Source organism: Pelodiscus sinensis, chromosome 2 (assembly GCF_052426305.1).
Source record: "Pelodiscus sinensis isolate ZL-2025 chromosome 2, ASM5242630v1, whole genome shotgun sequence".
Lineage (NCBI taxonomy): Eukaryota > Metazoa > Chordata > Testudines > Trionychidae > Pelodiscus > Pelodiscus sinensis.
The window spans coordinates 225762897-226037097 of NC_143053.1; the positions used below are offsets into that span (position 1 = coordinate 225762897).

The 274201-nt window shown below is 42.5% G+C and overlaps 1 protein-coding gene, 2 long non-coding RNA genes and 1 other non-coding gene across 4 annotated transcripts; 1 reads left to right on the forward strand and 3 right to left on the reverse strand.

Moving 5' to 3' along the window:
- Window positions 1–14499: 14499 nt before the first annotated feature.
- On the reverse strand, window positions 14500–14563 carry LOC149525438 (small nucleolar RNA SNORD36). The gene has a single exon (XR_016348995.1). It is a non-coding gene; the product is annotated as a small nucleolar RNA SNORD36 (small nucleolar RNA).
- A 1898-nt stretch (window positions 14564–16461) lies between these two features.
- Window positions 16462–226908, reverse strand: PIP4K2A (phosphatidylinositol-5-phosphate 4-kinase type 2 alpha). The gene is made up of 10 exons (XM_075922509.2): window positions 226612–226908; window positions 117657–117754; window positions 116447–116543; window positions 81056–81208; window positions 63371–63517; window positions 57318–57356; window positions 36063–36176; window positions 24732–24975; window positions 23659–23762; window positions 16462–18726 (listed from the first exon to the last, which is right to left on the reverse strand). Exons 1-10 carry the CDS (start codon window positions 226750–226752, stop codon window positions 18646–18648), a joined length of 1218 nt encoding a protein of 405 aa, XP_075778624.1. The 5' UTR covers window positions 226753–226908; the 3' UTR covers window positions 16462–18645.
- On the forward strand, window positions 191303–197829 carry LOC112545201 (uncharacterized). The gene is made up of 3 exons (XR_016348968.1): window positions 191303–191355; window positions 196337–196440; window positions 197608–197829. It is a non-coding gene; the product is annotated as an uncharacterized LOC112545201 (long non-coding RNA).
- A 5415-nt stretch (window positions 226909–232323) lies between the features above and the next one.
- On the reverse strand, window positions 232324–233391 carry LOC142826846 (uncharacterized). Its single transcript, XR_012901110.2, has 2 exons — window positions 233204–233391; window positions 232324–232804 (listed from the first exon to the last, which is right to left on the reverse strand). It is a non-coding gene; the product is annotated as an uncharacterized LOC142826846 (long non-coding RNA).
- Between the last annotated feature and the right edge of the window lie 40810 nt (window positions 233392–274201).

Sequence of the window (274201 nt, forward strand, 5' to 3'; positions counted from 1 at the left end):
GAGGGTAAGGGCTTTGGGAGCTAGAGGGGGGAGGTGCGGGGAGAAGGCTTGAAAGAATAGGTGGGCATGAAGAAGGCGGGGATGGAGCAAGGCATGTGTGAGGGCACTGGGGCATGAGGGGACGGGGGGCAGAGGGTGGGCATCAGGGAAAAAGAGGGCAAAGGGGGTGGGGTAGAGACAGTGAGGGAAGGGGGAGGCACCAGGAGGGTGCAGGGGAAAGGGAAGGTGCAGGTGCCAGGGGATTCTGGGGGTGAAGCAGAAGGGCAGACACCTTCAGGGGAAGGACCAGCACCAGGGGAGAGAGGCAGAGCAGGTGTGTAGAGGAAGGTGTTAGGAGAGGGGATGAGGATGGGTAGCTCACGTGATCAGAGTGGGGCTACTGGAGGAGTGGGCACAGGGGGGAAAGAAGGGCTGGTGAAGGGAGGCAGGTCTCAGGAGAGCTGAGGGCAGGAGTCCAAGTCAGGACAGCAGAGGAGGGTGAGGGGTTGGGAGGCAGCAGGCACCAGGGGAGCTGATGGAGCAAGGGGAGGAGACATGGCAGCAGAGGAAAAGGGTAGAGGTTTATAAAATATTTATTAATAACTTGGGTGCCACAGTGGCACATCCAGACAAGCCACATGAACTCAGTACTGGTGCACAACACAAAATCCATTCTGCTCATGGGAGGAAACTCTTAGAGGGAACACTTCCCCTAGCCTCTCCCCGCCCCAAGTTAATGTCACACACATTGAGTTAATGCAATTGCAAGATAGTTGCATGAGGGGGGCTTGATTGGGGGGCAAACTAATCCCTATTGGTAGGAGGATGGTTGGAAAAGTCCTTAGAGAGGGGTCACATGACACCTTTTACTTCTGGTCATGTGTCCATCTTGCCCCGAGAGTGTTACCTCCAGAGGTCTGGCTAATGGGAGTCAGGGGTGTGGTTAACAGGGGTTGGGGTGTGGCTAATGGGGGTCAAAGAGTAAATTTTAAAAAAATTCTTTGATGTGAAAAAGGGGGGCGTTCTCAACCCATTTCCTGGGCCTATTTTGATTGCCAGTCCACCCCTGCCTAGAGGTTTTTAAGTCTCGGCTTGACAAAGCCCTGTCTGGGTTGATTTAGTTGGGATTGGTTCTGCTTTGGGCAGGGGGCTGGACTCGATGACCTCCTGAGGTCTCTTCCAGCCCTATGATTCTACAATTCTATTCAAAGTGTTGATTGGTTGCTCTTACATGAATTTATCCCAGCACAAGTCATTTCAGGTTTTTGGTGTGGAGGCAGCCATGGGAAAGATTTATTAAAATGCATGGAACACATTTAGATAGCTCATAAGAAAGATCTCGTTTACAGAATATAACTTCAAGGAGGCAATGAAGGGAAGAGAAATCCAACTCTGGCATGTAAAATAACATAAACCTGCCCCGGCTGACAGCCATGTTTTTAGCAGTGACATGAACTGTAGATTCAGAATCATTTAGTTAGATAAAGGCCATTCTAAAGCATTGCATATTTGGGCTGGGAGGATGCTTATGTTTAGCATGGCTGTTTTCCAGATAATGACCTATAAGGGATAAATGTAAATATGTCTTTTTCTTTAGTACAGAAATTGACATTTATCAAAAGATAGGTAGGGAAATGCATCTTTTTCACTGCTGTAATTTATTATGCTGATTATTTACCAATATAGGTTCTCTTTTAAAATAAGAAATAAGATGCATTTCTCAGATGTGCCATCCTGTAGCTGCACCCTTATTATAATGCTCGCTGAAGGGTGGCACTGTTGCCTAGGGGACAGAGTCCTGAATTGTAACTCAGGAGACCATGGTTCTGTCATTGGCTTTCACAGAGACCTCATGTGTGACTTTGGGCATGTCACCAAACTATGTCATACTTTTAGTTGATAGAACTCAAGATATATTCATATGCTGCAAGTCATAGGCTGGAAATTCACACGTTGGCTTGCCATGCATTAACTCACCCATGGACAAGCCAGAAGATATCATTATTTCTATTTTTAAATCGGAAACTGAGTCATGGAAGTACAGCTACTTGCCCAAGTTCAGACAGTTCTTGTGGCAGAACCTATAATAGAACCCAAGTCTCTTGATTCCCAGTTTTCTTCAGATTGGACAAAACAAGGCTGTGTCTAGACTGGCAAGTTTTTCCGCAAAAGCAGCTGCCACTTGAATTTCCGCAAGAACACTGACTTCCTACTGTCTGAAATCAGTGCTTCTTGTGGAAATACTATGCTGCTCCCGTTCGGGCAAAAGGATCAACACTGAGATCAATCCACTGGCGGTCAATTTAGCAAGTCTAGTGAAGACCTACCAAATCAACTGCAGATCACTCTCCCATCCACCCAATTACTCTACCAAGGGAAGTTGATGGGAAGGTTTCTCTTTTTGACTCTGCATGGTATAGTCTCCTCAGTAATGCTACATTATTCATGTAGCTGGAGTTGCGTATCTTAGGTTGACTTTCTGCAGTTTTGTGTAGATATAGGGGTCAGATATTTCTTCAGAAATGAATATGGGGCTAGAGTGAGATATTTGGTATAATGAATAGCTCAGTAAATGCAATGGAGACTACTAACAAGGTAAACAAATAAGAGCAAAGTTGGAATTCTTTGTCTCACCAGATTTCCAGATTTAATGTGTCTAATTCATTTACAGGTCTAATTCAAAACCAGTTGAAATCAATGAAAAGATTCAGATTGATTTCAATGGGTTTTGGACTAAGCCCTATATTTTTAGCTTGATAATTTAATAAATGTAATTGAAGAAGTTACAAGGAAAAATCTGAAACCACAGAATAAATCCTGTAAATATTCTTTCAATTCAATTATTTTAAAAAGTTTGTTAATTTTTCCCCAAAGAAAACAGCAATACAATGCTGTCTCCCTCTGCTGGGGTCATAACATAGAACTGAAGTTTTAAAAGTAATTGTGATCTACATCAGTGTGTGACTGGATGGATAAAAATCCTTTTACATTAAATATCTGGTTTATTATATTTTAAAATTATTTTTTATTTTTTTTTCTTTAAAAAAATCTGTTTACTATTAAATTTGAATTTGTGACAACCTCTAAGACCTACACTTGCTGAAATTATTTAGATATATTGAATCAATAAGCCCTTTTCATGAATTTTAATGAGTTAAAATTTCTCTTTTAAATACTGAAATGGGAGAAAAACATGTTTTACTGATACCTGAGATCAAGTTTTGTAAATATGGCTCAATACTTCCTATAGTCTCTTGTTAATTCATAATCATGGTTAATGAAGGAATGCAAGTATTTACATTTTTTCAAGTGTCAGTGCTTTTCAATCTTTCTGTAAAGAAAAGCTTTTGCCTTAATTACTTTTAGTTCGGTTTAGCAGAAATACTTTTAGTTTCACTTTTGCAGTCTATTTATCATAGAATCATAGAATAGGACTGGAAGGGACCTCGAGAGGTCATCGAGTCCAGCCCCCCGCCCTCAAGGCAGGATCAAGCTCCGTCTGCACCATCCCTGACAGATGTCTATCAACCTGTTCTTAAATATCTCCAGAGAGGGAGATTCCACCACCTCCCTTGGCAATTTATTCCAATATTTGACCACCTTATTTGACCATTATAGTCATTAGCATTCTTCAAAAGGTAACTTCTACTACAGATTTCAACCATTGGAAAGTAAAAAGGAAAATCTGGTAGTTTTATTTAATTTTTAAAGTACTGGTTTTTGTGTGTGTCTATTGCATTCAGAGAAAAAAACTGAGTAAAAAGTCTATTATAAAAGTCACAATTTTCTAACAATGGAAAATGTAAAAAATTACATATAGTCAGATACATATGTTAAGCCATATAAAATGCTTCAATAGCTGTGCATAGTCAGTACATGATTAGAAAAATAAAAGTACCATGATTAGAAAAATAAAACTATCACATTTAGTGCAAAGGTTCTATTTAGTTGTAACTAATAAAATCAATAAGTTGTAAAGGGTATACCAGCCAATGAGAATTAATTTTTTCAGATAAATAACTGAAGTACAAACAGGAAATATCATTACAATTGGTGATTTTAAAATCAAGATTTTCTGCTCACTGATTTAAAGCATTATTCAAATCAAAGTGATTTTAAATCAATCCATCCGCCGCATGATGTTTCTGGCAATATAACTGACAGAATATGTTGCCAGTCTGTTTTTGTCATATCTCACTTTTAAAAGGAGTGGGTGTCTCCTTGATCATTCCTGTTCCAGGAACAGCTGTGTGGCAGCTGCCGTTACACATTTCAGTACAGATGCACAATGTTACAGAGTGAATCACTGCATTTTCACATGCTCTAGGAGACTCCAGATTTTGTCCTATATGTTGTAATTACCTAATATGAAATAGAAGTCTTTTAGACTTTGGCTGTGTCTAGACTAGCATGATTTTCCGGAAATGCTTTTATGGAAAAGTTTTCCGTTAAAAGCATTTTCGGAACAGAGCGTCTAAGATTGGCACGGACGCTTTTCTGCAAAAAAGTGTCCGTGCCAATCTAGACGCGCTTTTCCGCAAAAAAGCCCCGATCGCCATTTTTGCAATCGGAACTTTTTTGCGGAAAACAAATCTGGGCTGTCTACACTGGCCCTTTTGCGCAAAAGTTTTGCGCAAAAGGACTTTTGCCCGAACGGGAGCAGCATAGTATTTCCGCAAAAACACTGACAATCTTACATGAGAGCGTCAGTGCTTTTGCGGAAATTCAAGCGGCCAGTGTAGACAGCTGGCAAGATTTTCCGGAAAAGCGGCAGATTTTCCAGAAAAACTGTCCAGTCTAGACACAGCCTCTCTGTATAGGAAAACAAATCCTTCTGGTACCACATTAACAGATGATGAGATCAGAATTTAAATATGGCCATATATTACTATGCAATTTACTGCTTGACAATTACATTTGGAGCAGATTCTGGTATACTTAGACAGGCAGCACTACCATGAAGGTGTTCGGGGCAGTACAATCCAAATATGATTCTGAACTTAATATATTAAGTGGGATTTTTTTTAAAACAATCAAAACAGATAACACACCTCCTTATTATTAACTAACTGGGAAAAGTTTTTTGCATTCTTGACTCACTTACTATTCTTGAAATTAAGGGATACTATCTCCAAAAGCTTTTCTGATTAGATAACCTAAAATGGCATAGAAAGAGGCTACAGATCAATAGCCTGATGCTGTGTGTTCTTGTTCAAAGAACAAGAGTAGCGACAAAAAGGAAACACTCTGCAAACTTTCAGTCCTAATATTACAGAGCTAAAAATCTGTTTCCTGCCTTTATAGGTTGAACGTCTTTAGTCCAGCACACTCTGGTCGAGCAACATCCATGGTCTAGCATGATTTTAGTTAGCCAGATGTCCACTTATCATGGGTGTGGCCAAGTTTCCCACATCCCATAAAGTTTGTTTACAATCACCAGACCTGGCTCTCAGTCTTGTGTGCGGTTATTTAGCTCTAATTTGCACCTTAATGTCTTCTAAGAACTCATAAGTAGTGGAAGTGTTGGCAATGCTGCTCGATAATATTGACATCCTGTGGTCCAGCAAATTCTCTGGTTTTGGCACTGGTCAGATTCCAAGGGTGCTGGACTAGAGCGGTTCAACCTGTAGTATGTCTAAATGTGATTTCAAATGCTACATTCCAAACTATGTATTATATCACATGTAAGTTACATTAAAACAATGAGGAGTCCTGTTGCACTTTAGAGACTAGCAGTGTCTCTCTCTTGTTTGGTGATTTACAGTTAGAAAGACTTACAATGCAAATGCTCAAATGTCTTAAAATATACAATACAGGGCTGTGTCTACACTGGCATGAAATTCCGGAAATGCTTAAAACGGAATACTATCCCATTTTCAGTTTTTCTGGAAAAGGAGCGTCTACATCGGCAGGCTGCTTTTCCGGAAAAGCCCTTTTTCCGGAAAAGCGTCTGTGGCCAATGTAGATGCGCTTTTCTGGAAAAGAGCCCCAATCGCCATTTTCGCGATCGGGGCTTTTTTCCGGAAAAGACTACTGGGCTGTCTACACTGGCCCTTTTCTGGAACAGTGTTCTGGAATAAGGACTTATGCCCGAGCGGGAGCAGAATAGTTTTTCCAGAATAGCGGCTGATTTTGTACAGTAGAGCATCATTGCTTTTCCAGAAATTCAAGGGCCAGTGTAGACAGCTCACGGCTTATTCCGGAAAAGCGGCTGATTTTCCGGAATAAGTGGCCCAATGTAGACACAGCCCAGATGTTATCATAGAACTATAGGGTTAGAGGGGAATGCAAGGTCCTCTTGTCTAACTCCCATATTTATCGGAGGTTATGAGAGATTAAAGTATGCATCACAAGCATTCAATAATGGCTAACCATATTCTTAGAATTCCAATACTTGTATTAACAATACTAGCACACAGGTTAGTCAGGCTGATTTCAGCCATGTATTTCTCTGTATTCATTTGACACATGGGGACATTGGCATGACCTAGCACCTGGTCTGCCAGAATCATAATACCTACTACATCTTAAATCATTGAATCTTTCTTGAAGTTCCCTGAGAATCTGTTTAACTGTGATCTTGGCCAGCTGTCCTCCTGTTCCACGGAAGTCATTTTTCCTAACTCAGTGATAGATTGTTTGCCTTCCTCCTCCTGGTGGTTCTTTGGGACCTTAAGATGGTATTAGAGGCCCAGAAGAATTCTCCATTTGAACCTTTGCCTCACTTTTTTCAGAAGACAGCCTTTCATAGAATCATAGAATAATAGGACTGGAAGGGACCTCGAGAGGTCATCGAGTCCAGCCCCCCGCCCTCAAGGCAGGACCAAGCTCCGTCTACACCATCCCTGACAGATGTCTATCTAACCTGTTCTTAAATATCGCCAGAGAGGGAGATTCCACCACCTCCCTTGGCAATTTATTCCAATATTTGACCACTCTGACAGTTAGGAATTTTTCCCTAATGTCCAATCTAAACCTCCCTTGCTGTACTTTACACCCATTACTCCTTGTCCTGTCCTCAGAAACCAAGAGGAACAAATTTTCTCCTTCCTCCTTGTGACACCCTTTTAGATATTTGAAAACCGCTATCATGTCCCCCCTTAATCTTCTTTTTTCCAAACTAAACAAGCCCAGTTCATGAAGCCTGGCTTCATAGGTCATGTTCTCTAAACCTTTAATCATTCTTGTCGCTCTTCTCTGTACCCTTTCCAATTTCTCCACATCTTTCTTGAAATGTGGCGCCCAGAACTGGACACAGTACTCCAGCTGAGGCCTAACTAGTGCAGAGTAGAGCGGCAGAATGACTTCACGAGTTTTGCTTACAACACACCTGTTGATACAACCTAGAATCATATTTGCTTTTTTTGCAACAGCATCACACTGTTGACTCATATTCAACTTGTGGTCCACTATGACCCCTAGATCCCTTTCCGCCATGCTCCTTCCTAGACAGTCACTTCCCATCTTGTATGTTTGGAACTGATTGTTCCTTCCTAAGTGGAGCACTTTGCATTTCTCTTTATTAAACCTCATCCTGTTTACCTCTGACCATTTCTCTAACTTGCTAAGATCATTTTGAATTATGTCCCTATCCTCCAAAGAAGTTGCAACCCCACCCAGTTTGGTATCATCTGCAAACTTAATAAGCGTACTCTCTATCCCAATATCTACATCATTGATGAAGATATTGAACAGTACGGGTCCCAAAACAGACCCTTGAGGAACTCCACTTGTTAGCCCTTTCCAGCAGGATTTAGCACCGTTAACAACAACTCTCTGACTACGGTTATCCAGCCAATTATGCACCCATCTTATCGTGGCCCTATCTAAGTTATATTTGCCTAGTTTATCAATAAGAATATCATGCAAGACCGTATCAAATGCCTTACTAAAGTCTAGGTATATGACATCCACCGCTTCTCCCTTATCCACAAGGCTCGTTATCCTATCAAAGAAAGCTATCAGATTAGTTTGGCATGACTTGTTCTTCACAAACCCATGCTGGCTATTCCCTATCACTTTATTACCTTCCAAGTGTTTGCATATGATTTCCTTAATTACCTGCTCCATTATCTTCCCTGGGACAGACGTTAAACTGACCGGTCTGTAGTTTCCTGGGTTGTTCTTATTCCCCTTTTTATAGATGGGCACAATATTTGCCCTTTTCCAGTCTTCTGGAATCTCCCCTGTCTGCCATGATTTTTCAAAGATCATAGCTAAAGGCTCAGATACCTCCTCTATCAGCTCCTTGAGTATCCTGGGATGCATTTCATCAGGACCTGGTGACTTGCTGACATCTAACTTTCCTAAGTGATTTTTAACTTGTTCTTTGTGTATCCTATCTTCTAAACTTACCCTCTCTCTGCTTGTATTCACTACGTTAGGCACACCTCCAGACTTCTCGGTGAAGACCGAAATAAAAGTCATTGAGCATCTCTGCCATTTCCAAGTTTCCTGTTACTGCTTCTCCCTCCTCACTAAGCAGTGGGCCTACCCTGTCCTTGGTCTTCCTCTTGCTTTTAATGTATTTATAAAAGGTCTTCTTGTTTCCCTTTATGCCTGTAGCTAGTTTGATCTCATTTTGTGCCTTTGCCTTTCTAATCTTGCCCCTGCATTCCCGTGTTGCTTGCCTATATTCATCCTTTGTTATTTGTCCTAGTTTCCATTTTTTATGAGACTCCTTTTTTATTTTGAGATCATGCAAGATCTCCTTGTTAAGCCAAGCTGGTCTTTTCCCATATTTTCTATCTTTCCTACACAGCGGAATTGTTTGCTTTTGGGCCCTTAACAAGGTCCCTTTGAAATACTTCCAACTCTCCTCAGTTGTTTTTCCCTTCAGTCTTGCTTCCCATGGGACCTTACCTACAAGTTCTCTGAGCTTATCAAAATCTGCCTTCCTGAAATCCATTACCTCAATTGTGTTGGTCTCCCTTCTACCTTTCCTTAAGATCATGAACTCTATTATTTCATGATCACTGTCCCCTATACTGTCTTCCACTTTCAAGTTCTCAACTAGTTCCTCCCTATTTGTTAAAACCAAATCCAGAACAGCTTCTCCTCTGGTAGCTTTTTCAACCTTCTGAAACAGAAAGTTGTCTCCAATGCAGTCCAGAAACTTATTGGATAGCCTGTGCCCCGCTGTGTTAGTTTCCCAACATATGTCTGGATAGTTGAAGTCCCCCATCACCACCAAATCTTGGGCTTTGGATAGTTTTGTTAATTGTTTAAAAAAGGCCTCATCCACCTCTTCCACCTGGCGAGGTGGCCTATAGTAGACTCCTAGCATCATATCACTCTCGTTTTTTATCTCCATTATGCCAGCTGGAAAATTAGGCAAAGTTCAGGCTCTGATAGTGGGACTGCCATTTACCCAACTTTTCAAAGATTGAAATAGCTTTCAGACTATATCCTCAATTTTAAACTGAAGTAGTTTCAGCATTTCTTCTGTACCAGACTATAAACTTACCTGTTTATTTTCCCAAAGCTGCACTCAAATAGAGATAAAGAGCAGTTTAATATCTTGGATATAAGGTATACACTGGCCTTCTATCTGGATAAGAGTACATCCTTCGTGTTATCTCCTTGGCTCTTTGTCTCATGCTGACAAAATGAAGTGTTATACAGATTCAATATAAATAAATTCCAGATGGATTACTTCCTGCATCACAATGGCACACAACATACTGACCACCCCTTCTTCACAGAGACTATTCAACAAAGGCTCAACCCACATTGGTAGGGTTTTTTAGGGATGTTCCTACCTTGGATGTTTGTATGCCTGTTACCTGGTCTTCCATAAATATCTTCGTGCACCATTAGGGCATCACGACTGCTTCAAAATGCGATGCAAATGTTAGGAAAGCAATCCAGCAGTCTCTAGTTAAATAGCCTCTGACTTCCACCTCTTAATGATACTACAGGTTGGACCTCCCTCGTCAGGCACCCTTGGGACCTGACTGGTCCCCGATGAGGGATTTTTCTAGACTTGGGGAGATCATTTCAGGTCCCCTGCTGCCAGTTCCCCCTTACCCTCACCGAGCTTCCTGCCTCCCTCCTGCTGAGCCATGTGCCAGCTCCCCACCCTGCCCACCACAGCCCAACTGAGCCATGTGCTGGCTCCTGGCTCCCCACAGCAAACCAGGACTCTGCTCCTGGAATATCCATGGTCAAGCCAGAACACAGATGTTGCCGGAACAGAGAATCCCCGATTTTAGAGATGCAACCTGTACTTGTGTGTTCTATCCAGGTGACTCACATATGAGCCACTCTAAGGAAAAAGCAATTACTTATTTGGTTCTCTAATGGACAGGAGTGCTGAGCAGCACTGGGTTACTAAAGGAGTTAAACTCGGTAGCCAGAAGTACCAATGGGCATGTGGTGCTGAAATTTGTATTGTATAAGATTCTTTGCTTGCTTGCTTTGTGTGGGAGAGTTACACCAGGAGTTGAGATACACAGAATGATTTAAATCCAAGCAGGACTACCATGCCTCCAAGAAAAAGATTGAGAGTAAATAAAGGGAAAGAGTGAATCTAGTTGCAATCAGGGTATTTTATTTATTTTGTGGTTTGGTTTGAAGTCTCTGTGTGAATCTATGCCTCTCCTCCCCATTTACCATCTAAGCATTGTTCCCCGATATTTTACCTGGGTTTTTAATTTTTTTCCTTAGTTGCTCTGTAGTATCTAGCAACCAAGTATGCTTTCTCAAGCATATATTTTTGTGTGTGATAAAAATCACTGTTTTTAAGGTGATTTGATTCTTGTGTCCTGGAAGGTACAGATCTGTCTGTGCGTATCTGCATGCCTCAGACTGAGAGGTCAGCTACTAGAGACTGCAGCTTGTTTTTCTTTTTCTTTTTTCAAGCTCTTTTAAGGCAAAAGCTCTTTTAAGGCTGGGGGTGGGTTCAAGTGTTCACCCCTGGTTTTAGGGATAAAGTCACTTGATGGTGGCAGCTTGTTTTATTTGTTTTTTTATTTCTCAGAGCCAGGGAATCTGTGATTCTGGGGTTTTTGTAAACAGAACCTGTAGAAGCAAGGGTGTTTTTTTTTCCCTTTTTGAGCCTTTTGCAGGTCCCCACCTTCTGCATTTGGAGTGCCAGAGCAGGGAACAGCCCTGACAGGTTCACATTTGTATTCCCTGATTCTCTGCATCAGTCTTGAGTCACATTTCTGGTATGAGAGGCACTCAGGGCAGTGGTGCCATTAGATAGCCCATGGAGTGTCCTTGATGAGGCACAAGGTGCAAGCTCCAACCTACTGGATACTGATGGCAAGTGCTCTAGCTCTGATATGCTTGGTGCATACACCTCTGAGTACAATGTGAGTCATTTCTCAAAGATCAACAGTTCTAATACGGATATATAATTGTTTTTCCCTCCTACAATATAAAGTAGGGTTGCCAATGGGAAGTGGGGTATGGGGTAGTTGTCCTGGGGCCCAAGGCTGCCACAGCAGCAGCAGCGGCTGGAGCCCTGCATCCTTTCAATTGCTGCTGGAACCCCAGAAGGCCCTGATGGTGCCTGGGGGGGAAGGTAGCCCTTAGCCCCACTTCTTCTACACAATGCTCCTTCCTTTCAGGGGGACCCCAGACAGGACAAGCATGCAGCATACGAAGCGTTTCTGGGGGCCATGCTTATGTGGGGGGCCTAGTGAAGTCTCTCACCAGCCCTGATGTACAGAGACCAATTGCTAGAGCAGCTCCACTTGGCGAGTTACTACCAATCCTAGAACACACCATGAGAAGTCCTAGAGCTGTAAGTGGGCAACAGTAGAGCCAGTGTGGTTGTGGGGCACTTATGGTCTGGACACTGGTACACACTATGGTGTAGATATACCCATGGGCTGTGTCTACACAGGCATGAATTTCCGGAACTGCTTAAAACGGAATACTATTCCGTTTTCAGTTTTTCTGGAAAAGGAGCGTCTACATTGGCAGGCTGCTTTTCCGGAAAAGCCCTTTTTCCAGAAAAGCGTCTGTGGCCAATGTAGACGCGCTTTTCCGGAAAAGACTACTGGGCTGTCTACACTGGCCCTTTTCCGGAACAGGGACTTATGCCCGAATTGGAGCAGAATAGTTTTTCCGGAATAGCAGCTGATTTTGTACGGTAGAGCATCGTTGCTTTTCCGGAAATTCAAGGGCCAGTGTAGACAGCTCGCAGCTTATTCTGGAAAAGCGGCTGATTTTCCGGAATAAGTGGCCCAGTGTAGACACAGCCTAAAGGTATAAGACAACCTGACCAGTGCTCCTCCGTATCACACATCAGAAACATCTCTCATTCTTTTACTTTAGTAACACTGATTCTCCCCCTCCCTCCTCTGTGTCATGTCCAAAGAAGATTGTCAGTTTCTGGTGTCAGGAACTTGTCCTCTTTTGGGCATATAAAGCACCAGGCATACTTATGGATCATACAAATGATGCATTAACACCACACACTTGGCCATCTTTTTAATTTTCCTTCTAAATTCATAGAGTATTAGAACTGAAAGGGACCTTGAGAGCCCTTAACGCAGGATGAAGCACCACCTAGATTATCCCCAACAGGTGTCTAGCCAACCTGCTCTTAAATCTCTCCAGTGATGGAGATTCCACAACCTCTCCCTAGCCAATATATTCCAGTGTTTAACCACCTTGACAGTTAGGAAGCTTTTCCTACTGTCAACCTAAACCTCTGTTGCTGCAATTTAAGGCCATTGCTTCTTGCCCTATCACCAGAGATCAAGGAGAACAATGTGTTTGCCTCCTCCTTGTAACACCCTTTTAGATACTTGAAAACTGCTATCATGTCCCTTCTAAGTTTTCTCCTTTCTAAATTAAACAAATCCAATTCTTTCAGTCTTTCCTCATAGGTCATATTTTCTAGACCTTTAATCATTTTTGTTGCTCTTCTCTGGACTTTCTCTAATTTCGCCACATCTTTCTTGAAATATGGTGCTCGGGACCGGACACAATACTCTAAATGAGCCCTAATCAGTGCAGAGTAGAGTGGAAGAATGACTTGTGTCTTGCTGATAACACTCCTGTTAATGCATCCCAGAATCATGTTTTTTTTTCCTGGAACAGTGTCACATGGTTGACTCATATTTAACTTGTGGTCCACTGCAGTGCTTCTTCCTAAATAGTCACTTCCTGTTCTGTTTGTGGGAAATGGACTGTTCTTTCCTAAGTGGAGTACTTTGCATTTGTCCTTATTAAACTTCATCCTGTTTGTCTCAAGCCATTTCTCCAGTTTGTTCAGATCATTTTGAATTATGACCCTGTCCTCCAAAGCAGTTGCAACTCCTTCCAGCTTGCTATCAAACTTAATAAGCATACTCTCTTTGCCAATATCTAAATCATTGATGAAGATATTGAACGGAACTGGTCCCAACACTGACCCCTACTGAACTCCACGTGTTATGCCCTTCCAGCATGACTGTGAATCATTAACTGCTACACTCTGAGAATGATTATCCAGCCAGTTATGCACCCACCTTATAGTAGCCCCATTTCAGTTGTATTTGCCTCGTTTATTGATGAGATCATGTGAGGCCATATCAAATGCCTTATTAAAGTCTAGGTATACCATGTTCCCCTTATCTACAAGACTTGTTATCCTATCAAATAAAGCCATCAGATTGATTTGACATTATTTGTTCTTTACAAATCCATGCTAGCTGTTATCTTCAAGATGTTTGCAGATGAATTCCTTAATTATTTGCTCCATTATCTTTCCTGGCACAGACGTTAAGCTGACTGGTCTTTAGTTTCCTGGGTTGTTGTTCTTTCCCTTTTTATAGATGGGCATTATAGTTGCCATTTTCCGGAATTGCTCCAGACTTCCATGACTTTTCAAAGATGATAGGTAAAGGCTCAGATACCTCTACTATCTGCTCCTTGAGTATTGTAAAATGCATTTTATCAGGCCCAGGTGACATCTTACTTTTCTAAGTAATCTTTAACTTGTTCCTTTCCTATTTTTACTTCTAAACATATTCTATTTCCTCTAGTATTCACTATGTTAGGCAACCAGCCACCATGAATCTTCTTGGTGAAAACTGAAAAAAGAAGTTAACCCTTTATTTCCATTTCCAAATTTCCAGTTATTTTTCCCTCTTCACTGAGCAATGGGCCTACCCCATCCTTGATCTTTCTCTTGCTTCTAATATGTTTGTAGAATGTTTTCTTGTTACCCTTTATGTCAATTAATGGGTATCAAACTACCAACTTTAGGACCAGTAATGAGTTTGGAGAAGAGGGGGCTTTCCTCAGTCTCTCAATGTATTTGTACTGCCAGGTTTGTTACTTTCTTGAGCACCAAATTTACATTAAAAACCAAACATTCGTAGGAATGACTATATGAAGGGCACATGCAGAGGAGCTAGTAGGGACCCAGAAGGGCATGTGATGACGGGAAAGCACATTAAGAGGGCTCATTGGGTCTTGAGGGAGCTGATCCTTACCTCTTTCCCCTCTTGATGCCTTTAAAATAACTTGTGTTACAAGAGTTGTCATTTATGAGGAAAATAAACGTCTACCATATACATTGTTCAGGTAAAAAGCTCATATTTTAGTTCCACAATAAAATAAGGAAATTAAAACATAACAAAATTATCAAACCAACATTAAGACTCTTGATCAAAATGGAAGAAAGGACGGTGTGAACTGGGCCTGGAACCAGGGTACTGTGTTGGCCTTGTTGCTCCTAGAACAGTGGTTCTCAAACTTTTTGGGCCATAGCCCACCTGACTCAATGCAAATCTTTCCGTGAACCATGAGTTGCTACTGCAAAATCATCGTTAATTACATAATTATACGTGAGCCATTTTGCTAGTGCTGCAGCTAGGGAGAATGGTTTAATTTAACCAGTAAAAAAGGAAATATTAATTTAAATTATTAAACAGATTAAGTATTTTAACTTTCGCATTTGTTTATCCAACTTCATTTTAAATGATGTAAAATATAAATTTACGTCCAACACAAAAGATTTCAATATTTTCTTTATGACAGGAGTGGGAACCTTTTGAGTCAGGGGTCACTGACCCACCCGTAGAAAAATCAGTTGGGGACCACACAAGTGAGAAGCAACCCTCCCCAAAAGCCCAAACACAAACACACCCTCCAAAAATCTCCAACCCTCTTTCATGTATCCCCCAACTGACACACATCTGGCACTCCAGATCCACCAAGGGATGGGGAGGGACAGGGAGAACTGGGGTTCAGGGCTTCTCATAGGCCAGATTTACTCTTCTGGGGTTTCAGGGTTTGTGGAACCTCCTCAGCTCTGGGGTTGAAACAAAATGGGGGGTTCAGTATGTGGGACAGGTCTGCCAACAAGAGGGTTGGGAGTGCAGTATCTGGGCAGAAGTGGGGTGCAGGAAGGGATAAGAATGTGCAGTCTGGATGGGAGGTAGGGTGCAGGAGCAGGCTGGGAGTAGGGTATCTGGCCAGGGGGAGGGGGCAAGAGCAGTGTGTGGCCAGGAGGGCAGGTGCAAGAATGGGCTGGGAGGGGGGAATCTCAGTGTGCTGTGTGTATGAGGAGTTGGGGATGAGAGAGTCTGGGCATGAAGGGGTGGGGGGGGCACTTACTTGTGCCCGAGCTGGTCCCAGGCACTGCCTCCTGATGCTCCCACTGCCCAGAATCCAGCCAACGGGAGCAGTGAGGAAAGCCTCCAGGCAGTGCACCTGCATGCTCCTGTTCTCCCAGTCGGGCAGGGAGGAATTCTTCCCTGCGAGCCTGGTCACACAGCGAGGCTCAAGGCTTTCTCTCCCCTCCACCACAGCAGGAAACCAGTGCTGGCACGCCAACTGTGTGTGTGTGTGCGTGTGGGGGGGGGGAACGAGGATGAGGCTGGCGTGTCAACGAAGGCTCCCTGCTGCATGGGAAACGGGTGGGGGACTGAGCTCGAACCATGGATCAACTGGAAGGCGGCCACAGATCACTGGTGGTCTATGTACCACAGTGTGAGAACTGCTGCCCTAGAGTACTGCTGAAGACCACAGTATAGGTAACATCATGTGTGGAAAATTCTAGCAATCAAAGCACTAGAAGGCCAAAACAAAGGCTTTTTTGTCTTCAAAGTCCAGAATTGTTCTAATCTGCTTCTTAGTACATTTTCAGAACTGTTTTGGTTAGAGATGTGGTATTATTTATAAAAGTTATCCTGTTAATCCCCTCTTCCAATAAGCCACTATGGAGAAAATTTCAATTTTGTCCTAACCTTAATGTTACTCCATAGAACTGCTACATATTCATATCTGCTCTCACAGCATAAGTTGAATCACTTCAGAAATTACATGCAGCCACAAAGAGACAAAGGCAGAGAATTTCAAGCTACTTGGAGAAAATATGGGAAAAAAGAGGTTGTAAATCTAATGAAAAATCTTCTGACTCATTTTTGTTTCTCTGAGATACACATTTGAATTACATGTTCGCTTTAGTATCTAAAATCTAATCTACAAGTGATCAAAAGTGCAGTTGAAACACAGGGACAAATGATTTACCTAGTGAGTCATCAAAGTGCTTTATTTTATAAAGCCCTGCTCATGTCTGGAGTGTAGTCTTAGCACTACTAGGAGATACAATGTGAATCTTTCCTTACCCTGTCCAAATAAACAGTTTATCAGAAATAATGAGTGACAAAGACTGTTACAGACAAAAAGAATGCTTTGAGGTAAGCTTTTAGAAAGCATACACTAATTAGCCACAATTAAGTATTTACTCAAAAAACGTACGTGCACCTTGCTTTTACTTCAGGGCCTCTTTGCAGTGTCAATTTTAGAAGCCACAGTATACTTCAGAAAACAGAACATTCATGAGATGCCACAGTTAACTGGGGTCATAAGGAGGGGACAAAAAAAATCAAGCCACAGTATCAACGTATTTAAATACATACAATACAGAATTGTACACACAGATTATAGTGCTGTTAACATCCCTAAGTTAAGGTAACAAAACCATGTTTAAAAAAATCAGTACACCACAATAGGGATGGTATTACCTTTGGCTGCTGAAGATTCTTGTCTGCTGTTTTTAATAGGTTTCTCTGAAGTAAACACTAAATATGTTATGCACAGGTGCAGTCTTAACAGCACTGACATTAAGTTATTGGAGAAGGCATCCTGGCACTCCTGGGTTTCTTAAGTTAGAAGTTAGGGTGGGAAATGGGAGTTTGTTTTCTAAATTATCTATAAAAACAACTGTTTCAAATTAAGAGCTTTAAAGGCACAGCGTTAGCACAGTGTATAAGTGGATAAACTTAAGCATGTATAATTTTGTTTCTCACTTTTTAAGCTTGGATTTTTTAAGAAAAATACAGGAAAGAAAGTAAATACAGTATCATTGTTTAAAATTTTTAACAGATTAAACATGATCAGCACAGTTTTAGGCAATGTATTATACAACCAACTTTGGGTAAACACTAAAGTAAGTCATTTAAGATGATAAAGAACATTTGAAAAAACCTCAAAAACAATCTCTCAGTTTATTGTAAAAGAGACTACCATGGAGGTGAATGAGACATTCACTTTAGTACACTACTGCATGTTACACCTTAAGAGATGACAAAGATTACTTCATCGGTACTGCAAAATAACTTTACATGTAAACTTCAAAATCACATCTGTACACAAACACTGAAATTCAAAAGTATCCCTGTTTTCCTAATAATGTAAACAGTAAAATTCAGGATTGATTTTTTTAGAGGGATAATTTATAATAAAATACCACTGTTTAAACAGTACAATATAAGCATTTAAAATTCAGATTCTCATTAGATTACAGGAAAATGGAGATTTCTATAATTTTGCTCAGCTTCCTGCGCTGGAAGATGTAGCTACTATTGCCCAAAACTATGCACTTCTTCAAATAAGCTTTTTTTCCCTTGTAGCATTATTAGCTCACATATTGCAAGAATATAACAGTATAATAATGAAAAAAATGTCAGGTAATAAAAGTGAAATAAGCAGGTTTTTCCCTCGACAAAAATTTGCTATTGCAAAAACATATGCAGCATGAATATGGCATTAGCTCTTTGTAAAACAAGAGCCATTAGCTCTTGGACCCTTGGGAGTCTGGACTTCCTGATGCAGTGTGCTGATGGGGAAAAAAAAGCAATGGAGCTAACAGGAAAGTTTCCAGCACCAAGGGTTTAACGTTGCTATTTTTAAGGAGTGCCAGCGTGCAGGGTATAAGTGTAACATTCGCAGTAAAGATTTTATTATTATTATTATTATTATTATCATCATCATCAAATACCATCTTGCATCCTTTCATTCAAAAAATAAACTGATCTACAGTTTACAATTTGATACCAATATTGTAGATTTAACATGCATTTGCTCCTCTTCCACCCTCACACCTCTGCTCATTCATTCCATTTCAGCTTGTACCATCTGAGTGCTGCCACTGCAATGCACTCTGAGCAAAGCTGATCTTTTCAGTTTATTAATTTATATATATATTTTTTGCACACACAAAAAAAGTCAGAAATAGCTAGGACTATGCTGGGAATATCAGGCAGCTGTTAAAGCGAGTATTCCACCCCAAATTAGTCATCTTTGCCAGCAGATGTAAACAAGGGGGTTGCTTTCTGCAAGATGAGCACTTCTCTGAGTTCCTTTCTTTTCCCTACACTTGCAGCCACTAATGCTGTCCCCAGGTCTTGTGTCTGTCCTATGTAACATGATAGGTTACGTCAAGATGTTGGCAATAAAGTCCAAGAAGCGCTTTGAATACTGTTCAGGGTTAACGGTTGAAATCTCTGCACCAGCCTATATAGGGGAGAATTAAAAAGAGGAGAAAATCAGTTTTAATTGAGCATTTTTGTATGGAAACCATTACTTAAAATTGCATTGCTATTTTCAGTCCCAGGACCTGATCCTGCAAACAGGATAGCAGGCAAATGTAATTGCTCCCACGCAGAATCCCATGGAACTCTAGGAAGGTTGGCACTGGAGTAACTGTCCTCATTGGCATCATTGTACGATCAGTCTCTTCCTTTTAGAAGTGTAATGCTCTCTCTACCCTAACTGTACATTAAGCTCCCTCATAATTTCTAGAATTTAATTACCATGATACTGAGAGACTCACCAGGTTTTCATCAAACAGGTATCTTCAGATGGATGATTACTCCTGACAAGGACCAACATCCAGTACATCATTGTTTATTACTACATGACAACTTGATTGGCTATTTTATCTTGAAAAGGCAAATCAGATTATTTTGGATTGATTGATAACTACTAATAATTTTGCACTCTATATATAAGCTTAAATCCTGACCAAATCAAAGTCAATAGCAACATCAGAGGCAGTAAATGGAAAGAGTTCCATTGACTTCAATAAGAGTTAGATCAGGACTTGAACAATGTAACTGAATGTACATTAAATGCTGTCCAATGAGATAAAAACCTTCAAATAGAGAAAAGACATTTCCTAATCTCTTTCAGGAGTAATCCTAGGCATTGCTTGTAACAAGAGCAGATAAAGTATTTTAGAGAAAAGTGAATGGGTTTTTAAAAAGATGATTCAATTTAAACTGTTGGTAATCATCAGCTGATGACTGTACAAGGGCTGCCTCCACTTTCAGATGTCTTAATACTGACATGATCTTTATAAAGTCATAACTGGGGTTTATTGCTGAGAATTCTAAAGCAACTCATAACTATCCACAATGATCTTCTCCCGGTAAGAGGTTAGCTAAGGGCCCATTACTGCAAATACTTACTATCTGTGTGCATTTTTACTCATCTGAGCAGTTTCACTGAGCAGTCAATGGGACTGCTCAGTTGGATAAAGCTACTTATGTTTACAAGATCAAGCCCTAAAATGGTGCCCCAGAATGACAATCATAAAAATGTAGGTCTGGAAGGGATCTTGGGAAGTCATCAAGTGCAGCTCCATGCTCTGTGTCAGGACCAAGCAAACCTAGACTATCCTTGACAGGAGTTTGTCTAACCTGTTTTTAAAAACTTCCAATGGGGGTTTCTACTACCTCCTTTGAAAGCTTATTTCAGAGTGTAAGTACCTTTATAGTCAGACAGTTTTTCTAACTATGAACCTTATTCTCTTTTGCTGTAGATTACTTTTAGTCCTACATTCAGTCAACATGGAGAATAATTGATCACCATCCTCTTTGTAACAGCCCTTAACATTTGAAAACTATCAGGTGTTTCTCCCAAACCCCATTTTTTCCCTCACGATTAAACATATCCAGTTTTTTAACCTTTCCTCAAAGCTCAGGTTTTCAAAATTTTTATAATTTTTGTTGTTTTCGGCTAACTCTCTCCACTTTGTCCAACATCTTTCCCGAAATATGGCACTCAGAACTGAACACAGTACTCCAGCTGAGGACACTCCAGTGTGGAGTTAAGCAGGACAATTACCAAACATATCTTATGTAGGACACTTATTAATTCTCACCTCCCCCCCTTTTTCTGCAGTTGCATCAGATAGTGGATCATAAATTGAATGAGCCAACAATAAATCCCAGATCCTATACAACATTACTACCTCCTAGCTACCTATTCACCATTTTATAGTTATGGATATGGTTTTCTTCCTCAGTGAAGAAATAATTTGCATTTGTCTTGACTGAATTTCATTTGTTTGATTTCAAACCAATTCTCCAATTTGTGAAGATTGCTTTGAATTTTAATACTCTTAAATTATCCAAATAATTCATGAAAATATTATTACTGGATCCAGAATGACCCCTGTGCGATCCCAAAAGGTCAGCGTTTCTTAAACTGTGTTCTGCGAGGCAGTCGGAGGTGTGCTGCGGAGATATGGTGACCATACATCCTTTTTTTCACAGGACAGTCCCGGATTTAAAGACACCCAGCGCTAGCGTGGCACAACAGCAACTCCCTACCTCCACCCAGCACATAAGCGGCTCCCTTGGTGCTTTGTGCAGACAACCAGGGCCACTGCCGGTGGCAAGCTCCCATGCAGCATGCGTCACCATCTGGCACCCTCCTCCCCGGTGGCCCTTCCCTCCCGCTGTGGGACTGCTTCCACAGTGCGCGGCCAGCCTGGCCTCCTCCATCCACAGGCAGCTGCCACTGTTGCTAGAGGGGGAGGGGTGCTGGTTGGAGCACTACAGAGTGGGGTATGTTCGGGCTCTGCTGGTGTGCTTTGTGCACGGCCTTTTCTTCCTCTACACCTTCCCAATCTGCTGGGGGAGTGGCAGTACATGGATCCCCTCATTCTGCTGTGCTCCAGAAGCTAGATCTGGGAGGGTGGGGGCTTTCTCCTCCTTCCCCTCCGCACTCCTCCTAATGGGAGCCAAAGCTGATGCAGGGACTGGAATGTGGCACGAACATTAGCACCGTGGGCGGCCCAGCTCCAGGCCCAGCAAGGGTGGAGGAGAGAGAAATGCCAGGGGGCCAAATGGAGACAATGAGGAAAAGGCAGGAGGAAGGAGAGGAGGTGTCAGTGGGGGTGGGACGGTGGAGGGGACGGGCATTGGGGGCAAGACGAAGCAAGGGGAGGGGGAGGTGCTGGGAGAAGGGTTGAAAGGAGGGATGGGCATGAGGAAGGTGGAGATGGAGCAAGTCATGTGTGAGGGCACAGAGGGACATGAGAGGATGGGCATCAGGGAGAAAGAGGGAAAGGGGGGAAAGGGGCAGTGAGGGAAGGGGGAGGGTGCAGGGGTAAGGGAAGGTGCAGGAGTTTCTGAGGGTGAAGCAGAAGGGCAGACACCTGCAGGGGGGGGAGACCAGCACCAGAGGAGAGAGCTTTGGTGGGGGCCAAACTCATCCTCTATGGGTAGAAGGATGGTGGGAAAAGTTCTTAGAGGAGGTTACTTCTATTTCTGGTCGTGTGTCCATCTTGACCCCAAGAGTCAGGGGTATAGTAAACAAAGGTCATGGGGTGTAGGTAATGTGTCCCTAATTTTGGTTCAGAAAATCTGGTCACCATACACGGAGAGAACCGAGTTCAAATGGCTGGAGAAAGCAAGCTTCCTTCCTTCCTTTTTTTTGCTCAACAAAAATCATTGGTGTTCCCTATACAAAAAAAAAAATTTGTTGTTTGGTGTTCCTAGGTCTTAAAAAGTTTAAGAAACACTGCACTAGGTCAATTTGACAGCAAACCATACTATTTGAGTATGGGCTTTCAACCAGTTGTGCACCCATCTTGTACAAGTTGGACCTCCCTGGTATGACAACCTCAGGACCTAACAGGTCCCGAAGGAGGGATGTAGCTGGATCAGGGGAGGTCATTTCTGGCCCCTGGTTCCCTAGCCTGGCTCTGCTCCTAGCTCAGTTGCTGGTCAGCCCCCCATCCAATACCAGCCTAGCTGGGCTCCCAGACACAGCAGGACTCTTGGCTCCCACCTTACTGCTAGCAGCACCCTAGCTCTCCCAACTATCATTGGGCTCCTGCTGCCAGCCCTCCACTGGGATTCTCTGGTCCAGGAACATATATGGTCCTAGTGGATCACAGACGTCCAGGACCATGGATGTTGCTCAACCAGAGAGTCCTAGTTTAGAGAGGTTCAACCTGTAAGTAATTTCATCTAGACCACATTTCCCTAGTTTGCTTATGAGAATGTCATGATCATAGAAAGGAAAATTTTCATCTCATGAAGACTGGCCTACTTCATGTTTATTCCGACTTCTGCTGTTAACAGTACACCAAATCAAAATAGTGATAGCCATATCACTGTATCTTATTTACAGTAACATGCATCATCCTTTAGACAAGGGATTTTAAGATACTGAAGCAGTATACATTTGCATTTTTATGCTTCCCGCCCCCCTCCAAAAAAACCCACACTGTATTCTACTAAAACCTTATGAAGTAAACCATATTATACATTTTGGAAAAAACTCTCAGCAGATTGGGCCAAAAAATGCACAAAACAGCATTCTTTATCATGTAATCTAATCTATAAATGACTTCTGCAGGCTTCAGATGAGCATGAGGGTCTGTTATACAGACCTGTTTGCAGGATCAAGTCCTATGTTAAGACTTCTGCACACAGAGTTCTCTTTATATTTAACCATTTTTTAAAAAAAATAGATGAATGACTTCTAAATAAAACCACTGTCAAATCAGCAAACTATTAAAGGGTTAGGCTATTTTTTTTGGCAAAGATATGGCTTTCACTGTACACCATTTGCAATAGTAAGAGGCTATTCAGCTCCTGAGATTTATTCTTTAATTTGGTTACAAAGTTTTAAGTGTTGGCTGTTTGGAAAAAATAATTCAGTATACTATAAATTACGTATTTACCTGCATTTGGCATAGCTTTTAAAGATTCTTTGTTAATACCATTACAGGCTGGAAAGGAGCTTTAACTTTGTGGGCCTTTAACAGTGGATATTCTAGCCTACAACCAAAGCCACTGTAATAAATATATGCCACATTCTGATATGGACATATTCATGTGTGTATTGCTATAAATCTCTCTTTAAAAAGTCTCAAATGTACAATACCTAGAAATGATAGAATACCAATGAAGCATGTATTCTAGTGTTCACCAATAACGAACAGGGCAGAAAGGCATTTTTACTCTTAATTTTTAACTTGTAACAATCACTATCTAGTTTAAATAATCACAATTATTTAAATATTTAATTTTTAAAAAAGTTAAACAACTTATTTTGCATACTTCCATAAATCCTCTAGACTATGCCACCACAGGGCATAGAAAATATTCAGAAGCCACAATGGAATTAGAGAAAACAGATACTTACACCATGTTTAACAGTTTTTGCAGCATGGGCAGCTTTCTTTTTTGCATCATAATGAGTAAGAATGTCAATAATGGCCATAAAGTATACCTCTTTCCTAGGTGCATCTGCAGAATGACAAACACATTGCAGCCAGAATGACTTTAGAAGTGCTTTAATCAAGATTCTATCTTATGACACATGACTAAAATGAAGCCAGTCTTCAAGAAAGGGAGAGGCTGATTTTGGTCAGGGCTTAGGGTTTACATGTATTTTCATTTTATCCATAATTATTTAAGATATAAATACGAAAAATTGCCATGTACATATGGCATATATTTTGCAGACAGTACTTGTGTTTCAACTATTAAAATCACAGTTAAATTATGAATGGTAGAAAAATGGATTTACCAATATGTATGTTTACAAAGCAGGGCCTCAATGTAAAGCAGATAGTTCAAGGCAGACAAAGTATCTGTGGCAACTTTAAATAGAAAGCATTTCTGCTCAGTTGTAAGTCCACTTGCTTCTTATTCAAAACAGACTTCCACACGAGATTTTGTTATAAGTACTGTAGTACAAAATTTGGCTCAAAGTCTACAAATATTTTTACAAGTAATGAAGTTTTTGAGATATAGGTCAGTACTGTGAGTTGCTCCTTTTCCTATTTGCTATGAACTATGGCTAACAGTACTGTCATATCTACCAATGTAAAAGAGTTATGTACAGCAAATAGATTTCTACTCTTCCCTGCAAAGGAGTTTTTCTCCTGGATTCTAAGAATCGCTGTATCTCCACATACCATGCAGCAATGTAAACAGTTGAGCAAGTACATTAGCTAACTGTGCGGTAGGTAAAACTGTTTTACTGTGTTCCTAGACATTACAATGTCCAAGAATTATTATATTATGCATCAAAGCCAAGTAACATAGGTGCCTTCAACTTTCTGTTGCATCTAAAATGAAATAATTTCCTCTTCTACAGAATGGATCATAATGTGCAATATAATTTTGTCTTGATGTGGTTAATAAAGCTTTGTGATTTTGATGCAAGAATAAAAACATCTTGTATATAAAAATGTTCACAGAAATACTTACTTTCATGGCATTTTATGCCATAAACATCAATGGTTGGATCAAATTCCCCAGGAGCCAAAGGCTGTGAGCTGTTCAGTGTATTTCCTGGACTATCTGGAGGCGTTCCAATAGGATGGTTCCCATCACTTTCCCCTTCATCTTCTCCATCATTTTCCTCACATTCTACTTCTTCCTGTTCAGCTCTCTCAACATCATGAATTCCAACCAGCAAGCTGTAGTCCATGAGTTTTAACTGAGCAAGGAACTAGAAAGTGATAAGCAAAGACAGTAGCACAGAAATGTCTTAGATTTGATGGTAAAAATAGGAAAGTATGTAAAGATGAACGTCTACAAAGAATAGCAAATACCTCTAAGAATGGATGACTGTGTTGAGGGGAGGGCTAAGATTTGAAATGAGAGATACCTTCAGGATTCTGTCAGGCACCTGAAGTGTGGGAAAGGAAGAGGCAGGGGGAGTAGAAGAAAGTGTCCATTTTAAATGTATTTTATTATTTTCCTATCTGAAACTCACTATATCCTCATTAGCACTTACAGAAGATCAGGGGCACAGATGCTGTACGTCAACACTAAAATGCACAAGCAGAGTCATGCTGGGCAGCTGCATTGTGCTTCTGTCATGCTTTTCTCTAGTCACCCTCAATATGCACCTACAATTAGGGATGTTAAAAAGCAGGCAATTGAGTAACCACTGAAAAACTCAGCAGTTACACACACTTGCAGCAGCAGCCCATGAACTGGCTCCCACCTGTAACCCCGTTCCTGGGGAGCTGGCTATTGCCTTTGCACTGCTGCCTCTGTACGGTGGGAGCCTGCGTGTAACCGTGAATGCTAACCAATAAGCCCAGGCTTATCAGTTAACGGTTTACATGGTTATACATTCACATACCTACACACAGTTCACATACATAGCCAAATATACAAATGGGAGTCTCTTCATCCCATTGGAGCTGTAATCTTTTAACACTATTTCAGATAACATATCACAGAAAATGTGTGTTTATATGATTGTAGAGGGCTAGCAATGTGATGCTGTAATTAGTAAACATGAAATTAACAGCCTAGAAGTCAAACATAGCGTACTGTAATCAAAGTTTTACCAACAGTTGTAGTAATTCTCAAAGTCTTTAGGAAAAGGAACCCCTTTTCCTTATTGTGAAGGATCTATCTCACTGTTAACCAATAATTTCTCTGCTGTTAAGAGTCTTATATATTACCATGTTGGACTTTTGTTTCACAGGATAGATAGTTCATTAGGACCTCATCACAACATTCTTTTCCCTTTGGACTTCAGGCTCAATTCAAGAATCACAAAGAGAAAGGTGTTAAATGCTGTGTCCACTGAAAGTGGACAGTGTGGCTTCTGGATTTATAGCTTGCTAAATTCTACATGGCATAGGACTAGAATTAGGTCACATTCTCTTCATAAGCTGAGTGGCTCACAATCTAAATCAGTGGTTACATAACATAAGAACATAAGAACGGCCGTACTGGGTCAGACCAAAGGTCCATCTAGCCCAGTATCCTGTCTTCCGACAGTGGGCAGCACCAGGTGCCCCAGAGAGGGTGGACCGAAGACAATGATCAAGCGATTTGTCTCCTGCCATCCCTCTCCAGCCTCTGACAAACAGAGGCCAAGGACACCATTTTATCCCCTGGCTAATAGCCTTTTATGGACCTAACCTCCATGAAATTATCTAGCTTCTCTTTAAACTCTATTATAGTCCTAGCCTTCACAGCCTCCTCTGGCAAGGAGTTCCACAGGTTGACTACACGCTGTGTGAAGAACTTCCTTTTATTAGTTTTAAACCTGCTACTCAATTTCATTTGGTGTCCTCTAGTTCTTCTATTTAGGGAACTAATAAATAACTTTTCTTTATCGGCCCTCTCCACACCACTCATGATTTTATATACCTCTATCATATCCCCCCTCAATCTCCTCTTTTCTAAACTGAAAAGTCCCAGTTGCTTTAACCTCTCCTCATATGGGACCAGTCCCAAACCCCTAATCATTTTAGTTGCCCTTTTGTGAACCCTTTCCAAGGCCAAAATATCTTTTTTGAGGCGAGGAGACCACATCTGTACACAGTATTCAAGATGTGGGCGTACCATAGTTTTATACGGGGGCAGTTTCCAACCTGCTGTCCGCAATCCCCTAGTGACCCAAGGTGGCACTGTAGGGGGTCCACAGAAAGTTTAAACTAGAACTTGAAATAAATGTACAGTGTATAAAAAATACTTATGTATTTTAATTAATAAATATGTTTATATTCTGTAATTATAAATATATATTAAATATTTAGTTCCGTGATCATGTTATGTGAATACATCACCCCACTCTAACTGTTCAAAACCTATTAGAGTGGCAGGAAGGGCTAGCAAAAATGGATTGGTGGATCAAGACAGGGATGCTAAAAAGGAACTGGGAGACCATTGTGGAATATCAAGTTCCACTTCAAAACAAACTTAAAGTAAACAGACAATGTGAAAATATAATGATATATACTTGGAATTAGGGCTTACATGGACTGGCAATTCGTCTGAAATATGTCCATTATGCTTACTCTGTAAGGAGGTGCTGTCAAATGAGAGCTTAAAACCAACTAATCTTCAGCGTCACATTGAAACGAAACATGGCAAATATATTTCTAAGCCAACTGAATTTTTTGAGAACAAACTCAAAGAATTTAAGGAAAGCAAAAAATGAATCGAGCACATAGCCACAGGCAGTGACAATGCTAAGGCAGTGGAAGCTTCTTATTGGGTGGCTCACCTCATAGCCATGACAGGAAAGCCATACACCACTGGGGAGGAACTGATATTACCTGCAGCCAAAGAGATGGTGAGTGCAATGCTCAGAGAAAAGGCTGGCAAACAGATTGGTTTAATTTCTTTCTTAAATAACACAGTTAGGTGCAGAATTGACAAAATGGCTCAGAATGTTAAGGAACTGACTGACAGAGGGTGCAGAAAAGCTGCTTCTATTCTTTGCAAATTGATGAGTCAACGGATATCGCAAACCATTCAAACTTCCTGTCAGTCGCCAGATATGAATACAACAGAGTTTCAAGAAGACTGTCTTTTTCGAAAATCTTTGCCCCCAAACACAACTGTTGAGCTATTTTTGATATGTTGAGCGATTTCAGGAGGGAGCATGATATTGACTGGTCAAAATTTGTGGGGACCAGTACTGATGGGACTCGTGCAGTGACTGGCCAGTACACCCGAGTAGTCACTCAAGTTACAGCAGTGGCACCGTTAGCTACATTCATTCTCTACACACAGCATTCACAGGGAAGTGCTGGCTGTTAAAAAAATGTCTGCTGACCTAAGGATGGTTTTGGACGAGTCAATGAAGACCATCAATTTAATCAAGGCCCATCTACTGAATTCAAGACTATTTGCTGCTTTGTGTGATGAGATAGGCAGTGATCACAGCTTACTTCTTTACACAGAAATTCGTTGGCTTTTGAAAGGAAAGCTTCTCTCGCACATGTTTGAATTGTGTGACGAAGTGAGGATTTTTTTTGCTGGACCATCATTTTGAGCTCTCTCATCACCTTGCTGAGTTTCCTTGGCTAGCTAAATTGGACTATTTAGCCAAAATCTTCAGCTACCTAAACAGGCTTAATCTAAAAGTCTACAGGGGAAAGTTGTGACTATCTTCCATGTCCATGAAGAGACTGATACTATGATCAAGGAATTGGGCCTGTGGACATCTCAACTTGATCAGTTCCACTATGGTTCTTTCCCAAATCTGTCTGATATTTTGGCCATCTCAGAAATGCAACTCACAGATAACGTAAAATGTGAAATCACAGAGTGAATGCAAAATTTCCAACTACAGCTGTGTGAGTACTTTCCTATTACCAATGTGAATGATGACTGGATTGGAAACCCACCTGTGGACTCTGCTACTGACATAAACACAAGTTTGACATTCCAAGAACAAGACAGTCTCGCTGAACTATGATGTAACAACTCGTTGAAGTTTGTCTTCAACAAAAGCCCCCGACTGGCTTTTGACTATAAGCTGTTACTGAATATCCAGAACTTTCTTAAAAGGCTAAAAAATACTTGATGCTTTTCCAAAAATGTATGTTTTTAAAACTGGATTTATTGTGCTGGTTGCATTAAAATCGAAGTATAGGAACCAACTGAACATGGAATCAGATCTAAAGCAGAGACTGTCATCAATCCAACCAGACATCCGCGCTCTGTCATCTGCTCTACAGCACAAGCCGCCTCATTAAGTAAGGAAAGTACAGGGAGTCCACACCGAAATGTAACAACTTTGAAGCATAATTTTTTATGTATGAATGTGAATATGCTGAATCTTGCACAGATACTACATCATATATCTAAGTTTCCAGCCCTATGTTCTTTCATGTTTCAGATTGACACCTGCGATGTTAGACAATGTGTAGAGGGATTGGTGTGACATAGTCCCTGCTACGATGGTGCACATGTTGAACGTGTACCCTAATGTGCTCCAATAATACATACCCATATGCCAAATGTAACTTATGCATATTACCTATGAGCTGTGTACATATTCTTCTGTTCACATTATTCAATAAAAATATATGGTACCTCAAAGTTGTTACGCTTCAATGTGGACACACTGTATTATCTCTCAATACAACTATATTTGTTTAGCTAACATGAACTATTATACATTTCAAATGATTATCAAGTAATGGAATGTTTGAAAACATTGGTGGGGGGGGTGTTCATAAAATTTTAATAGATTATAAAGGGATCCGTATGCTTGAAAAGGTTGGGAGCCACTCATCTAAATCAAACATTAGTACACTAATTTTGGTATTTTTAAGTACAGATGGAAGAGGAAAAGCACAAATAGCACAGAAAAGGATGTCAACAGTAGAAAGCAAGGTGGAAAAATGGGCTCAAAGAAAGAACTGGAGAACAAAGACACCTGCCATATAGGAAGATATGAAGCTATCTAGGGAGAGGCACACCCACTGCCACTTCAGCTTCCTCCCACTTACCTGTGGCTTGAGATAGTACATCACAGCATGTATTAGCTGAACAATACAGCTTGCTGCAACACTTCACTTTCTTATATCACATTTCTTTTAGTTCTTTCTTAATCTCTTTGCCCCCCTCCCCAATGTTGATGCTTTGATCAATTTTTCTCCCCTCTTTCCTTATTTGCCCATTCTGGCCTCAGGTTATTATTTTCCTCCAGACCTCATATCCATGGCCTCAAGTGCCTGTGGGCCATATGCGGCCTGTGGCCTGTTTGTTTGCAGCCCGTGGTGGGAGCCAAAACAAAAAAGTAGTCAATATAATGGTCTTCTGTCAATATCTTTTTTAGTAGTTAAATTCCTGGACCATCATTGACATTAAAAGTGCTGTCATGTGGGTGGAAATTGGGTAAATATTGCATTTTACTAATATCAGTAGAACTGACTTAAATGGGGCCTGTGTGTTGTGAAGTCTTGCCTTAATTTTTGTATTTATGCCCATCAGTGTGAAAGAAGCTATTTGCATATATATTTGCATGTATATGCACCACACTTAAGTTGCAGCCCTCAGCATATGCTGTGAGTATCATTGTGGGCCCTGGGGCTTCCAAAGTTGAGTAGCCCTGCCCTATATCCTGAATTTCAATCTTTGCCAGATCTATCACAGGTTCTTTCTCCTCAGCCACAGATATTGAAACTACCTCTGCTGCTTGAGAGAAACCTGTATTTCCTCTAAATGTAAAATCTGTTTAGGACTGAAAAGCAAATATGAAAAAATGATGAAGGACTTGAATGCCAACTCTTGGAACACTCTCTAAGCTCCACTGGGTTCAAGTCTCTTTCTGGTACATCAGTTCCGTTGACCATCTATCTGTCTGTAGAAAGCAAAGATCCTGGAGGCTCAAGGGCATTCTCCAGACCTTCCAAGAGGAAAATATCTCATTCTATGGAATGAGGGAGTGGGGGGGAACCTCCTTGATCTGTATTTAAGGAGATCTCTCAATGTGGAGCTTAATATGATCACAGGATCACATACCAAGAAGCCATCTAGCACAGCACTAACATCAGCATCTTAAAAAACAACAAATGGTCTGGTAGCACTTTATAGACTAACAAAACATGTAGATGGTATCATGAGCTTTCCCGGGCACAGTCTACTTCCTCAGATGACTGGAGTTTTGAGTTTAGGATGTGCAGACCCAAAATAAATAGGAGAGAAGGTTGGGGGAGAGGGAGGGGAAGGGAGGAAAAAAAAGGAGGAGGTAAGAGTCAGGAAGCTAGAGGCAATTGGTAAGTATCTGAAGATTGGGTAGTTAAAATGAAGCAGATAAGAATCAAAGTCAATTGATAATATCCTTCCTGACATAGGAGTCAACACAAAGAGTTGTTTGCACCTTCAAGGAGTGTTAAGTTGATAGTGCCTCAACCACCCTTCATCACGATTGAGTCCATTAGCATGTGAATTGAATTTGCAGATTAACTTTAATTCCAATGTTTCTCTGTGTATCGGCTAGTAGAACTGGTTTCTGACAAGACAGCCACCTGAAGATCTTTTAAACAGTGATTTGGAAGATAAAAGTGTTCCCCAATAGGTTTCTGTATGTTTCCTTTATGTATATCTGATTTGTGTCCATTGATTCTTTCCCGCAGAGACTGTCCAGTTTGTCCACTATATATAGCAGTGGAACACTGCTGGCATAGATCAAATTATTGGATGTGCAGTCAAATGACCTTTAGATCTGGTAGCTTATGTTGCTGGCTCCAGTGATGAATTCACTAGTATAGATATGTGGGCATAGTTGGCATCGTGTTTGGTTAAAGGGCTGGGTTCCATGCTTATGATGTGATTGTATGGCATGGTTACTGGAAAGAATTCGTTTCAGGTTGGGGGGGGGGGAGGGGTGTTGTTGTCTGTAAGTGAGAATAGGCTTTTCTCCCAAGGCCTCAGAGTGAGGGGTCATTTTCCAAGATGGGTTGTAAATTGTGTATAATGGCTGGAGAGGGTCTGAGTTGTGGTCTGATAAGTGGAGTTCTGTTATTTTCTCTTTTGGGTCTGTCTTGAAGAAGTTCATGTCTGGGTACTTTTTTGGCTCTGTCAAAAGCCAGAACCAAAGCAAAATCCTTCTTAGTATCCATTTTTGTGGCTAGAAGCAAAAAACACACTGTACTTATTTAGGCACAATCTCTGATACCAGAGTTCCCCATACCATCCAGACTCCTGTCTAATGAGGGCTTCCAAAGCCTCAAAGAGCCCTCATCATTATGAAGATGTAGTAAGTGGTACACCCCACCGATACTGACCCATCTCGTGAAACCTATTTATCCTCTGTTCATTTCTTCATCAGTGATTCACTCTCCAGTATTGACACAGTCTGCAGGCAGATACTTTGAGGGCTCCATGAGATACTTTCAGCTGTTATTGTAACTAATTTCTCTAGCATTACCTTGCCAGCCTCCCTTTCTAACCTCAGTACCCGTTCAACTGCAGGTCTCTTCTCTAGGCCAGGTAGTGACCTAACCACTCATACATATATACCCTATCTCAAAGATGTAGGGGATGACACTAGGAATGTGAACATCTAGATCGACTATCCGATAAGCAAATGCTTATTGGATAGTGGTCAACACACTGGTTAACTAGTCATTCTCCCCCTCGCCCCCGCTGCCTATCAGAAAGAGGCAGCAAGGGTGAGGGAGGGGAAGGTGAGGGGATGCTTCAAAGGGGCAGCACCGCATGAAGTCTGGGGCCAGATCCTGGTGTCCACGCAGCGCTGCCACTTTGAAACGCAACGTGCAGCCCGGGACCAGCTGGGAACTCTCCTGCTGAACCCAGGCTCCATGTAGTGCTGCTGCTTTGAAACTCCGTGTGGAGCCTGACACTGGGCTTCCTGCAGCATTTCAAAGTGGCAGCGCTGCATGAAGCCTGGGGTCAGCTGGGGCTCTAAGTCCCCACCTGACCCCAGATGCGCTGCGGGAACCATGGGGCCAGTGGAGGACTGCTTGAGTCCCCTGCTGGCCCTGTGCTTCCTGCAGCGCTTTCGCCATTGAAGTGTAGCAACAGCCCTGGGTTCCATGGGGCTGTTGCAACGCTTCAAAGGTGCAGGTGCCCTTATCAACTAATCCAATAGTTGATGCGAACTGCATCGACAGTTCCATTAGCTGATTAGTCTAAATTTAACATCACTAGATGACACCTCATCTGACTCTGAGGTGTGTGTATGTGGTTCCTCCATCTTCCAACTTCCTCCCTGGACATTTATACTGAAGGAGCTTGTATCCGGAAGTATGCCCTGATACCAAGGCAAGGACAATCTTGTACCATTCCCTAAAGCCCTACCACAATGAACTTGCTGCAATAATGTTCAACCTGTGGTCCAAAGGTTCTGGTGGTCTGTGGACTATGTGTAAGAGGGTCACACTAACCTACAATAATGGCTTTCAGTCTGTGGACCCCTGATAGTCTGCAGACTATGTGTAAAATTTCAAAGGAGCCTGCACCTCCATTCAAAATTCTTTAGGAGTTTGCAAATCAAAAAGGTTCAAACTACTGGTTTGCTGGAATTGCTTTTCACTGGGAGCCATCTCAAAAGAGATCATTCACGTAAGGAATGTATCTTGCCCCATGAATACATCCTATAGAGCAGAAACCAGTGAAAGAGAAAGAAACTCCTCCACTTTACCACAAATCCTTCTCATCACCAGACAAGGCATCCCCTGCTATTCTATCCCGATGACATCAAGGCCTTAAGGTTACCAGTGGATAACAGGCCCCATACAAGTCCTATTAGAGGAAATTCATGGAACCCAATACACCTTGTTGAATATCTTTCATTCAGTTCTTCTGGGATAAACTGCTTTGCCCATCAATGATTTTTTGCTTACTCCAGCACACGCAATGGCAAACAGCAGCCACTGTCCCACATGTGTGTAAATGACCAACAAAAAGTATTACTCCACCCACACCCTTCCAGAGGCTCAGTATTTCTTTTCTCCTACCCTACTCCCAATTCTCTGATAGTGGAAACTGTTAACGAACATCACTCCTGTTCAACACTATCTGATAAAGAGCTAAATTGTTAAGACCTTCTGGTTTGTAAAATCATGTCTCCCATTTCTGGCCTTACTGGGAACTCATCTCAGACAGATGGATCTCAGAAGTAATTTTCACTGGCTAGTTCATCCAGTTCAGTTCCTAACCATCTACTAGCATTCTTCCCCACCCTTCTTTAGGGACCGGTCTCATGAAGACCCATAAAAACACTTAAAATGAAGAAATGACAATAAATTTGCCAAGATCCTGGTTGTGAGGAGAAAAGGAAAAGGCAGAATCAAATATAACACCATAACTGCATACTCAAGTGAAAGGGAGGAGGATAATGTTGCCAATTTGCTGATGAAGAAAGGGAGCAGGAAGGAGGACTGGGGAAAGGGGAGATGAAAAGTCATTTTTGACACTTTTAGTTTAAGGAAGTGAATGTACACCCATGAGGTGATGCAGCAGGAAGAGATATGACCCGGAGAGAGGGGGAGAAATCATGAAGGGAGAAGGAGATTTGAGTATTAACACAGAGGTAATGAGATACACCACAGGAGTGGATGAGGTCAGTGGCAGGAAGAGGAGACCAAGGACAGATCTTTGGAAAACACCAAAAAATAAAGAGCACTGAGATATATAGATGCTTAGGCTGAAAGAGCAACTAGGAAGGTAACAGTAAAATCAGCAATAATGGAAACTCATGGAGAGAGAGGATCTCAATATGAAATGTAAAAAGTTAGCAGAGATTGAAGTAACTCAGCAAGGAGAAGAAATCCTCACACTTGTAATGGAAGAAGAGTTCCTTAGTATCTTTTGTAGAGACAATTTCAATAGAATGAGAAGCCAGATAGGCAAGAATTTAATAGAGAGCAGGATTAAAGGACATCAGTATAATGGAAACAGATAGCTGGCTCAAGAACTTTGGAAATTAAGGGAAGGTGGGAGAAAAACCTATAGTTACAGAGAAGTGGCCTGTCTATGTAAATAAGAAGGAGGTAACTGAAAAAATGAAAAAATAAGATTAAATTCTGGCTTGCTTTTATTAGGATCAGATGTCAAGTCACCACAACATAGTTGTCTGCATACACATTTAATGAGCCTACTGTACAGATTTCAAAACTGTGTCAGAGTCACTCAGACTGTGATTGTAAGACTGACCTTCTAAAGTCTGCATCATTTTAAAAATACTGCAGATGAAAGCTATATAGAAGATGGTACACGATCCATATTTTGGAGATAAAACAGGTACTATATTTATTGCATTTCTTTACATATTGTGTGCCACCTACTTACTATAAAATATGTAGTCAGCAAAAATATTACATGCTTAAAGAAAGGCTCAAGAATTTAGTCTAAAATTTGACCTACCCTAGAATACTAAAAATTTGAGGACAAATCCTTCAGATGAATATATTTTTATAAACTTATACACATGTGAATATTTGATATAATTCATACACAATCATAATTTACAACCTCATTGATGAGAAATTAACCTCTAGAATAATCTGCAAATATTCTGTGCTGGTTGGCAGCAGCTTTTAACTGATAAACACAAATCCCAGAGCTACAGTTCAATATAAAAAGCTGAAGACCCCGTTAAGCCTGAGAGCTCTGTTAATATCACTTCTATTCAAAAGATGGGGAAATACATCTTATTTGCTGAACAGACAACAATGATAAAATTATTTTACTCTGAGACAAGTCAATATTTTAAGATTTAGTTTTAAAAATAGCATCAACTAATATTTTTGTACTGAATGTTGACTATGTATTCAGCAGAATAGAAGCATACAAGTCTTATTTTAAGAGGAAGTGTATAGAAATAAACAAGGCACTCATACTACCGTAATTAAAGTGGTATAAAGCTAGATGATTGACAGGTAAATTAAACAGCAGATGGAATAAGCACAGGAATGGGAGTTTGGAGACGTTTTCTGCGGCTGACTCAATGTATGCCCTTCAGTAAGCTACAACTTCTCTGTCCCTCAAGTTTCCCCATTTATAAAAATACTTAGCTCCCTCCCTATGGTATAATGCCTATAAAGCATTTTAAGTACAAACACAGCATCAGGACACGGGCAATGTACAACAACAATCTACAGTAGAGGGGATCTTTATTAAATGATGACTCCTGAAAGCTTAGATTGTGTTTCATTTAAAGAGGTTTATTTTTACCTAATACACTTATGATTTATGAACTACAAATGTTTTTTGCACAGCTGTACATGAGACTTCTTGAGGGTACCTGCCACTTGCTGCTCCGTGTGGTATAATTATATAAACTTAAGTGGATTACATTCTTACCTCAACATCCTTTTTGAGCTTTTCAAGGAACACCTTTTTGTTGTTTTCATCAATATAAATCTTTTGGCCATCGTTAATAAAATCATTGTCTTTGAATGTTGGCAGCTCTTTGGCCTAAAACAAATGCAAAAAACAAAACCTAATTAATAAGAACAAGAACACAAATATGAGTGCACTGAAACTGCTTTTAATCTGGATCCACAGGAAAAGGTAGCTCAGTTCACAGCAGGACTGAATATACTTCAAACCCCAAATGCAAGATGTCACCCATGACCAAAAGAGGGCACTAGTGAGCTACGACAACAGAATGCACTGGCACATCAAATGCAGATATACAGAGTGTCATTCAGTATAATCCAATACATCTGCATCGTATGCACTTGTTCATGAATTTAACATAATTCTAATTTGCTTTCACAGTTCACCAATGTTGTAAAAAGCCTGCTAATTACAGAACTCACTCTCAGTAAATTTAATTGTGAAGAAACAAATTATTCCACGGTGGAACAGCTTCATCAGGACAAGAAACCCTATATTAGAATTCCCACAGCCCAGTGGTTAGCACACTCTCCCGAGAGGTGTTGGAGACTCCTGTTCAAAACCCTTCTCCCTATTAGGCAAATCTGAACCCCAATTTCCCATATTGCAGGTGAATTTACACAACTAGCCTAAATACCATAAGGTGCGTAGTGACAACAGCAGTACCATCACGTTCTCTGGCTACCTTTTGAATGGGATCCAATCTAGAAGGCAGCCCCTAAAGCATGCCTAGTTGATTAGACAACGTGGGCACTCTTCTGCTTACATTCACCTTAAGCAGGAGGCAGGTGTTTGGGCAGTAGAGTAAGGCAGCAAGGTGCATGCCCAAAGGCAGAAACCTAAAAACTGTTACTGAGAATATTTAGGCACTGAGTGAGTTTAGGTATCTATACAGTTAGGTGGCAGCCTAGCATTAATTTGATGGGTTGGCTGGTACCTAAAACAGTGACTTGGGCACCTCAGTCTGGGGTTTAGATTCCTAAGTACCTTACTAAATCATACCCTTTGTGACTAATTTGAACATAGTGACAACTTCAACCCCAGTCTGCAAGTCTTCCTCCTGAGTGTGAATCAGGGGAGGAGCACTGCTCCAGTAACTATAAAGCAAATACACAGAAAAATCCCCACAACTAACAGCAGCCTACTGGAATGTTTTCTGTAGCTTCAAGAAAAACATGCCAGCACATTTCTTATAACCTTATTGAGTACAGTACTTTACAATCTACCATTTTATTTGTTCTTTATAAATCCAAGGAAAAAGTGACCTAGAGGTACTCTTTCTCTAGCTCCCCTTCCCCCAAAGTACATGCAGAACAAAGGATTCAAAGTGAGTCTTATAGTAGACAAGCTACAAAACGTAGCAACTCAAATATTTTTTTATCTTTAATACTGAAAAGCTCTTCTGCTGCCAAACGAAAGATGGGATGGGATGCTCTGAGTCGACAATAGAAACAAACCCCTTTGCTTGAGTTTGTTTTTATGGATTATGTATTATTTACATCAGGATGAATAATGTAGCTGCCCTGGTTCAGAAAATGGCTACCCATCTTCACATATCAACAGAATATAACCACCCCTCCCAAGATATTTTACAGAAATTTGCTCAAACTAAACCCTTAGATCCCAACAACTGTGAACTTTGGGAAAGTTGAGCTTTGAACATGACAATTTTTGGATATATTACTTTCTGCCTTGTTAAAATGGCCTATAAATTTGAGTGCAAGTCCCTCCTGCTTTGCTAAAAACATTTTTGAGAAGGAATTATAGGTTCCTGTCCATCCATACCATATTCCGTAGAGAAATATTCAGTCTGAAGCACTATTGTGTTTAACCCAAAGGCATCAGGGCAGTATCTGGAATGTTTCTTAGAAGCAAATAGCGGGTTGTTTACTATAATGTGACAGCATATATCAATTATCTCCCTCGCTAGCTTGGCTAAGTAGTTTGGGATGGAAAAGAAAAGGAAAAAGCAGATAAAATATTCAGGGCTAGCAGCTGTAAAGCTTATTGCTTTCCATCTAGGAAATTATCACATAACTCTGTAGGCTGACTTGGCAGATGGGGCTAGAGGGATGCTGCCAAAAATCAGAAGGCTTCAATGAGTAGGATGTTTAAGACTGGAGGGAGACTGATATGGAATTAGATTGGGACTTGTGACAAAGAATGAAAAAATAAAAGCAACCAAACTTCCTTTCATTTCCAGTACAGAAGTTAATTTAATCCTGATTTTAGACTATTACTGCATTTAAAAAGTCATAGCTAATTTACAACTACCCTTTTAGTAAACAAGTATTAACAACACATTAAACAAATGACAGGGAAAGCAGAGGAAGGATGGCCTCATACTTCTGGCAAACTCAGTTCTGTGCTGAGCCTCAGACTTCCTGAATGACACTGGGGGAGTCCTTTACGCCTTGTCTTAATGGGTTAAAAAAGGGGGCATCTTTCATTCAAGTTAGCTTCTCATAATAGACACACCCTCATAACGCTTATTAAAATACAGGCTAAAACATTTGAAGGCCTATTAGTGACTCGTGTAGAAGCCTAGGCGACCCTCCCTCCCTCTACTGCAACACTACCAATTCAATCATGGTTAAAGACATACTGGGTAACACAAATGAAACAAACCATTTTAGCTTTCAGTACAAGGCCTTGGGGGGAGATTTTTAAAAGGTACATCATGCAGTGAAGAGACCAACTCCTGGGGACTTTCAGTGGGAATTGGGTGTCTAACTTCACCTTATAACATTAAAAGTATCTCCTTAACCACTCTGTGCCTCAGTCCCCATCTTTAAATCTGGGACAGCAATCCTTTCCTACCTGATAAGGCTGCTGTGAAAATCATTAATGCCTGTCAGGCACTGAGGTACTATATTGATGAAAGTTATAAAATGACTAAATTCATAGATTAAACACCAAACAACACCATAAACAAGGCTTTTAAAAATAAGAAAAAACTAACACTCTGCACCCCAAGCCCTAACAATGGTTAGGAAGAGATCAGCTGAGCAGACAGGTACTTGGTAGTTCTAGTTTTCTCTCCCCCCACTTCCACACAGAACAGTTTGAGTCTAACGAAACAAACGTAACACATGCCTGTATCCCACATCTCCTGTTTCTGCTACGTTTAAACTACAAACATTTTAAACTGTGCCATAGCTTCCTATAAGTCTGTACTGTACTTGGCAAGATGGGGTGCTTTTATTATACAAAATTAGTACAGGCTGAACCTCTAAAATCTGGGACACTCTGGTCCGGCAACATCCATGGTCTGGCAGGATCACGAATATTGTTGGATCAGAGAGCCCCAGCTGGCCAGGTTCAGAAGGAACGAGGGGAAGTCAAGGCTCACTGCAGACTGTTGGCTCTGCTTCTGGGTGGGTTGCACTCACTGCCACCTACCACTGCCTCCAGCCCCGCACCACGCCAGGCCTGGCCAGGGCTGCATCTCCCACCGCGCCAGCACCGGCCAGGGCTGCACTTCTGGCCACCAGCCCCCGCTACCTCCAGCCCTGGCAGCCCCTGGCCAGGGCTAATAGCAAGGACCACAGCCCCAGCCAGGGCTGGAGGTAGCGGGGGCCGGTGGCCAGAAATGCAGCCCTGGCCGGTGCTGGCGCAGTAGGAAGCACAACCTTAGTCCCAGCTGGCATGTTGCAGGGGCCCAGTCCTGGCTGGGGCTAGCAGCGGAGTGCTCAGGTGGGTCGAAAGCCCAGATCGGCACAGCCACTGCCGGGGCTGGAGGCAGCAAGGCTGGCCCTTATTCGGGGCTGGCACAGTGGGAGATGCAGCCCTGGCCAGGCCTGGCATGGTGGGGGACTGGAGGCAGTGGTAGGTGGCAGGGAGTGCAACCCACCCGGAAACAGAGCCAACAGTCTGCAGTGAGCCTTGACTTCCCCTCGTCCAGCAAACTCCACTGTTAAAGACCATTTAGGTCCTGAGGGTGCTGGAGAAGGGAGGTCTGACGTGTATTAACAATCATTACCTCTCACCAACAAAGTTACTGAATTCAAATCTATGAAAGTGATGGTACATTACTGATTTAGGAACTTAACCTATACTGCATGACATAATAGGCAAAGATTTGGGGATATGTATGTTCTACCTATGCACAAGGGTACCACTTAAACATGGAACTGTCTTCCAAATACATGGGGAAAAAACACCCCTTTCCACATGACTATTTAAAATCGATTACATTTGAAAAATTATGGAGACTTTGTTTTACTGAAATAACTGATAATTAATTTTTGATGAAGTCTCAAATATTTCCAATGAAGAAAAATCCTTGGTAGGGAAAGAATCACTGATACTCTAATTCATTAGAATGACCATATTACTATCATTAAAGAACTAAATATTTGAAAAGCTGCACAGGAGAGGAACACAACTATTTCTACTTAATTAATAATGGATTTTCACTCCGAGCCTTTGCTCTCATTTTAATCCTCTGTTTAAGAATACAAGAAGAGCACAGTGGATTTTACAAATAGAAGTATGTGTTTCTAAAAGGGACACATTCACCTAAAGGAATATTTCCAACACACCACTGAACAACACACTGACCCTGTGGATGTCCCCACCAACTCTATAAGAAGGTGGCCTCTCTGTGGACTCCTCCTGATGGTTGTAACTAGAGTCTCGATTTCTATATCGATTGCTTCCGCAAACACGCATGGACTGACATTGTCAACAAAAAACATGTGTCAACAAACAACGTGACATACAAACTCAGCTATGCAGAACACAATGCTATACATAGCCTCAAAAACAATTCTGACATTATAATATAAAAGGCTGGCAAAGGGGGTACTGTAGTCATCACAAACAGAACAGATTATGAACAGCAGGCTGCCAGACAACTCACCAACACCAGATTCTACAGGCTTCTCTCCTCTGATCCCACTAAAGAATACCAAAACACCCTAAACCATCTGTTAATGAAGCTTCCTGCTACAACTCAGGACCAAATCTACATAAACTCACTCCCAAATCCCCAACCAGTGGTTTTCTTCTGCTACCCAAGATCCACAAACCTGGAAATCACAGACAATCCATCACCTCAGGCATTGGCACACTTACAGCAGGACTATCCAGTTATGTTGACTTTCTCCTCAGACCCTATGCTACCAGCGCTCCTAGCTACCTATGAAACACCACTGAATTCCCGAGGAAACTAGAGAACATCAATAATCTTCCTGAAAACACCATCCTGGCTGTCATGGATATATGTAGAAGCTCTTTACACCAACATTCCATAGGATGGATTAGCAGCTGTCAGGAACACTATCCCTGATGATCCACTGCACACCTTATGACTGAGCTTTGTGACTTTGTCCTCACCCACAACTATTTCTATTTGGGGATAATTTATATCTTCAAGTCAGCCACACAGCTGTGGGCACTTGCATGACCCCACAATATGCCAACATCTTTATGGTTTCCTCAGCTCTCGCCTCCAAGCATCCTTACTCTACTTATACTACATTGACAACATCTCCATCATATGGACCCACAGAAAGGAGACCCTTGAAGAATTCCACAGGGATTTTAACAACTTCCACCCCACCATTAACCTTAGCCTGAACCAGTCCACACAAGAGATCCACTTGCTTGACACTACAGTACAATTAAATGACAGCCACATTTCCACCACCTTATACCGGAAACCTACCAACTGTTATACTTACCTACATGCTTCTAGCCAAGACACATTACCTAATCAATTGTTGTCAGTCAGGCCCTAAGATACAACTGGATTTGCTCCAATCCCACAAACACTTACAGAATCTCTATCAAGCATTCTTAAAACCTAAATACCTACCCTGGGAAGTGAAAAAACAGAATGACAGAGCCAGACAAGTACTTAAGCATCAGCTTCTTCAAGATTCGCCAAACAAAGAAAACAACAGAACACCACTGGTCATCACCTACAGCCCCAAATTTAAACTTTTCCAGTGCATCATTAATCTACAAGCTATCCTGGAAAATGACCCTTTACTCTCATAGGCCTTGGGGGACAGGCCAATCCTCACGTAGAGTCAATCCCCTACCCTGAAACAAATTCTTTCCACCTCAGTCACACCTCTATCGTACTCTCTCAGGAACTCACCCCTGCAATAAACTCCGGTGCCAACTCTGTCCACACATCTATACAAGTGTCATCACAGGACCTAACCACATAAGCCACCACATCAGAGACTCATATAGGTGCCCATCCACTTATATGATCTATGCCATCAAAGTGCCAGCAATGCCCCTCTGCCATGTATATTGGCCAAACTGGACAGTCTCTATAATAAAGGATTAATGGACAAAAATGAGATATTCAAAATGGTAACACAGAGAAATCAGTTGGGGAATATTTTAACTTGCCTGGGCACTCACTAATGGATCTAAAAGTGACTATCCTCTTACAAATAATTTCAGAAACCAGCTAGAGACACTGCAGAACTTGCCTTCATATGCAAATTTAACACATTTAACCAAGGACTGAACAAAGACATGAACTGGATGGGCCATTATATTCAACACCCAAATGACATGAAAAGCTAAGTATCGAGCACTTGCAGCCACTCTATTACCCTCATTTAGCATGGATACTTTAATTGACAAGGGTTTCTCCCCACCCCCCCTTTCCTGCCCCATCGGCCTTCTTTTTCTGCTATTTTTTCGTACCTCTGGACCTCTTGCTCCATTCATCTGAAGAAGTGGTTGGGCCCATAACAGCTACATTTTTGTAACAGCTACATAACAGGTACAACCATATCATCTATGTTTTTTGTTGGTCTCTAAGGTGCTGCAAGATCATTTGTTGTTTTTTAAGTTTTTTCAATTACAGACTAATACGGTTAACCCCTCAGACTCATTCCTTGCATAATTCAAACTGTATTTCTAAAGCCTTCATTACATTTTCAGCAGAAATTTAAGGTTTTATTATAAGTGGGTCACTGGCATTGAGGTTCTTGGTACAAAAGATAAAACAATAAAAAGCTTTTCCTGGCTAAATTTCACATCTTCAGGAAGATCAATTAAGCAGGCATATTGTTCAGATATTTGGGCTACCAAATGATTAAAAAATATTTATGCTCAACAGCAAGATGAAAGAATAGTCACAATTAATTACAGTGTTATTCACACTCTTAAACAATATAATATCATTTATTTAATTTTTCTGGATGTTTTCCACATTTTCATACACAGTGGAAATTCTGTTATCCAGCATAGAAAGAACAATTACGGGGATTTCTGATATTGCCCAATACAAATCTTCAATCTAGTAACTGGGACTAGTATATTGCCCAGAACATTATTCAATTACATGTTCTGCTCTCTACTTGTATGCAAAAGTGGCAGAAGACAAGTAAGGAAGCTAAAATCAGGGATTTAATTTAAAAAAAGCAGCTTCTGGGATGTGTCAGAGTCATCATAAATTCAGCCCAATTGCCTACACCTTATCTACTGTATATCTGAGAAAGTTTGTGCATCCATCTTTGAGTCCGTTTGTTCAAGAACGCCTCCTAAACAGTACGAGTTAGGACCACGAAATATGTTATGCACTTCCTCTCATCATAAGGGTTTGGATGCGTCAGGACAATGGGATGTGCCTGGAATTTGATTATTTTTCATAAAATGGAAAGGGAGGGGTCTGGTAGGAGGGATATGAATAACCACAGGGAGGTAACAAGAGGTCAGAGATGGGGACAGGGACAGGCACTTCTCACCTGCCACCAAGCTACTGCAGTGAGAGAGGGGTGGGATTGTGCTCTCTTCCCGGGGCAGCCTGCATACAGAACTTGTCATCCTCAGCTCCACCCCAGAACAATGATTTAAATGAAGAAAAACAAAATGTATTTCAATTAAAGACCTCAGCAACTCTGGGTAAATCTTAGTACATCTACAATGATAGATAATGTTGATAATAATGACCCTGAGGAACTGAAAAATCCCAAGGGGCTTTCTGAATCAAACAAAGGTTGAATTATGTTCTGTATATTTAGGGTTAAGTGCATTTTTAGGATTTGAGCATACACCATGCACTGCCTATAGTGATATGCAGTGTACACTATAGAGAAAATTTCACCTGCATTCAGCTAAGTGCTTCAAGAAACCAAGCACTCTGCAGTGCAGTATTACTACTAGATTGGTGAATACTGTATGCTATTTTATACTTTATTCATTTTACTGTATTCTAATTTTTTGAAAACTGGTATTCCATTGACAAAGTATAACTCTCAGTTAACAAGAATTCGATTAACTGGCATCCCCAGCATTCTGGATAATAGAGCTGTTACTGTTTATTGATTTCAATTACAATACAGAATATAAAGTATTGCTCTTTTAAGATTTCTGGCTGCATGTTCACCACCTCATCCCTCTCAGATTCTTGGTCAAGTACTATAGCTATCTTTAGAAATCTCATATTAGTATCTTTTTGCATTTTGTCAAATCTGCAGTGATAGTATTCTTAAATTGAACAAAATGTGCTGGGTCATTATCTGAGACTACCATAACACAAATATATAACAGAATGCAGGTAAAACCACTGAGCAGGAGACAGACAATTCTCTCCCAAGGAATTCAGTCACAAGTTTAATTAATACAATATTTTTAACCAGTATCAGTCACCCTGTTCCTATCACTCTTTCAATACTTAATCCATAGCTTCAATAGATGAGATGGAATAATCCCGTATCAGAACTTTCCATAGATCAGTGCTTAGAGCAGTCTCTTAGGAGGTGTGGAAGATCCCTCTTCATAGTCTCTCTCCCCCTCCCCCAGGTCTTCCACATCACAGGTAAGTGCTCTAATCACTAAGATAAATGTTATAAGATGGATGCTGTTGCCTATTGCAACAACTTTACCTCTTCTGGCGGCCAAATTCTGAATGGGATCCAATCCAGCATTTGACTTCCAGACAAATCTACCAGATGAGGCCCTGTACCTGAGATAGGCATTAGTCTGCTTATTTTCCCTCAGTCTGAAGATCACTCTCAGACTTAGGCAGGAGACAGATGTATGCATGCCTAGAAGGAAGCAGCGTATCTGAGGTATCGAGGGAATTTTTATTCTGAAAACAGATACTGAATGAGTTTAGGTACTTACAACAAGAATTGTGTGGCTCACAGTGAAGCCTAAACCCAAGATTTAGGTACCTAAGGACCTTTGCAGTATGGCATCACAATGCCTAATCTACAGTGTGATGTTCTGAAGAACTGAAGTGCATGGACAACATGTGAAATGTTATTTACCCAACTCTAATACAAATCATTGTGTACCAACTTATAAACATATGTATAATTGTTAAAATAACGACTGGTTAATTTAATGCCACTTGTCCTTTTTAATGCAACATAAGTAATCTAATTTTATAACGTGCTTTCACAATGTCAATTTTAAAGTACATCACTATGGTCTTTTATAATATCTAAGTCAAACTCAAGAGAAATTACTTAGCTGCCCATGCAATATATCAGATTCCTATTAAGTATGAAACTAGCAAATATACAGGAAGTTTAATCTATAGTGCTCAAAATAAGAGATTTTATTTACAATCTATTAAGTCAGATATTAGAGATTTTATATACCAAGATGCAAAGCCTCAAAATATTAGGCCATTAACATATTTAGCTCTCAGGGGGCTTGATTATGCCAAGTCAAGTACATCCACAAATTCAATAAAAGGAAATAGGAATTGTAGGTGCTCTATACATTGCAGGATAAGGCCAAAGTGCATTTCTATTTGGAAGAGTGATTATTTAAAAATGGGATTGTGGAAACAGAGCTATGATGAATTTTTCATTCTTTTGCATCACCACCAATACTGAGAGTTCTGTAGGCCAAAATATTACTTGAAATACCCTAGTGCCACCCAATTTTCTTATGGGCTCAGTGGCACAAGTCTAGCATTGAAATGTAGTAAACAATTATTCTTGTGTTGCACATGAAGGAAAAGAATCCAATTCGCACTCCTTTTAGCTGTAGCAACTATAAAACTGGGAAGTGAAAAAAAGTATATTATGTCATAAAGTCAAAGTTATGACTACCAAATAAGGAGCCGTTTTACATAACCACTTTTCAGACCTGAACAATTAAAAAAAATTAAAAGCTCAGTTACTTATGTTTACAATTTTGTAGTAATAACTACAGGATTTTGCATATGCACATGGACAGAATTATAAAAGTTAATGTTCGAAACAACTGTTACCTACCTCTTATAACTATTATTCTTGGAGATGTGTTACTCATATTCATTCCCTTTAGGTGCACGTGCACTGCATGCACGATTGTTGGAAGGTTTTTCTCCTCCTGGTACCTGTCAGGTTGGCTGTGGAGCCTCCTGAAGTGGCGCCACCATAGTGGTGCATAGACTCCTGCTCACCTCTGCCCCCTCAGTTCTTTCTTGCCAGAACACTCTGATGAAGGAGAGGTGGGTAGATATGGAATGGACATGAGCAACACATCTCAAAGAACAACAGTTACAAGAGACAGGTAACCATTTTTTCTTCCAGTGATTGCTCATATCAATTACATTTATGTGATTACCAAGTTGAATGACCAGACGTGGAGAGGAAGCTTAATGGACTGCAACACTGCTCTACCAAAGGTTGCATAATGCTGCTGGGAGATGGTGTGTGGTGAAAGGTGAACACATGAATCGAGGACTTGGTGGCTTCCTTGCATGTGTCCTAGATGGGTACCTATGCTAGGAAGGCAGCTGAGGATGCTTGGGATATGGCTGAATGAGCTACCAGCACTGGGGGCTCTTAGCCCTATGAGCACTGCATGGGCCCCTCCCATTGGCTCATCCATGGAGCCTAACAAACAGGTTGTGGTGTGGGGTTCCAGGATTGGTGCTGCAATGAGTGCCGGGAATTCAAGTGATGCCCTCTCCTCCAGGAGGCATACAACTCCACCTCTGAGTCAGAGGAGTACTCTGAGGTGGATCAGGGCAGTGCCGCAGCAATGAGGAGCACTGGCTCCATATCATCAAAGTCCCCCAATGTCTGAAGACAGACAGTGACAAGGAGTGGCAGCGTGCAGGGGCTGATGATGGCCCCATTAGCTATGGAGCCATGGCTGGTGCCACCATCTGTGCTGCAGCAGTAGTGCCATACTCTCTGCCAGGGCTCCTACCGCAGAGTCCAAGAAATACAGTGCAAGGGCTACGGAGGATGAGGCTGGGATCCGGGTCAGTTGAATCAGGTGCCTGGCTACCTCAAAGGTGTCTGATGAAAATGGGAGTTCAAAGTCTTCAGCCCCCACATTCACTGACCCTAGAGTGTCTAGTTTCACTGGACTCAACAGCTCTCCAGGGATGGCTGGAGTTAATTCCTGCATGGTGGGCATAACAGGCTTAGGGTGTTCTTACTGAGGATATAACCCACTAGTGTGCCAAGTTGGAGAGCAGCCCCTTTCCACTCTCCTCTTCTTGTGTGACACCAGTGACTGGGAATGGTGCTGAATGCTTGCACTGAGCCTTGGTGCCAGGGATTGGGGGTACTCTCTGGCATGGTCCCTCTTTGGTGACGTGGGGTCCCACACTGATGCCTGTGCACAGAAGCTGCCAGGGCCACCTCTGGCATCGGTTGTGGACAAAGAGCTGCCTCCATGAGGAGCAGTTTCAGACGAGAGTCCCTCTCCTTCAGGGCTGGAAGCCTCTGCAGATTTTGCACTTGTTTGATTGGTGACCCTCTCCAAGCACTTAAGGCAGAAGTTGTGAGAAATACCATGTGGCATCAGCTTCAAGCACTTGTCATAGGTTGCCTTGTGACCAAGGCATGCCTAGGTCTGGGGAAATGGGAACAGCGGAAAGACCTCCAAACAACAATCACCAAACTAGAACTGTGTACAACAAAATGGAACGACCACTAGGAAAGGCACTTTCACAACGCAAGGACAGAGATGCTCTAACAACTGTCACAAAAGGTAAGAACGAACTGAGGGGGTGGAGGATTGGCACGGGTACTGCTAAGGGAAAAACCTTTCTGAAAATCATGCACACAGTATGTGCACACCTAAATGAAATGGACATGAGAAATCACTCAAAGAAGAATCTAGATAACTAGTGAGAAATTTGTATCGCAACTCCTGTTTAAAATGTCCTAAAAGGTACATTTTTGAGATTTAAAAAAAACTCTATATACTTAAGCATATAAAAAAATGACTTGTGCCTCTTATCAATGCCAATGACAGAGATCACTTAATTGTTCCTATATAGGGGTGTGTGCGTGTGTGTGTGTGCGTGCGCGTGTGTTGTTGTTGTTGTTGGCAACTGATCAGAGAAAGAGATGTGTTTCCTGAAAGGCAGTAACTGAAATACAGAACCTGCTTTTAGGTGAACACAAATATTTGTGTTTGATTTCATGTACCTGAAAATTATCTTAATTTAACACCTCTCTTATGAAACACTAAATTAAAATGCACATTGTTTCACTTTTCTTTTACTAAAAGTAATTATTTTGAGCTTCTGTGCATCATTATTCACAGTGACAATTATGGGTAATGTTAAATCTGACACCACAGATAGTTTCCGGATTGTGATACACTTTGCAGGACAATTAAGTGTCAGAATAAATCCTAATCGATGGTAGAAGAGTAGCAATACTTTAAGCAACCTGGCTGTGATTTCAAACAAAAGAAAGAATAAAATCAAAATATTATTACCAGGAGGGGAGGCTTAATGGTCTAAGTTTCAGATTTGAAGTACTTAACTCCCTGGAGTCTCTTTAGACTCAACCTCTCCTGGGAGGGGGTATGTGTGAAAGGGTGGTGAGAGAAAACCAGAACTACCAAGTACCTGTCTGCTCTGTGCAGATATTAAAGATTCCATGGTACATTCCAAATGAACAAGAGTTTGTATGTAGGTGCAACAAGCCAAATTAATCGTTATTTATTGCTGTTAAATGCACTGTCTGACAATTTGTTATTGTCTTCCACTTCAATGGGGGCTGGATTTCAATGTGCTATATGTATATAGGGCCTGATGCTCCCAACACTTAGGCATGTGAGTAATTTTACTGACTTCAATAAACTAGTCAAATAAGTAAAGTTACTCATGTGCTTAAATGTTTGCAGGGCCCATAGTTTGTCAACTGCCTGGTTTTCAAGCTTTTATAAAAATGCCTGTTTTTAGTAGGCTCCATGCACCAACTTCCTTTGCACATAATTTTCTTGTTCTATAAATTGATTACAAATATTAAGTAACTTCAGCCTTTATTACTACTTTTGACTGCTTTGCTACATTGTGTTCACTAGGGGCAGAAGGTTGTATCTTGAAAAAGAAATGCTGAGTCTTAATTAAATATATTTGGAAGAGTTTGGAGAGTCTTGGATGGGTTCTGCAGCTGGACAGGAGGATCTGTACCAAACAATTATCACAGAGCAGTGGTGGGCAACCTGTGGCCCTGTGAGCTGCATGCAGCCCACTGGGGATCCACCTGCAGCCTGTGCATCCCCTGCCTGCCACCCTCCCTCTTGTGCACTGGATCCTTGTACTTCCTATCCCCCCCCCCCAGCACTTTTGGAGCACCATGAACCTCCAGTTATTCTACCATAAGTAAGTTTTTTTTTAATGTAGTAACTTTTTTACAATTGGTGCTTGTAGTTCTTGCCTCCTCTCTCTACAAATATTTCTTTGATGTTCCACATAATTATAATTGATGTAGTGTACAGCTGTGGTAAACTGTGGCTGTGTCTACACTACAGAGCTTTTTCGGAGAAACAGACGTTTTTCCAAAAAAACTTCACTTACGTCCACACTGCAATCGCGTTCTTTTGAAAAAAAAAATAGAAAGAACAGAAGGATTTTTCCGACATTGGTAAACTTCTTTCAACAAGGAAGAAGACTTTTTCCGAAAGAGCTCTTTCACAAAAAGGTGTGTGTGGATGGGGAAGAAGGAATTCTTTCAGAAGAAGAGGAAAGAGGAAAAAGCCCAGGTGCCCTGGTGGCCACTTCGTCCATAGTAATCACAGCTTAAATGCGAGATAGCGTCCACACTGAATGAATACTATCTTTAGAAAAAGCAGATCGCTTTTTTGATTTGCTTTGGCAGTGTGGACGCTCTCTTTCAGAAGAGGTTTTTTTCGGAAGATCTCTTCTGGAAAAGCTTCTTCCAAAAAAAGCCTGCAGTCTAGACGTAGCCTGGATTTTGAAATGTCATATATATCGTATCATTTTTTTCAGCTGTTACTGCAAATGAAGACATAATTCTCAAGTTAAATCACAACCATTCAAATATGGTTTTTAATTTATTCCAGGTGTCCAGTTCATTTAAAAGTTGATAAAACAGGGGCACTTGCTTCTATGTTCAGTCCTGCAGGTTCAACTTGCAGAAAAAGAATGTTAACATTGAAAGGCTGTTCAAACTCTGGGAGGGAGGGAGAAGAGTGGGGATGGAACACAAATCAGTGGATTCTTCAATATGTCAAGTCCTTATCTATTAGAGATGTCAAAGTGTAAATAAGTAAACAGATAACTAATGAGCCTAGGTTCATTGGTTAACCTTCACAGTTACACGCATCCTTCACCCACTGGTGCCTCTGTATCAGGGTCAGCAGCGTGGTGGGGGTAGTAAGGAGCCAGTGCTCCTGCTTTTGTATCAGAGGGGGCAGGCAGAAGCTGCTATGCACGGGGAGCTGGCTTTTTGCTTTGTAAAGAATCACAAGGTAATGTAATCTAACTGTTGAAGTAGTTTTCCTAGTTGTTGGAGTATGGAAATGGGAGTTTGTAAATTTACCACTGATTTGCTGTGTGACTGGGCAAATTTCAACACCACTGTGCCTTAATTTGGTATCCATCTGTAAAATGTGTCTAAGACGGACTTCAGAAATAGGCTTTGAGACTTAATTAATGTCTGTAAAGCACTTTGAAATCCTCAGGAGAATTAGTAATAATATTATGGAATTACAGAGACTTTTTTAATTGAAATGATGAAAAAAGTAGCTCAGAGTTTGGAACTCAATGAAGTCCCTTTAACTATTCATCTAGGGTGTGTCTAGACTACAGAGTTTTGTCGACAAAAGTGAACTTTTGTCGACAAAACTATACCTGCGTCTACACTACTGCTGAGGTCTGTCGACATAATGTCGACAGAACTCAGCAGTTTTGTCGACGCCGGTAAACCTCATTTTACGAGGCATAACACCTTTTGTCGACAGAGTTCTGTCGACAGAAGGTGTTATTGCATGTAGGGTTGTGTCTAAACTACAGGGTTTTGTCGACAGAACTGAATGTGTCTAGACGCTCTTTGTCGACAGAAGTTTTGTCGACGGATACTGTCGACAAAATTCTGTCGACAAAAGCCTGTAGTCTAGATGTACCCATACTGTCGACAAAGCTTCTGTCGACAAAGAGCGTCTAGACTACAACCAGTTCTGTCGACAAAGCAAGCCGCTTTGTCGACATAAAAGTGTGGACGCAAAGGTCAGTGTAGATGCAATAACGCCTTCTGTCGACAGAACTCTGTCGACAAAAGGCGTTATTCCTCATAGAATGAGGTTTACATACATCGACAAAACTGCTGAGTTCTGTCGAAGTTATGTCGACATAACTCAAAGGCAGTGTGGACGCAGGTATAGTTTTGTCGACAAAAGTCCACTTTTGTTGACAAAACCCTGTAGTCTAGACACACCCGTACTGACAACAAAAGATAAAAATACCCTTTAACCGAAGAGTTAGAATAGGACTGTTTCTGACCTATTGTGCTAAAATTATCTGATATTACAGTCCCTTTTACCATAGTTATGACTGTGGCCTTAGGAATCAGATAAAAGTAGTAATTATAATATTTTGTAATTTAAAGAGTACAAAAGAAATGCAGAGAAGTGGCTATGGAAGATATTTCTAAACATAAAAACTGTAATACCAAGACATTAATTCCCATGTAATCCTCAAACTTTAATAGGTGTCTAGCCTCAGAGAATTGCTTGTGCATGGGTGCCATGTACCATTTCTAAGAATCACCAACTTTTTTTGTATTGAGTTAGATATGCCAACAGAAATAATAGCAGAAATACAACTGCTGAAAACAACTTTTTCCCCCCAAATTCTTATGTTCAAGTGAATCCAATCATTTTAATTACTACATGTATGCTTTCGTGATATAGTTTCTGCTTTATTAATAAAAGTATACATCAGTTCAAATGGTGACATAGTGATTTTATAAGATTAAGCATAGAATGCATATTAGCATCTAGCGCTAATATTGTTTAAGGATCGTTTAGCAAGAATGTAACATAGTACGTTTAAATAATCACTTGAACCTCCTTAAGGGGGAAAAAAGACAGTCCAGTTATGTTTTCTTTTTCTTCAAATTCCCTGCTGAGAAACTCACTTGCTGGCAATGTGCTCAGGCTGTCAGAAGTAAGAAGTACTACACTCAGCTATAATTACTAATTTAATGTCATACTGGAAGTGCAGTGCAACTGTGAAAAGACAGACCACCAGGGAGTTTCACATTATTCCTGTCTCGGAGAGGGCAAAACTGTTCTGAGGCATGAATAGAAAATACCCTCTATTAAAAAAGAAAGAATTAGGGAATAAAAAAAAAGTAAAGTAGAAGCTGTCAGACTCTGACAACTGTTGAAATGTACTATTCTTTTAAAATTCAAGACAGCTGTAAATGTATGTTATGATACCTGTTGCCATGAAAGCAATGGTGATATTGTTAAAAAACCTCTCCTAATATCAATCCGTGTCAAGGTGAAATCTAAGGGATAGGGCTGCATCACAAAATATTTGAAATGACAACTTCAGAGATTATCATTAACACATCAGGAGATTAAACATGTGTGACAAATCAAATGAAAGAAAATTGAGAATGGGGTATACCACCTGCCTAGGTAACTCTTTCCAGTGCTTCATCACTTTCCTAGTGAAATAGTTTTTCCTAATATCCAACCTAGACCTTCCCCGCCACCTAAAGGCCACATAAAAAATCTGTACGAAAGCCTGACTTCTCAAACCCAAGGATTAAGTTTTTAAAACAAATTAAAAACACATTTCTTTTGACAAAGCTTAAATTCTGCCTGAGCCATGTCAATTGTTTTTTTAAAATCTACAGAGTGCTCATCTGTCATTTTATTGGTGCATTACATTGCCTTTGGAGGTGTTGCAGCTATAAAATATTTGGTCTCAGGCCTGATGCTGCAGGCACTCTTTGCTTATAACACCCACTGAACCGACTGCAACACTAGGCCTACTTTGATCTGCAATTAACAAATCTAATTCTTTTACCAAAAGTACCATTTCAGCCATCCAAAGTTAACTGCAGATTTTTTGGGCAGCATTGTTATTTATATTTTTCAAGTTATCATCAAAGAAGGAAAAAACTATTAGACATGAATGGTGCTATCCTGGTGTTACTGAAGTCAATAAGAGTTTTACAATAGACTAGGGTGGGGCCAGGATTTCTCCCCAAATTAAAGATAATTGGTAGGATTTTTTTAAACTGCTCAGCATTGGTCATTGAGAGTTAGACTCCATAGAAATCTGAATATCGTTGATATTGTCTGATTTTATATTATCTCAAGGGTTATTTTAATATACAGTACTGAATGTTGGGTGTTTTTGCATTTATATTAAATTATTAGCATTCAATTAAATTAGACAAGCTAGACATACAAAAATCCATGGGTCCGGATTTAATGCATTGGAGGGTACTGAGGGAGTTGGCAAATGTCATTGCGGAACCTTTGGCATTATCTTTGAAAACTCATGGAGATTTGGAGAGATCCCGGATGATTGGAAAAAGGCAAATGTAGTGCCCCTCCTTAAAAAAGGGAAGGACAATCCAGGAACCTACAGACCAGTTAATCTTACCTCAGTCCCCAGAAAAATCATGGAGGGGAGCCTCAAGTAATCCATTTTGAAGCACTTGGAAGAGGCGAAGTGATCAGAAATAGTCAACATGGATTCAACAAGGCAAGGGCCAGTCATGCCTGACCAAACTGAATAGCTTCTATGATGAGGTAACTGGCTTTGTGGACATGGGGAAGTCAGTGGATGTGATATACCTTGACTTTAGCAAAGCTTTTGATATGGTCTCCCACAATATTCTTGCCAGCAAGTTAAGGAACTATAAATTAGATGAAAGGACTGTAAGATGGATAGAAAACTGGCTAGACTGTAGGGGCCAACGGGTAGTGATCAATGGCTCAGTGTCAGGTTGGCGGTCGGTTTCCAAGTGGAATGCCCGAAGGATCAATTCTAGAGCTGTTTTGTTCAGTATTTTTATTAATGACCTGGATGAGGGGATGGATTGCACCCTCAGCAAGTTTGAGGATGACACTAAACTAGCGGGAAGAGGTAGATATGCTGGAGGGCTGGGATGGGGTCCAGAGTGACCTAGTCAAATTAGAGGATTGGGCCTAAAGAAATCTGATAAGGTGCAACAAGGACAAGTCCTGAACTTGGGTCTGAAGAATCCCAAGCATTGCTACAGGCTGGGTACTGAATTGCTAAGTAGCAGTTCAGCAGAAAAAGACCGGGGGATTACAGTGGATGAGAAGCGGATATAAGTCAACAGTGTGCCTGTGTAGCCAGGAAGGCTAATGGCATATTAGGTTGCATTAGGAGGAATATTGCCAGCAGATCTAGAGAAGTGATTATTCCCCCTCATTCGGCTCTGGTGAGGCCACATCTGGAGTATTGCATCCAGTTCTGGGCCCCGCACTACAGAAAGGATGTGGACGCACTGGAGAAGGTCCAGCAGAGGGCAATCAAAATGATTAGGGGGCTGGAGCACATGACCTATGAGGAGAGGCTGAGCGATCTGGGTTTGTTTAGTCTGCAGAAGAGAAGAGGGTGGGGGGATTTGATAGCAGCCTTCAACTTCCTGAAGGGAGATTCCAAAGAGGATGGAGAGAGGCTGTTCTCAGTAGTGACGATGGCAGAACAAGGAACAATGGTCTCAAGTTACAGTGGGGGAGGCCTAGGTTGGATATTATAAAAAAAACTATTTCACTAGGAGGCTGGTGAAGTACTGGAATGGATTACTTAGAAAGGTGGTGGAATCTCCATCCCTAGAGGCTTTTAAGTCTTGGCTTGACAAAGCCATGGCTGGGTTGATTTAGTTGGGATTGGTTCTGCTTTGGGCAGAGGGCTGGACTCAATGACCTCCTGAGGTCTCTTCCAGCTCTATGATTCTATGATCACAGTGCTGAGAGCAGATGTCTTCACGGTGCACTAGCTGTCATTCCAAACAGAACAGGGTTAATCACTTTAAAAACAACTGTGGTTGTACTATAAAAATAAAAATAGATTAGAAAAATAAAGACAATTAAAGCTGTGGTCTTGTGGAATCTCATGCAAAAGGGAGATAAATACAGATACTGTCGTCATTATTCCAGTTCACATTTGGGAGCTTCCAGATGGATGATACTGCAAGAAATTCATGAGGATCTGAACTGTCTAGTCATTTTCTTTGGAAAGGAGAGAAAAATAATACTTAGAGAGTTTCTCGTAAGTCTAAAACAAAAACCTCTATTTGAGTCTCAATGAGCCACTACTAGCTTTTACAGCCACTGCAGTTGATCATGCCTGTCTCCAACTCACCAGTGTTGTCAGTGTGATTTATACTGGGACAGCTCCAAAGTCTGGAGACGACACTGGTATTTTGTGTAAATGGAGCATTAGTTACAAAGTGGTTACAGGGACAAAGCAAAAAAAGGTCTTTGACCCCCATACTGCTATGTGAGCCCACAAAACACCTTAATTCAAAAATTCTTTACAACTGAGGGAAGGGGAGGTTTAAGCTTATATATGAAAACAAGAAAATAATCAGATTGTATTCCTAATCATTTTCAGTATTTTGAAATTCAAATGTCTAGAAATCAATGCACTAAGTCATATATAAATTAGGGATGTAACAGTGTAGTCGATTAACTGATTAACCAATAAGCAAAAGTTTATAGGTTAATACTATAGACTACACGCACGCAATTCCCTCCCCCCATCCTTGCCCGTACATTTTTTGCAGGCTGGCCAGCAGCCCAGCTCAGTCCTGGCTCCCCCCAGGTCCAGAACCTACCTCTGCTGCGGCTTTGCATTTAAAGTGTATTAGGAGCCAGGTGGGCAGCCTGTCTGGCTCAGTTCTGGCTCATGCCGGGTCCAGGAGCTTAGACCCCCACCTTAGACAGGGGCTACTGCCACCCCACTGGGTGACAGGCAGTTGGTCTGCAAAGAGAACTGATTTTTAAATTGGCTCCCCTCATGGACCAGTTCCTGCCTGGCACCCTGCACTGCTACCTCTGATACAGTGGCTGCTGGCAATGCCCCTGGGGACTATAGAATAGTCGACTAATCGATACAATTTCACGAGGTTACTTAACTATTAAATTAACTGATATTTAACATCCCTAATATAAATATAGAGGAATATTCTGTTTCCTGTAAGTCCCTGCAACAATTGCTTCTACATCTACTATTCAGCCAGGGCATTTGATTATAGATGTGAAACCATTAACAAAATGTGGATCAATGTTTTGTTTTGCAGTTAAAGTTTTAAGAATTACATTTATTTTAAAAGCAGTAAGACTGAAGGGCCCAAATGAACTGAGAAGACAAAGATGGGGAGAGAACAGCGGAGGAGATCTTACTTTTAGATAGGCATCTGCTACAGAAAATGATTATCCTGTACTCACAAAAAATGAGGAGTAACCTGAGTAACGGCCATAACTGCATATGCATACTAGTCTTTCACAGAGTTGCAGTTATACAACTTGTACACAGAAATACGGGCTTTACCTGTAATGCTGTGTTGCCCACATTTCAAAATTTTACTCTTAATGTTACAAACACACTAGAGAGGATGTCATTTCCATTAAATAAATGGATTACTCATAAAGCTGCAGCATGAAAAGTGGCAAGAAAAAAGGGAAAGGAAGCAAGAGAAAGCTTTCTGATGCTACCGTCACAACAATAAGTTTTTCACAGAGCAGGAACAGAAGGAGCTGGGAAAAGGAGAAGAAAAAGGGAGGATAGGTGGAGAAGAGGAGGTGGATCAGTTCACTTACCTCTAATGTCATAATCACACTACAAAAGAATGAACAATGTTCATATGGCTTCAGTAGATGAAGGAGAGATGAGAAAAGAAGAAGAAAGAGGAGTAGAAGAACAAAAGGGGAAAAAAAGATTAGGTGCACAAGAGCACCATTCATACTTCTCCTAAAATGGGCTAGCAGCTAGGTAACTGGACAAGAAATCTAAATTCACCATACCTTTTCTTTGTCACTGGCTTCTCTAGCCACAGTAGAACCCTGAAACAGAAAGACTGGATGTAAAAATGTGCATATAACAGGAAATAAAATTTAAAACTTAAGCTACTGAATCAGAACTGGACACAGAATGGGTTGGCAAAATTGTCTTACGCTTGAGGGCTGTTTGGTATAAAGGTGATAAGGTAGTTATTTTGCCACACAGGTCAGGTAGTTTGGACTGCTGTGATAATTTAAAGACAATACAAGATGACACATATGAAGGCAAAGACAAACATTTAAATCACTAAGTGCTCTACACTCGTTTTCTTCCTCTGCTTGTGTTTTCTCTCCTCAGATTTCATCCTATTGTATTTTAGTAAGACAACATCTGGGTGGCTCATTAACTTTGATAGACTTCTAAATGTTGTATGTCTATATTGTTATGTCGTTATGGGATGGAGAATATGTGATAATAACTATACTATTTTATTTTAATACACTTTGCTAAGACACGCAGGATGTACAACAAATTAGTGTGTAGTATTTGAAACACTAGAAGCTACAAACACAAGCAATAAAAATATTTTATAGCAGTACTATGAAATATAAAATTAGCAGGGCTCTAAAAATGAAAAGAAAAAAAAGAACAGCAGTGGTGCTACGAAGACTTTACCAGTGGGATTTAGCCATATTTGATTATGGATTTTAATTCGATTTCAAAATGGTCTTTGATCAAACTAGTGAGGAAACATGTGTATGCATTTTGAGTCAGCTGCAAGTAGGGGAAAAAAAAGGATGTATCTGTTCCCCAAATTGTGAACTCCTTAGATCAAGGACTGTCCTCCTCAAGTGTTTTGAATGTACCTTCCACACAATAGACAATGATGGAAATAATGATAAGGATAACAATAAATAATTAATCTGTTTCTACAGCATGCAGGCAACAGACCCACAAGATCTATCAAGCATTCACTGACTATATTTCTGTTGCAACGTATGTGTAGTGTGGAAAAATGCTGAAAGGGAGATTAACTCTAGTACAGGCAGTCCCCGGGTTACGTACAAGATAGGGACTATAGGTTTGTTCTTAAGTTGAATTTGTATGTAAGTTGGAACTGGCTCCAGATTCAGCTGCTGCCACTGAAACTGACCAGGGGCTGACTACAGGAAGCCGGAGGCAGAGTTGCTCTGCCCTCAGCTTCCTGGAATCAGCCTGATCAGTTTCAACAGCTGCTGAATCTGGAGCCTGGGACAGAACAGCTGGGGCGCTGCCCGGTAGGTTCCTACAGGACCAACCCGGCAGCACCCCAGCTGCTCTACCCGAGGCATCCCGCAACAAAAGCCTGGTCTGCTGGGGGCAAAGGGGGCGTACTAGCTGCGCCCCCTCCCCCCCCCAGCAGACCAGGGAGACCCGAGCAAAGCCGCACAAGCGGAGGGACCCCGCTGCCCATGCGGCTTTGCTCCTGTCTCCCTGGTCTGCTGGGAGGGGGTCCAGCAAAGCCGCTGGACACCCCCAGCAGACCAGGGACACCCGAGCAAAGCCGCCTCCTGAGCTCTGGGGCGAGAAAAGCCCCGATCGTAAGTGCGGATCCGACGTAAGTCGGGGACTGCCTGTAATCCTAAAAATTCATAAGCCTTACCTTTCTCTACACACTTTTTAAATCCAAATGCTTTATTTTTTCCCCATGGAGACACATCTGGGGAATTGGATGCACAAAACAGATGTACAGATAGTGGCCATTAGCTATACTGTATGGCAGCTCAGGAGGGTTTTTATTACACTATATCATAAGCTGCCAAAATAGTGAAAAAAGGCCCTCTGAGTTAGCTATGAACATTTTATTTTGTGTTCTGTGTTCCGTATCACTCCCATCTGTTTCCAGGGATTACTTGTTGGAAAAAAAGGTCAGTTAAGAACCAAACAAAGAAAAAAAGAAAGCTGTAAAAGCTAAAGTTAGAGGAACATTGTTAACCCTGAAATCAATCTAATTAACAAAATTAATTAAACACAATTTTAGATACTGCCCTGAGCCCTTAATCTTTCCAATTTCTACGATTTTACAATTATACTTTCTTACTTAGAAAAATATTTCTCTTTTCCTCCTTGCTGTGCAAAAGGTAGTCACAAACACCTGGGGACACTGACTATATACAGAATGTGATCAAATGCATGCAATGATCAAACTGGAAAAAAAATTGCATCAAATTTTTGGGTACACTTTTCAGCAGGGCTACTCAACTTTGGAAGCTCTGGGGGCCACAACGATACTCAGAGCACATGCCAAGGGCCACAACTTAAGTGTGGTTGCATATACATGCAAATATAGAAGCAAATAATGCAAATAGCTTCTTTCATAATGATAGACATGAATATAAAGATTAAGCCTTAAACTGAAGCATCAGACCCAAACGTGTCCACTGAGAGCCACTTAGCACCTTTCAGGCTCTGCCCACGAGGCTAAGCAGCCAGCACCTCTCACAATGCCCCAGCGCTCCTAGCACCTCCTCCCTGGGGGCTAGAAACACCAACACCCTGTACCTGTCTGTTCCAGCCACCCCACTCGCTTGTGTCTTTCAATGCTCACCCCGCCTGGGAGATGCTTCACCGTTATGGAGCGTGTTCCCAGTGGAGGCCATGATCAAAGGATCCCACCTGCGGGCCATGTGTTCAGCCTTGCGTAAACCAAAACCGCAGCGTGGGCCACAAACAAATGGGCTGCAGGCCACGTGCGGCCCGCTTGTTGAGTAGCCCTGCTTTTCAGTAATGCTCAGTGTTGGCCTAATGCTCCAGACATCAATGGGAGTTTTACCTCTAATTTCAACAAAAGAAGGGCTAGGCCAATGCAGAGTACTTTTGAAAATCCTACCCCTTGTCTCTAAGCTTTTAGCTACAGAAATCTTAGATGTTCCTTGTAACCCCAGGTAGAAAACTAGAAGCGTAAATTCTAAATTGATGTGTCTTGAACATTTTCAGCTACCACAATGGACTCTGTTCTTATTTGGACTTTGTAGAAAAACAAAGTTAGAAAACAATGACTTTTTCTCTATATATTACTATGCCCAATGTCACTGTAAATCTGTCTGGTGAAAGTTCACCCAGACAAATAATTTAGTCTGTGAAACAACAACTTTCCCAAATGCAATTTTAGTCTCTCTTCCATCAACTGAACAAATTAATAGAAAGAGAGAGAGAGCTGGAGAGGTAACTAGCAACAAATGCTATTTATATAGATGCTAACTCTGACTGATTTTTTCTTTACATTTTTTGTGTGTTTGTACTGTGACTACTATAATAAGACGACTAGGTTCTACACATGCTACTGAAATACAAATAAACAACACATTTCTACAATAGGAGGTTCCTATCAGAGCACTCTAGATAAGCCTACAAACACTTAAAACGCAATAAATCAAAAAAGAAACATATACATAATTAAGCAGCACACAAACCAAATTCTCTATTTTGGAACAAGGCGGATTATGGCATATGCTGACTGCATGTCAACCTTAATCCTTATCCATAACTGAGATCATTTGGTCTGAAGTTAGACAGAAATTTGCTGAGCTTTGAGAACTACTAGTTTGACAAGGAAGATGATAGTTACAGATGAGCAAGCCAGCTTGAATAAAACAAGTAATGTTTTCAAACTTGAACTGTCTCTATTTCCAAGTTTTGAGCAACACAAGAATATAAAATGGGGAGAGTATCACTCTGGGTATTTCAAACATGCTCAAGCCAAGAAGCATTGGAAATCTTACGATAAAACCATTTTGAACAGATCAAAGATCACTGGTTAAGCATCTGGACTTCTGACAAGCAGTGAGGTGGTAAAGTTTGCAGATGATACTAAACTGTTTAAGATAGTCAAGACAGAAGCAGATTGTGAAGAACTTCAAAACGATCTCACCAAACTGAGTGATTGGGCAACAAAATGGCAAACGAAATTTAATGTGGATAAGTATAAAGTAATGCACATTGGAAAAAATAACCCCAACTATACATACAGTATGATGGGGGCTAATTTGGCTATGACAAATCAGGAAGATCTTGGAGTTATCGTGGATAATTTTCTGAAAACTTCCACACAGTGTGCAGCAGTGGTCAAAAAGGCAAATAGGATGTTAGGAATTATTAAGAAAGGGATAGAAAATAATACACAGAATATCTTACTGCCCCTGTTTAAAACTATGGTACGCCCACATCTTGAATACTGTGTACAGATGTGGTCTCCTCACCTCAAAAAAGATATTTTGGCCTTGGAAAAGGTTCAGAAAAGGGCAACTAAAATGATTAGGAGTTTGGAACGGGTCCCATATGAAGAAAGGCTAAAGCAACTGGGACTCTTCAGTTTAGAAAAGAGGAGATTGAGGGGGGATATGATAGAGGTATATAAAATCATGAGTGGTGTGGAGAGGGTGAATAAAGAAAAGTTATTTATTAGTTCCCATAATAGAAGAACTAGAGGTAACCAAATGAAATTAGTGGGTAGCAGGTTTAAAACTAATAAAAGAAAGTTCTTCTTCACACAGAGCATAGTCAACCTGTGGAACTCCTTGTCAGAGGAGACTGTGAAGGCTAGGACTATAATAGAGTTTCAAGAGAAGCTAGATAATTTCATGGAGGTTAGGTCAATAAAAGGCTATTAGTCAGGGGATAGAAACGGTGTCCCTGGCCTCTGTTTGTCAGACGCTGGAGATGGATGGCAGGAGACAAATCACTTGATCAGTGTCTCTGGGGCACCTGGTGCTGGCCACTGTCAGCAGACAGGTTACCGGGCTAGATGGACCTTTGGTCTGACCCAGTACGGCCATTCTTATGTACTTATGAATGCTTAAAATTGTTGATCCTTCCCCTAAATCTTTTATAAATCACCCATCTCTAATTCAGACAACAGATTACTGATTCATTCTTTAATATATCTTTGGAGGTGCTTTTGGTTGAGTGCAAACTCCTACATCTCTGCTGATCAAGAGCATGTGTCAGTTGCTTAACTTAAGGTGGGCTAAAGAGCAGTATGAATGTGTGTCTACTTGAGAAAGAGTGGCCATTGTACAATAAAATATTTCCATTCTCCCCTTGTAATCTCCTCTAATGTTTTATTCTCTCTCACAATGGCCATAATACTAGGCACTGATGAGCCAGTTCTTGACTAATTGCCAGGAAGTTCTGAGACGTCAGCTTGTCTGAAACATTCAAGGGACAGCTTTTCTATTTGCCTGCAAGAGGTAGGCATGAAAGGAGTACAACACTTCTCTCAGAAATATTCAGTACTAGGTAACAATCTTTGAATGAGCTTATAGACATACTTATGTAATTAAATATGTGAAAATAACATTTACAATAAAGGAAGTTTAGGTATACATGGGGAGATTGGGAAGGAAATTAAAACAATATACCTTAGGAAAAAAGATTGTAAAATATATTTGGGGAACTCATTTTAAGTATTATATATTAAATATTGTCTGAACTAGAATTAGAAATAGTAGCTAAACATTTTAGAAATTAGGTGAAACATATTTGGTGGAGGTACCAAGTACAAAAAGTTATGTATTTTAACATTCAGTCCAACTTTTCTATCTTAATTTCTTTTAATTATCAAATGAACTATCACTGTGAAAACTATGTAAGTGATAGACATTGCTAATTGAAAACTGAAAAGTGTTTCTAGTCAATTATGTCTCGTCACATATTTCAAAAAGTCCATGCAAAATAAGCAGTGATCTCCCACAAAGTTGATCAAAGGAGCATAGAAATAGAACTACATTATTGCATTTTCACAGTGGTTTTTAGTTTCAGCCATTAACAATTAGCTACATTTAGCAAACACACTTCGAAACCACTTCCCTTAAAGCATGCATGATACAGCTTAAATGGTACAACTTGTATAAAAAGTTTTCCGGTTTAGCTAACCACACATTTTCTTTACTTTAGAAGTAGCCAACATAACTTCTGAACAATATTGATTTAATAGATTTGATTGTGCTTTGCAACAATCAATATTTAAAACACTCAACAGAATAGTTAACATTTACTTTGGATATAAATAGTTTAATTCACTAAAGTTATTTCTTACCTTTAAATCATATTTTCTATAAACAGACAAGCGATGGCTGAAAACATTTCTTGTTACAATCATATATATCTCAACTCCATCAACAGTAAGCCGGTACATGCCAAAAAACTGGGGAAGAAGAGTAATCCCATGACACTCCACAATATACTGGAAGGAACAGAAGAAAAAAAATTAATAATTAAAAAAAATCAGATTGAGAGAGACAAAAACATATACAGCATGTATGTTGTGGGTAGAAATACAAATTATTAAAAAAACCAAGTGTCCAAACACACTGCCACAGGCAACCCCTTCAAAAGGTTACCATACTTGCAGACCAGTATCAAAAACAAAATCCTTTTTATATTAACAGCATTCCTTATAACATTCAGTTTCCTTGGCTTTTCAGAATAGTGCAGACCCTCTTTGTGTTAGTTGACAGCACTGTGTGTTTTATTAGTCCAAAGGATACCAAATCAGCACAATTTGATCTCACACAAAGGGGAAATTGTCCTTTTAAACAGTAACTCACTTTGTTTTATTCTCTGTTGTACTGGATTTTTCCTTTAGTCTGTAGATACTTTGGTACAATTTTCCAAATACTTCTTTTGTATAGTGTATGCTTACCATATATACAAACAACAAATGGTATCTGTCAATTTCTTTGTGCTAGTTCCCATTTTATGTCAGTGCCTCAGGATTACACAATCCACTTTGAGCAGGCAGGAAAAAATGTAGAAAACACTGAACCTTCACAGATGGGATATTATCCCTGAAGCGTCTTCCATCTTACAGATACATAGTGCTACATCACAGTTCTGATATCACCTGCCTCCCAACTAGTAATTGAGGTTTACATGGGAAGGTCAAAGTAAGATATGCAACTACAGCTATGCAAATTATGTAGCTGGAGTTGATATATCTTAAATCCCCGTCCACACAACAGGAGGTCGATAGGAGCAAATATTCCTGTCAGCTTCCCTTATTTCTATTCCTCATAAGAAGTACCAGTGCCAATGAGAGAGCCCTTTGAGTTTGATCTAGCAGGTCTTTACTACATCCACTAAATCAAAACCCAGATGATCAACCACAGCAGCATCAATCTTCCGTATCATGTAGACATGCCCTAAGAGTACGGTAGAAACAGTATCAAAGGGAACATAAATAGAATGCATCAAAAAAGTTATTTAACAAATGATAGTTCATTGTGAAAATACATTATCAAGTATCCCAACTAGAATAATCCAAACATCAATTCAAAAACCCCCTCCTATTGTCTGAAAAAGGGATGTGAAGAAAGTTAGGCCAGTCTCGTAGAGACAAGACAAAAGGGACTGATAGCATTCCTTTCTATCTTATTCCCATACAAGTCTCAATCAGAGGGAGCCCCAAAAATATCCTTACAGATGGGGAACCAGAGTGCTACCAAAAGCTTCTATTAAAAGAAGAAACAGCAACAGAACAATTAGTGGTGTTTGCTGAAAGCTAAAGCCTCTGCCTTTTTGCAAGAAAACAATAGTTGTCAAAGCACTTTTTTTTTTTGAAATGTACATCAAGATTTTAGATCAAGTTTCTATGACTATGTCTATACTAGCAAGCTCACAGCTATATCAATGCAGCTGTGCCACTATAAGATTGCTCAGATAAGCTGCTCTATGCCAATGGAAGAGAGTTCTCTCATTGATAGGATAAAACCACTTCAACGAATGGTCTATGTCACTAGCTAGGTTGCTGGGAAAACTTTGTTTCACACACTACCACTTATATTGGAGAAACTTATGTCACTAGGGGGAGGGTGGTTTTTTACATCCTTGAGCAACGTAAGTTTTGCTTAGTTTCAGAGGAGTAGCCGTGTTAGTCTGGATCTGCAAAAACAACAAGGAGTCCTGTGGCAACTATGGGTATGTCTACATTACCCCGCTAGTTCTAACTAGCGGGGTAATGTAGGCATACCGCACTTGCAAATGAAGCCCGGGATTTGAATTTCCCGGGCTTCATTTGCATAAGCGGGGAGCCGCCATTTTTAAATCCCCGCTGGTTCGAACCCCGTGTAGCGCGGCTACACGGGGCTCGAACTAGGTAGTTCGGAATAGGAATCCTAGTCCGAACTACCTAGTTTGAGCCCCGTGTAGCCACGCTACACGGGGTTCGAACCAGCGGGGATTTAAAAATGGTGGCTCCCCGCTTATGCAAATGAAGCCCGGGATTTGAATTTCCCGGGCTTCATTTGCAAGTGCGGTATGCCTACATTACCCTCCTAGTTCGAACTAGGAGGGTAGTGTAGACATACCCTTATAGACTAAGAGATGTATTGGTGACATAAATAATAGTGTAGACATGGCTATAAATTTTGCTGACGTAAGTGATAGTATAGACATGGCTTCAGATGCAGCAGTATAAGCCATTTGATAGTGATTCTCAAATTCAGACTACAATGAGGTTTCAAATTAAGTTAAACATGCTTATTAAAAATATGGTAAGTGCAGTTTTCTGTGCAACTTTTAACCAGGTTTCACATCAATAAGGCCATATAAATTGATCTGTCTCTTGTGGATCCCTGCAGACTTTCCAATTTCTGATTGCTCTGTTAATATCTAAAGCAGTGGTCCCCAACGCGGTGCCCGTGGGTGCCATGGTGCCCGCGGGTGCCATGGCGCCCGCTGGGGGATTTCTGTGCGCCTGCTGAAACATCTGGGCTGGCCCCGCCCCCGGCGCGCGGCACATGCATGGTGCTGGCTCCAGGTGCGGGACGCATGGGCGGCCCCTCCCCTGGGCGCACGGCACATGCGCAGGGCCGGCCCAGGGCACGTGGGCGGCCCTAGCCCCGGCCCCAGGGCACATGTGCGGTGCCGGCCTGGGGCGCGTGGCTCGTGGGCGGCCCCGGGCGCGCGGTCCATGCGCGGTGCCGGCCCGGGGTGCGTTGCCGGCCCCTGCCCTGGGCGCACGGCACATGCGCAGTGCCGACCCCGGGCGCATGGCTCATGGGTGGCCCCGCCCCTGGGTGTGCGGCGCATGCGTGGCCCCGCCCCCGCGTGCCCGGCACTTGAGTGGCTCTGCCCCCAGGAGCCCGGCAGCCACGCAACGTTGGGGAGCACTGATCTAAAGAATGTCACTCCCTCACTCTCACTAACTTGATAGAGGTTTTAGAGACAGGAAAGAAAGAAATTCTGTTTATATTAAAATTTTAATTAACTTATAGGATACATTTCAAAATGGTTCTGAAAACAATCCTGCCAAGCAAGAACTGAAGGACAACAGGGAAACAGCAGACCTGGAAACTTACTCTAAGCTGAACAAATGACGACTAAGAAACTTCATCACTTTTTGTGCCAAACAGTACAAGGAGATTGAAGATAAAGGCTCAAAAGATGATTTAATCAAACACAGCGTCTAATATTTCAACTTCTGTATCCACTTGATCAAAGGCCCTGAATTATAGAGGAAAAATTGTTGATGATGGGATGGTCATTGCTACACCTATTATTGGGCATATCACTCATTTTAGCCACAAATAAATCACTGTTACACGCACACCTGGTATTATATTCCACATTTTATCACCACAAATTGACATCAGAAATACTAACATCAAATTAATCGAAAATGTTAGCCTGTTTAAAAGTGAAGTCCACATTATTTCAAGCAGCTTCTTCTATTATTGCATAATGTTCATCATTATGTGTTTTGATATATTATAAAAGCTAATGTCATGTCATGTATTTGTGCTCTAGCAGGTTGGGAGTTGTGGTCATAAAAACATTTTCTAGATGCTGGTCCCACTGGGATGATTTTTTTCTATGATAACCCTGAACATGAAACATCCACTTGCTGAAGAATTTCTGTACTGGAGAAACTGTTCATGGAATGTCACAACTATTTAAAGGGAGAATGGTCTCTCCTTCTAAAATACTTATGACCCATATTGCTATGATAACTGAATGCCTCTGTGATAAGGAAAAACTACTATCCACGGTTTATAAATGGGGAACTGAAAAGTAAGGGCCAAATCCACAAAACTACTTAGGATATCACTGATATTCTCAAAATATCTATTCAATTACTGCCTATTGGTGTAGACATCTAAGTTTACCAGCAGAAAGTCCCCAAGACATCCAAATTTCGCTAGTTAGCATGTATAAAACTGCTTAAGTCTGTCTCGACAGCACACAATGTCCCAGTGCAATTCTCAAATTAGGCAAAGCTTTCCTCAACTTACCTCATGTGTGACCTGATCCTACAGGCATATTCTGAGCAGGTTTACTCCATATTCAACAAAACAAGGAAATGTTCTTTTTGTGGCATGCTGGCTAGCAAGGGTCCTCAAACAGCCCCATTTGTTAAAGCATTCACATAGATGTGAGACACCTAGGTTCAAATCTCTACTCTGCTTGATTTGACACAGGGACTTGAACCCCGGTCAACCATATTATAGTGATTACCCTAACCACTAGGCTACCAAGTCAATCTCTTGGTTTGTTCTCTCTCTGGCCAAATTAATATTTAATTATTTACACAGAGTGAAACTACTTCAGCAGACAAGACAGACAACTATTTAGCAGTCTGGTAGTTATGGTACTCAACTGGAGTGTGGGAGACCTATGTTAAAATCCCTGCTCCAGATTAGGCAGAGTGAGGATTTGAAAACAGTCTTCCCACAACCCATATGAATGTCATTATCCCTAAGCTACTGGCTACCAAGGGGCCTCTCTCCCATACAGTCTGAATTTCTGTGTAACATAGGCTACTGAAATTCCACACAGTAATTCATAAAGATACATTTTAGAAAACATCCAATTTTGATTTTTAAGAGCCATTGCTAATGATGGAGACTCCATTGTGACCCTTGAAAAATTGTTCTAATGGTTATTTCCAAGGGCTGGGATGATTCGCCATCATTGACAATCTTTAAATCAAGATTAGATTATTTCTACAAGACACACGGTAGGCATTATTTTGTGGAAACCTGTGTAATGCAAGAGGTCAGTTTGTATGATGACAATGGTCCTTTCTGGCTTTAGAATCTATTGAGAGAGGGCTGGCCTGACTTAAATACTTAAATTCAGGAAAGGGCTAATAGCCCTGAATCCCAAGTGGTGATCGGTATCTTCCTCCTGAGAGGCTGAGCTTAGGCCTCATCCTTTTCCTCAGTATTTCTACTAGCTGATTTAGGCAGCTCCTCACTCAACATTCCAGCTTTTATGAATACTTTTAGAAATCGTTTTCTACACAACGTATGGATGCCTCGCTCAGGGATGTCAATTCTATTGGGAGGCAGGGTACCTAGGAATCAAGTGCTGTGTGCCTAGCCCTAAGCAATTTGTCCAAGGTTATTCAGGAAGTCCATGGCAGAACAGGGAATTGAACCTGGATATCTGGAGCCCCAAGCTAGTTCCACTGGAAAATCCATCCTCTTCTAGCTGTTAGGGCATGATTTGAGTCTCAAGAGATCTTTCTCCAAGCCCAGATTTGTTACTTGTTCTGTGACCTGAACAAGTCACTTAAACTTTATGTACCTCAGCAACCCTATCTGTAAAACAACAGTATTTGAGTATGCATGTGTGCAGGGCTCGCTGAACCGCGACGAACCCTGCTCGCCAGCCGCGCGCTGTCCGGCGATCTGTGCATGTGCAGATCGCCCGAACCTGGCTCTTCCGGGTTGCAATCTACTCACCCATTATTTGTCGAGCCCTGCATGTGTGCATACATAGGACACATTCACTGTGAGTATAAAAGCAATGCTGGTCCATTTCCTGAAACTCATGTCCCATGCAGTAGAATGTAAATGAATCTTTGTTCCCTTCTTATATAATCCCATAAGAGAAGAGTGAAACTTGTTCCATGGCAGGGTGGGCAATAATTTTTGATGCGGGGGGGCCACTCCAAGATTTTGGAAAGTTGCTGAGGGCCACACTCTTCCATGATATTAATGAAGAAAGGGTGGGGTCCGGGATGGAAGTTGGGTGCAGAAGGGAGTTTGAGGTAAGGGATTGGGGTGCAGGACGGAGAGTGGAGTCTGGGAGGGAGTTTGGGTGAATGAAGCAGTTGTGACCTGGGGCACTGGACTGGCCAACTACTCATTAGATGATTTAAAGTAACTTTAATTCAGAGAAGTGGCTGAGTGGACAAATAAGGGGCTGTGGGTTGCTGACCACCGAGAGCTCTTTTATATATGGATGCAGCAGGAGGACAGAGGGTTTGGATGTGTGGAGTGGGGGGCAGAATTGGGGAGCAGGGAGGAGCTGGGTTACCAGTGGTAGGTTTGGCTGTAAGACTCACCTGTGAGACTCCTGACTAGCAGCCTAGCATGTTTCTCAGGCAGACAGGGAGCCTGCCACACCCCTGCACAGGCTGCAGGGCCATATGCATGTGTAAATAACTACAAACTGGAGGGGAGAGAGGGAAGCATGGTGCTTCATGTGCTGCCTGTTATTCAAAGAGGCAGCTCTCATTGGCTGGTTTCTGGACAGAAATCGGCCAATGGGATTGTGCTGGGGCGGGAACAGTGCCTGAACAGTCCTCTCTCCTCTGGGTTCACAGTTTTAAAAAGAAACAGCCTGGCAGCTGCTTTTCTGAGTGGTGTGTGGGTGGGGCGAGGCAAGCATGGAGTCTGCCTGTGGCTCCCTGTAGCATCCGTGGGCTGGATCCGGTGGCTTGGAGGGCTGTATTTTGCCCAGCCCTGATCTATGCCATACTGGACTGTACAGTTAAAGCTAACTATTTGTTAGTATATTTCTGATGAAGTGACTAGTTTTGACTCTACCAGCAGAATTCTTTATAATAGCACCTTCTCCTTGCATAGCTCATGAGACATCAGGAGGAATAGAGGCACTCAGCCATGCCACCACAGAATTTAAGAGACTTTCTTCTAAAAGCGGAGCCTGCTCCATAACTTTCTCTTAGCTACCTGATGTTGACTGAGTGTAGAGATTTGTGCAATTGCCACTTACTAAAATAATACTAGATTACCTCAAACTTCCCATTATAACATTTCTTATCTTGATGGAGATGCACAAAGGGAAAAAGGAACGCCATTTGCAGCCATGATCTATAAGGTTGGTCTAGAACTTCCTACCTTTGAAACTATCAATCCTCCATTTCTGCACCACAGAGGAGACAAAGACAGTCATCTGTTTGGGTAGGAGCCCAGCAGGATTTGCATTGGTGGCCATGGTTGGCAGATTTTCAATTTCTCCATCTTGATATAAAGGAAGTAGCAATTTAGTCACCTCAAGTGCTTTTTAGGAAAGTTTTCCTCAAGTTTCCCATTCAGAGCTGGAATAAAAGTGAGCCTAGAAAATAAGCCAGTATATGCTAAGCAGGTCTGCTTCAGTGAAACAGAAGACCTTCAACTCCTTCAATAATAAAGGCTATTTTTTTAAAGAACATTTAACCAATACTATTAAATAGCCTTGCTAAAATATTTATAATAGTTAGCTAACAATACAATTAAAATTGCTTATGAGTGTAAAATTCATTTTCTTATATGGATGTTGCATGAAACAACATACCATCTATGTTTCTTATTACTCTGGATGAGTTTTTTTTTCCAGATTTTCTGCACAGCAGAAGGATTGTATTACATTCAACAAAATAAAATATCATAAGAATATGGGCACATCTGGCCATCCGTGCATCTAAGTATAGTTTTCAAATAAGCATTATGACCTTTTACTTTAACACACTGAAGGTGAAATGAGTAGCAAACATTTGTGATCTTAAATTCTCTTTTATGTGCTATCTTAAACTGAGTCTCAAAGTTCTCCACTATCCAAAATCCCTCCCTGCCTCTTTCTGTATTAGTTAAAAAGGATCCTGGCTCTCTCTTTTCTTGCAGGACAACTTTGGTGAGCTCTTAGGCAGACTGCAGTGACAAAGGACATATAATTGCAATGGTGACAATATGAAAAAGCATAAATGGTGCCCCTTCCGGATCTTTCTGATGTATAAAGAATGTCTAAAAAACCAACCAAACAAACAAGTTTTCTGTAGGACAACTTTGGTGGCACCAACCTGATATCACAAGTGGCTGAATCCTGATCTCTTTAAGAGCCTGAGTGGGGAAAAGCTATTGCTTCCACCAAAGTCTAAGATGCAACATCACTTCTCAATTATGTACTCTGCAAATGCTTGTCTTCTGTATTTTCTCTCTACACCTTGGTTATCCCTTTAAAATAATTATTATATTTACGAAGAGATTGCTAGCAAAGTGACCAAAACTATAGTGATCTTATCTTATAAAGTGCACAAAGTGTGTAATAGCACAGATTAAAACAGGTACAGGGGAATGGGTAAGTATAAATTAATTCCTGATTCAATTTAAAAAAATATCTGAAAGAAATGAAAGAAGCAGAATTAGAGATTGCTCTTTTGTGCTCCCTTTTCTCTTTCTTTTCGTCTTCCTAGACAGCAGGAAACAGCTCCTTGCATTGGGAGATAAACAGGTTAAAAAATCCTAATCTTGGAAAATTTAGATTAGAGAACTGTGTTGTAAGAAATTACTGACTCTACATTGTGTGTGTGTGAGAGGGGCGGGGGGAGGGAGGGAGAATCTCACAGAGGTTTACACATTTGCTCAGGATAGGGTCAGGTGATCTTATTTTTTAATCAAGCCCCATCATGATGAAATTTATTTCACTGACAAACAATTTAAAACCGGAAAATTATTCAATTGAGCATGTAAGATGACCAAGCGAAGGAATTTATTAGCTGAATTACAAAACAAACACAGAAAGCAATGAAAATTTATAAATGCAAGGGATGTAAAATTTTGATTAATTCGCTAATTGAATAGTTGATGCAATTTGCATCAACTATTCGATTAGTTGATGAGAGCGCCTCCACCGTTGAAGTGTAGCAACAGTCCCAGGGCTGTTACTACACTTCAAAGATAAACGCACTGCGGAGAGCACAGGGCCAGCGGGGAACTCAAGCAGTCCCCCCTGCTGGCCCCATACCTCCCCGTGGCACTTCAAAGCAGCAGCGCCGCATGGAGCCCATCCTGGGCTCTATATGGCGCTGCTGCTTTGAAACACTGCGGGGAGCCTGGCATCAAGCTCCACAAAGTGTTTCAAAGTGGCAGCGCTTCATGGAGTCTGGGGTCAGTGGGAGAGTCCCCAGCTGACCCCAGGTTACAGGCAGTGCTGCCACTTTGAAACACTATGTGCAGTCCAGGGTCAGCTGGGGACTCTAGGGTGCATACAGAGTTTCAAAGTGGCAGACCCCAGGCCCCATGCGGGGTATCCCAGCTGGCCTGGCTGCATGTGGTATTTCAAATTGGCAAATCTGTGTGAAGCCTGGGTTCTGGCCCCAGGTTCTATGTGGCACTGCAGCTTTGAAGCACCCCTTCTTCTCCCTTTCCCTCCTCGCTTGTTTCCTCTTTCTGATAGAGGCAGCGAGGGTGGTGGTGGGGAAGTGACTAGTCGACTAGCGTGTTGACTCTCCGATAAGCATTTGCTTATCAGACAGTCAACTAGTCGTTCAAATCCCTAATCAATGCAAGAGCTATCTACTATACATCATAGATCCCATATAAACTGTGATAGAGGCTTCTGACTGATAAATCATTTGAGATTTAAAAGAAATTGCATTCTTTAAGCTCAATTTTTAATAAACAGTTCTAAGGCACAAATCCATGACTCTAAGTCCGAGAGCTCAGGTTGTTACAGATAGTAAGCCCTTAAGAGAATATTTAGTTTTATGTATCAATTTGAAAGTCTGGCTAGTCTTCCGCGTCCGTCCAGGATACAGATCAGAAAGCAGGAGTCTGCATCTTAACAGAAAAGCCTGATTTATGATAAATGAACTACAGGTTTAATGCCTTTTTGGAATAGACTCACTGCATAACATTTGGGGCAAATATTTAAAAATTACTGGTGAAATCCTGGTCCTGGAAAAGTTAATGGGAGTTTTGCCATTGACTTCAATGGGGTAGAATGTAATCCTAAATATTTAAACTAAATGAAGCAACACATAATGGATGTTAACTGTTCAAATGTTCTTTAAGTTTTTCTATGGTCATCTTATTTTTCTCAGAAACAACAGCTGCAGTTCAGTAAGCAGTAATTAGGTTTAGCCTTATTCTTCTGGTTCTCCTGATTTTCTATAGCAAGACCATTTTTTCAAAACATTTACTTTAGAGTAAGCACAAAGAGACACATTATGTGTAGAAAAAACCCTGTGCAGCCTCATGATTTGCACGAGTTCTGTCAGCACAAAATTTGGCCCAAAATATTTAGTCTTTTCTCCAATCTATGCCAATTCCCCTCTTCCCCGCACCAACATGGTCTTTCATCGCAGAACACCTATGAACCTTTTCTCCTACCAAGATTATAAACATACACAGAATCACTCTAATATGTTAAAGAATTTAGGCTTCTCAACTTATATTTTGAATACAAGCAACTCAGCTAACCCTCACCACCTTCTGGTTAATTTTTATTCTCCATCCCTAGTTTCCCCTCACTTGTGATAAAAATTTCCTCATCCTTCACCATTATCAGCCACAGCCAACCTTGAACTCAAATCCCCAATTCTACCTCCTACAAAATGAATTCATGCTAGCTCCTGTGTTACTACACTTTGGTGTGTTTTGTCTTCTCTCACCTATGTTCTATGCATTTTCTCTCACCGATCTATATTCTTTTCTGACCTCTGTCTGACTTCGTGCATTTTTTCTGCTTTCTTTATCTGGTTTCTTTATTCTCTTCCTCCTTCCACCAACCTCTGGTTTTCTCAACTCTTCGATACCTCTGCTGACTAGGCATTCTCCCTCCCTCTCCACTGCACTGTGCTGTGCTATTCACTAACGGCTGTCTGTTGCCATAGAGACAGTAGGCAGTGTAGCAGGTACCACTGATGTATACAGTTGTTTGTAGAAAAGGAGAAAATATGCACTCAAGCAGGGGCAGCTACTCACTGTGAAACCAGAAGGGTGGGTATACCATGGAGTAATCTTGTGCCTCTTAGTCCCAGAGGGAATCCTTATCTGTAAGATATTTTATCTGCTTTTTGTGCTCTGAGCTGGCTTCCAACTTTGTGTCAGAGTGACTTCACTGAAGCCTCTTCCATTATTAGCACTAGCTATCATTGGCTCCCTTCACTGACCTCATTTTACAGCAACTCTCCGTGTAAAAGAAGTGCTAGTTCCCCTGAAACACTCCAGGGTTACCCTGTTCTACTTCTGCATTTGTGTCATGACCCTAATCCTTCATTCACCATCATAGAGCCTGGGTGATCACCATTGACTGGTAGCAATTTAATCTTTGAAGTAATCCTGGTACCTCTGGAGGAATAAGATGTCTGGGTAAGATAGCATGAGAAAACTAGCTCTGATAGAAGTGGACCTATCAATTTATTCCACTTGACATTGTCTATCTGCCCTTGGAAACAATGTTCACTGCCATATCACTTGATGATCCCAGACAGCTGCTCCCTCTCTGTCTCACAGAACTTAAAATGCTGCAATTAACTCTCTCTCTCCTTGTTACTGAGCCATCTTTTTTTATGCCATCACAATGCTCCCAGAAGCTTCTCTTAAGGAACCTCTGGCCTTCCTCCCTAATTCAGGCAACCTACAGTCACATTCCCAACTAACATTTTTTCCTCCTTGTACTTTTTATTTCTGTGTGAGCCTCAGGGATCATTCTGAATTTGTGTGCTGAGCTAGTTAATGACTCATATTATGTACAAGTCTAACACTTTTTTATAGATTCTATGCTAATACATTCAGTTAGCACTTGATCATCTTTTGTTTTGTGTTCCTACAGAATCTAGGCACATTGGTATCATGGTCCATTATTAGGACTACAAGATGCTACTGTAAAACAAATCACAACCTATTGTTTTTCAGTACCCATGTACCAGTGTGACACAATGTCATGTTTACAAAAGAGTGAAAAGTATGCTTACAACATATGTGGATGACATCTAAAGCTGGAAGGGGTTGCAAGCACCATGAAGGACAAAATTGGAATTCCAAATGACCTTGACAAATTGGAGAATTGGGCTGAATTCAACAACATGAAATTCAATAATGACAAATGCTAAGTACTGCTGTTATAAAGAAAACTATCAAATGCTCAAGTATGGAATGGGGAATAATTGGCTAGATGGTAGTACTGCTGGAAAGGATATGGATGTTACAGTGAATCACAAATTAAATATGAGTCAACAATGTGATGTTGCCAAAAAATCTTAATATTCTGGTATGTATTATAAGAAGCATCATATGTAGGATACAGGAGGTAACTGCCCCAGGGACTTGGCTCCAATACTCCAGTTGAGGTGTCACTTTTGAGCACCACACATTGAGAAAGACATGGACAAATAGCACAGATGTCAGACTCCAAAGAAGAGCAACAAAGATGATAAAAGGTTTAGAAAACCTCACTTATGAGGAAAGGAAAAAAAAAAAAAACCTGGGCATATTTAGTCTTGAGAAAACAAGACGGAGAAAGGATAGGTTAGTTTTCAAATATGTTAAATGCTGATACTGTATAGTGAGAACAGTCATCAATTGTTCTCCATGTCAATTGAGGATTTTGCTGCACCATAAGTAAACATATGTTTTATCTTTCCTCTATTCACTTGGTATTTTTCCTTTTAATATTAATATTGCCTTTGTGTAGAATTGTACCACAGAGTTAAATGAGCATGCTGGAACCTACACTGAAAATGAATGAATTATAGCAGTCACTGAACTTCAGCTTTAATGTGCTTAGTCTTTAAAGAGCAACTTCAACTGAAAACAGTCAATGCTCTACATTTTCTGCAAGTACACTTTTAGTTTTTAAAAATCCTATACCAAGGAAGTTTAAAATAGGAAACTGCATTTATACAATGCACTATAATAAGAAACCTTTTTATTTTGTAGTATAGTACGGTAAAAATGCTGCTTGTTTAGGAGGTGGAATTTTCAGAAGCTTCTCAAACATTTACAATGATGACAAGCTAGGAAACTTGACACGTCTTGCTAAATGTACCTTCTAAAATAGTTAATTTTCATTGAACTATGAAACGCTGCAGTTAAAATGACTCTTTACATTCAAGTTAAAGCCTAATGCCAATATAAATGTTTCCCTTTACATTTTTTAAAAATTTAGACTAATTACTTGTCTAGACAAACCATTATTGTGCAACAAGATGGACTGTACATCTACAGAACTCTAGCATGCTGCACACTACCATTCCACATGGACCCTGATTCAGTTTAGTAAAAGCTCCCTAGTACAATTTGCATACTTGCGCTTATTCTCCATTCTCCTGATACAAGACAGAATTTTAAATGTTGCCAGTATGCACTGTCACTTTAGGTGGCAAAGTGCAATACTTGGACATAACAGAGATTCAGAACTCCCTACACAGTTGCCACCTAACCCTGCAGATGCGTAAATTCCCATGATTCCTAAACTTCTGCCAATGGGCATATGCGAAACTACCTAAAAGTCCTGATGCTGCCGAGCTGCTTGGAGCTCTAGTACATGCCTACATCCTGGCAGGATTCTCTCATCAGGTGTTCTTTCTGGATCAGGCCCTCCACAAGACAATCAACAAAGAGCATGCTGGCAATTCTTTGGAGCCAGGCGATTAGATATTCTGGGGTGAGTCTCTTTCGGTGTCTCTCCTGTTGGAGGTGTTCCACTTTGTATAAACAAACATTTCTTGGAGCAGGAACATAAACTTGTCTCCCATGTCCTAGGTAAGTGCTCTCACTTCTGTGCTACAGGATGGGTTTTTTTAGGAATGAAAGCAAAGTCCCAGGCTCATCTGATGAGCTGACTAGCACTTTAGTTAGTCAGATTAAAGCGTCAGTCGGCCCTCTTTTTTTATAATGACTCCTCTGGTTATGATAGTAATTTTTCATTTAATTCTTTCAGCAGTAGTTCAATTTAACTTTTTAATTGTGATACTTATGTATAACCCGTTTCTAATAGAGTCTAATTAAATTTGATTCTTCATCTGTTTTCTGCTACTTTATGGAAAGTCTTACATGAAGTAGCAGTAATAAGCTTATAAATGGGGAAGTCTAATGTGACAGGTTTTGAAAAATTACAGTCAATATTGGAATAGAAATCCACCATCGAGGGAGACACCTGAGAGCTTTAGAAAATTTAAAAACAAAAGGATAATCTGGTAGATTAACAATTAGTTTTATCTTCTATATATCGGAAATGTCCACCAACTTGCATTATATAGAAGACTTATTGGTAAGGGATTAGTGATTATCACACACTGGCTACGTCTAGACTGGCATGATTTTCCGGAAATGTTTTTAACGGAAAAGTTTTGTTAAAAGCATTTTCGGAAAAGCGCGTCTAGATTGGCACGGACGCTTTTCCGCAAAAAAGCCCTGATCACCATTTTCGCAATCAGGGCTTTTTTGCGGAAAACAAATCTGAGCTGTCTACACTGGCCCTTTTGTGCAAAAGTTTTGCCCAAAAGGACTTTTGCCTGAGCGGAAGCAGTATAGTATTTCTGCAAGAACACTGACAATCTTACATGAGATCGTCAGTGCTTTTGCGGAAATTCAAGTGGCCAGTGTAGACAGCTGGCAAGTTTTCCGGAAAAGCAGCTGATTTTCCGAGAAAACTAGCCAGTCTAGACACAGCCACTATGTAAATACTGATTGTCTCACTGACAAATTACTAAAAAGTATCAAAAGGGTAGCCAACTTAGTCTGTAACAGGAAAAACTTAAAGAACAATGAATAGGCTAGTAGCACCTATTGTGCTACTGAACCAAGTAGTCTAAGTAGTCCAAGATCAGTAACAGTACTTCTAAAGACTTCTGATTTTTTATTTTTCAGTGGCAGTTTCATATAGCATATGTGCACTGATATAACAACCCCAATACAAATGCCATTGCAATAGAATTTATTTTAACTAGCTGAATGTAATTTTTCTTTCAGCTTTATCATAATTTATTTTTATCTTAATAGCAGGTTACAAGAGACACTTAAGGAAAAATACTAAACATTGAACCTACTCTGAGCCTCAGCTTCTCCATGTTTAGGAAACTTAGCTAATATTTGTTAAGTGCACTGAAATTCTCCAGTAAAAAGTATGTTAGAAGCAGAAAATATATTTAGATATTCTTAATCCAAAGATTATGCCATCCCCATTTTTCCAAACACCTAAATCAAGTTACTAAGAGTAAAAAATATTAATAACAAAAATACATATTAACAACAACTAATTCATTGGAGCATGTCTAAGTACATGCTTCCTATTCTTATGGTTCTGTGTAACTGATATAAAGTTCACCTATGTACACTGGTGCAGACATTTTATTAATTATCATTACTATAGGTATTAATTTAGAGCTTGACATTTTAAAAAATGTCATGCAAACTTTAACTGCACACCATCCAGGACTTTCATTCACGTTAACCTTATCCTTCAGTCAAACTCTTGAAAGGAATGACGGTTTATTCTGAAATGCAATCTGAATTTTAAGTAACTCAACCATTTCAAAATTTGAATAATTAACTTTACAGATAAATAAGGATTACCGTCAATTACCTGGACAAATAAACAGAGTAACACTTTCAGTTTGCTGCACTGATTTACAGATCAAATGACTTTGAGATGAAAGATATGAAACAAGGATTGGAAGCTTTATTAGTTTAAAAATGAACAAGTTACAATTAGAGAATAATTTTAACTGCTAAACTGTCAAACTAAGAAGCTTTCATAATATCTTTTTAGTAAAAGGATAGTCTGTATCTCCAGCAAAATAAAAACAAACAAACCATTAATCTTATTTTGTATTTATACAGAGGGAGAGAAATAAGCAATGATAATATTGGCAAGTATCTATGAGGTAATACACAAACCAACATTTTGTGATGACAACATGAAAGCAAAGTTTGAATGATTTGTGGTGCCTGATCCTGAGATATGTCACAGACTTCCTAGTTTGCTTGTGCTGTGTTTGAAGGAAGATTTTCACATGTATGAATACTTTAATATGTAAAATTTTTCTTTTGTTCTGACTTCTCATGCATGCTATTTTTGTATAAGTTTGTGTTTCTCTAAGAATATCAGAAGGAACAGGTTTTTTAGATGGTTACATAAACTTAACAGTTTGATTTCAAGCGGAGACTAGCAGAATATGAACAGTAATAAGTGACGGGGTCCGAATAGCAGATCATAGAATACTAGAACTGAAGGGACCTCGAGACAAAGTCCAGTCCCCTGCCCTCATGGCAGGACCAAGCACAGTTTATATCATCCCTGATAGATATCTGACTAGCCTGCTCTTAAGTACCTCCAATGATGGAGATTCCACAACCTCCCTAGTGTTGTAGATACCTGCAAACTCTGATCATCATGATTTTTTTAAAATCCTGTGTCACTAGTTAATACATGGTAAATTATTAAAACGGGAAGAACTTAACCATGGATCCTGTTTAATTTATTTGGCCTTTAAATATGACCTCTTAAAATTAATCACCATAATGAAATGCAAATAAAATGTTATTGATCTGCCGAAAGTTTGTGAAAGGGTTTGCTTGTCTGCAGTTTAAAAAAGGTTGGGAACCACTGTGTTAAAGGACCCAATCTGTAAATCCTTTCCTACATACCAAAGACTGGTGTGACTGAGCAGGAACAGCCTTGTTCTCTTTCATCCACTTTCCTTGCCTCAGCTTCTAAGCATGAGGAGGGGCTTCAGTCTTTCTTTCACACTCTCCTTTATACCCCTCAGTTGGAAGAAAGAAGCATCGCTCTTTCCTCATCTCCCTCAGATGCTGCAAGGAGAAACTTTTCACTTTTCTTCCTACTGGGAGAGGAGTATAAGCATTCCTCTCCTCTCTCAATCCTAGAAGTTGTAAAAAAGGGCAAAGCTTTGCAGTTTCTTCACTTGCTCCCTCCCTGACAGTCACCTACATACGACCACAGTTCATGCACTGGAGCACCAGGCAGAGTAAGCTGGAAACTGAATGCAAAAAGCTCCTCACAAGGAGGGTTGACAGGATAGTCAATCCCAAGTATTAAAAAATCCAGAGTGGGCTCCTCAAAAATCATGAAACTGACTTAAAAATCATGAGATTTGTATTTTGAGCTGCGAAATGGCTGCTTGCTTTTTATCTTTTAAAATGGAAGTTGAGGTTCTCATGTACTGAGCATTACTCCTGGAGCTGGACTTGAAGAAAATCACAAGTATCACAAGATGCCTGATAACATCGCAAGAGCTGGCAACAATGCAATTTAGCAAACAGTCTGAAGTCACTTAGAATATGTCTACACTGAACAGTAAACCCAGGCTCAGACTCAAGTTTAAGCCAAAACCCACACAGTCCATACACAAAGCCAGATCCCATCACTATCACTGCATTTCAAACTACCAAGAGTTAGTGGAAAGGAGGTAAAACTGGAAGGAAGGAGAAAAACAGGATTAGAAGATGTTTTTAGGCAACGTGTAGAGATTACTGAAATATATAAACAGTATTTAGTCAATGAGACAGTGTGATGCACAAAAGAAAAATGAACTAAATTATCTGAACTGATCCTATATTCACAATTACTTATCAAGAGCTTTTGATAGAGAAGGAAAAAATAGTCTGAAATTAACTGACCATACATTAATAATAAAGCATCTTTGCAGCCAAAACTGTACACATTTAAAATGCTTCCTTTATCAGAGAATTTCAAATTTTCCAAATTATTTTTAACATTTCCCATCTCCTGACAGTAACCAAGATATTACCTGATGATATTTCTTCAGAATGTTGTGCATTTCTGCTACATCTTCACTTGTTATAGTTTTGATGACATATCTTTTGTCATACGAGGTGTGAAAACGGGCACCACTTCGTGCTTGAGAATCATTAGCAAGTGGAGCACTTCTTGTCAAGGAATTCTGCCACATTAATTAAAAAAAAGGAAAACATGTCAGACAAAAAGATACAGTGTAGTTGAATGTATACAGTACATTCAAATTTGTTTTATGTTCTCTTTCAAAATATTTGCACCTTGCTCAATTCTATCAAAATTCCAATATGCTGCCAGCTTGGCAGAATGATCATGTACTACTTCTCAAAATATTTTGCAAATAGAAAAAGATTTATGTTCACCAATGTTTAAATGATATTTCTGAAGTAATTTGCAATGACCTCATATTCTTCATTTTAAAAACAACTTTTGGAAGAAACTTAAATTGGAATATAACAGTTGAAGTGTAATAGTACACCACAATAATTATATGAACAAGAGGAATCAGGTGAAGCATCATCATATTAATATTAGCTAATGCCTAAGTCAGTGTGATCTAGCACACAAAGCATAAGATGAGACTCAGAATTCCTTGGTTTTAATCCCAACTCTACCACTGACTTGATGTGTGGCTTAGGGCAAGTTACGAGCAGTTTCTGCTTCCTCTACCTACCTCAAAGGGGAACTGGGAGGATTAGTTATGTTTGTATAATGCTTTGAAGATACAAAATTTGACAGGCTTAGCAAGTGTTATTAGACTGATGCTTGTGTGATCTCAAGATAAATGCAGTTAAGGGAAACCCAATGTGTAGTCAGATCAGCATTACTTTTACCACTGACTAGCAAAATGAAATTATATAGTGAAATTCAACAAATATAGTGAACATTGGTTGGAAATAAACTAATTAGATATAAATCTAATGGTTGGTATATACCAGGCATAATACCTAACAATTTTTAAAAGTTATATTAACAATAAATAGGGATAATGAAGTTACAACATGCAGTAAGAACATACAATACTACTTTAATACACTATTTAAATCTCCACAAAATCATACTTTACTCAAGAAAGACTAATCAAGTTAGGTATGAGTTCTTGGAATATATTCAGAGACTAGCATTTCTAGGTTCACAGAGCACTTTGCTTACCTTGGGCTACAATGGACAGAAATCCAAACCCTACTTCAATGCACATAGACCATTCTACTAAAAAATGCTGTTACAGGCTGAACCCCTAGTTCGGCACTCTTGGGACCTGATTGGTGCCGAACCACAGAATTTGCCAAACTATGACAGGTTAACACTGTCTGGCAGCAATACCAACATTCTACTGCTTACTGAGCTCTTAGAAGACATTTAGGAGTATATTAGAGCTAAACAACGGCACAGAACACTGAGAGCCACGACTGTTGGCTGTAAAACTTTACGGGACAGTGGGAAACTCGGCCAAACTCATAAGTGGACATCAGTTAACTAAAATCATGCCAGACCACAAAACACCAGACTAGAGAGGTTCAATCTGTACAAACAAAACCACTCCAACAAATACCTTTAAACATACAACAAATTCTTAAAATACACTGGTTTTCTGGAAGAAAAAACATTTGCATAGAGAATTGTATTATAACTTTGTATACAATACGAAGTTATGCTTTGCAACTTTCAGCTGCAAATCCTTAAATGGTGCTAGTCCCAGCAAATATCCTATTCTAGTACTCATGAAATAGGAAGAATGCTTATAGTGGCAAAACTGTACTAAGTACTTTACTCTTTCGATACAGCTCATCTGATACCTGCTTCTAGCTGAAATGTATTAAGACAACTAAAATACACTAAACACTTCCCTGGTATTAATTTTCTATGTAAAAAACTGCTGCAGTTGCTACTGGAATGATATGTGATTGCAAAATGGGCAAGGATATGGCCAAAGGAGAATGAAGAAGGACGAGATCCAGGAATTAATTTTCTCTCAAGACATGGGTTAGACTATGAAAATGCTAGAACTAATTGTTAGAAGCAGTGGCCACCCTTGGGAACCACATCCTGTAGTTACTGGGTCCTTGTCTACTCTACACAGTTAGCCTGATGTAAGGCAGCTTATGTCAACCTGTCAGTGTACATACTGATGTAAGTATCTTGAGTACACCAACATAATAAGTAGGGATGTAATAGTGTAGTCAGTTTGAACGATTAACCGATAAGTGAAAGCTTATCAGTTAATGCTACAGACTAAACAGATCCCTCCTCCTCTATAATGTTTTTTTAAAGAGGGCTGGCCAGTAGCCTGGCTTAGTCCCAGCTTGCACTGGGTCCCTGGAGCTACCCATCCTACTGTTTTGCATGAAAAGGAATTTAGAAGCTGGCAGGCCGACAGCCTGGTTCAGACCCAGCTCGTACCAGGTGCTGGGAGCTACCCACGCTGTGGCTCTGTAATAATACTTTCCTTGCAAGGCCACAGGGGAAGTAGCTCCCCTCATATGCAAATGAGGCTAAGCGTGGACTATCGCTGAGCCTCATTTGCATATCTAATGAGCTGCCATTTTTGCAGAAGAGGATCTTGTGCCAGAAGGAGCTGTCTATACTGCCCCTTCTTATGCAAGAAAAACCCTCTTGTGCAATGCCGCTACGCTGATTATTTTCAGGAATAATGGCATTGTACAAGAGGGTTTTTCTTCTGTGAGAAGGGGCAGTGTAGACGCTCCTTCTGGCGCAAGAGCCTCTTCTGCAAAAATGGCGGCTCTTTAGATATGCAAATGAGGCTCAGCGATAGTCCACGCTTAGCCTCATTTGCATATTTCTGGCACAAGAACCCGCCAGTGTAGACATAGCCCTGGTGCAGAGCCATAGAAGGGGTAGTTGCTGGACCCGACCCCAAGCCAGGACTGAGTGCTTGCAGTGCTAACCCTTACCGGTTAAGCATGTAGTTGACAAAATTTGTCAACTGCACGATTAACAAATGACACACTTAACATCCCTAATAAGTCCACCTCCACGAGAGGCTTATGGCTTATGTTGGTATAGTACCTATGTCCATGTAGTGCTGTGAAATTGATAACTTGGCCTTCTTGCTCTCATGGATTACTGCTCACCACCCCCATTTCCCTTGGAGCCTGGCTGCCATGGCTTCCCACTCCCAGAAAAGTTGCAGCCCAGGTTCCCCACTTGACTGTCCTCTGGCTCCAGCTGCTCAGTCCCAGCGGGACTGTTGCCCAGGTTTTCCACACCCTGCCAGGCTGTGTCTGCCTGCTCCCAAGATGCACCTGCCTCCTGATGCTGGGAGCCTAGCTGCATTGAGGCTCATAGCTCCCTACTGAGACTCCAGGAAGCTGGGCCTCTACCAGAGAGCTGGCCCACTGCCAGCAGGCATAACTCCTCCTATACATAGGATTTTATAAATGGACAGTCTTTTCTTATTTCCTTCCCAATCTCCAATGTAACTCAAGATAAAAGAACTCTTAGACAAGAGGTACCTTTTAAAGCGTTAAGAACTATTTAGAAAAGCTAGACACATACAAATCCATGAGTCCAGATTTAATTCATCCGAGAGTACTGAGGGAGTTGGCAAATGTCATTGCAGAGCCTTTGGCATTATCTTTGAAAACCCATGGCAATCAGGAGCGATCCCGGATGATTGGAAAAAGGCAAATGTAGTGCCCATCTTTAAGAAAGGGAAGGACGACAATCCAGGGAACTACAGACCAGTCAGCCTTACCTCAGTCCCCGGAAAAATCACGGAGGGGAGCCTCAAGGAATCCATTTTGAAGAGGGGAAAGTGATCGGGAATAGTCAACATGGATTCACAAAGGGCAAGTCATGCCTGACCAATCTGATTAGCTTCTATGATGAGGTAACTGGCTCTGTGGACATGGGGAAGTCAGTGGATGCGATATACCTTGACTTTAGCAAAGCTTTTGATACGGTCTCCCACAATATTCTTGCCAGCAAGTTAAGGAGTATAGATTGGATAAATGGAATGTAAGATAGATAGAAAGCTGGCTAGATTGTCAGGCACAATAGTTAGTGAACAAAAGCTTGATGTCAGGTTGGCGGTTGGTTTCAAGTGGAGTACTCCAAGAATCGGTTCTAGGGCCAGTTTTGTTCAACATATTCATTTATGACCTGAATGAGGGGATGGATTGCACCCTCAGCAAGTTTGCCGATGACACTAAGCTAGGGGAGATGTAGATACATTGGAGGGCAGGTATAGGGTCCAAAGTGACCTAGACATATTAGAGGACTGGGCCCAAAGAAATCTGATGAGGTTCAATAAGGACAAGTGCAGAGCCCTGCACTTGAGACGGAAGAATCCCAAGCATTGTTAGAGACTGGGGACCGACTGGCTAAGTAGCAGTTCGGCAGAAAAGCACCTGGGGATTACAGTGGATAAGAAGTTAGATATGAGTCAACAGTATGCCCTTGTAGCCAGGAAGGCAAATGGCATATTATATTGCATTAAGAGGAGCACTGCCAACAGATCTAGAGAAGTGATTATTCCCCTTTATTCGGCACTGGTGAGGCCACATCTGGAGTACTGGATTCAGTTGTGGGCTTCCCCACCCTCCACTACAGAAAGGATGTGGATGCACTGAAGAGCGTCCAGTGAAGGGCAACAAACATGATTAGGGAGCCAGAGCACATGACCTATGAGGTGAGGCTGAGGGATTTGGGTTTGTTTAGTCTGCAGAGGAGAAGAGTGAGGGGGGATTTGATAGCAGCCTTCAACTTCCTGAAGGGAGGTTCCAAAGAGGATGGAGAGAGGCTGTTCACAGTAGTGACAGATGGCATAACAAGGAGTAATAGTCTCAGGTTACAGTAGGGGAGGTCTAGGTTGGATATTAGGAAAAAGTATTTTACTAGGAAGGTGGTGAAGTACTGGAATGGGTTACCTAGGAAGGTGGTGGAATCTCCAACTCTAGAGGTTTTTAAGTCTTGGCTTGACCAAGCCCTGGCTGGGATGATTTAGGTGGGATTGGTCCTGCTTTGGGCAGGTGGCTGGACTTGATGACCTCTTGAGATCTCTTCCAGCCCTATGATTCTATGAGAGAAAAGGAAAATAGTGGGGTTTTTTTCCACAATTAGAGAAAGAGAAGGGAAAGAAACCAAATGGAACAGTTATTCTTTAGAAACAGAGATTTGGAGTAATCAAATTTTTGAATTGCTCCTCTCCAGCTCTGCTCCGGCACCAATAGTGACTGCTCCAGCTCCGTTCCGACTCTGCTCCGCACTCCAACTCAAATTAATTTTTAACTATAAATGTTTAATATATATAATTAATATAAATTGTATGTATAAATTGCAAGTTAGTTTTTCTTATGAAATTCTGTGGTAAAAATATTCAAAATATTTTCCAAGTGTTTAATTAATATCTCAAAAACACTTTAATATAGCTGTATCAGTGAAATTTGGTATGTGCTATACCGTTAATACTTGCTATCGCTGTTCTACAACATTAATTGTTGGGAAGTAACGAGGCTACACGTTACAAGGTTGAAAATAAACACATACTAATCTAACTAATCTACGCAAGTACGCACTTGCTTAACGTTGGCACAAGGGTGGGAGCAGTCTGCAGTTTTGCCAGATGTCTGATAATTATCTGATTCTTTAATAAAACATATCTCCAAAAATATTTGTAATTTTGTATCTGTACATTAAATCTTGATTTTGTCCAAAGTGAGAATAATTGTGACATATTATGTAAAGTGGTAAAGTAGATGTTAATATCAATTGTTATACAATCTGAAACTTTTTGGCACCTTTAGGACTTTCTTGCTAAAATATCATTCATTTTGGATTGAAAATGAAAAAAAAATTGAGCAGTGGAGCAGTCAAGATTTTCTGTGCTCCGGCTCCACTCCAGCTCCAGGAAAAAACTTGCAGCTCCACTGCTCCGCGCTCCAAGCTCCGCGCCAAAGCCCTGTTTAGAAATGTACAGACTGGGAAGAGGAGAGGCAGTGAAGGATTTATCCTTTGAATTATTTAAGCATGGCCCTATAAAGTAGCTGCATTCTGCCCTTGCCAGTGGATAGATTAGATGTTTTAACAGCCCTTTCATGTCTTTCACTATGAACCAACAGCACACTACCGTTATGCAGCTACTGTACAGAGTGGCATGTTTATATAAGATTAAACATTAACCGCAACAAGTCATTTTATTAATTCTGTTGTCAGTAAGAGTAATACTGCTATGTAGTCTCCAAAGAACATTACAGAGCCGGGAAAGATCACATGAGGTCACAAAAGCCTCTTCCCTTTAGGTTTATCCCTGCCTTTACTATTTTATTACCATGTGCCTCAATCCCCTCTCTCATGATTAAAATATCTGTCAACCTCATGTTTACTATTCCACTTAATAGCTCCGCTTATCAATTTATTCCATGTCTATTACTCTGAATGAAATAATTCTGCCTGAATTCCCCATTCACTTTTAATTTGTGACATTTTAAGCCTCTGCATAGTGCATTTTGATCTCAGGAGAATGAACAGCTTTTTTGCTTTGTAAATGTGAATACTTACGAGGTCACCTTGAGATTAAACTGAACTCCTGCACTGTAATTACTTAAAGTGTGAGACAAATTTGAAGATGCTTCAATTTTTTTTATATATTTAAACAGTCCAAAGAATAGTTTCCTCCTTGGTTGAAGTGTCATCTTGCCTCTGCATAGATCACTGAAAAGATCCCCTACATATACACTTGAGTAGTAGGCAACAGTTTTCATTTAAGGTCATGAAATGAATATAACCTTCAACATCTAAAGGTTACAATCAGAGCCAATGCATATCACATCACCCAACTACTTGATAGTAAAATAAATGACTTCATTAATTCTACAGTATTAAATAGCCTGCTGAAAGCCATACTGATTGTTAGTAATTCATTCCCTTAAAGCATTCTAGATGCAGATTAAATTTATCTGCACAATTACATTACATATATTTGTTTTACCTGCACTGCAATAGGCAATGCAAGCACTTTAGTAAAATGATTGAAAGATTGTTCTGTTCTACTGTAGCATAGAGTCTAGTGAAAAAAAATTTTATGCTTCATTTTATTTTTTGGAAGTTTCTTATTTTATGTGGCTCCCACAGCTCTTCTCCTGTGGCTCTTTGCTTGAGTTGTTGCCTAGATTTGGCCCAGAAACCCCCTCCCATCACATACAAACACAGGACAAAAAGACAGTCCTACCCAAAAGAGCTTACAATGTAAACATAAGATAAGAGATATCTATAGACAGACGGGAGTACAAGGATACGTCAAGACAATATTGTCTAAATATACACACAATGGGAAAAGGGAATTCTCTCTCTCTATATATATTTATATATACAGAAAATTATATATATAAAAAAGAGAGAGCACGCAACAGGATTACTGCAAATGCATCTAAGTTCCAAACCTTTTTTGTGCACATCCCTTGGGTCCTAATGCTCCCAGAATGGGGGCTTTTCCCAGCACAGTTCTAGATCCAGGAAGGAGCACTAGGACTGTAACCCATTTTAAACTATTACCAGCAGGTCTTGCATTTAGGGTCCGATTTAAAGTACAGTGAAGTCCATTGCGGGTCTTTCCTTGGACTTCACTGGGTTTTTCATAGTAAGGCCACAAGGGACCATTTAATCATCTAGTCTGATCTCCTGCGTATTAAAGGCCAATAAATTTTACCCAGTTACTCCTGAATCGAACCAAATAACTTGTATTTGTCGAACGCGTAACTTCCAGAAAGACATCTGATCGTGATTTGATGAGATCATGTAAAGGAAAATCCATCACTTCTCTTGGCAGTTTGTTCCAATGGTTAAATCAGTCTAACTATTAAACAACTGTGCCTAATTTCCAATCTGAATTTGTCTATAATTTCAATGTCCAGCACTAGTTCTCACCAGTACTTTCTCCGCTTGTTTAAAAGAGCCCTTTAGTGCCAGGTATTTTCTCCCGAGGAGGGTGACTATAATTAAGTCATCACTCAATCTTCTTTCTTAAACTAGCAGATTGAACTCTTTAAGAATCCCCAGGCATTTTCTCCAGGCTTCAAATAATTTTTCTGCATCATTTCCAGTTTTTCAACAACTTTTCCAAAGTTGGATGCCAGAATTATAAGCAGTATTCCAGTATCAGTATCACCAATGCCCTATGTATCTGTGATATCACCTCCACATTTCTGTGATGAGTTAAAACACAGAAGTTTCCTTAAGGCTGTCCTCCAGTGTGCTGGTCAAGCCACTGACACTCACCTTCATGCTCTGAGGTTCCCCACCATCCTGGCCTGGCAGGGCCAGAAGCGTTGGTCTGCCCCAGCAAAGTGTTCCTGCTAAGATTTTCCATCCATGAGCAGAGTGAGTTTTGTCTTGTGCAGGTGCACTTGTTTGGATGTGTGCCAATGTGGTACCCAAGATATTCACACACACAAAGAAAGAATACTAAAATAAGGAATAATTAACAATGTGCATGACTTTAAATGTTTATTAAATATTAAGTCAAATAAAAAGAAAATTAATACTTCAACATTTTCAGTATGTTAGATTAGCCCCATTATTTTTCTATTCCGCTCAGGCTCTACTGAAATGTTCTTACTGGCCTCCCATACAAGATCCTAACCTGCTCCTGCAGAGCTCCTCTGACTTCCAGATCATTACAAACTCAAGAAAAACAACATGATTACAGTAGTTTGTCCTTCTACTGTAAGTTCTCAAAAACAACATTCTACTTTTATTATTTTGCTGTTTAGCTGTCACTTTCAGTTGGACTGTTTGTTACACAAGAAGGAGACTGAACTTTGTGACTTAGCTGGGGGGCTGAGCCTCTCAAAGCCTGACAAAAGACAAATGGTCAGCAAGAGGCTCCACAGAGCTTTCTAATATTCCCTTCTAATATTTATGATCTTGATTTGGTGACAAAATGGGAATTTTTGTGCCTCGTTAAAATCTGTTACAATTTTCCATAAAGTAGATATAGGACAGTGATGGAAGGTGGAGGCAGAAGAATGGTGTAAGATAAAAACTGACAGGGTTTCTCTGCTTTTTAATTGTGGAATATACCCTCTAAATTGCTGACTGTACCAGGTACACCCTAAAATTGTATTCATGTTTAGAGTTTGTTTAATCTTTCACACTGTATTCAGTTATATTTGTTCAGAATTATATGCATATTTCACCACTCTCAATTGTTTTGTTCATGATTTGTCATGTATTTTATAAACAAATATGTCTCTATCATCAGATCATTAAAAAATGCATATTGTTTTCAAGAACTTACTGTAGAAGGACAAACTACTGAGATCGTGTTGTTTTTTTATCGAGTTTGTAATGATCTGGAAGTCAGTTTGCTGTTTGGGAAAGTATGCAAAATATCTCTTGGATATGAAATATTTTGAAGGGAATCATTACAGGAGTTCTGTTAAAAGAATATCAGCCTCTGAAGTGGCAAGCCCTTGGAAAGGTAAATCAAAATTCAGTGAGTCTCTCACTCCTATAAACATTAGGAGTGAACAACAGAACATAAACATTACCTTCTACAGATCTTGACAGCACATGAAAATGACAAATCATCAATATCATAGATACAATTGTATCCTTGCCATCTTGATACAATCAAGATAACCTGAATTTTTAATGAAGTGGTTTCAAAACAGTTATTCATTACTATGGGTCCAACAGGATATCATTTCTTCAAAGACGTTATGATATAGGGGAGATTCAGACTTCAACTTACATGTGTAGACTAGCAAAACCACTGTCTCTAAAAATAAAGATTCAGGGGTAGCCGAGTTAGTCTATTACAGAAAAAAAAAAAAAAATGGTCTCGTCCAGTTATCTGAAGAATTGGGCTGTCCCCACGAAAGCTCATGATACCATCTACATGTTTTGTTAGTCTATAGAGTGCTACCAGACCATTTGTTGTTGTTTTTTTCTAAAAATAAAGAGATTCATCTGCATAAAAGGCTAACATCTTGGAATTTGAAAAACAAAATAAAATGTTTTTTAAACTAAAGAAAAGGGTGTTAAAGTATCCAGATGAAGTTCATTTTTGTTCTCTCCAATACCTAGATGGATATCTTTTTTTCCAAAATCCGTAATATAATCTGTTGTTTCCCAAGTTCCAGCTAAGACATTGCTATATTTCAGCTCTGTACATTTTACAATGCCTCCCTTTCCTTCCTTCAAATCATCTTTTCTTTCTTTTAAAAAATGACGTTATATATTTCCTCTGTTTCAGCTTTGCTGACATATTACAAAGCTATTTTGTTCTTAATTGATCATTGAAAACAATTTTGTTCTTATATTTTTGCGGGTTTAATTAAAATTGTTCTGTAAAGGAGTTTTGTGTTGAGGGTTTTTGTTAACTGAGTTCTCACATCCTACATTTTAACCTTTTACAAAGTATTTCACACCTTTTGTTATCCATGTCTGAGTCTGGGACTTCCGTAGTCCCATTTCTAAATTACGGGGTTTTCTTGTATTACTTCAAGACAAGAATCCAGATTCATCCTTGATGACACAGGCAAATTGTAACTCGGTGCTCCAGCTCTACTTCTTTAGTTATTGCTGTGTGTCCTCATTAAAGGTTTCTATTGGCAGAGGCAGCTTAAATCAGCGCTGTGAACTGCATAGGAACTCCATCCACAGAAGTTGCCTTGGAGAATTTGCTACCAACTTTTGGGGCAGGATTACATGGTTTCTCTACACAAGGACACTCTACAGAGGAGAGGTTGACACCTCAATTCCAGGGCAGAAATTCTGCTGTCCGAGGCCCTGCATCAATGTCTGGCTAAACTGGATATTAATTCATAGAGTCAGATTCTTTCTTATAAATTGCCATCTCTCTGCAAAGTGTGGCCCAGAAAGCAGCTGGTTCTGGCTATCTAATTCCATTTCCATAGTAGTGCTTTCAGCTGATGCAAGTAGGAACAAGAGATCCTCCGGAATAGGGCTTTATTCCGGAGGATCGCGCCAGTCTGGACGCTTTTCTCCGGCTTATCTCCAAGCCGGAAAAAAGCAGCGGCCATGAAAATGCAAATGCCGCAGGGGATATTTAAATCCCCCGCGCATTTGCCTCTTCCAAAGTTCTACATTAGCATGCCTATTTCGTAATAGGCGGCCAGTGTAGACATAGCCACAGAGTAATAGGATATACAGATTCAGCGGATTATAATCTTTAAAATGACTCACGTGACATATTTTGCATAAAGCATCTTCAAGTTATGCATATTTATATGCCAATTTTTATAAAGCATGGGGGGGCTCATCTGACAACCCCTACTTTCTACTCCCCTATTTATATATTCAAGGAATATATTATCCCTTTTATTGTCCCAGCATCTGTTATGTTACTGGATTTTAAGGAGAGCAACCAGATCACTGCTGCGCCTGTGGGATGGTATTTGCCTCAAAGTCTGTACAAATGGGGCCATGTGAAGTGTCAAATGAAAGCTTATGTTCTACTGAGTCTATATATGCTATGCATGTATTTGTATGATGTCTGTATGTGGAGTTGTGAATATGGACTCTGTGCTGATACTGGCCTGCACTGCCTGTTGTAAAGGAGGATTGTCCAATGAATGACTATGCTAATGAGAACAGTGATAGAAATGTAGCCGTGTTAGTCTGGGGTAGTTGAAGCAAAATGCAGGACAATGTAGCACTTTAAAGACTAACAAGATGGTTTATTAGATGATGAGCTTTCGTGGGCCAGACCCACTTCCTCAGATCAAATAGTGGAAGGAGACATAGAAGGCTATGCTAATTAGCACAGCCCCAAGGACAATGGCTCTCAAGGTGCCCAATACACACCTGAGGAATGCGTCTGGGAACACACAAACCAGCCAGGGCAGAATGGCTGCCAGCATGTGAAAGACAAACAGGTCACTTGACCATGTGACCTGCTCTGGCCAGGGGGACGCCAAGAGAGGTATACAAGTGCTATGAGGCGGACTCCATCTTGTGTTCAATTCTGCCACTGATCCCAGATGCAGCCTTGCAAGAGACAGAGAGCTGGGAAGGACACATAGGATGTACACCAGAGACTTTTAAGAGAGCAGTTTGGAACATCTCTGCTGAGAGCCTGCATCAAAAACTTGGTGCATGTAATGTATTTTCTCTAACAACCTTACTCTCCACCTTTTCTTTCTTTTATTAATAAACCTTTAGATTTTATATTTTAAAGGATTGGGCCAGCATTATCTTGTGGGTAAAATCCAAAGTGTAAATTGACTGGGAACTGTGGCTGGTCTTTTGGAACCGGGAGAACCCATTCGGGGTAGGTGAAATTGAGTACTATAACCTCTCACCTGTGTGTTCGGCCTGAGGCTGATTGTGGCACAGGGAGAGCTGAAGTGTCAGAGAGGTTTTGCTCGTGAGGCTTCCTGCTGGCCAGATTGGCAGCTGAAGTGCTTGGTGTGACTGATTTGTGCCCTATTTAGGAAAGGTCTCCAGTCAGGGGCTGTAAGTAGCCCTGATTTTGAGCAATTCGCCCTGAGCGGACACCCTCAACGGTGCCCAGACCCAGCCCGGTCCAGCACAGCATCATATTAGCAGCTAATGTTGTTTGTCCACTCTGACACCAAAATCCTTTTCAGAGACACTGCTTTCTAGTATAGTGTCTCCCCTTCTATACTGTAAACGGGTCTATAGGGTGTCCCGTTGGCACAGCTGTCTCTCCCCTAGTTCCGTGCTCCCGTCACCTTTTGAATCGCCCTCCGGCGTCCAAGTTTGTCCCACCACCGGCCCATAGGGCCTCTTCTCAGTCGAGAGTCTGCTAGCCTTCCGAGGCGGGGAGAGGGGAGTCCAGGCCCGCCCCCTCTCATGGACCCCAGCCCAGGGCCCTAAGGACTCAAACGTCTATGCCGTCCGGTCTGGCTGGCGGGGCATCCGCCATAACTCACCAGCCCTCCAGCCAGACCGGACGGCATAGACGTTTGAGTCCTTAGGGCCCTGGGCTGGGGTCCATGAGAGGGGGCGGGCTAACTCACACCCTTTGCCTGCCCTGAGCTACTTCCTCTGTCCGCCGTTGCTACTGCGTGCTAGCTGGCGGGCTTACCTCCTCGTCTTGTGTCCCATCCGTCGCTGCTCTCTGCTGCGGGGGGGGGGGGGCTCTCTCAGAGTTCCCCCCGTCTCCAGCGACTCCCGGGGTTTAAATCCCTGCGCCGCCTCCCGGCCAAGGGGGCCCCGCGCCTTCTTGCGTGGCCCCACTTCCGGGCGGACGGCGGGGCCGCGTGATGATGTCATCTCCGTGATGACGTCAGCTGGAACCCCCGTCACGGCCGGGCGTCCCACCGAGATGGCCACCTGGGAGCATCTGGCGCACCACCGGTATACTGCTGCCGTTGCTGCTCGGCCCCCGGGTTGCGGCGCGCACGGCTCTGTGGCTCCCGTCTCCGCCCCAAGAGCCAACAGGAACGCGGCCGCCGGCGGGACTGGAGTGCGGGGCATCTCTGCCCCGTCACATATACATACAGCCTGAATTCTTTGTTTCTAGAAAATCACTTTTGCATTTGGCCATACTAAAAACACATTTTGCTTGAATGGGTCCAAATTGCTAAGTGATCCAGATCACTTTGAATGATAGCACCGTTCTCGTTAATTACCACTCTGCCAATCTTTATCTCATTCACAAATTTTATCAGCAGTGATTTTATATTTTTTTTCCAGATCATTGATGAAAATGTCGAATAGCATCAGGCCTAATACCAATGTTTGCAAACTCTGCTAAGAATACCCCCATTCAATTATGATTCTTCACTGACTCTTTTAGAGATCTGTCAGTTCTCAGACCATTTAATACACTCTGTTATGTAGAGCTAAAATTTTAATCAGAATGTCACACGGTACTGTCAAATGCCTTACAAAAGTCTAAGTATATTATTTTCATCAACCAAATTTATTATCTCATCAAGAATAAATTTAGATTTGTTTGACATCTATTTTGGCATTATTTTGACTTTCTAAAATGGTCTTCAATTAGGCCCATAAAATACAGTTACACTACCACCTGTTTCTCAAAAATCCTAATAAATACAGCAACAGGAAGGTCTCTGACTGAAGCACTCATTTTATCACTTGAAACTTTAATTCTCTGTTCCTTTTACCCAAGTAAATCTTACAAATACAGTAGAAGCCACAAGAGTTAAGTCAATTAACAGAAGCAGGAGCTTAATTTAACCAACCAAGGTAATATAATAACGTTAATTATCTTAATGTCAGATAATAAAGAAGAAAAAAAAGAATTTTGGTTCTGCTATCAACACTGAACAGTTACATGCCACATGAGTTAGATATTTCTTTGAATTCACTTGTTCAGAATAAAGCTATTCTTCCTTTGTGGTGGGGAAAAATGTATATCCTATCTCTCTTCCCTTCCCCAGAAAGGGTAGGAGAGATGAGCTTTTACTTCACACTGGAAAGTTAACATTTTTCCAGTTATAAATGTATCTTATTTTTTTAAAATGCAACAGCCAGTGCAGTGCAGCTTTTCCTTCTCTTCCCATTACCCCTAAAGTTCACAGCAAGGATATTTAACTCCACAGTGGGAGGTCTAGAATTAGTCAGAGACTCCAAGAAAGTGAGGTGATTTAAAGGTCAATTTAATTAGCTCATTCTAATCTTTAATACATCTCATGTAAATGTCTTTGTTTAATAACTGCTACTTCTATAACAGACTCAAGATTATGCATCTCTACACTTTTAAACATTTAAAATACATACTGGATACATACAACTAATATTTTAGAGGAACTTAATAAAGAATAACCCCCACAATATAGCAGCTTTTTCTACAAAGAAAAAGGATCACAGAATTCTAGTTTGTTGTGACAAAGTTTTTAAAAAATATTAAGACAATCTTTCCAATAGAATTGACTCAATAGCATTGTACTCACTATGATCTAAATCTTTCACTTTCGATGTAATTACTCAAGAAGTCTGACCAGTAGTAAACGTACTGAAATGAAATGCTAGTCTCTGGAGTTTAATCTCATTCAAGCATACACACAATGCTAAAATGAATAAACAGAAGAACAAACTTTACAAGATTATGTGATATGCAGCCATGTATCCAAAATCAAAATTAAGTGACAAAAGTTTGCATATTGTTTTTGGGGTCCATATGGGTCAGTTTTGCCCAGTCAATTACAGCAGTATGTAGCAAGAGAGATCACCACTGCTGTACTCAAAATATGAAGACAAACAAACTCATTGTGTCAAGCTACTGATTTAATAGCAGAATAGTTTGCACCCATGAGGAGAATCAGGCACTGGCTCTGAGATCAGTCCTTTTCTCCCTATCATGGTGGATAAAAATAGATTATTTTAAAAAATAAATAAAAATTGAACTTTTATTTAAAAAATAAAGTATTAAACTTCTCATTTAAAAATGACAATTACAATTAATTCTTATCACAAATCTGCTAAACATAAACTTACAGGGTCTCAAAATTGAACTCGCTTAACTACCAGCTATTGCTTTTTTAAAATCTAGGCTTTTAATTTTTGTTTCTCAACAGACTAAACTGTAACATATGCAAAGAAGGACACAAATTGTATAGGATTGTTTCTGTTCTGTGCTTATGTAATAGTAGACCTCGGCCAAGCATGGCAGAGGAGTTAATTAAGACACTGTCACACACAATATATAGGAAAAGATGAAAGCAGCACAGAAAGGAACAGTGGACTGGAAAGAAAAAGGGAAGACATTCAGAACACACAGCTTCCTATATTGCCCCACACTTTTGCCGCAGAAAAACTGCCATGGTTTCTGGGCATAAAAGATACCCTATATGGGAATATTTTGAATAAATTTATTCAGGGAGGGAGGGGAGGAGAAGAGAACATGTCACGTGTAAGCGGTGCAAAAAGAAGATACAGTGCCTAGTTGCAAGAATGAATCATCATAAGGAAAACTGCTTTTTGGGAGAAAATGTGTCAATACTGCTGGGCTACAGGACTCATTGATAATGTAGGAGATCACTGTTTGAACACTGTGCTTAAGTGCAGAGTGGATCAATTCGTAGTTTACTGCAGGAGATTTTTTTGCGTCCAGCCATAGATGGAAGAATTGGAAATTCAGTAAGGATAAATCCAAAGTACTGGAAGAAGTACTCTCTAAAAGGATTTCTAGGAGTTATAGCAGACAAGCAAAATACAAGTCAACAATGTGGTGCTGTTTAAAAAAAAAAAAAAAAAAGAGGCAAATATTTTGTGATGTATTACTAGAAATGATGTAAGCAAGAGTTGGAGTAATTCTTCCACTCTACTCTGCACCGATAGGCCTCCGCTGGAGTATTATGTCCACTTCTGGGTGCCACATTTCAGGAAAGATTATGACAAATTTGAGAAAGTCCACAGAAGAGCAACAAAAATGACTAAAAGTCTAGAAAACATGACCTATAAGGGAAGACTGAAAGACCTGGATTTGCTGAGTCTGGAAAAAAGAAGACTGAAAGGGGACAGGCTAACAGCTTTCAAGTATGTAAAAGGTTGTTACAAAGAGGAGGGAGAAAATTATTCTCCTTAGCCTCTGATAATAGAAGCAGCAGCAATAGGCTTAAATTGCAGGAAGAGAGGTATAGGTTGGACATTAGGAAAAATTTCCTGTCAGGGTGTAGGAGGGTTGTGAAATCTCCATCACTGGAGATTTTTAACAGCAGATAAAACAAATATGTCAGAGACAGTCTAGATAGTACTTTGTCCTGCCATGAGTGCAGGGGACAGGACTTGATGACCTCTCAAGGTTCCCCCCAGTTCTATTATTCTATGATAGTGCCTCAGAGAGAACTAATAATGAAGACAGAATTTGAATTGACAGTTGCAAAGGGGACAGAAGAAAAACCCCATTTGGGGGTCTGAAGGAGGGAAAGGAGAAGTGAAAGCCAATTATTAAGATTCATAGAAAATCACATTCCTTTAATTCTCCAATATCCTGAGCAGTTTAGAAATAGGCACTTTAGATGCTTCCTTTCAGATATATGGCAGCATGAGCTGAAATTAAACTAAAATTCATGTTTCCAAACAGGAAAAAAATAATCAGCTATAGAAGAACTAAATTATAATCTAGAGCAGGGGTCTCCAAACTACGGCCCGGGGGCCGGATGCGGCCCGCGAGGCCCTCTCATCCGGCCCGTGGAGACCTTTTTGGATTCAAAGGCAGAAGAAGTGAGATTGTTTCAAAACCCATTTGAAGCAGATGTGGCCAGTTGCCCAGATGAACTGCAGCTGGAAGTCATTGAGTTGCAAGCAAATGACCTCCTTAGGGACAAGTTCAAAATAGGACTGGTGGGTTTTTACCAGTTTTTGCCCAAGGAAGACTTTCCTAATGTCAAAACTTTTGCATCAAGGTACCTTTCAATCTTTGGAACAACATACCTGTGTGAACAAACATTTTCAAGAATGAAATACGTGAAGAACAATTTGAGAACAAACTTGTCCGATGATAATCTCAGGTCACTGTTGATGTTAGGGACAACAAATCTAAAGCCAGAAATGTCTGCTATTTTGGCATCCAGGAAACAATTTCACCATTCACACTAATACAGGTGTTCATGTGTAGTGTATGAATGTGTTATTAAATAATAACTGAATAAAATAATATTAAATAAATAATTAAAAACAACATCCATGTTTTGATTGTTTTTTATTTGGACCTCAAGTGTGTAGTCGGCCCCCGAACTGCTGTTTGATAGTTAATGCGGCCCTCGGGCTGAAAAGTTTGGAGACCCCTGATCTAGAGTAACAGGAGGCAGAGCTAATCAAAAAGTGGTGGGGTGGGGCATAATTAAATGTATATGTTTAGGATTATTTTATTCGAAATTTTCAACATGTATCTCAATAGTTATCTTAACTGAACCAAAAAGAACATAAGAACATAATGGGTAGCCAGAATGGGTAGAAATGGTGTCCCTAGCCTCTGTCAGGGGCTGGAAATGGATAACAGGAGAGGGATTATTTGGTGATTACCTGTTTTTGTTCCCTCCCTCTGGGGCATCTGGCACTGGCCGCTGTCAGAAGCTAGGATTCTGGGCTAGATGGACCTTTGGTCTGACCCAGTGTGGTTGTACTTATGTAAAAGGCTACTAAGATTAGGACCCAGTGATTACATATCAACATAACAGACACAATAATACATCAGCAGATAAAAGAATCAGAATCCTATTGATATATTTTCTGACAAGGTCCAAGTTTCTTATCTGAAGGTAATGATTTCATCCATCATGACAGCTCCACACATTCATTATGCCTTCAAGGACTTGACAATTTCATGTAATATTTCATATTGGTTTTCCCTGGAGGTCAAAGACATATTAAGCTGACAAGTTCACTCACGCAGTGAGTGTATCAAAATTTTGTACCAATGAGCCATGATACAAAGTCTGACTATGCAGAATGCAGCTCTAGAAACTCTGACACTTTACTTTGGATAAGTAATTCAAAAGACATATCTGAAGCAACATTAAAGTGCTCACTTTCAGTATTTCCTCTACTGGATGTAAGATTATGCTCTAGAAAAGTTGAATTTTTCTATATTCTCATAACAAATTCCATCTTCCACTTTATACTTCATATACTTAAACATCAAAACTAACATGTTCTTTGAGTAGCCTTGCTGGGCTGACAAACCAAGGAAAATTAGTTTCATTCTCGCACTGATTTACATGATTTTTGTTCATATATTAGTATTCCTCCAGTACTGCACTAAGTACTGTACATTTAGTTTTTCCTCCCATTTAGTTTTAGTGATCCTTTGTTTATAATAAATTAATAACTTAAAAAAACAACACCCATCAGTAGCTAGGGAACTATGGGTTAACATTTTGGCTCACCACAAAACCATTAAAAAGTCTAAGAGAAACCTGTGGGAAAAATCCAAAGACATGATAACTGGCTTTGGTTATCTCAAGGAAATAGGAGTTTATTATAGAGATCCTAAACTGTCATAATTCCAAGCTCATCCCACTGTTAGAAATAACTGCTTTCAGGACTCACACACATACATGAATATTGAACCAGAATTGGAGGAGGGGGGACTCCCTGAGACTTTAAGACACTAAATTCAGATAGCATGGGTTGTGTGAACAGCACTGCATTTATGAGAACTTCAATTCCTCCATAGGGATCAGATTAAAAAAAAATACGTCTCAATGCCTATCATTTAATCAGTTCACACATTATTTTATGAAGTGGAGAATCCTTGTCCTCCTGAAGCCACATTGTCACAAGCATTATAACTGGGCCACAGTCAGCTTAAGAGATGACACTTCCACCCCCCGTTTTCATGAGGTAGAAGAGTTATTTTGGACTTACTCTGGGTGTTTTATCTTTCCTTATGAATAAATTCTATCTATCCTCTGGAACAACTTATCAAGGATATCTGCAGAAGACTCTGAAAACAAAGACATTTGGGAAGAACATTCATTTTAATTATACTGATATGTCTGATTAATGAAAGAGGTAAGTGGGCCATTTGTCTGTATTAGTCTTATCTTCCTCTGTAATGGGGATAACATTGTTCAAAGTTAATTGGGATTCCTTTCTTGTGAACCATATTACAAGCATTTGAATTTATTTACAGTAAATACTGTAAATTATCTGGTACAAAATCCTCTCTCAATGAAAATGCTATACTTCTCCAAACTTATTCTCAGACCTGAATATAGGACACTCATTATAAACAACAATGCTCCTTGGAGCACTTTTTTATATATGAAGTTTAAAGCAGAAAATCTGCAAAAATATATTATATCCCTTTCTTTACCAACTTGGAATTCCATTTTCAATGGAACATTTCACATTAAATGAGCCAAAGAATGGAAAGGAGAAAGAACTACACCAAAAAGTACCTGTAAGAGAGAAAATGTTTTTAATGCTAATGAACTGGTAATGAACTTTTGCTCCATTGTATAATTTATTTGGCTAGTGAACAGGACCGCACAAATAAGATGAAGCAGTCCTGAACAAATCCTGACAGGGTCACAAAGAAGTCTCTTAACCCACCAGGATTCTAGCTACTATTTTGAAGACATTATTTAGAAAGGAAAATGGGTGATGAAATGACAAGGTTTAAATACAAATTACATGGATCACCTTTAGATGTGAACCTTTCTAAAAGGCTCCATGATATGATTCTGAAAGTAAAAGTGTCAGTTTGTATTTGTGTTTAAAATAATTCAATCATCAGGCAGCTCAGGCCTCAGTTTTTTTTCTCTTCTCATTGGGAATATGGTATCCCTGAACTCACTTTCTGAGGCTGGCCAATGCCTCTTATTGCCTAGCTATTATATAGGAGGGAACAATTCAATCAATCAGATAAAATATATTTGAATTCCTAGCACTATAATTGTTCAAACTCACAGATATTATCAAGTATCAGAGGGGTAGCATATATCTTGATGGGATCTGCAGTTAGCATTAGATTTGGAAGTATTAGCTTAGATACATTATCTCTATTTATGAAACATTTTGGCCAAAACCAAACTTTATTTCTATATTCATATACCTTCCCTCAAGATCTTTCCTAACCCTTCTGGTTAATATGAAATTTAATTCAGTACTGGTTTTATAGAATTCTCATTGCCCCAAATTAGATTTAAAGCACAAAGTTACTTCCACAAATACTTCAAAGTGTTGAAAACTCAATACTGATTCTCCCACAGAAAACTTAAATATTTCCTAGCATATGTGCCTTCCCCCTATAAATCTCTTAAGTATATTGCCTGCCTGAAGATTTCACTACATGTCTTTAACAGGAATGTAAAAGTGTGACCATTTAAATGGTTAACCAATAAGCATTAGCTTATTGGTTTCTGCTATGGTTATACGTCCACTCCTGGGGAGGCTTTGCTGCAGCTCTGTGCTCTACCCACAGTAAAACCTCTGCTGGCCCTGCTCCCAAGGAGACTTTGCTGTGGGCTCTGCAGTATAACTTTTAAAAGTTATGCTGCAGAGCCTGCAGTATGTGTAACTGCTAGGATTTTTAGTGGTTACATGGTTACCTTTTTACACAACTTTTTACATACCTAGTCTTCAATGATGTAAGAAAATTCACCTTCCTTAAAAGATTGTATTTCACTGCAGAAAAGTATGGAGAACATTTAGATTACCGTAATTTATTATATATTTAGCACTGACTATGTGTTCAGCTCTGGAAAGCACAATAAAAATCGTGCCCTAAAAAATCTAAAAATATAAAAATCTCAAACAATTTGAAGAGAATTCTAGAGAATACAAGATAATTTATTGGAACTTTTTCACCTTGTACTTTTACTTTTGGATTATTTTAAGCCATTTACAGGCTGGAGAGAAAAAATAATCTATATTTCTTACAGTGAAATTTTATTTTAGGACCAAACAGATGTTAAATACCCAAGATAGTAAGTTCTGAGGGGCAGGTACAGTCTTTTTTGTTATGACTTGTGCTTGTAGGTGCTACCACCATACAAATAAATAAATAAATACAGGCGGCCCCCGACTTACAACCACCCAACTTACGAGCCTCTGCATTTACGACTTACTTTTCATGCAAAATAGCTCCTAAAACCCCCCAATTTAAATCCACAGCTCGCATTTACAATGGTGTACGATGCAGATTCCATGCGCCCAAAACAAGAAATGCATAAGTCATAAGTCAGTCAGACTCGCCTGTCTCCAGCTGCTGCTTGAACGGAGCATGTCTCCGCCACATTGGTCTTCACTAGTTATTTTTGTGCATAGTATAGTTTTCCTCCATTTCTGTACTCAATTTTGGTACTTTTCCAGGAACGGAACCACTATATATAACATTGCGTCTATGGGAACTAAGGGATCGACTTACAACAGCTTAACTTACAATGGTTCTCTAGGAACCAATTAGGTCATAAGTGTGGGGGTCACCTGTAAGCCAATTTTATCTGCATTAAATTTTGGAGAGTGTTATAATAATAAAATATCTAAAACTTCAAAGAAAGGTGTCTTATGCCATTAAAATCTCCTCCTTAATGATGATTATGAAGAGGTGCTAATGTGATTTTCCATATAAAAATCACAATTCAGCACAAATGCCAGCAGTCTTTTCTGAATACAAATGTCATAGGTTAGAACTCTCAAACACGTTCCATCAATTCTAATTTGTTTTCCCTCATTGTAGTAATTTCTTCCAAAGAAAGACAGACAGGCTCTGTCCATGACTGTTTAAAAGAGAGCACTTTGTGGTCAAATTGATGCATTCCCCAGATACTAAAGGGGAAATGATTGTATTTTTTTTTTAAATCATCAGGGTTGAAGGATTAAAATTATCCTACTTTCACTGCAACAGAACCAGTATTACCTATATCCTGGTGTCCCAGGAACATCCTGTAGCATACCCAAAATGTTCTGGGTTTTTATTTTATCAAAAATATAACTGCCAAGAATTTGTTCAAGATGAATGATAATACTGAGTAAACCCTGCTCTATGTTTATCAGACATAAACAAGTTTATCAATGTGATAAACTATGTTTGAAGTGGAGTTTAAAAAATATATACCATTAAAGATCTCCTTTTGATCAATGTGAATGTTAATGACTCTTGTTCAGTGTTTCACTATACATGCATTCAGAATACTTAAGAGACAAGATGAACCAGCAAAAGGTATTATCTCACCTGCATTCTCTCTCCAGTATCTTGGGAATGACATTCAGACAAGAAAAAAAAGTTTTCCATTTCAAGTAATATATTTGTCAGAAGCAGGCATACTGACACCAACTTGTATTTTTTAAATAAAGTCATTTGTATGATTACTTTGCAGCTATATAAAATGTTCCCACAAAAGCATTCTGATTTTTTGTTTTGAAAATATGGTCATTTTGTCCCTTGCTATATTTATCATTACTATATACATATTGCTGAGACAACTTTGTCACATTGAAGACCCATAGATTTCTCCCTAATTTTCCAAAACATTTCAACCATTAACCTATGAAATTTATTAAACTATAATAACACTTCTCTTTTTCCCCTGGAGTACTAACCCCTCCTTCTCTGCTAATTAAAGGGGTCAAATATTGTCCCACATCGAGCCAATAACCCTCCATTTACCCTCCTAAGATAGAAATGTCACACATAGGAGTGGAATTTTCTGTTTTAGCTTCGCAAGTTTATTAGTTAGTGGCTTTGAACTCAATAATCATAATGGTCACTTTACTACTTCTCTCAGTTTTCCATTAAGAATAATGGCTCATTATTCTGTATAACTATATAATTCAGTAGTTCCCAAACTTTTTCATACCACAGACCAGCAAGCTCATTCAAAAACTTTTGGTAGACTAGCACTGAAACATTTGCATATTCTTTATGGTAATTAATTTTAAGCGGTTACATGTTATTTAACATTGCATCTGTACGCATACAATACATGTCACTGTGTGGATGGGGAGATAAAAATCATACATTGTGAAACAGATGGCATGCTTTGCAGAATAGTTCTGGTTTTCATTAATTTTTGGAGAGAGGCAAAGGGGTACAGCAGGCAGAGCAGGAAAAGGGGCACTGTGGCCAAGAGGAAGAAGGGAGAGAAAGAAAAAGGGAGACCAAGTCGGGGAGTGGCTGGGTTGAAAGCAGCGGGGCGCTGACTCTGGCTTGGAGGGCTTCTCCCACCTTATCCCCTTAACTCCACTCCAGCCGCCTGGGTAGTGGCAGCCCCTGCTGAGCCCTGGCCACCCTGCCAAAGGGTCCCCTAGCCAGCTCCCAGGCTTCAGCGCTGTCAGGAGGCCCTACTCTGCTGTGCAGGCCAGCCACCCCTGGAGAAGCTCCGGTCCCCAGAGCAGCCCCACTCCACCATGCCGGTTGGCCTACCCCAGAGCAGCCTTGGCCCCACAAAAGGAGCCCTTCTCTGCCACACACAGCTCAGCTGCCCCAAAGCAGCCCCACTCACCATGTGGGCAGGCTGTCCCTGGAGCAGCCCCACTCGCCATGTGGGCAGGCTGTCCCTGGAGTGGCCCCTCCCTCCGGAACAGCCACCCATCATGCGGCCCCACCATCTGGGCCGCGTAGCTGCCACAAAGCAGAAATAGGGGCCGTGGTGAGGTTGCCCCACCACAGCCTGGTTTCAGCCATGGCACATAAGGCAGCCTGCAGCACCACTCATTGTGGGAGGAGAATGAACTGTGTTCCCTAGTGGGAAGGGCTCATTAGCAGCTGGGGTTATGGCCCGACAGAATGCCGCAGCCTGACAGCCACTGATCCGCAGACAGGTGTTTGGGAGCTGCTGATATAATTAATAAATATGCAAAAAACTTACTTATGAACCACTTAGAGTTGCCACATACAGAATATACCAGGACAAAAAGGCATAAGACAAAAGGAATAAAAAATTCACATAGGTAAGAAAAGGTTACTCACTTTGTCAGTAAAGGAGGTTCTTTGAGATGGTTGTCCCCATGGGTGCTCCACCTTAGGACTTGTGGTGCCATTGCACATCTAGACAGAGATTTACAGGAGCAGTGCCCTCCGGTGTGCCGTGCATGCTTTCAGTTCCTTCTCTGCCCTGGAAGAACAACTCCTCCAAAGCAGAGGGGAGGAAGAGCGGGTGATGGAGCGCCCACTGGGACAAGCATCTTGAAGAATCTCCATTACTGCACGAAGTGAGCAATTCTTCTTTGAGGAGTTCCCTGTGGGTGCTCCAGCTTAGGTGACTTTACAGCAGTACCTATGTTAAGAGGCGGGCTCTCCAGTTATTGATCATGTTGGGCCTTGGTAAGGACTGAGAGTCCAAATTCCGTGACCCATTTCAGGTAAGTGTCCAGGGCGTAATGTCTGGTGAAAGTGTGCGCAGAAGACCATGTTGCGGCTCTGCAAATGTCCATCAGATTAAGGCTGCTAAGGCAGACCGAAGAGGTTGCCATGGCCCTTGTGTAATGAGCTCACAATTGCAGTGGAGGCTGCTGGTTAAATTGGCGTAAGCCAGGTGGATGCAGTCTATAATACACTTGGAAAGTCTCTGTGTTGAGATTTGCATGCCCAACAACCTTTTAGCGATGGAGTTGAACAGTGTGTTAGTTGTACGAATTGCCTTTGTCCTCTCTAGATAAAAGGCAATTGGGAAGTGCACATTGAGCGCATGCCAGTTAGCTTCAATTAGCCAATTTTCAGATTGGAGAGGGGTAACTAGTGGTGTACCCCAAGGGTTAGTCCTGGGACCAATCCTTTTCAACTTATTCATAAATGATCTGGAGAAAGGGGTAAGCAGTGAGGTAGTAAAGTTTGCAGATGATACCAAACTGTTTAGGATAGTCAAGACAGAAGCAGACTGTGAGGGACTCCAAGAAGATCTCACCAAACTGAGTGATTGGGCAACAAAATGGCAAATGAAATTTAATGTGGATAAGTGTAAAGTAATGCACATCGGGGAAAAATAACCCCAACTATACGTACAGTATGATGGGGGCTAATTTGGCTATGACAAATCAGGAAAGAGATCTTGGAGTTATCGTGGACAGTTCTCTGAAAACTTCCACACAGAGTGCAGCGGCGGTCAAAAAGGCAAATAGGATGCTAGGAATTATTAGGAAAGGGATAGAAAATAAGACCCAGAATATCTTACTGCCCCTGTAAAAACTATGGTACACCCACATCTTGAATACAGTGTACAGATGTGGTCTCCTCATCTCAAAAAAGATATTTCGGCCTTGGAAAGGGTTCAGAAAAGGGCAACTAAAATGATTAGGGGTTTGGAACGGGTCCCATATGAGGAGAGGTTAAAGCGACTGGGACTTTTCAGTTTAGAAAAGAGGAGACTGAAGGGGGATATGATAGAGGTCTATAAAATCATGAGTGGTGTGGAGAGGGCTGATAAAGAAAAGTTATTTATTAGTTCCCTAAATAGAAGAACTAGAGGACACCAAATGAAATTAATGGGTAGTAGGTTTAAAACTAATAAAAGAAAGTTCTTCTTCACACAGCGTGTAGTCAACCTGTGGAACTCCTAGCCAGAGGAGGCTGTGAAGGCTAGGACTATAATAGAGTTTAAAGAGAAGCTGGATAAATTCATGGAGGTTAGATCCATAAAAGGCTATTAGCCAGGGGATAAAATGGTGTCCTTGGCCTCTGTTTGTCAGAGGCTGGAGAGGGATGGCAGGAGACAAATCGCTTGATCATTGTCTTCGGTCCACCCTCTCTGGGGCACCTGGTGATGGCCACTGTCGGTAGACAGGATACTGGGCTAGATGGACCTTTGGTCTGACCCAGTACGGCCATTCTTATGTTCTTCTTCGGCGGTGGTATGAGGCTTTTGGGCAGAAGACAGGTAGCACCAGCGGTTCGTTGCAATGCCAGGAGGTAAGACTTTTTGGTAAGAACTTTGGATGTGGTCAGAGGACCTCCCTGTCCTTATGAAAAATAGTAAAAGATGGGTCGGACATCAGCATCCCCCCAATTTCACTTACTCTTCTGGCTGAGGTGAGTGCGACTAATGTAGCAACTTTCATTGAAAAGTGCATCATTGAACATGTGGCCATAGGTTCGAATGGTGTATGGGTTAAGGTTCATAGTACAAGGTTTAGGTCCCAGGCTGGGACTGGTGTTCTAACAGGTGGAAATGTGTTCTGGATGTCCTTTTGGAACCATTTAGTCGTGTGCTGGGCAAAGACCGATTTGTCCTTAACAGGTTGGTGGAATGTGGTTATGGCTACGAGGTGTACCTTTAATGAGCTGAGGCCTGAATGTTATAGATGTAAGAGGTACTCTAGTATAATCAGCCAGAGGAATCGCGAATGGATCTGCCGATCTGTGGTTCGCCCAGAAGAAGAATCTTCGCCACTTGTACAGTTAATATTCTCTTGTTGAGACGGGGAGGGAGGCTGGGTGGAAGGAATATTGGTAAAAGGAATGCAGTATCCCACTCTTACGACTTCTAGCATCCACTTGTCAGTCATGATGGTTGACCATTTGTGGAAGAATGGTAGGGTCTCAGAGAGGCTGACCAGGGAGACCTCAAGGACGTCAGCTACTTTAAAGAATTCTTGAAAAGAATGGAATCCATCACCCACCATAGTAGGCAGTGGCATAAGGGTGTCGTCAGAAGAGAAGGAGGATATGTGGGTTGCTGGGTGAGAGGAGGCTGATGATTCCTCATCACTGGAAGCAATCTCCTCCTCCACTTGGTACAGTGACCTGTAAATGGGTGGCAGGGATGATTCTCTCGAAGCAGGGGCTGTCGTCATGAACTGTTGACCCTGTAACTGGTGTTGAACCCGATAAAATTCCCATGGGTCCCAATAAGGCCAGTTGGGGGAAGTGGTATGCGAGGGGTCAGCCATTGTAGAAGTTGCTGCTGAGCAGTGTTGGTGGTTGAGGCTGTTTCGGGGAAGAATGTCTTGGAGAATGGGTACTGACCACTGATTCTTCTTCATCGTCACTCAACAAAGGCGGTGCCAAATGTGGAGTAAGCAAGCATAGGAAGCTGTCCGATGCAGGGGTGCCGTCAGTGCTGAATAGAGGTGTTATGGGCACCAAGCATACCCATAGCTCCTCCTCCATGGTGAATGGTGTTGGCCCTGGCATATGTGGTGCCAAAGGAAGCTGGGGTGGAGCTATAGCTGCAGTCTGCGGTGTTGATAGTACCGAGTGAGTGGGTGTTTGTACCATATGCTTATGGTTCCTTGGTGCCAGAGGTGGCATGGGTGTGTGACTTCGCCTTCTTCGGTGTCGGCGGTGCCATGGTTGTAGCTGGCTTGATTTTTTTCCTCTCTCAGTGCCAACATATGCACCAGTAGTGCCAATGGAGCCAATTTTGCTAGGGCATTGCCTGAAGGCTTCGGAGGCTTATGTAGGTCCTTTGACCCTTGGGAACCGTTGGTACCCTGACGGTCTCAGAGCCTTCCTGTCCGGAACCCTGGTAGGCGTTGAAGCAGGGGGCAGTTTAGGTGCTTGCTCCTATTTTTTGAGGGAGAGTCACCTTTGCTGGAGGAATTGGACCTCTTGCTATTCTGGTCAGAGGAAGAGTCCCTTAAGGAGATGCTAGCCAGCACTGACTTTTCAGACATGGCCAGCGGTGACAGGGGAGATGAATATTCCAGATCTGAAGCCGGCCTCACCGTGTTCTCTAGTGAGAGAAATTTCAATTGGAGCTCCTGTGCCTTCCTTGTGTGAAATGTGAGCTCTTTGCAGTGCTTGCACTGTGCTGTAATGTGTGCCTGGCCAAGGCAGCTCAAGCACATGTAGTGACTGTCAGACGGGGATAGAAAGCCTGCAGAAGAGGCAGCATTTGAAACCTGGAGAGCCAGGCATCCCAAGGATAGTAGGACTGTTAAACAAAAAATTGTGGTCTAACATAAAAAAAATAATTTTTTTATTGAAAATCTTAACTGACTACCAACAGAACTAACTAACTGGAACTGGAACAATATTGAACTAGCAAGCGAAAAACGAGAGCAACTATGGTTCCGACCGATGCAGATGGCAGTAGAGAAGGAACTGAAGGGACAGTTGCTGCGCATGCATGGTAGCGGCACTGCATGTGCTGTCTGCCTTGCATGTGTGGCACACCGAAGGGCATTGCTATTGTAAATCTCCATCTAGAGGTGCAACAGCACCAGAAGACCTAAGGTGGAGCACCCACAGGGACACTCCTCAAAGAAGAACTGTGCGTATCCTGTTCTCCTCTATCCACTAGCACAAACCTTAACAATACTACAAAAGTACTGTATGCCACAGACTGAACACCATAACCTCAGTCTGCTTCCTCCGCACTTGCCTTTAACAAACTCTCAACACTATGAGTTGTGGATATTTGGTGTAGTGGTATATTGTATTGGAAGGAGGTAGTTTGATAAAGGGGATGATAGAAAGCTGGCATCCCAAAAGTGCAGACTTAAGGATGTAATGCATGGTATATGGTGCATAACAGTTATGGTAATGCTAAGGCATGTTCATTTTCTTGGGTGGGAGAGAGAAAGGATAGTGTTTCTAAGAAAAATATAGCTTGCTTAGGATTTGTAAAAACACCTTTCCTTTAAATATCAATAAGCAATTGCGTTGGAACAAACATGGCGAATATAACCTCTCTTACCATCTACTTCCATTGAGGTTTTCCAATTTTTTTTAAACTTCCACATAGAAGTCAGAGGTTATGAAGCATAGTGGAAAAGCCATGTGGGAATGATTTTGTAGTAGGAGGAAGTTATTAAAACCAATTCCCAAAGCTATGAATATTTCCATTGACTTCAATGTTGCTGTTCCAGCGAAACAAATAAGTAGTCAATGAAATGAAACTGAATCTATCGGAGCTTCTTCAAAGATAGGAGAGTGGATAATCATATTTGCCAAATAAAATGTGAGACCTGCACAATTGTCAGAGAACTATTTTTCAAATTCTAAGACCACATGCTAACAAAAATAAGTTAAGTTATTTGATAAATATAAACAAATAGCACTGCCTGAATAATTCATAGTACATAATTTGACTCAACCTCTTTCTGTTCAAGAATCCTCCATAAAGATCTTACAATGTATTGATTTTATTAACTGTTTGAAATTATACACCAAACACTTTCTGCTAATATTTCCTGGTCTATTGATTGATGGTGAAAAGTTAATTGAATGAGTTCAATATACTAAATGCAATATGCTCTGGTTAATTCAAACTAGATACACACATCACACGTAGTAATGTTTCAACCAAGTCATGGAACAGACAGTATGTGGCTGATTATCTTTAGTCATCATGAAAATGAGGTCCACTTTGCTCCAAAAATAATTAAGAATGAAGTGATTCATTAATTAGAATCTCTCAATTCAAGAACATGATACAGGTGCTTCATGGTCTACATTGACCGCCTATCGCCTTCAAGTGAGTTTAAGATGTAGCTTTTGACTTAAGTGTTAAATGGCTTGGAACTTGCCTATTTAACAGATCACCTCTGTCCTGTAGAAAGTGCATAGCTGTAGTCACTGAAGGTATATGAGCTAAATTCCTTCCCATTTAAATATGAGGCGGCTCCTGGTAGAGTCCCATGGAAGTTCCTCAATTTATTGAATCCACTTTCCTCTTGGTGAAGATGAACGTCATTAGTCAAATTTGAACCAGAAACCTACAGATAGACTTAAAATGTTGAGGAAACATTCTGAATATAAATGTTAAACTCAAATATATTACAGAATATCTTCCTTCTCAAGGAGCTGGAAGAAAAATGGGAAGCTTCTTCTGATTAAAGGTGTTAGAGTGTACCTGATAAGTTGTGTAATCGCATAAAAATTTAGCAGTTCCACGACTATTAGATAGTCTCCGAAGGTGGGGCTGATATTTAAATTCAAATTTAAATGAAAAGTTTTGCTTAAAAACAAAAATTCAGAAAGTTTCAATGGGCTCTCCTTTCTTAGTTTAAATCGGCAATTCTTAAAGTAGTAGAAATTTAGCAGGTCCCAAAAAGACAGGAAATGTTTGTACCATCATTTCACCAGGCTAGAAATCTAAAGTCCAGGTTTAGCAAGTGGAAATTCAGTAGGAGACATCAGTGTATGTCAAGATGAGATAAAAATGTAACTAAATGTTACTGGAGTGGTAATTGTGAAGAAGAGTAAAAGATAGTTACTTGTTCCATAACTGGTGTTCTTCGAGATGTGTTGCTCATATCCATTCCACGTTAGGTGCGTGTGCTTTCAGCAGTATCACAGAATTGGAAAGAACCTCAAGAGGTCATCAAATCCAGTCCCCTGCACTCATCCTTATCTATAGGTGAGCGGCTCTGGCACTCTCCGGAGAGGAACGGCATGGTAGAGTTAAGGAGCACCACCCACTCCCAACACCCTGTTACTTGCTAGAAACTGCGAGAGTGGGGAAGGAGGGTAGGTCATGGAATGGACATGAGTATCATACCTTGAACTACAGTTATGGCACAGGCAACTATTTTCAATTCGAGTGCTTGCTCATGTCCATTCCATGTTAGGCAACTCCTAGCAGTACCAATGGAGGAGGGCAGGAGTTCATGGTCACGCAGATTGTAATATAGCTCTGTCAAATCCAGCGTAATTTCTGACCTACTATGTGATGACATGAGATGTGAACATGAGGACAATGGACCATATTGTGGCTTTATAAATGTGAACTAGGAAGGTAATTGAAGATGCCTGCGTTCTACTCGAATGGGCTCGTAGTCAGCTAATAACAGGCCCTTATGTAACAGGTGGTCCAATTGGTAATGCTCTGTGTGGAATCCTATACACTGTTGTGATGAAGAAATGGGTTGATTTGTGGAAAGGCTTGGTAACTCTAAGCAAAAGGCCATGCCCTACAGACAGCCAGGGCATACAAATGCCTGTCCTCCATGGTCTTGTGTGGTTTGGGTCAGAGTACTGGCAGGAATATATCCTTGTTCACATGGAACAAGGACAACACCTTTGGCTGGAAGGCCAGATGGGGCTGCAGCTGGACCTTGTCCTTATAAAAAACTGTGTAAGGCAGTTTTGAGGTCAAGGTCTTGATCCTGAAGACTCATCTCACCAACATCACCGCTACTAGGAATGCAACCTTCCAGGACCAGTAGAAGAGAGAGAAGAGTAGGCTGGATCATCCACACTGACAGATGCACAGACTTGAGACTGAAGTGTAAGAGCCAAACAATCTAGAGATAGTAAGCCCAGATGGTTGGGAAGGTGCCAGGCCAGGCCAGGCCCACTGCCATGCTCATGAGTGTGCTGAACTAGTGTTGATGAGACTTTATTAGGGCAATCACGATAACCCATGCTTTGCGTCTCTTGATCATTATTAGGATCTGGCCGATGAGAAGGATCGGCGAGAACACGTACATCAGACCCTCTGTCCACAACAGAATGTAGTCAGAAAGGGAGCCCTTGTCCAGGCCCTGCCAGGGGCAAAACTGATGGTACTTTCTGTTTTGCCTGGTGGCAAACAGATTTACTAGGGGAATTCCCCACCTCTGGAAGATCACCTGGGTCACTTCCGAGTAGAGCAACCACTCATGGTGAGAGGAAAAGTACCCGCTGAGTTGATCTGCTAGAGCATTCCTGACACCTGAGTGGTGACCTGCCTCGAGGAGGATGCAATGACTGTTGTAGAAGTCCCAGAAACGGGGTGCCATTTGTCAGAGCGCCAACGACTGTGCTCTCCTTTCCTGTAGATGTAAACCATCATGGTCATATTGTCAGTCAGGACTCTCACATGCCTCCATGTGGCCCAGCAGACACACTCTGGCAGTTGTCAGGGGAAACATGGATATTCACGTGACGAGGTCCATCAGGAACTGGAACCTGTGTAGCAGCAAGAGTGCAATCACGAGTCCTTTCAAGAGGACTAACATGTACTTTTTGTTGTTGACCAATAGCCCCAAGGAGTGGCACAAAACTTGCAGTTGGACCTGCTTTGGAGCTGCTTTTGACTAGCCAGTCTTCAAGTTACAGGTAAATCTGGATACCCTGGTCGCCTGGCTTAGTCCCAGGTGGGACTAACAAACAAACTACTGTTAAGAGCTAAATAACTATTTACTAATTCTACAAGGAGTAAGGGTCCTACAGACAAAGCATAAAGCAATACTAGTCAGAGTGGCGAATGTTCCATGCACCATCACTGGTGGCAAGAAGGAACTGAGAGTGGGAGGAATGGGTGGCATCCCTGATACTGCACCTTGCAGATGCCACTCTAGAGGGCCTCAGAGCCACTCCCCTATGGATACTGCTGAGGGAAAAAATTCTGGCACAGGTACATATGGCAAGCACCTGCACCTAATATGGAATGGATCTGAGTAAGCAAAGAAGAACGATAACTTCTATTGCAAAAGTGCATATTAAGAGGACAGGACTGGGGCACTGTCAGGGAAGGAAAAAATATTGGCTCCACACTAAATATTAGATCATAAGAATGACCATACTGAGTCAAACCAAAGGTCCATCTAGCCCAGTAACCTGTCTGCTGACAGTGGCCAGCACCAGGTGCCCCAGAGGGAGTGAACAGAATAGGAAATCTTCAGGCAATCCCTCTCCCGTCACCCATTCCCATCCTCTGACAGAGGCTAGGGACACCATTCCTGCCCATTCTGGCTAACAACCATTGACGGACCTAACCTCCATGAATTTATCTAGTTCTTTCTTGAACCCTATTAAAATCCTGATCTTCACAACATCCTGGCAAGGAGTTCCATAGGCTGACTGTGCACTATGTGAAGAAAAAAATTCTTTGCTTGTTTTAAACCTGCTACCTATTTAATTTGGTGACCCCTAGTTCTTATGTTATGGGAAAAACAACAGAACCATTGGTAGTATAAAGGCAGAAGGAAGTGGGTAGGTAGAATAGTGGGAAGGGTTAGCACAACCTCAAGCAATGATGAGGGGAGTGGCAATAGGTAAGAGTAAAGTTATGCTAGAACAAAATGCTATTACATATAAACATGCTTTTCCTATAGCAATGCAATACTCTAGCCATTGCTTTTTGTGAGGACAGAAAGTCAAGCACCCAGAATTATCATCAGGTTGCAAGTGCTTCTTCTAACACTGCAGGGTTCTGTTAGCTTTCCAAATTTGCTCTTTACTCTGCTCCAATGTTCTGCATATATATTAATGTCTTCAGATCAAAACAACTAGAAGAAGAGAAGCAATACAGTTAAGTGAAGATGGCTAGGGTTGGAGGTATAGCAAAAGTACCACCTTGATATTAGCTCTTTCTGGTTAGTAAAATATGAGGTGAGAAGAAAAAAAAAAAAGAGACAGGAAGTGACACATGCCATGAGACTATGTTCAAATAACACAAATGTTACTGAAGTGCCTTGCTCAAGTGGTTCAGCTGGATACAGCAACACCCATCAATGCTGTCCAGCCATACACCTCCTGCTTTTACTGAAGAGGCCCAATTATACTTAGCCTCCACAACTTCACTGGTGGGCATGTGCACCAGTAGGAAATAGAACAAGTAGAAACGGTAGAAATGTGATGTCTAAAGCCATATCAATTTCATGGTTATATAAAATGTGTCACGGACCATGAAATAAGCCCTTCCCCATAAAATCTGGTTTCCCCTGTGCTACTGGGAGTGCCCCAACCAGGGACTACTAGCTTGGAGTCCCATTTGAGCTAGGGAGGGACAGGATTTGTCCTTCTCCTGCAAGCCTCTTTCAGAGGGCAATCAGATGTGCCTCAAGGTGCCCTGCCCAACCCATGAGCTTCTTGCAGCAGGACAACAGCCCCAAAGGCTCCTGAGCCAGAAGAGGCTTCCAGAGCTGGAACTGGATCCATTCTCCCCCATTCTGCTGGGTTTAAAACCATCTGTGATGGTTCCCCACCCATGTTTTATGAAGTTTGGCTTATTAACATAAATATGCACAACTCAAAATTGCTTTCACCAAAATACCTTATGTAACCTATCTACTAATGTTACAGTCTGCTGAAACTGCATAGCCCATTTTGATGTACAGTAAACTTCCAATAATCCAGCACCTTTAGGACCCAGGGGATGCCGGATTATCAGATATGCTGGACTATCGGAAGGGGGGCTATGAGGGGCTGGGGTAGGGTGGAGGGGCTGCCACTCCAGACCCCTCATAGCCACCCCTTCCGATAGTATGGCTCTGTCCCAGGCATCCCCGATTCAGCCGCTGCTGGTCAGTTTCAGCAGCGGCTGAATCGGGGACACCTGGGGCAGAGCAGTTGAGGTGCTGCTGGGTTGGTCTGGTAGCGCTGCCCTTCAGCGCTGCAAGACCAACCCGGTAGCACCCCAGCTGCTCTTGGGGACGCCTGGGACAGAGCAGCTGGGGTGCTGCCGGGTTGGTCCTGAAGCCGAGGAGCAGCGCTACTGGACCAACCCAGCAGCACCCCCAGCTGTTCTGCCCCAGGTGTCCCCGATTCAGCCGCTGCTGAAACTGACCACAGGCTGATTCCAGGAAGCCCGGGGCAGAGCAAAGCAAAAGGATGAGAACAGATAGACAAGTACTGAGAACAGAGACACAAAAAAGGTAAGGAGAGAGGTACTGCAAATTACAATAAATAAGAAAAAAATAGAAAAGAGGAAGAAAACTCTCTTGCTGTCTCAATATACTCCACATCAGATGAGGAACTAGCAGGCATCTCTTTACTAGCACTTTGCTCCTGGTTCCCTTATTAAATGCCTAAGCAGACTTTAAACCCCAATTTTATTGTCAGAAAACAATCTCCTCCAAAAACTAAACAAATAACTCACCATGTCAACACAAAGGTCTATAGCTCTTGCACTTGCTCAGTTACACCACTGACAATCTTAGAATCAGTAAATGCCTGTCCTGCTCCTTCTTAATCCTAACTAACAAGGACGAGAGAAGTCTATTTCCTACCTGAATGAACAGGCATAGTCCCTCAAAGAACAAGCCAATGATCATCTGTGGGCAGACTTCTGCCCAAATGCAGTTTTTCCTGCTCATAGCTTGAGGAGCTATGAATAGGACTTCACAGGTATTTTGATAGTGAACCTACCTGAAAGTCTTGATCATCTATTCCAAATCTCTCCCTCAGATTGCGGAAAACCATTGGACAATACTCCTTAAATTTGAAATGACTTGGCATGTTTTCTCTGAAATAGAATGAAAAAAACAGTACATTTTCAATTAAATAAGCAAGCCAATAACATTTTTGTACAAAATAAAGACAAAACAGACCTAGAGTCCATCTACTCCAACCTCTATCAGTTTAGGATTGTTCCCAAACGATTTTTTTCCTCTTTTATAAACATACACAAAGGCATAGTAATCAGTTGTATGAGGACTGGATGAAGTCCATAAACACCAAATTTTGACAAGTCTTCACATCTGTACTCAAAAAAGTGAAACTGTTTCCCTTTTGCCCTACTGCTCTGAAGGAGAAACCTTAAATTGGATTAAACAAGTATTCAGCTATGACACCAAAAACCCCAAGAAACATCAAAGCATCTACAAAACATGGACTCTTAATGATGGATTAGTTTTAAAATCCTACAATTAACCTTCCTTTTATACTCAGAAAGAGTAATTGCTGGTATTTTTGTTTGAACTTTGCCACGGATTAGACGGTACAAAATAATGAAATCATTCCACTTTCTAGACTATTTTTAGCCTTCATTTCATCTTTATAAAAGTTCATATGATAGGTTTTATATCTGAAACACACAATGAGTAATATATAGTTGGAAGATAAATGCTTGTAGTCATTATCTTGCTAAATCATGCTAATAAATGATAAACTGTGGAATTAGTTGGAAATTCAACAGAATGAGATAATACTGTCAACATTTTGTATGATTTCATACCAAGGATTATAAAAAGGTGCACATTCTTTATTTGGCTTTGAAATACTCCTTATACCCCTATTTATACTTATTCATAACTTTTTTTGGTTTAAGATAGCAAAAATAACTGTAATAAATGTATATATAAATCTAAACAAATATTTCCATAATAAAGAGAACAATCATTTTCTATGTATAAGACATCCACAGATAATAACATGCCATATGGCCAAAGAGTTCTACTCAATATGCCAGGCTGTTGCTTTTTAGAATATAGCAGATGGTTATGTTTATCACAGGATTACCTTAATCAGCAAAACTTTACTTCTATTCATTGAAAAATCATAGAGTTTACAGAGTTTGGTAAAATATTGCTGTCAGGAGCTTTATTCCCCTATGTAAAGGTTTGTTACTTGCACTTACTTGTTGAAAAGGTGATTGTCCACCTTTATCTTTGAATACGCTTTGAAATCATCTGGCATCAACATAACAGGGATTTGAACATGGCTCAGTTCATTGATCTAGAGAGGAGGAAAAACAAACATTTTAGCTTTGCTGCTGCTTTACAAATACCCTCTCCACATGACTTAAAGGCAAGGATGGTACATTTAATTTTTTTAAATCTGGTTAAATTGCAATTTCAGTTTTGCTGCATAAAAATTTAATGATTTTTCAAAGCTGCGTGTGTCAAGTTTTATCAATAAATGTGGCACAGACTTTGAATTATTGTTAGAATGACTGATGTAATCAGTTGGCTCTTCATTTTTGAAAAAATTACTGTCTCTTTAGTTAGGAGCCCAGCTATGTTAAAAATATGCAGTAATTGCGAAGAACCACTAAAGCACTCTTGGAAAGTACTTCTCAAGACTGTTTATTAGGATGTGAAATCAAAGTAGAAACCGTGTTTAACTCAAAAAATGCTGCTCCTGTTTACTGAACAGAGCCACTTTTGTATTCCAGATCATTTGTTAAAGTTTTGCCAAATTTCATACACTAATTACTACTTTCCCTTACAGCCAATGAATTAAGATTTTCTCTCCATATGTGCTTCAGCTGCAACTATAATGAAAATAGATGCCTTGATGTAACATTTCTTCTCAAGCAGTTTCTCACACTCCACCCTTCAAACACCTCAGATTAAGTATTATTTGCAATAAATATTTTAAGGACTACAGGCAGTCCCCGGGTTACGTACAAGATAGGGACTGTAGGTTTGTTCTTAAGTTGAATTTGTATGTAAGTCGGAACTGGTACATATTGTAGGGGAAACTCTAGCCAAACATTTCTCCAGAGCTCAGTTTTATTCTCCCACACCTCACTTCCCTCAGTCCTTTATTCTCAAGCTGAGGTGTCTGCTGAGAAAAGCCACTTCGCGTCTCCCTGGTCTGCTGGGGGGAAGCAGCTAGTGCGAGGTTGCCTCACCCCGTTTGTAAGTAGGGATCCGATGTAAGTCAGATCCATGTAACCCGGGGACTGCCTGTATTACAAATCAGTTTGAATGGAATTTCCATTACTGTCTGATGGGTGCAGTAATAACAAAAGCTGTGAACACAGATAATGAGATGGCAATAATATTGATTTAAGCTGAAGCCATGGCCTAGAGATAGCACAACAAGCTGTAATGGTTCTGGGTTGTCAGAGCCTGTTAATACTGTGAAGGCAAAGTGCTCGGCTATGGAGCTGAAATAGGACAGAGACATGCTTTGTGTAGCTTTCTGGAGTCATCTTCAGTCATGTCAGGAGTGACAGACTGAATAAGCATTAAAAAGTGACCCCTAAGATCTTAGGACATCCAGGAATCCAGAAGGTCTTTAAAAACAAAACAAAGATCTGTATTTAAAATGTGCTTTTGTTTCAAAAAGGGTAATGGCTCCTTATGGGTTAACTCTAAAATGTAATTGAATAGAAGCCCTTGTTATAATGAAGAATGTCAAGATAAAGTATTAAATTACAGCAGTGTAAAATAACAATGATTACAATTAAATCCCAATTCATTTCCTGTACTGAACAAAACTGCCAATGCTGATGTATTAACAATTCTACCAGCTTTTACTGTCAAATCTCAAAAGAGCATACTACTGATGTTAGTAATAATTCCAAGTAAAAACAAAAAAGTGTGCATTATTTTACAGGTAAAATCACAGTAATACCTGGGGCTGTCAATTGATCACAGTTAACTCACATGATTAACGAAAAAATAATTAATAAATAATTGTGGCCAATCACACTGTTAAACAGAATACCAAATGAAATGTATTAAGTATTTTGGATATTTTTCTACATTTTCAAATATATTGATTTCTGTTACAACATAGTTTACAAAGTGTACAGTTCTCACGTTATATTATTTTTATTAGAAGTATCTGATTTGTAAAAATGATAAAGAAATAGTATTTTTCAATTCACCTCATACAAATACTGCAGAACAATCTGTTATTGTGAAAGCATAACTTACAAATGTATATTTTTTGTTACAAAACAGCACTCCAAAAGTGACTCACCTCAAACACCCCCTTCTGGTAACCCAAAACCATGGCAGCTTGTTGTACTATCGTTAGGTCATGGCTTTAGTGTAAATCAAAACTTTGGATCATACAAGTCTTCTCAGTCCTGCTGTTTGTTCAATTAATCGCTGACAAAAACAAAAGACAGGACTATGCAGCACTTTAAAGACTAACAAGGTAGTTTATTAGGTGATGAACTTTAATAAATCATCTTGTTAGTCTTTAAAGTGCTGCACAGTCCTGTCTTTTGTTTCAGCAAGACCAGACTAACACGGCTACATCTCTATTACTATGACAGAAACAAGTTTGTTTACATTTATGGATGACGATAATACCCACTTCTTATTTATGTCACCTGAAACTGTGAACAGGCATTTTGCAAGGCACTCTTGTAGCTGGTGTGGCAAAGCATTTACATACCAGATATGCTAACAGGACTGGCCTTAGGCCGATTCGGTCGAATTGGGCCCACCACCTAAGGGGGCCCCGCGCTCCTGAACCCAGAAGTGCCGGCGAGTTACAGAGCCGGGGGCCCTACTACACCACTATGTGGAGCTGGGTCTCTCCCCCAGCTCTGCCTGAAGCGGGCCCCGGACCTCCCCTACCGGCCCCCCCGCACGTCCTCCCACCCCGCCTCCCTCGGCCTCGGACCGTCCCTGCCGTGTTTGGCTCCTCCTCACCGCCTGCTGCTGCTGCCCATGTGCGGCGTTGCACATGGGTGGAGAGGACACCCGGGCATGATGTGACATCACGGCCCGGGATTTTAAAATGCCTGGGAAGCACGTTGCAGAACCTCGCTGGCTCCAGGTTTGGCCTCCGGGCCTGAGCGCGGCCTCTGGCCCCGCAACAGGGAAGACAGAAGGTAGGGAACAGGGTTGTGTGGTGGCAGCTTGGGCTTGGGGGGAAGGAGAGGAGGGGAGAAGGGGCTTGGGTGGAGGCAAAGGGGCGGAGGGGGAGGGGGTGGAAGGAGAAGGAGCTTGGGTGGGGGGAAGGGAAGGCACCAAGAGAGGGATGCAGGAGAGACAAATGCCAGGGGGCCAAGTGCAGAAAATGAGGGAAAGGGCAGGAGGGGAGGTGTCAGTGGGAGGGGAGATAGGGTGATGCTGGGAGAGGGGAAGGACATTGGGGGCTGGAGGGGGAGGTTCTGGGAGAAGGCTTGAAAGAAGGGGTGGGCATGAGAAAGGTGGGGATGGAGCAAAGCATGTGTGAGGGCACAGAGGGGAAGGAGGGGAATGGGGCAGTGAGTATGAGGGGGTGAGTATCAGGGAAAAAGGGGGCAGGAGCAGTAACGGAAAGGGGAGGCACCAGGAGGGTGCAGGGCTAAGGGAAGGTGCAGGTGTCAGGGGATTCTGGAGTGAAGCAGAAGGGCAGACACCTGCAGGGGAGGGACCAGCACCAGAGGAGAGAGGTAGGGCAGGTGTGTAGATGGAGATGTTGGAAGAGGGGATGAGGAGGAGTGACTCACGTGATCAGATTGAGGCTACTGGAGGAGTGGGCACAGGGGGGAGAGAAGGGCTTGTGGAGGTGGGCAGGTCGCAGGAGGGCTGAGGGCGGTGAGAAGAGCAGGAGTCAGGACAGCAGAGGAGGATGAGGAGTTGGGGGGCAGCAGGCACCAGGGGAGATGATGGAGCAAGGAGATGAGACATGGCAGCAGAGAGAAAAGGTCAAGGTTTATAAAATATTTATTAATAACATGGTATGCTGCCTATGGTCAGTTTGTGTGTGTCCCGTGGTGCAGTTTGGGTTTATGTGGGGATCAACACGTGGCCGGCGAGTGGGAGCCGAAACAAAAAAGTAGTCAGTGTAATGATCTTCTGTTGATATATGTGTTTCAGTAGTTAAATTCTTGGACTGTCATAGCTCATGAAAAGTGCTGTCACATGGGTAGAAATCGGGTAAATATTGCATTTCATTAATATCAGCAGAACTGACTTAAATGGGGCCTGTGTGTTGTGTAGTCTTGCCTTAATCTTTGTATTCATGCCTGTCAGTGTGAGAGAAGCTATTTGTATATATTTGCTTGCATATGCAACCACACTTGAGTTGAGGCCCCTCAGCATGTCCTGTAAGTATCAGTGTGGCCCCTGGGGCTTCCGAAATTGAGTTGTCCTAGCTCATCTCTGACAGGTGTCTGTCTAACCTGGTCTTAAATATCTTCAATTTAAGACCATTGCTTCTCATCCTAACCTCCGAAGCCAAGCAGAACAATTTTTCTTCCTCCTCCTCATGATACTCTTTTAGATACTTGAAAGCTGCTCTCATGTCCCTTTTTAGTCTTCTCTTTTCCAAGGTAAATAAGGCCAATTTCTTCAGCCTTGCCTCATATCTCATGTTCTCTAGACCTTTCATCATTTGTGTTGATCTTCTCTGGACTTTCTTCAGTTTCTCCACGTGTGACGGCGCGTTGGGGGTCCCCCGTCTCCTGCACCCCGAAATGGCACAAACAGACCGCACCAGCCGGTGGAATAGAGGAAGTTTATTGCCTCTCCAGGATACAGCACAGCACAGATGTAGTCTGGTCACAGAGCTGGGCTAGGATGCCTCAGGCCCCCTTGAGTTGGGGAGAGACTGGGCCCCTAAACTCCAGCCCCTCTCCCTAGGCTGACTCCTCCATGCTCACAGACAGCAACTAACTCCCTCTCTTCCAGCCCTGCCCCCCAGCCAGGGCAGCATTCCACCTTCCTTTGTTCCTCTCCATGGGGGGTGTCTGGCCACTGGTTCAACAAGTTTGGCATTACCTTTGCATAGTGAGGTTTTCCCTGCTGGGTCTTGCTCCAGACAGCAGGGGTCACCACAGCCCAGCAAGTACCCCCACTACGTCACAGTTCTCCCCCCTCCGAGAGCGAACTGAGCAGGGTCACTCCGCTCGTGACCTAGGGAAGTTCGGGTCCTCTGCGTGGGAGCCCGCCCTGGGGACATGGGTGCTCCCCTTGACTCGGGCCGGCCGTGGCGAGGCCCCACATGAGCTGGCTTCCCTCTGTCCACCCGCCGCCCCGCTCCAGGGCGACTGGCAAAGGCCTGTCCTCGGGGGTCACACCCACTCTTCCGCTGGCCTTGATCTCTGGCCAGGGTCTCTCGGGCCGGGGCCATGCGCCCAGCGAGCCTTCTCTGGACAGCCAGGGCGGCTTCCACCCCCGATGCTCCATCCAGGGAGGTCTTCCCCTCCCATAGCTCTCTCAGCAAGCCCAGAGAGTCCTCTATCTGGGGTAGAGACCCCCCAAGCCGCTTTCCTACTGTCTTGGGCCTTCCCGCCCCTCTGGCAGGAGTCACAGGACCGGCAGTACCGCTGCACGGCTGTAAAGATTCCCGGCTAATAGAAGTGCTGGAGCAGCCTCAGCTGGGTGCTCCAGATCCCCCGGTGGCCCCCAACGGGGACATCGTGGGCCAAATACAGCAGCTTGAGGCGATACTTTCGGGGGACGACCAGCTGCCGCTGGACCCCCCATGCCCTCGCCTTCCTGGGGGGAAGCCATTCACGGAACAGGAGTCCACGCTCCTGCAGGAATCTCTCCTGGCCACCTCTCCCCCAGGGCTGAGCTGCACGGAGGCCAGCCTTGTCCCTCAGCCTCTGCAAGGAGGGGTCTGCCTGCACCTCAGCCTGGAATTCAGCTGCTGAGGCAGGGATCAGTACCTGTTCCCCACCTTTGCCTAGGTCCGGAGTCCCAGCCTGGCTGGACCCCGTGTCCACTGGGATGGGACTCTGAGGCCGCTGCCAGGAGTCCTTCCCTGGACCCACGTTGTTAGCCCCCCGCTGGCTCTGGGTGGTGACTAGAGCCCGCTGGGATTCATGGGGCCACTCCTCTAGGTCATTCCCCATCAGCACCTCGGTGGGCAAGTGCGGGTGCACCCCCACTTCTTTGAGGCCTTCCTTCGCCCCCCATTTCAGATGCACCCTGGCTACAGGCACCTTAAACGGGGACCCGTCTATGCCCTTCAGGGTCAGCTGCGTGTGGGGTAGTATCCGCTCTGGGGCCACTATATCGGATCGGGCCAGAGTCACCTCCGCCCCCGTGTCCCAGAAGCCCGTCACCTTCCTACCATCCACCTCCAGGGGTATGAGGCACTCGCTCCGCAGGGGCCGTCCTGCCCCCACCCGGTACACGGAGAAATCCGCCTCCTGAGAATCAGACCTCCCAGGGGAGGTGCACTGAGCATCCTTCCCCCCACTCTGAGCTGAGGTTTGCCGGCCAGCCCTTGCCTCTGGGGCAGCTTGCCCTTCCTCCCGCCCCAGCCAGTTAACCCTGGAAAGTCCCCGGTCCTGGGACCTGGTGCACTGAGCCCTCTTGTGGCCTTTTTGCCCACAGCGATGGCAAGTTAGGCTTTGGGCTGTCTCTGTCCAGGCCCTGGCTGGTTCTCTGGGGCGCAGACGACCTGTTCCTTGGTCTCGCCCCGTAGTTGACTCCCTCCGTCGCTCAGCCGAGATCCGGTCTCTGCGCGGTTCCCTTTCTCTCCGGGACTCCCGTTCACACCCGGACCGGCTCTCCGTGAACTCATCCACCAGTCTCCCGGCCTCCTGGGGGGTTCTCTGGTCTCCGGTCCTTGAGCCACAGCCTCAGTTTGGGTGGGCACGCTTCATAGAACTGCTCCATCATGACCAGCTTGAGCAGCTCCTCTGCGGTCTGGGCTCCGACTCCAGAGACCCACTTGCGGCAGTATTGCGCCAGGCGGGAGGCCAGATCCACATAGGTCTCCCATGGCCCTTTCTGTACCCCCCGGAACTTCTTCCTGTATATCTCGGGGGTCAGCCCGAACTTGTGCAGCAGGGCCTCCTTGACTAGGTTGTAATCCCCTGGCTGTAGGTCCTCCAGCTGACTGAGCACTCCGGCCGCCTCCTGGTTCAGTGCGGGGATGAGCTCCTGCAGCCAGTCAGCTGGGGGAACCTGTTGCAATCCACAGGCCGCCTCAAAGGAGCTGAGGAACCCGTCTATGTCGCCCATGTCCTTCAATTGGACCACCACAAGCCTCTCCAAGCATCTGGCAGTCCCAGGACCCTGGGGCCCATCCGCACTTGGCGCAGCCGGTGCCCCGCTGGTTCTCCGCTCTGCCATGGCCAGCTCATGCTGTCGCTGCCTCTCTCGGTCCTCTACTTCCAATTCCTTTATCTGCAGTTGGATCTCCAGCTGCCGCAGCTCCGCTGGGCTGGTCCCTGCCCTAGATGGGCTACGGCTTGCAGGCCTCCCGGCAGACGCTGTCTCATCTCTCCGGTGGGTTCCAGCACTCCTCCCCCTCTCTGAGCCTGACACACTCTCAGGGGGGGTCTGGCTGCTTCCCCTGGGGACAAGATCCTGGCCCTATGGCTGGTCATTCTCTTCCAGCTGGGCAATCAGCTGGGCCTTGGTTGCTTTCCGCACAGGCAAGCCCCTCTCTCTGCACAGCCCCACCAGCTCTGCCTTCAAGAGTCAGGCATAGGCCATCTGCCCGCTGGTCCCCTTGGTGCAGAGTCACCAGTCTAGCGCTGCAGCGCCCCACGATTCCCCGGAACCGCTTCGCTCTGCCTCCAGCACGCTTGGCTCCAGGGCTCTTGCTTCTACGGCGCCTTGTTGCTTGCCGCTGGGAGCTTCATCCACGGGGTGCAGTGGATCCCACTTCTGACACCAGTGTGACGGCACGTTGGGGGTCCCCCGTCTCCTGCACCCCGAAATGGCACAAACAGACCGCACCAGCCGGTGGAATAGAGGAAGTTTATTGCCTCTCCAGGATACAGCACAGCACAGATGTAGTCTGGTCACAGAGCTGGGCTAGGATGCCTCAGGCCCCCTTGAGTTGGGGAGAGACTGGGCCCCTAAACTCCAGCCCCTCTCCCTAGGCTGACTCCTCCATGCTCACAGACAGCAACTAACTCCCTCTCTTCCAGCCCTGCCCCCCAGCAAGGGCAGCATTCCACCTTCCTTTGTTCCTCTCCATGGGGGGTGTCTGGCCACTGGTTCAACAAGTTTGGCATTACCTTTGCATAGTGAGGTTTTCCCTGCTGGGTCTTGCTCCAGACAGCAGGGGTCACCACAGCCCAGCAAGTACCCCCACTACGTCACACCACGTTTCCTGAAATGTGGCGCCCAGAACGGGACATGATACTCCAGCTGGGGCCTAATGTAGATGGCTCATTCCCTGCCTAGGGGGCGAGACTGGGCGGGTTAATTTCAAATCCTCCTGTTTATTCTTTTCCTAAGCCAGAAGGACATAGTAGTTCTGATGGAAGTTGGAGAAGGGATGGAAGCCAGATTCAATATCAATGAGCCCTGGGAAGTGGGCCCATTGAAAGGAGACTGGACCTGTGGATGCCTTGGGGGTCAGGAGCAAGGGCCTGCTTTGGGAAGCCCCCTCTTTGGAGGTGAATGTGGCAGCATTGAGACTTCACCCAGAAGCAGGCGCCACAGACACTAACTGCAGATTCATGGGACAGCTCTCGCAGATCTTGCACATGCATAAGATGATAGATCTGCAGGAGGGGGGGTAATGGCATAGCGAGGGGGCCAGGGGGTCAGCTGCCCCTGGGAGAAGAATAATATAAAATTTAGTTAAAAATAGATGTCACACATTTTTAAAGGGAATACCATATCTTCTGCCTTTTGTCTATTTTTTCTCTTTAAGGCTCCCAGTTAAAATTTTCAAAAGCACTTGAGTGACTAAAGTCATTTTTGAAAATTGGACTTGGAAATCTAAGCTCGGATTTTCAAAGGTAATTAAGCTCCTAAAGAGACGGTTGCCAACTTGGATCTTCAAAGATATCTATCCGATCTTTATACACCTTTGAAAAACTGGTCATAAGTGTCCTAGTCAGTTCTGAACGTGAGATGTAGGAGCCCAGTCCTAATTCCTTCAGGCTTTTTTTTTTTTAATTTGAACATTTATCTACACTAATTCCCCTCCTTTCTCTTTCACTATCCAATAAATGCATGGATCAAAATTATAGGTGCTTGGTGAATATGCTGACTTGAGAGTGGAAAGATTTCCTATTGTCTTGTATGATTCCTGGTAACCCATCTCAAATATGAAAAACCAGGTTGATACCTGTTCATATCAGGAGCTGTTGAATCCAGTTCACCATTTGTGGTATCTCATTAGGATGTTTAGTGGAGAAGATTTGGGTTTTTTTTATTTATACTGTGAGCAAAGCATGGGCTCACAAGAATTCCTCCATTGTTTTACCATGACTCTCAAAACATTTGGTGTTTTTCTAAAGGCCTGGAGTCAATTAATTATGTAGGAATCTCAGCTTTCATTTTTAAAAAAAGTTCTCTATAGTTCTGGGTCTAACAACTAAGGAGGAAAGCTTTAAAATGTGAACCCTAAATACTCAAGAAACAAAAGGCCAATACAAATCCAATATGTTTTATTTAAAAAAAAAAATTGTATGATTTGTAGACCACTCTCATAACTTTGTGTATGCATTCTTTGTAATTTTTGGGTTGGCAATACTGCTCTTTGATTGGTGAATTTAGAGAGGTCTCTCCCATCAGTTTCCCTTTCCACCCTCCTTTTTTGTCACAGGTCTTCAGAGAATCATAGAGACAATGGAGAGTAGGGTGAGTCAATGACTATGGTTAATGACTGGTCAGGGTGACTAACTTATCAGCCAGTGGTCTGAATGACCGATCTACTGCCATCTGTTAATCAACTGTAGGAAAAAGGCTTCACGAGCAGACCTTATTTATATAGACAACCTACTTTGCCACAGAGGTCCATAGACATGCTTGCTGTGTCAAGGTGATCAATTTTGGCTCTTTTGGGTTGAAATTCACTTAAGACTTGGAGCTAGGAGAATGAAATGTTGTTATCCATATTGTATGATTAAAAGGTTAAAGATCTGAACATAATATGACCTGGCTTAGGGTCTACCATAACTTGAACACTAAGCAGAGGATAGTGAGTCACATCTAACTGAAAGTCACAGAAGATGGAAACAGGTTTTATTTCTGGTGGTACAGAGTCTATTTGGGAGTCCTCAATTATATCTGACACTTTACATCCAGTGTTTAAAGGCAGAGCTGACTAGAATCAATTGAGTCCTTGTCTTGTCTCAGTGATCGCTTGAGCAAAAATCATTGATAAAATCTTGTGTAGACTGAGCTTGGACTCAACATGCAGGCAGTGTGTTGAAGGGTAGTACAAAGGAGGCAATGGTGGTGAGGTACCATATTTCCTAGTGAAATCATTGGTACTGAAACCACTAAGGACTGGAATTCGACCACAGAACTGACACTTTCTTAACAAAGACTCTATTTTTGCTATTTTAAAAAGTAAATCAATGTAACAAAAACTACAATGCTCTCTGGTAACTTTTTAAAAATCAAACTTTAAACTTTATTGAAAAAATTGGATAGTGTGCAATTGAAAATATTTGACCTACACTTAAGGCAACTGATTTAATTTTGTGTAAAATTTTGTATAATAAAGGATGGCATTTTTTTTGAAAATGTTCAACTATATTGATATACATTTTGATCAGATCTACTTCTGATAAATCCTTGGGGGGGGGGGGGGGGGGAGAAACGGTTCGAATCGGGCCCCGCACTTCCTAAAGCTGGCCCTGTATGCTAAACATTATATGCTCCTTTGTGCTTCTGCCACCATTCCAGAGGACGTGTGTCCATGCTGATGATTGGTTCTGCTTTATTTATTTAATTTAAGATCCAATCCTGCACTGGATATATGTAATTTACATACATCACATAATATATGCAATTTAGGCCTTAATTAGCATGAGGGCCTCATTAACTTGGGGTAAATTGGAGAATTAGGGCATTACTTTTTGCATTACCTATCTGGACAACAAAAAAAACCTAGTCAGTTTCTAGTTAATTTCAAGTTATGGTTCATATATAATGTTGGTATATCTTGGATGCCAACACAGAAGAAGAATGCTTGGGTTATCCCGTTTCCACTGGAATTTTATTTCTTAAATTAACAGAACATTTTACTTACTTGCCTTAATTTTGGAATGAAGTTGTTTTAATAAAGCCTAAATTATGGGTCTAATCTGACTTGATGGTATCACTTTAAACAAGGGAATGGTTTAGGATTATATTTAAAATTCCAGAAATGACCATTTATGTCATACCTTTAAGTTCATTACCAATGGTTGTTAAAAATAAAAGTGAATTTTCCTACATTAAAATGAAACTTCACAGGCATTTCACCTCTTTTGCAAACAAGCTTCTTTTTGTTGTTGTATTTATTAATCTCTCAAATTTTCCAGCACTGCATTTGAGCCACAGTTTAACACACACAATAATTAGCATTGGTTGCTCTCAGTGGACTATAACAAGCTTTAACTTGGTAACTTCCTGGAAAAACAATTCCAATCTCTAATGACTGTATCGCATAACTACTGCCTCAAAAGATCATGATATCATCTACATGTTTTGTTAGCACTTTATAGGCTACCAAACCATTTGTTGTTTTTTAGAGTATTTCACAGTCCTTTCAAATCATTGCTGAAAGATCAGCAAATACCCAGAAAGCATTTTTAGTTAAGGTTCTTGAAGGATTCTAGATCCTGGTCCCGAAATTGAATTTACGATGTGTGCTCATGAAGAGCCCTGTAAGCTTCAGTGAGGTGTTAAACATGGAAAAGCCTCCCTCTACATGGGGACAAATGAAGAATGAGAGCCTCTTAGATTATCTAGCAGGGCCAGTGCCAGTGTCCCACACTGGCCGGGATATGAGGTAGAGATGACCTAATATATATGAGAATATATTTAGAATATATGGGATTCTAAATTTCCTGACGTTTCACTGTAAATACTACACAGACTCAGAGGTACTCTTCAGGAAGGCTTCACTGAATCAGTAGTGTTTTGTGAATTATTTGAAAAAAAATCTCGCCATTGACTTTTGCAGAAACAAGAGCGTGCCCTCAAAATAAAAATTAAAATTTCAGCCCTTACAAACGTGAAGTGAGTGTAAACCATTGCAATGTTTCCTTCCCAAAATTTCAGCTAGACATCTTCACCACCACTCTACTGCTTCTAACTTTCTCGCAGTGCAGCAAGGCTCCTTAAAGTTTCACTGCAGTTTCTCAAATCCTTTAAGGTTCTAGTGAAATTGATAAAAGAATCAATACATTATACTCTAGTGCTGTTTTGAGAAGGTCTGTGTGACTACAGAGATAGGCAATGGAGTTATTTAACAGACAACAGGGCCCAAGAACAAAGTCTTTAGGAATGGGCAAAGTGGCAGCCCTCCCCACCCTCCCTGCACGGACATATCACAGCACCCAAGAGGTTTTAAGAAGAATGACTTTTCCCTCCCAGAAGTCTGAGCAGTCTTAGAATCCCTGCATTAGTAGGTGCTGTGTAATTATTTCAATACCTACTGGTAAAAGCATCCACAGAGTTAATAAATCACTTTAACACATTCTCATTAAATACAATGAATAGTAAAAGCAACAAGAACTGTTGACTGAGCCGTCACTGCCATGTACAATTTGGTCCATTTCACTGTTCTTCATAAATTCATTAAGGATGTCAATGTGTAGACAACTACACTATTAACCGATAAGCTTGGGCTTATCGGTTAATGCTGTCATCCATAAATGTAAGCAACTGTAAGCATGCACAATTTTGCTTGATATTTGTGTGTTTTAAACCAGAAAAGGGGCTGCAATCTGGTACATTCTAGATACACATGCGCCAAGTTCTACCTCACGCCGCAAAAGGGGCAGGTGTCTGGGATGGGGGTGAACCACCAACTATGAAGGAGTCGCCAACTAATATCCCCAGTAGGCTGTGGGATTAGGGTGAAATAGACAGCACACAGATGAGGCTCTGCCCCCCCCCTCCAGGGGGAGACACAGGACCCCTGAAGAGACCCAGTGCAGTCCTGGTCAGAAGAACTTGAGGGCTATCCTCTGGAGTCTGGCCAGGACCTCCGGGGCCAGGCTCAGGGTGTTGAGCCAGTGCCAGAGCATGGACACTGGAGCAGTCCTATCCATCTCCACAGCTTCTTACCCACCCTGGCCTCCAAACCCTGCCAGTTCTCCGACGGAGAAGGATGTGTGGCGGATAGAAAGATGCCGAGATGGAATACTGGTCCTCTGCTCTACCTGATGGCCTGAAGTGTGGGTGGGAGGGAGCCTGCCTGCCACCCATCCCCAACCACCAGGCTAGAGCTCTTCACCCAGTTGACCTGGGCAGAGGAGGCTGCCGAGTAAATGGCTTGGCAGGCCTGCATCCATGCCAGGTCGCCTGGGTCCTGGACCAAAAGGAACGCGTCATCGGCATACACCGACAGGACCAGCCACAGCTCTGGCTCTTGGAGCACCAACCCCATCAACCTCCGGCGGAGGAGACAGAGGAAGGGCTTGATAGCCAAACTGTATAGCTTGCCTGACAGCAGACACCCCTGACGTACTCCCCACCCAAAACTGACTGGCTCTTTCAGGCAGGGAAGGGTGCTCAGGAGCACAGGAGAGGAAGGAGCAGCTACTACACCCTCCTCCTCCTGGAGCTGAGTGAAGCCCCTCCGGGAGTCATTTTGGGCAGAGACTAACCCCTCCCAGTCACCTGACTGGAAGCCAGGAGGCATGGCCAGGACTAGAAAAGCCCAGCCTTATTTATCTGAACCCCATTACATTTTCTGAAATCTGTTCACTGTTCTATTTTGCTGAAAAAAATTCTGGAACTAAGTTTTGCTCCGCTCCACTCCATCCACCTGATGTTCCCAGCTGGGAGTGAAGTTGGGGATTGCTCCGTTCTGTCTGCCCAGCACTCCCCAACCCACAATTCCACTAATCTTCCAGAAAGCAGAGTTCCACATGGCACAGGCACAACTCTACCGTATTGTTTCTGGGATTGGTATCCCATCCCTAGTCATTAGACCTGGCATTCGGCAGCAAACACCATCTCCTGCCTTTTGATACAGCCCCACCCTTGAGAGTCATGCTTAGATGTGGTCCTCAGGACAAAAAATGTGCCTATCCATATTCTATAGTAATGCCCTGACCTGGAATTTGAGCAGTGAAAGTCTGGAAAGGGAGAGAAGGACATTTTCTACTGCAAAGTTTGTAAAATAGATATCTGGAGAAAGGCAAATCACAACCCTGAACATCTGAACAGTAAATCTGAAATTTAAAGAAAGTCAAGGAAAAGTAATACAGGCTCTGTAAAACAGTTTGGGAAGAATGAGACACAAGCAGCAGCTATTTTCCATCTAGTGTCCTTTGAAGAAATTCCAAGGAATTACGTCTGTGGTTCAAACTTTTTTTTAGCTCTGTTAAACATGAATGCACATCAGCTGCACATTTCATATGTTGCTGAACTTTTGCATGTAGCCATTCACTATGCAATCAAAACTGATGCATTTCTGCTATATTGTCCAGTAATATTTAAACATAACAAGCAAAGGCAAGCTTTTTAGACAATTATTCATGAAGGCAACAACATGAGCAGAAGAAGATTGCATGTGCCCCTCACGTTATGCCATCATACCAGTTTTCCTGGATCCAGACAGCATGATTCATTCATCGCCATTGGGACAGCATGAAAGGCTTTTTCTTTAAAGACGACGCAGTCACCTCAAAGAAGGCAATGGAACTACAATGGATGACTAAGGACAATAGAAACCAGCAAAAACTGTAATGGAAGGTATCTTTTCTTAGAGTATTTTTGGGGTTAATTTTCCACGGGAAACAAATGTACCTCATACATCTTAATATGATGCTTTACCAGAATTTACAAGTTGCTGCTTATTTACACAGTGCCTTAAAAAGTGAAATCTCGTCAGTGGACTCTAAAAGACATTTTTTTTTTTCATCTGCAAGACAAACTTTCACGTCAGAATTTCAAAGAAAACCATACCCTGCAATGTATCTGATGAAATCTATGGATCAGGATCTCTGACAAATGTAAATGGTTGATCCATTTGTCAAGCTCTGATGTCTCACAATTTTAGCAACTATAAAAATATGTTGTGTATTTTCCCATGCAAGGCAAAAGAATTCAGACATGATTTCGACTTGCACATGGCATGTGAAGTGCCCTGTGATGGCAGCATACCAGCACTTAAATACTAGAGAAGCAAAACAAAAATAAAAAAATAAGGGCCTGTCATGTGCAGTGTGGAATTATGTGCATTTGTAGTACTTCAGAGTCTCTGGAAAGCTGATATTATCTTCTGTTCAGAAGAATTCAGGAGTTCAGAAATGAAGTGTTCCATGTGCCTCTCCTATGACCAAACTTGGGGACTTAATGTTTTGTACTCCAATAAGAACAATAAAAGCTTCTTTTTTTTAAATCAGACAAATTGAGAGAATGGGAGTGAGGGTGCCAGTAAGTGAACAATTTGGGTTAACAAAGAGGGAAAGAGTCTGGGTGCAGCAGTGGGTGCGGGGCTGGGGCACAGATGGTACAGGACACAAGCTCTGGGAGGAAATTTAGGGCAGGAGGTGTTTCAGGGTGTTGGATCCTTGGGATGCTCACCTTGGACAACTCCCCACAAGCACCAATCTGTCCCTGCTGCACTTGGTGGACACATGGCTAGGTGGCTCTCCATGCTGTCTCCACTTGCAGGCACTACTCCTGCAGCTACCATTTGCCACAGTTCCCAGCCAGTGCTTGGGGCAGCAAGAGCAGCACAGAGAGCCACCTGGGTGCACCTTCACTAGAAGCAGCATGGACAGCTCACCACTTTTGGAGAGCTGGCCAAAGTGAGTACCCTCTAGATCTGGCACCTTGCAACACCTCCTGCCCCAAACTTCCCTCTAGAGCCCATGCCCCACTCCTCCTCTGATACCACATCCCCCAAGTCCCATACCCTCTCCCACGCTTAGAATCCCTTGTGATTGTTCCTTTGCCTAGGAGCAACAGGGACAGGTCATCATTTCCAAGAAGCCATACACAGCCAAATAGAGAGCCTGACAGATCTGCACAAACCAGATTATAAAATGGGCTATGAGATTAGAAATGCTGATTTATAGAGCTTTCTGGTTGGTATAGAACCAGATACACAGTTTTTACTGTACAAAACTTCACAAAATACTTCTGCCTTTCCTTTAAAATGGCATGTCCTTCTCAACCCTGCCCCCCATACAAGAAACTCTCAGGGATAAAGCTAGAATAGTATTGGATTTTTATGCTAACCACTACAGAATGTCAGAATTACAGTCCCCAGTGATTTCAACAAACTAAACTTATTAGGTTTCCCTTTGCAGCTGCAGATGATCACAGTTGTACAAGCTGCATTTTGACTAAGAAAAAAATGAAAGAATGGATAAACCTATCTGACTTCCTGTGAATAGCACGGTACAAGTGAATGGTTTTGTTGTTAGTCTGAGAGAGAGACATGAGTGGTCTTTTTGTTCTTTCTTTTTAAAACAAATGTATGTATTTAAACATTTTAAACATCAAGGCTCATTGAGTTTGGGCTAGAAGGTGGGAAGGGAAAGAAACACAGAAAAGAGACTCTAGAAAACAACAAGTAGCCCTGTGGCACCTTAGAAACTAACAAAAAATATATAGTGCCATGAGCTTTCAAGGGTAAAACCCACTTCATCAGATGTGCTAGAGTGGAAATAACAGAACCAAGACATTTATAATAGAGGGGGGAAAAGAAAAGTACATGTCAATTATAGGACCAGTGCTAATGAGGGCTAATTAAGTGGGCCGGAAGTGTCCCACTTTTAGCTTCTGATGTAAAAATTGAAGTTGTCAGAGACAGGGGAGACTGGCTTTATAAAGATACATCCAGTTAATGTCCTTGTTCAAGCCCAGGGAAACACTGTCAAATTTGTAGATGAATACCAATTCCATTCTAATTGACTGGTGAAATTCATTTATAGAATAGCTACTTTTAAATCCATGACTTAGTGACCAGTCATGTCTATCTCGAGGACTCTTCTTTTGCACCACTATCCCCACGAATATGCTTCAGTTCTGTGGAGATCTGGAAGCCTATTTTTGCTGCCTCTGCCTGAAGGAATATTTCCAATACATCGATTTACAACACAGTGACCTTAATGCTCCCCTCCCACCCCACCAATCCCACAAGAGGAAGGCTTCTATGTGGACCCCTGCTAACGATCATAACGAGAGTCTTGATTTCTACATTGACTGCTTCCCCAAACATGCTCGAACTAACATTGTCAACAAACAACATATAACCTTAGTCATGCAGAACACAATGCTATACACAGCCTCAAAAACATTTTGTTTCAGACCAATTCCACAAGCCAAATACACAGAGAATGATTGGAATTTAACTTCATTCACAAGTTTAATTCTTATGGTAATGGTCTAAACAAGGATATTAAATGGCTCATGCACTATCTTCCACCTTTTAATAACTTAACCAAACAAACAATGGAGGTGCTAATGGTTCTTAACCAACTCCTGTAACTATTTGAACTATCTACTCACCATCTACATGTTTTGTTGGTCCTTAGAGTGCTGCTAGACTGATTGTTGTTTTTTAAGTTTTATCTACTCACTGTCTTTCTTTTTCTTCCTCCCCTCTCCTTTTTCTCCCCCTCCCCCCCTTCCCTTATTTATCCTTGGATCTCGACGCATTATACTCCGGTCATCTGAAGAAGTGGGTTTTGCCCACAAAAGCTCATGATACCATCTGCATGTTTTGTTAGTCTATGAAGTGCTACTAGACTATTTGCTGTTTTTTAAGTTTTTCCTGGGAAGATTACTGTTTGTATGGAACTTTGAGAAGATGAAATACAGACCTGAAAAAGACCTCTGTGTAAGCTCTATTGCTTGTCTCTCACATCAACAGAAGTTAGTCTAATAAAATATTGTCTTAAGATGAAAAATACGTACTACCATTTTTAAGGTGAGAAAGGCTGGTCCATCAGTTTGACCTATCGTCCTCCTCTCCCCCGCTCCCCCAAGAAAAGATACTGTTATTCAGTAGAAAAACCATCAATTACAAAGCTATCAAGCAAAGTATATTATGTTGAAATATGAGACTTTTACAATCGTTAGGAACCATATATGCATATCTTTGAGGGCTTCTGCCCCCCGCCACAAAACACGAAGTAAAAATAATTATTCAAACTTTTGTCAGTAACTACAGACTGTGGTAGGAATTTAAATGCCACAGGAGATAGTTCTGTACAAATAATTCTCTACATCAGCCTCTAAATTAACTGCTACTATTTGACTCGGAGGAAAATATAGTCTAAAGTATTTAATTTTAACTGCTATCATGGGATCTATTTTCATTTAAATATATGGAGAGGAAAAAAACGTATCTACCTTTCCCATTTAATATTATTTGAAATTTTACCTGTCTGCTAACACCCACCAGTAATCACAGATGGTCACTGGGGTGGAGCCCTCGACCCCAAGAAGACTGACTCTGGTCTGGATGGGCCCACCCCCTGGCTCTGATGGTAGGTGCAGGGGGTCCAAAAAGGCCACAGGGTCGGAACCTGCATTTGAGATGGCCAATGCTGATCTAATGCCAGCACCAGGGTAGGCTGAGGCCACTACTGCTGCTGGTGCACCGAGGCACTACGGTGCCGTGAACAATGGTTATAGAAGGACCGATGTCTGGACTGAAACAGAGCCCTGGGATGACCAGACCAATTCCACCTCGGAGTCTCTTGAATACTCCAAGGTCGACCACAGCAGTGCGGTGGCAGTGACAGCCATTGACTCTGGTTTCCTCCGGTGCCGAAGAGGAGACAGAGGCATGGCTGGTGGCAGTGCTGATGCGCCCAAAGGAGAAGGGCCGGCGGTTGTAGGACTTGGTGCTGCAGTCATTGCCGCTCAAAGCCCCTGTGCCTGTGCCAACTCCGATGTGGAGATGGAGGCTACAGCCGGCGCTGAGGGTGGAGTCGGTGCCACACCCAGGACCAGGGTCCAATGTTATCGTCCGGCCCTGGTGCCGATGGGGCCCTCTAGCATCTGGGGCCAGAGCACTGGCTGCCAAAGCTGTGGGGCGGTGCCATCTAGATCCTTGCTCCTTGGCCAGGTGCGTTGCCGGGGTCAGAAGAGAGGACAGCTCAATTAGCTCTCTTGCTGCCTCAAAGGTATCCAGAACGGAGGGCTCCAGAAAGACCCCCGCCAGGCTAGCATCATGGTGTGGACTCGAGCAGTGCCGATAGGACTGCAAAGGTCCTGGGGCCATGCCTGTCAGTGTCACATGCCCCACTTGAGAGTGCACAGAGGGCACATGCCTCAAGGGAGACCTGCCCTGCTAGGTGATCTCTTCTTCTGAAGCACCAGGGACTGCAACAAATTCCGAGGCCTGCACGGAGGTGGGGAGGTACGAGAGTGGCTAGGAGCCTCACACACTGATGCCAGTGCGCTCTGGGTTGCTGGTGCCAGATTGGATACTGGTGCCGGATGTAAGGCCGCCTCCATCAGGATAATATTCAAGTGAGACTCCCGTTCCCACTTGGTATGCAGCTTGAAGACCTTACAGATCTTACAGGTCTTGGACAAGCGGGCCTCTCCCAGGCATTTAAGATGAGCTATGTGAGGGTCCCTGTGACGGACCCGGCCTGGTCTGGGCACAGCTGAGGACGTCCATTTAAGGAGAATTGCTCAAAACTCGGGGCTCCTTACAGCCCCAGACTGGAGACCTTCCAGACAGGTCACAAACCAGTCACACTGAACGTTTCAGCTACCAATCTGGCTAGCGAGAAGCCTCACGAGCAAAATCCCTCAGAAACCCCAGCACTTCCTGTGCCCCAATCAGCCCCAGGCCTAACACACAAATGAGGGGTTTTAGAACCCAATCTCACCTACCCAAGAAACCAGTCACAGGTCCCAGTCAATTTACACTCTGGATCTTACCCACAAGATCATGCTGAGCCAGTCCTTTATAATCTACAATCTAAAGATTTATTACTAAAAGAAAGAAAAGCATGAGAGTAAGGTTGTTAAAGAAACACATTAGATGCATTGAATCACTCAGTTCTCGATACAAGCTCTTAGCAGAGATGTTACAACTGCTATCTTATAAGTCTCTGGTGTACATCCTATGTCAAGATGGGTTCTTTCCAGCTCGTTGTTCCCTGAAAGGCTTCATCTGGGATCAGGAGCTAAACTGAAGACAAGATGGAGGGTGCCACATGGCACTTAAAAACCGAGCAAAGGAACAGGAGTGGTAAGAAGGAACTGAAGGGGTGGTGGGCCAGCAGAGGGATATATTAGCTGATAAAAAGGTGCCACTCCAGGGGGCTTCCCCTGCTGGCCCAATGGATATCGCTAGGGGAAAAACTTCCAACAATGCACGCACACAGTGCGCACGCACTTACATGGAATGGACATGAGCAATCACTCGAAGAAGAATAGATAATTGTCTTTTCTTCAAGTGATTACTCATGTTCATTCAACAGAGGTGACTGCAAGCAGTTTGTCCGGAGGTGGAAGTTCATTGGCATACTGACTGCAACACAGCTCTTCCAAAAGCAGCATCCTCTCAGGCTTGTTGTAGCAGGGCATAGTGTGTGGCAAAGGTATGCATGGAAGATCATGCTGCAACCTTATAAATGTCCAGGAACACTGGCTGCCAAGGGGGCTTGCGCTCTGGTTAAATGAGTCCTGATGAGCAGGAGTAGCTGAGTACCTGCCTGCAGGCTATGTCCAAATGCAGGTCCATAAATCCTTAATTAGAGATCCATCGCAAGGATAACGAGAGTCCCTTCATCTGCTCAGCATAAGCAACAAAGAGCTCCTGTGATTTGCGGAATGGCTTTGTTCTGTCAAGGTAGAATGTGAGGACCCCACGAACATCCAGGACATGCAGCCGCTTCTACTCAGCAGTCAGATGACACTTTGGGGAGACAACTGGGAGGAAAATATCCTGAACAATATGAAAAGCAGAGATCAGTTACAGTAAGAAACCAGGTCACAGCTGCACCTTGTCTTTATAGAAGACCAAGTATGGGGTTCCAAAGTCAAGGTCTGCAACTCAGAGACCCGCCTAGTTGATGTAATGACCTCGAGGAAGGCCACCTTCCAGGACAGGTGCAGAAGGGAACACGTGGCCATTGGTTTGAAGGGCAGTCCAATAAGCCTGGAGAGGACCAGATTAATGTCCCATTGAGAAACAGGGAGCCATACATGTAGGAAGAGCTGCTCAAGGCCTCAGAGAAACCTCACTGTAATATGGGAAAATACAGACTGGCCCTGGATCAGCAAGTGAAAAGCAGCAATTGCTGCCAAGTGCAATTTGGAAAGGTGATCATGCCACGCCTTTCTCTTTCAAGTGGAGAAGATAACCAAGAATGGTCTGGACAGAAGCCTCAGTAGGGATGAGACCTTGTTGCTGATCCCACACTGAAAATCAGGTCCACTTAGCTGCACAAGTCTGCCTGATCAATCGCCCAGCAGGACCATGCTGCACTACATCAGAGCAGGAGTGCTCCTTCACCGTCAGCCATGGAGCCGCTACACCTTGATGTGAGGCAACAGTAATCTGGCTGAAGGCAGGTGTGACCTTCAGAGAGCAGGTCTGGGTGGAGTAGCAGGGGCCACTGGAAGCATATTACAAGGCTAAGCAAGTTGGCATATCAGTGCTGGTGGGGCCATGCTGGCGCAACAAGCATGATCTCAGTTCTGTCCTACTTTACCTTCCCCAAGACCTTGGGGACAGGTGGAATCAGAGGAAATGCATAGAACAGGGCACCCAAAAACTGAACAAGGAAAGCATCTCATTGGCTCATGATTTGGAGCAGAAGCTACGGCACTTTGTATTGTGTGCTGTCATGAAGAGGTCCACCTGTGGAGTATCTCACTTACGAAAGAATGTGACAGTGACTTGCGGATGAAGAGCCTGCTCATGGTAAGAGGAGAACTCCCTGCTCAGCTGATCTGCTAACAGGTTTCCTGAGGCCAGGAGGTGGTAGGCCTCCAGATGAATACTGTGCTGGATGTAGAAGTCCCAGAGGCACTTCACAGAGCATGCCCAACCAGCATCCCCTCCCATTCTCTGGGTGGGTGACACCGAACATCATGGCATGTCTGTGAAGACTCGGACACCCTGTCTTCCAGGTGTAGACTAACACCAGCCATTGCTGGATGGGGATGCATAGGGAGTCTGGCATACTTGAGCATATAAGTGGACGCCACCATGTGCCCGAGAAGCTGCAGACACAACCTTGCCATAGTGGTCAGCGAAGCACCCAGGTGAGTCACGAGGTTTGCGAGGGCACGAAACCTGGGTTGGGGGAGGAAGACCCTTGCCAGAGATGAATCTAGCACTGCACCTATAAATGCCATGATTTGAATCAACACTAATTATGACTTTTCTGCATGTATCAACAGGCCAACGTGGTGGGACCGTTGGAACAGAAGATCCACCTTACAGAAGGAGTCATCCAGGATGAGCCAATTATAGATCAGCATCCCTTGTTGTCTGAGGAGGTCAGCCACCACTGACAAACATTTAGTAAAAATCTGAGGGGCTGTGCAAGGCCAAATGGGAGAACTATGGTTCGCTCCCACCGTGAAACTTAGGAAATGTCTGTGACCCTTAAAAATGGTAATGTGGAAGTAAGTGTCCTTGAGATTGAGGGTGGCATACCAATCTCCCAGATTCAGCAATGACAGAGGCCAGGGACACCAGAAAGAATTTGAGCCTCACCAGGTAACACTTCAGACTGCAAAGGTCCCAGCCTTCGGGTTCTGGTAGCAATGCAGAACCTCCTTCACCACCCCCAATCTGAGCAATCCCTCAATTTGCTGCAGAAGGAGAGCCTCATAAGAAATATCCCTGGAGATGGAATGGAAAGGAGGGAGAGAGGTGGTAGAGGAGAGTTGGAGGGTACAGCCCTGCCACACCATGGGAAGGACCCAGCAGTAAGATATTAAGAGGTGGAGCTAGAGAGACTATATATGGATACAGGCAGTCCCCGGGTTACATGGATCCGACTTACATCGGATCCCTACTTACAAACGGGGTGAGGCAACCCCACACTAGCTGCTTCCCCCCAGCAGACCAGGGAGACGCGAAGCTAGTGCACCCCCTCCCCCCCCACCAGCAGACCAGGGAGACGCGGAGCGGCTTTTCTCAGCAGACACCTCAGCTTGAGAATAAAGGACTGAGGGAAGTGAGGTGTGGGAGAATAAAACTGAGCTCTGGAGAAAATGTTTGGCTAGAGTTTCCCCTACAATATGTACCAGTTCCGACTTACATACAAATTCAACTTAAGAACAAACCTACAGTCCAGTCCCTATCTTGTACGTAAACCCGGGGACTGCCTGTATTTACCAATAGCCTGCTAATACATCCGTCTTTAAATTTCAAGCAGATTTCTCTGTAAAGACAGTGTACCAAGCAACCTGTACCAAAACAAAGTCACACAAAACCTTTATGTTAAGAAATGAAATCCAAAAACCCTTACAGAATCAAAACAGACTATTTCCATATTCTAAAAAATTCAATGCATATGCTGAACACAGACAAGTGTAATGCCACATTTTTGCTAATGTCATTAAAAAAAACCTTCTGTGCATCTGCTTGCACCTTTCAATTGAGTGCAGAAATTCACATCTTGTATGTGCCAAATAGTCTGAACTTTTACACAAGTCTACCAAACAGAAATTGAGAAACTCAGATTAAATATCATATTGTTCTGTTACTCTAGACAAGCTAAAAGATAAAAGATATTGACATTAGTATCATTATGCATGACGGAATCTATTCAATAACAAGAATAAACCCAGGTTGCATATTAAGATATGTGAGAAACCTGAGATGCAAAAGGGCTTATAAAAGTGCCAAGTGGCTTTCAAAAGCCCAACAATGTCATTCTCAAACTATCAGTCTGAAAGAGAAATTACAAATAGCCAAAATCAGAATGATTTGGACCTTGTCTAGAGTGGCAAGTTCTGTTGCCAAAAATCCCTTTTTGGTGCCAAAACCCAGAGAGCGTTCACATTGCGACATGACCAACGCCCAGTTTTTGTGACAAAAAAACTGCCACTTCCACAAGGGACTTTGGTCCCTATTGTCTATAATCGTGTATTGTGCAACTACAGTAGGCTTTTTGTTGAGATTATTTAACTCCAGTGGGTGTGTCTAGACTACAGGGTTTTCAAAAAAAAAAAAAAAAGGGGGGGGGGGGCTTTTTTCAAAAAAACATCACTTGTCTAGACCGCAGCTGTGTTCTTTCGAAAGTAAATCGAAAGAACGCGGCAGTTTTTTCAATCGCCGTAAGCCTAATTTTATGAGGAATAACGCCTTTTTTCTAAAGCACTTTCAGAAAAAGGCGCTATTGGAATGCAAACTGTGCTTTTTCAAAAGACAGCATCTAGACTCTTTCAAAAAAGTGACTCACTTTCAAAAAATCTGCTTGTAGTCTAGATGCTCTCTTTCAAAAGAGGCTCTAAAAAATTCTTTCGAAAAAGCCTCTTTCGAAAGAAACTTGTAATCTAGACGTAGCCAGTATGTTTCCCACAAATCTCAACTAGCCACTCTGGCCAGCGCTTATGAACTCTGCTGCTTTGCAGTCATGTAAACAAGAACACAGATGAACCCCTCCCACATGCAAACCCCAGGAGTTTAAAATCCATGTCTTGGTATCTGGCTCATGGCATCTTTTCAGGGAAACAGGGGTGGCTATTGCTCAAAACACACTCTTGCTCGGAGCACCGCACAGCTTTTTAATCTTATCTGTGTGTGCAGTGAAGAATCTGAGCAATCACAGCTGCAAGTGATCCATAGGAACAGACACATACGGTCACATTTCTCGAGCCCTGTGTGAGAAGGGGTGTAGACCCCCTACAATGCAGAGCCAATAAAAGCAACTCCAGCAGGTATACTAGAATCTGAAAAGCCAGTCTGGTGCTAATACCCGTATACGTCATTTTTATAAACAACTGGACGCAATCCTGGGCATATCGGGTAACTGAGTCACTACTCGACTAGTTGCTTCCCCCACCTTTGCTGCCTCTGTATCACAGGCACCACGGGGCATGGGGTGGGCAAGAGGAGCCGGTGCTGAGGGGATCCCGATTAAATGCTGATTACCACAGAACTGTCTCGCGGGGGAGGGGGTCGGGGGGGCAAGGGAGTCAGAGACGAAGTAGCCCATGACTATTGTACATTTCAAAGGCAGAGGCACAACAGTCGGGACCCCATACAAGCAGGGACTGCTTCGGTCCCCGCTGCGCCTCTCCCTTTGAAACTTACAAGAGCCATGTGGAGTATGAAGGAGGGGGAAGAGAGGTAGGGTCACGAAGCAAGGGAGAAGACAGGTTGGAGGGAGGTGATGCGGGCAGCAGCCATGTGGCACGGTAAGTTGTGCTAGTGCAGCTGGGTGATGGGGGCTACAGCAGTGTGGGGCGGTAAGATACTGTGTACTGCAGTGGGGTGGGAGAGGGTTGGGTGGCAGCACAGGAATTTGCTCTTGCATTGGCAAGTGGGGGCACAAAAATCTTGCTGGGAGATGCTGCTGAAGCTTTGCCTGAGGTACTTATTTTCTCATGGAGATTCCAGGGCAGGACTGTCATTTCCCCACTGCCATATGACATGACACTATCCCAAACCATTCCTCAATCTGTGTTGCCAAAACTAAGGCAGCACAGAATTTGGCTGCATAAGGAGTGGTGTGCCCGGCTTCTGGATGTGAACAGAGAACCTGGGTTTGCCTGTTAACCTTCAGCAGGGATGTGTCTGCCAGAGTAATGGCAGCCAACGGACAGGAGTAGGAGTCATATAAATTGTTTCTATGTACACCTACTGCACAAATGTGGACTATACTTTCCTGAGGACTCATGCTCAATCCTCCTTCCTCCTCTTTCCCCCCACCTTTAAACTCCCTATAATCAGAGTGTCTGGAGAGATCTGAGTTTGCTTCTAGGGTAACAAGTGGCTGGTTTTGTTCAGAGATTTGCATATTAGTGAAATATTAAATCTTTATCCTGAAAAGTACAGTTACTCCATTGTTAATGGTTACTTTTCCAGAACAGACCTTGAGAAGTCCGGCAAGTTCTCCAGCAGACAGACTCCATCAACTAAGGAAAACACCTTGGAGGACAAGGGAGGATCTGGTCAAGGACATGTTGCATCATTCAATGCTTCAAACAGAGAAAAGGGAGCACAGAAGTGCTAGGGAAATGCAAGTCAGAACAGAAACCACTGAGTGCATGCTAAAACTCATGGAGGACCAAAATGAGACAATGAAGTATCTTATCAAAATGCAGAGTGAACAGAAACAAAAGCCTCTCTGTCAACACATGCAGAACTCTTCACAGCAACTGTCCCTCCATGCCCACGTATCAGTCTCCATGGCTGCACATGTAAAATTCCTCACTATTCATTATCATTGAGCATCCTGATTGAAAGACATCACTAAAGACAAATGTGATGCAGGTTTTCATGAGTATATTTTGCATGACACAACCCACATCAATCACCCTTGCCCCTGGGGAAGCATGAACTATCCCATCTTTCATGGGAATGCCTTGCTCAGGATGACCAGTGGGATGAGGCAGAGAAGCAACCCCAACACACAGAAATGTCAGCGCCGCTCATTGTCCAAGTGGTTCCTCAGAGCATCTCTGATATTAATGTCTACCCTTTGGGACGCTCTGACAGCCTGAATGTTTGGCTGTTCAAACGATGTGGCCAGGCACTCTGTTGCATTGTTCCACTGTGGCCAAACACTTCCCACTTAATCTCACACAAATTATGTAAACAAATGGTTCCCAACTTTTTTTTATACCACAGACCAGAAAACCCATTCACAAACCTTTGACGGACAGGTAACATTTTATTTGTATATTTGCATATTCATTATGCAAATGATGAATATGCAAATAAAATGTTAACAATCAATGAAAAGCCCCAGCCCTCAGAGCTGCCGTCAACAACCAGCTTCAGCTCTTGCAGTCACTGTAAGGCAGATGGCTGCCGCAGCTGAAGCCAGCTGTTCGTAGTGGCTCTGGGGTGCACCCCAGCCACCAGAGCCCTCCAGTGCCAGCCCTAACCCCTAGAGCCCCTCACCCCTGCCACTGATCCCAGAGTCTCCTGCCCACAACCCCCCAACACCAGCCTCTCACCCTCAGAGCCCACCCCATGCTAACCCGTCATCCCAAATGCCTCAGTGCCAGCTCACCACCCCTTAGAGCCCACCAACAGACCGCCCAGTGCCAGCCTTGTTTCCAAAGCCCCAGTGCACCTAACCCCTCCCAGGGCTCCCCCAGTGCCAGCCCCCAGTTCTCAATATTAACCCTATCCCCAAAGCACCACAGTGCCAGCCCTACCCCCATAATCCCCCCACTACTAGCCCCACCCCCAGGCACCCCAATGTCAGCTACCCACCTCAGATGCCTCCCAGTGTCAGCCCCCACCTGTTGGAGCCCCCCACCCCTTACAGTGGTTAAGCCACATCACCTAGGATCACTATTGGCATTTCCACATCCCCAACTATAATTATCTGGCCTGAAAAGAAAGTCCCAGCATGCAGCTTTCTGTACAGGCCACTGTCCCTGAAGATGCATGCATCATACACCTTTCCAGACCACCCCACATTTATGTCCACAAGCGCCTGAAGCACCATCAAGAAGTACCCCTTATGACTGAGATACTTTGAGGCAAAATGGGGAGGGCTACTGAGAGACTGTGTGGGTCATCAATTTCCAGAGTTTGGAAAGCCCAGGTCAGCAAAGCCAGCCATTATGTCATCCACCATTTCCCAGAGTCACAGTCCTACGCAGCAAAATGTGATTTATTGACCTGCACTCTTGCATAAGTATTACCCTGACAGTAGATTTCCCCACTCCAAACTGCTACCATTCCATTGCAAATCAATCGGGAGTCACCAACGTCCACAATGCAATGGCATCACAATTCTCTACCGAGAGAGCAGCTCTCATTTGGGTGTCCTTGATGTGCAGTTCAGGGGCCAGCTCAACACATGGCTCCAAGAAGTTGCTTTATGTATCCAAAAGTTCTGTGCACACTGATCTTCATCTCACACCAGCATGACAATGTAATCCCACCACTAATTGCTAGTTTCCCTAGTCCAAAGTGATGCTTTACTGTGCACAGCTGCTCTCTGACAACCCAATGCAATGCCACTTTGCTGCTGTCCCGGTCATTCATATTGTCCTCCACATCAGAGTCTTTGTCCTCTGCTATTCATTGCATAAGTAGCTCTGCTACAATGTGTGAAGTCCTAAGCACACTGAACACAATATGGGAGAGACGTCTAGAATCCATTATTTTTCACAGCAGATGCTGGTGTTCACAGCAAGCACTGTCATTCAAGTGGCTCAAAAGTAAGCTGGAAGCCCAGGAAGGGTTAGGAAGCAAAGAGGTGGCTGATGGGACTTTTTCACATTTCCAAAATGCCTAGTGTTACATTGTGTTTTCCCATTGTGCTTAAAAGCAACTGAAGGTGACACTGGGCACTGTAAGATGCATACATACCAACATTGTTAGCTCTCCTGTCAACAGAAACAGCAAAGCAATGTGGTCATGCTATGTCAATAATGAGTGGCAGAAAATAGGTTTGACAAATTTTCAGTTTTGGCAACTTTTGCATATCAACAGCACTTTCATCACCAAAACTTTCCAGTGCAGACAGTCTTGAATGAGTGGTAATAAATATAATAAACATGAGCACATCTTGCTTTCTCTAATTTAGCATTTAGAAAGAAAACATGACATGGAATATAATTTAAACAAATTGGCATTATCTGCAATTTATACTCCAGTGAACATTCAAGAGATGTTAAAATGCGTTTAATTTTGTAAACATGTAAGAGCTGTAAATTTCAGCAATTACATGTTTACACGTGGAGGAGAGCAGGCTTTTAAGCTGGCTCTCTGTGTGCACTGGCTCCTGCCTTCCCCTCTCTCCCCTGCACTGCTGTCTCTATTAAAGAGGCAGCAGCACATGCGGGATGGGGGAGTAGGCAGGTCCATGGGAGCCACTGCTCAGGGGGAGCCAGATTTAAGCTGGCTCCCCACATGTACCAGCTCCCACCTGCCCCCACTTCCACCGCTGACTCTGAAACAGAGGCAGTGGGGGGTGGGCTGTGTGTAATCATTAGGAATAACCAATGAGTCCAGCTGGGCTCACAGTTCATTGTGTAAACGGTGGCAAGTTCACACCCCTAGAGAATACCACAAAATTGATAAAATATTTTACTTTTGAACAGAAATAGCTGAACACACAACATACTTTCCTTACTGAGGTTTGCAAATCATCACTGCTATATCTTTCTCAGCAGCTGTTATCTTCACCTTCCATTTGAAACATTTTGCATTATTACTTAAAATCAACTTCATTTTTCTAATCACTTTAAAGAAAGAAAGAAGTTTCTATAGGTTAAAGGGATGTCCTTTAGTTTACCAGCTTTGCCTTGAAAACATCACGAGAGAACATCTAAAAAGAAGAGGATGTAAAAGGCTCCAGGATAATAATTAACATTTTTACCTTTGTATAAAGGAAAAAGCTGTTTCAGGATGTACCATAGTGTACTAGATCAGATAATGATCAGACATTTGAAAAGGTCTCAATATTTCACATTCAAAATACATAAATACCTTGCTGATTTCCTAGAAGTTCTATTGTAGATTCTACAAAAAAATCATTCCAATGGACACATGAACACAAGACCAAAGGCACAATCACACAAAAAGGACCTGTGATATACCAATTACATTCCATAGAACACAGAGGTTGCTCGAGCTTACGTACAGAACCTGCTGAGTGCATGTCAGCCTTGAATGAGGTAACAAGATACAGATCTTGACTTATCCTAACCAGGCTGTGATATAGGGCTTCTTTCTCTTTTTTTAAATCATGACAATTGCCAACTGGAAACTAAAGATTAAATAACCCATTCAGTCAAAGAATTCAAGATCTCAACTGATAACACAGGAGATTCATTACACTACCAGTTCACATCCATAAAGGTTTTTTTTTTTTTAATTCTTTCCCCCAATCCCTGTTATGTGGCTATTCAGGTAAACAGAAATAATTGTCATCAGTGCTCTGATAACAGTTATTGAGATTTTTATTGCATAGAGACTTAATTGACAGATTTATAACTTCAATTCTGCCATACAATGTATTTATACAATAGATCCTGGGTTTCTAAATACTTGAAATGTAATGGCAAGCTCAAAAGGCATGTGTAGGCATATTTAATAAAAAAAACAAAAATTAATTCAGCAAAACGAGATCTGCTCTGCCTAGAAATTGCAGTAAAATAATTGTTTTGAAAACAATATTTAAAAGCTAAGATACCCAGAACAAAAGGATACTGTTTGCAGTTACATTCCACTCTACATTCTTTCTTCACTTCCAATTTGGTATTGAAAATGTCCAAAGGCCAGAGATTCACTCAAAATACTTGTCAGAGAAGAGGAAGTTACTCACCCTGGTGCAGTAACGATGGTTCTTCGAGATGTGTGTCCCCATGGGCGCTCCACTGTAGGTGTCGGGTTGTCCCGGTGCCACAGATCGGAATTTTCTTTAGCAGCGGTCAGCTGGACCACACATGTGCAGCACGCACCTCGCGCTGTTCACGCTCCTTTGATCTCTCTCGCGGTCCAGCACCCACCAGTTCCTTGAGCCCATCCCGGTACCGGAAGATATTAAGGAAGAAAGAATTTGAGACAGGGAGGAGGGCAGGTTGTGGGGCACCCATGGTGACACATCTCGAAGAACAGTCGTTACTGCACCAGGGTGAGTAACTTCCTCTTCTTCTTCGAGTGGTGTCCCTGTGGGCGCTCCACTGTAGGTGACTGTGTAGCAATACTCGGTATAAGCAGTAGGTGGGCTCAGATTTATGGTTTGACAGCAGGCAATAGGACCATGGAGGCCACGACAGCGTCTTTCACTTGAGTCTGCAAGATTGCATAGTGCTTTATAAAAGTGTCATTCGTGGACCATGTAGCCACGCTGCAGAGGTCCCTGAGGGGAGCCCCCTGAAGGAAGGCTGTAGAAGTCGCCACCGCTCTTGTTGAGTGTGCTCTTGGTATTTGAGGTAGTGTTAATTTATAACACTGTGTAATGCAGGAAACTATAAGTTTGGAGATGCGTTGTGATGATAGCGGATGTCCTTTATTGCGGTCCACTATAGAAATGAGAAAACGATTTAACTTGCAGAAAGATTGGGTTCTTTCCATATAAAATGCAAGAGCTCTGAGCACATCTAGAGCGCGATATATTGCCTCCTGAACAGATGAGTTTAGGGTAGAACGTCGGAAGTACAATGGGTTTGTTTATGTGAAAGTCAGAACACACCTTAGGAAAGAAGAATGGATGTGGACGTAGTATTAAGTTATCTCTATTAAAAATAGTGTACAGTGGAACCACCATCAGGGCTGCCAACTTACCAACTCTATGAGCAGAAGTAATTGCCAGCAGAAAAAGCACTTTCGGAATCATAATAAACAGTGGGCAAGCGGCTAAAGGCTCGAAGGGTGCCCGAAATAGAGTATCCAGAACCATTTCCAAGTTCCTTGATGGTGGTGGCAGCCTGTGTGGTGGGTATACGTTGGCGAGACCCTTAATAAATCTTTGTGTGTTGGGGTGAACAAAAACTGACCATTCTTTAATTGACAGGTGCAGAGCAGTAGTCACTGATAGATGCATCTTTAAAGAGGAAAGGGATAGCCCAGCGTCCTTGGGGGACAGTATGTAGTCCAAAACTGTATGCAATGGTGCTGTTCTGGGATCTAAATTCTCGTTGGAACACCAAGAGAGGAATCTACGCCACTTCTGAAGGTAAGTAGTTTGGGTGGATTGTTTCCTGCTGTGTAAGAGTATCTGTTTTACTTGGTCAGAGTACTGGAACCAACAATAAGCCATGCTGTTAGGCAGAGCAGATGTGGCTACGGACGAAGCAGGGATCCCCAGTTTTGAGTTAGGAGATCATGCTGAACCGGGAGATGATAGGGGGCTAAGGAGACATCCGATACAGACAAGGAAACCATATCTGTCATGCCCAAAACAGTGCTTTAACAACTGTTGCTCTGTCTCTGGTGATGTTCTCTAACACCTTGAGAATAAGCGGGATGAGGGAAAAGCATACGAGAAGGGGCCCTTCCACCTGAGAAATAAGGCATCCCCTAACGACTCTGGCCCAATGCCTGCTCAGGAACAGCAAAGGCGACACTTCTTGTTTGCGTAGGAAGTGAATAAGTCGATTTCTGGTGTACCCCACCCATTGAAAGATGTATCGGAGGACTCAAGGGTGCAGTTCCCATTCGTGGTCTAAGGCAAAATGCCTGCTGAGGTTGTCTGCTGTAATACTGTTTACTCCTGGTAAGTATAATGCTACAGGGTAATTTTGTTCCGTATGCATCAGTTCCTTAATCTGACTACCCCTGCACATAGAGCATGAGAATGGGCAACTCCCTGGCGATTTATGTAATACATCGTTGATATGTTGTCAATTAGTATGCTGAGTACTTTGCCTTGAATGTGTGTAACAAAATGCTTGCATGCACTGGACACAGCTCTGAGTTTCAATAAATTTATATGAAAAGTCTCTTGTGCGGTCCATCGTCCTTCTATTGATATGGTATTCATGTGCGCTCCCCATCCGATGAGACATGAGTCAGTAGTTATATAGATGGACAGCTGGATGATGAAACTGTATGCCTGCTAAAAGATTGCGGGGGTTGGTCCACCATTTCAGAGAGTTTAAGACAGGAAGGGGAGGGGAAACCTTTTTGTGCACGTCCCCTTTGATGGTCGTATACTGTCGCAAGCCAGTGTTGAAGAGATTGAAGATACAAATAGGCATGATTGACCACATAGGTCATAGCAGCCATGTGACCCATAAACTGAAGACAGGTGAGTAGCAACCAGTTCTCGGATTGCTTGGCATCTTAAAATACAAAGGTATGCTCTTGCAGATACGGAATCTAGCTTGGCACCTATGAATTCTAGTGTTCGTGTAGGTTATAGGATTGACTGAGTATAAGACCCAAGAAATCGAAGGCTAGCCTGGTTGTTGCTACCATTCATTATGTCTCTATTTCTGATGGACCTCTTACCAAGCAATCGTCGAGGTAAGGGAAAATAATCACATCTTGACTGCACAGGAAGGCCGCTACAACGGCTAATGTCTTTTGAAAACACTTTTGGTGCCGATGAAAGGCCAAATGGTAAAACCTGGTATTGATAGTGATCTGTACCCACCATGAAACGTAGGAACCATCTGTGTGTTGGGTGAATAGTTATGTGAAAACAGGCATCCTGTAGGTCAAGGGCTGCAAACCAGTCTCCCTTTTCTAACACTGGGATTACTGAAGCTAGGCTAACCATTTTGAACCATGGTTTTCGAAGATACCAATTCAATTTGCAGAGATTGAGTATAGGCCACCATCCTCCCATCTTTTTGGGTGTGAGAAAGTAGTGGGAGTAGAACCCCTTGCCTCTTAAGGTTTCTGGTACCATTTCCACTGCTCCCAGTTGTTGTACTTCCTGTTTTAGTAGGTCTTTGTGAGAGGGGACCCTGAAGAGGGACGGGGAGGGTGGGGAGGTGGGAGGAAGCGAAATAAAAGGGATGGTGTATCCTTATGTTATAATCTCGAGAACCCAACAGTCTGATGTGATGGCTGCCCAGCAGTGATGAAAAGGCCTTAGATGATGGTGGAAGGCCAGGACGGAGTGTTATGTCTTGCACAAGATGGGGAGATTTTGTAGACCCTCGACCAACAGGTCAAACGTGCTGCTTAGTTTGCCTCGTTGCCAGTATTACGGGCACCCTATGGGCATTTTCTCTGTAGGCACTGCTTATTCCTTGATTGCTCAAAAGGGCGTTGTTGGTACCTGGAGTAGGAGAACTCCCGCGGCCATTGATATGGAGTGTACCATTTACGACGGAATGAGGATGTATACATGGCTAGTGTGTGCAAAGTTTTTCTCGAATCTTTGCTAGAGTGCAGAATGTCATTTGTCTTTTCCGCAAATAGTTTTTGCTTGTCGGGGGGAGATCTTCTACCTTTGAATGAAGCTCACGAGGGACTCCTGCAGATTGTAACCAGGAGCCTTCCCTCATAACTACTGCTATCGTAGCAGCCCTAGTGGCTGTGTTGGCGACATCTAGCACTATTTGGAGTGATGTCCTGGAGGAAGCATAGCCCTCTTGCACTATATATTTTAATATGGGTCTTTTGGAGTCTGGCAAGTGTTCCAGGAGAGGCAAGTTGTGTATATTTGTCAAAATTGTGATTGGAGAGTAATGCTGCGTAGTCTGCTATAACCAGAAGTAAGATTGCCGATTAATAAAGTTTTCTCCCAAAGAGATGAATCCTTTTATTATCTTTAACTGCTGTGTTTCTATGCTGTAGTAATTTGGCCCTGTATTGGGCAGCATCCACAACTAACAAATTTGGTTGAGAGTGAGAAAAAATGAAATCAGCTCCGTATGGGGGGGACAAAATATCATGTCAGCCCTTTTATTAGTTGGACTTGCCGAGGCTGGAATCTGTCAAATTTCGTTGGCAGCCTCCACGATCGCATCATCTATAGGGATTGCAACTTTTCCCCTTTGAGAGGGCTGGAGGTTTTTAAGGCACTTATGTTGCTTCTCAGGTACCTCAGTTAATGTAATGTCCTAAAACGCAGCTACCTGTTTGAAAAGGTCCTGGAACTGTTTTAGATAGTCAGGAAGGGACTGGTCCCCAAGGTATGACTGCTTCGTTGGGGGATGACGATCACTGATTGGTTGGTGACACGTCTGGTGGTTGTTCTTCGGCCTCAGAGAGTTGACCTTCCTCCAGTTCCGAATGATGAGCTGCAGCGGGGGCATTAGGTGGTGATATTGATCTTCCAAGATTATGTGAAGGTTGTGGAGAAATAGAAGGAGCATGGGAGGTCTGACTATGGCAGCACAGATAACCATATTTGGAGTAATGGTAGCAATGAAAAGTTGGGTGACACCTGTAGTATGTTGGACCGTGTCATCTGCAGTAAATTCAGTCTGGTGAAACTTGTCGAGATGACATTCCATGGCCATAGTACACCTGATGATAGGGCAGTAGGTGCGGAGAGCGGGGTGAGTGTGGTGATCCCCCTGGAAGGGGGGAGGGGGAAATGAGGCGAGTATTTTGCATAAGAGGATGGTGATAAATAAAACCTAGACAATGGCTAGGTTGTTCCCATGGGATGTGACCCCTGTCATCCACTGGTGCTTGAAGGGAATATGGGTAAGGTGGCGCTGAAGGCAGTGCGGGTGAGAACATCAGTGGTTCTGGAGTTGCTGACCTAACAGAGGCGGATTTATGAGACGTTTTTCTCGGCATCAGAGGACTGGCTGAAGATGCTCGTGCCGAGCTAATCAGTGCCATATCAGTCGGTGCCATGCTGTCAGGTGCCGAGGTTGTTGGCACATATGTTGACAACACTTAATTTTTGCCGCAATTTCGGCTCCAATAACGCCAGTGAGCCTGACATACTGGGCTTATCACTAACACTGACTCGTGCAGATGGTAAAGACCGAGCCAGAGAAGCTCTTTTCTGAGCTGGAGCAGAGTGTGGCAAAGTGGCCTCTCTTGACTCCGTTCTGGGAGACCGCGGAGTGGAAACTGTATGAGAACACTCTGGTGGCTGGAGCGCTTTGTCAAATAAAATAATTTTCAATCTCATATCCCTGTCCTTACGTCCTCTAACAGTCAATTTGGCACAATGGACACATTTTTGGGTTATGTCGGCCTCACCAAGGCACTTAATATACTCCACATGACCATCTAAAGCAGGCATGGCGTCGCGGCATGTAGCACATTTCTTAAAGCTGGGAGAGCCCGGTATGGCTGATTACACAACATGCTAACTAATGAACTCTTCTCTCTCTTTTTTAAAATAATAAAATGAACTATAACAAGTAGAACTATAACACTAACTACTACACTAAACAACTAATTAATCTAATCTGACAGGATTTCTCTGAAGAGAGAAGGCTCATGACTGCAGGCAGCGAAAAAGGAAATAGCGGGAGCCAGACCATGCAACAGATCAAAAGAGCACAAATGATGTGAAGTGCGTGCCGTGCATGTGCGGTCCAGCTGACCACTGCTCAAGAAAACACCGATCTGTGGCTCCGGGAGAACCCGACACCTGAATTATCTTTCAGTTCAAGAAAAAAAGTTCAATGCAGATTAGAGAGTCTGATCTCTAAAATCTCTATGACCAGAGCTAAACACGGGGCTAACTGTGACCATGAGTTCCTTTTGTCCATCTGTTGCGTCACATAGTAAGACACTAAACTCTGAGAGCAGGGAACGTCTTGTGTTTGTTGAGCATTTTTCACAAAGGCACCCTTTGTTGAGGCCTCTATGTGCAATAACTCAAATAAAAAAATCTATAGGGATTACTTAGGTAGTGTTGTTGTTGCCTTGTTGGTCCCAGAGAGAGACAAGAATCATCTGTAAAAGATATTACCTCACCCACCTTGTCTCAACAGGAATTATGTACACTTAACAACAGCATACACTGAGTGCTCAGTGTTACTATTCATGCAAGTAACCCTGATTTATACATTTTAAAAAGTACACAAAGTACAGGAGACCCTTGTGAGATGCAGAATTGCTATTCTAGATTCCATGTATATGCATTTCTCCTGTTCCCTCCATTGAACCCCATTCCCTGGTGGCGGGGTGGGAGGGGAATGCAATCTCAGGGAGAGGGGCTGTTGCTGAACTGCAATAGCAGTCAGGGCCCCCCATTCCCTCACTGCAGGGGCCAGGAGTTACGTTGAGTTCCCCGCGACTCTCAGAAGCCATGATTAATTGAGGAGCTGTAGAGAGCTTACCACAGTGGTCCCCAGTATTTGCAGATTTCACCATTCGCGGCAGTGCCAGGAATGCATCCACTGCAAATGGCAAGAGTATACAGGCAGTCCCTGGGTTACGTACAAGATAGGGACTGTAGGTTTGTTCTTAAGTTGATTCTGTATGTAAGTCGGAACTGGCGTCCAGATTCAGCCGCTGCTGAAACTGACCGCCAGTTCTGACTTACATACAGAATCAACTTAAGAACCCCAAGCGTCCCCAAGTCAGCTGCTGCTGAAACTGATCAGCAGCTGATTCCAGGAAGCCCGGGGCAGAGCAACTCTGCCTCGGGCTTCCTGTAGTCAGCGCTGGTCAGTTTCAGCAGCGGCTAACTTGGGGACGCCTGGGGCAGAGCAGCTGGGGTGCTGCTGGGTTGCTCCAGTAGCGCGGCTCCTCGGCGCTACTGGAGCAACCCAGCAGCACCCCAGCTGCTCTGCCCCAGGCGTCCTGATTCAGCCGCTGCTGAAACTGACCAGCAGCGGCTGAATCAGGATGCCTGGGGCAGAGCAGCTGGGGTGCTGCCGGGTTGGTCTGGAGCGGCGCTGCGGGACCAACCCGGCAGCCCCGAGCTGCTCTACCCCAGGGGTAGGCAAGAAAAGCCTGGTCTGCTGAGGGGGGGGGGGCACTAGCTGCACCTTCCTCCCCTCCCCCCAGCAGACCAGGGAGACAGGGGTGGCGGGACTGCCCAAGTCCTCCACAGCTTTGCTCCGTCTCCCTGGTCTGCTGACCTGGGAGACGCGGAGCAAAGCCGCAGAGCACGCGGGCAGTGGGACAGTCCAGGGGTGCCGTGGCTGTCCCGCTGCGGGCATGCTCCAAGGCTTTGCTCCCCGTCTCCCTTCAGACCAGGGAGCACGCCCGCAGCGGGACAGCCCGGGCGCGCTTGAGCTGTCCCACTGCGGGCGTGCTCCCGGTCTCCCTGGGCTGCAGGGAGATGGGGAGCAAAGCCTTGGAGCATGCCCGCAGCGGGACAGCCGCGGCGTACTTGGGCTGTACCCCTGCGGGCGTGCTCCAAGGCTTTGCTCCCCGTCTCCCTGCAGAGCAGGGAGACGGGGAGCAGCTTTTCTCGCCCCGGAGGACAGGGGCGGCGGACCGTGGCGCATCTGGGCATCCGACATAAGTCGGATCCGCGTAACTCGGGGACCGCATGTACTGTAGATGAATTCCGCTGGCAAGCAAAATACCCCCTAAACAAATTTCCTATTTATAAAAGGAACTCAATAGTGGGTAAAAAGAACTCAGTTGTTAAGGGCTCATTTTCATCAGCATTTTATAAAGTATAAAGGGAGTATTAAGAGATGTATTGAAGCATAAGCTTTCATGAGCAAAGATCCACCTTGTCATGCATCTGATGAAGTGGGTCTTTGCCCACAAAACCTTATGCTCCAATAAATCTGTTAGTCTATAAGATGCCACAGGACTTCTCGTTGTTTCTGCAGATTCAGACTAACACGGCTACCCCTCTGATACTTATTAAGAGATGGAAAAGGATAGTGTGGCTCTCAGTGTAACAATGATAATTCTGCAGCATCAGGTACCCTCTTCTCCCTTCTAAAGTGCACTGGGCATCTGCTCATACTTTACGTATACAGGCAGTCCCCGGGTTACGTACAAGATAGGGACTGTAGGTTTGTTCTTAAGTTGAATCTGTATGTAAGTCGGAACTGGCGTCCAGATTCAGCCGCTGCTGAAACTGATCAGTTTCAACAGCGGCTGAATCTGGACGCCAGTTCTGACTTACATACAGATTCAACTTAAGAACCCCAGCCATCCCCAAGTCAGCTGCTGCTGAAACTGATCAGCGGCTGATTCCAGGAAGCCCGAGGCAGGGGCTTCCTGTAGTCAGCCACTGGTCAGTTTTAGCAGCGGCTGACTTGGGGACGCCTGGGGCAGAGCAGCTGGGGTGCTGCTGGGTTGGTCCAGTAGCGCCGCCGCTCCTCGGCGCTACTGGACCAACCCAGCAGCACCCAAGCTGCTCTGCCCCAGGCGTCCCCAAGTCAGCCGCTGCTGAAACTGACCAGCAGTGGCTGAATCAGGACGCCTGGCGCAGAGCAGCTGGGGGCTGCCCGGTTGGTCCAGTAGCGCCCAGAGTGGCGCTACGGGACCAACTGGCAGCGCCCCAGCTGCTGTACCACAGGTGTCCGGAGCAAAGCCGCGGAGCACGGGGGCAGCGGGACAGCCCAGACGTGCCGTGGCTGTCCTGCTGCCCTCGGGCTCCATGGCTTTGCTCTGCTTTGCTCCCCGTCCCCCTGGTCTGCAGACCAGGGGGATGGGGAGCAAAGCAGAGCCAAGCCGCAGAGCACGCGGCCAGCTGACAGCCCAGACATGTCTGGGCTGTCAGCTGACCGTGCGCTCCGCGGCTTGGCTCTGCTTTGCCGCCGCCTCCCCCCTCCCCCCGGTCTGCAGACCAGGGAGACGGGGGGCAAAGCAGAGCAAAGCAGAGCCAAGCCGCGGAGCGCGTGGGCAGCAGACAGCCCTGTCCGCTGCCCGCGTGTTCCCCCGCTTTGCTTCCTCTCCCTGGTCTGCTGGAGACCAGGGAGAGGAAGGGCCCCGTTCGTAACTGCGGATCCAACATAAGTCGGATCCGCGTAACTCGGGGACTGCCTGTACTATATTAATAAAACAGTCATAAAACACAATGTAAAGTCTCAACCAAACAATGGAAAGTACAAGTACATATAAAATTACAATGCAAAAATAATTTTGAGCGAGAGGTAGTTGGCAAAAGAATACCCCAATCATTTGAGGACAGCTAAAGAATAGGGAGTGAAATCCTGACTTCACTAAAGAAAAAATTCCTATTTACTTTAATTAGGCCAGGATTTCACCACAGATCTTTACATGTCCACACTAGGCCAGGTCTACACTACTAAATTATGTCAACCTAGGTACATCAATACATAACCACTGCAGTTATTAAATGATTTGTGTGCACATGTACACTTGGCTCCTAGTATTGGTGGGGCACATCCTCTCCAGGAACACGTGTTTCAATTGTATGGTCAGTGTGAGGCATTGCAGGATTGCTTCTGAAAGCCTGTAACAGTTGATACAAGCAACACAGTGTCTATGCTGACACTGGGTTGACCTAATTACATAAACAATGACTCAACAGCACTCGGGGAGGTGATGTGACATAATCCGTACAGAAAGGCACTTACATTGTAAGGAGCCAAATTTAAGCAAAAACATTCCCATAGATAGGTTAACATAAGGCATCTTACACCTTACCCAACCACGTAGCATAGCCCAGGACAAATTTAAAAAGGTGGGTGTATAGGCCTTAGGTAGTGTAAGTGAAAATACTAGCCCAAGGGTGGGGAACCTACATCCCATGGAGCGGAGCCATGATGGGGTTCTCCCATGGCTCCTGATCTCTACCTCCCACCTAGACCCTGCACCCCTACTCCTAATCCGCTCCTCAGCAGCACTGGACTCCTCATTTTTTGCCTTAACCACAAAATCTACTAGCTCCAGGCCTCCAGATGAGTTAATCTACCCCTGGAGTAAACCCTGAGCCTCAGCACCTCTCCCCTCCCCTGTGAGACTGGAGATTGAGGAAAGCGAGGGGAGTATCTTTCCTGCTTCTCAGGAAAGACCATCAGGGAGATGTTTTCTCTTCTTCTCCTCGTGTGATAAGTGAGGTTTTTGTTTTATTTGAGTCGGATGTGTGTGTGGCCTCCACGCTGATTTTTGTGTGGGGTTAGTTGTCCCCAACTCCAAAAATAGTTCCCAAGTCCCATCTAGCCCTTGCTTCTAGAGACTTGAATTCAGATATTAAATCACAGACCAAAAAAAGCCTGATGCTTTCATCTGTAGTGAAAATTTGTAAACTAGATGTATAGCCACAGTGCTGGATTAGAGCATAAACTACAGTTTAGGGCCTTGCAACACGAGAGGCCTCCAAAAAGAAAAAAAGGATTCCAATTTCAAATTTTACCAAAATCAGTTGAAAAATAAAGACTAGGGGGCTGTGGCTCCTGTTCGCCACGCTCGTCACTGCCCTTCTCTCTGTGGGCAGGGTATTTGGCTGGGGGGAGAGGGCAGAAGCAAGAAAGGGTGCAGGAACAGGCTGGGGATAGGTGTCTGGCCAGCGGGGAAGGAGCAGGAGCAGGCTAGGGTTGTGGGGTCTTGGCCAAGGGTGTGTGTCAGGGGGCTGAGGGTGTGGGGAGGGAGAAAGCCACATGGCTCCCAGCGTGATCCCAGGAACACTGGAGGAGGGGGAGAGGCTGTGCGGCTCTCAGCGCCCCCCCCCCCCATGAGGGGGAGGCTCTGCAGCTATCACCACACCCCCCCATGGCTACTGCCCCACCATGAGGGGAGTAGGCCCCACAGCCACCGCCCTCGTGAGGCAGGAAGCCCCATAGCACTGGGGAGGTGGGGAGAAGGTGGTGGTTCAGGGCAGAGGGGGCGGCAGCATGCCGAACGACATGATATCACTCTATCATCTCACAGAAACAAATTAGAGAGAGATGATATGGAAAAAAGAAGATTCTCTCTAAATACAGACATTTCCATTCTAATATGACAAAAATACATACATCTGCCTACCTACCTTTAACTACCACTACTTATTCATTATTAGAGGGAACTTTGCCTCCCACCTGTCAATCTTTTCCATCCATGTGCAGACTTTTTCCATTCATGTGCAGAATAATTTTTATTGGCACAGAGATACACGTGACTGCACCACCATTAAGAACAAAAACCTAGCTGTGGACATTCTGCTAATCAGCTGGGCAACTTCTGAATCTCTCCTGAGTGGTTTCAAGCACACAGTTTACAGAGAACATTGGCAAAAGGCCAGGAAAAAAAAATAATTGCACTTGTAAAATCTGTATTTCTTGTAGTAAACCTGCTATCTGTCTCCTAAGGCAGCGTTTTCCTGGCCAACTGCTTACTAATAAAATTCTGCCCATGCTGTCATAACATATTTAAATAAATAAAATCTCACAGCCAATAAAATTGCGGAAAATGAGAGGTCAGAGATAGCACTGCTGTGAAGCAATCCTGCTCAGCTCATACTCTTATGGGACTTATTCTAGGAGTGATCTCACGTATAGCATTCCCCCTGGCTGGTAATAGCTAGAGGGCTGCCATCTTTTATTTATGGTACAGCATGCTAGGCATGTTAGGAAGCATATAATCTGGTAACCGTGTAGCCGACAAACATTTTGTTGATTACACAATTAACCGCTGCATCTCTGCATTTGAAGTATATTGGGAGCTGGTGGGCAGGCTCATGCTGGGTCTCTGCTGCTAGGACTGCAGAGATGTTAACAGGGCACTTCACCTTGAATAATCCCTTAAAATATGTGCTAACTACTTAATACTAGCTTCAGGGGGTAGCTGATTTAGTCTGTACAGAAAAAACAACAAATGGTCTGGTACCACTTTATAGACTAACAAAACATGTAGATGGTATCATGAGCGTTTGTGGGCACAGCCCACTTCTTCAGATGATCGGAGTTTTATGTTTAGGATGTGCAGATCCAAAATAAATAGGAGAGAAGGGGGAAGGGAGAGGGAGCAGAAGATGGAGGGAATCAGTAAGTATCTGAAGATTGGGTAATTAAAATGAAGCAGATAACAATCCAAGTCAATTGATAGTATCCTTCCTGACATAGGAATCTACACAAAGAGCTGTTTGCACCTTCATTGACTGTTAGGTAGATAGTGTCCCAACCATCCTTCATCATGATTGAGTCCATTCGCATGAAAACTGAATTTGCGGATGAACTCTAATTCCAATGCTTCTCTGCGTATCTGGCTAGTAGAACTGGTTTGTGACAAGACAGCCACTTGACGATCTTTAATCTTCCTAATCACTGTTTAACAGTGTTAACCCAATAGGTTTCTATATGTTTCCTTTACATAGATCTGATTTGTGTCCATTGATACTAAATACTAAAACAACAAAGAATACCTTGGCACTTTAAAGACTAACAAATTACTAGGATATTAGGGAATAAGCTTTCGTGAGCTAAATCACACTTCTTCAGATGATGAAGAGAAAGGAAAAAAGGAAAAAAAAAGACATAGGATATGATTGTACCATCAGTGCTCATTAAATGAGAGTGGATGTGGCTCATCGCCTACTGTGGTGAGAAGGTGAGAGTACTTGAATGGGAAATTAACTATTGTAACATGAGAACCACTCCCTGTGACTATTTAAACCTTGGTTCAGGGTGTCAAATTTGCACATGGATTCCAGCTTTGCAGTTTCTCATGCAGTCTGCTTTTGAAGTTTTTCTGTCTAAAATGGCAACTTGCAAGTCCAAAACTGTGTGTTCAGGGAGGTTAAAGTGCTCCCGCATTGGTTTCTGTATGATGACATTGTTAATGTGTGATTTGCTTCAATTTATTCTTTTGCGTAGTTACAGTCTGGTTTGTTCAATGTACATGGCAGAACTATGCAATCTAGTATTTTACTGAAACAAAATACAGGACAATGTAGCACTTTAAAGACTAACAAGATGGTTTATTAGATGATGAAAGCTCATCATCTAATAAACCATCTTGTTAGTCTTTAAAGTGCTACATAGTCCTGTATTTTGTTTCAGCTACACCAGACTAACACGGCTACATCTCTATCACTATTGTATTTTACTGAGACACTCTTAGGCTTTGTCTATATTACACAGCTTTTAGCAACTCAGCTATAGTTAAAATTTGGGAGTGTAAGTGCCATTTATAATCAAGGCAGTAATGTTATTAGTGTAGGACACTGGTGTCAGAATTAAAAAAAATCAAGGTGAGTACATATTAATAGAAATTGGTGTTCTAAATAGTTTGTATCTTGAGTGAGATTTTCTACAAATTTAGAAATGTTGTTTAATTAGGACGCAAGCATAGTTTTGAATTGTCTGCTCTAAGTGGAATGCCTAACACAGATTGTATAACTAATTCTCTCTCTCTTTGCAAGATGGCTGAGTTGATACAAATGTTTTTCTCTTTCACTATGGTACAACTTCAAATGTGTGCAAAAGAATAACTATAATTGGCAGAAATGTCTGATACCTGTAGCTGAAACTTCATAGTTCTTTCTTCCTGACTGCTTACAAAAGTTGCTGTATTAAAAAAAAATATTCTTTAAAATGTTATATTGAATATACTGACTGTAAAGGGGTGAATTATGACATTCCAAGGCCATAAGATATATCAAGTGTAAGATGCCCCGTACCATTAAAAAAAAAGAACTTATTATTTTTCACAGAAAGAACAGTGAATATATATATATATATAAATAAATAAACAAACAAACAAACATAAAAGCTTTATGTTCCTACAAGAAAATAAGATAGGATATATAATGAATAAGGAAAATTATCCTCATTTGCACATGAATACATGAATGAAGATTTACATAAGAACTGTCATACTGGGTCAGACCAAAATTCCATCAAGCCCAGTCTCTTGGGCCAAAGCCAGATGCACAAGAGGGAGTAAACACAACAGGTCCCTCTCCTGTCATCAGTGGTATAGAAGGGTACAGCTTACTCAAGAAGGACGGGCGGGGGAAAAAGGGAGGAGGTATTTGCCTTCTATATTAAAAATGTATTCCCTTGGACTGAGCTGGAGATGGTCATAGGAGACAGATGTATTGAGAGTCTCTGGGTTAGGTAAAAAGAGATTAAAAAAACAAGAGAAATGTCATGCTATGGGTCTACTACAGACCACCTAACCAGGTAGAAGAGGTGGATGAGGTTTTTTTTAAACAACTCACAAAAACATCCATAGCACAGGATTTGGTGGTAATGGGGGACTTCAACTATCCAGACATATATTGGGAAACTAACACAACCGGACACAGACTATCCAGTAAGTTCCTGAACCGCATTGAAGACAATTTGTTTTAGAAGGTTGAAAAAACTACTAGGGGAGAAGCTACTCTAGATTTTATTTTAACAAATAAGGAGAAACTGGTTGAGAATTTGAAAGTGGAAGGCAGCTTGGGTGAAAGTGATCATGAAGTCATTGAGTTCATGATTTTAAGGACTGGTAGAAGGAAGAACAGCAAAACAGAGACAATGGATTTCAGGAAGGCAGATTTTGGTAACCTCAGAGAGCTGATAGGTAAGGTCCCCTGGGAAGCAAGACTAAGGGGAAAAACAACTGAAGAGAGTTGGCAATTTTTCAAAGGGTCAAAAATGAACAAGTTAAAAATCACTTAGAAAAGTTAGATGTCTGCAAGTCACCTGGACCTGATGAAATGCATCTTAGAATATTCAAGGAGCTGATAGAGGAGGTATCTGAACCTTTAGCTATCATCTTTGAAAAATCATGGAAGACGGGAGAGATTCCAGAAGACTGGAAAAGGGCAAATATAGGGTCCATCTATAAAAAAGGAAATAAGAACAACCCAGGAAACTACAGACCAGTTTCACTTATGTGCCAGGACAGATAATGGAGCAAATAATTAAGGAATTCACCTGCAAACACCTGGAAGATAATAAGGTGATAGGTAACAACCAGCATGAATTTGTAAAGAACAAATAATATAAAACCATTCTGATAACTTTCTTTGATAGGATAACAAGTCTTGTGGATAAAGGAGAAGCGGTGGACATGGTATGCCTAGACTTTAGAAGGGCAGTTGATATAGTCTTGCATGATATTCTTATCAATAAACTAGGCAAATATTGGCATAGAGAGTACACTTATTAAGTAAGTATGCAGAGGATACGAAGCTGGGAGGGGTTGCAACTGCTTTGGAGGATGGGGTCATAATTCAAAATGATCGGGACAAACTGGAGAAATGGTCTGAGGTAAACAGGATGAAGTTTAATAAAGACAAATGCAAAGTACTCCACTTGGGAAGGAACAATCCATGTTCCACATACAGAATGGGAAACAATTGCCTAGGAAGGAGTACTGCAGAAAGGGATCTAAGGGTCATAGTGGACCATAAGCCAAATATGAGTCAACAGTAAGAGACAGTTGCAAAAAAAGCAAACATGATTCTGAGATACATTAACAAGAGCGTTATGAGCAAGACACAAGAAGTCATTCTTCCACTCTAATCTGCTCTGATTAGACCTCAGTTGGAGTATTATGTCCTGTTCTGGGCACCACATTTCAAGAAAGATGTGGAGAAATTGGAGAAGGTCTAGAGAAGAGCAACAAGAACGATTTAAGGTCTAGAGAACATTACCTATGAAGGAAGACTGAAAGAAATTGGCTTGTTTAGTTTAGAAAAGAGAAGATTGAGGGGGAACATGATAGTTTTCAGATATCTAAAAGGGTTTCACGAGGAGGAGGCAGAAAAATTGTTCTCCTTGACCTCTGAGGATAGGACAAGAAGCAATGGGCTTAAACTGCAGGAAGGGAGGTTTAGGTTGGACATTAGGAAAAGCTTCCTAACCGTCAGGGTGGTTAAATACTGGAATAGGTTGCCTAGGGAGGCTGTGGAATCTCCATCTCTGGGGATATTTAAGAGCAGGTTAGATAGACCTCTGTCTGAGATGGTCTAGACAGTAGTGGGTCCTGCTGTCGAGGTCCCTTCCAGTTCTCATGTTCTATGATCTGTTTCCAGACAAACAAAGGCTAGGAACACAATTTCTACCAATCCTGGCTAAGAGTCATTGATGGACCTAAACTCCATGAATTTATGTAGCTCTTTTTTTAAACCCTGTTAAAGTCCTAGTCTTCAGAACATCCTTTGGCAAGGAGTTCCAAAGGTGGACTGTGCTCTGTGCAAATAAAATCTTCCTTTTGTTTGTTTTAAACTTTCTACTATTAATTTCATTTGGTAATCCCTAGTTCTTATATTATGGCAACAAGTAAATAACTCTTTCTTATTTACTTTTTCAACACCAGTTATGATTTTATAGATCCCTATCATATCCCCTCTTAGTCTCTTCTTTTCTAAGAAAAAAAGTCCAAATCTTTTAAATCTCTCTTTATATGGGACCCTAATCATTTTTGTTGCCCTTTTCTGATCCTTTTCCAATGCCAATATTTCTTTTTTGAGATGAGGCGACCACATCTGTATGCAGTACTCAACATGTGGGCATACCATGGTTTTATATAGAGGCAATAATATATTCTCTGTTTTATTCTCTAACACCCTTTATTAAATAATTCCTTACATTGTGTTTGCTTTTTGGACTGCCGCTGCAACCTGAGTGGATGTTTCTGATTCATTTTGTAAGGGAAATACAAAGTTTATCTAGATTATATATTTATATCTGCAATACTTATTCCCATTTAATTTTTGCTATTAATTAGCAAACAATTAATTGTTGGGATTTTTTTTTTTTGCCATACTATAAAAATAGTGAAGGTTCCTGAAACTGGTGTAGACAAGCCAACACAAATTTATCCTCAAGATCCACTTGATCCAACTTCATAACCTCTAAACTCAATCATGTGGGGCATAGATAATGCACGAAGAAGAAACTGGCATGTGCACTAACATAAACATTTGTGCCTGTGTTCCGATCAAAAATAGAAAATACATTAACATCTGAAATGAAGAAACACAGAAACAAAAGCACTGTATCATTGAATGTGCTGTAGGGATGTAACAGTGTATCCAGTTAAACGATTAATCAATAAGGGGATGCTTATCGGTTAATGGTACCAGCACAACACACACACCCTTCCTACCACTGCTGGTACTGTGAATTTAAAGTATTTTGGGAGCTGGTGGGCAGGCAAGCTGGCTCATCCCAGCCCATGCCAGGTCCCAGAAGCTAACCCCACTGCATCTATGCATTTAAAGTATTTTAGGGGCTGGTGGGCAGAGCGACAGCAGAGAAAGCTGCCAAGACCCAGCGTAAGTCGCGACAGCCTGCCTGCCTGCCCGTTGGCTCCCAAATTACTTTAAATGCAGAGCTGCAGAGACTGTGTAACCAACAAAAATTGTTGGTGGCAATACCATACAATGTCATGCCATCCTTACATCTGTATGGCTGCTGGTGACTGCGCTACCATTAAAACTGGGTGCCTGACCAGCAGCCACCACTGAAGGAAGCACAGAATTAAGGATGGCAATAGTTTGACCCATGTACAATAATCTTGCAACTCATCGACCTCTTCTTTATGGGTTAAGGCCTCCCAGTTTGGGAAACACTGCTCTCTCCCCTGTGAAATCTGTATAGGATAGTGTAAAAGTACACACAAGAGACCAGATTTCAGTCTGTGACATGTATTTCAAGGTTGTGAATTTGGAAGGGCCCTATTTATAGATAAGGAATTCTGACTTAACAAGGTTTTACTGCTCTTAAAAGCTTACTGCCACATGACTTCCCACTATGCTAGCAACAGTAGTTTTCAATTACTTCACACCTAGACAAAAACCATGTTCTTTATGAATATAGTTTGACGTCTGTATTTATACAGTCATCAAATAGTCTGTATTTATACAGACTCCTCTTTTTATTTAGTTGCCTCATTTCTGCTCTTCATTTGACAAATCACGTTATCCTGAACAGCAGAATTAATCTGTGCAAAAGAGGGATGTAAGCACTGACTATCCAATAAGCATGTGCTTATCAGGTAGTTGAGTTGTGACTCAACTAGTCACTTCCCTGCCCTCCCCCCGCCTCTATCAGAGAGAAGCAGAAAGGGGGGGAGCAGGAGATGGTGCAGGGGGAGCCAGTTTAAAAGCTGGTTCCCTCCAGCATAGTCACTACAGGAGGGCAGAGGAAGCAGAGGCGCAGCAAGGAGATGGCATGAGTAGGGACTGCAGCAGTCCACTCTTGCTCGGGGTCCTGATTGTTTTGCTTCTCCCTTTGAAATGTACAAGAGCCACGAGCAGCTCTTGTATATTTCTAAGGGAGAGGCGCAGCACTTAGGACCCCATGTGAGCAGGAACTGCTTCAGTCCCCTTTTGCGTGGGTTCCTCACTATACCTCTTCCTTTGGCTCTAGTACATGTCAAAGGCAGAGGCGCAGCAGGATAGAGAATCCTTCATTGACTAATCGAGTAGTCAATGGAAATTCCATAGACTACTTGATTAGTTGATTAATTGAAATTTAACATCCCTAGAACAAAAGTATATAACTGATCATCCGTCCCATTTCTCCCATCAGGTACAAAAAAGGTCCAAGAAGGCAGTTTACACAGTTCTCTCACACTAATTAGTCATCCTTAATTCTACCTTACAATGATGAGATGCACACATATTTCCATATTTTAGCATTACTGGAGATATAGATATATAAATGAATAATTACAATAACTTTGTTTTAACCCTAACTTGCCAATACATACTTTCAGCATTAATATCATCCTAACAGTTTGTGTCTCAATTTCCTAGATTTTCAATATCTGTCCATTGTACATTAACTCTAGACAGGAACCCCAGAGTGAAGATTAACATGTAATATTTTTAATGATTTGAAGACTACTAACATGAACCTGAATTACATTTTTTTAATTTGAACTTTTAGAGAAGTTACATCAGTTCCCTGATTGCCTGCTGCACAAGTGAGTTCAAGGCAGATTGGGCTTTAGCACTGTTTTGCATAACAGCAGCAGGAAACAGTCAGAACATTCACTCCCCTGCAGTACACATTGCCCTGCACATACACTACAGTTTCTTCCTGCTGCACTCTCTGTAAATTTGGTGCAACAAGTAATTTTTGAAAGAACAATTCTTGAATTCATAATAATTTATTTTTTTTCATAACTAAGCTTATTCTTCAGCAAATCTAACAAAACACTTTCAGAGAAATTCATGAAAAAATGACTACCATCACACATTTCTCAATATGTCTGAGGCCATAGATAGCCCATAATAAAGATAGTTACTGTCTTCTACAATTGCCAGTAGGAATGAAATCAAGCTGATCTTAAATAGAACAGTATCCCCCCCACCTTCCATCCCCCATGCTGTTAGGAGATACAGAAGAGCAATGTAAAGCACGTGAAGGAAAGACATGGCTATCTCTAACTCACTAGTGAGACTGCCCACCAGTGTTCCTCTTTTTTTCTATCCATGGCCGTGTCCAGACTCAGGGGTTTTTTCGGGAAAAGTAGCCTTTTCCCGAAAAAACTTCCCCTGCGTCCAGACTCAAGCCGCGTTCTTTCGAAATTATTTTGAAAGAACGCGGCTTTTCTTTCGATGGCGGTAAACCTCGTTTCACGAGGAAGAACGCCTTCCTTCGAAAGTTCCTCTTTCGAAGGAAGGCGTTCTTCAATGTAAAGAGGCCGTCTTCGAAAGAGAGCATCCAGACTCGCTGGGTGCTCTCTTTCGAAAAAGCGGATTTCTCTTTCGAAAGATCCGCCTGCAGTCTAGACGCGATCTTTCGAAAGATGCTCTTTCGAAAGATGCTTTCGAAAGAGCCTCTTTCGAAAGAAGCCTGCAGTCTAGACATAGCCCATGTGTGGAATACATTTTATGTGCACCAAGACATGTGTAGATGTGCACCCCCAATAGAAACACATGCTATCTGCTGTGGGCACTTTACTGATCAGCTGGGCAGTGTTTGAATCTCTCCCAGATGGCCATCCAATCACTCATCTTACACGGAACACTGCTGCCCACCCATTCAAATCTCTTATATCTCTTCTTAAAGTCCATAAACTTCATCCACTGACCAGCAGACTTCTTGTAAAAATTTCAAGTATTATATATGATTTTTTGCAACATTTGACTGAATTTTCAGTTAGCTCCAGAATTATTATACATTTATTTAAATATATAGATCAGTTTTAGGAAATCTAATAGAGTCCGTATTAGGGATGTCAACATGTAGCTGACTACACGATTACCCAATAAGCCTAGGCTTAATGGTTAATCCTATCAACTGCACACATATCCCTCCTTGCTGCCTCTATATGAGAGGCAGCAAAGGGAGGGGAGGCAGAAGCCAGTGCCCTTGGGGAGCCAGTTTTTAAGCCGGCTCCTCACAAGCATCAGATCCCGTGAAGCCGCCCGTCCCCCATCCCCTGTGTTGCTACCTCTGATAGAGAGGCAGCAGCGCATAAGGTCAGGGGGTCAGGCAGAACCCGATATGTGTGGGGAGCTGCCTTTCCCCCATTCCTCCCACACACACACACACACACACTGCTGCCTCTATCAAAGGGGGCTGCTGTGGAACAGCCTCTGTCTGTGGCAGGTCCAGGTTCACTAAAGACAGAGACTGCTCCATGGAATGCCAGCACAGGCTCTGTCTGGGGAGAGCTTTGGCCCCCCACGCAAAGGGGCTGCTGCCACCCCACACTGCTGCCTCTGTATCAGAGGCAGCAGCATGGGGTTGCAGGGGGCTCTCTGGGAATCCACTCCTGGGGACTACTGAATAGTTGAGTAACTGATGATATTTTGTGCAGTTACACAATTATTCATTTATCTGGTACCTAGCATTCCTAGTCTGAATCAGCTGTAGATAGTCCTGAAAAAGGATTCTAGAGTAATTCAAATTAAATTATACAAAATATTCTTAGAAAGGAAATTACTATAAAAACTCCACCTGATTTGAAGAAACAAAGTTCTCTGGACTTAGATATGACTGGAATGAAGTAGTACAGAGAAAGTGAATGAATCCGCTTACATCCTTAATCAAAACTTTCAGCCTTTTTGAGTAAAGGAACTTTTGAAGACCATTCACATTATTCAAAGCTTGGATTAAATATTCAAATCTATATTGAGTCTATGAAAAAAATTGAGTGCATGATTCATTATTTTTAATGTTTCAATATAAGCCATGTTTGGTTCAGCAAAAAGAAATTGTTTCAAATCTTTTGAAACAATTGTGTGCATTATTCCTTTTGTTGGTATAATAAATTGCAAATCTGTATCTGCACATCAAAAATGGTTGATACTTGGTGATTACCTTTCCTTAGAACAGGGGTGAATAATCTTTTTTGGATTGAGGACTGCTGACCCACAGAAAAATTACCTGGGAGCCGCATACAAGTGAGAAGCAAAAACAAAAAACATACAAAAACAGAGGCCAGGGGGCCAGATGTGGCCCCTGGCTGAGAAGGAAAGAGACTCCCCACATTCCCCTCACATACCAGACTATAGGGGGATCATCCTAGTAGATTTTGTGCGCTCCAGCCCCATGTTGAGGCAGCAGGAGGGCTGGAGTGCCAGCGCAGGCTCCCTAATGGGGGGGAAGGCCCTGAGCCTTGGGGGGCCAAATTCAAGCAAGCCGGGCGCCACATCTGGCCTTCAGGCCTGAGGTTTCCCACCCCTGCCTTAGAAGTTTACTCTAAACAATGTGAAAGATACAGATATACATAAAATAAAGTGAACTGAATTAAATTTCCCCTCAAAATCCTGTGATATGATATCTTCTGAACACTCATGAATAACTGGACATTAACAATGCCCCTCCACTTGTAGAAAACAAATTAAAAAACCTTATAACACACAGTTGAGGTCTGCAAAAGCAGAAAGACTTCCATCAGCCAACTGGGAAGATAAAGTTCATTTAGCCAAAATGGTCATGCTCTCTAGTTTTTTCCATTTAGCTATTATGAACCTAATTTATTTTCTCTATGGAACTTAAGCGTCTGTTTCACTTGTACTGGTAAGCATTCCTGAAATTACAAATACCCCAACTGACACAGCTTTATTTATTCAGAAACTACTGGATTCTCACTGTTCACAGTAAGAGCTCATTTAATTTGGTCCAAACTACCTAAAGTTGAAATTATTAAAAAACACTTCGCTACTAATAGGTAAATCTCAGTGAGTCTTAGAACACAGCATACCCCTGAAAAACAAAAAAAAGTGACTTTCTTTCCTTACTTTTTAAATTAGGGAATTTATCAATAGATAAAAAAATGAGGGTACTAACTCAGGATTTGGTAATGACTCTCCAGTGCTTACAAATTCATCATCTGTCATGTCTCTCAGATAAAAACTTATTCTTTAGATCCATAACATCTACTAAGCATCTTATACTTGATCAAGCAGAAAACAAAGGTTTATATTTAAAATAGATGTATACATAAAGACACGCTATACACTAAACAAATCCTTCTTTAAAATGACAATCATAACAGAATATTAGATTTTTCAGAACCTTAAATGCTGAAATCATGAAAGCATTAAAAAAAATGTATTCTTCAACTCAGTGTGGAAAACGCATATCAACATCTTTTAATGTACAATTGGGCAGCACATGACTTCTTCATTTGGGGAGGCTGCATTGGCTAGACAGTGATCCTGTCCTGAGGCTACCCCCACCCAGTGTCCTCCCCCCAAAGCCCTACACATACTCCAGACCTGGCTTCACTCAGCCCCCTTCCCACTGCATGCGCCTCTGTGCCCCTTCACTACTCCTTGCATGCTTCTTGGCCCCCTCTGCAGACCCCCTCCCCCAGTTGTGCAAATCAAAAATGTATTGGCTAGAAAGTCAGAATCCTTCCTACAACTCAAGAATGGCCTCTCAGCTAAGTATGTGCTTGTTCGGGTTGCCAGATGGTTTCAACAAAGATATCGGACACACTTGATATTACATCACAATCTACATTACATCTTCTTTAGAAAACACCGGACATTTATATTTTCTCAAATTGTTTTCCGAACAGAAAGCTCAAATACTGGACTGTCTGATTCAAAACCTAACACCTGGCAACCTTAGTGCTTGTGTGGGAAAAAAAAACAACAGCTGCAGAAATAACTGTCTTCAATACAGCACAGGATGGATTACATTTTGAGAGTACGCATGTGAAAATCAAAGACAGTATTGTCTCAATAATGTTTCTTTACATTTAGATGACAGTCCCTACTTTGAACCATCTCACCCAGGCTTGTACAATCATCTCCACTTGAATGAATCCAAAATACTAGCATCTGAGTCATCCTGGAATACATCTTGTAATAGTTTGTTTATGGCTCTTTTTTTCCTGATGTTATTTTATGAATCTCATCAATAATACTGAGTTTGAATTTGCATCTTATGCATAAAAGTTGTACATCTCATTCGGTTTAAGAGTTGCATTATGAAACAACAACTTACATTGCAGGGGAAATTCAATTTAGATTTTCTTTTCAAAAATCACAGAACATACTGTATATTGCATGTCCCTAGTATAATTATGTACGGCAATTTAACAGTTCAGCTAATGAAATAAACCAATAAAAATGCCTGAAATTATCTTCCTTTACCCCAACCCTCTGCTGTGGAGTCAGACAAGAGTGCAATTATAGTTACATACATTATCAAAGAATTACAAAGCCCTCAAGATGTGTACATAATGCAAAATCCTATTTTTATTACTTTCATCCTTGCTTTTCCTAACTCCCCCATATTTTCTTAATTATTGTTTTTCATGCTATGTCTAAATTTAGACTATAAGGTTTTCAAGGCAGGGGTTGAATCCTTTTGTTCTGTAAAGCGCTACATACCTTTATTGTGCTATATAATGAACAACATTTAGGTCGGGAGTGGGAGAGAGTGAATTTGTTTCAAATGTAAGATTAGTCTTTTCTTCATAAGGAATTATTTTACATGTATTCCTTTTGGGTATGTCTACACTACAGTGCTAATTCGAACTAACTTAGTTTGAATTAGTTAATTCAAACAAAGCTAATTCGAACTAACGCATCCAGACTAAAAAACTAGTTCGAATTACCGTTTTGCTAATTTGAACTAGCATGTCCACACAGAGTGGACCCTGAATCAGGGTTAAGGATGGCCGGAAGCAGTGCCGGCAGGGCATCAGATGAGGACTTAGAGCATGGAGCTGCTGTCTCAGGCTAGCCGAGGGCTGTGCTTAAAGGGACCCGACCCCCACCCAGGACAGACAGTTCTCAGAGGTGCCCCGCTTGCAAAGCAGTCCTGGCTTGGATTGCCCGGAGTACCCACACTGGGCACATCACAGCACTTGGCCATCAGACCAGCTGCACTTGCCGCAGGCTGCCATCTGGGGGGAGGGGGCAATTGGGGGGCTGCAGGAGAGCTTCCACCCCCAGAAGCCTGCAGAGCCAGCCCAGTCCTCCCCATTGGGGGCTCGTAACCCATTCCTCCCTCACATCCTTCCACTTACCCTTCCCTAGCCCCCCTTCCTGATGTACAAAATAAAGGACACGTGTGGTCAAAAATAGAATCTCTCTCTATTGAACAAAACTGAGGGAGACTGGGAAAAGGAGGTGGGAGAGGGGAAGAGAGAGGGTGGAAGAGGGGAGGGCAACTACAATGATGAGGGGTTTGGAACAGGTCCCATATGAAGAGAGGCTAAAGAGACTGGGACTTTTCAGCTTAGAAAAGAGGAGATGGAGGGGGGATATGATAGAGGTCTATAAAAGCATGAGTGGGGTGGAGAGGGTGCATACAGAAAAGTTCTTCATTAGTTCCCATAATAGAAGGACTAGAGGACACCAAAGGAAAGAAGTGGGTAGCAGGCTTCAAACTAATAACAGAAAGTTGTTCTTCACAAAGCAAACAGTCAATCTGTGGAACTCCTTGCTACAGGGAGCTGTGAAGGCTAGAACTAGAACAGAGTTTAAAGAGAAGTGAGATCAATTCATGGAGGTTGGGTCCATGGAGTGGTATTAGCCAGGGGGTAGGAGTGGTGTCCCTGCCCAAAGTTTGTGGAAGGCAGGAGAGGGATGGCACGAGACAATGGCTTGGTCACTGTCTTCGGTCCATCCCCTCCAGGGTCCCTAGGGTTGGCCGCTGTTGGCAGACAGGCTACTGGGCTAGATGGACCTTTGGTCTGACCCAGTACGGCCATTCTAAGCTTAGGGTCAGGGATCTCAGTGGACCACCTTGATTTTCATGCAAACCTGCTCCTGGGTGGCCAGGCTGGCAGCTATCCTGCCCTAGACGGCCGCTTTCCTGTGCCTACTGCAGAGGTCGTGGACGAGGTCCACAATGTCTGCACTGGACCAGGCAGGTGCCCTCCTCTTGGTCCCGGGAAGAGGGGGAGGGCTGGGGGGCATCGGGTGGCTGGCTCGAGCCATGCCAGGTGCAGGGTCTGCTGGCTGGGTGCTGGCAGGCTTGCACCTGGCACGGGCATCGTAGCCAGCCCGTGCCCCTTTAAGGGGTCCGGGGCCGGGAGGGGGGCAATAGAATTTCCCTGGTGTTGGCCAGAGTGGCCACCAGGGAAACCTGGGGAGGGCTAGCCTCCCACTAGTTCGAATTAAGGGGCTACACATCCCTTAATTCGAACTAGTAAGTTCGAACTAGGCTTAGTCCTCGTACAATGAGGTTTACCTAGTTCGAACTAAGCGCTCCACTAGTTCGAATTAAGTTCAAACTAGCGGAGCGCTAGTGTAGCGCCTATCAAAGTGAATTCGAACTAACGTCCGTTAGTTCGAATTAACTTTGTAGTGTAGACATACCCTTTCACTTCTTTCCCCATTATAAAGAAGGGTGACTGAAGGGTGAAATATGGGGATTAGTCTACCTCATCCCCCACTGAAGTTTCCCATTTACTTTAATGGGCAATAGACTAGATCTATCAAGACCATGTTTGCATTTTTGTTCAGTAGTACAGCATAATTTTTATTATTAACCTTTTGCAGTACAATAGCACCTACAGGCCCCAGCCAGATAAGAGTTTCTACTCTGAGAGCCGCTGTACAGACAAGGCTATAAGTCCTTGCTGCAAGAATCTTATAATTCACTGTGATACTTTCCCTCCCAAATTATTTCCTACATCAGTCATTTGATAGCTGATCCTGTGAGATGCTAACCTCCTTCTCCAAAATGCTGATCATCCTTAACTTCCCCTGATATTATTACAAGTTGAGGGAATCCAACATCTTGGATGATACAATACTTGAAGGTAATTTCCTTATGTTATATTTAGCATACATGAAAACAAACCATATTATTCAGTAATTGAACAGTGTTTTGTCTGTTTTCTGGATCTGGAAGTTAAATTTTATTGCAAGTCTGACTGGTGTGACTATTTTACTTCTGCCTAGTGTGGCAGGGTCAAGCCAGAGGGCTCCTTCAGAGTGGGAGTAAGGCAGCCCCAAAACAGGGAAAGATCTGCTAAACAGAAGCAGAGGGCAGCAGGGCAATTAGAAGCAACTAGAAGGGAGCTGGCTCAGGCAGATTGGGGCCAGCTGACTCCACTACTGACTTGCTGAAGACTTTTAAAAGCCTCACAGTTGAAAGATGGGAAGGGGAGTAAGAGGACAGGAGGAGAGGTATAGGGGAGAGAGAGAGAGAGTTTGTGTGAATCTTACCTGCTTCAGCTCAGAAACAGTACAGGAGGGAGTCCCAGGAGAAATGGCTGGGCTCCCTACCATAAACACCAGCTGCAAGCCCCAACCCCTGAGGGAAACAAAGCTATTATGTCAAAATTATGGTTTTGCTCATATAGCTACACCAGTGCCTTTTGCCAGTATAATTATATCTGCCTGGGATCACAGCTCAACACATTCCTCATCAATGGAACCATGCCTGCAAGAGTTATCTGGCTGGAGCCTGTAAGTGCTATTCTAGTTTTTAAGTCCCAAATTTTTAAAGGATGCTATTCATTTTGGGTATCCAACTGATTACACATTGGACTTGTTCTTCACAGGGCTGAGGAATCTCTGCTACTCCTATTGGCTTTTGCTGCAGTTACTGGAATAGCTCATCTGAGAATGAGGCCAAGGTATGTCAGAGGTTGGGCACTCAAATTTGGAGGTAACCAAAAATCCTTGGGCATTTTTTTAAAATTGTCATAAATAAGTCTCTTGCAAAAAAGGTATTAATTAGGGATGCCAGATACCGTGCAATTGAATTATCATGTAACCGCATCAAATTTTATCAGTTACATGCAAGGGAAAAATCTGATAGGCAGTGCACTCCCGGCCCCTCTCCCAGGGAGCTGTGGGGTGGCAGCAGCCCATCTGCGGGGGACATGAGCTCCCTGCAGACAGAGGCTGTGCCAGCATCCCACGGAGCAGTCTATGTCCATTGTGAGCCTCGAGCCAACGTGGACAGAAACTACTTCACAGCAGCTTTCCCTTCCCACACCCTGCCCTGTGCTGCTGCCTCTGACAGAGAGAGCAGCGTGCGGGAAGGGGCAGGAAGAGCCAGTGGTTGGTGGGAGCCAGCTTTTAAGCCATCTCCCCCTAAGCATTGGCTCCTGCCTGCCCCTCCCACTCTTGCTGCCTCTGTGGGAGACAGTGGGGGAAGGTAGCTCCGCAAGAGCCAATATGCATGGGGAGCCAACTTCCCACATGTACCAGCCTCCACATATCCCACCTCACCCTCTGTGCTGCTGCCTATCAAAGGCAACAGCATGGGGTTGGGGAGGAGCAGACAGCTCCATGAGATCTGATGCTCCTGGGGAACCAGCTTAAAAGTTGGATCTTCACCAGCAGTACTCCTGCCTCTCTTTCCCTGCACTTTGCTACCTCTGATACAGTGGCGGCGGCAGCCCGGGGGGGGGGGGGGGGGGGAATGCATGTAGTCAACAGGATTTACTGATAACCCCAGGTTTATCAGTTAATCATATAGTCAACTACACATTGACATTGTTAGTATTAATGGCTAGTAAGATTTTTGTAAGTAAACTGTCAATTGAAGCCAGGGCAGAAATCTACAGTAGCTATATAAGACAAAGACTCAACACTGAATGAATTTATAGTTGACTAATTTTACCATGCAAGCCCATAATCCCATTTTCCCATAAAGATATGGATCACAGAACTTACAGCCAGGGGAAAGAACTATTAAAAGCTAGACAAAGAAAATAGGATTAAGTTATCACTAAAGTATGAATTTTATTGTATTAAGACAAACTACTTCTTTAGAAGAGAACTTTCATTAAAAGAGGACCCTGATAATTGTGTTTGTTAAAATAAACGCTATGCTGCCCTTATTTCCCCCTTTCATATCTTGTAGTTTACAAATCATACTCAATTCTATACATTTAAGGTTTTGTATCTCCATTATGCTTGAACAGCCCCCAATTAAATTAAACAAGATTTTACATTTCTACTTTACATGCCTTTAATTCATCGGGCGGGGGGGAGGGAGTGGGAAATCTCTCCTGCATAAGTTACTCAGCCAAACTCAGCTCCCATCTTTGTATCCCAACCATTGGATTCTTTCAGCTCATGTATCTGATGAAGTGAGTTGCAACTTACAAAACCTTATGTCCTAAACAAAATTGTCAATCTTTACGGTGCCACTGGACTCCATGTTGTTTTTGCTGAAACAGGCTAACATGGCTACCCATCCGAAACCTGTCATCATACAGCTAGCTAATTTCAGTGCCTTGCATGAAGTGGAAATCTATCAGTTTCATGAAAAAACTTGCAGATACAGACTGAAATGGACAGTCATACCAAATGGACTGAAGGTGAAAAGCCATTACAATCAACATAGTACACAGACTACTATGGATGTAAAATCCCATTTAATCAGTTAACCTGTTAAACATATTGTTCAACTGGTTAACCGATTGAAGAGGGGAGTAGGCAGGGGAGCTGCTCCAGCCTTTACCACTTAAGATTAACCAGTAAGCCTCACCCATGAAGGGTGAGACTTACTAGTTAAATATTCACATCCCTTAAGACTGAGAGTGTTTGGCACAATATCTCTCTTTAAAGAAACTAGGGCAGGCATGTGCAAAGTCCGGCCCGCGGGCCAATTGCGGCCCATGTTCCGGTTTAATACGGCCCCACAGGTAATTTGGCAATATCTATCTTTTATGGCCCCCAACGAATCCCCGAGCGCCGCTCAGGACTAAGGATGAGCTCGGGCATGTTCGCAGCTCCACATATCCGAACCTGCCGGGAAGCTGACAGCGCGCAGCACTAATCACACGTACTGAGACATTTTCCCGGTCCGCAGCTGCAGAGATCGGGAAATGTCTCAGTACCTGTAATTGGCGCTGCGCGCTGTCAGCTTCCTGGCGGGCTCGGGCACGTGGAGCTGCGCACACGCCCAAGCTCATCCTTAGACTCTTCACCACACACAGCCACAAAGGCAAGAGAATTCTTGTTGGGCAGTGTATTAGTGCTCGGACGAACACACTTAGACCAAAACCTCTCGCACTGCGCTCACATGATCCCTTCCCCTTCTGGTCAATTTAAAAAATGGCGACTGTAAATAAGAGAAGGAAAGTTGACAGTGAGGGCTGCTGCTTCCAGGACAGGTGGAAAGTGGAATATTTCTTCACTGAAATACGGAATCACTGTGTTTGTCTGATATGCCAAGAGACTGTGGCTGTTTATAAGGAATTTAATGTCAAGAGACACTACCAGTCGAGACATAGCACATACGACAAGCTAACAGGGCGCGACCGCAGTGAAAAGTTGAAGCAACTTGAAGCTGTTTTATGTCACAACAGCGATTTTTCACAAAAGCGCGTGAGTCAAATGAAAATGCCACAAGGGCAAGCTATGAGGTGGCAACGTTAATTGCTAAAAATTGCAAATCTTTTGTGAGGGTGACTTTATCAAAGAATGTGTTATGAAAATGGTTGAGAATATCTGTCCCGAGAAGAAGCAAGAGTTTGCCAACATTTGCCTGGCTCGTAACACTGTATTACGGAGAATTGAAGAGATTTCATCAGATATTAAGAGACAGTTGACGTCCAAAGGAGTGGATTTTGACTTCTTTTCAATAGCCTGTGATGAAAGCACGGACCTATCTGACACAGCTCAGTTGCTGATTATTATGAAAGGGGTGGACGATGAAATGAATGTGACTGAAGAGCTATTTGACCTCCAGAGCCTTATGGACCAAACAAGAGGAAAAGATTTATTTGTTTCTGTTAGTTCCGCCATAGATGACATGAAACTGCCTTGGAACAAAGTTACTGGGATTATTACTGATGGGGCACCTGCCATGGCTGGTGAACGAAGGGGATTATCAACCCTAATCTGTAACAAGGTGATCGAAGAAGGAGGCAAAGCTATTAAACTCCATTGTATCATTCATCAACAAGTTCTCTGTGCTAAACATCTCAAATATGATCATGTTATGAAACCGGTGCTAAAGACTATTAATTTTATTCGCTCTAAAGCCCTGTGCCACCGCCAGTTTAAACAGTTTCTACTGGACATCCAGGCTGAATATGAAGATGTTTTATATCACAACGATGTAAGATGGCTCAGTCGGGGGTCTGCACTGCAGCGTTTCTACTCTCTCAGAAAGGAAATCGGAGAATTCTTGGAAACAAAGGGACAACCAATGCGAGAACTATCTGATCCTATTTGGCTGGCTGATTTGGGGTTTCTAGTTGACATAAAGCATCTGAATGTACTGAACACGAGTCTTCAGGGGAAAGATGCAGCCATGAACCAGCTTTATTCACACCTCAAAGCCTTTGGAACAAAGCTGCAACTTTTCATAAGGCAGTTGTCACAAACACAGCCCAATACCATACATTTTTCAGCGTTGCAGGAAATAATGAACAGTTTTCTACAGGACAATATCAGTGCACAAACGAGCAGGTATGCAGCAGACATTGCACCTCTGGCTGGGGAGTTTAAACGGTGCTTTCAGGATTTTGCAGATATTGAAAAGGAGATCAGCCTTTTCTCCTCTCCATTCTCTGTTGACCCCGATGATGCTCCAGATCAGCTGCAGCTCGAGCTCATTGAGCTGCATTGTGACAGCGAGTTACGCTGTCGTCACCAACAGCTCTCTCGTGAACTTTTACCGCCAACTGGATAAGAGCCCGTTTCAAGAGATTCGAACATTGGCTAAGAAAATGCTGAGCTTGTTTGACTCAACATATATGTGTGAGAAGACATTCTCTGCTATGAACTTTAACAAGAACCGCGTGAGGACAAGACTAAGTGACTCTCACCTGCGTGACATTTTGCGCATCAAAACCACTGCCTTTGAACCAGACCTAGCCTATGTGCTGCAGTCTAGATCTCAGTTTCACCCTTCATATTAGTGCAGGCAAGTTTTTTTTTCAGTTGAGATGAATACATTGTAAAATCTCAGTTAATGTCAGTTGGTCTAAATCAGTTATAAATATATTTGGACACAACATGTATACTTGGTGTTATGTTCCTGTTCATATTTTTTGAACTTAAAAGTTGACAGACAACCTTTATTACCAATAATATGTAATGTACTTTACAATGTTCCTGACATATATTTCAGCTTCCTGGATTTTTTTTCATCTGGCCTTCAGATATGAAAGGCAGAGTGATTTAACACCTGTTTAGATTTGTCATCCATGTGACGAAATGAAAAGTATGCCGTTTGCAATAAACTTTGCATAAAATAGTTAATTTGCATTTAATTTTAATGGTTCAAAGAATGTCAGGCAAAATGGTTGGCCCTCACGCATGTTCACTTCATCAAATCTGGCCCTCTTTGAAAAAAGTTTGGACACCCCTGAACTAGGGAATCACCCGATCTGCATCCGTCCTGTAAAACAAACAGGAGAAGATCAAGAATGAGCTCTCAAAACTGGAGACTCATACAAAACTAACCTTCCCACACAAACTTGCATGTGGCTAGACTTTACAAAAAAGACAAGCCATTTACAACACACTGCTTCTCTACACAGAAAAAAGGATACTAAACTATCTAAACTCGTACATGCCACAAGGGCTCACAACAGTGATTTCCTTGACTCACCCAACAATATGGTTAATCCATCCAACTACATACTTAATCCAGCAGAAGAATCTATCCTCTTTCAGCCCCACCATTCCCATACAAGTAATCTAGTTCTGCGATGACCCGGAAGCCTACTTTCTCTGTCTCTGACCCAGCGAATATTTCCGCACAACACTGAACAATACACTAACTCACAGAAACCAACCTACCAATGCTACAAGAAAGATTCAGCATGGACTCCTCCTGATGGTTGAAACAACAGACTGGACTTCTATCTAGAGCGCTTCTGCTGGCAAGTAGCATCACCTCCCCCCCCATAACCTCAGGCATGCAGAACGCAATACCATACCCTGACACAGAGGCAGCAAAGGGTGGGAAGGAAGCAACTAGCTGACTAGTTGCTTACATCCCTAGTAAGAGGGACACTAATAATGTAAATATCAATTGAAGGGAGTTAAAACCTGTTTTGGGTATTATGCCTGCTCAAATATCTGAACCAATCTTTGTGCACCAACATTTTCCTAATTTTTAAAATGGCTTTTCTTCTGCATTGCTGTATGAAAAATCTACACTCACAAAAGGAAGACAGTTTTTAATATATGGAGATACACATTCTCAAGGAACTGCAAGGGACCTTGAAAGGTCATCTAATCCAGTCCCCTGTCCTCATGGCAGGGGCAAGTACCATCTCTGACAGATTTGCCCCAACTCCCTAACTGGCCTCCTCAAGGACTGAACTCACAACCCTGGGTTTAGCAGGCCAGTACTCAAACCACTGAGCTATCCCTCCCACCATGACAGTGAACCTTGTCATATTAAGCTCAAAGGAAGATTATTTTTTCTCTATGTATATTGTTGTAGTAATCTTAGGTGTTCCTTGCAATAACAGTAAATAAACTGTTCAGAAAGAAGCATTATTCAGATAGGAATTCTGCCTATAAGCTGAAAAGCAAATTCTGGAAGCTTAAGTAGGGAAAAAAAGATAGAGGGCATCCACAGGAGCTTAATGCTCCATTCAGAGAAGTATTTTGTGTATAATGAATTTTCAATACTTCCAGTGTTCAAACAAGTAATTACATATTGACCAAACCCCTGCTACATATGCTGTCAAGCCTAAAACTAGCTACCTAAGAACCTGAACCTAGACCTGGATCAAGGCAGACAGCCTATTATCTTGAAGTCAATGGGGTTCCCCAGAGATGCAATGGGCTGCATGCACAAATACAATTACACTTAAATCTCCATACTCTGGGTGTCCCGAATCCAAGAACACCCATGGTATGGAGAAGGAAGCAGCTCTGGACACTGCCACGCCTTCTCCTCACCCCCTGCTGGGAGAACTGCAAAGCTGATTCCCCTAAAGATTTTCCTCACTGTTCCCATAGTGATGAGGGGGCAGTGCCTGGGAGTGGCAGGGAGTGCAGAGCCACATTTGCCTCCAGAAGCAGGGCGACAGGTAAGTGTGCCTGACCCCAACCACCTCACACCCAGACCCTACAGAGCTCTCCCTGGCCCAACAAAATCTTTAATGTGGCATACCCTGTTTCCCACAGCTGCTGGATTAAAGAGATTCGAGTGTATAGTGTAAGGGGCCAAAAGCACAAGTGATTTTAAGTCAAATTTCATGCACTTCCTGAAGTTCGGATTGATAATTTTAGGTTCCAGTCACTGAATCTGGCTGTGAATGCCATTCTTCTTACAAGATTCTGACAATTTTATCTGAAAACCGAACAAGGCCAATAGCAGATACTTTTGACTCAATTAAATGACATTCTCAGATGCTTTCTGTGAACCAGGAAGTACCAAGAGGATCGTCCCTTAAAAATACATAAAAATTGTTACTGATTTTTACATGAAATGCCCGCCTTCACAACCTGCTCTACAGTGGCATTTAATACTTGTACCAAGGTCTTGCTCAATTTTTGGTCTCCCCCCAAAAAAAATCTTCCAAAGAACCCTGTATGCAGTCTGCAATATAACTGTGAAACACTCGTAATACTAGATGGAAATCATAATCTTATGAACAGGTCATTATGTTAAACGGCATCAAAGGAAGTTATCTATTTTAAGACAATATACATCTGACACTATATGAATTGCACACACTCATCTATCCACCACTTCCCTGGAAAATTCTTGAAAAAAAATCACGCAGTGTCAGTTGGAAACCCATTAATTTAATAATAGCACTAACCTTCCTGAAAACTTTAAAAACTAAAAAGCTGCAGTACAATGATATTTTTTTACACAGGAAATTGTCACAACAAGCTCTGAGATATTATATACATCAACAATTCAAAGTCAAGTGGCTAGTTCAAACAGAGCCCTGAGCCTGCTATATAAAACAAGAATTGTAACATACAACACTGAATTCTCAAAAGGCTTCAGTGTCTGGAAACCAATTCACTATAGGCAGAACATGCTTGGAGATAACCTTATTCTTTACCAGTATATGTAAAGCCCTCCTGACCACAGGACAGTCTGGAGTGGCTGCCCTGAGCTTTGGGGGGCTTCATAGCGTCTGCCCAAACCATCCTATGAAAACAAAAATCCAAAACATGTACTTTTAAAGACAGCATCAGATCCCATATCAGCATACAAGACCTTATAATGATCCTAACAAGCTCATTTTATATTTCATTTAATATTCCTTGTATTCATCCAATAGGTTGCCCCCACCCCACCAACATGGATGTGTTACAAATAGCACTGAACTCTTTGGAGAATAGCAAAGATTTAGCTTGAATAGCAAGAATTCAAGGCAACTCTTACTTTCTCCTCAGAATTGCTGGAAAAGACACAAGTCCTCATTAATCATTCTAAAGGAATATGGGAGAGAACATTGTACACAACATTTAAAGGCACACTCCTCCCATCCTTGGTGTTCACAGAGACTCTCCAGGAATTTAGAAGACTACACTTACATGTTCAAAATAATTGACAATTTCCAAAACATTTTAGGACAAATACCAAATTTTATCATTGCATTCCCAAAGATTTCAAATTTTGCTTTGTAAAAGATAATCATAGAATCATAGAATAATAGGACTGGAAGGGACCTCAAGAGGTCATCGAGTCCAGCCCCCCGCCCTCAAGGCAGGACCAAGCTCCGTCTACACCATCCCTGACAGATGTCTATCTAACCTGTTCTTAAATATCTCCAGAGAGGGAGATTCCACCACCTCCCTTGGCAATTTATTCCAATATTTGACCACCCTGACAGTTAGGAATTTTTTCCTAATGTCCAATCTAAACCTCCCCTGCTGAACTTTAAGCCCATTACTCCATGTCCTGTCCTCAGAAACCAAGAGGAACAAATTTTCTCCTTCCTCCTTGTGACACCCTTTTAGATATTTGAAAACCGCTATCATGTCCCCCCTTAATCTTCTTTTTTCCAAACTAAACAAGCCCAGTTCATGAAGCCTGGCTTCATAGGTCATGTTCTCTAAACCTTTAATCATTCTTGTCGCTCTTCTCTGTACCCTTTCCAATTTCTCCACATCTTTCTTGAAATGTGGCGCCCAGAACTGGGCACAGTACTCCAGCTGAGGCCTAACTAGTGCAGAGTAGAGCGGCAGAATGACTTCACGAGTTTTGCTTACAACACACCTGTTGATACAACCTAGAATCATATTTGCTTTTTTTGCAACAGCATCACACTGTTGACTCATATTCAACTTGTGGTCCACTATGACCCCTAGATCCCTTTCCGCCATGCTCCTTCCTAAACAGTCGCTTCCCATCTTGTATGTATGGAACTGATTGTTCCTTCCTAAGTGGAGCACTTTGCATTTCTCTTTATTAAACCTCATCCTGTTTACCTCTGACCATTTCTCTAACTTGCTAAGCTCATTTTGAATTATGTCCCTATCCTCCAAAGAAGTCGCAACCCCACCCAGTTTGGTATCATCTGCAAACTTAATAAGCATACTCTCTATCCCAATATCTACATCATTGATGAAGATATTGAACAGTACGGGTCCCAAAACAGACCCTTGAGGAACTCCACTTGTTATCCCTTTCCAGCAGGATTTAGAACCGTTAACAACAACTCTCTGACTACGGTTATCCAGCCAATTATGCACCCACCTTATCGTGGCCCTATCTAAGTTATATTTGCCTAGTTTATCAATAAGAATATCATGTGAGACCGTATCAAATGCCTTACTAAAGTCTAGGTATATGACATCCACCGCTTCTCCCTTATCCACAAGGCTCGTTATCTTATCAAAGAAAGCTATCAGATTAGTTTGGCATGACTTGTTCTTCACAAACCCATGCTGGCTATTCCCTATCACTTTATTACCTTCCAAGTGTTTGCAGATGATTTCCTTAATTACCTGCTCCATTATCTTCCCTGGGACAGACGTTAAACTGACCGGTCTATAGTTTCCTGGGTTGTTCTTATTCCCCTTTTTATAGATGGGCACAATATTTGCCCTTTTCCAGTCTTCTAGAATCTACCAAAATAAACAGACACACATCATACCAAAAAGATTTTTGTGCGCCCATGTCCACCAACCCAGAAAAAAAAGTTGAAACAAAGGATGTTAAAAAGTGGGTTTTGTAATAATGTAACTGCTGAAATTTGTGGCAGTTACATGTTTATGTGGGGGGAAGGCGGCTCTACAGGGCCTATAACACTGGAGCTGACTTTTCTCCTCACATGTAAACGTGCAATCGGCTCGCTGCAAGCACCGGCTCCCATGGGGCTGCATGGCCCTTCACCACTGCACTCTGCTTCTGATACAATACATTCTAAGAAGCTAAATTCCAATTTTAAAAAAAAGAGAGAGAGAAATGATAATTCTGAAAAATCTATTTCACACTTTAACAAAGTGACTCACTCCTTAAAGACTGGGACTAGTCAACCCTGATTAGAGAATAAGGCATAAGGGAAGATTAAGTAACTATAAAGGACAACCTTTAAGGAGAAGAATTTTTCACTAAGAAAAACCTGATATGACACTTTATTTGAAAATATGAAAACTGTCAGGTAACCTGTAGCTAGGCCACAAGGGGGCCACACAGGAGGTGGCTGGCCTGTTTAAATACACATTTTAAAAATACTTGTAAGAATTACTTTCCTCTATTTCATGAACTGCAACAAATATAATAAATCGCCATGTACATATTCCCTCCCATGTCCTTCTGTTCTCAATTGTTCAGTGATACTCCATCCTTAATGCTATAAGTAAGCAACAAACCTTGATAAAAGAATAAAATTTTCCTCTGAGGCTTTGAGTTGCCCTAACTCCCAAAAACACAGGACCAATACAGTTGATGCAATCCAACTTGATTGGGCTGGTGGAGTAACACTCAACTAACATTCACAGATTCCAAAACCAGAAGGTACAAATGTGATCATCTAGTCTGAGCTACTATATACACAGGTCACCAGCCCATAAAACTTCCCCGTAAACGAATCCTACAGTGCATTTAGAAAACCACCCAAATCTGGATTTTAAAAAGGTCAGCGATAAAGAATCTACTGTGACCATTGATTAATTACAGGCAGTCCCCGACTTACGCGGATCCGACTTATGTCGGATCCGCACTTACGAACGGGGCTTTTCTCGCCCCGGAGCTCGCGGGCGGCGGGACCGCCCAGAGCGCAGCGGTCCCGCCACCGCGTCCTCTGGGGCGAGAAAAGCTGCTCCGGGTCTCCCTGGTGTGCTGGGGGGGACTCCCCAGCACAGCAGGGAGACCCGAGCAAAGCCGCAGAGGCGGCGGGACCTCTGTGCCTCCACGGCTTTGCTCGGGACTCCCTGGTCTGCTGGGGGGGAGGGGGCGCAGCTAGTGCGCCCCCCCCCCCCCAGCAGACCAGGCTTTTGTTGCGGGACGCCTGGGGTAGAGCAGCTGGGGTGCTGCCGGGTTGGTCCTGCCGGGACCTACCCGGCAGTGCCCCAGCTGTTCTGTCCCAGGAGTCCAGATTCAGCCGCTGTTGAAACTGATCAGCGGCTGATTCCAGGAAGCCGGGGGCAGAGCAACTCTGCCTAGGGCTTCCTGTAGTCAGCCACTGATCAGTTTCAGCAGCGGCTGAATCTGAAGCCAGTTCCGACTTACATACAAATTCAGCTTAAGAACAAACCTATAGTCCCTATCTTGTACATAAGCCAGGGACTGCCTGTATTCCAATGGTTAATTACTCTCAATGATAAAAATGTATACCTCATTTTTACTCTGAATTTGCCTAGTTTCAACTTCCAGTCATTGGACCATGTTATACCTTTCTCTGCTGGAATGAATAATCCATTATTAAACATTTATTTCCCATGTAGGTACTCAGACTAGACCAATCAAGTCATCCCTCTTTACTAAATTAAATAGATTGAGCTCCTTTTAATCATTCTCCTGGCTCTTTCCAGAACCACTTCCAATTTGTCAATATCCTTTTTGTACTGTGAACACCAGAACCACACATAGGATTCCAGCAGCAGTCACACCAGTCATCTGATCCTACTTGGGATGCAAAACCAGGGAGACTAAGAATTGTATCAGCCCTTTGGCCACTGGGAGCTAATGTTCAGCTGAATATCCACCATGATATCTAGATCTTTTTCAGAGTCATTGCTTTTTCAGAGTCTTTGTTCTTAGATGTAAGACTATTTTTAATCTATGGGTTATCTGGAACTCTATCAGTGATGATTTTATGTTTTCTTCCAGGCCATTAATAAAAATGTTAAGTAGCATAGGCCCAAGAAGCAATCCCTGTGGGACTCCCACTCCACTAGAAACATACTCATTCAATTATGATTCCTCATTTAGTATTACCTTTTTAAACCTATCAGTCAGCTTTCAAGCCATTTAATGTATGCCATATTAATCTTTATAATCCAAACATCCTTCAGTACTAAGTCAAATACCCTACAGAATTCTATTACATCAGCACTATTACCATTTATCAACCAAACTTGTAATCTCATAAAAAAAAAAAAGACAGGATCTATTTTCCATAAATCTATGTTTATTTTCATTAATTATATTACTCTCCTTTCAGACTATTATACAAATATTGGATCAGCCACACCATTATCTTGCTCTGAATCAATGTCAGACTGACAGGCCTATCATTACCCAGTCATCTCCTTTATCCTTTTAAAATATTGGCACATGAGCTTTCTTGCAGTCTTCTGGAACTTCCCTGGTGTTCCATGTCTTATTGAAATTTACAGTCCTTATAGTATAAACCATTGCTTGGAGAAAAGGGATGTCTTTAAATAACGAACAGACTATCAGATGTGAGGGAGTCTAAAAATCTTCATCTATTAGATTAGAACTGCAAAAAATTGTTTCATACACAAAACAAGAGTTCTGATTTTTGCTTTTTCTAGAATTTCCAAACGCGAAACAACAAAATGTAAAAATACAGTTGGCTGGTTTTGTTTGACCAAAAATGCTTACAGTTTCACATTCCATAAAGAAAAAAATTCTCTAGAACTGACCTTTGTAGATATATTGCTGCAAGAAGAATAACCCATCTCAACTGAGCTTTTATTTGGCTTTACTGGGCCTTTGGAAGTTTTAACAAGATAAGGCAGAAAGAAGGTCTATTCTACTGACCCCCTTGCCTCCTTCAGTCATGCCAGCATGTTTTTAACAAAGTTTGCAAGAGAAAAATAAAATATTATGGATCTCTGATTCACTTGATGGTAGAAGAGCAATTCAAAACCACTCATTTCTGTAGTGGTTTCATACCATTAAAACAATGTGGATCAAATAATGGATACTAAAATAAAAAACATGTTATATTTTTAAACAAAATTGCATTATGGAAGGTAACCAACTAAAATGAAGAGCATAGTGTGTCACGGAAATAAAAGGGGATTGTGTCTATGAATAATGCATAATAAATTATATGCAGCGCAAGGGAGTAGAGGTGGAGATTTGCAATTAGCTGATTTACTTTTAATCTCAGGCCCACCACCCATATGGACTCTTTTAGTCTAGCAGCAAAGAGATAACAGAGGAAAAGGAAATGCAGAAGAGAGGATGATGCAGAAATCATTGAGCAGCACTGATGGTGCCCTTTCCTGTACAAACTATTGAATAAATTAGTATGCAAATAAATTTAGGACAACTGTGGAAGCCCACAGGCTAGATTACATCTGACATTAAAATAATCTAACATTTTTGGATCAATAGCAGAGGGTGAAATCAGGAGAGAAGAGAAGACAAAGCTGTGCTAGTCATGTCACTCTTGGGACATACTACTGCTTAGTAGCAGAAATAGCCAATACAATTAAATCCTTAAAGCATACAGTCAAATGGGAATTACACAATATAAATAAACAACAAAAACTATGTAATTAGAACTTTTTTCCCAACTGTTCTAAAGGCTCTTAAATTCACTGTGTCTTCATCATCTAAGTCCGACTTTAGAACACTTTCTGAAAAACCCACACACTAACTGATGATTCATAAATAAAAAAGTATGTTTTTCTGTTAAAAAAATTACCCTCACTTAACCAGGGATAGCAACAACACAGCCACCATTAGCAATGCACATTTCAGGCTTAATTATGCAAGCCTTAAACTTTAGGGGTGAGTTCTCTCTCACACAAGTAGTTCCACTGACTTTAAATGGGACTCATGTTGAGTAAGGACCATTCTCATGAAATGGTTTGCAAAGTCAGGCTCTTAATAGGCAACAGCTTGTTCTTTTTACTTGGGAAGATCACTAACAGCTGTAGTTTTCAGAGTTTGCTTCTCCATAGCCATCATTATTTAATACCTATCATACACGTCAGAAGTCTTCAACGGTATTCCTATTTCTGCTTGTCCCAGAAATTTCATTTTTTGTCTTGAGGTTCCATATTACTGCCCTACAAAAAGTAGATTTACCATTCAATTCTACTGGGGTGAAATCCATTCTTCAAAACAATCAATATGAAATGCTCTAGTCCAGTCCTTTCAGCAGACCACAAATCCCTATTGTCTCTAATGGATTATCCATAGATGGCCTTAGCTGTAAGCTAAGAATTTTATGATCTCCTATTTGTTTTTAATCAGCTTCCATGAAACTTGTGAAGAATATATTCCAATCATTGATAATTAAAATATCCACTAAAGATTCTGCTGCTTCACTATTATTTATTCTTTTGCCTTCATTTGACCATTTTAAATCAATTTTCAGTGAAAACTACTGGTTCTTTGATTTCTATACAAACAGCTTTAATTACTTCATGGTAACCAAACCTGTGCCAGTCATTCCTGGAAGAACATGATATTTAGTAATTGTCTCTCACAGCATTTGGAGGCTTTTTTTTTTTTTTTCAAGTGATGCTTGTCTTGTTTCTGCTCCCTACCACACAACCACAACTGCAGAGCAACTGAGTCATTGAGGCTAATTTGAGTCTCTGAAGGGAAAAATCTGAAAACAGTTTTTTTCCAAATCAAATCCCTTAAAGCAATAATTATCTGGTTACCCCATCACAGAAAAGATACTGCTCAAAATAGTCATTGGTTTCACAAAAGCACCAGACCAGAACACTGACTGACTTGCCTAGAATTTTTAATTTATCTTTTTTCAGCAGATGAATTCCTTCCTACTGCTCAGTATTTTGGAGTTTATTTGCAATGTAGGCCATGATGATGATATTTTAATCCAATTTGTTTATCTCTATAAAATATGCCTAGACCAACATTTTATTTGCCTCATAAAACATGTATTGTAAATAATTTTGGAGGAATCATAAACAACTGCAAGAATGTTAAAATGCTTTAGGAGCAATTATCAGGCACTCATGTTTATCAGTTTAGAAGGGTAAATTCTCAGCATAAAGTAGCTATAATCTGCCATAAAACTATAGTACATTTGACCTTTTATCACCTAAGAAAAAAGCAACAGTCACATGCTGTCACAAAAACTCTCATATGGACACAAGCTTCCTTGCAAGGCCAGCTCAGAGAATAAAACAGAGTATGATACAGGCATGACAGAATAATCCTGTTCAAGATTGTCAGTCAAAAAAAAAAAATCGATGTAATCTTTGGTTTCTTTGGCCATTAGTCTCCTAAATAGCAACTGTCATTTTTCATAACTATTTTACTATTTTAAATTGGTTTTAAACTGGCTCTAGAAGGGTAAGCTCTGCCTCCCAATTAACACCAGTTGCAGGTTCAGGGCTTATATCAGGGCTGATATAGAGGAAGAAAGGGAAAGGGGGAATGCAAGTAGTCAAGAAGACTAACCAATAAGCCTAGGTATATTGGTTAATGATATGCTTGACTACTCGTTTACATCCCTACTAGTTAACCATCTCTTAGGGAGGTGAATTAATTACTGCAAAAGGGGAGCCACTCCCATTGCTGAGGTGAGTGTTTACATTGAAATACTACAGTGGCACAACTACTGCAGCTGTAGCATTTTCAGGGTAGACACAGCCTTAGGCAGATCTATTGTTACCATCACCAGCCCCCTAACAGACACACCTAATGGGGGTGGAATTGCCTCTCAAAAAAATTCTACAAGAGGACTGAGCAGTCTTAAGGTAGGAAAATCTAGTAACAGTTACCTACTCTGGGCACTTTCCCCTCCTCCCTGATGAAGGGGAACAGCCATCAATGTTCCTATATGAATCAGGAGCAAGGGGAGCTCCCACACCTCACCTAATGGGCAACTAGGAAATGAAAGGCTTGGGCACTTCCAGATGTAGGGTGGTCTGTCTCTTTTCTGTATGGTTTTATGAGAAGCAATCCCATTTCAGACACATCCCATTTTCATGGAACAACCAAACCCTTGCCTTGCTTTAAGTTAGGATAAGAGAAAGCTGTATACCAAATTTGGCGGTCCTAGCTCTTACTGTGTAAGAGGAGTTCTTGAACAAACAGAGTGAGACAGACACATGGACAAACTCTCTCAAAATACAGTAGATATGCACCATATTTCCAATTCTGGTCTGGTTGTGAAGTAGGCAGTAAAATGCCCCATATTCCATTATTAGACAATAGCATGGCTCAGGCTCAATAAAATAATTTAGAAATGAACCAAATGCAGCTTGAAGTGAAAATGTTCAATGAACAACATGTGGCTATTTTTAAATGCTGTTTTATGGGTGACAAAGTAAACGAGTCAAACAATTCTGATCGCAAACAGCAATTAATTTTTTTTATATCCATTTATTTGAACACTGGCAAACATCCACCTTGCACTTCAGTAGGGGTTTTTTTTCCCTCCCAGTAATTATTCTAAATGATTTTTGTTAAAATATAACAGCTACTAAATGAGAATCTTCTCTTTGAAGAAAGACTAATGATTCAAGATGCTCGTTTGCTGTTATTCAAATTACCTTATTTATAATGTGAGGGGGTTTTGTAGCACTATAATAACTGGTTCAGTCAAGGAATGCATTCAGAATAGTTGCTGGCACAAGAGGTGATGTCACAGTTACTTTTAAACTACCTAATAATGGAGTCAGTACACTGTTCTGGCGATAACTGCATAATTGACACTACTGCACTAACTACAAGTTGGTGAGTGCTAAAAACTAACTGTTGCCTTTGTAAGTTTAAGGAGACTGTTAAAGAAAACAGATTTCTCCCCCCCCCCCACAGGTTAATGTAGCTTTTGTCTCAAGCACTCTGAATAGTTGCCTTTAAATATATTGCATGTGATGATGGAGGAGGAGCATAGGCACAAAATTCTGTCAGCAGCCCACAAATTGTGTAGCAGGTGGTTCTTCTATCACACCAACAGCCTACTGACACAGTGTTTGCTCTTAGGCATTAACTCAGACTTTAGGTTTATTTAAAAATATAAATAAATAAGGTAATACAATCCAAATGTTTACATTTATGTTCTAGCAATATTCTTTATGGGTTTCTTTTGTTTGCTTTAATTAAGTAACTTGCAGTTAAAGTTGGCAGTTTCACACACTGCAGTACATTTGGCACCTCTTTATTATGCCTTTTGATGTTTTAACTTTGCTTTTAGCAGACTTAAGTAACATTACAACCACAAAGCTAGAAACACTCCACTTAGGCAAGATGCAAAGAGCCCTCAAATGTTTTACTGCAGAATTGCTCCCCAGCAGTTGAGATTTAACATAATTCAGCTGCTCTTAACTTATATCTTGTTCTTAAATAGTCAGTCACAACTCTGAAAGTTCAGCAGGATAGCTTCACTAGGAATACTTAGAGCAGCCTGTCTCAACTAGAAAGGTGGAGGGAAGTGACATGAAGGGTCATGAATTATTAAAACTCTGATATCAATATAAAATATTACAAAAAATTCTAGGGGAAATCTAAGCCTGGCCAATGGGATATGTACTTTTATTTTATATATTAGTTGATATCTATTGCAAAGTATACTGAACATGACACACTTTCAAGCCCTTTGTTTTGTGTGGTTTGCTGGAGTTGCACAAGTGCTTCTGGTTAGAAATAACTTTGCTTCTAGGGAATTATCTTCTTTTCTACACATTAAAATGGACATATCTTGATTAATGAAATTATATTCCATTTGAAGACTTGGCACTACACTGATACTGGAGAAATATTTCTTGGAAAATGAAGTTACACCCTCCATTTTTGGTTTAATCTGTCAATGTCAGTAAACATACAAGGCAAGCATGTAATCTTTGGTCTGCAAGACAACACTTCCAATGCTATTGCTGGCAGTAGACTAAAGTGTGAATTGTGAACCTTGAAAATGAAGTCTCTATCAAGCATTGCCAACTTCCTGATGATCTAATGTTCATACAGCTAATTCTTAAAAAGGAAATAGATATGGCTTCCACCCTAGGCTCTCAAATATTGTACCATAATAACTCTCTAATCTTCGCACAATAGCTAGCTGTTATCCACCTGAATATCTTCTGAATTTCTTTTATCCATCATGAATTCCTATTGTTGTGTATGAACTGTAGCTCAGATAACAACATCTTGGGATGAACGGTACAATGGCAACAAAGCCTCTTGTTCTTTCCAACATCAAGCAACTTCCTTTAATAAATGTTTTTCCCCGAGCTTTCAATTTTCTTGATGGGTAAAATAATTCCCCTCTAACTGAAGTCTTTTCTAGGACACCCATGTCTGAAAGAAGGAATGATAGATTTTTCACATCTTGTTCTTGCAGGCAGATAGTAGGTTCTTTGAAATGCCAATAAAGATTAAAGAGATGAAGAGAATTACCTCATTTTAAAAGACTGGAAATGACTGAAGTGAAAATTATAAACAGTTATAGCAAACAAGGTGATAAAGAGGAGCACACAAACTGGGTTAGGATAGAGAGAGTTCTCTGCTCTATCCTACATGTATAGGCAGTGAACAGCACTACACGGATTAGTAAAAATAAATCTGTTACCACAGGCAATTTATCAAAGCGCAAAGTTAGATTAATTCCTGTACCAATAGAGTTTAGCATATGGACAGAGCAGGTGGCAGCCTGAATTCAGCCTGGCATAATTGGGGGTTGGTTCAGCCTCCAGTATTGGTTTGGACAGTCATAATGTTTGACCTAATTAACGTGTCAGCTGCTATGGTCCCTATTGCTCTTGTAGAAGCAGGGGAATAGTTAGGGCGGAAGAATACCTTGGCCAGGCCTCAGCACATTCTCTATGCCAGAGGCTTCTGTGAGGAAAGCAGAAAGTTAGCATAGCTGGCTCTACCTCTGCTGGACAGCTATCTCTACCAGAAGTTTATCCCAAGAGAGTCATAGAACCTTTCTGTGAAGTAGATGGCACATGAGCATAGGGAAAGCTTCCCTCCTGAACTTTGTCTTCTCTTGTGGGTTCCAGATAAAGAGCTATGGTCCTGATCCTCCACACGTGGCTGAGACTCCACTGAAGTTCAGTATCACCAACCCTAAGCGTATAAAAGGCCTCAAATCAAGATTCGAAAAGCCACTGTTTTTCACCTTGTGTAACAATTTGGAGAATCAATGTATAGCTCATGAATTCTGTTTGCTATTAGGGACTCTCAGTGTCAGACTGGAAACTCCATTTTGAATCTGGGCTTGTTTACATTCTCTCTTGTCACCATAGTGAGAGAAAACACACAGGAGAAATTCTTGTGCCTCGCACAGAGCTGTAACTAGGTATTTTTACACCTGGGGCTAAATATTAATTATACACCCCCCTCTCCTTAGGTTAGCACCCATGGTGCTCTTTACTTTTGCAGCTTATTATTTGTACTTTTTGCGTCTTTGCACCCCTGATTATGATGTGCCTGGAGTGAGCATCCTGCTCTTGTTATGGCCCTGACAGGGCCAACTATGAGTCAATAAACACTAATGATCATCATTTCAAATGTTGTACAGTTGAACAAAGATGGCTACAACCAATGTTCCCTTTGATCTTTTCCATTCATGTGTGGATTTTTTCCCATCCGCATGAAGAATAAATTTTTACATTCACCAAAGCATGTATAAAATAATGTGCATCAATAAAAACACAAAACTTAGCTGTGGGTAGCATTTGAATTTCTCCTGAACTACCGCACAAGCACACAGTTTACAGGGAACATTGGCTACAATCCTGTGCAAACAAGTTTTTCAAGTACAGAAATAATAACTGGCCAGTGGTTCACTTTAGAGGGAAATTGTGATCCCTTGATAAAATATATCAGGAGATATGCCTATCTCATAGAGCTGGAAGGAACCTTGAGAGGTCATTGAGTCGAGTCCGCTGCCCTCATGGCAAGACCAAGTACCATCCCTGACAGATTTGCCCCAGATGGCCCCCTCAGGAATTGAACTCACAACACTAGATTTAGCAGGCCAATGCTCAAGCCACTGAGCTATCCTTCCCTGCTAAGGCTGACTCACTTCACAAAAGGAACTGGAAATTATAAAAAAATAGTCTCTCTCTGATCATTTTAGAGAAGGAGAGGGAGAAGGCCAGAAACTCAACATTCTGAAGAAGCAGCCTTGTGCAGGAGAGAAGGAAGCATTTTCTGCAGCATTCTCCCGCTCCCTACATTCCAAGTTGTCTGTGCTGTCTCTACACATTCCTCCTTCCTACTGCCCATTCAGTTTAATTTCTCACCCCTCAACTATATTTTTTCCCCATGCTTGGCATTCACATATTGCCTATTGGGTCCACCATCTTCCTTCTACCCAACCTGGCTTCAGCCCTGCTATAATCAATAAGAGACCACAGACATTTTTTCTGGGTGAAACCTCATTTTCATCTGCAAAATTTAGTGACATGGATTATTCAGGTTGCTGAGACCAGCCTGTGGCTTCATGTTCAGTGAGGAGAAAGGGAAATGGCAGCCATTATGATTAAGAACAAAATTTCATGAGACTAAGGCAGAAGTAAAAATATCATGAAAAAACCTTAAAACTAAATGAGACTCAGAATAAAATTAGGATGTGATAGGTTGGAATATATCCCTATCAAGCTGCAACTTTCAGTTGGGGTTACAATTTAAGAATATAACTTGCATTTTAAGTATGTACAGGCAGTCCCCAGGTTACGTACAAGATAGGGACTGTAGGTTTGTTCTTAAGTTGAATTTGTATGTAAGTCGGAACTGGTACATATTTTGGGGGGGGGGGGGGGGCTGGAGTTAGGTGGAAAAGACCCTGATTCTCATACAACTTCCTTATTTTAAGAAAAACACATACTGTTTTGATATGAAGGTTTTTTTGGTTGATATTTTAATTAAAAATTGATCATAAGTTTCAGTGTTTCATGCTATATCCAAATCTTCCTTTTGGGGTACCTGAAAGATCCCAGTTATTCATTTAATAGTCAGAATCTTTGTTTTTTATAACTAAAAAAAATTTATTCAATGCATATTACTGTTTCAAATAGAATTGGCTACAGATGGTTCAGTGAAATGGGTATTAAGTGTAATCAATAGACATTGGAGAGCACAGTGAAATATTGATACAATCAAAGCTGTTGTTGTAGTCTGCTGAGCAGAAAATGGAAATCCCTTCCTGTGAAGTATGTGTGTGTGAATTTATCCACAGGATTAATTTTAAAGAAAAATTCTGCGTTGGGAACAGGAGTTTAGCCACAGGTGGGTCCTCATTGTCCACTCACCCACTTTGCAACTAGACCCATCCCCTCGGGGCTTACCCTGCTCCACTCCAGCCAGGGTGTGGGGTTGGGGCTTATCCTCTTTTCCCTTCTGTCCTGCTCCTCCCCATTCTTGCCCACCTACACCACTGGGTAATTTTTCAGCTTCACCTCTGCCAGGCTGGAAGGGACTTGTTAATTTCCCCCGTTTGTAACTAGGGATCCGATGTAAGTCGGAATGATGTAACCCGGGGACTGCCTGTAACTACCTATCCAGATATGAAAAAGGCATCTTACTCTAATGTACCTGAAGAGTTTAAAACACAAGAGTAATCAGCTTTGATTGTCTTCCACTCAGAAGTCGTCCAGCCACTGAACAATGGCTCTGGCCTAGGGAAGAGCAAGGCAGAAGGAAACTTGTCAAATGACAGCGTACAAAACCTTATTTAAGGGCTGGATCTATTCCAATCTCCCCCTCTCAATAGCTGCCATCACCTGCCAAGGAAGACTGTAGAAAACAGAGGAAAAAACCTGCTTCACACATTGACCGGGCCTAAATACTCACAAGAAGGGGTGAGTACACACTCAGGTGAGAGATGTATACGTTTGCCGTTTTCATGTAAGAGTTACAAATGTTCAGGCTTTGAAAATAAAATTGCTGTGATATTAGAAATACCCATGCTGAGCCTAATTTTTCCAGCTACATAGTCCCCCAGAAATAAACCATAAACCAGAGCACCATGGAGACGTGGAACTCTCCATGAGAGTGAATAATTGACTAGGGAAGCTTGGGAGGTCTTATCGTTGACTGCAGGGCCTACAGATGTTGAATTGCTGAATTCCAAATAAGACCACAAGAGGACATACTGGTTTAGGCCAAAGGTCCATCTAGCCCAATATCCTATCCTCTGACAGTACCAATTCCAGGCGCTTCTGAGGGAATGAACAGAACAGGTAATCATCATGTGATCCATCCTGTCACCCATTCCCAACTTCATGAAGGTTGTCAGACTAGAGGTCTGCACACACGATTGTCCTTTCAAGGCTCAAGAGCTAGAAAGAATGAAAGGATGTCACCCACTCCAGCTGGCTTGGAAGCATATAAAGTGTTGCCAACCTTTTTTTTTTGAGGGGGAGGGAGGAGAAATGCGGGGAGTTAGTGTCAGAAGACAGGATTTTAGCTGGGACTGTAGCCAGTCTGGGGATGAGATGAGAAGCTTCAACCCTCTTTCAAATTTGAGAACTCTGTGTGGCTGCTGGCTCCACTTGCACTGTGTCTTCAGTTTGCACTGTTATAACTAGAGCATAATCTACACTAAGAAATTAATTCAACCCAGCAATGTCGGTTGGGGTGTGAAAAATCTACATCTATAGATTTAACCATCCTAATCCGCTGATGTAGACAGAAGAATTGTTTTGTTAACCTAACTCTGTAAACTTACCTACCACTTCTTGTGGAGGTGGATTACACAGGTCGATGGAAGTACCCCTTCCTTCAGCATAGGTAATGTCTACACTCAAGTACTAATGCAGCTGTGCCGCTGTAGCATTTCTCATGTAGGAAAGCCCTAGGTATTGTATGTAGTGTTGCAGTATTTACAGGGCATGGTCTCTTTTTAGATTCCTGCAATACTAGAAAAGAACATTGTTGTGTTTCTGTCTGGAAAGCAAAGCAGTTGCTTTGTTCTTAAATGTTACAAATTTGAAAAGTACATTACAGGAAAGCAGTTTTTAAAAACTTGTGGTGTGCTTGTAGGTGTTCATTTATCAAGAAAAGGTGCAAAAAACGGAAACAGTGATGATGGTGGAAGTGGTCACAGCAAAACAAGATACCAGGAAATGAAATGCAGTATCTGACAAAGAAACCACAATTTTCAATGTTTCTGCGGTGCTGAACAGTGTTCTTTTGACTTCCATTTAGTTTTTTAAAATGGCAGCATGAGCACAACTTTGTGCATACAGTTAGTTGCCTGTGTATTTTCTCAGATTCTTATACAAATGTTTTACTAAACAACTTCTTGTCTAATATTGTAGTATCTCTGTTGCTATATTCCAAAACTGCTTCTGAATATCTCTTAAAACAAATCTGTTCTAAACTATTAACTATCTTACTACAGGAAAACGAAGTAAAGTTTTCTTCTGTGTACATGCAAAATTACAATTCAGTGTAATTTGATAGTTCACATAGAAACAAAGCTACATGTAACATTTACAAATCCTACACAGCCGATTTTAAATTGTGTGTAGTGGCATTTGCAAAGGACAATGGAAACAGAGCCGCAGGGAGAAAATACTCTGTGAACAAAAAGTCTATTCGGGAGTGGAGAAAGGAAGAAGCAGAGTCATTCTTGTCTTCCCTTCAGTAAAAAAAACTGTATTACATGCGGACGAGTACAGGGGAAGGGGCGGGGTATGTAAAACTTCGCATAACCCACGGGTTTTATTCTTTAAAGTACGGTACATCAGTGTAGAGTATTAACACTTTGCTTTTCTTCTTCTGAGAGGAAAGGCATGGGGGAAAAGAGCAGCAATAGTCTTTACTCAGTACATTGGATTTACACTTTTCTTCCTACCACATATATTCACTTAATACAGCCAATAATGCAAAGACCATGACAGTGCTGCTCTGATTTAAAATTTTATTGTGCTTAGAGTGAAATTTAGCAAAGCTTGAAACCTAAGTGGTAGAGTAGAGGGGTTGACAATAAGTCTTTAAAGAGCCTGATTCATCTCCATTAAAATCAAATAACACTTGTAGCCATAAATATTCAGCAACCTGCTTCTCCTTCTAGCTCCTCCTTTACTTCTCTTTTGTACTGCAGACCTGGCTAAGTCCTTCTTGCCCCCAGTCAGTAGTCTGTAATTACATACAAAATTTGGGCCCCACATTCAGTACTGCCAACCTCAGTAAATCAGAATTTGTGAATCAGACCACCCAAAAGACAAGACTTTGTAGTTATACAGTGTTTTTTTTATTTGCCTTTGATTTAACTCTCCCAGACCATTGCCCCTCAGTCAACTTTCCCTCAAATTTATTGGGTAGGGTAATATTTGGCCTTTGTTGCAAGTGTTCCAATCCCTGTCCCCACCTCTCTTCACACAATCCCCTCCCTTCAGCTGTCCCCATCAGTTCAGGCTTCAGCCTCATTTCTGCTCCTCCTGCAGTTTTTACTCCCCTTTTCTAGGCTGGGGAGAGGTAAGGGTGAAAAAGGGTGGTGTCCCCTTCTCTTCGTCTTTTGCTCCTTCCCAGGTTGGGTATTGCAGGAAGAGAGGGGGAGGAGCAGATGAGACACAAGTTGCTCCAGAAGGAGAGCCAAGAGCTGTCAAGAGCTGCTCCTTCCACCTCCTCCTCCCCACCTCTGAGAATGTGTTTTTATTTTCACTCTATAATTTGTCAAGTTACAAGAAAACCCCAAATATTTAGCTTTTACAAAGTCTCCTGATTGGAAGGGGAGAGGTGGTCTGATTTTTTTGACCATTATTTTATGCTATCTACTTTCTTATTATCTACTATCTTATTTTGCTAGTACATTTAAACCAAACTATTCAATTTAAGTTTTTACTTTAGTTAGTGCAAGAAAATCTGAAAGTGAACCTAACAGGGCACTGGAATGTTTAGTTTGCATACACTGCATGGGACTGCATATGGTGCATTTGTTTAAAGCACCTACTCCATTTTATTTGTTGTTTTTTAAAAAGCAATACTGAATGCTTAAGGGCCTTCGGTGAGGAACCAGAAAGCCTTTGACAAGGTCTATTGCCACAGGTTCTTAAGTAAAGAGTCATGTAATAAGAGGGAAGGTCCTCTCATGGATCAGTAACTGGTTAAAATACAGGAAACATAAGGTAGGAATAAACGGTCAGCTTTCATAGTGGAGTGGGTAAATAGCAGGTATATGTACTGTGACCCATGCGTTCAACATATTTCCTTCAATGATATGGAGAAAGGTGTAGACAATGAGTTCCCAAAGAGAGCTAAAAGACTAAGTTAATCAATAGGCAGCAGGCTTAAAACTAACATCAGGAAATACCTGTTCACACAATGCATAGTCAACTTGTGGAATGTATCGCCAGGGGATGTTGTGAACATTAAAAGTATAAATTAGTTCAAAAAAGCATTAGGTAAGTCCATGGGTGACAGGTCCATCCATGGCTATTAGCCAAGCCGGTGAGGAATTTAATCCCAATACTCTGGGTGTCCCTAAACCTCTGACTACTACGAGCTGGGATTGGATAACAGGGCATAGATCATTCAGTAAATTGTCCTGTTATGTTGCCTCTGAAGCACCTGGCACCAGTCTCTATTAGAAGAAGGCAAGAGTGAAATTATGTGCCGGAACATACCAGTATGCTGGGATCTTGGGCCAGGTGGGTGGGCAGCAGCTCTGGTTCCCAAGAATGGGCCAGAACCTCAGTGGAAAGGGCAGGGTTATAGGATCAGACTCCCTCCAGCCAGTTCTTCATGGCTGCTGCAGCCATCAGGAACCCCCGGCTCTTTTAAATTCCTGAGGACCCAGGCAGTGATGTTTAATTGCTGCCATGGCAGCACTTTTGGCCATGTACAAGCCAGTACTGGGGACTGCTTCTTACCGGTACATTGTATCACTCCACTTAAACCTCTGAAAACAGAACACTGGGCTAGATGGACCATTGGTATTACCCAGTACAGCCATTCTTATGATCTTAAATAGTTAACAAATAAGTTGGGCTGAAAACCAACGCTAAGAAAAAATGACAAGAATCAATACACAATAAGAAACACCAACAACACTTTCTGTGGCTAACATGGAAGAGGTCCAATATGTCACATTATTCTTACTGTGCTGCCAGGATATAAGTAGAACCAAAGGAAAAAACATTAAATCCAGAGTAACAGAAGTCAGATATACCCTTGGCAATTCTAAAGCTGATATGGAGAAACAGAAATCTTCCCTTCCAAACTAAACTTTGACTTTATAGTGGTATTAACTTCTCAATCTCATATGGTTCAGAAACTTGGAGACTTAAAACCTTACTATCAAAACTTCAAGATCTAATGAAGTGTTGCCTTAGCCAAATCCTCAGTATCAGATGGCCCAACACACACACACACACACACACACACACACAAGGAGGAAGACATAATAGAAATCAGTAGGACATGAAATTACAGAAAAACAAACATTGATATGGTTAGAGCATAGATGGAGGAAAAACCCAAATATAACAAGACAGGCATTGAACTGGAATCCTAGGGCAAGAAGTAAAGAACGGGCCAAGAGTAACATGGAAATGCACAATAAAAATAGAACCAAAAGCTATCAAAAAGATGCAAGAATCTTATACTGCAGCAAGAGACTGGCAAAGAAAAGAGTGGTGAAGACTACGTTCTGCATAGAAGAGAGAGGCATAAGAGATCTGTATGTACTAAATGTTTTTATTCAACTTTTCATTTAAGGTTTAGAGCCTATTTTAATTAACATAACCTTTTTCCCTTTGGAAAATACAAACTAGAATCTATCGTATTACATGGAGGTCTCTTCCTTGACTTTGAGATCAGGAGATGGGTTTAATCCATATGAGAAAAACTCAAAGGAATAAAGAGCAGAAATTATAACTACAGATGCAATGACAGGTGGATATAATAGCATAAGTATGTTCACTGTAAGAAGGGTCCTACCAAACTCACGGTCATGAAAACACATCACAAACCATAAAGTCTGGTCTCCTTGCATGAAGACTGGTCTGTTGTGTGCTTTTACTCTATACTACATAGATTTCATGGGGGAGACCAATGTTTCTCAAACTGGGGGTCCTGAACCAAAAGGGTCAGGGTTCATAAGATTATTTGGTGGGTCATGTATTTCCATCCTTACTTCTGCATGGTCTTCAGAGTGGAGTTGGATGGCTGAAGAGCAGCGGCTATTGGCTGGGCGCCTAGCTCTAAAGGCAGCACATGCCCCACCATAAGAAGCGCAGAAGTAAAGATGGCAATAACATATCATGACATCCACCTTCTGTGCTATGGCTAGAAGCAGCTCCCCCTTCAGAGCTAGGCTCGCAGACGGCAGCCACTGCTCTTCAACTGCCCAGTGCCAGCACCACCAGTAGCTCAGAAGTAAGGGTAGCAGTTAGGGATGCTAAAAATAGTTTAATATGGTAACCGTGTAGCCACTAAAAATCTTACCGGTAACAAAATTACACATGCTGCTGAAGCCTCCCCCAAGTGGGACCGCCAGCCCCTTTCAGCCCAGCCCAGGGCAGGACTTTGCTGCACTGTTGCAGGTAAGTCGCCTCACCGGGAGCCAGCTGAGTGTAGCAAATACCATTTACCAATAACCATTTAACTGATAAGCTCATGCTTATTTGGCTACAATCTAACATCCCGAGTAGCAGTACTGCAATCCCCCCCTCCTTACAATGACTTTGCAACCCTCCCTAAATCTTTTTTTTGGGGGGGGAGGGGGAGGGGGAGAGGGGAGGGTCAGGACACCTAAAATCACAACACTGTAAAATTTCAGATTTAAATAGGTGAAATCATGAAAATTACTATTTTTAAAAATCCCATGACACTGAATTTGAGAAAAATTGAAATAATTTGCTAGGGCTCTAACCGTAAATTATAATTAAGTTTTCATTTTGTTGGAATCCTCTGTCACGCCAGACAAAATACATACAAGTGATATGCATCTGGCTCCTTTTACCTTGCCATTTCAGTGCACTATAAAGGTAAGTCACCTCAGGACCCATATGTAAATCTGAAATGGAACGCATTCTCAATCTAGGGACTGCCGATAATGAAAGGCAAGACAATATCTAAATAACTGGTACAGGAGAAGAACAAAACAATGGTGAACATTTCTCTGTTTAAAATGTTTTCTTTACACTGACAGCATAATTGTACTTATGTGAAGAACAGGCATTGCAGCTAATTCAGAGTACTGGTTAGAGAAGTCCTATTTAGCAATATGGCTGAAAGGGTTGTTTATATCTTTGCACTCTTCTGTTTACATGCTATCTTATATTTAACACATTTCTACTAAATATTTATATTTCACCACAAATAAAGCTAAAATTTCCACTGGAATATTTAGTAATTACATTATTTTTTGTTCCAATCAGGTCTGAACTAGTTGGCTTTAAATATTGAGATTAATGGTACAGAACTAAATATAGATGTAAAGTTTATCTACCCTGAGAACGACCTTGTTAACAGAGCAGGATCATGTATAAAAAAACTAGTCCTGGATATCCAAGTCTACATGGTTGTGTGGAAATACCAGAATTACCACTATTCATCAGACTGAATAAATACAGTAATATTTTCTTCCTTATGACATAGTGCCAAGACATGGACTTGTAACCAATATCATGTGAAAGAACTTCTAAACTTCTATATCAGGCATCATAGCATACCTAAGGAAGTTGCTCAAGCATGGAAAATGTGTGTTTTAAAGAGGCAAAGTAAATGCTTCTATAAAACTTCCTTTCTACTATTACACAACTAAAGATTATTATAAACCAAAAATAAAGCCTTAAGAAATCTGAATGCATTTTTCTCAGTTTTAAAATTCACAGTTTTGCTTATCACTAGTGTGTACAAGCTAGTGGTTTTTATAAAAAGTTTCCAGTCAGTTTCATTTTCAGGTGTATGCACTACTCGGTACTGTGGTGTTTGGACTGAAAAGCCTGCTGGGGAAGTGTTGAGAGTTTTATTGACAGTTTAAATTTATTGAAAATATTTCCATTAGTATAAAACATATTGCAATAAAATTTTTACATTTTTTTTAGAACTAAGCTACTTGAAAATGGCCCTAGCCTGTTTCCTGTCAAATACTTTCATCATTTAGTTGGTTCTAGGGTTGTCAAGCGATTAAAAATGTGTATTACAATTAATCGCATGCCACTTCCCTGTGAAACGCCAGGCAGCATTTCAACAAGGCAGCACTGCATGGAGCCTGGGATCATCTGGAGTTCCAAGGTGACCCTGGGCTCCATGCGGCGCTGCCCCTTGGAAGCGCCATGGTGGTGTTTACAAAGCGCAGTGCAAGCCAGAGCCCGGGGTCAGCTGGAGTCCCCAGCTGACCCTAAGCTCCATGCAGCACTGCCCCTTTAAGGCGCTGGAGCAGCACTTCAAAGAGGCAGTGAAGCATTAATGCCTGCTATTAATGCATTAATTTTTTTAACACATTAATCCTGTCCTGCATTAATCGCAGGTATTAACGCAGGTCAATTGACAGCCCTACTTGGTTTCCTTACAAGTGTTCAATAAGATCCTTCCTTTCCTGTCCCATTTAGCCATGCTACATGACACCACAAAGAATCTCTCGAGATTCACTGGTTGCAGGTCTTGCTTGGCTTTATTTGCATTTCGTGATGCACTGCACAGTGAGCAAGACAACATGTCAGAGCTCTCATTTTCCAAGGCTCTAGCTTCCCTTGACAATGGGCAATATCTTTGACTATAGTTTCATTAACTTATTTAATGTGCTGAAGACATAGAAGAAAAAAAGCTTAGCACCTTTTCTAAGGCTTTCATGGGAATTGAAGGCATTCAGCACCCAAGAGGATTGGTCATTAATGATATAAAATATTTGGCTATTCTAATAGTCAATGCAATTTGCATCGACTATTCGATTAGTCGATAAAGAGGGTTCCACGCGACATTGCTACTTTGAGATGCTCCATGCAGCCCAGGCCAGCTAGGAGCTGCATGTAGCATTTCAAAGCCACAGCGCCATGTGGAACCTGGGGTCTGGCCCCAGGCTCCACATGGCGCTGTTGCTTTGAAGCACCCACCACCACTCCCTTCGCTGCCTCTTTCTGATAGAGTTAGCATGGTGGAGGGAAGCAACCAGTTGACTAGTCTGTCGACTATCCAATAAGCATTTGCTTCTTGGATAGTCAACTAGTCGTTCACATCTCTAGTGGTCATTAGATTGGAGTACCATATTTACAAGGAGACAATATTTCCCCTCAGTCTCCACCATTCTTTACCTCTCACTCAAACTCAGAACATATCTTAGAGTAAAGGAAACACTGAAACACAGCCTAGATTTTATTTTAAAACTGTAAGTACTGCTACATCCTTTTCTCCTCCCCCTCCCCCCCACCCTCTGCCTTACTACACACACTTAATACAAATTTGGTATGAAATTGATGGTATACAATCAGTACATTATGATTTAATGTTTACCTGCCAAAACTCTTCTTCATGTTTAATTTCTTGAAAATCAAGTGCATATTTAATGCTTATATTAATAAAGGCTGTTTCATATTTCACAGGATCTACTAAACTAAGGTAATGCTAAACTGAGTGGTTAGTCCATTATTTCCTTTAATAAAATACATATAATATGAAAAAAATCACACCCTCACTTTAACTTTAGCATGATCAAACTGAAGCAGTAAAAATAAAGACTTTCTCAACAATTTTTAGGTCACAGAGGTGTCTTGCACTAGAGGGAAGGAGAAGCCTAACCAACTACAAAAACTCCATTAAATACTGTCAAAGCTGCTGTGGCACATTTTTACATCTACTCAGGCACAGGATACAAAATAACCTCACTAACATTGAAGTCAGATAAGTAACTTAATATGGTGGTTTTTCAGTGCTGTGTTTGCATATCAACATGTTTTAATGGTAACTAACCAATGAGAATCAACCTCTAAGAAAACAAATTCTAGTGTAAATGTAAAACACATTAAAAATCAATGATTTAAATAAAGGTTTCCCGCATTATTTAAATAATTAAAATCTTATTTAAATTGCTTTGATTGAAAATTAAAAAAAAAAAATCAATCCTCCCTGGAGAAAGCCTTGAGACAGACAAAAAATAATTTAGCAAGAGACAGAGGACCCAAAAGAGTCTGTCCACAAAAACCTGACTTCAGTCACAGAAATGTTTACTTTTGGAAAGATTTGAGTTTGAAATGCTGAAGATACATTTAAGATTCATTTAGAAATAGAGCAAGGACAGGATAAGGCAGACAGGTCAATGTGAAAATTGGTTGCATAAAGACGTTAGTACAGAGCAATAAGCAGCTCCTGGCTCAGATGTAGTTGGTTCACCGGGTTTAGCTCTGGAAGGCTGCCAGATTCTTTATTTACCTGCAAGTAAATATGTATAATACCCACTCACTGCTCCCACTGGCCACAATTCATTGTTTCCAGCCAATGGGAATTGCGGAAAGTGGTGGCCTGGCTTGTGCCACTGTCTGCAGCTCCCATTGGCTGGGAACAGCAAACTGCAGTGGGCTCATAAGTTACCATTCATGATTACACACTGCCCACTGCAGCACTGGCTCCTGAGGAGCCACCTCCCTCACTCATGTAAACGTGTGTCACTGAAATTTTCAGCGGTTACACATTTACCTGAATAAACTCATTTTAACATCCCTACCAGAAAGAAGGGGTTAAAGCTGCCTAGCGAGCTAGAGGTGAAAGATACCTCATCTCAGACTTCGGAAGGAACTTCAGATTCTTAAATCATAGGTCAAGTTTGGTAGCTTTCAAAACCTCACATTGTTACCTGTCAAACCTGCGGAAAAAGTGTTTATAAAATAAACATGTCGAGTCATCATCCAAGACTGCTATAACATGAAATAAATGGCAGAATGTTAAACAGAGCAGGAGACATACAGTTCTCCTACAGGAGTTCAATCACAAATTTAATTAATGCATTTTTAATAAGAGTCATCAGCATGGACACACATCCTCTGGAATGGTGGCTGAAGCATGAAGTGGCTTACAAATGTTCATATCTGGCATGTAAATATCTTGCAATGCCAGCTACAAACGTGCCATGCATACTCCTGTTCTCACTTGCTGGAGACATTGTAAATAAGAAGTGGGCAGCAATATCTCCCACAAATGTAAACAAACTTATATGTCTTAGAGATTGGCTGAACAAGAAGTGGGAATAAGTGGACATGTCAGTTATAAAGTTTTGCATTGTTTTGGTTTTGAGTGTAGTTCTTATGGAATAAAAAAAATACACATGTAAGTTGCACTTTCACAATAAACGGACTGAACTACAGTAGTTGTATGAAGTTATTTATTTGGGCAGAAGATTTCATGGATAAAAATCACATGGACAAATGGGAGCTGTCCATGTTCAACCAAAGGTGAAGTCAATCTCTCAAGTACTTCTTCAAAGCATCACTTCAATCTTGTTTGTGTTCATCAGGATCCAGATGTTCTTCATCCAAGAACTAACATTAGTTGCACCAAAGGTGTGAGATACATAATTGAGTGTTTGCATACTGTTAGCAGCTCAACCTGATGCATCTATTTCTTTCCCCCAGTGGTCTTGTAGATATCGAAAGAGGTAGGATTGTGTGGATCCCCATGAGACTGTAAAGAAGAGGGTTTGGAGAGAGGAAGAATTTCTCTTCACCACTCTGAGAACTGGAGCCATTGTACTGCTGTGCCATCTACACCTTTGATGTAGCTCACTACAAGCCAGATTAATGTACTGAGTCAAGCATATATTGGTGAAAAACACAATCTGAGTTGCACTCTGTGATGTAATGTCAGTACCTTGCTGGTCGCTATGCTTGGGCTGTGGGTGACCACTACTGGCTGGTGTCTGGAGCATTGCCCAGCAGGTGGGCTGCCTAAGACCCAACCGGTCTGACCGGTTGAGGGCAGTGAGGTAACTAGGAAGTGAGTGTTGGGGGAAGGGGCAGTCTGGAGCTGGAATCAGTCTAAGGAGGGGGCTGGAATCTAGGGGCCCACAGACCCCATCTCAAGGGGTCTGAGGCATTCTGGCCCAGACTCCTGTAGACACATCACGTCTATGCTGTGCTGTATCCAGGAGAAGCAATAAACCCTCTCTATTCTACTGGCTGGCGGAGTCTGTTCTTGCTGCTACAGGGATGTAGGATCGGAGGAACCCCAACACGTCGTCACACACTCCAACAGTTTATAACCCCAAAGTTTCTATACCGCTTGTGGATTTATCCAAATACACACATGCACATACCCCAGAACAAGGAATCTTGTACAACAGTATAACATGTTTGGAAGGAATACACAAGATCATCTGCAAAAGTAACCCTACACCGTTTCCAATTCAGCTTCCTTGCAAGAAACCAAATGAAATGAAGTATTCATGGGAAAAATCATATTTTTATTGCAAATCTGTCAGTCTATGGACTACAAATTAAAGCACGATTTACAGGAAAACGAATTGAAAAAAAAAGTCAGTATAAACCTGCATTTTTCTGACGTTTTCGTGTGTGTGTGTGTGTGTGTGTGTGTGTGTGTGTGTGTGTGTGTGTGTGTGTGTAAAGAAAACTTGTCCTGCGGGATGACAGAGTGACATCACGTCACTCTGCATCCTGCAACACCTCTCGCTCAGCCACCCGGCCTCCTCCCTTCCCAGTGCTGGGGGCCACGCAGTTTTTCTGATGCTGAAGGGGGGACGAGGCAGATGCCATGCAGCCTCCCTGGTCATTACGGTGCTTCAGGGACAGAGCAGCAGCCATGCAGACTCCCCAGTGCTCCCTGGTGCTGGGAGTTGGGGTGGGAGCCACCACCCTCCCTTCCCGGGAGAATAGAAGGGTCGGGAGCTAGAGGGGTTGGGAAGAGCTGGGCCCAGCATGGCAAGGCCTCAGACCTCCTCTCCAGCAGCTGCATGGGGGAGGAGGCAAAGAGGAGGGCAGAGGGGAAAGGCCATGGCAGCCTTGGAGTCTCCCCAGTGGCCAGAAGCAGGGGGGCGGAAGAGCCAGGGCCAGGGTGTCCTCAGTATCACACCCTCCCTGGAAGTCAGAGGGAGAAAACTGGGCCAGCCTCAGCCCAGCCCAAGCCCCTGGCCAGGCAAGCTGGGGCTAGCCTGGCCTCAGGGACGAGGGGTGGCGGAGAGAGCCAGGGCTGCCATACCTCATCCTGGCCCTCCCCAGCAGCCGTAGGGAGCCAGGGCTGCCTACCCCCCAGAGAGGGGTGTTGATGAACATAGCAAGCAGGGGGCACTACCCCCTAGTATTAATATATTATCTAAATCCAGGAAATTGAACAAGTCTTCAGTGTGAACAAAAACTGAGTACATTGAGCAGAAAGCCTTAATGTAATATTCTAGGCAATCTAGTACACATTACTTATTTCCCATTTTCTAATGCTTGAATGTCGTGTAACCCAGAGATTAGATTAGAAGCACCACTAAGGCTGTCATTGCACACAAAAGTAAAAACATCAAAAGCAGTTTAAGTGTGTGTTAGATACCATAAAGAGATTACATGGTGTCCATCTCTGACCACACACAGTAACAGCTTTATTTCACTTAAGCGTCACATTCTTTCCATTAGGCTGCAAATGGAACAAGTGGTAGCTCTGGATTCATTGCTATATTAAAGAGTATACTACTCTGATCAAAAGATCACCTTTTATAATTTTAAAATTTACCCATTCTCTTCAGCTAAAAGCTTAAGAGCAGAAAATTAAAATTACAGGCAGTCCCTGGGTTACGTACAAGATAGGGACTGTAGGTTTGTTCTTAAGTTGAATTTGTATGTAAGTCGGAAATGGTACATATTGTAGGGAAAACTCTAGCCAAACATTTCTCCAGAGCTCAGTTTTATTCTCCCACACCTCACTTCCCTCAGTCCTTTATTCTCAAGCTGAGGTGTCTGCTGAGAAAAGCTGCTCCGCGTCTCCCTGGTCTGTTGGGGGGGGAGGGGCACTAGCTTCGCGTCTCCCTGGTCTGCTGGGGGGAAGCAGCTAGTGCGGGGTTGCCTCACCCCGTTTGTAAGTAGGGATCCGATGTAAGTCGGATCCATGTAACCCGGGGACTGCCTGTATAATCCATTCTTTTACATATCTCAACAAAATATACAGTAAATTGAAGTAGTAATATCACTCCCAGAGAGAATGGATTTTATTATCTACAAGAAATGGAAAGGGAGATGGAACTAACACAACAGCAGGAATACAAGCACATAAATTACCAAAACAGACGAAAAGCCCATTAAGCTAGGTATCCAACCATTACTGTACACAATACTTCAGAAAAAAAAAAAGTGTGAAGCTCCTAGAGTGCCCCTAAATGTAGAGTTTCTTTGTCAACACAGCTGATCATATTCCCTAAAGCATGAAAACAACTTTTAAGTTTATCCTTGGCAATATAGGAGACTAATTTTATGCATGAACATTACCAGTACCACCAAACATTTCTATAGTGTTTTTCATCATTTCATTTTACAGATAAAGAAATGGAGACACAGAGGTTAAGAAGTGGAACTGGGAATAAAACACATCAACTCACAATCCTGCATTAAACCACTGGACTATATTATAGTCCAATCTTTGTGAGTCTTGTTAGTCTTATGCTTTCAATATCCTGTAACAGAAGTTCTACCGAGGGTAAATAACATTCTACTCTCAGTTTCATCACCATATACAGTATCACTTTTCTGCTGTAGTTATTCATGCGTGGGGCGTTTCTCGAATGTGTCTTTTGAGGGCAATACAATGGAAACAAAAATGTAGCCTAGAAATTGCACGTACATGAAGGTTTCATTTCACTTTGAAGATGGAGTACATGTGCAAATAAGAACTGGGTACACATCACCTCAGGATGCAGAGATAAAATGTCTCGATGCCCTAAGTGACTCCTTCTTGGAGCAGCTGGTTCTGGAACCCACAAGGGGAGAAACAATTCTTGATTTAGTTCTAAGTGGAGCACAGGATCTCGTCAAAGAGGTAAATATAAGTGGATCACTTGGAAATAATGTTATAAAATTTAACATCCCTGTAGTGGGAAAAACACCACAGCAGGCCCAACACTGTGGCATTTCATTTCAGAAAGGGAAACTACACAAAAATGAGGTTAGTTAAACAGAAATTAAAAGGTACAGTGGCAAAAGTAAAATCTCTGCAAGCTGCATGGAAACTTTTCAAAGACACCATAATAGAGGTCCAACTTATATGTATATCCCAAATTAAAAAAAACACAGTAAGAGAACCAACAAAGTGCCACCATAGCTTAACAACCAAGTAAAAGCTGTGAGTGATAAAAAGGCATTGTTTAAAAAGTGGAAGTTAAATCCTAGTGAGGAAAATAGAAAGGAACATCAACTCTGTCAAATTAAGAGAAAAATATACAGTAAAACCTGTGTTATCTAGCATGCCCAGGGGATTAGGACATGCCAGTAAATTCTGATTATCGGGGGGGCAGAGGGGAAGAGGAGGGGAGCAGGAACCATGTGGGGGCTATGGGGAGGCAGCGTGGAAGCTGGTGGGGGCCAGGATGTGGCCTGCTGGGGGGGTGGAAGCCAGGGGGTGGAAGGCAGAGATGGTGGGGGTGGGAGACACAGGGGAGCTGGCCTGCTGGGGGTGCCAGGAGCTGCGGGAGGGAGCCAAGATTCTTCCGGCTTGCTTCCGGCTACCATTTGTCCCTCCCCCAGGTACATGCTACACGCTCGTCTGAGGAGCAGTCTGGCACTTAAATGACCAGTTGCCTTTTTTGTTTGTTTTGCTTTTCCTGGAGTCAGAAATTTGCCAGTTTCTACAGTTTTCCGGATGCTTAATTTCCAGATATTACAATAAAACCTGCACTAAGAAAAGCCAAAAGGGAGTCTGAAGAACACCTAGCCAAAAACTCAAAAAGTAATAGCAAAAAGTTTTAAGTACATCAGAAGCAGAAAGCCTGCTAAACAACTGGGACCACTGAATGATCAAGATGCTAATGGAGCATTCAAAGACAATAAGGTCATTGCAGAGAAACTAAATGAATTCTTTGCTTCAGTCTTCACAGGCAGCTGTGGCTTCAGTGGGGGAGACCCTGCAGCTCCCAGACGGCAGGGCTGAATTCTTGGAACCTGCTAGAAGTTATAGTGTCCACGATTTCTGTGATCTCCATGAAAAAAATCATAGCCTTACACATGGGTCATGGGCAGGACTGGAACCTTTATACCAACCCTTCTAGAATCCAGCTGCAGTGTGCTCTGAGAGCCCAGCTGTGCTCTGCCCAGTCAGGGGACCAGATACCAGCATCTCCTCCCCCCCGCTCAGAGCCCAGCTGCACCGAATTTCCTGCATGCCAACTTCTGCCTTCGGGATATGCTAGGAACCCTCCAGCTCACGCCTCAGAGCAGTGTCTTCTTTCTGCAAACCAGGTTCTAACAGATCCAATAGCCCCTACTTTCAGTCAATACCACTGCAGCCTATTTCTGCAACTCTGCATGGAACTTTAAATTTTCTCAGGAGTAACAAAACCCTACATGAGCAATCTTAATTATTTTTGTTTTAAGTACATGCAATACAAACATCTTATGGCATAATCCTAGTCAATAGTGATTAGGAATTTGTCTGAGACACTGCATGGAACTCACGCAGAGTTCCAACAGCATTTGACCCTCACTCAAAAAAGTTAAGCTTTTTTTCTTTCAAAAACTTCCTGTTTACAACAAAAGTTAGCCTACTACAGATGTCTCAAAACTGTCAAAGGTCTAGTGCATAAATATTGTCACTCTCACATCCCAAATAGTGCTACAAAGATACTGTCAGATGACTGAACTATCAAAAAGGGTATTTTGCTATACATAAGTAGGCTCCTGTTTAGGAAGTTCAACATTGTAATGAATCTTCCTTAATAAAGACTCAGCCTATCTTATTTAGGCACATGTAAGTACCTGTCAAAACCAATCATAAAAATAAGACTGAGGAGGTTAATGCACTAATGAATCAAATTAGAGAATTTCTTCATACTCAGAATACAATCAATGGAGTACTGAGGTTTAGATAACAAAATGACAGCATCAGTACACATTCTTTCAACAACAGTACATGGATAGTGATGTGACTTATTAGAGAATTTAATGCAAGGTTGAACCAATGACAAGACCAGGTCACTGAAAACTAAACCCTATCTCAAACCTTAAAATACTACAGTACACAACTAAATGATTTTGTTGCAAACTCTATAGCTACATATAGTTAACCAATTAATTATCTTGAATAAACCAAAATGTTTCAAAGATTTTTCAAGTTATTTTCATTTAGGACACAAAAACTATATTCTACATCCTTACCTGAAAACGTCTTGTTACTAGTTGTGATATTTATTTTAAGAGATGTTTACAATACATATTCCATCACTTCTTCTAATTTGTTGTAATTATGTTACTGGATTATTAGTCACCAATTTTTATTTTTAAACAAGGAAAGACTTTAAAAGGCAACGTTACCTCACTTCTTAGATCACTCAATTCCACACAGTTGTCAGCAGGTTTTAAATGTCATAAGTAAGATTTGATTGTAATATCACTAATTTATTTTTGAAAAATAAGGTCTCTAGTAGAACATAGCAATTTATGCTCTTGTACGATAGATATGCAAAATGCTCCTGTCAAATATTTAATGTTCAGACAAATTCATTTGGTTTGAATAAAAGTAATATAAAACCAAAAACTAAGAAGTATGTTTCTTCCTAGAAAGTTGATATAATCCATTATGCATACATCTCACCCAGTCAGCATGACTCTGGCTCAATCTTGTGAATCTTTAACAGAAATAGCATTGGTGAGATACGCATAGAGACATTTTTTCAACCATGAGACAAGGAATGAATCTCCTATGAATTAGGGATCACCACTGTAGCAATAACCAATACATTTCTACGTTAGCTGATGTGGCAAACAGATCAACCTTTGGGACCATCCTTGAGCTAAGAATATTTTATAAAGGACACAATTTCAGTTCCTACACAATTCAAGAAAAAAAATTGTTTTCTGAGGTTGCCTGCTACTATATTCTGAATATATGTGCAGTAAGAAGCGGAGATGACTATGTATTAGCTAAGCACTGGCTTCCAGAGGTTTAGTGCTTCTGCACAGGGAAATGAGAAATGTGTACCTCCTGACAGTTGATATAAAAGGATTTTAGACAGTTCTCAATTCCAAAGGATTGATGTGGAGAAGCTGCTCTTATAAATAGCATTTTCCCTGTATCTTGGGAGGTCAAAGATGTAAAAGTAAAGCATTTGATGGTATCACTACAGTAGGCAGAAACTGCAAACATGTAACATTTCTGAAAGTTTTGGTTGTGTTCTATGACCAGTTGAATGGAATTACTGCCCTGCTAGATCGGGGTGGGCATTAATTTTTGATGGGAGGACACTTCAAGGTTTTGGTAAGTGGTCAAGGGCCACACTTTTCTATGGAGAAAATGTGGGGCCTAGGACAGAGGTGGATGTAGAAAGGAGTTCAGGGTAGGGTACTGGTGTGCAGGAGAAGGTATGAGGTGTGAGAGAGTTTGGGTGAAAAAAAGGGGTTACTACCTAGAGCAGGGGATTGGGGTGCAGGGTCCAGGAGGGGATATGGGTGCAGGAGAGGATTCTGGACTGGGGAAGGGATACAGAAGGGCGCGTGGGACCTGGGAGGGAGTTGTGATCTGGGAATGAGGGGTAGAGAGGTATTGGGTGGTGACCTGGGGCAGGGAGTTGGGGTGTGGGAGGAGATGGGGTGCCAGAGGCAGGCTCTGGCCAGAAGGCGTTTAACCTAGGTGGCTTCTGGCCAGCAGCCCAATGGGATGCCGTGCCAGGCTCCCTACTTACCGCAGCCTCGGAGTGGTTGTTCCATGTGCCTCTCTGTGCTGCACAGCTGTGGGGAATCTACATGCACTGCCCATACCCCCAACGCAATCTCTCAGCTCCCACTGGCTAGTTTTTGCAAATGGGAGCTGAGAGATTGTGACAGGGAAGAGTACACAAAGGTTTCCTCTTCCCCAATCCCCTCACAGAGGGGCAATGGAGCAGTTGCTCTGAGCCCTGGGGCTGCTCCCTCCCTGAGGGTTCCAGCAGGATGGCCACAGGCCAGACTGAAAGGCTTGGAGGGCCATATCTTGACTGTCCCTGAGTTAAGGAGTTGCTCCTCTTAATGATTTAAACATAATAAAACACCAATAAAATTGACTTTTCCCACTATTACACAGCAGAACCCCGTCTGTCACATCGAACTGGGACCAGGGCCAGTTCATAGCATCAGAAATTCAGATAATCAGGAGAATAGGAAAGTGTGAGTCTGCAGTGCTGTTTGGTAGCCACAGGAGGAATCGCCTGCTTTTGACCCTGTGCGCTAGTTCCTGGGTTAATGTGGAAAGCTGCACAATAGAAGGTTGGAAGAATGGGGCTCCATTGCACACCACATCATTTGTAATGATTCTACAACATTATTATATTCATATTATACACTGCTGCCAGCAACACTCTCACACATCCTCACAGATCCCCAACCTTCCTAGACATGGGGCAGGTAGCAAAGGATTGTTACAGCCCGCTGACAGAGAATCAGGAACTACTTAGAGCCAACCAATGCAGAGAAGCAGAACAATTTCCCAGGCAAACAACTGGTTCTGGCTCATTTGCTGGGTCTTCAAAAGAACAAGTTTTGAGTCTCTTCCCTGTCACTGCTCATCCCCTCAGCTCATCCAAACAGCAGAGAGATTCTCAGGAAAAGGGAAACAAAACAGAAATTCCAATGTTTCCAGTGATAGGGGACAAAGGTCTAAGTGGGAAAATAATTCTCCCAGTTTAACTTAGTGCCTTGCATTTGACCAGCACCATGACCACCAGGCTACATTAGCACCAAGCCTCTCACAGGCTCTTTACCTTCTCTACAGGGACACCTGTCTTCCAGTTCAATTAGTTCTGGGAAAGGAGAATATAGGCAGTCCCTGGGTTACGTACAAGATAGGGACTGTAGGTTTGTTCTTAAGTTGAATCTGTATGTAAGTCGGAACTGGCGTCAGCCACTGCTGAAACTGATCAGTTTCAACAGCAGCTGAATCTGGACACCAGTTCTAACTTACACACGGATTCAACTTAAGAAACCCAGGCGTCCCCAAGTCAGCTGCTGCTGAAACTGATCAGCGGCTGATTCCAGGAAGCCCGGGGCAGAGCAACTCTGCCTCGGGCTTCCTGTAGTCAGCCCCTGGTCAGTTTCAGCAGCGGCTGACTTGGGGACGCCTGGGGCAGAGCAGCTCAGGTGCTGCTGGGTTGGTACAGTAGCGCGGCCTCTCCGCGGTGCTACTGGAGCAACCCAGCAGCACCCCAGCTGCTCTGCCCCAGGCGTCCTGATTCAGCCACTGCTGAAACTGACCAGCAGCAGCTGAATCAGGATGCCTGGGGCAGAGCAGCTGGGGTGCTGCCGAGTTGGTACAGTAGGGGACCCGGCAGCGCCCCAGCTGCTCTACCCCAGGCGTAGGCAAGAAAAGCCTGGTCTGCTGGGGGGGGGAGAGGGAGGAGGGACACTAGCTGCACCCCCCCCCCCAGCAGACCAGGGAGACACGGGTGGCGGGCGTGCTCCGCAGCTTTGCTCCCTGTCTCCCTGGTCTGCTGGGGGGGGCTCCCCCCCCAGCAGACCAGGGAGACGTGGAGCAGCTTTTCTCGCCCTGGAGGACGGGGGCGGCGGGACTGCAGCGCATCTGGGCGTCCCGCCGCTCCAGTCCTCCGGGGCGAGAAAAGCCCCATTCGTAACTGCGGATCCGACATAAGTCGGATCCGCGTAACTCGGGGACTGCCTGTACTCCAAAGAGGCTCCTGCTCATGCTCATGTTCGTAATCCTGAATCCTCTTTCAGTCCTCAAGGGCAGACCTCAAGGAGACTGAATCCCTACAGCAAAGCCAAAAGGGTCTCTGAGATTGCCCCTGCCCTACAGCCTGTCCTACCTGGCCACTGTCATGCATACTCCGGAGGCGGTGACCTCACAAACATCCTTTAACCAGTAAGCTGAGGCTCTGCAAAAGGCCTTGTGATGTCACGACCACACCCATGTCTGCCCTGCTGGGCTAGTGCCAGCTTCTGGCCAGCCATGGACATCTGGTATGTTCAGTGGGGGAAGGCTTTGCTTTCCCAAACCACCAGGCATAGCACCGCCCACGCTCCGCCCCCACAACACCTGCTGTAGGCATTCTGGGGGGTGGAGTGTTGCTGCCCTCCCACTGCTCCAGGGCTGGGGAAGCTGGGGCCATGCCATGTGCCCTCCACCCTCTGCAGGGCTGGGCTGGGCTGAGCCACGCTGCACAGCACACTCTCCTCCTTCCCCCATGCTCTGGGGCTGGAGAGATGAGGCTGGGCCAGGCAGCATGCCTCCTCTAGGCCTGGGCCATCCTGTGTGCCCTCAGCCCCCCGGACCGTAGTAAGCATGCGCCAGCCTGCTCCCTCTCCTTCCAATGGTTGGGAGGGGGGAGCGTGCACGTAGCATGCTGTCCCACCTCCCTGTGAGAGCCTGGACCTCAGCATAAGGGGCAAGGCCTTCACCAACAGCACGTGACCAGCACCTTTGCATGTTTGAGCTGCTCCGCCTGTGTCACACCCACTCACTCAATGTTAGTTCTGGAATCAAGCAGGCTGCACATGGAAACCATCAGTGGCTGCTCAGTGCCACATGCAGCTTGCAGAGATCTGCAGACTGTAAGGCCAAAAGAGACTGTTTGATCATCTAATCCAAGGGTGGGCAATAATTTTTGCAGAATGGCCACTTCACAAATTTTGATATGTGGTCATGGGTCAGCTCCTGGCTCCCCAGAAAATGCAGGACCTCAGGCAGAAGGGGTGAAACTGGGGGCTACACAGAGACGTGAAAGAGACACTGTGTGAGACAGACTGTGTCACAGATTGAGTGTGTGTGACAGTTACTATGTGAGTGTGGCACAGACTGGGGTGTGAGAGACAGGGATGCAGAGTGTGTGTGTGTGTGCTGGCTAAGTTTCTGATAGAAGAAATGCTCTGTCTTCCTCCTGCTCCTCTCTACACTCTGACTCATTAACCACACTTCAGAGGGGAGCAGCTTCACTGATTGTTTCTCTCCCTTTTTGCAGAGATGAGGTGCAGGGGAGCATTCCCCTCATCTCCTCCAGCTTTCCCCCAGCTCTGCGCAGTTAGCAGGAGAATCCTGGAAGCAGCTTTGCTGCAGGATGGAGCAAGGGGGTGTGGGGGGGTGGAGCCACTGACCACATGCTGGTGACTAAGTATGCATGCTCTGCTAATGAGCTGGGCAGGCAGAGAAAAATGCTGGATGGGCTGGATTCGGGCCCTGGGCCTGATTTTGCCCACCCCTTATCTAGATTGTGCTTGGTGCTGCTGTGAGGGCAGGGGACTGGACTTGATGATTTCTCAAAGTCCCCTCCAGGTCTAGTATTCTATAATTCTATGTATTTTGACTTTAGAAGAGATTATTACCTCACAAAATTTTGCAACAAGAAAATAATATATGCATGGTCCCCCTTTTGTTAACTCATGTTGGCAATCCTTTATTGAATTAGTAATCCTGTCCCTATTCCTTCAGGAGTTTTTAATACCTTTCACACAGAAAAAGTAAAGTTTCCAGATCTGTATTTTTCTAATGTTCTCCAGGAGATAAGAGGCAAATTAAACACTCTACAAATCTCCTGTGGCACTCAAAGCATAGTGCACTAGGTTTCCAGTAAAGGCTTTTCTCCTGTTTCCTTGGCTATTTTCTTCAGAATTGTAGGATTTAGTGTATCTGGGTATGAGGCCTCTGTAACAGCCACCAGGCAGATTTGAACCTGGGACCTCTGAGCTTAATATAGGAGCCTCTACCCTTCCAGCTAAAAGCCAGCTGGCTCTAGCCCCTACTGGAGAGGTCTCTTGTTCTTATCTGTTTCTGTGGTCCAGGTGCCACTGCATAGGACAATGAACTACACTAGGGCTACGTCTACACTGGCCACAATTTCCGGAAAAGGGATGCAAATCAGGTAAGTCAGGATAGGGAAATCCGCGGGGGATTTAAATATCCCCCGGGATTTAAATAAACATGTTCGCCGCTTTTTTTCCGGCTTGGGGAAAAGCCGGAAAAAAAGCGCCTAGACTGGCACGATCCTCCGGAATAAAGCCCTTTTCCGGAGGATCTCTTATTCCTACTTTGAAAAGGAATAAGAGATCCTCCGGAAAAGGGCTTTATTCCGGAGGATCGCGCCAGTCTAGACGCTTTTTTTCCGGCTTTTCCCCAAGCCGGAAAAAAAGCGGCGAACATGTTTATTTAAATCTGCGGGGGATATTTAAATCCCCCGCGGATTTCCCTATCCTGACTTACCTGATTTGCATCCCTTTTCCGGAAATTCTGGCCAGTGTAGACGTAGCCTTAGGTGTGTGGGTTACACCTGGTTAACTTTTTTTATATCATTCTAATTGTTTATTAACTATTCTATTACCTACACCTGCTGGTGTTATCAACCATGTTTTATATCCTCCTACCTCCCTTTGGAAAGAGTTTTATCCCAAGGTCTTCTAAGATCTGCTTCTTTCAAAAATACTATAGACTTTATTAAAGTCTATCATTAATATATTTTTAATTCACTTCCGAATTTTTTTAGCTTCTAGTCTTGCTACTTCCTTCTTTTGAGAAAGCTACTATTTTGACAACTGCAATAACAGCATTCATTGCTGCCACAAATAGTAACTATGCAATTGCTGGTACAATTGATATGCCTGGCCCCTCCCTCCTCTGAACAGATACTTCTGTGGTGCAGACAGCAGAAGCAACAAGACAAAATGCTGAAGATTTAAATCATCAGATGTTAAGCAGTCTTCATTATTACTTTAAAAATAAGAAAAAGGGGAAGAAGGGTCTCTCTACTCAAGACTGGATCTAAAGGAATCAGCTCAAGAAATGAAATGGTTAGAAACAGGGTAAACCATGCAGCTTTATTGCTAATCACACAGCCAGCTCCTGTAGCTTGTTTGGAATTGAATAGAAAGTGTTGCTTCTATGTGTAGATGAGTCCTTTAAAACCCCAGCAGTCTTTGAATAAAGACTGCAACTGAGTTTTGGTATTTTCCTCAATCTTCCCATCATCCTTCCTGATACAGGCAGTCCCCGGGTTACGTACAAGATAGGGACTGTAGGTTTGTTCTTAAGTTGAATCTGTATGTAAGTCGGAACTGGCATCCAGATTCAGCCACTGCTGAAACGGATCAGTTTCAACAGCGGCTGAATCTGGACACCAGTTCCGACTTACATACAGATTCAACTTAAGAACCCCAGGCGTCCCCAAGTCAGCTGCTGCTGAAACTGATCAGCAGCTGATTCCAGGAAGCCCGGGGCAGAGCAACTCTGCCTCGGGCTTCCTGTAGTCAGCCCCTGGTCAGTTTCAGCAGCGGCTGACTTGGGGACTCCTGGGGCAGAGCAGCTGGGGTGCTGCCGGGTTGGTCCAGTAGCGCCAAGGAGCGGTGCTGCAGGACCAACCGGCAGTGCCCCACCTGCTCTACCACAGGCCCCAGGGCTTTGCTCCACGTCTCCCTGGTCTGCTGGGGGGGGGCACTAGCTGCGTCCCCCCCCCAGCAGACCAGGGAGACGCTGAGCAAAGCGGCGGAGGACCCGGGGCTGGACCCGCGGCCGCTTCCAGATCAGTTGGAAGCGCCGCGGGTCCGGCCGGGTCCTCCGCGGCTTTGCTCAGCAGACCAGGGAGACGCTGAGCAAAGCGGCGGAGGACCCGGGGCCAGACCCGCGGCCGCTTCCGGATCAGCTGGAAGTGCCGCGGGTCTGGCCCGGGTCCTCCACCGCTTTGCTCCCCATCTCCCTGGTCTGCTGGCTCCCCCAGCAGACCAGGGAGACGGGGAGCAGCTTTTCTCGCCCCAGAAGAGGCGGGCGGCGGGACCAGGCGTCCCGCGGCTCCAGTCCTCCGGGGCGCGAAAATCCCCGTTCATAACTGCGGATCCGACATAAGTCGGATCCGCGTAACTCGGGGACTGCCTGTATTGTAGATACCTAATAATATTATTCTCCTAATGCCTAGAAACCTAACAGGGGAGGAAAGAAATGTTATGAAACAAAGTGCAAGACACACGATAAGTCTATTTACTCAAAATAAGGCATACATTAAACCAAAATAAAGAACTTAACATTAAGTAACATGACCATGGCATACTGCCTATGTGCCAAGTGGTGCAAAGGAATTATTAGAAAATCCTGAGCTTTATATCTGAAAAGAAACCTGCAGATTGCAATATTGGAGAACTTGGATGGTCCAATCAAGACAGCAGACAAAAGTAGGATACCCAGTTGAGATGTACCCGGGAGAGCTACTAGGGATGTTAGATACTGGGTAACTGACTAGTCATGTAACCACAGTATCAGAGGCAGCAGAGCCAAGTGGAAGGGGAGCCGATTCATTAGGGGAGCCAGTTTAAAAACCAGCTTCCCTCATGGATTGGCTGCCTGCCATCATGCACTACTGCCTCTGATACAGAGGCAGTAGCAAGGGGTGGCAGCAGCCCCCTCTCTATGGGGGGGGTCTAAGCCCCCCAAGCAGAGGAGCTGTTCTGCATGCTGTGGAGGAACCTCTGTCATTGGGAAGTTCAGAGCCCCTACAGACAGAGGCTGCTACCACAGAGCAGCATGTGCCTGTGGCGGGCCCAGGATCACTACAGAAAGGCTGTTTCACACCAGCCTCCCTGCTCTCCCCATGGTCTGCTGCTGCCTCTAATAGAGGCAGCAGCATGGGAGGGAGGGGTGGGAGGCAGCATCATGGAGACAGTACTGGGGTGAACCAGCTTTTAAGTCAGTTCTCCCTAGCACCATCTCCTGCTACAAGGCAGCAAGGGGAGGGAAATGCAAGTAGTCAACGAAATTAACTGATAAGCCTAGACTTACCGGTTAATCATCTAGCCAACTACTCGTTGACATCCCTAAGTGCTACCAGGCTCTACCATACCACATCACAGCTGGCAAAACAACCTCCTAGCATATACTAGCCACCAGCATAAGTTACTGTAAACCCAGGGTTGTTCTCACTTCATACCGGAACCAAACCAACCCCCAGCAGTCCTGGGGGAAGATGGAATATAATCACCTTGGCCTTTCACCTCTCCTGGGTCAAAGCTAGAGCCCTATTTGTTTTAATATCATAACCAAAGTCATCATTACCATTTTCAAGTGTCCACCTCCAAATGATAAGATTACTCTTAAAAATGCACAGGTAGAGAACTGCTGGAGAACAGGAAGCAGAGACTTACGTTATAATAAAGACTACCATGATTATGACATCAAAACATCTCTCATCTGGAGAATCAAACTTCCTAGTCTACTCTTCTACTTCAATAGACAAAGTTTCATTCAATAGCATATTTAATCTGCAATAATCTAAACAAATCATAATTTTGACTGAGCAAAATGTTTTCTCTTTTTTGCTGATTATTCTGAACAATGTTTACATTAACTTTAGAAAAACTTGTTTACTTTATTTCAATGTATTCAATTGCTAGTTTCCCATCACATCCTTCATATACAGGCATGTTGAGTCTAATTCAGTCCCTAGTCAGGCATTAGCAATATTGAGCAGCAATTTTCATTTTTACTGTGAGATTAAAATGGAAGAGCCACCTAATGAATTCACCTATAAAGACCAAAATAGATGTTAGCCAACTTAAAAAAATAAAAATGTAAAAGAAAATCAGGTGACGTTTGTCCATATTCCAGAAGTTCCCACTCCTTAGCCATTCATATCTCCAACTAGCTCTGCTTATTTCTCCAGTTACCAACAACTACCTATACTTCCCCACTAGGCTTCTAGACACTTACAGAACTTTGTTTTCTATTAGGTGCTAGAACGTAAGTGTTCTCAAACTGTGTCTCTTTACTTTAAATCAATTTTCATTCGCATATTCAGTTTCAATCTTGATGTTTCTAGCACTGGGAGATTTTCAGAATATATTGTAGTTTTATTAGTTCAGAATGACAGAAGACCAAAAAAAAAAAAAAAAGCAAGCACAGATCCGGGGGGGGGGGGGGGGGGGGGGGACGGGGACGGGGACAGAAATCCTTCTCAGTTTCTCCCTTATTCCTCCCCAGGAATGGAAATTCACAACTATACCTTAGTAAGGCACTTTGAGCCTTGTTAATAATTAAAACACATCACTATGCACAAGCAGTTATTTCAAAACTCTTATTAACCCCACCTTCCCCCATTTCATTGCCCTTACTGAAACTAAATTCATTCAATATGCTCCACACGGTCAACTTCCTTCCCTTTTCAGTTTTTACCTGTCTCATTTAAATCTCTAATACAGGATGCAGTGACTGTTTCACATATTCTCTCCTTTATTTCATCTTCTATTATACTTTCTGACTTGCAGAATCTCACAATCTGGCATTATTCCTTCCCTTGTTTGTTGATGTACACAGTATTAGAAAGCAGTTCTAAACCAGACTGCCAACACTTACTGTCAGTCTTATTTCCTCTACCAAATGTAATTTATTCTATGTCTGGTCAATTAGTCTCATTACTATCACTATGGAAATCACACACTTTTAAATATTTTTATATTAGCAGACTTACCCGGCATTGCCTGGGTCCTTCACAGCAGGGAATTTTTAGTGTTGGGTGTGGGGGGAGGGAGGGGACACAAGAGTGAAGCATACGGTTGAGAAGGGGCTCAGGGCAGGGGGTCCCATCTAGCATGGACCTTTTCTTTCCCACCAGCTCTCCTGTATTAATACATTTAAAAGGCTGGTGCACAGCAGGAGGGACCCAGGGCAAGTTGGGAATCAGCTGTTCTGGCTCACACTGGGTCCTCTCCCCCCCCCCGCATTTCAGGCTCTTAATACATTTAAAAAGCAGAGGCACAGCACCTGGGACTGGGCACAAGCCGGGAATCAACTGATTCCTGGATCATTCCTGGTCCCCTCTACCCTCCTGCTTCTCCTGCCCCCCATGGAGAAGGTGCTGGAGGGAACCAGCTTTTAAGCTGGCTTCTCCCAGCACTAGTTCCTGCTCCCCCCACTGCCTCTGATTGAGTTTTTGCTTATCAGATAGTCACTAGTCGACTAGTCGCTTACATCCTTAGTATCGACTACACAATTAGCCAATTATTTGCCTCAACATCCTTAATTCATGATAATTTTTTTAAGTTTATCTTTTTGTGACCAAATCATGGGAAGAATTGTACATCATGTGTACATGCTCAGAAGCACTTCCTTTCAACAAAGAATCACAGTTAAAATAGTCAATTTAATCTGAGAAGTATAAGTTTACTGCTAATACACTGAATATTTCACTTGAGCCCTCATCAAGTATTTAGTGTATTTTCAGCTTAAAGGGCAGGGAGTTGTATATTCCACTGTATCCTCTTGTCTAGAATGCCTCATACACAGAAAAATAATGTTCACAACTGAAGAAAACGTGTTTTCTGCATTTCATATAATCTCTCCCCCCCCATATATATCATACATACCAGATTTGTCTTACATGTTCTATAATTTCACAGAGATTTGCTTCTCATCATTAGAGAGGCAGAGTTTCCTACACACCACCTCACTTTTGTATCTAGCCAATTGACAGCTCCTCTGCTTTTCCATCTCTTCAGAGCACATCAAACAAAGGACACAGCCAGCACGGGAACTCACAGAATTTCCCCTACTACACATCTTAAAATGTTCAAGTTATTTGGCAGTGGGGAGCAGTAGAAGAGACAAGACACAATGTGAAGAACCTGACAGGACTGCGGATGAGACAGGATTCAACCCCCTCCCCTCCCCATGTTTGCACCTTAGGAAGAAAAATGACACATCATGAATGGGAATCAGCAAAAGGACCATGGACAAATGAGATGGAAAGAATTTTAAGAGGTATGAAAAAAATTAAGAAAAAGAGTGGGGTAAGAGAAAGGAGACTAGCAATATTTACTAACCCACAAGTTATTTGTACTTAAGAGTTTACTATATTTCTCTAACAGATATGTGAAAGTTTTAAACTTGAAGGAAACATGATTTAAACCGCTTTGTAATCACATCTGATGTGTTTTATATGTGAAGTTGTTTTATTTGCTACTTACTTTAACATTAGAGTGGAGGTGGGAGAGACATTTTGATCTTTTCTGTTAGGACTAGTAATAGTGACAAACCGTACCTGTCCAGTATACAGGATGCCAGCAAATACAACAGTCCCTAAGGAGATCTGCAATCTGTTTTGAGTTCTGCCACCAATTTCCTGTGTTATCTTAAGCAAGTCAAACAGCTTCTGTGAGTTACTTTATCTGTATCCATGGAGATATTGATGCTTACCCACCATTGTAAAGAAATCTGAACCTACAGATTTTCTTTAAAAATTCATCAAGTTGTCAAGTCTGTTAACTGGTGTATTATCTAATTATTAGATTGTTGACTGAGAACTATGAGACCTGGATGAGGTTACTGACTTTTAAAAAATATATATTTACCAAAAAAAAGCAGGACAGGAAAGGTTGGCTTGTTAGGGTGTTACAGCCAAGGGAGTGTGATTTTTGATAGTAAGGTATCATTAACGTTGTATTAAAATTTCTGCTTTAATCCAGTGACTTTAAACCCTATCTCCTTTTAGCTAGTTGTAAGAATACTTACATATCAATTGTGTGCAACTTCATTAACAGAAAGTATCATGTTTGAAAGTATAGATCTAGAACTACCGATAAAAAGCTGTAACGTAAGAGACCAAAAAGCTTTTGACTTTACTCCCCAACGTCTGGATTTAGGTGATCTTTAGACTCAACATCATTAGCCTTCTGCATTAGCTATTTAAAGATGCAAAGCTGTTTCCTGAGTCACATAATGCCCCATGCCAGTTACACCTTCATTATTAGGCTCTCAATTTTAAACTCACATGAAAACTGTGAATCTGGCTACTTAAATTCCTTGACAGTATGTAGTTACAACAGTATATCTCTTGAAGAGTGATACAACACTAGGCAAATGTTGCTGTTTGCAATGGTAAAATATCCAAACAGCACACACAAAAACTCCCCAAACTCAACAAAAACCAGAAACATTTTCTTGAATTGTTTTTGAGGTACCAGAACCCAAGCACTTAAAAGCTTATATTTGCTTTTTATTACTACAGTACATTAAGCATAGCCACTTCTTAACAACAGATCTTGTCAGGAAAACAGAATGGCCCAAATCATACAGAAATGTGTTGCGACTTAAGAGACACCTCTATTATGTATTTTGACTACTGCTTAATCAATTGCATCACTGATCAATAGGACACAAGCTACACCATGCAAGATCAGCTGTGCAGTCATCTTTCCTTCTCTAGAGAAATATTTAATGCAGGCAGTTGTCTCACGTTTTCACAGTTACACAGCGGGGGAGGGGTGGGAAGGAGCGACGTGTACATAACACACATACACACCCAGCCACAGAAGAGCTCAAAGCCATAAGAAGGGAAATACTTTCCTCCCACCCACCCGCTGCAGCACCAGGGCATATCAGGAACAATACGCTCGCAGACATGCAAACTTTTATGGCTCTGCCCAGACGCAGTGATCATGTCTCGGCTTTCCTCCTCCTTATAATCAGATTAGCGCCGCACGGGTTCCGCTCCACGCGCCGCTATCGCCGATTCAGAGGCAGGGCAGAGCAGCTCGACAAGCCAGCGCCGCTTCCCCGACTTCCCCAGCTCGCGTGCTGGCTCAGACTCTAATAGCCAAGCTTTCGAGGCAGGGGAGGGAGGCTCCATTGGCTGCGTCTAGCGAGCCTCCCTCCCCTTTACAGCAGCCGCTTCTCCGCTGCTGCCTGACACTCACCCGGGCTCAGCGAGCCGCATCCGTCCCCAGCAGCTGCGGCCAAGGCAGCCGCCGATCCCGCCACCGCGCTGCCCTGCGCCACGGCGGGTCACGGCAGCTGCGGCTGCTGGAGCGGGCGGCCGGGCAGCTCCATCGCCCGGAGCCCCCCGCCAGCCCGGCACCGGGCGCCCCACACCCGCTGTCACCCGCGGCGCCGCGTCACGCGTGGACCCGCCAGGCGCCCCCGCCCAGGTGCCGGCGGGCCGGGCAGCCCCGCGCTTACCGAGTGGTTGACCCCCCACATGAGGACGCTGAGCAGCGGGTCGCTGGCCCGGAACAGCTTCACTTTTTGCGCCACGAAATGCTTCTTCTTGGTCTTGGTCTTGCTCGCCATGACGGACACGATGTTGCCGGGGGCCGCCATGGCGCAGCCGAGGGGAGGGGCGGCTCAGCGCCCCGGGCCCGGGAGAGGCGGCTGGCGCTGCACGGGGGTGGCGGGCTGCCTGCCGCGGGATGCCAGGCGCATCCTGGCCTGGCCGCCTGCGCCGCTCGCTAAGCCGGCCCCGCCTCCTCCCCGGGGCTTCCTCCGCCTGCCGCGCTCTGCGTCAGCCCGCCCCGCCCCCAGGCGGGAAGGCTCAGGGGCAGCGTCAGATTCGGCTCGCTCGTTGCCAGGGCGCGTGCGTGAAGGAGCCGAACATGCGCACTGGCCGCGATGAAGCCGTCGCCTTCACTCTGCCCTCAGTCTCGGCTCCGTGAAGCGGTAACGTCGGGCTAAGGGGGGAGCCCTTAATAAAAGGGGGAGCCAGGGCCTGGGCGGAGTGGGGCCGTTGGCTCCATACGACGCCCCGCCACCGCCTGCCTGAGTCGTAGCAGGGGTGGGACGATGCACCAGGACTTAATGGGACTTGTCCGCGAGCACAGCTGACGCCGACTCTATTTGACCTGCAGATCCAACAACCGCGGACTCGCCGCCTTTGCAGCCTCTGCAGAAATCCCTGGTGGCAGCTCCTACGTCCCCCAACATTGTCCACAGACTCCTGCGCATCCTTACCTCTGCCTCTCCCCGCTGGAGTGTGTGTGGAGTAAAAGTGGTGCCTGCCTATAGGCATGGCAGCCAATATTTCTGTCCATTTCCTTTCTCATTTTAAAGCGCCAATTCAGTTAATGGGTTAGAATGTTTGTATGATAGTGTCCTTTTTCATATACACATTGGTTTGGGTTTGTTTAACTGTGGTGTGTGGGGTTTGGTTGGTTGTTTTTGGAGAGTTTTTTGGTACTGCCAATTCTATTTTTTTTTTAATAATTAAAATGTATTAGTTCACCACACATACTGCAGAATATACAACAGTATTTAAACCACCTAGTAGTTGTTAAGTATACACAGTACCACAGAATGGAGAAGTTCAAGAAAATGAACTTTTCTTTAATTGTGTAAATGAACAGTAAGCACCCCATTATTCATAGTTTCAGTGAAACTACAATAATTACAAATGTACAGCAAGCACTGCATAATTAATGTTTATTTAAAAAGCAGTGTTAAATGTACACCACCAACACTACACAGTTCTTAACAGCATCCAAATCTTCAGGGCCAGAGCACAGTCAAGCACAGCACATTAACATGGCTGACCATCAGTGTTGTTTTTTGTGATGGTACTGCCCAGTACACAGTACCGGAACCTCCAGATGCAGTACCTGCACCTCCAGTCAGAGCTCAACAACTTTTCCCCTGGAGTACCAGCACCTTTTTTTTTTTTTTTTTTTTTGTTATAAAAAAAGGACTGGTGACCATTAATGTGCTTTTTAATGCCTCTCTCAACTGCATGGTTACATGTTGAAGTATTTGGGTCTGGCTGTTCAAATTCAGCAGACAGCTGCTCGCTGTTTCTCTACCTTCCACCCCAGCAGCAACTTTTTTCCCAAATATTATACAGGACACAGCAGGCTGCTATAAACACTTTGGATATTTTTCTCATGGAGATCCAATCTGCTGAGTAAATATTATCAATATCCCTTAATTCTACCAAAACACATTTATCTGTCAGTCTGCACCTGTTGGCTTGACGTTTGAGTCAGACCATAGTGCTGTCAATTTGGTTAGTATATGGATTCTTGAGCCAGGAGAACAATGCTCAGGCAAGAGCCTACGATATTTCAACATTGCCAGCCATAATCTGCTGATGGTAAAGCATGTCTCTGCATGCACCTTTTCAAATAGCCCTGTGTTCTTAAAGATGTAAGTATCATACACTTTCCCTGGCCAGCCCGCACAAGAGGAGAGCCACCCATTGCAGCACTCCAATAAGAAGCTGGCCAGCTGGGGCACAACACAACAGTACCTGTAAGAAACTTAAGTTACTTTCACCCCTGCCTGTACTCATATCTGTGAAGCATCCCTAGCGAGCCACCAATGCTTGCATAACCATAGCAAAGTGGCCTTCTCTGTTAGTGTACTCTGTACAAGGAGGCCTCCTTCCAAAATAAGGATACGAGTGCTATTGCCTGCCCCCTCTCCCCCCCAGGACTTAAGAACCCCTTTGCTGCAGATCAATTTACTACATCCTGCACATTGCCAGGAATCACAGTCAATGTTCATTTCCTTGGCCCAGACACAATTTTCTACCATCTGCAGCTGCTTCTTGAACATGACCAATAACCTTTTTGCTATGTCTCTTTAATAGTCTGTCCTCAAAGAAAAAATCATCTCTCCCAGTATTGCAGTTCTTCCTGTGGGTCTGAAAATACTGGAGGATTTTTTGTCCTGCATTTGTAACATTCATTAAAATAATGCAGAGCTGTGCAGGCTGTGTGCTTTTGTCAGGAATGGTGGACACCAAGAAGGGCTGCACAAGTTTGCTGGATTTTTTAAAAAGGAAAGAAAATGTATGGGATATAGATGGTGGTCTAGCTTCTAGAAATCCATAAGCAAATAATTTCTACCCCACAATGCACTGTGAAACCTTCCCAGAAGGCATTGTACCATACAGCAGCAGACAGCACACTGAGATGCCTACCTGTGGTGTACTATACTTTGCATTGATACAAGCACTCATAGTTAATATATGCAACACTAATGTAAGCAACGAGTTATGCACAAATAACATAACTTTTTCAGCTTTACACCAATGTTACTTGCATTGACAAAAGTACCTTCCAATATTGCATTAAGCAATATGACCAATATCTCTCATGTGAAGCATTCATCACATAATATATTCACACAAACATATCCTTTTACTCTGATGATAGAGCACACAAGCTCAGAGAAATGTGCCTTGCACTTGGAGCTGAAGGTGGTGAGGTTTGTGATGGTCTTTGCTTTCTGTGGGAGTTCATTCCATGGTCTGGGACTAGTTTCCAAGAACACCGTGATGAGCTTTTTCCTTATTGTAGAACATTCTCTTGTCCGAAGGAACAGAGCTGTTAAGCACAATCTTCATTTCCATGTCTTTTTAGATATCCTGGGCCCAGGTCATGGCAGACCTTGAAGATAATGACCAAGACCTTGATTCAAATTCTATAGCAAGCCAATGGAGAGTGGAGAACAGTTTGTATGTGTTTGCAGTAGCACTGTTGCTGAGGAGAATAGTAATAGAGATGTAGCCATATTAGTCTCGTCTTGCTGATACAAAAGACAGGGCTACCATCTTGTTAGTCTTTAAAGTGCTGCATAGTCCTGTCTTTTGTTTGCTTAGGAGAGACACTGCAGTATTCTGTACCAGTTGGCCTTTTCTAAGCCGTGAAGCCTTTCTGGCCAGGTATAGTCCAGACTAGAGGTAATAAAGGTATAACTGAGGGCAATCATTCATGTGACTAGAATGAGACAGCAAACAGGAGATGGCAGAAAGTCTTACTTATGGATGCTGCTAGATGACAGCATAATGTCAGCAAGCAGTCCAAGGCATTCCTAAACTATAGATTTAATTAATCTATTGTGGGTATGTATCTTCAACTGTACCATGGCTTCAGAATGCTTTCATGTGCTCACCAACATATTCTCTATTCTGCTCAGCTTCAACTGGTTCTTCAAACATGGATTGGTCTCCTCCAAGCACTGGGTCATCTTGGTTGTGTAAGGTCATATGTGGTGAAGGATAAGTAGAGTTGTGTTTCTTCTACATGTTGCTGACAAATGAGGCCATGTCATCTGACTAGCTCACCTAGTAGCTGCATGGAGATGCTGATAGAATCAAAGAGAGAATTGATCCTTTTTGGACTTTTTGGACTATACAAATGATCAGTATAATGGCAGAGGTAGATTCCCATTGCTACTTCTTGGATGCATCCTTCAAAACACTTTAGTGCATTGCCCTGAGTTCTGCCACCTCCCCCAGGTCAGACAGCAGTACCTTATGGTCAACAGAGTCAAATGCTGCAGAAAAGTCCAGAGGATATCAATGAATGTCTGCCCTCTTTTCACTGACAGCAGATTATCAGTGGCACCAAAGTGAATTCAGTTCCTTGTTCTGTCTTGAATCCAGATTGTACTTGGTCTTGTACAAGTTGGGATTGTAGTTGGCTTTTGGCAAACTTTTCTTTGAGCCCGCTAAAAACCTGAAGGTTTGATATGGGCAATAATAGTTGGCTAGAACCAGTGTATCCACTGTAGATGTCTTTCATGTTGGCTATGCAATTATGTGTTTGAAGAAGGAGGATAAGATTCCTCCCTTGAAGGAAGCATTGTCTGATTTGGTCACCAGCTGTCTGATTCTTCCACAAACCAGGTAGGGCATAGATCAGATTCAAAAGTCTTGAGCTGAGACTCCTTTAAGGTTCTCTTACGGTCCGGAGTTTCATGTTGAGTGAATGTACTGAACTCTTGGAATGAATGGTATGCAGGTATCATAGCCCCAGATTGTTTGAGAATCCTTTCCAAATGTGCATGCCCTTTCAGGAAGTAGGAGTGATAGTTCTTTGGAGCTGTTAGTAGTGGGTTCTGATACAGACTGTAGACATTCAGGATTGGTGTAGAACAGTGGTTCTCAAATTTTTTGGCCAGAAGCCCACCCCGCTAAACACAAACCTTTCCATGGACCACCAGCCCAACCACCTTTGATGACAAAATGCCTTCATTTATCTTTAAATACCTTAAATACTAAATTATTCATATTAGGCCACTGGAGCATAAAAAAGTAAATATGCAGGTGTAACATAAGGGGGTGTATATAATTGGTAAAAGAGGAAATATTATTATTAAATGATTAAAAATCATTAAACAGATCAAGTGCTTTAATTTTATGTTAGTTTACCAAACTTAGTTTTAAATAAAGTAAAACATCAATTTATGTCTAAAACAAAAGGTTTCAACATTGTCTTTATTTATGGCAGGGATAGGGAACCTTTCTTGACCCACAGAAAAATCAGTTGGGGCCACACAAAAGTTAGAAACAAACAAAAACAACAAAAACCCAACCCTGACTGATGTGGCTCCCAACTGGGATACCTTACTCCCTTCACATTCCAGCCCTACTGGGGGGGGGGGCTAGGAAAAATGGAGGTTCAGAGCTTCTCATGAGCCAGATCAACTCTTCTGGGGTCCCAGGGCTAATAGATTTTGTGGATCCCCCTAGACTCTGGGGCAGAGCCAAAACTGAGGAATTCAGTATGTGGGAAGGGCTGCTGGGGAGCAAGATGGGGATGAGATGCAGAGTCTGGGCAAGAGGTGGGGAACAGGAGGGGGTGAAGATGCTAGTTTTTGGTGGGAGGTCAGGTACAGGAGCGGAGTGGGGTTCTGTCTGGGAGGTTGGGTGCAGGAGCAGGCGGGGGGGTAGGGGTCTGGGCAGGAGGTGGGGGTGTGAGGTCTGGACAGGAGGGAGGGTGCATGAACAGGGTAGGGGTGTGGAATGTTGATGGGAGAGAGTGTCTGAGGGTTATGGGGGTGCAGGGTCTGGGGTTACCTGGCTCCATGCACCCTGCCACTCCTAGAAACTGCCTCCCCCTGCTGCTCCCATTGGTCATGATTCTGGCTAATGGGAGGAGCAAGGAAAGCCTCCAGGCAAGCTATTTCCTGTGCTGCTGTTCCCTCAGTGGAAGGGGGTGGGGAAGAGTAGCAGCATATGGAGATGCTTCCTCTCTCTGAGCCAGATCCAGCCCATGAGATCTGGTGTTGCAATTGGGAGAGCAGGGCTGGAGGACCAGCACAGACTCCTTGCTGCAGAGGGAGGGAGAGGCCAGCCCCAAGCCCACAGCCCATCTGTCAGACAGGTAGTCTGTAGACCACTCTTTGAGAACCACTGGTGTAGAGTTTCACTTGTAGCTCCTTGGGTTGAGATTTGGGAGCTTTCAGTGGGGTCTGAAAGGAAGATTCTATTTGCCTGAAATATAGCCTCAGAATAGGTTTGGAGGAATTAATTGTGTTTCATTTTGTCTGTATCAGTCTTTGTTTCACTCTTCATCTGGCTCAGGATATTTTCTTTGGGAGCTTCTGGGTCCTTGTCTCCTCTCCCCTCCAGTATTGTAGAGATGACTGGCTGTCCCTGTCAATAGTGACTGGTCAGAGTAGATTGAAACAGGAGAGGGGCTGTCATCTAACCAGCCAAAGAGAATCTGTTATTAATCATAACCAATTAACCAACCTTTAAATATGCCTTGTTCCTGGTGACATTAGTTGCTAAGTTTTGTTTAGCATATGAACATTATTTCTAACATAGTGTGACAGGGTGGCCCCCGTCTACCCCGGTCCAACTCCCAAAGTCCCCGTTCTGTCGCGGTGGCTCCGGGGAAACGGCGGATCCAAATGCCTTTAGCGGCGGGCAGGAGAGGGGGAATAGGGGGGTCCGGGCCCTCCCTCACTCCCGGACCCCAGCCCAGGGCCCTAGGATCAGGGTCGGTTAACCCTGCCCTGCTGGGGGGGGGGGTGCTGGCCCGCAACTCACCAGCACGCCGGCTCCTTGCCCTGCCCTGGGCTACTTCCTACTTCCTCCTTTCGCGGGCCTCCTTACCCGCCTCACGGCGCCACTTGCTGCCACGCTCCCGCAGCGCCTGCCGCTACCCCCGTGCTCCTCTGCCCCGTTCCGCCTCGCCCTGCTCCGCTCTCCCCCCTCCTCCTCTGCTCTCTCCTCTCCCTCTGCTCTCTCCTCTCCCTCTGCTCCCCTTCCGCCGGCGGCCACCGGCATTTTGAAATCCCCGCCCCTGGCACGCCGACGTGGTTACACCCCACGCCGCGCACCTGGGCTCCGCCTCCTGGCCCCTCTCCCCCCAGCCCGCAGCCGACAGGGAATCCCTGGCACCATCGCCCAGCTGAGCGGCGGCGGCCGAACATACAGCGCACGTCTTCCTCGGGGGGGGGGCGTCCCGCCGAGGCCGGCCAGGGCGACCGCGGGTTTAGTGTGGGGCGGGCTCGCCCCCCGGGAGGGGGGGGCGGACCTGCTCCGTCACACATAGTATTTTCCCAATGTGCATATGGCCTAAGGCAAGCTTTAACTGTCATTAAGGACATTTGTGATGGGCAAGTTAAGGACTCTATTTTGAAGAAGGAGGAATCACAGAGCTCTTAAGTGACTTAATCGTTTCTTTGCCTTGGCTACTGGCAGGTAGTAGTTCCCCTTAAATCTTGCAATTATCTTTTGCAGCTGCAAAGCACAGAAGATCCACAGAATTTCCCACGGCTAACTGCCATAGAGACTAATTTCAGTGGGAGCAGGCTTTTAAATTGTTCTATTTCTTTATAAATTCATCTGAGCACATGACACTTTTAGCCACGTTGGGATACTTTAAATCTTGCCTGTAGTTCTAGAATCATTTTGTGATTAAGCACATAATAATATGCTGAAAACAAACTGTATATTAAGTGTCTTCAAAAGAAACAAAATGAGACCTGCAAACATGTGAAACAATTCAATGTATTAAAGAAAACTGCTTTAACAAAATAAGAAGAGATGTTTTGACAAGTCTCTGTTCCCTTCACCTAACAAATACAAACAGAGAGGTAATCACTTTAGTTTTAGGAAAGACAGATACAAAACGTATGTAACTATTAATAATTTTCTTCTCCAGCAGGAAGCCCAATCTGTTACTATGAAGACAGTAACAAGAACGCCAGCTATCGTTAGGGATTAGGGTCATGAGCCCTTTATATTATATTAAAAACAAAAAATAGAAAACCCCTTCCACTCCTAACTTTGGAAAATTACCATAGTGATCGGGCAGCTCTCCTGGCTATAATCATAAAAGTAATAGTATGTTCTTATGTTCTATTATACGCTGTAGCTTCTTTCCATCTATTTCAACTGTCTATGAACAAGCAAAGTCTTAAGCTATGTCTAGGCCACATCCAAGGAACACATCTGCTTTTTCAGAACAGTTTCCAAAAAACAGGCATGTTCTTTTAGCATCCCTGTATTCCTCTTGGTGAGAGGAATAAGGGATATTCCAAAAGAGGAGTTTTTTCTGAAATTTGGCCCTGTATAGACAGGCCAAATTTCGGAAAAGCCTCTGGGGAAAAATGGAAAAAGATACGCAAATTGTGGTTTGCAATTTGCATATCTTTTTCCAACTTTTCTCATCAATCTAGACATAGCCTTACTGTGGTCACTCTCTGGCAGTTGCATAGGCCTCCTTAGTTCAAGCAGGAACTTAATTTCCCTAGTTACTCCTTTCCTCTAGAGCGCAGCTAGCTAACTCTCTCTGGGGCTTTCTACTTCCTTTTTTTATGACTTCCCCCACTTAGGCAGCACAGCTCTCAGTTCCAGCTCCCAACAGCATAAGCCACAACTGCCCATCTTGCTGTTTATGCAGTCTAAAAAGGACTAAGCTCCTTTCTGCCCAATGAAGTGGTTAACCCTTTCTGAATTCACAAGGAATAGAGCCCAAACCCACAAGCCTTCCATGTGTAAAATGCATAGAGTAACCAGTGGGTCTGCAAAGTAGTATCCACGGACCAAAAATACCTATATAACTTTTTTTCTGCTACATACATTTGCTCAAGTTTTGAACAGAGGCAAAGCTTCCCTTTACCCAGTTCATGCATTGATTTTGCTTGAAAAGACCATGTACTCATGTTTTGTTCAAGGGATCATGGCTAGCTTTAAATTAATGAGTGTTATTAACCTTTGTGCACTGCTAATACTTGTTTGTAGCAATGTCTCCTGGGAAATGGATCTAGAAACATGGAGAAGTTTATTTTTTCAATTTTAATTGACATAAAGTTACAATAAAATTACTTACAATATCACACATTTATTTAGGATCAGGTTAATATTCTTAGAATCTGACTAAAGATTCTGGCTTGCTAGCTGGGGAGTCCTCCTCCTTTTAGTATGCTAGAAAGGGTGACCAAATATCTAGCCTCCATTTCTGGTGTTTTTGTTGTATTTGTACTTGGTGAGAAAGCTTTTCTAGTACAAGAGTCTGTATTCTAATACACTATAATTCCATAGAAGAAGGAAGTCACATAAATTGAATAGCATCTTTTACAACATCTAGCTGCTAATTCTAACAAAGAAATTAATTTGTTATTCTGTTTAAAATGTAGATCCATTACTGGATCATGAAGGAAGAAGGTATGAGGAGCTATAGAAATAAGAATTTTTCATCTCAAGGAGGAGTTTGTCTATAATTCATCTTTATTTTTATCCTACAGTCTTGAAGATGGTTTCACCTATACTACTTTTCTTCTTCATGTATTTCATGTCACCTCATTGAATTATCTGGTTTTTAATTACTTCGTTTCTGTTAGAAAGATGTTCTTTTTTCATGTGTCAAAAATATTTAGGATATTCTCCTGAATCTGATTTTAGCAACCTTTGAAACACACAGAGATAGCATTTTGATAAATAGGTTGAAAAATAAAATGCATTATTAACTTGCTTTACTTGCATATTTTATGAGACGATTTCTGTTTGATGGAGATCTAATCTACTTTGGTAAAAGTAGCTATTCAATTCAATCTTCCTCTAACTACTTCTTCATTAGTTATAAGATATTGGCAGAGATTTTCCCTCCCACCATGGTACTGCATATCCTATGCAGGTCCTGTTACAGGGACCAGTAGAGGAGCTCTCACAGCATATAGGCAGCCGAGGAAATGTGTGGAGGGCGTGAGGGTGCTATATAGTAGAGCAAGGTCTATATGCTTTACTTAACTCCAGGGACTGTTGCATAGTATACTTTACCTTTGTTTTCAAGAGGTCTTATTTTAATAGAAGCTACGCTTTTATTCAACCTCAGCGTTACAAAGTTTAACTTTCTTTATTGTTCCTTCTGAAGGAATCAACACTTTGCAAATATGAATGAATTTAGCCACCTAACAGTTCTATGAAGATGATGTTTTAAGAATAGGGAAAATGGGGAACAGAGGGCTAGATTCACAAAGGAAACTTAAGTTCACTATTGCAACACCTGACTTTGATGACTTGTCACCTAATAGAATCCATAGCCACTAGTTAAGTGCATGGGCTCCTATACAATGCATGAGAAGAGTTAGGCACCTGAGAATGGGATTCAAAAAAGCCAACAAGGTGAATGGGGAGTCACCTATGCTGGCCAAGAGGAAATGCTGAGGAGAGACTTGTGACCTAAGCCCCATGCCTTTAAAGAGAATTACATGCCAAATGCTGAATCTGCAAGAGATGCTCATCTCCATTAACAGCTATGAATGCTCTCCTGCTGTTAAGCGCCAAAGCTCTTTACCATAAAATACCAAGGAAGAGAAGGTCCTTCTATTACCTTTATGCCAAGTGGTTAGAGCAGCACACATGGCTTTGGAGATACAGGTTTTACCTTCCTTCACCCTATCTGTTTGGAACAGGGTTTTGAACCCTCATTATTGCTTCAATCATCATCATTATCCATGAAGTGTCCCTTGAATGCATCTGTGATGTTAATGTCTTGCTGCCCCATACAAATTTTATCTACTATAATATGTTTAATGTATAGTGTTCAGTAAATTGCAAAATGTTTCTCTTAAAGACATTTTGCGATAATTACTCTGTGTCAAAGGCTCCCTCTACCTGCATGGTAATGAATAGGGCTTACCAAATTCATAGTCCATTTTGGTCAACTTCACAATCATAGGATTTAAAAAAAAATCATAAATTTCATTATTTCAACTATTTAAATCATTGTGTGATAACTGTAGGATTCCTGACCCCACAGAGATTGTAGTGGAGTCACGTGGCTTTTGTAAGTGGATTGCAGTAGTGCCACTCTTATGGCTGCACTGCTGCTGATTGCAGCACTGCCTTCAAAGCTGGGCTCTCAGCCAGCATCAACTCTTCTCTGGTCATGCAACTCTGAAGGCAGCACAAAAGTAAGAATGGCAATACTATAACCCCTCTACAACAACTCTGTGAATCTCCTGTGTCCTTTTTTTTGGTGGGAGGGGGACTAGGAGGACCTCTAGTATGGAAAACACTGGTCTCCTGCCCTGAATTCTGTATATTTATAGGGTAAAAATACACAAAAAAGACCACACTTTTCAGGGAGAAACCATATTTCATGGTTTATGACACAATTTTCATGGCCATGAATTTAGTAGTGGTCTAGTAATGAATGATTTTCTTTAACAAAACGTTAAAAATTATCAGCAAGAAAAGGATGCTTTAGGAAAACAACTTAGGATCCACTCAAAGTCCCATGTAATGTGTTGGATGGAGGAAAAAATTTAGGGTGTATCTACGCTGCAACCTTACCTCAAAATAAGCTACAGAATTTGCACTATGCAAACTGCATAGCTTATTTTGAGGTAATTGCAAAATAAAGCACTATTCCGAAACATACCTTAACTCTCGTAGAACAAGGTTTACAGGGATGTCGGAAAATTGAGCCTGTTATATTTCAAAATAATAAGCGTGCTCAAAAGATGCAGAATAGCTATTTTGGGATACTTCTGGTATCCCGAAATAGCTCCACAGTGTAGATGTAACTTTATTAAATGCAAATCATTTTTTAGCTAAAAATTGGACTTGGAAAGAAAGAACTTTTATACAAAAATACACCACTTTTATTCAAAATTACCCTAGATAGAATGAGAAATAATGTATTTGTATTGTATTTTGGCACTGAATTAGTTTATCACATCAAAGGAGGAAAAAGACGATATCAGGGATTTCTCAAACATCCTTCCAGAAACACATGCTGGTATGCTAGTTGATAGTCTGACAGCCTGATAATTTGAGAGACACTTTAACATGTACAATCTTCAGAGACTTCAGAGAAAAGGAAACTGAAATTGCACCTTAAGAGAGTAATAGAAATGTACCCATGTTAGTCTGGTGTAGCTGAAGCAAAATACAGGACTATGTAGCACTTTAAAGACTAACAAAATGGTTTATTAGATGATGAGCTTTCGTGGGCCAGACCCACTTCTCAGATCAAATAGTGGAAGAAAATAGTCACAACCATATATACCAAAGGATACAATTTAAAAAAATGAACACATATGAAAAGGACAAATCAAATTTCAGAACAGAAGGAGGATGCGGGGGAGGGGAGGAAGGTAAATGTCTGCGGGCTAATGATATTAGAGGTGATAATTGGGGAAGCTATCTTTGTAATGGGTAAGATAACTAGAGTGTTTGTTGAGACACACGCGTAAAGTGTCGAATTTTAGCATTTGACCTTAAGAGAGGTAGAAGCAGGAATGATCTAATAGACTGGGTATACCTAAGGATAAAAGGAGTTTCAAACCCCTTCCCCAAAGGTGCTGTTAGAAAACTGGCATAAGCCACTGAGGATGCTAACAGAGCCAATGAGCTGAGAATATGGGTTTATGCAACGTACTTTCCTGTGTCGAAGACCTGGTCTATACACAGTATTTATACCAGTAAAGCTATTTTGGTTAGGGGTACAATTCATAAAATAGTTATACTGGTACAATCCCTATATTAATTTAAAGGTGCCATATATGTTTATAGCTTATTATCCCTCATAGGGATAAACTATCCTTTATAACTGGTATAACTGAATCTAGACTAGGGGTATTGTACTATTTAACTAGACCAGTAAAAACATAGAAATTTAGAGTTAACAAAAATAGTTACGCTTATTTAATATAATTTCAATGGTAGTCAGACTTCTCCCCACTCGCCCGTCTTCACCTGGTGAGTGTTGGCACTGGGTAGTGATATTTCTTGGTGATTCTGGTTATGAGGTGTTAATGCTAGGGCATCTGTATATGTGGGTTGGTGTCAAAATACCTGTATTCTGGTAAGAGATGAATCAGCAAGGAGTACCAGTATAGGTGGACAAGACCTAAGACACAAATGCAATGTCACTGAAAACTGTACAATAGTCTTCAGCTTCACGTGTTTGTAAATTTCTTGATCCAGAGCTATTATGTTGACATGTTCTGCTAGCATCACTAGAGAAGCTTGTTACAAGTTCCTTGGAATCCAGTTATCCAACTGCAGAACTTGCATACTCTGTCAGCTGAGCTTGAAAATTGCTTGAAATGGACTGATTCACTTTGTTCCAGTGTAAAGTACATTAGCACTAAGCTTATGCTGACACACTATGAAGATGACTCTCTACTAAAGATTTCCTGTTCTGGAAGCTCTTAGGATGCATCTACACTGCACCCTTACCTCGAAATAGCTTATTTCAAAATTTGGCATTGTCTAAACAGCACTTATTTCTAAATAAATAGCTATTCCAAAATGTCCCTTTACCCTCGTGGAATGAAGTTTACAGGGACGTCGGAAAATCAAGACCGTTGTATTTTGAAATAACAGGCATGCTCAAAAGATGTGGAATAGCTATTTCAGGATACCTCTGGCATCCCAAAATAGTGCTGCATTGTAAACATAGTCTTACTGAGCCAATCTGCATCCTTATTGGCTTGTTCTTGAGTAGTCCAGAAAGTACCATAAATTAGCATATATAACCCACATCCATGTATAACACACACTCGTGTATTACCCACGGTTTTTCTTTCATGTGTAAAAAAAATCTTAGATTACCCGTGGATGTATATAACCCACAGGTAATGAACTGCAGATAATGAACCGGTAATGAACTGCAGCTGAGGCCACTGAGCAATAAGTACTACCCTATTCCCAGTATATAAGCCCTACGAACCACACCGTTTTAAAACCTCTTCAGTTTATAACAAAATATTTGTAAGGATGCTTAAGCGCAAATCATATACATCAGATTTTAAATTATCTGTTCTGGCACATGCAAAAGAAAATGGCAATAGAGCAGCGGGGAGAAAATTTTCCATCAACAAAAAGTCTGTTTGGGAGTGGAAAAAAGAAGAAGCAGAGACTGAGAAATTAAATCCTCAGAAAACAGCGCGTCAAAGAAAGAAAGCCAAGTGGCCAAAACTAGAAGAATACCTGGTAAAGTGGGTTCTTGCACAGAGAGATAGCCAATGTGCGGTATCGTGTTGGTCTTGTCTTCTTTTAATTTGAGTAAAAATCAGCTTGTATGGGACGTGGATATGTATACCCCGCGGCGGGGGGGGCAGGGTTTGTAAAAACGTGTATAATCCGCGGATTATATTTTCTAATTCACAGTATATCCTTTTAAAGTAATCTTTAAACATTAATAAACATTTCTAATACATGTGCTCCAGACAGACAAAATTAATCACTCATCACTTAAAACTACTGAATCCATTTTCTTCATGCTTGGAATTTTTTTTAAAACAAAAGATGTCAGGTTTAAGGTGTTCTGCTCCAACTAAATAGCTCCTTAAACCCATTTGTTTCACCTGTCCTTCCATTGGTGATCCTTTACTTATCTTTGTGCTCCTGATCTCATGTTTTCCATTTTAAATATTTGTACTCTGTCCAATGTATGTCCTTGGGTATATATCTGGTTTGATGTTCATTTGCAAAGTTCTATGTATGCGTATATAACTAGATAAGTAATTTTAGTCATTATTAATAATACTAACAAAATGAGAGCACTTTGTTTAATATATAGGGAATTAAAGGGAGGAAAGAATGAACACTGAGAGAGCACGGAGAATCAGCATGATGGGGTTAAAGCAAGGGTAGGCAATAAAAGAGTAGCGTTTCACCAGGTCTAGACCTTGGTGGTCTGCTGCTGCTATATTTATCTGCATCTCCCCAGGTATGGGCGAGCACAGCTCCCTTTGGTCAGGAACAGCGATCCGCGGCCAACAGGAGCTGTGATCCCCTATGCCTGAGGAGGAGCAGGCAAATACAGTGGTGTGAGGGCCCACCAGGGACTAACCCTGACCGACCAGATCCGTCCCGTAGGCCGGTATTTGCCCATCCCTGGGTAAAGGCATAAGAACAGACTTATTGTGCCAGACCAAGTGTCTGTCTAGTCCAATATCCTGTGTTCTGACAATGGCCAAAGTCAGGTGCCCCAAAGGGAATGAACAGAACAGGGAATCATCGAGTGATCCATCCCCAGTTGCCCATTCCCAGCTTCCATTGATGTACCTATCCACCATGAAAAGGGAATGTCTTTACTAGCACACTAAATATCACCAGGCAATGCTCCAGTTGCATATAGGTAGTATATATATATCTGGCACACTACACATCCCTATATTGTGATATAATTAATAATATATGTGGATACAAAGCATATTTCTAATGCTTAGACTTCTTCATTTCTAAGAAAAATTTCTTCAGACACATCAAAGGCATTAAACCTCATTGAGAGCAGTAGTTTTTGAATTACCAAACCAAAAAATACATACATGATATATATATATATATATAAAAACCCAAACATACAATTTTCTCCTTTGGATAATAAGAATATTGCCAAATGGAATAACCAGTTTAATTTAGAATTTAGATTAAGGATTTATAAAGCAACATAATACAGTGATTTATCTTACAATATCTTAGAATTATTAGTATAATTGATATATAATTTGTGTAGCAAATAACTTGCTTGAAAAGTAGCTTATGCATATTTGAGACCCACTCTATAGAACTAGATTACATGATGCATCAATAAAAGCATGGTTTTTATTTTGCTTCGCAGAGAGCTACAAGCAAGTGCAGATTATACACTTATCTATGCAAAATTATATAGGCACGGGGAAGTTCCCTTTTTATCATAAAACACCTACTGACATGGGGCCACATTTTCCTCTGGTGTAAAATGGCAGACGTTCTATGAAAGTCACTGAAGCTACACTTATTTACACCAGTAGAGGATCTGGTTTATGATTTCTAATGGCATAGTCATGGAAATTAATTCATAAATGCATAAAATGGTACAAAATCAATATAGGCCTGAACCTGGAGCCTTTACAGACAACATACCTCTTTTTGAAACCACTGGCAGTCTTGCATGTGCAAGGACTGCAGAAACAGAGTAATAGAAATTTGATGTAAAAGAACTGTCATATATAGTTGTGCACACTTCTTGTACTTCTGCTGTTTCTATCTTTGCAGATTAAGTTGTGATGTAAAAGAACTGTCATATATAGTTGTGCACACTTCTTGTACTTCCGCTGTTTCTATCTTTGCAGATTAAGTTGTTGCTAACACTTCCTCTAAGTGAGTCTATCAGGTCAGCTGTCAAAGTTTGCAAACTGCACAGGAAGTACATTCTCATTGCTACAGAAATTGCAGCACCAAAAGACAGAGCTATCTTGCAGGGTCATTTGCTGCACGGTCCTGTAATACCTGAGGCACAGCTCAAATGCTAAAAGGGAGAGTGAGATGAGAAGTGAGCCAAGAGGTTTCATTCTGCTTTGAATCCAAGATTCAGAAGAAAAAACAGCTCAGAACAGCTCAGAACTGTTTGAGACAAATGCAATCAAATGTGCATTTCAGTTCCTCAGCCAACTACTTCTTCATTAGATACTATGTTCAACTGAAGTACTGCCAGAAGAGTGATAACCATTTAAGGAATTTCTCCAAGACAGCCTCAGTGTACTGGAGGCTCTGAATCAGCCAGGAGCTGCTACTAAAGTTTCAGCTGTTCAGATGAAATTAATATTGACCAATAAAATCCAACACAAGCCCCTTCCTTCCCCAAAACCCCCTAAACAAACTCAAAAACAATTTTAAATATTTGTGATAGAGAAAGGAAATAAACGTTCATTCTGCTGACAGATTGCAGACTGGCACTATTGTTCTCATAAGGTTCTGATCAGTTTCTTGCAGGGAGACCAGGGTTACAGGGCAAGCCTAAGGAATACTGTACTGTCACTTCATTCAATTTTAGTTTAGGAGAGTTTCCAGTAACTGAAACTGTACAACTTGACATTTTTGTGACCTGATCTTTTTGGTTGCTATATATTCTAAATAAAGAGTTTTAATTATGTTTATATAGAGCAGAGAGTCCAGTTTATTTTCTTACCATGCAAGGTGCATTCCCTCTTCAGTTTAATTGATCTGGCAGGGAGAAAAGTAAAAGAAAAAGAGAGAAATTTTAAAACAACATCATGTTCTCCTAAGGCAAATCCGAAAACTTCTGCTACAACAGCAGAGTTCCATATACTGTTCCATCCAAGTAACAAATTATGCTAGTAGATAAGTCAGATTTTGTTCCCCTCCTTTCTCATAAATGAGAACAAAGGAATAGCTCTGTAGTGAGGTGCTCCCTCCTGTCTCCTCTGGCGGACAGGGAGGGACCCCGAGTCCACGAACCCAGATACTGACTACTCCTCTAGAACCTGGATCATTGGCCCAAGTCTATGAGTAGTCTGGCTATGTCTAGATTGCATCCCTTTTTCGTAAAAGGGATGTAAATTAGACGTATCGCAATTGCTAATGAAGCGGGGATTTAAATCTCCCCCGCTTCATTAGCATAAAAATGGCTGCCGCTTTTTTTCGGCACGGAGCTTTGCTGGAAAAAAGCGCCAGTCTAGACGCGGATCTTTTGGAAAATAAAGCCTAAGGGATAAGGGATCTTTCGGAAAAGGCTTTATTTTCCGAAAGATCTGCATCTAGACTGGCGCTTTTTTCTGGCAAAGCTCCGTGCCAAAAAAAAGCGGCAGCCATTTTTATGCTAATGAAGCGGGGGAGATTAAATCCCCGCTTCATTAGCAATTGCGATACATCTAATTTGCATCCCTTTTACGAAAAAGGGATGCTATCTAGACGTAGCCTCTCTGTATAATCCTTTAAGGCAAGGCCTCTTGGTCTGCGTCCATACACCCAGTCTCCATATAGCCCTTTAAGGCAAGGCCCTCTGGCCTGAGTCTACAAACACAGTCTCAGTGGATTTAGCCTCAATTAATTCCATTCTCTGCTTTACTATCAGTTACTTTAGTAATATTTTAAATTAGTTAATTTAACAAAAACAAAAAAATTCTAAGCATGTATCCTCTGTTAGTACCAAGGTCTTATAATTCTTTTATAACAGGGGTGAGGAACCTTTTTTGAGACAGGGGCCACTGACCTACAGAAAAAATAGTCGGGGCTCCACTCAAGAGAGACACACACACAAAAAAATACCCCTCACTGACGTACCCCCAACTGAGTCTAGGAGGGCCCAGACCAGTAGATTTTGTGTGCTCCAGCCTTATGGGGCGCCAGTGCCAGCATGGGTTCCCCAATGCTGAGAGTGAGGGGGAGCCCGATCCAGGCAAGCCAGGGGCCACATCCAGCCCCTGGGTCTTAGTTTCTCCACCCCTGTTCTATAAGACAATTTTAGGTGCTGCTCATATACAACAGTTAGAATATGATTTAATTTAGAACACTAATGATATAATTCTGTTGAAATATATAAAATTTATGTTAAATATAGGATGTGGATGAAATTAGTTATCGGAATATGCAGTTTGATTCCCACCTCTGAGGTATTTTAACCAAATAACTGAAAAGTACATGAGATGTTTACCACAGTCCTAATGCCAATAATAGATGGTGTGGAAATATTCTTCTCCAGCCTGTCAATTTGTTATTCAGTCAAATCTCGGAGAAATCTCTTCTAGGCAGTAACAGGTGGTCAAGAAGTATTTTGATAGACATACATATATGGGTATGTCTACACTACCACCCTAGTTCGAACTAGGGTGGTAATGTAGTCAACTGGAGTTGCAAATGAAGCCCGGGATTTGAATTTCCCGGGCTTCATTTGCATGTTGCCGGGCGCCGCCATTTTTAAATGTCCACTAGTTCAGACTCCATGCCCCGTGACTACACGCGGCACGAACTAGGTAGTTCGGACTAGGCTTCCTATTCCGAACTACCTGTACTCCTCCTGGAACGTGGAACGAGGAGTACAGGTAGTTCGGAATAGGAAGCCTAGTCCGAACTACCTAGTTCGTGCCGCGTGTAGCCGCGGGGCACGGAATCCGAACTAGCGGACATTTAAAAATGGCGGCGCCCGGCAACATGCAAATGAAGCCCGGGAAATTCAAATCCCGGGCTTCATTTGCAACTCCGGTTGACTACATTACCACCCTAGTTCGAACTAGGGTGGTAGTGTAGACATACGCTATTATCCCCTCATGTAATGCAGTGGTACAAACTATTTGAAAAGTACTATACAGGTACTATGGTAGGGAGAGTTGTAGCCTATTTCTAACATCTGTTTCCTCCGATAATGGATTTTGCACCTTGAGGGCTTTGCTCCTGAGTTGATGCAAGTCCTGTGCTGTAGCCATAAGACCATCTTTATCACTGGTTAGATGCTAAACTATAGATGGCAAGGCCCTGTGGAGGCAGGAAAAGGGAATAAGGGAATTTGTGTGCAGCCATCTTGGTCTTGTTAACAAGAGAGCAAGAGTCAGGCTAAGTCTGTGGCCTGACCATCTTTATCACTGGTTAGATGCTAAACTATAGATGGCAAGGCCCTATTACTTATTTGGCTCAACTCTTTTATTTCATTAATATTACTGAAAAAAATCAGTCGCTCTTAACCTTTCCAGACTACTGTACCTCTTTCAGGAGTATGACTTGTCTTGCATACCCCAAGTTTCACATCATGTAAAAATTACTTGCTTACAAAATCAAACATAAAAATAGAAAAGTGACACAGCACACTGCTACTGAAAAACTGCTTACTTTCTCATTCCTACCATAAAATTATAATATAAATCAATTGGATTAGAAATATTGTACTTACATTTCAGTGCATAGTATATAGAGCAGTATAAACAAATCATTTTCTGTATGAAATGTCAGTCTGCACTGACTTCATTAGTGCTTTTTATGTTGCCTGTTGTAAAACCAGGCAAATGTCTAGATGAGTGATGTACCCTCTGGAAGACTTCTGCATATCCGCAGAAGAACACAGGTTGAGAACCAATGGTACAGATAATAAAACTCCGAATACAATTGCTGGTCATGTAATCAAACAGCAATCAAGCCACCTCAGAGCTATTAATTATAGCATATCACCAACCAACTTTTCCTGAAACATTGCCCCCTCCCAAAAAAATAAGAATAATTGCTTTGTACTTATATATCATGTTACATTTTCAATGAGCTGTACAAACCAGAGGCGTAGCGAGGGTGTTATGCACCCAGGGGCAAAGGAAAAATTTGCACCTGTCCCGCCCACCATTGTCGTGTGGCAGAGCCCCAAACCTGGTGCACAGCTGAATCCGACCCTGAGAGGAGGGGCGTAAGCTTGTACTGCATCTTCCCCCACCCCCTCCAGTTTGGGGACAGGCCCCCCACAAGCACTAACCCACTGGTGGAGATGGAGGAGGGTCAGGCTGGGAGCGGAGGGGGGGAGGAGGTTCCAGCTGGCGGCAATAGGTGGAGGAGCAGGCGAGCCGAGGGATGACAGAGGAAGTGAAGGGGGACTAAATTAGCGCCCCCCCCCCCAGCGTGGCGCCTGAGGGCAACTGCTCCCCCTCTCCCCCGTCCTCCCTCACTATGCCACTGGTACAAGCAGTACACAGTTAATTACTTGATTTTCAATGGACATAGAAAACTGAGACATGGAGAGGTTTGAATAACTTGGATAAAGCCATGCATGTCACTGGCAGTCAGGAATATTACTTAGGAGCTTTTGATTCTTATTCTTCTATTCTACATTGTCTTTTACCAGCTACAGAGACTTGAATTAGATGAGTCCCAATGCACAAAGGGCAAGATTCTACACCCTGACCTTGAGTAGAACCTTATTCCGCCATTGCTATTGAAATCAAAGGGATTTTTTTGTTGAACAAAATGCTACACAAATGAGCAAAAATATTAGTGTTTAGCCCTAACTCCTTTCAACATAGGAGCCTACAACTATCTTAAGCTACAAAGTAGCAAATACGTATTTTTATTAATCACAATCCCAAATAGCCACATCAAAACAAACCAGGTCTTTTCAGGTCTTCCTATAAAAGAGAGATTCTAAAAAAAATGCTAGACAGGAAAATGAAAACACTGTGTTGCATGTTGCCGCTTCTTTCCTCTACAGGTTTTGCACAAAGATCAGAAGATCATGTAGTAACTGATGTGCTGGCATGTATTGTTGTTGTAGTGTCAACTTCCAGTATAGCGGTTTAGACAACTAGCTAGTGACAGCATTGCTGCTGAAGACTGATATCAAGGATATGCATATACTATCAGTATTTTTACAGTGCCCATTATTTTGCGTACCAGTATTTAGCACGCTCATCTCAGGACCATATATCTTATCAAACATCTGGCTCTTACTCACTTCTCACCTTATTTTTAAAGTGGTAAAATATATGAAGGGATTCCTAACCATAATATTCCCTCCACTTTAATTAGCATTGGAGAAGATCTGTGTCTCATATACCCAACTGATTTAAAAGAGGCTAAATTGTTGAGTGCAATTCCTGGATTTCATTATGATCTAATTCAACACACTGTAACAAATGCCTATAAATATGCCAATGAAGTAAAAATATCACCACCCCCACAGACAAATGCAATACAGTTTTATGCCAACTGGCTCTGCTTGACTTGTATCAGCATAGGCAGAGACAACTGGGATGTCTAGGAATTACATTAATACATAAAGAAAACACTGAGTTTGCAATAGGAGGCATTTTTACAAGTGGACAAATTTAGTTATGGTATAAAACTACTCAAAGCATTACTTGTATAAACTAAAGTACAAGGAATGATTTACAAATGTGAAAAAGTTCCAAACAACCATTTTCATGCTGAGTTTCTTGAAATGAATCCTGCAACATCTGTAAACTGTAAGTCATCAGTTATGACTGTGTGCACATGTAAAATGATACACTGTTGATTCATGATTGTACCACTGTGGATGGAAGCCATGTTTCAGTACAACATAGAGCACTCAAACAACCTTCACTTACAACACTGGTTACTGGTACCATCAAAATAATTTTATCAACTTCACCAGTTCAGAAAAAAATGAGGGTGAGAGCAACCAATGATATTTTTAACCTACTTCATCAATCTTTCTGTATGCTGACTGCTGTTTTGCAGCAAAAGCTGAGCAATCAGTCAATTGTGGTTGAAATTGGACTGCACAACTCAAACATCTTGGACTTGCATTTGTGTTATATTTAAAGTTATTACGAGTGTTTTGAAAATTTTAATAATTTTGTAGCTTTTGTGTTCAAATCTTGATTGAATACTGGACATTGTAAAATCAATTACTTCAAAGCAGCTGCAGGGGGGCTCCCCCCTCATATGGCATGAGGGCTTCCTCCTTCGCACTCCTGCTGGGGAACAGAGTTGAAGTGTAGGGCTGCTTCCCTTGCTGCCTGGCAGGAGCATCAGGTGGGTAAAGCAGGTCAAGACGTTAGTCCTGTTGGCCCAGTGACTACTCTTCCATTGCCTGTTACCTGCTGCATCTAATGGATATTGGGTACATCTGAGAATCTAGGCTAAGGGTGAGCAATAATTTTTGATGGGGGGGCCACACCAAGATTTTGGTAAGTGGTCAAGGGCCACACTTTTCTATGGAGGAGGAGCGGGGTCTGTGACTGAAGTTAGATGCAGAAGGGAAATGAGGTAAGGGACTTGGGTGTGGAATCGGAGAGGGAGATTGGGTGAAGGAAGGGGTTGTGACCTGTGGTAGGGGATTGGGGTGCAGAATCCACAAGGGAACTCTGCACCCCATGGGTGTAGGAGAGGTTTCTGGCCTGTGGGAGGTGAATTGAAAGAGTACCAGGTCTGGGAGGGAGTTGGGTGTGGGAAGGGCTGGGGTGGCAGAGTCAGGCTTTGGCCAGAAGGCGCTTACCTAAGCAGCTCCTGGCCATCAGCATTCTCAAGCAGGTTTCCCTTCCTGCCTGTAGCCCTTGGCTGCCTGTTCCATATGGCTCTCTGTGCTGGGCAGGAGGCTTCAGCACCTCTAGCAAAATTTCTCTGTTCCTATTGGTCAGAAACCAGCCAATGGGAGCTGAAAAATTGTGCTGCCCTGCCCGTACCCCCAACAAAAGTTATCAGTTCCCATTGGCCAGTTTCCAGCCAATAGGAGTGGAGAGATTTTTCTGGGGGTGGGAGCACTTTGTGAAGTCTTCCTTCCCTCCCCACAGAACAGAGAGCACTAGGGAGCAGCCAGCCGCTTTGAGCAGCACTGCTCCATGTGCATGGGTGGGTGGGCTGGATTAAAAGGCTTGGCAGATCTAATCTGGCCCATGGGCCATATCTTGCCCTCTCCTGATCTAGACCATTAAAACATCATGAGTAACTAACATTCTTCATTTTTATCTAAGATGCAAATACAATAAAGCATCGCCAGTATATATATCTCTATTATTATGAAGCACAATATGTGCTTCCTGACAACACCATCCCAATTAATAACTGATAACTCATCCAAAAATTGTTGAACTATCAACAATTATTTTAGTCACACATTTTGTAATTTCATTTTCATAAGTATCTGTTTTTTGTAGTACATTCTTGCTACTTATAGATTTGTAATTATTCCCCATGTTTTTTTGTAAATAAAGCTCTTATTTCAGCAAAGGCCAGTTTCAACCCCTACATCAGATGTCACTATTTATTGCAATATATACTTTGAAAACAGCTAATACTTGCTGTTACTTCTCTTCCCACACACTCATGAATGTATTGCTCTGGAGAAGCAATAATGTAGCCTCATGAAGGATTTTTGACCACTTTTACAGCAGTATTCACAGCTAGCTAATCAACTACAAGCTTTAATCTATCTGTCTGATTTGTTTACATGAATAATTTATTCTGCCAATCATTTGAATATATATTTATCTTAAAGTAAAATAAAAATAAATGTTGTGGAATTGCTAACAGTAGGAAATCCTGTTTGTATTCTGCAAATATTTTGCTTAGTTGGAAAAGAAAAGCTCCAAAAGACTGAACCAAATTCATTCAATATCTCAGCTGGTACCAGATTCAAACCATACAATCAATGGTTACATCAGTTAGGAATTTGGCCTATTGCTCTAATTTGGATGGATGACAAAATTAAGCCGGAATAGTCATCTATGTGTGAATACACTGTTTACATATGCATGGGCTAGTCTGAGATTTTCAGAGAAGAGCAATCTTCCTGAGAGGGAGAGATTAGGAGAACTAAGAATCAGAATATGTGGTTTTGGAGAGAGGTCCAGTGATGAGTGACTAAGTTGATAAATAATGTCTTGCACTTCTTTATTATCATCCATCCAAAAAGCTCCAATTAGTTTTAGTAATATAAATCTATTCAGCCCTAGTGTACACCTAAATGATAGAGAAAGATTATTAACTCCATTTTACGGCTAGGGAAACTGAGTCAGGAGAGAAGTAGCAATTAGTCCCTATCCCACAAACAATAAGTTCTAGGAACAGAGCCTGCATTTCTCAGACTCATGTCTTAACAACAAAATAGTGTTTCATTCACATAATGGCCCATCAGAAACAAAATATATTTTTAAAAGAGACAAAATGAAATTTTACTTAGGACAATAACCTCTGAAATTCATCTTTACTGGCCTTCCAAACCATTGTTCTCTTTTGTCTCCAGAACTTTGGGCACTATGTACTGTTTTGGATGTGCTGAAACTCCTGTTCTCATTTCAATACATCTAAAAACTGACAGTTCTATAGCACTTGTATGTGAAGAAGACCATCTCTTCAATATGAACAATCCCTATATTATACAGCTGCAAAATGGATTTTTACAAGTATTTAATTTTAAGTAATCATAGGGAAAACCTGCATGACTAAAGTGGGTGGGATTTGGCCTTTTGAGAGCACACAGCTGATTTACAATAAAACAAACACCTTGTTGTTTCTACAATCATTTATGGTTGTTGCCTGATAAAGCCTTTTGGCCTGCATTACTTACGGCAGAACCTCAGAGTTATGAACACTTCAGGAAAAGTTTGTGACCTTATGGTTGTTCTTTCAAAAGTTTACAACAGAACTTTGACTTAATATAGCTTTGAAACTTTCCTATGTAGAAGAAAAATGCTACTTCTAACCATCTTAATTTAAATGCTACAAGCACAGAAACAATTTCCTTACTTACTTACTAACACAAATTGTTTTTTAAAGTTTCCCTTTATTTTTAGCAGTCTATGCTTAAAGTACTGTACTCTATTTGTTTTTGCTTTGTTTTGTTTTTTAGCTCTGCTGCTGCCTGCCTGCTTGCATACTTCTGGATCCAAATGAGGTGCATGATTGGACTGGTCAGTTTGTAACTCTGGTGTTTTGAAACCCTGAGGCTCTACTGTATTTTCTATTACACTTCAACATAATCTATATTTACCTTCTTGCTGTTTAAAAATATATATTTAGGGAAAAAAAGTTCCTGTCTAATAGTTCACCAGAGTAAGTTGATGATTTCAGCTCTTTCAGCTCTGCATAGTGTATTTGGCTAAACTAAAGTACTTTGTTAGATGCCTGCTATGAAAGTGTGGGGTGGTGTGATAGGGCATTTGCTCTGCACTGGCCCTTTAAGGGCAAAACAGTATAGCTGGAGCTGAGGCAGCTCCCTTAATGAGGGCCCAGCTGGGGGCTATATAAAGGACAACTCCAGGAGGGAGGCTAGAGCTGAGTGTTGCTCTGGCTGGAGAGCAGTAGGGACCTCACTGCCAGGCCAGGCTCTGGCCAGCCAAGCCCCCAGGCTGCAAGGGCCTGAACCTACTGGAGCTGCAAGAGGTTGGCAAAGGGCAATGGGTACACACACACCCTTTGCCAGTGATGAGTGGCCGTTACAGACTGCAGTCTGCTCTGGAGGCAGAGGCTAGCTGAAGACTGGCAGTGGGTCACTGAGGCAAGGTGGGTGTAGGGGAGCTGGGTGTTCCCTGGAGCATGCAGTGGAACAAATACTCCCCCCCCCCCCCCCCCCCCGCTGTGGAAGGAGGTACAGAGACTGACTGGGTGGGCACTGCTGGAGGGCAGTGTCCTGAAGAGGACGCCGTGAAAGACCAGCACGGGGAGAGACCAGCTGGCAGAAGGTGCCCAACAACAATGAGCTAATTCCCCAAGGCAACCAGCTGAAGGCACCATGCTGGTGAGTCTACCCGGTTACAGATGGTTCAACAGATAATGACCACAATAAATTATCCAAAAGATGTAGAATTTTCTTTCCATAACCTCCAAGTAGTCTCCTCTTGGCTATAATTATCTCACACCTGGAGTCTGGTCCTGCTCTTACTGAGGTAAGGGGAAGTTTTGCTGTTGAGATCATCAAGAGGAGGGTGAGGCTTTTTATGAAAAATATTGTGTAAGCGCTAAATAGCAGTAAATACAGCTACCTATAAAATCTGATTGGAATAACTTTAGTTCTAGGTTTCAGTACTTCTGCACTGATCTCTGGAGTAGGGTTACCAGAGGCTTCAAAAAAATACTGCATACACTTGATCTCAGATGGGGGGACCAGCTGGCAGGGGCTGGCCAGGAGGAGGTCTGGGGGGAGCAAGGCTGGCTGGGAGGAGGTTGGGGGAGCAGGGCTGGATTAAATTCAGTCTCAGTAAAATAGTTTTTAAATTGCCATTAACATTAATGGAGAATTATCTGAGTAACCACTGTATAAAAATCAAGTAAAGTCTTCAATTTGGGGTGGGCCCAAGGCCTAAACAAAATTTAAGTTGACAATCAGACCCTGGAGGGTGGGTAAACTGGAAACACAGTAGAATGCAATGAAATCTGAAAGATACCCTATAATCATTATTGGCTGCATTACTCTCATTGCCCTCCCATTTTTTTAAGAGCTATGATGTTACTCCTGTTCTCCTATACAGTTCAGAACATTGCTGTCCTGTAATTTGCACCTGGCTCCCCATGACTAAAAGTTGTATCAAACCTAACCATGTGAACAGAGAATGACTGTATTGTATTGGGTTTAGGTAAAAGACCAATGCTTCTGTTCATGTATGGCATGCTACTCTTGTCTACTTGTATTTTTATTTTTCTTGTGGCTACTGTATTTTTATTGAAACAAATTCAAATGTATGAAATTATAATTCATATGGATATCTGAAAAATGGCCAGAGCGGGGGGGGCTGACAGACTTGCCAGACTCCTGGGAAGATGGGAGGGGGTAGCACCATGCACCCTGAATGGGTAGGACTGAGGGCAGCTGGCTCTGTGTCACCCAGAGCGTGCTGTGCCAGCCCCACCACCTGACAGATGTCAGAGCTGCCTGGTGCACTCTAGTGGTGATTTAAAGGGCTCAGAGCTCTGGCCTTCCACCGCTCTTTTTTGAAGTTTCAAGTCCTGGGTCAACTGCTTCCTTTGCCCCTCTCCCCCCTGAGGGCCTGGGCCAGATAACCTATTCCCAAACTCCATTCAAAGCCAAAACAAACAAGTAAAAGCTACGCTTGAGCGAATAAATTTCAATTAATTTTTTTCATATGTATCTGAAATAGGAGCTTGTGCTGGAAGTATTCTGCTTTCTCAATGATATTCTGAAACACTGGGCTGCATTCATACTGAAATAGTATGGTTATCGCAGCACCTATGGCTTGGTTACATGAATTGCTGAAAACATCTCATGTCACCTGTCCTCCACTCCTGCTGAGGGTGTTCATCTCTTGTGGCTGCTTTGACTTCCTGTGACCAGGTGGGCCATTACGCCAAAATGCAAAAATTACTGTGGCTCAGCAGTACTCTAGGTCACTGTTCCAACCTTCCTCCTACCCACTTCCCAATATACTACTCTCTTGAATGGTGCTTAAAGAAGAGTTGTGGTTCTATGGCATCCAGGAAAGCTGTAATGGAAGGGTATCATACAGTGGCTGTAATTACTGAGTTTATAACCACTTTGTGCATCTCAAGTAATGTAAAAGTGCTAGACTGTGTCAGACAATCTAGTCCCAGGCTTGCACACAGCCTAATTTACAATGCTATCACCATTGATCAGTTCTCATAACCTACCCCCTTTCTGCAATCTAGTTTATACACAGTACCTTGTTCTTCTTAGTTGCTCAAATGTGACTCAAATGCATCACTAACTCATTTTGGCATTGTATATTGTACACAGGGTGACTTGGCATGGTTGAGTAAGATGATAAAAATAACTATAGCTCTTTTATGAAAAGTTGTATCTAATGTCTTGATAAGCCAGTACTTAAGTGCTTTACCCATCTTTTAAAGTTACTGTGACACTGCATCAATACTGAGAGTGAGATGCAGGCTCTGGGCCACATTCTTACCTCAGTTGCCCTGACTTGGAAAGGACACCTGGAATTTGCTTCCTGCCTCTGTTTGCCAGATCCTGTATTTGGTGGCTTCCAGGGCCCATTCCTAGACTCACCTGATCTGTCAAGCTTTCCTGAAGAGGAAATAGGAGGTGGGAGGTTGCAATAGATGCCAGGTTGGGGACCTTCAAAATGGCTGAGAAGAGAGATCATATATTTGGAACTCTGGTTAAGATTTATAGATCACTTATGTCAGTTCTGTTGATGCGGTTTTATTTTACTAACACACTTCTATTTGAGGCTTGTGTTTTTTACAAAAGGTACACTTGAAATATAGGTAAGTAAAAATCCAGAGTAACTCCAGTGGGCCCGATTCTGCTCTCTGTGGTGTTAATCAGAAATAACCATCAACACTGGTGGAATTACATTTGTGTAAAGCCATTGTAAATGAGGACAGAATTAGCCCCATTTATTTCAATTGCTTTATCAGGTAATTCAGATCAGAGTCTAACCTTCTGAGCTCCCGGGACTGCATCCTAATTCCCAAAAATCATACTGCAGCTTCAGAGAACACTTCAACAAACACCACCACAAGAGATAACAGCAGACTGAAAAATTACTCTGACACTGAATCAGTCTTGTGTCCTACATGATCCTGGTCCAAAGACAATATAAAGTATTAGTGCAAATGTGTCTGGTCACAAGGAGACTAAAACAAAGTGGAAATGAAGGTTCTCACATAGCTAAGCACTGTCTCATATACAGGCAGTCCCCGGGTTACGTACAAGATAGGGACTGTAGGTTTGTTCTTAAGTTGAATCTGTATGTAAGTCGGAACTGGCGTCCAGATTCAGACACTGCTGAAACTGACCGCCAGTTCTGACTTACATACAGAATCAACTTAAGAACCCCAGGCGTCCCCAAGTCAGCTGCTGCTGAAACTGATCAGCAGCTGATTCCAGGAAGCCCGGGGCAGAGCAACTCTGCCTGGGGCTTCCTGTAGTCAGCGCTGGTCAGTTTCAGCAGAAGCTGACTTGGGGATGCCTGGGGCAGAGCAGCTGGGGTGCTGCTGGGTTGCTCTAGTAGCGCTGCTCCTGGGTGCTACTGGACCACACTAGCTGCCCCCCCCCCCCCAGCAGACCAGGGACACGGGGAGCAGAGCCTCTGAGGCTTTGCTCTGGCAAAGCCTCAGAGGCGCGGGACCCCCCCCCCGCGGCTGCGGCTTCAGTCCGGGAGCCTGTGGTCTGCTGGGGACGGTCCCCAGCAGACCACAGGCTCAAGGACTGAAGCCACAGCCGCGGGGGGGTCCCGCGCCTCTGAGGCTTTGCCAGAGCACAGCCTCAGAAGCGCGGGAACCTGCCCGGTGCCCCTGGTCTGCTGGAGACGGTCTCTAGCAGACCAGGGGCACCGGAGCAGCTTACGAACGGGGCTTTCTCGCCCTGACTTCCGGGGCGAGAGAGCCCTGTTCGTAAGTGCGGATCCGACATACGCGGATCCGACTTAAGTTGGGGACTGCCTGTAATGGAATTACAAAAGAAAGTAAATTGTGCCTGGGCTGCAGATTAAATTCTCTGTATACATTATGATTACTGTACCACTTGTTTTCTATTGAAGGGCAATAATATCTTAATGCATGTGTTTTATTATAATAAAGAATTTTTTTAAAAGAGCTCACATGGGCTTTTCAAAAACACATTGAAAAAAGTAGGCTAAAAACTCACTTCTACAATGGGAATGGAGTGTCTTCAGCATCTTTCACAAGACACTCAGGGATTGTGGGATCTTTTAGGATTCATTGCTAATACCCAGACTCTAACCTCCCCCAGGTAAAAAGTTACATATCACCATGAGTTTTACATCACCATTATTTACATTGAATCACTATTTTTTCTTTAAATGTGTATGATAAATTACATGGAATAAGATGCTACTGGAACATACACTGAAATATTTCCCAGGTAAAAATGTGCCTATAGATAGATTTTTTTGTAACTAGAATTTGCATATTAGTATCTGTCTAAATATATCTCTATAAACAGCACTCTTTTTACATATTGTATTGAGACAGATGGGACTAAACACAGATAAATAGGTTTTTGTTTTAATGACTTGCTTCAGTGCTGCCTAAAATCTTCAGCAAATAGATTAAAATGGATGAAAATATATCCATAGACTGACTTGTGTGCTTTGGATGCCTTTAGGGTTTGAGCAATGTGGTACTTGCATCAGGAGCCTGATAAGAAGAAACAGTAAGATTTTAGCATTGCATAGCTCATTGGTTTAAATTAACAGGATTTAGGTGTCTATCCAGGTTCTGAAACTCCCATTGGGCAACTCTTGACATCTTTAGGTGTCTAAATCACCTTTGGAAATCCGGCCCTTAGAAACTTAATGGGAACAACAATAGCTATAGCAATAAAACACAGGGCTCTATTTAGTCTTCAAATAGTGATGCGTCTATCTCAATATAAGGTTCTGTAGGGTTTCTGCAGGCTTTCTGGATCAATTTATTGGACATATAAAAAGTTTCTGAGCTGTCTAGATGTCTTGAGTCCCTCCACTTGAAGTATTCTCTGCAGTGGTAGCTGAATGGGGTTGTCTGTGCCTAGAATTGAGTTGGAATCTTCTTATTACCAGTGAGGACAGAGTGTTTATACAGTCTGTCATATTTGTAATGACTATTAGTAGTTCAAAGACTAACATTGTGTACCATGGTGACGGGTACAAATCCCACACTGGCTAAGAAAGGGTTGGCTCAGTCAGTCCTGTTCTCCTACCCCTGCAATAGGTATCTGGCTTGGAGAGATGAGCTAACAAGAGAGCCTAAATCAGTTTTGTGCTGATTGGAAAGGAGAAGCCTGGCTTGGGCCAGGAACTGCTTGAAAGACTGCTGCTTGAGGCTGGGAAGACTGCTGCAGGTGGTGCCCTGCCCAAAGATGGTGATAACTGGATAAAGAACTCTGTCTCTTCCACCCAATCAGAGCCCTAACAGTGGTTGGCTGAGAGCCTAACAGTGATCCTATCACACCCACCTAATACCAAATAAACAATGCTGAATCAAAATTCAAGATCCATAGAACAATGCTGTGTCAAAATGAACTTGTCTTGAAAATGCCCTTACAGATGGAAATTCAAAGCTATTTGTTTTAGAAACACTAGGGCTACGTCTACACTGGCACCCTTTTCCGGAAATGCTTAAAACGGAACAGTTTTCCGTTATAAGTATTTCCAGAAAAAGCACGTCTACATTGGCAGGATGCTTTTCTGGAAAAGCACTTTTTCCGGAAAAGTGTCCGTGCCAATGTAGACGCGCTTTCCCGCAAAAAAGCCCCGATCGTCATTTTCGCAATCAGGGCTTTTTTGCGGAAAAGAAATCTGTGCTGTCTACACTGACCCTTTTCCGGGACAGTTTTCCGGAAAAGGACTCTTGCCCAAACGGGAGCAGCATAGTTTTTCCAGAAAAGCACTGATTTTACAGTAGATAGTCAGTGCTTTTCCGGAATAAGTGGCCAGTGTAGACACAGCCTAGCTCTGGATTTGATTGTCTGAATGACTGGATGTGAAAATCATGATACTGCTCGCTCTGGACCTGACGTGGTACAGTGCAGTAGAGCTTCCTACACTGCTATATAGTGTAGTGTCATGGGTTTGGTTCTAATAGGCAACGAAAATTACAGAACCAGTCCTTGTCTTCGATCACTCCTGGATGGTAGCTCATCCATGTGTATATTCAAAGATTACACAGAAAAGGAGAACGAACATAGTCTGAGGTGAATTTAAAATTGTATGGGGAAATTGATATAGTAGGCCCCTGTATTTAAGAAACAGACACAGCTTTCCGTGCCATTTAACTTAAAAGGTGCTGAGAGGCAAAGGTGCTGAGTGAACATGAACCTGATAGCAAATAATCAGTGGCTATTTTCAATCTATGTCAGTCAAAACATACAGGATACCAACCTCATCAAGAGTTGCAACTCATAACCTGCAAACTGAAGATGTGTTATGATCATTCTCATAAATGCATGCAAATATAGAATTTAACTCTTAATCAAAATCATGCTTATTGTAAGCAGGGGAATGGTCCTGCTATTGTGGGGAACTTACCTGGCTTCTATACTACCCTGGTGAAATGGACCAGTGAAAGGATCTGAGTCCTCGCTCCCACTTTTACCCAAAGGCCTTCCTGATCCTGAGGGCTCCCCTTCCACTCTCCTGAGTAGCAGAGTCCTCAAAATCCCAACAAGGCTGGGCCCAGGTTTTCTGGGACTTAATCCCCAACCTTGTAGTCACTTGGGGCTAAAGTGTCCCTACTCCGGGGTGCTCTCTTCACACTGGAAGCTTTCTTGACTGTGATCGTTACATACAGTTCGAAGCAAATACAACTTATTAAATAGCAACCGATTAAAAAGAATAAGGAAAAATGAGTTTAGATGAGCACACAGTCCTGTTTGTGATGTCCCTGTGCTACAGAGCAGCAGTTTGCAGAGTGTAAGGACAGTTCACAATCTGTTCCTTATAGGTCCCAGGGCGCTCTCTCCAGTCCTGGCTGTGCTACAGCAGGGGGCTACAGGTTTGACATGCTTGCTCTTGCAGTGACCACACGATTTAAGGCTCCAGGTGTCAGGACCCTTCTCCAAGCTGGAGTTACAATCCCTCTCCAAGTCTGGCCTGCAGGGCCTCTTGGCGTCTCCCTGCCCAGAGCCTCTCCTCCAGATGCAGACTGTGCTGCTTTGCCAGCCTCCAGGTCCTTGTGTTGCTTCTTTGACTCTCAGGTCACTGCAGGTCTGCTTCTCACCACAGGGTCTGTGCTCCTTGGGCTGTGTGTGTCTGGTTCTGACACTACAGGTCTGTCTCAACACAGCTTGCTCTTATTGCTGCTCTTAAAGCGCTCTCCTTTTTTCAGAGACTCAGAAAATCCCAGCTCACACAGAGGACAAGACCTGGCCTCATAACTTCCTCCTTAGCCTGACTGACAGGTTGGACAGGCCAAGCTGGAGTGTTGGCCTCTTTCTATTGTCCCTGGGGTCTGTCAGTCTCAGGGCCCTGATTTCTCATGGAGCCTTCCCCTTTTGGTAGTGGGAGATAGCCAACCTAAAACTCAGTGGGAGTTTTAGGTTGGCTAAGGGGCTAGCAGTCCTCTTAAATTATCATTTTCTTCCCCCTTCAAGCCACACATTGTCAGGGCATCTCTCTTCTTGGAACCCAACATTTGTACCCTTTGTGAAGCCTTTAAGAAAATGCTCCTTGCCTAGTCATTGCAAAGCAGGCGTAAAACTCTCGCAGTCTCATTTGCAAGGTGTAAATGATGGCACAAGATGCAAGGCAGTGGAGAATCAGGTCGTCTGAGTCTCTGACTTCTTATTGGTAAGAGACCCTACAGTGCACAGAAATGGCAATTTATAAGAAAATAGATACTATTATTAAATGTAATAGAGAAATTATATTATCATGTATGTGGTTCAGAAAAGAGTTGATATGGTGAAAAACATGGTTTTGAATAAATTTCTCCCATTGAATAGATGATTCACTAACTTGCCTAGAGCTGGAAAATAATTCAGAATAAGAAGGCAACAAGTTTACAGCATGAAAAACAGTTGCATTCTATTGTTTCTGGGTTCTCTATGGGTATCAGAAGCCAAAAGAACAGTTTTCACTATTTCTGGGTATTGACAATAACAGGTGCTAATACATACCAGACAGCTATTGTACTAGCAAATTTCCTAAACTGGCAAAAAGCTCAAATAAGACAAATACTTGTTAGGAAAAAAAATCTCGCTAAGAGAAGTAAACGAGTTAAAAATAAAAACTGGTATGCTGTGTGACTTACAATGTCCAATTATAACCTACCACTAAAGTGTTGGAGGTCTTGAGTATTTGTGAAAGCTTCCTCTTATCCTGGATCCTCTATCCATCTGATCCCTTTACACACCAATTTATACAGTGCTTGTGATGCAGAAAAACAGTGTTCTAAGAATTTAATGTCTCAGCTTTTGTCAATGGAATGAATTCCTGGCTTGCCTTATTGTGAAAGACATTTATCCTTTCTTATCGGGACCCCTATCATAGATTACCACTTCTTGTAGCAATCTCAGATGCTTTTGTTCTGTTTAATCTGTTACAATAGTAACGTCAATGTACACAACCAGTTAGGCAAACACTGTTTGATTTCCTCAGTGTTCTACAAATGACAGAAGTGAGCAATACTCTGTGGTAACTTATATAAAGAGAGAAACCCTTATTAGTGTTTATGGTTACTAATTATCTTGGAACCTCATCTAGGTCTAATTGTGGGTATACAAGGTTTAGGTCATGTCTACGCTACAAACTTTGGACAGAAGTTATATTAGCATAAAGCAGTCACACTTAGTATATCATGTGTGCATACACATACATGGCTCCTTAAGCTGACACTGAATGCTCACCAGGAATACTTGTGTCCATGTACAGTGTGGTGCAACTTGGGTAGGCATCCCAGTATGCAACCAGACATCTTCCAGAGCACTCTTTTGGGAAATTTTTGGCAATGCACAGTACTGCAGAAACAAATCCATGCAAAGGTAACAGCGTAAAAGATCCATTTCCCAGCATGCAACTGTCCCCATCCAATAATGTCACTTGTATTCTATAATTTTTTTCACTTTCTAAAAATCTCATGGACCATGAGGCCTTCTCGCTGTCCACTATGGCTGACATAAGCATGGAGTTTGCACAACTCTGAACTATTGTTGTATGTGTTGCAAGAACCTCCAGTAACTGCAGCACTGTAAAGAGAACCAAATTCAGGGGGAATATAAGGATTTATTGGAGGAGAGATTGTTGCTACATCTCACAGCAATCAATTCAAGGTTGTTGGTGACATTCACAGAGAAGTTGTAGATGGTGGAACATCCTTTCTGGTCCTGAGAAATGAGCATTGACGGTTGCAGTTGCATTGTAATAACAGTTTGCAATGATGAGCACTGGCTGTAGCGCATTCAGATGCAAAACGCCACATTCTGGGATCGGTATGCAAGCTCACCCCAGCCCTCCAGCACAAACACCACTGTGGGAGTTGCCCTGACATTAGAGAAGTGACTAGTAATCCAAACTGGAAACTTGCAGCTCTGGGATGCTCCTGGTCAGTGGACAGTCACTTTGGATTTGGAAAGCCCTTTGTGGGGGCAGTTGTGATGTAAGTGTGCAGGGCCATTCACTGTATCCTGGTCTGTGACTCTTAGCACTGTGCAGGGTCAGTGGCAGTGTTCCCTCTAACATTTCCCATCCATGAGGAGTGAGTTTTGTCTTGTGCACCAATATTGAGGTCATGTCCACTTGTTCAGATGTGAGCCACTGGCACCCAAGCTATAAACCTCTCCCTATTCCCCTCTGCTGCCATGTCTGTCACCCTCCCCTCACCCCATCTGCTCCGTTGGTACCTGCTGTTGCTCCCCTCCCCTTCCTCTGCTGTTCTGGCTCTTGCTCTTCTCACTTCTCTCAGCCCTCCTGGCACCTGCCCCCTTCCTATCCTCTCTGATCCCTGCACCTGTATTTCCCTTCCCCTGTGTGCCCACCCATCTTCTAGAATCATAGAATATTGGGGCTGGAAGAGACCTCAGGAGGACATCGAGTCCAGTCCCCTACCCAAAGCAGAACCAAGCCCAACTAAATCATCTCAGCCAGGATGTTGTCAATCTGGGACTTCTAAACCTCTAGGGATGGAGATTCCACCACCTGCCTAGGTAACCTATTCTAGTGCTTCACCACCCTCCTAGTGAAATAGTTTTCCCCTAATATCCAACCTAGACCTCCCCCACTGTAACTTGAGACCATTGCTCCTTGTTCTGCCACCTGTCACTACTGAGAACAGCTTCTCTCCATCCTCTCTGGGGAACCCCCCCCTTCAGGAAGTTGAAGGCTGCTATCAAAACCCCCATCACTAGCCCTCATCCCCCTCTCCTAACACCTCCTTCTACCCATGCCCTCTCTCTCCTCTGCCTGCTGGTGTCCGTCTCTCCCCCCTCCCCCCTGTCTGCCCTTCTGCTTCACCCTCACAATCCCCCTGGCACCTGCACCTTCCTTTTGCCCCCTCCAACATCCTCCTTCCCCCACTGCCCTGCCTTCCCAACACTTGCCCCCTTGCCCTCTTCCTCCCTGGTGCCCTCCCCTCACCACCCTCTGCCCCAGTTCTCATCATGCACCACAGTGCTATTTTTAGTACCGTGGCTCAGGCTCCAGCTCTGGCAGCCATCACACAGGTTGTTGTACCAATAAAAGCAAGCAGGATCTTATGAGGGGGATAAGGCAAAAAGCCACATTTATTGTAAAGATAATAATAAAAAAATAAAGAAAAGATAGAAGCAAACAACATTGTTTAACTACTTAACCCATATACATATAAACATTCATTCAGGTTCTGTGTATTTGTTATAGTTACCAGCCTGGAAGTTGCTTGTGACAGAATACTGGCCAGATATTCTGTATACAAGTGATGGTAGGGGGGAGCGAAGTCCTGATCAGATGCGCATCTGAAGCTCCTGGTAGGCTGGCAGCAGAACCTTGGACTCTGATTCCATAGTTTTTTAGTCCAGTTCTTATAGGAATTTTTTCCTATGCCAGTCTATGGAAATTGCTGCATCATGCTGATGTCTCCAGGGTGGCTGCCAGGTGCTCTTCAGTGATCTCATCGGGTGGACCTCCAGTACTTGGTTTTCTCCACTTGAGACCTTTTGGTTGCACTGGCACCTGACGCCTTCTTCAGCCCTTTGTTGCTGTATTCTCAGGCTGGCACCTCTCAGAACCATTCACTCATCATCCAAGCACTCTCTCTCTCTTGCATACATTCCTTAATGTTTCCCATACAATATTTTTGTATAATAATAACTTTACATATCTCAGAGTTGTAGTTACAAAAAGTTTCTGGGTGGTATTGCTTAAAACATTCTCTGAGTGCTGAATAAAGTTACAATGTTTTAAAGAGAACAAGCGTCAATTAAGTAACAATGCCCTTAGTCAATTACAGGGCTTGGGTCCCATAGAAGAGTTAGTGGCTTGACAATGCATTGTTACAATGTATCTCTGCAATGTCAATTTCAAGCAGCCCCTTTCACAAGCTTGAGCATGCCCTGGGACACGGGGGGGGCTGTTTCTGGCTACATAGGATTATATTCTTAACAGTTCTAAGTTACATGACCTAATACATTATATTCTAAAGGAGCAATAATAAATAATAAATCTAAACACTTTAAGTTGTGGGGAACAAATTATGGGGAGTCACTTCCATTTGGGGGAATCATTTTCAATACATTAATATGTTATCCCTACAAGGTCATGTAGTGGCTGCCCAGATGCTCCTGTTGTGGGGCAGCTACCTGCCACGGTGGCTCTGCCCCCAAGAACAGCTGGGGTTGTGGCTGTGCAGCTCTGCTGAGGGGTATGGGTGGGATTGAAACTTTTGGTGCACACCTGTGACGGTGCACAACTTACAGGGAACCCTGGTCAGTAGATGGATTGGTGGTAATGGGGTTCCCGAACTGTGGTGGAGCAGTAAACAGTGTCATATCCCTATTACAGCATCAACCCACCTTGCAATAGAGTACCTCATTTGAAAGGGCTACTTTTCCATGGTTACACAAGCAATGGTGGATTACCGGGGATTCTCCACAGACAAGATTGTTGGGGAAATGCATGACTCTTGTATCTTTAAGAACACAGGGCTGGGCAGAAAGCTGCAAATAGGGTCTTCTTTTCCTAGCTGGCAATTATCATTATAGATAGTGAAGTAGCAATAGTGAACCTGGCGACCAAGCCCACCTCCTGAGCCCCTGGCTCATGAAGCTGTACTCTGGATATCTCAACAGCATGAAGACTATGTCTGCCCTGCACATCTTTCAGCACTGTACATGGCACATGTAGCTACATGCTACAATGAAGAGCAGGCTGAGTCCATGCTGCAGTGTATAGCGCTTGTCACTGCTGCCTCCCGCTGCCAAACCTTTCCCTGATGTTAGTCATTCACTGAGGTGGAGAGGATCCAGCAGCTTCCTACTGCCAGAGTCTCTCTCTGCCACAGGCAATTGCTGGCATTTTTTTCCTGCCAAAGGCAAGACTTCAGCATTGAGTTGCCCGAGCCTTCCCTTGCTGTAAGAGGATGCTCCAGCAGCTTTCCATTGTAGGCTGCTCCTTCCATGGCTGAGACCGTCTCCAGTAGTACTGAGCAGTGGCTGAGATCCACTTAAGCTTGATGGAGGTCAGGATTGAGGTACACTGGAAGAACTACAAGAAGAAACTAGTCATGACTATCCAGCTGCCTTTCCAGCAGTATTCTTCTTCCTCCCAAGAAAGAGAGGGTCTCTTTATCCCAAGTTTCATAACTGGTTAGATCTGTCAGTAAACAAAAGAGATCCTAGATTTCTAATTAGTGGGTTAAAATATTTAGGAATAAAAGCACCCCAAACCCTTATTCAAATCAGGTTTATATATATATATATATATATATATATATATATATATATGGTCAGAATAAATGTCTACCTGCCTCTTTTTTTTTTTTTTTTTTTTTTAAATTCTGGCACAGTGGATGGGGGAAAAAAAACAAGCAATCAGCTCAACTGGCTTCTAATAATAGAAAATTATATACAGTTTTAAGCCAAAGTTCTGTTAAACACATCACATCAACTGAATTATAACAGTAAAATTACATGTAAGTAAAGCTTTCTGAGCTAAGACTGCATATTACAAAATGAACAATGTAATTTAGAGAAAGATTAAAGAATAACTGCAAATGTAAATAAAAAATTGTGTTTACTTAAGCATCATGTGCAGATTATATCCACAAGCTCCACTAGCCAGGCTAAGAGAAACACTCTCCAATATGAACAACTCCAGCAAGACTCATCTTTTTTCCCCCTAGCACATCTGTGGGTTGCTGTTTTCTGGGATACCGCAGGAGCACCCCAGCTACAATGAATTTCAGTGGTATATGGCGGTCAGAGGGCTACATTTTTAGATATACTATATTTTTGTTATTTACCATGTTGGGTTATTTTATTTCATTTTGTTTGAATAACTATAACTTCTGCTCAGCATATCTATTCTACATCACTACCTCTTGTTTGTACATCCTTTGGGATATCAATAATAGATACAGACCACTGCAAGAAAACTATACTGTTATGATGGAAGTTAGGTGAAATCTCATTGAGGTGAGTGCATGCAATTCATGTCCTTCATTCAGGAAGAATGTAAGGAGGAGTTCAATTAATTTTTGGAATCAGAGCCAAAATAGTAAGGAACATCCCAAAACACAGACCACATGGAGGGCTGATCAAAAGCTGTGTGGGCAGAGGAGTTTTGCTGGGAACTGAATGAAAATGCAGTGTTCTGGGCATTCGTCGTATTGACCCATGGAAAGGAGACCCTAGGAGAATTTCAGAGGGACTTCAACAATTTCTACTCCACTATCAACCTCAGCCTAGCCCAGTCCACACAAGAGATACATTTCCTTAACACTACAGTATAGATAAATGATGGCCACATAATAGGTTTCTAGTATAGAGTGATGTTTAACTGCTATTACCTACATGCCTCTAGCTTCCATCCGGAACACATTACACGATCCATTGGCTACAGCCAAGCTCCAAGAGACAACCGGATTTGCCCCAATGCCACAGACAGAAACAAATACAGGCAATCCCTGGGTTACGTACAAGATAGGGACTGTAGGTTTGTACTTAAGTTGAATTTGTACTTAAGTTGGAACTGGCTTCCAGATTCAGCTGCTGCTGAAACTGACCAGCGGCTGACTACAGGAAGCCCAAGGCAGAGTTTCTCTGCCCTGGGTTTCCTGGAATCAGCCGCTGATCAGTTTCAACAGCAGCTGAATCTGGACGCCTGGGACAGAGCAGCTGGGGCGCTGCCAGGTAGGTCCCCGCAGCGCCGCACCCCGGCGCTGTGGGGACCAACCTGGCAGCACCCCAGCTGCTGTACCACTGGCGTCCCCAAGAAAAGCCTGGTCTGCTTGGGGGGGAGCACTAGCTGCGCGCACCCCCCCCAGCATCCATGGAGATGCGGGTGGCGGGACTGAGACGCGGTGCCACTGCCAGGGTCCTCCGTGGCTTTGCTCCGCGTCTCCCTGGTCTGCTGGGTGTCCTGCCGCCCACGTCCTCCATGGCTTTGCTCTGCGTCTCCCTGGCTTGCTGAGATTATAAATGATCTAGAGAAAAGGGGTGAACACTGAGGTGGCAAAATTTGCAGATGATACCAAACTGCTGGAGATAGTTAAGACCAAAGCAGACTGTGAAGAGCTTCAAAAAGATCTCACCAAACTAAGTGATTGGGCAACAAAATGGCAAACGAAATTTAATGTTGATAAATGTAAAGTAATGCACATTGCAAAACACAATCCCAGCTATATATGTAATATGATGGGGACTAATTTGGCTACAACTAATCAAGAGAGATCTTGGAATCATTGTGGATAGTTCTCTGAAAACATCCACTTGGTGTGCAGGAGCAGTGAAAAAAGCAAATAGAATATTAAGAGCCATTAAAAAAGGATAGAGAATAAGATAGAGAAAATCTTATTGCCTCTGTATAAAACCGTGGTATGCCCACATCTTTAATACAGCGCACAGATGTGGTCTCCACTCAAAAAAGATATACTGGCATTGGAAATGGTTCAGAAAAGGGCAACAAAAATTATTAGGGGTTTGGAACAGGTCCCATATGAAGAGAGACTAAAAGGACTTGGACTTTTCAGCTTAGAAAAGAGGGGGCTAAGAGGGGATATGATAGAGGTCTATAAAATCATGACTGGTGTAGAACAAGTGAATAAGGAAAAGTTATTTACTTATTCTCACAGTATAAGAACTAGGGGTCTCCAAATGAAATTAATAGGCAGCAGGTTTAAAACAAATAAAGGACGTTTTTCTTCACTCAGAGCCCAGTCAACCTGTGGAACTCCTTGCCAGAGAATGTGGTGAAGGCTAGAACTTTAATAGGGTTCAAAAAAGAGCTAGATAGATTCATGGAGGTTAGGTCCATCAATGGCAGTTAGCCAGGATGGGTAGGGATGGTGTCACTAGCCTCTGTTTCTCTGGAAATGGGAGATAGGGGAGGGATCAGGTGAGGATTGCTTGTTGTCATCCCTCTCTCTGGGGCGTCTGGTATTGGCCACTGTTGGCAGAGAGGATACTGAGCTAGATTGACCTTTGGTCTGACCCAGTATGGCCGTTCTTATGGTCTTATGTTAACCATGCATCATATCTCAAACATACTCACTCAGGAACCTACCCCTGCAACAAACCATGCTGCCAACTCTGTCCACATATCTATACACTTGACATCACAGGACCTAACTACATAAGCCACAACATCGGGGTCTAATACAACTGTACATCCTCTAATATGATCCATGACATCAAGTGCTAGCAATGCCTGTCTGCCATGTGTTGGCCAAATCAGACACACTCTCAGACATCAGAAACAGTGACACACACAAAGCTGTAGGGGAACACTTTAACCTCCCTGGTCACTCAATAATGGATTTAAAAGTAACCATTCATCTACAAAGGAATTTCATGACCCAATTTCAGAGAGAGATTGCAGAACTGGAATTCATCTACACATTTGACACGGTTACCCTGGGCTTGGCACATTAGAACATCAAAAGCTGAGTGGAACACGTCCAGCCTATTTTTTATATATACGCACGCATGCGTTGGATCTCCCTCGTCCGGAATTCTCAGGACCTGACTGGTCCCGGATAAGGGATATTGCCAGAAGAGGTATATCTACTCTTCCCCTCCCCCACCCGGATACTGGCTCTCCCAGCCCTGGGCCTGTCACCGGCCCCACTACTCTGCCGGTCTCCATCCCAGTTTGCCTGCAATGCTGGGCAGCCTAGCTGGAATGCATGGCACAGCTCTGCTGTGGTGCACCTGGTAGTCCCACTGGGGCACTCCAGGCTTTGGGACCTGCTGAAGATCCCAGCCCCACCAGGCAGCCCTGCTGAACAGTCCTGCTTGGCGTGTCAGGCTCCTGGCCCCCCAAGCAGTCCAGCTGAGACACACCATGCAACCCTGCTGTGGCAGGCTGGCCAGCCCCATTGGGGTGCACAAGACAACCCCACTGAGCAGCCCTGCTGGTGCATCAAACTCCCAACTGTGCCAGGCAGCTGCACTGGGGCATGCCCGGGAGCTCAGTTATGGGGAACCTGGCTCCTGGCCCTACTGGCAACAAGCTTGCCAGCCTGTAGGGCTTGTAAGTATGAGTGCTCCACCAAGAACTCTCTGGTCCTAGAACATCTGTGGTCCTGCTAGACCACTGATGTTGACAGATAAGAGAGTACCAATTTGGAGGTTCAGCCTATATCATCTGAAATGGGTTTTACCCACAAAAGCTCATGATCCTATATATTTTTTTACTCTCTAAGGTGTCACAGGATTACTCATTGTTTTTAATGGAGATGTGTGTGTTTGTGAGGACAAGCAGGTAGAGAAAGCAGCAGAAAAGCCAATCAGACAGCACAAGAAGCATGGTTACAGTGGTCCTGGAGAGAGCCAAGACCAAGAGAGATTTTTGGGCAGAGAACTGCTGGAAAGAGCATTGGAACTATCAGCAAAGAAAATGCCACCACTTGGAGTCCTACTGTGTTCAGGAAAACAGCACTTTGGTTACATTCTTTGTAAATAAACATAATTGCACCCAAAAAAATCTGACTTAGGAGTTGTCTGTTACATACACATTTTTCTAAGACACCAAATATTGGCTAACTGTTCTGGTCAAAAGGAGCAACAATGTGATATTCTAACAAACAGAACTGATTTACAGACAGAGTAGATGCCCCAATGGAGATTTATAGTGGTTGTGATATAACAGGACATATGTAGGGTTATCGTAGTAGAGTGGGAACCAGCAATCCTTGACCTAAAGAGAAATGTTTTTTAAAGGATGTTTAGTTGTTTTTGTTAAAAGCTTCTTTAGCTTGGTTAGTGGAGACATTGAGTACATATTATTGAAATGCATAGAATTTTTGCATTTACATTTGCACTTTGCCTTTAACTACTAAGAAAAGTTCAGAAGATGTTGCCTTACTAATAAATTATTTCTTTTAAGACCACATTATTAGACTTGAAAATAGAGGACCATATTTCCCATTTCAAGGAAAGAGGTGGAGAAGAAGCAGAGATATTCAAAATTAAGCACAAAATATAGACCTAGTTTGTTGCTATGTAGCTTGTCATGGCAACTAAGCAAATCACAGGCTGTATAACTACAAAACAACACTGTACAGAGCCAAACCCCATGGATAACAGCTTCAGGAGATGGGATAGCACTGAGTTCCTATATGTATACATGTCTGAAACAAAAAGGAGGAACAAGGCACAATTATATGCATCCCAAGTTTTGCCAAAGCCCTTGTACTCCACAGTGAAAGAAAAGCAGACACCATGCAGTTGTCCACTGTTTGGAATGCCACTAGCATGTTTATATTATGCTCCAGAGAGGAATGTATGGCAGGTCAATGCAAATTACTGCTGTCCTGGGCAAATTCATTTTTTAAAACTGTCACATTTAGGACTGTTCAGATTCCACTGGGATCAAGGCCACAGTATCCGCTACCTACAGGTTGTGCTTCCTTAACCAGGACTCCCTGGTCTGGCAACATCCGTGGTCTGGAATGGACTAGGGATATTCCTGGACCACAGAGCTCAGGAACAGGGAGGTCTGGTGGCAGGGCAGGAGCATAGTAGGCAGCACCGGCAACCACGTGTGCGTGTGTGCGTGCACGCGCGGGGCTGGGAAGCAGTCCGGCACAGCAAGGAGTTTGGCCTCAGCAACAGCTGTGGAGCTCCAGCCCCACCAGTGGCCAGGGAGCTCTGTCCCCGGCTCTCTGCACCAGTCCTGTCTGCGCAGCTCCAGCCCTGGCCACGGTGCTAGGTTGACTATGGAGCCAGATGGTTGTGGAGCTCCGCCCTAGCTGTGGTGCTTTGGCCGTGGTGCTCTACCACAGCAGCAGTGGAACCGGCAGCATCTAGAGAGCCTGGGGAGAAGGGGGGCTAGGGCAGCAGTGGGGGCAGACTAGAGCCCTAACCCAGTGATAGCATGGACCAGGAGGGGAAGAACCTTCCCTGGTTTAGCAAATCCCCTCATTCAGGACAAGTCAGGTCCTGAGTGCACCGGACCAGCGAGGTCCAACCTATAGTATTCAGAAAATAAGATAGGGAAAGCCCCAAAACGAGATCTTTACTGTAGAATGTCTAACTGAAGGATAAACAATCTCAAGCACAGAAAAAAGGAGCGGCAAGTTCTAGAAAATCCTGCATGCAAAACTATGCAGTAACAATCTGTCTGTAGAGAGCAGAACTACAAGTGAATCCATTGACTGTGGAAAAGAGAGAAGAAAAGGCAGCCCACGGCACTGTAATCCACTGGGAGGGGAAAAAAAATCTTAGTTCAACAATTACACAAACTCAATCCATGACAGGAGAAATAGACATACAATATCTGAACAGACTAAGTGGGTGGGAATAAGAGAAAATAGCAGAAGAAAAGAGAACATCTAATTCAGCAGAACAAATAGCTCCAAATCAATTCAGGAGAGCTGCGCCACAGAACACACTTGACAGCACTCTGCCAAGACACCTAAAACCACTCTCCAGTTTCTTTGTAGCCTGTGAACAGGTAACATTTCAATAGGCTGAAAACATGCTCAACTAATATTCAACTCAAAAGTCAGTCAAAAGTAAGAAATGAACAATCAAGCTGGAAAAAATAGCTAAAATCAAGAACTATGTAAAATTAAAACATGTATTAGCTAATTCTGATACAATTTCAGGGTCACCACCCTAAAACAAATTTCATCTACTTTGTGCACTCATCTTCCTCTTTGTTATAGGAGCACAGATGTAAGCTGTGCTTAGTTAATAGCTCAGGGCCTATGTTCAGGTTGTGAATTAATAGTATTCCAACAGCAGGATTTGGCACCATAACATACTTCAGAGATAGCAGTACTAGCATCTTTGAAATGTATTAAGTGGTTGGCAAGCAACATGCTGGATGAATAAACGTTCTCATACTTAATCTCAATGATATGATGATCCAAAAGAAATGTCCTTAAGAGTCATTAGACTCTATGGGAAAAATAGGTGCAATGTTTTGGTTTGTGCACTAATTTTGAAAATCATTATGGCCTTTCTACAGGTAAAGGGTGAGGAAACTATTACATAAACTGCTTCTGTAGCACTGGATTTAGAAACATTTCAGTCATACTGGCTCACAGCGTGAGCTTACTACTTAATAGAAAGTACAACAGAATTTAAGAATACATTGTATCAGGATAAGAAATATTTTGGCAAAAAAAAGTCAGTCAATCCTATTTAAGAAATACTTACATTAATAATAATTTTTTAAATAATGCCTTTCCCTAAGAAGAATCTCAAAGTAATGGTCAAATTTTCAATCAAATTTCCAGACAAAAAATAAGGTTTCATTTTAAACAATATTGGTTTTTTTCCTTACCTTTCCTCTTTTTTGCTGCTTAGTATAACTCAGTATAATAAAAATTTGGTATGCAGCTTCCTCTTATCATAATTTAAACGCTGCATAGATCATCACCTTATAGTGGGGGAGAGGTTTTGAGTGTTCCAATGACCTCTGAGAGCAATGCTGCCTGGAGTCATTTACTCCCTTAGAGTCACCCAGGGCAAAACAGTCAAGGGCAAGATTCCAGACCAGAGTATGATCCAAGAAGTCCTCAATGGCAAAGCTGACAGAAGATAACTGCACCATGGAGTTGAAACTGTGTAATGTTACAACTGCTATGAAGACGGACGAAGGCTGGAGCAGATAAAGGATCTCCAATCATTGTGGTGCCCATGCCATTAGTTTCAAGCCCTGTCTGTCAAGGACAGTGTGGTGACTGTTGTGCATTAGCCTCCCCACTTTAAAAAAAAAAAAAAGTCCTACATGGGCATCTTCCATTTTTTTGGGAAAAAACACCTGCACAAGTCAGAAGTTCAATGGTGATCAGTGAGTGGCAATGGGAACAGGACAATGAGATCCAGAAATTCCTAGTCAGAGACCGACACACAAGCGGTGTATGTGATTCAGCTGTCTTGCTTGAGGACTGAGGCAGATTGAGCATCTTGGCTGCTGCACCCATGATTGAGCAGTCCTCTTTAGGACCCACTCTGCTCACCCCACATGGGGAGGGGCGTAGAAAAAGTGCCCTAAAAATAGTCTTGCCTCTTTTTCCTGGCTGGATAGCCACATCCAGCAGTATCACCATCCCAGTGGTCGAAAATGTAAGAAACTTTTCAGCTTTGGAACCTGGAACTTAAGTACCCCGATGGACAACTCAGTGACTGACCAGAGTGATGTACAGCTATCAATGCTCATGAATTGAATCAGCTTAACATCAATATTGCTGCCTTCTCTGAGACTAGAGGAGCTAATGGACAGGTGAGGGGGAAGAAAGGAGAATACACCTACTTCTGGAAGGGAAAATCTTTAGATAAACCTCGATTGCATGGAGTAGGCTTTGCTATTCAGAATAAGCTTGTAAAGGGCCTCTCTGAGCTGCCAGTAGGCATCAATGAGCAGCTTCTGACACTCCAATTGAGGCTCACCAAAAACCAACAGGTAACTATTGTAAGCGCCTATGCGCCAACAATAGACTCTGAGGATGTAAAGAAAGATTTCCGCTCTCAGCTGGAAACCATTTTACCGGTGACCCCTACAGAAGATAAGATCATTCTTCTGGGGGATTTCAGTGCATGTGTTGGACAAGACTCAGACCTGTGGAAAGGAACAATTGGGAAAGAAGGAGTTGGCAAAAGCAACACAAATGGAATCCTGCTCCTGACCAAGTGTGCTGAACTTAAACATGTAACAAAAGGACAAGTTCAAAACATCTTAGAACCGTGCACGTTCAAAGCATTGGCATCTTCTTGACTGTCATAGTTTGTGCTCGAGATTGTAGTGGCAAGTGCTGATGACTGCTGGACTGATCATCGCCTCATTTGATCCACAATGAAAATTAAGATCATCCCCAAACAGAGGCTGCAAAAGAAACAGATCGGGCAAAAGCTGAAGATTCAAGATCTGAACAACCCCATTAAGTGTAACCACTCCCAAGCAGTCTTAGAAGAAAAGTTTCCATCATAATTTCTGGAAGAAACTGAGGAACACTGGAGCCAGCTGAAAGCAGTAATCATCAATACCAGTGAGGAAACCATTGGAGACTACCAAACAAGGCAGCATCTGGACTGGTTTGATGAGAATGATGTTGAAATCAAGCAGCTCATCAATGAGAAGAGAATGGCATTTCGTGCTTGGCAGAATGATATAAATAGCAAAACAAAGAGAGAAGCCTATGCTAAGGCTGAAGTCCAATGTAAAACCAGAGAACTCAAGAATAAATGGTGGACTAAGAGTGGAAGAACTCCAGCATTTTGTGGATACCCATAATACATGTGGTTTCTTCAGTGCTATTAAGGCTATT

Excerpts from the sequence above, each read along its gene's own strand:
- PIP4K2A (XM_075922509.2), bottom strand. The coding sequence starts at position 226,752 with ATGGCGGCCCCCGGCAACATCGTGTCCGTCATGGCGAGCAAGACCAAG. Across the intron at positions 81,209-116,446 it reads TAGATGATCAAGACTTTCAG|AATTCCTTGACAAGAAGTGC; the intron begins GTAGGTTCACTA and ends TTAATGTGGCAG. Across the intron at positions 57,357-63,370 it reads ATAGAAAATATGATTTAAAG|GGTTCTACTGTGGCTAGAGA; the intron begins GTAAGAAATAAC and ends TTTCTGTTTCAG.